Below are 225,978 nucleotides of genomic sequence, written 5' to 3' on the forward strand. Positions count from 1 at the left end.
GAACAAAAGCGCTGGCAGGTCGATAGACACACAAACAAACACAAACATACACACAAAATTCAAGCTTTCGCAACAAACTGTTGCCTCATCAGGAAAGAGGGAAGGAGAGGGGAAGACGAAAGGAAGTGGGTTTTAAGGGAGAGGGTAAGGAGTCATTCCAATCCCGGGAGCGGAAAGACTTACCTTAGGGGGAAAAAAGGACAGGTATACACTCGCACACACGCACATATCCATCCACACATACAGACACAAGCAGACATATTTCTGCTTGTGTCTGTATGTGTGGATGGATATGTGCGTGTGTGCGAGTGTATACCTGTCCTTTTTTCCCCCTAAGGTAAGTCTTTCCGCTCCCGGGATTGGAATGACTCCTTACCCTCTCCCATAAAACCCACTTCCTTTCGTCTTCCCCTCTCCTTCCCACTTTGCTGATGAGGCAACAGTTTGTTGCGAAAGCTTGAATTTTGTGTTTGTTTGTGTGTCTATCGACCTGCCAGCGCTTTCGTTCGGTAAGTCACCTCATCTTTGTTTTTATATAGAACTTAAGAATAACATTAATGACAAGTAATATGTTTGTATTACTATGCACGTTCCTCAGATACTTCAGTTGATCGAGAAAAGATACCCATACTATTCAAGAAAGTAACAAGATATGAGAAATAATATTACAAGTATAAAGAAAATGAATGAATCCTGCCAAACAGGCACAAAGTAGTTGAGTAATTAAGTGAACATAGTCACAAGTGATTATTAACGATTATAAAAATTTATGTTGGAAAAATTATGTAAAGGCAGCTTAAAGATGTACGAGTAGGATAATAATAATAGAATTTTTAATAAAGATGTGTACGTAACTAGAGACTTAAGCATGGGAGCTCTTGTCTGAGTGGCGAGATACGTATTGTTTCGGGATTTTTGTAAACATCCCAACACACCATTGGAAAGCTGTCGACAAGAGATGCTCGTGAGTAAACTGAGTAAGGATAAATGTAGTGGGAAAGCCTAACTGTGTGTTTTCCTTTCTTGTATGAAGTGAATGTGGAGCGGTGGTGGAGCCGGCGACAAGGGGACCAGTAAAAATGGTATTACAACCACTGGTCACTGGGAGTCATTTGTGCTAAGGTGCAGCAAGTGCCTGAATCCAAGAGCGATGGAGTAAACGACGCACGAAAAAGGGCGTAATGAGCAAATGAGGAGTGGTAGTTGTTTTTCAATTTCTTCTCTCAGGTCCTGCAGTATACACGTACGGACGTTTGAATGTAGTCAAGAGAGTGGTATTACAGTAGCAATTGTTAGTTGGGTTGTGAAAAGTAATAATATTGGGCAAAATACACCCCTATTTGCGAGAAGTGTGGCTATTTATTTAGTAGCACAAAAGAGAGAACTTGCAGAAGCATTCAAGGTGTCTTCACTGCAGCTGAATCGACAGGGAGGTGACAGAGATGGATCCGGACCACCAAAAAAAAGTACTCTCGAAAGAGAGGATAAAGGTAATACTAGTTTCATCTGGCGGTGTATTGAGGTAGGCAGATTATTGCCGTATTATATTGCCCAGGGATGCAACGTCCCACTAGTGCTGGTATAAGACCCACCACAAATCTTACAAAATAAACAACAGCAGGAAAAGAAGGAAAAATACACCCCAAACACCCCAGCCTCCTCCACTCGTTTCCGATGGAGAATGGGAGGGTGGTGGTGGGAAAAGGTCGAAATTTCTGCAGAATAGCAGCCCAAGGTGTTGGAGATAGCAATATGGTCCACAATGATATCGTCTGCTACTGTCAGGCTGGAAATAGGGGAAGAGACCTTGGTCCCAGAGAGCTGTCGGAGGTTGGCCCACACGACAGAGGAAGGGGTGGAACTGTTAAAACAACTAGTGAATGGAATCCATCCAGCTGTTTTGCTATCCCAAAGAATGCAACAACACTGTGCAGGCACCTGTTTATAATGAATGCAGTTTTCCATCTTAGGATGACAGTTAAAAACGCGGAGAGCACGCCTCCACGTACAAATTGCGTCATAGCATGCCTCAGCCCACCAAGGGACTGGGACATGACATGGTAAAGAGTAAGTGCGAGGAATGGAACGTTCTGCAGCAGTAAGAATAATGTTTGTAAGATACTCCACCTGTTCATCACAACACGGGAAATGTTGTTCTTTGAAGGTCGCCAGGGAGTGGTAAAGCTGCCAATCAGCCTTAGTAAGCTGCCATTTGGGTGTGCACGCAGGTGGGATAGGAGTCAGCAAATGGATAGCACATGGGAAATGGTGACTTTAGTAAGTGTCAGAAAGAATGGACCACTCGAGGCGATGGGCAAGCTGGGTAGTGCAGAAGAATGGGTCCAAACGGGAATAGGTGTGCGAGGGGTCAGAAAAGAATGTGTGTGCTCATGTGTTAAGGCAGAAGGAGTTAAGTTGATTAAGAAGGTCAGGTAAGAGGGTACCTCTTCCACAGGTTCTGGGAGAACCCCGCAAGGGGACTACGTGCACTGTAGTCATCGAACAGCAGAAAGGGGTGAGGTAGCTGGCCAGTGAGCTGGAGGACGTCTGCCCTGGTGACATCAAATGACAGAGCGATGTAAATGGTACAAAGGGGAAAAGTCAAGCGAGGAAGGAAAAGGTGAACTGTAACAGCTTGAAGACAGATATTCAGGCAGATGGGTTGACTATGAATTTCATCCCATATGAACAACATGACTCCCCCATGAGATGGAATGTCAACCTCAGAGGGAAGGTCAAAACCGACCAGGAAGAAATGCGAAAGCTGAAAGGGGTTGGGAGGAAACAATTTTGTTTCCTGAAGGCAGAGTACAAGGAGATGCTGTGATTCTAAAGCCAGCTGGAAATCCTCTTTGTGGAATCGAAGGTCACGAATGTTCCATTGGAGAAGAGTAATGATGAGGAAAAAATGAAAGGGTGTCACCTTGGCCCTGCTGAGTGCCTGCCTTTGAAGACTCACTGCTACAGGGCACAGAGATGGAAGGATCCTACTCCATGATGTCCACAGAAGCAGCGGCTTTCTTGTGCTGTCGGTCTGTGGAGTCCAATGCAGAAAAACGGTTGGTGGTGTGCACCAGTGACACAGAGGCTGGCCGAGCGAAGGTATCACGTCAACACCATCAAAGAGGATCTTTGAGTCGGCAAAGGAGAAGACCATTTGCCTTTGTTAGGCTTCTTCGAGCCTTTCTGGGCAGCTGATGAAGACTCGGGTGTTGGTTGGCTGGAGGGACGTAGGAAGTATTCACGGGAGTGTCCTTTCTGACCTGCCTGTTGTGTAGCTGGTGGCTTCACCCCTTGATTCGAGAGTTTGATGGCTTGGTGCACAGGTGGATGAGGGGACAGTGATGCTACCTTGACACTGGGCAATTTCACAATCTCAAAGCTGAATTTGAGGTCGCATGTCTTTGCAGCCATGTCCTTCATGGAGTGACATATAGCAAAGAACATAACTGTAAGTGCCAGACAGTAGAACGCAGGATTTGCAAAAAGTCAATAACTTGCACGTGACCGAGTAAGGCACTTTTTCCTTTACTCAGATCTCCTGCACAGCCCACTCATCAAGAAAAACTGGACAATCTCGAGAGAAAGCAGCATGGCTGGCATTGCAGTTGATACAACGGGGAGGAGGAGGCGGACAATCACCCTCGTGCACATTCCTACCACAGGTTACACATTTGGCTTAGTGTCGACGAGACATTCTAGTGTGGTTGAAATGATGACACTGGCAGCAGCGCATTGGGTTCGGAAGGTATGGTCGAACTGCGATAATTTTATAGCCTGCTTTGATCTTAAACAGAAGCACCACTCTATCAAAGGTGAGAAAAAGAGTTCGTGTGGGCACTAAGGAGAAGTCTACCTTTTTCATCACCTGATGGATGGCAATGACACTGTGAGCAGAGAAGTATCATTGGATTTCGGCCTAAGTCAGACTGTTGAGCAGCCCAGAGTAAATAACACCACAGTGAGAATTCAAAGTTCTATGGGCCTCGACATGAACAGGATAGCCGTGGAAGAGTGATTGCGGCAAGCAATAGTTGTGCTTGAGAAGCAGAAGTAGTCTCCAAAAGCAAAGTGGAATTCTGTAAACAAGAGCAGGATTTCACAGGGCCCACAATTGAATCAACACCTTTCTGAATAATAAATGGATTTACTGTTACGAAGGATGGACCGTCTTCAGTACGTGAAACTACGAGGAACAGTGGTGCAGCTGAAAGGGTCTTTGAATCGTTAGCCTCATTCTGAGTATGTTTCGTAGACATTGTTTGTAGAGATGACTGGCTTGCTGCCAAAAAATCCCACGATTGCCAGAGTCTCCGATGGCGTGCTCCTTCCAACTTCACAAGGGGGCGCACCCAGCTTCGGTGATTTTTCACATCTCGGGTCACACCTCCCGAACATCTGACAGAGGGCCAATCGGCAATTTGGGAAGATAGCAGCTCAGGCAATCACACCTCCCTGGGCCTGGCCTGTACCAGGGAGAATGTGCGAACCATACCTGTCGACCCAGGGCTGGTAATTATGCATTACCCAGTTACCTGTTACGCGTCAGACGTGCGGCCAGCTTCAGGAGCGCACAGGGATGAAGAAGAAAAAGGGGAAAAATCTCAAATGTCGAAGCAGAGGAAGGATAGAAAAAGGAAAACAAAGATAGGAAAAGGGAACAAAAACAGTGGTGAGACTGTTCTTATACAGGGTGATTCAAAAAGAATACCACAACTTTAAAAATGTGTATTTAATGAAAGAAACATAATATAACCTTCTGTTATACATCATTACAAAGGGTATTTAAAAAGGTTTTTTTTCACTCAAAAACAAGTTCAGAGATGTTCAATATGGCCCCCTCCAGACACATGAGCAATATCAACCCGATACTCCAACTCGTTCCACACTCTCTGTAGCATATCAGGCGTAACAGTTTGGATAGCTGCTGTTATTTCTCGTTTCAAATCATCAATGGTGGCTGGGAGAGGTGGCCGAAACACCATATCCTTAACATACCCCCATAAGAAAAAAATCGCAGGGGGTAAGATCAGGGCTTCTAGGAGGCCAGTGATGAAGTGCTCTGTCACGGGCTGCCTGGCGGCCAATCCATCGCCTCGGGTAGTTGACGTTCAGGTAGTTACGGACAGATAAGTGCCAATGTGGTGGCGCTCCTTCCTGCTGAAATATGAATTGTTGTGCTTCTTGTTCGAGCTGAGGGAACAGCCAATTCTCTAACATCTCCAGATACTGTAGTCCAGTTACAGTAGCACCTTCGAAGGAAAAGGGACCAAAAACTTTATTGGCTAAAATGGCACAGAAAACGTTCACCTTAGGCGAGTCACGTTCATACTGAGTTGTTTCCCGCGAATTCTCAGTGCCCCATATACAGACATTGTGACGGTTGACTTTCCCGTTAGTGTGGAAAGTTGCTTCATCACTAAACACAATCTTTGAAACGAAATATTCATCTGTTTCCATTTGAGCAAGGATAAAATCACAGAAATCGATTCTTTTAATCTTATCAGCTGCAGACAGTGCTTGAATCAATTTCAGACGATAAGGTTTCATAACTAACCTTTTTCGTAGGACTCTCCATACAGTTGATTGTGGAATTTGCAGCTCTCTGCTAGCTCTGCGAGTCGATTTTCCTGGGCTGCGAACAAATGCTTGCTGGATGCGTGCTACATTTTCATCACTCGTTCTCGGCCGTCCAGAACTTTTCCCTTTGCACAAACACCCATTCTCTGTAAACTGTTTATACCAACGTTTAATACACCACCTATCAGGAGGTTTAACACAATACTTCGTTCGAAATGCACGCTGAACAACTGTCGTCGATTCACTTCTGCCGTACTCAATAACACAAAAAGCTTTCTGTTGAGCGGTCGCCATCTTAGCATCAACTGATGCTGACGCCTAGTCAACAGCGCCTCAAGCGAACAAATGTACAACTAAATGAAACTTTATAGCTCCCTTAATTCGCCGACAGATAGTGCTTAGCTCTGCCTTTTGTCGTTGCAGAGTTTTAAATTCCTAAAGTTGTGGTATTCTTTTTGAATCACCCTGTGTAAGTCACGGACAATGCGGAGCATTCCCAATAACACCCCAAACATGTTCCCCGAGGGAGGGGAAAAAGAATAGCAAGAGGCTAGATATGCAACATAGAAGGGAAAAGGTGCAAAGGCTCGGGGCCCAGTGGTAGCCAAGCTCGAACTAGCCAAGGAGTGGTGAGCCCACTGGGAGGATTCAAAGATGTGATGGAAACTCAGAGTTGCTACCATGTCTTCAAATGAAGCAATTGTATAATGACTGAATTCACGATATCCAGCAATTTATGGCACTACATGACAAGTTCGTTTATTTGGATAGATGTGTATGGGGCCTGAAGATGGCATAGTGAAATGCTGAAACTGGTAGCCTTCACAATAAAATAAAATCTTTTAAGTACACGGCTGTCGATGAATTTTATTAGCATTAACCAGCCGATGTCCCCTGGCCATGATGGACCAACAGAGATATTGCTGAGTTTGTTCTTACCACAAATAGCTACACAGTTATCTATGGATAACAAGAAGTGACAAACAAATGACAACTGTTTGTTCAAATACTTATTTAGGAACAAAAAATGATTTACACATTTAACTACAGTGTAGCATGAGTCAGTGAAATTGATTTAAGCTGCTAAGGACTTGTTCACACCTAGAACCTGAATCAGCCTGCATTAGTGCTGCACTGAATGAATTTTAGCATTAGGTTTCCATTGCAAATGGCTCTTAAAATGCATTATGTTACAGATACAATACAAGCATTGTATCCAGAAGTAAATGGAAACTAATATGGAGTGAGTTGGGCAGGGGGGTTATAATTTTCTGTAGTGTCACTGTGGCACAGAAATGGAGTCACTCTCCATCTTATCTCATTCCAACTTAGTGCAAATTACTGAGTAGTTTATTTATTTAAAAAAGGAAAAAAGTCGACTTTTTTTAAAAAAATTGATTTCATTAAAGAATATGAGCTCAAATTATGCACCAGTAGTGTGTGTGTGTGTGTGTGTGTGTGTGTGTGTGTGCAAAAGCACTGAGAGCTAACATGGGCAACTTTACAGCACATCTTGTTGGAAATGGGTATATGGTGAGGCATCTGGCAGTTGTTCCGCATCTCGAAGCTTCCAGAATATTGGCGCAGTAACACATCTATGGAATTAGGATACTGTACAGTTTCCTGCGCAGATACCCCTTCCATGCAAGAATGAGACAATCCGTTTATCTATGTAGGGAAAGATGAAAAATAGTGCATAGCTTTTTTTATACAAGTGTTGGAACTTAAATGGTGGCAACTATTTATTCACAACCAATACAACAGAGTTACATGTTTGCATCTGTTACTGTCCTTCAAGGTAGTCACCAGTGTTGTGTAGAACCTGTTGCCAGCGATGTGGAAGGAGCAGTATACCATTAGCACCTGTTCTGTTGATGATGCGAATGGAGCTGCCTACTGCCTGTCGAATGCCACCAAGTAGTTCCTTCATCTTCGGAATCAAATCAAAGTCACAAGGACTTAAGTCTGGGGCGTATGGTGGATGGTACAGTACTTCCCAGTCCCATCGAGCAAACAGAGCAGCCACAGCTTGCGCTGTATGCGCCCGCACATTGTCATGCAAAATGATGGGTGGGTTCTGCAGAAAGTGTCGCCGCTTCTTTAGCAAAGCTGGTCACAGGTGATGCACCAAGAATGAACAGTAATACTGTGCATTGACAGTGTGCCGTGGAGGAACGTAATGTGTTAGGATAACATAAGATTAGACTGCTCCATCTGCACCATCAACAGAACAGGCTCTGCTAATGGTATGCTACGCCTTCCACATCGCTGGCAATGGGTTCTGCACAATGCTGGTGACTACTTTGAAGGACAGTAACAGGTGCAAACATGTAACTCTTTTGTATTGGTTGTGAATAAATAGTTGCCACTATTTAAGCTCCAACCCTTGTGTATATCTTATAAGAAGAGCTGGACAGAAGGATGCACAACACGGTGCATAAATTAACTTTATTACTCCAATCATATTTGACGAGAAGTAGTCACAGAGGGGGAGGGGGGGGGGAAACTGATATATAAAAAAAATCATACTAGCAGATGTGTGTTAAATCTGATTTCACAGAAACCAGTAATGTATTTGAAGAATAAGATCTAATCAAAATAAGTAATTGTTCCTCACTGAACTAAGGCTGCCATTGGGTTTTTTGAGACAAAGTCTCTTGTCTTGAGACTACTCAATGAAAACACTGATGTAGCTGAGACAGATATGTTGGAGTTAATCAAAACAAGAGCTCCAGGGAAGCTACCACACTTGTCTGTATTCTATCAAGGACAGCTTCAGCATCAGCAAAAAATTACAGCAGCTAATGTCAGGAGATTGCTACACAGCTTTGTGACTTACTTCACCTCATACGTAAGATTTTGATGCGCCAATGCTTCAAATTTGCATCGCCCTGATTGTAGTACTAAAATCACTGAGTGGTAATGGGTCGCAATAAATAACGTTTTGTTCTTAAATAGTCTAACAACTGGTGAGATTTTGCGAGTTGAAAAATAATATGTAAGACCAGTTTGACAAGACCAGGACTGAGCTCTCTCTGCTTTAGTGACAGGCATGTGTAACTAGGGAGTGTTTTGTTCTTTGTACTGTATTAGGAAGCCACCACTTTTCTAAGTAACTGGGGTTTCTTTTCAGAAGGTAAATCTGTTCTGATTGCACCAGTGATAAAAACCTTTCCCTGTTGAAGTTACACATTTCCCCCCCTTTCACTTGTGTGATGGAGGGAGGGAGGGAGAGAGAGAGAGAGAGAGAGAGAGAGAGAGAGAGAGAGAGAGAATACTGCATGCCCATGCTTTTTGTAAACAAGCACAAATGTATTGCAGGACACCAGCCTGTAAGTCAGTGAGATATGAAATACCAAAGTAAGTGCATTTACGAGGAGGTCCGTTAGCACACTATCTGGGCACCAGTAAAAAGGCTCAGGCACATTCATTCAGCCAAGCTCAGAGGGTAAAGCACACTATAGTGCAATTTGGTGCATTAGCTGCGAAATTTTTAGTTTTTGTATTTCATACTTGCAGTGAATAAAAGTTTCCATTCTGTTAGGTTGCCATATTCAGGGGTAGAGTGGACATGATATAAGTGAGTAAATCTACTTGTATATAACCACTGAACTAGGGAGTGGTTGTGATGTGATCAGAAAATAGGCAGTGAGCACTTTAGCTATTGTTAGGAAGTGCAGCACAGGTGGGTACAAGGGGCTTTCAGTACGACAGAGCACACAAGACAGCTAGCTGTTCCACATGAAGCTGTCAGTTCTTCTCCAGCGGATGACGTGCATAAAAAAAAACAAACATGACAGGCATTTGGGGGGGGGGGGGGGGGGGTGTTGCCTTCACTCTTGCATTCCAGGTCTGCTCTCCATAGCAGTTTTTTTCGTGTGGTGTCACAAAGCGTCTGTGGACCTTTGCAACAACTGCGGCACTTTAAAGCTTTAAGATATTGTGCAAAGCAGCTTCACCAGTCATCTCAGCGCTGCATCACCCTGCATGCCAGGATAAAACATCGAAGACTAGCTTTTCATTTCTGCTGCAATTTGTTAGCAAAGCAGTTCAGTCCCAGCTACTCTGCAATGGCAGATAATTAGATTTTAAGTTGCCGGCTTCAGAAAATGAAGAGGTGAAAGGTGAATCACTCCCAGCTATGTCAGAGTAGAAGGATCATACCAAAAAAGAATGTGTCAATAGTGGAAATGTAGATGAATATTCTGAGGCAAAATTAGGTGATGCTCATGTCCTCACTGAGTAAGTATAACAAAAAATGTCACAAAAGGCAGATTCTAGTGATTGGCAAGTTAAGTTGTTTGTTGTTGCTGTTGTTGTGGCAGTCTTCAGTCCAGAGACTGGTTTGATGCAGCTCTCCATGCTACTCTATCCTGTCCACGCTTCTTCATTCTCCCACTGCAGCCTACATCCTTCTGAATCTGTTTAGTGTATTCATCTCTTGGTCTCCCTCTTCGATTTTTACCCTCCAATACTAAACTGGTGATCCCTTGATGCCTCAGAATATGTCCTACCAACCGATCCCTTCTTCTAGTCAAGTTATGCCACGAATATCTCTTCCCCCCCAATTATATTCAATACCGCCTCATTAGTTATGTGATCTACCCATCTAATCTTCAGCATTCTTCTGTAGCACCACATTTCAAAAGCTTCCATTCTCTTTTTGTCTAAACTATTTATCATCCAAGTTTCACTTCCATACATGGCTACACTCCATACAAATACTTTCAGGAAAGACTTCCTGACACTTAAATCTACACTCGATGTTAACAAGTTTCTCTTCTTCAGGAACGCTTTCCTTGCCATTGCCAGTCTACATTTTATATCCTCTCTATGACGACCATCATCAGTTATTTTGCTCCCCAAATAGCAAAACTCATTTATTACTCTAAGTGTCTCATTTCCCAATCTAATACCATCAGTATCATCCGATTTAATTCGACTACATTCCATTATCCTCATTTCCTTTACTGCTTGCTCAATAAACAGATTGAATAACATTGGGGATAGGCTCATGCCCTCAGGAAAAATTATGGCTGTAGTTTCCCCTTGCTTTCAGCCGTTCGCAGTACCAACACAGCAAGGTCGTTTTGGTTAGTTACAAGGCCAGATCAGTCAATCATCCAGACTGTTGCCCCTGCATTTACTGAAAAGGCTGCTGCCCCTCTTCAGGAACCACACGTTTGTCTGGCCTCTCTACGGATTCCCCTCCGTTGTGGTTTCACCTACAGTACGGCTATCTGTATCGCTGAGGCACGCAAGCCTCCCCACCAATGGGAAGGTTCATGGTTCCTGGGTTGTTTGTAATGTTAAGCAATATGCAAACTGAAGTTGGGGCTAGTTTACAACATCGCCAAAAGGTGGCTGATGTGTGTGCAGAACTAACAGAAAGTACTAAAAACTCTGACAGATTAGTAACTAGTTTCAAAACTGAATCACTTCAGAATAAACAGCTTGAATTTAATGAAGCTGTGAACAAAAAGATTACTGTTTTCACTGAAGATACTACACGGAGTACACACACTAAACATTTCAAAAAGGATTGCACAGCAGGCTGCTGCCATTTCAGCAGTGACTGATTTCATGTAAGTGTATGATATTTAATAGATTTGGACCGCACGGATTGATTCACTGAAGAATTTATTAACAGGTTTGTGTGTTACCTGAACTCTGGATTCAAAGGGAACAAATGCCTTTTATTATATGTCATGTGGTAGGATATGCAGCCAGATGAGCACAGGTGGTTGCGGAAATGTACACTAATGTCTGTAAGATTCAAGAAAAGTTTTTGCATGAGTACTAGTCACAAGAAATACAACACAATTTACAGATTTCTGGACTGGAGAAAGGTACCAACAGCGACAAGGCTCTATGAAAAGTTTCTGGTAATATTCGTGGTTCAGACTAAAGTACTTTGGTAATTTACTAGATATTCAAGATTTTAAACTGGGCTTTGAACAAAAACTTCTGTTTCATGTGAGGTGTGGTTTGGTACCAGCTACAATTTCTTGTCATAGTTTCAGAGCAAGCTGAGAATTTACTGAAACGTTAATAGCCAAGACAGTGAGCACGAAGGTCATTCGACTAGGGAAGTCCCCGAGAGGCATATTCGTGTGGCCAGCATAGGATGAAAGTGAACAGAAGTCTTGAAATAATCATTCGAATAATGAAAAGAGTCACTACAACTAGAGGAAGTCTTAGTTAGGGATTGAGAAGATGTGAGGTCATTACAGGCCCCACCACATTTACAAGTATCCAATGTAAGAATGGGAACAGAAGATGAAGTAATGTAGTAGAGCAGTGGTTGTCAAACGTTTTTGCTGAAGAGCCAATTCTGACAATGGGGTATAGCTCTTCAGGCTGCATATCTACTGATCTTCCTATTAATTAGTGACCTACATAAATTAGGATGTTATGAGCTCCCAACAGACAAGCAATAGTAAGAGTGCAATGAATTGTCCACCTGTTTCCCTAGTACTGACTGTTAAAAGTCAGCACCATTTGGAACACTTTGTGCAACTGTCATTTGATTGCTACTACTTTCAGCAACCGAAGTTGTGACACCCTAAGTGCCTGATGAAGTGTTGTGTTATCCGAGTGAACAGATGATTAACTGATCAACACTGTGACTGTAAGCCATGTAAACCAAACCATTTAGTAGACGACTGCCTATTTCTGTGTTTTTTCGCTATCTTTTAGTAAAAACAATAGGCAAGATACCAATCCGTTATGAAAGCCTGAAACTACTACTTCTGGGTTACATATATAATTGTGAAAAATTTCATTCATATAGGATATTTTTTTTTTTTTTTAACAAAGCTTCTTGCAAATCGCTATTTTGCACTCGTTGCACTGGTATGTAGTGACTTTTCTTGCAGCCTTTCCTGTTTGCCTATAGCAAATAAAAATGTTTTAATGGTTCAGAAAATGGGAAAACATCAGAAAACAATGCAATGTTCCAACAAATCTTTTACGAAATCATACCAAAAAATACTCACTTGAAGATTGACATACTTCTTCCTGCACAAAGTCACTGACAACAAAATCTTACTACAATTCACATAAGCTTTCACTGTCTGTAAGACAATGTGAAACCAAGTCTTTTGTTTCTTTATGTGCTGAAGGAACTGCTGCCACCCTCCAGCATCTTGACTTCTTATAACAAAGAGCTATTTTGGAAACTACATGTCCTTCACAACAGGATGAAGATGGATCGAGCCTGTCAATGTTCATGGTTTCATGTTACTGTTCATGGTTTCGTGTTACAAGTGGAAGAAACTGTAACCCCCATCACTTGTCGGGCTCATTCCATCAATAGACTGGACCGGCAGTCAAAGTATTATTAACAGTGATTGTATGTACATTTAAAGGCATTACGCAATATGAGATACAATCTCAAAGGTTTAATAAATGTCTTGCGGCCTGCAGTTTGACAACCACTGCAGTAGAGAGGGCACCACAAGAATTTTTGAAACAATGTCTCGTAACTACTATTGATGTGACATTAATACATAATGATGAAGTTCTAATTGCAGTATGCCATATTTAGCGTGTTTATACTGTTGGGAGTCAATATGGAGGCAATGTATTAAAGGTTGAGTTACCAAGTGAAGGGTTAAATTAAGTAAATGTTGATGCTGGGAAACCCACATCTAGTAAAACGTCTATGAAGGCAGCATATCTGATGTGTGAGTGGTTTATAAATACCACACGATATACTCCCTTATCAGATTTCAGTCTGCCTCCCTTAATTATTCATGGAGGAAGAAGCACAAGCAATCTGAGAGATTGTAATGAGCCCTACAATAAAGATTGCAAACAGAGAAGTTGAAGTAAGTGCTTATCTAGAAAGGGGGGGGAGGCAGTTATTATGGACATTGGCAACAATTTTTATGATCAATTCCAGATAAAGATGATGCCACTAAAAAGCCAGCAACGGTTTTGAAAATATTAGGTGCCAATGGTGGCCCTCAAAATCTATTAAGTATGAAATTTACAATGGTGATAGCGGAACACCAGTTTTTCATTATCTCAGGCCAAAGTATTTAAATTTTATCTGGTGCAGATTTTTTTATACAAGCATTCCTGTAAAGTAGATTTTTAATGTTATAGCTTGTGTATGTCAATTGGGGAAAATAACTTTATAGCTACATTTGAGAGATACAAAGGCAGCCATGATCCATGTATCACCAATGAAAATTTAAATCTACATGGCTTGTGCACTGAAGCCACTCGAAGAAATGTTGAGGCGTCACACAATGGTAGCAGAGGTAAACAGCATTCAATAGAGAAGGAATTAAGAAGTAGGATTAATTCATTCAAGCATGTATCATTTGAACAGAAACTGGACATTTTTGAGAATATTCCTGCACCACAGTACGTATTTTCTGACCATCCAGGTATTGTGAAAGGCTGAGTGCAAATTAACCATTAGCCTTCACACGAATATTTTGGCAAAATGGTCTCACAGTCCTCAGTTTAAGAAGGAAGCAGTTGGAAAGAGACTGATCACATGAAATAGCGCATGACTGAAAAGAATTACATAATTCTGCTAGTTGCTGTTTCAAAGCATCATGGATGCACAAGATCGGTTTTAAATGCTCAAAAACTGAACGAAGTTGTGGAAGCAGAAATTGACTATGTGGATGACATTGATGAATAATTGCAAAAATTGCAGGGAACAAAATTTTTGTCTGCTCTTGATATAACATTGTTAGTGGAAAACCTGGCTGGCTTCAGAATCTCTGAAATACACAGCCTTCCTATAAGGGTGTGGTACCACTTGGTTTTGGCATTGCCATAGGTGCAGTTATTCATGTTACAGATCAAGTGTTGGGTCCAGAATTATGAACCAGATAACAGTTTTATATTGACAATGTGATGCTGACCAATCCCCACAGGTACTAACATTGTCAACTGCTAGAGTGGGTGCTAATGGGCGTGCAGGCAGGTAGCATGAAACTGAAACTGGAAAATGGTCTGTATATATAAGAGAGGAGATTTTCTTTCTGATGCATGCAATTAGTGAAGACTATTGTTTCCAAAATGGGGAATATAAGGACAATTTAAGAATTCCCAAGCCCAATATCTAAGTAGCAGTTGTAATCCACATTTGGCTTCTATTGTCATTTCATTTCAACACAGACTTTAATGACTCAAATTTAAATAAATTATTTAAAAATGATTTTTTTTTTTTTTTTTTTTTTTTTTTTTTAAATTGGCCAAAGTGTGTGAACGGACATTTCAGGAACTGAAGGCAGAGTTAGTTAATAGCAGAATACTGAGCCACCCAGAGTTCTCTTTACTGTTCTATACATTGACAAATGTGAGCAGGGCTTGTTAGTGACTGCATGTTTTCCAGCTATAAAGAGTGGGCAGGGTGGAACTTCCACAACTTCTGGCCTATGCCAGCAAAATATTTTCTGCTGCATTAAATAATTACTGTATTTCTGAGTACGAGGCATCATCAGCAGTTTTCAGAAATTTGAGGGATATTTAAAGATTCCTCGCACAATCATTGTAAAGGACTGTACGGCCCTTAGTTTCTTGAAGAGGTGCCACCTGAGGTATCCTTGTTTAGCTAGGTGGATGTTATATTTTCAACAATTAAATAAAGAAATTATGTATGTGAAGGGAAAGAGCAATGTAATATCACACGTTTTCAAGATTAGGAGTCTGCAACGAAGGTGATTATCAGGAATAACATCAGGAGGGAATAAACTTGTTTTACATAAAAGGTTTGAAAATGGAAGTCTAAGCTTCCAGGGAATTTGAGGGAGACAAGAATGCAGATGAACATAACTGAATGATTAAACAGCTCCTAAGATACACCTGAAAGAAAATGTTATTTAGGAGAAGGAAGGCTGATGGGGAAAACTGGAAGTTGTGTTTTCTTGATAAGCATATTGATGTCCTTAGTGATCACGTACACCAAAGTTATGGGCATTACAGGTTGCAGAAATGTGTCTCCTCTGATAAACCCCCTCCCCACGGAAAGCATGTATACTGATTCTTTAGCTGGGTGATGAGAGTACATTTGTCACAGACAAGTGCTTTTTGTAAACAAGAATCAGGTAAATGTTGCAAGACTACAGCTGTTAAATCAGTGGGCTGATATGTAATATCAAGGTACGTGCACACTATCTGGACACCAACAAAAAGATGGGATTAGGTGCCTTACTCACTCGACCTACCTAATAGGATGAATCATGCTTTGGTGCATGTTGTATATGCTCAGACTTGTTCCTTGGACATTAGCAGTTTTTGCTAAACTTGATTTGGTAGGACCAGTGTTGGAAAGAAGACCAAGAAAATCACTGCACCATTATCACTTCAGACTAGCGAGTCAGTAGCACTGCTCACAGACCAGGGCCCAAACCCAAATCAATGTGGCACAAAGCAATGCATTGGCCAACCAATTCAGGGACGCCAGCTTGACATCAGTAATTCAACTGACTATTGCAATCTGTGCAAAATGAAGAAGTTGATCCTGAAATGCTCTTTATTCTGATGAAGTAGGCTACATTTATCAAGATATGTGGACTCAGAGAACAATCAATGTTGGAGTTCTAAAAATTCTCATCAGATAAATCAAGAGACTGTATGATGTGGAAACAGCAGCGTGGTGTGAAATTAGTGCCAACAAAAATTATTGGACCAAATTCCTTTCCAACCAAATCATCATTTCTAAAAGGATTGTGAACAATATGCTGAAACCTTTTTCAGAACTACTTTTGATAATATTATGATAAAGGATCGATTGCTACTCATCATATAGCGGAGATGCTTAGTTGCAGATAGGCACAACAAAAAAGCATGTCAAACAAGTAAACTTTCGTCAAAAATGGCCTTCATCCAAAAAAACACACACACACACACACACACACACACCATCGCACGCGCATGCCCACAAACACAACTCGCACAAACATGATCACTGTCTCTGGCTGCTAAGGCTAGACTTTTGGTAATTTCACGCAGGAAAAGCAAGAGCACATGCATCTGATAGTATTATGAGGTGCTTTTGACTAAGGGCTCAAACTAGGGCAGACAATTGCCCATGCCCCTTCAAATGAATGGTCCCAGCATTCATCTTAAACAAGTTAGAGTAGGTGCAAATAACCTGAAACCGAATGGCTAAAAGCTATCTGAACCATCTTCCTCCCGAATAGCAGCCTGGTGTATTGCCGCTGCATTACCTCTCGCATTAACAAATACAGTTTTTGAGCAAGCAAAGGAAGAGAATATTGACACTGATATAGAAGAAGACTATGGCAAAATTCACCATCCTGATCAATATTCCAATAAAAATATACATAGATTTCAGTGAGTGGTGCAAAACACTTCTGCATTTCTCATTCAAAAATGGAGTGTCTTTTGAGAACATAAAGATGTAGTAGCTTGTCCTACAGAAACTGTCATTAAGATAGTATGTCGCCCATAACTTTCCTCAAAGTGACACGAATTGTATCAACAAGAATAGTGAACACATTCTCAAACACACAAAGATTCAAGGAAAGAAAGGTAGGAATATCACTGCTTAAAATTCTAACAATGGAATGTCCAGGGTGGAATGTCAACAACATTATGAGAAAGATAGATTACTACTCGCCATAAAGAGGACGTGCTGAGTTGCAGTTAGGTATAATGAAAAGTGTGTTACATATAAGCTTTCTGCCAATGCCTTTCACAGAAAAGAGAAACACAAGCACATTTACGTGAGCAAGCACATCTCACATTCACGGCCGCTACCTCCGGCTAGACTGAAACAGAAACGTACTGAACAGGAGCAATAATCTGGTGCAGGGCAGCGGAGGGGGAGGGGTAGCAGAGTACAGTGGGGAAACAGGACTGGGTGCTACCTGGCAGAGCATTCAGGGACTAGAGGTGGCAGGACAGGCTGACACGTGCAAAGTGAGGAGGGAGGGAGGGAGGGAGGGAGAGAGAGAGAGAGAGAGAGAGAGAGAGAGAGAGAGAGAGAGAGAGAGAGAGAGAGAGAGAGAGAGAGAGAGAGAGAGAGAGGGGGGGGGGTGGAAAAATGGAGAGCAGAAAGGAGAGGAGCAGAGAAGGGGAAAGCATTGGCAGGTGCATTACCAGAGAGCAGCACACAAGAATGGTGAGGGGAGGCGAATTGAGGTCGTGACAGGAGACGGAGGGGGGGGGGGGGGCAATAACAGCTGGGCAGGAACTGTAGGTTGAGGCCAGGGTGTTTTGGGTGGGGAGAATGTGTTTTAAGGATAACTCCCAGCTCTGCCCAATATGTCATCATCTAGTTTTGGTCATTTTGCATTCAGTTCTCTATTCGCACATTCAGTCTTCCTCAACCATTACAAACGAGTTTTTTCTGTTGCTGGAGGGCCGAAATGCCACTCAGCTAGTCCGTTTATATGCTGTTCTGCATATGCCATTACTTTCAATCCTATTTTTTTCCATTATGAAACTAGCTACTAATAAAAATACTGTACTGTTACCAATAACACAAACCACTTTCAAATCAAGTTCACTGCCACAGTAGACTTCAACGACGCATTATAGGCTAGACGGTGTTCTGGGTCTGTGCTGGTGGGGTGGATGGGAGGCAGTGTTAGCAAGCTTGTGAATCCTGCAACTTACATTCGCCACTTCAGAGCACTGCTGCTGTCAGTTGAATCCAACATTGCCAGATAGAGATTAGTTTTCTGTGGCATCAAATATATGGCCTTTTCTAAGACTGGCAGCAAATTTAAATCAAACAATGGACATTTTTGTACTAATTTTGAGTGTAATATGCACCTGAATTTTGGAGACTTTTTTTTTTTTTTTTATAAAAAATGCATCTTACAGTCCGTAAAATACAGTAATCAAAGCCCTGACGAAGGATGTAGTTCGCTTGTTCCAGTCCAGGGTGGTACTGGGTGATGAAGGGTGCATTTCTTTGTAACTAGTTGTGTAGGTTGTGGGAGGATTGGAGAGGGAGGGGGGTGGGAATATGGCACAGGGAATCTGTCTGTGGACTAGGTCTGTCTGTGAAGCCTTTTCGAGACTTTCAGCATACTGTGCAACAGAGCTCCAGTCATTGCAGATACGCTGTCCCCGGGTGCCAGGTTGTATTGGAGGGATTGTTGGGGATGGAAGGGATGACAGCTGTCGAAATGCAGGTACTGTTGGCGGTTTAATGTGGACAGAGGTGTGGATGGAGCCATGAGAGAGGAGGTGGTCAAATCCAGGAAAGTGGTACACTGAGCTGAGGAGGGGCAAGTGAAGTGGATGGGAGAGAAAGTGATGAGGTTGTGAAGGAATAAGGGTTCCTAGCCCTGTGCCCAAATCAAGAAGATGTCATCAATGAATCTGAATCACATCAGGATTTGGGGTTTTAGGAGGTTTGGAAGGCTTCTGCTAGATGTCCCATAAACACGTTGGCATAGGAGGGTGCCATGCAGGTGCCCAGGCTGTGCTTCAGATTGTCTGTACACCACCCCTGCAAAGTAGATATAGTTGTGGGTTAAGATGAAGTCAACAAGCTGTAAGACGAGCGACGGAGTAGTTTTGAGTCTGAATAACATTGGAGAAGCAGTGTTCAATTGCGGCATGGCCGTGGGAATGAGAGATGTTGGTGTGTAGGGAAGTGGTGTCAACACTGACAGTTAGGGATCCAGAATATAAAGGGGTGGGGATGGTGGAGAGTCGGTTAAGGAAGGGGTTGGTATCTTTGATGTGGGAGGATAGATCTTGAGCAATAGGTTGGAGCTATTAGTCAATGAGTGCCGTAATTCCTTCAGTGCGAGCACAATTAACAGCTACAGGTGGATGTCCAGGATTGTTGGGTTTGTGGATTTTGGGGAGCATGTAGAAGTTGTGTGTATGTGTGTGTGTGTGTGTGTGTGTGTGTGTCATAGGAGTGATGAGGGAAATGGAATCAGGGGAGAGGACCTGGGAAGGGCCTAAGGCTTTAAGCAGGGATTGGAGGTTATGTTGGATTTATGGGAGAGTTTATAGGTGGCAGTTTCAGACAGCTGATGGAGGTCTTCTGCCAGGTAGTCACTGTGATTCGTAAGAAAAGTGGTGGGATCTTTATCTGCAGCTAGGGTGATGAGGTCAGGATTTGTTTTGAGGTTGTGTGTGGCTGTCCTTTCTTCTGCTGAAAGACTGGTGTTCCTAGAAAGGGACCTGGGGAAGGATGGTGAGGCCAAGTCGGCGGTAAGAAATTCCTGAAATGTGACCAGGGGTGGCTAAGTGGGTGGAGGTATAAATTGGCAGATGCAGGCTTCGATGTTGGTATTAGGTTGGCTTTGGTTGGAGGGATTTGTGGCAAAGAAGTGTTTCCATATTGGGGATCGGGAAGAGGAGAGTAGGTCATTGACAAGTCCAACATGATTAAATTTGGATGTAGGGATGAAGATGAGGCCCTTGGGGGAGGACTTAAATTTCAGTAGGGCTGAGAATTTTGGTGGAAAGGTTAACAACAGTGTTCTGGGATTGTCTTGGCACTGGATCTTTGGAAGGGCGTTTAGGGGAATGTGCCAGATAAAAAGATTAGCTAGAAGGGCATGGGTTCTATGACTGGTTGACAAGGAGGAACATTGTGGGTAGGATAGGGATTATATAGTGATCCCCCAAGGTGGCAGTAGGATGTCACTAAGACAGATAACTTATGGAGGTAGTGCCTGAAACGCTCTTCTAGATGTTGGATTGCAAAGAATTCAATTTCAGAGACCTGATGTATGTAGTGGGGATTGCATGGCAGCAGTATCTTGCAGAGAGAGTGGCGGTGCTTCAAGGAAGCCTGTGCCATGAAGATGTGTTTTTGGAGGTTTGTGAGGGATAAAGAATGGTGGAATGAGAAAAGGAGAATGTCATTGTGAAAGGGTGGGTGGGACTCAGTGAAAGGAATTTTTATGGTTAGGCCCTCACTGTGGGGGATTCCATCATTAGTGCAGTGTTTAAGGAACATGATGGGGGATTTGGTTTTAGTCAGGGAAAGGGATACTTTTCTGAACTGGTGCACAAAGATAGAGGAGGGGTGGTGCATGAAAGATGGAGCAGGGGTCCATTGAGGTAGGGATGGCAATGGAGAATCAGGAAGTGACATAGCAAATGGGTAAATGGAAGTGTTAGGTGGTTGAGAGGGGAGCTGGATAACAGGAAAATACTCACAAAAATACATTAAAGTAAATACAAAATGTACACAAATACGTACACAAAATGTGGGGAAAAAGGACAGAATAGTCATATACAGAAGAATGTACATGTTCGGATAAGGTAAGAGGGTGGCAGGGGATCGTTCAGGTTCACTTAACACACACCCACAATCCATACAGTTATGCAACCGTGTTACGTGCACTGATGAGACCATAGTGTGACTCTAAGCATGTGTGGCTTGAAAGGCAAAGAAAAAACACAAGAAAGAAGAGAAAGTGTGGACTTGAGTAATGTTTTAGAGAAAAGTAACAAAGGAAAGCATTAAAATGTTGCGGGATGAAAAAAAAGCCGTTAGCCAAAACCAAACAACGTAAAGTCCAGGTTGGAATATCAACGATTTTATGAAAGGCATAGATTACTACTCTCTGTAAATATGACACCTTGTGTTGCAGACAGGCACGATGAAAAGACTGTTGCATATAAACTTTCAGCCAAACACTTTTTTGGAAAAAGAGAAATGCACATATTCATACAAGCAAGCACACCTCAGACACACAACCATTACATCTGGCCACACTACAACAGCCTCAACCTATGGTAGCCTAATGTCCCCACCCAACTGTCTCAGCTCCCTCTCTCCTGTCGCCTCTTCACAATTCACCTCCCCACGTCCTCTATGTGTACTGCTCTCTGCTCGCACTTTCATCAGTGTTTTCCCCTTCTCTGCTCCTCTCAATTCCACTCCTTGTTTTCCTCCCTTCTCTCCCTTCCCCATGGCCTCCCGACACTGCAACTGTCAGCCCTGCCTTGCCACAGCTAGACCCAGCATGCTCCGCCAGGCAGTGTCGATTCCTTTTCCCCCATCCATTCTCTGCTATCCTTCCCCCTTCCCATTCTGGATTGTTGCTCCATTTCAATGCGTTTTAGTTGCTGTCTGGCTGGAGCGGCCAGAGGTAGCAATCACATGGGTGATATGTGCTTGCTTGCGTAAATGTGTGGACAATTCCTTTTCTGAAGAATGTTTCATATGTAAGAGGCTTTTCATTGCGCCTATCTGCAACTCAATGTGTCATCTTTAAAATGGACCCAAAGTGGTGTGATAGGAATTGGCTGTGTCCTTTCAATTTTGTGACTAATACTAATAGTAACACACAACATAGTACTGAGATTTAGAAATGAGAACACGTTTGTAGTATATAATAATAGCAATGGTAATACTTTCTGGACACACACACACACACACACACACACACACACACAGAGAGAGAGAGAGAAGCCAGTGTTGTGTTTTTATACCTTCACCAAAGCTGTAATGTCATATCACAAACACAAATTCCTGAAGTACATCATTGATGAAATAGCTTGTATTTATAAGTTGTAAGATTGTCTCCTTACCCTGTCACTTTAAAGTAATCATACATATATAAAAGAAAGTTTTATTACTGTCAAAAAGAAAAAGTCTTTTTAACTGACTGTCCTTGATGAAACATTGTGATTCTGTAACTGAAGCATGCAGACATCATTCTGTTCACGACTGCTAATTTTCAATACTACGTGAACAGTTGAAAGTAGTATTTAGTCCCATTACAGCGTCATTGGTCAGGTTTTCATTATTCTGTACCACTTCTGTTTTGTTTATGTGCAAACACAGCACTCCTCCAGTCTATTGCAGTAATGTTTTCCCTGCTGTGAAGCATCTGTTTTTCAAAGTCCAGTAACATTAAATGTTTATACAAGAAAAATATCATTTTCTGCCTATGTTTCATACCTTTTTTAAAAGTTTATTACTAGAGAAAACTAAGAATCAGTATTTCAGGACATGGAAAATGTTACTAAAATGTACTGGAGGAGTGATTCATTGCGTCTGAAAACAGGTAACTCACTAAGTATGGGATAATTGAATTATCCTCAATGATTCTGTAAAGGAACTAATCATTAATTTCAGCTGTTCAGCAGCTTCTGAAAATTAGAGTGATAATCAACAGAAAGATGTCTACCCATTTCAAAACAAGACAGATTGATTACAATAGTTAATCATAAAAAAGAATTAACTCCATTAAAATAAACACATCTTTTTTATTTTTATGAGTAACATATCTCTCCTCTGCATCTACGAGTTATAGTAAGAGGGATACGAAGGCAGTCTTGTAACGTGACAGTCATGTTTATGTACCTCATAAATAATGTAATTCAGGAACTTGGGCTTGTGTAATTATACTTGTTTCAGTATGCCATCAAAAATAACTTGCTGTTATCAATAGCACTGAGCGATTTCTTTGTCTCACGAGTACACCAGGAACTTATCCTTAAAAATGTTTTGTAATCCATTCCGTAATCAGGGCATGGCATGCATGATCATCTGAGAAAATAATTCCGTCAACTTTGCCAGTGGAAGTGCAACTTAATTTCGTTTGTTGTCAGTCCAATCTGTCATAACAGAATGGCAGACATGTAGCCTCATCTTTTCAGTCTAGACGAAGTCTGTGTCACCACATGGCCCCATCAACAATTTGAAACAGAGACCTACAAGTACTCAGAGTATAGTGAATCTCTACAACAGTGGTAAATATGTACATAATGACAAAATGAATACTTTCGGAAGGAAAATAGATTGTTTCCCAGAACTTTTTTCCTTGCTCCGTTTCTGAAGACATGATGCTGCTGGTTCACTTCCCTTACTAACCTATAATTTTCTTTTGAAAGTACTAAAAATAACAGATTATGCAAGCACGCTGCACTAACTGAAACACTGTTCTTTCATGTTGTGGCACACTGGTAAGAGCAAATAGTTCACGTATAACAATGAGCCAATTGGAAGAGTTCAGTTTCAAGATTTGAAATGACAACCAACAAGTGATTTTCATCTGACTATATTGCCAGATGTATATTGTATAGTAATGTCTTTCTCCTCAATACATTAAAAACGCTTTCCATGCTGGGTAATCTTATTTAGAAACCTGTTCATGGCTGTATACAATATAAGAAAAGAAATGATATGTTATTGATATTGCAATAGGCCAATTAAAAGTATGTAACAAACATAATTTTAATATCTGTAAGTAACAGATTACACCTTAAAATCATCCTCAGGTACATGCTTTCATGATCATTTTACATCACTGCTGATGAGACACAGATATAAAAGATTTGTACAAAAAAGATTTGCCATATATTTATAAAGCTATTTGGTCCCTCTAAAAGAATGTGCAGTATATAAAATTATTTTACAAACACTTATCCACAATTTCTTACAGTAACATGATGATGTGCACACATTTTACTACAGGTGTCGAAGTTCATGAATTACCTGTTGCTTCAGCCCATAAAACAAACTATTAAAAACTTACAAAAATATGATATACAATAAAAATTATTTCACAAAATAATTGCACTTATCCTGAATTTACTTCACACAGTGAACTATTAATTATTTAAAACTGAGCAAAGAGCTTTACATGTTGCAATATCTGCCGAGGTACCGAGATCTTTCAAATAATGAAAGTAACGTTGTCGGCACCTTGTTGTAGCCATTTGCTCAATTCTTAAATGACTATCTTGCAAGCGGCTCATGCTACGTATCAGGGGGCAATAATCTGTAGACATTGCATTTCGGCTCAGCCAACACGATTGTGGAACAATATCCCACACGGCAGAACTGAGAAAGTGCTCTTCAGAAATTAACCTGTAACAGTCAACAAACAAATTTTACGAACTGCAGAAGAAACATATCATTTACAAATTAAATGCCGAACTCAGCTGCTTCCCTCACCAAAACTACCTAGTAGTATGAAACAAGGTTCTTAACTTTACAAAGAAATTTCCAATAATTTATGCCTAGAGCATAGCACTATGTGGGCATGAGTCATGGACTACGGCAAAACCGGAAAAGAATAGAACTGAACCTTTTGCGATTTGTCATTGCAGATGGATCATGAAAATTAAGTGGACTGATAAGGAAGGAAAGAGCTGCTGCAAAGTATCAGCAAGAAAAGGAATATCTGAAAATTACTGACTATAAGAAGGGACAGGATGACCAGACATCAAAGGATTACTTCCATGTTGCAAGAGGGAGTTCAACTCCTACTCTGAGATGAAGATGATAGTAAAGAAAAGGAAATCATGACTGACCATATCTTACCAGTCAGAAGACTGATGGGAGGTTGACACAACCAAGAAATGCTACCTTGAATTTTTCTTTTATCGCAGAAAATCTCTACAGTAGCTATCTCCTACAATACCTTGCAGAACACTTGAATAAGTTAAAAACATTAATTGAAACATCCTACTTTTCCAACAATTCATATTTTTTTGCTCTACAATGGAATCTTTTGCTCAGAAAATCTCTCTTACCAGTTGCTGCCTGGTAAGTAACTGTATTTGTCATCTACTTACAAGTTTCATTCTGAAAATCTATCTGCATTTAAACATTATTCCACAGTTCATATAATGTAAGGAGAAAAGGTTCATACACTGTACAGCTGAGGCATTGAGCTGTAGACAGGTGCATAAACATGACTGAAATCATTGCTAAGCTTTCAGACAATGTCCTTTTCAGAGCTAACTAACAAAAACACAGGAGTACAGTTACCTTGCTGCAACAGACTGGTTTGTGGGTATTCAGGTTCAGCAGGTATACTGAAATCAGTTAAAAGGTTGCACAATGGTAACCTACTGATTGAAATAGTGATTCCTTCACAAAGCAAAACAGAGTGATATTGACCTGATTTAATTCTCCCACCATGGCAAATTCAAGCAATATAGAGAAACTAAACAGAACAGAGCTCTAGCATCCAATGGACTTCTTATATGATTTTACACCAAATTTCCAGCTAAGTTAGCCCCTCTTAATTATAATCTACCACAAATCCCTCAAACAAAAAACCATGCCCAGTAGTTGGAAGGATGCACAGGTCACAACTGTCTAAAAGAACATAGCAAAACTGATCCCTATGACTACTGTCCAGTACAATTGACATCCATTTGTTGCAGAATCTTAGAAAGTACTCTGAGCTCAAACACGATGGGGTATCTTTAACAGATTGCCCTCTTCCAAGCCAACAAGCAGAGATTTTGAAAATGTCAACATAGTGAAACCCAACTTGTGCTTGTCTCACATGACATACTGAAAGCCATGCATCAAGGGAGGCAGATCACTGTAGTATTTCTTAATTTCCCAAAATATTTGACTCAGTACCATATCCACTTTTATTATCAAAACTATGATTGTATGGGATGTCCAGCAAAATTGGTTAGTGGACTTAGGATTTTTTGGTAGAGATGATGCAATATATTATCAGGCATGGAGAGATATTGACAGATGTAGAAATAACTGTGTGTGTCCCAGAAACGTACGATGTTCATGTTGTGTATTAATGACCTTGCACACAAGGTTAATACTAATCTCTCACTCTTTGCAGATGATGCAGTTATCTATAATGAAGTACTGCTGAAAAAAGCTGCACAAATATTCAGTCAGCTCTGGTAAGATTTCGAAGTGTTGCAAAGATTGACAATTTGTTTTAAATATTCAGAAATATAAAATTGTGCATGTCATAATATAACAAAACATAATGTCCTATGTTACAACATCAATGAGTAACAGTTATAATTGGTAATCTCATACAAATACCCGAGTGGAACACTTTGTAGTGATAAGAAATTAAATGATAAAGTTAAAGTAGGTGGTAGACTTCAATATATTGGTACAATACTAGGAAAACGCAACACTCTACAAAGGAGATTGCTTGCAAACCCACTCATGCAACCCATCCTAGAACATTGCTCTACTATGAGGGACCCATAGCAAATAGTACTAAAAAGGTACACTGAAGGTACACATAGAAGGGCAGCATGAATGGTCACACAGGTTTGATCCGCAGGAGATTATCATAGAGACGCTAAAGAAATTGAACTGGCAGATACCTGAAGATAAGTGCGAAGTTCCCCGAGAAAGCCTACTTACAAAGTTTTAAGAACCTGTGAATCAAATATCTAATAACTCATAGACAGAGAAGTAGTCTCTGACATGTATGACACAGTGGTTTCCACAGTATGTATGTAGAAGTAGAGGCAGGTGCACATGGGTCTCTGCGTGAACAAGTATTTCCCTAACATATTGCAGGATGGAGAACGGTATCAAATAAAACAAGACACAGTGGTTTGAGTGGTGTTGTACATTATCAATACGCCAGGCAGACCACATCCTGAGATTGGCACTTAACCTTGAGATGGCCTCGCCAATCCTCCTATTGTACACCCTAGAAGCACCACTGATATGGCGTTATGAGAGAGAGAGAGAGAGAGAGAGAGAGAGAGAGAGAGAGAGAGAGAGCATCAATCCCGCCCAGTTTGATACCAAGTGCATTAGCAGGCTTATTCGTAGGTTTCCCTCTACTGCGATGTTTGTAATGACTGTGCTCTGATTAACATATTTCTAGAATGTAACTGGACTTGCTGCATTAAAGTAAATCCAGCGTCACTCAAGTTACCTGTACGTCTAATTATTTTTGCTTTCTGTCTGAGAACCCACTTATTCCTGAACCTCTACCCTGGCAGATCCAACACTGGTGAAAAGTCTACACTGACAAGTGTGCTGATTTGGTTCTATTACTCACCAGATAACCTCCTGGCGACAAAGAATTATCAGTAACACAGATTGTTCAGTTTCAAGTGCAGCAGATGAACCAACTTATGGAAATGATGACAAGATTGCTCACTGTGCAAGCAAACCCTGTGCCACTGCCTCTACCAAGTGCAGCATCACCACAGCCAGCAGCACCTGTTTCGGTACCACCATTCCGTCCTTTTGACTTCACGCAAGAGGAATGGTTCGGCTATTGCACACAGCTCAACACCCACCTGCAGGTGCTTTACACTGAACATAGGTTCAAGCCAATTTTATTTTCTTGTACAGTAGGAATGTCCATCTACCAGCTCTCCTGCGAACTTTTCTCTACCATTCACCTTGAAAATGTTCCATATGATGAACTAACTGCTGCCCTAGACAAGTACTATGATGAACAGATAATGAGGCAGCAGTGCATTACAAAATCTTTCATTTGTGGAGGCAATCTAATCACACTAATAAACAGTGGGTACCAGATTTACATAGGCTTACACACTACTGCAAATTTAAGTGTGAGTGTGGACATTACTATAGTGATGTCATGATTAGGGATGCCACTACTCAGAATGTGTCAGATCCTAACATACATGAATAGATTCTCAAATATCCTGACCCTAGTTTGCAACAGGCTTTGAAACTACTTGAGCATCAGGACTCATATGAAATGATTCCAATCCTATCTGTGCAACACACAGAAGCAGAACACAGGTTGCGCCTGTAGTTCACTTACCACAGCACATAAACTAAAACAGACCCAATGTGCTCGGCAGCTTAGTAGCAGTGTTAAATCTTGCCCTTAATGTTTCACAGCACACAGGTGCCAAGAATGCGCCTCTTGTGACAGTATAGTCATTGTTGCAAGACTGGTCACGTTCAAGCTGTCTGTTTGCAAAACCGCAAGTGCAATAAGCACTCTGCGGATTCTCTAAAGTCTAAGTCGATGAATGTCAATGTAGTTTTTTCAACGCCATGTACTGCCTCGGAGGTTACACAGTGCAAATCAAGGGCAGCAGTCAGATCCTTCTTTCATTCAATTTCAGGCCAATAATTTTTTTGTCGTTTTACAGATTGGCAATTGTGAAGTATGCATGCAGTTAGACACTGATGCATCAGTGACTATTGAACAGAAATACTTATGAACTGTTAGGCAAGCCTAAGCTACATTAGTCAAGAGGCAACTCTTTCTAATCATGACGTTCCTGTGCTAGATATTTGCAGCCTACTGCCACTTTTCGTATTATCACAAAAACAGTTTCATTTAGTGACAGTGAAAATATTTTTGCCGTGGAATATTTTGATTCGTTTGGGTTGCACACTTAAGATGATGATCTCTCTGTGAACTCTTCTGTGCCTGTGGACAGGGTAGCTAAACTTAGTGATGAATCTAGTGATATTTTTCACGAAGGCACACGCAAAGCTACTAATTTTGAGGCTCAGATTACCATGAAAAAACAATGCACAACCATAGTTTTCTCACGCAAGGCCAATCCCTCAAGCTATCAGAGATCAGGTGGTGTAAGAACACTATCTTGACAGGACAATGGTGTGATTTTCTCTGTCACAGCCAGTCAGTGGGCATCACCTTTAGATTTAATAAAGAAACCTTCAGGCAAATTACGCTCATGTGTAGATTTCAAGGCAACAATAAATCCACAGACAGATTTTTTCCTTTGCCACAACATAAAAAAAAATCTTGATGCACGCCACTTCTTTTCCGGAACTAACCTTATTCAAATTGTTGTAATCAGTGACCACAAGGGGTTATTTCAGCTTTTCAGGTTGACTTTCGGTAGTGTGCTGCAGTATCACTGAACTATCACGAGACACTATCACCCACCAAGCCAAGATTGGCTGAATTTATTGTCCCATTGAAAAATCAACTGCATAAAATAACAGCATGACAACATGTCAAGTTTTGTACAATGTGCTTTTATCGTCATAGAAAAAGAGTAGAAGACTTTTCAAAAGCTCTCCTTATTTAAAAATCTAAAAGCGTTTGTAGGTGTAGATGGTACACTGAAATCAATTATAAGGCTGCACAGTGATACCGTATCGATTGAAATGGTTATAAGTCATACATCGGATCTTTAGAGCACAAGCATCTTTTGAGCGGATAATATACAATATGATAAACACATCACATTTGATTGCAGTAAAGGAGTTATCTCATTCTTTGGTGTATGGTCATCTGACATTAAAGATAAGTAGGAAAATTCCTTAATTGAAGAGATAAGAAACATAAATAAGCAAGTAAATGGGGGACTGCCAAAAGCAGGAGAATACTTACCTTCAGTTCATCAGTGTTGCCATAGTACATAAAGGTAGATTTCCTTCTTGTACAAGTAGATCCCCATTTTCTTACCTCATTACACTGCAATAAATTCTAAACTTTGGCTACAGCAGCTTGGTACGTAATGGAAAGGCGATCAGAAGAAAATGTGGCAAACTTGCACATTAAATTCTATAATGCATATCTTGTGCTTGTTGGGTTAGCTGTACAGTCACCTGGTGCACTGTAGAGAATGTCCTGTCTACAATAGAGTATGGAAGATAAAAGAATATTTTAAAACACAAACACGACACGCAGACATGAAGAAACTGTATAAGCCTTGGAAGTGGTTTCTTTTTTAATTTTTTTTTTTAATGGTTTTAGGGCGCAAAACTGCTACGGTCATTAGCGCCCAGTCTGTGACTTAGGAAAAGGCAGAAATGGGAACGAAACTAAAAAAATTGGAGAAACTAAAAATAGAAGGAAAGCTTAAAAAACCACTATAGAAGGGGGTTGTTGTCCCAAAAAGAGCTTCAAATGACTGACGTCATCTCACTGGCATTAATAAACTCGAGAACATGATCGACTGAGTGCGTGTCATCTGCTAAAATGGAAGATACATCAGGTGACAGCTGCAGACGGACGCGTAACGGAGTAAAATAGGGGCACTCAAGTAAAAGGTGTCTTACTGTCTACAGCTGAGAGCAGTGGGGACAGAGTGGGGGAAGATCACCACTTAAAAGATGTCGATGGCTAAAAAGACAGTGCCCTATCCGGAGTCTAGTTAAAATTACCTCCTCCCAATGACGCGTTCGGGAGGAAGAGGTCCAAGCACAAGGAAGAGCTTTCACGTCCCGCAATTTATTATTGGGAAGTGTCGACCAATGTGCGTGCCATAAAAGAGTAACATGACGACATAAAACACTCCGTAGATCGGCGAAGGGAATCGTGCAAATAGCTGGCTGAAGAAGAGAGACTGCAGCCTTGGCCGCTATATCGGGCGCCTCATTTCCACAGATACCAATGTCTCCTGGGATCCAGAGGAACGCCACAGAGACGCCCCCCAAGTGGAGCAAGTGGAGGCAGTCCTGAATCCGGTGGATCAGAGGGTGGACAGGGTACAGAGCTTGGAGACTGAGGAGAGAGTTGAGAGAATCTGAACAGATAACATACTGTATCCGCTGATGGCGACGGATGTATTGGACAGCCTGGAGAACAGCATAAAGCTCTGCAGTATAAATTGAGCACTGGTCAGGAAGCCGAAATCGATTTGGGGTGTCGCCAACAATATAGGCACTCCCTACACCTAACGATGTTTTTGAGCCATCAGTGTAAATAAATGTGGCTTCCTTCATTTGTGCACACAGAGCAGCAAATGCCCGACGATAAACAAGTGAAGGGGTACCATCCTTGGGAAATTGACAAAGGTCATGGAGCAGGCAGGTCCGGGGACGGAGCCAAGGCGGTGCTGTACCCCACGTTGTCAAGAAGGTTTTAGGAAAGCGGAAGGAAAGAGAATCGAGCAGTTGACGGAAGCAGACTCCCAGTGGTAGTAGGGAGAAAGAGCGGCCTGCATACCCTACATCCAAGGAGGCGTTGAAAAAAATGTCATGGGCCGGATTAGCAAGCATGGAAGACAGGTGGTTAGCATAACGACTCAGAATGACAGCTCGCCGATTGGACAGTGGAGGTTCAGCAGTCTCAGCATAAAGGCATTCCACAGGGCTGGTGTAAAAAGCTCCAGACACTAAACGTAATCCACGGTGGTGGATAGAGTCGAGACGCCGAAGAATAGACGGACGAGCAGAGGAGTAAACTATGCTTCCATAGTCCAATTTCGAGCGCACCAAGGCGCGACAGAGGTGGAGAAGGACCACTCGGTCCGCTCCCCAGGAGGTACCATTCAGGACATGGAGGGTGTTGAGGGATCGCAGACAGCGAGCCGAAAGACAGGAAACGTGGGAGGACCAGCACAGTTTTTTTGTCGAACTTAAGACCCAAGAATTTAGCGATGTCCAAAAACGGAAGGCTGGCAGGTCCTAGATGTAAGGAAGGTGGAAGAAACTCCTTACGGCGCCAAAAATTAACACACACAGTCTTACCGGGAGAAAAGCGGAAGCCGGTTTCGATGCTCCGAGAGTGGAGGCGACCGAGACATCCTTGAAGACATCATTCAAGAAGGCTGGTCCGTTGAGAGCTGTAATAGATCGCAAAATCGTCCACAAAGAGGGAGCCTGAGACATCAGGAAGGAGACAATCCATAATGGGATTTATGGCAATGGCAAACAGTACAACACTTAGCACAGAGCCCTGGAGTACCCCGTTTTCTTGGGAGAAAGTACGGGAGAGAGTAGTGGTGACCCGCACTCCAAATGTGCGCTCTGCCATAAATTCGCGAAGAAAAAGGGGCAGCCGACCTCGAAAGCCCCAAGAGAACAGTGTGCGGAGGATGCCTGTCCTCCAACAAATATCGTATGCTCTCTCCAGATCAAAAAATATTGCTACTGTTTGGCGTTTCCGGAGAAAATTGTTCATAACATAAGTGGAGAGAACAACAAGATGGTCAATTGCAGAACGATGCTTTCGGAAACCGCATTGGGCAGGTGTTAAAAAGACTGCGGGACTCCAGCCACCAAGCTAAACGGCAATTCACCATACGCTCCAAAACCTTACAGACACTACTCGTGAGAGAAATCGGGCGATAGCTAGACGGGAGATGTTTGTCCCTTCCAGGTTTTGGAACAGGAACGACGATAGTTTCCCGCCACCGTCTGGGAAAAGTACTGTCGGTCCAAATTCGATTATAAAGGCGAAGGAGGTAACGCAGACTATGGGTTCATAAATGCAGCAACATTTGGATGTGGATACCATCCGGTCCTGGGGCGGAGGTGCGAGAAGAAGAGAGTGCACGTTGGAGTTCCCGCACGGAGAAAACAGTATTGTAGCTTTCGCGATTGTGAGAGGAGAAACCAAGAGGTCGCACTTCCGCAGCATGTTTCTTCAGGAGAAACGCTGGCGGGTAATTTGAAGAGTTCGAAATCTCAGCAAACTGTTGACCCAATGAGTTAGAAATTGCGATGGGGTCCCCTAACGTATCATGCGCGACAGTGAGCCCAGAGGCTGGGGAGAAACTAGGCGCGCCAGATAACCGTCAAACCCGACTCCAAACTTCCGAGGAGGGAGTGAAGGTGTTAAATGAGCTAGTAAAGAAGTTCCAGCTTGCCTTCTTGCTATCGCAGATGACGTGACGGCATCGCGCACGGAACTGCTTATAGCGGATACAGTTGGCCAAAGTAGGATGGTGGCGGAAAACGCGAAGAGCATGTCGCCGCTCACGTATTGCATCACGGCATGCCTCGTTCCACCAAGGAACTGGGGGGGTGCCGGGGCAATTCGGAGGTGCGTGGTATTGGACGTTCTGCAGCTGTAAGAATAATGTCTGTAATATGTGCGACCTCATCGTCAACGCTAGGAAAGTGACAGTCATCGAATGTTGCTAGAGGCGAAAAAAGTGTCCAATCGGCTTGGGCAAACTTCCAGCGTCGCGGGCGCATATGTGGCAGTTGAGGCTGCAGTCTAAGGACACATGGAAAGTGGCCACTCGAGTGTGTATTATCAAGGGCGAACCATTCAAAGCGCCGAGCTAGCGGAACAGTACCGGCCGAAAGGTCCAAACGAGAGAGATTTGTCGTGGAGGCAGACAAAAATGTAGGGTCCCCAGTGTTGAGGCAAACAAGATCCGCTTGGTGGAAGACGTCGATCAATAGTGAGCCACGCGGACAAGGATGTGGAGGTCCCCAAAGTGGGTGGTGGGCATTGAAGTCCCCAACCTGCTGGTTGGAAGCTGACCAAGAAGATGAAGGAGATCAGCTCGTGCCATTGGTGTGGACGATGGAATGTATACAGTACAAAGAGAGAAGGTGTATCCAGAAAGGGAAAGACGGACAGCGACAGCTTGGAAGGAAGTGTTTAAGGGGATTGGGTGATAATGGAGAGTATGATGGAGAAGAATCGTAAGTCCTCCATGTGCTGGAGTGCCTCCAACAGAGGGGAGATTAAATCGGACGGACTGAAAATGGGAGAGAACAAAGCGGTCGTGGGGACGCAGCTTTGTTTCCTGAAGACAGAAGATGACCGGCGAGTAGGATCGTAAGAGGATCGACAATTCATCCCGATTGGCTCGAATGCCACGGATATTCCAGTGGATAATGGACATAGGGTGAACAGAAAATGGAGGAATGTGACCAAAGTTGCCGTCAACTCAACGACTGCTCAGAGCTTGCGACCGACAGCATGGAACGGCATTCAGCTGAAGGCAGAAGATCCTGATCCATAGGTTGTTCAGGAGCAGCTCCTGCCACCAGCGATCGGCCGGTTGATTGGCCGCCACCAGTGTGCCTCGGCGACACAGAAGACAGCCGAGGGCGGTTACCGCCAGGTGGTGCTGTAGATGAAGACACGCCTTGGCGGAGAAGGAGAGGAACTGGGTTTCTTATTAGCCTTCTTGGAAACATGATGTTTAGATGAAGGAGGAACCGATGGTTGTGAAGTTGGGGTACGTAAAAAATCTTCACGAGTATGATCTTTTTTCGAAGTCTTGTCTGACTTTTGGGCTCGAGATTTAGCAGAACCCGATGAAGGGTGAGCCATAGAGTGAGCAGGCGAAAGTGGGGAGGTTGAACGGGCGATCTTTGCGCTGGCCGATCTGACGACCGTGGCACTAAAGGTGAGATCACAAGTCTGCGTGGCCACCTCCTTTGTTGCCCGAGGAGAGGCAAGGACAGTGCTGTATTTTCCTGTCTGAGCCACAGTGGGCTATCGACTGGCGAATAATTTTCGAGCAGCAAAGGTCGACACCTTTTCCTTCACTCTGATTTCCTGAATGAGCTTTTCGTCTTTAAAAATGGGGCAATCTCGAGAGGAAGCAGCGTGGTCACCCATACAGTTGATGCAACGAGGGGACGGAGGTGGACAAGCGCCCTCATGGGTATCCTTGCCACACGTAACACATTTGGCCGGATTGGAACAGGACTGGCTGGTGTGATTGAACCGCTGACACCGACAGCAACGCGTAGGGTTTGGGATGTAAGGGCGAACGGAAATTATCTCATAGCCCGCTTTGATTTTCAATGGGAGTTGAACTCTGTCAAACGTCAAGAAGACAGTAAGGGTTGGAATGTTGTTCATGTCAACCCTTTTCATGACTCTACGAACAGCCGTTACGCCCTGGTCAGACAGGTAGTGTTGAATTTCCTCGACCGAGCGAGGTGGCGCAGTGGTTAGCACACTGGACTCGCATTCGGGAGGACGACGGTTCAATCCCGTCTCCGGCCATCCTGATTTAGGTTTTCCGTGATTTCCCTAAATCGCTTCAGGCAAATGCCGGGATGGTTCCTTTGAAAGGGCACGGCCGATTTCCTTCCCCATCCTTCCCTCACCCAAGCTTGCGCTTCGTCTCTAATGACCTCGTTGTCGAAGACGTTAAACACTAATCTCCTCCACCTCCTTGAATTTCCTCGTCGGACAATCCGTTGAGGGAGCGTGTATAAATGACCCCACGTGATGAATTTAAAGTGGGGTGCGCTTCCACCCGGAGAGGGAAGGTGTGTAGCAGTGAAGTACGCAGCAATTTTTGTACCTGGAGGGCACTGACTGTTTCTAACAACAAGGTGCCATTTCGTAATCTGCAACAAGACTTTACAGGACCTGCAATTGCGTCAACACCTTTCTGAATAATGAAAGGGTTGACCTGGAGAAGTCGTGACCTTCGTCAGACCGAGAAACAACAAGGAACTGTGGCAACGATGGAAGGACTGTCTGTGGCTGAGACTCATTGAACTTACGCTTGTGAGCAGACATAGTAGAAGATGAGGAAACCATTGCGAAAGTATCCCCCATGATTACCGGCGTCTCCGATGGTGCGCTCCTTCCATGTGGGGGCCCTCTCTGAGGGCGCTCCCGCCTTAGGTGATTGTTCACACCTCAGGTCACACCTCCCGAGAAGCAGATGGAGGGACCAATCGGCACTTTCGGAAGGTATCAGCTCGGGTAATCACCCCTCCCTGGGCCTGGCCATTACCAGGGGGTACATACGTGTCCTAACTGTCTACCCGGGGCAGGGAGTTACGCGTTACCCCATCACCAACTACGCATGGAAATGCGTGGGTCGGCCTTCAGACATGCACAGGGAGGAAAAAAGAGAAAGGAAAAAACAAAGGGAAAGGGAAGAAGAGAGGTCTCAAATGCCGCAGCGGAGAAAAGGGCAACGAGAAGAGGTAAGGAAAAGAGAAGGACAAAGGAAGGACGAAGACTTGCCAGCAGAGAAAGCAAAGAATGTGTTACATTTTCGAGCATCTGTCTCCGGACGTAGGCACAAAACATACTCCCAGAGGGGGAGAAAGGGAAGGAAAGAGGCGGAGGTGGGGGGGAGGGGGGAGGAAGGAAGATGGGGGATGGGGAAGGATGCGGAAGGGGAAGGATGCGGAAAGGGAAGGTATGCAGCCCGGAAAGGAAGGAAGGCCACATTAGCTCGGGGTCCCGTGCTCGCTACGCACGTATCCACAAAAGAGTTGTGGACCCCCTGGGGGAGCCTTGGAAGTGATGAACTAAATTTTTGTCGATTATTTTTACTGTCAAGAGGTTTGTCTCCAAGTTATTTCATCATAAGCCTATTCTGCTGAAACTTGTACTAAATCCTGTAAATGAAATGGCATACGTGCACGAGTATTTATTTAAATGTCAATCTCTCTTCCAAGCAAACAGAAAAGTAAAGACAGTTAATTTACATATTAATTCATTACCATCAAATAAAACTGCAAACAATGGTTTCCCCATATGAAAACACACTACCCTCCAACTGAGATGGAAAAATTGAACAAAAAGGGAGAGATGATACAAAAACAAAAGGCTGTAGACACCTGATGATAGAAGATTGGTGTTTAGAGTGTCAATGGGACCACTTTCTTGGAGCCATTTGAATGAATTTAGATGTCTGCCCCACACTGCAAAAAAACGTCGTATTCTTTATTCAAAAAAATCACAGGTTCCTCACCTGTGCATAAAGGAAAGTGTACACAAAGTACAGGGGAGTCACACTTGTATACATAAAAGGCTCAACCAATGGATGTACAGAAAAAATGCCAACCACTGTCATCAAGGTCTATTTTCTTCCTTTATTCACATAAAGACATCTTGCAAACAGTGGATAAAAGTGAGTAGGAAAATTCAGTGCTCCTACGTTTTCAACATATTTAAATATGTCTGCTTGTGTCTGTATATGTGTGGATGGATATGTGTGTGTGTGCGCGAGTGTATACCCGTCCTTTTTTCCCCCTAAGGTAAGTCTTTCCGCTCCCGGGATTGGAATGACTCCTTACCCTCTCCCTTAAAACCCACATCCTTTCGTCTTTCCCCTCCTTCCCTCTTTCCTGATGAGGCAACAGTTTGCTGCGAAAGCTTGAATTTTGTGTGTATGTTTGCGTTCGTTTGTGTATTTGTCGACCTGCCAGCACTTTCATTTGGTAAGTCACATCATTTTGATTTTTAAATAAATCAGAAACTTACATGGACATAATAGGAACTGCATAAAAACTGGATCTTAATTGCCAGAATGTTTCTTGTTTATTCCTTAAAAGTGGGATTTTTCTTAAAATAGGGTTCATTAAAAGTGTACCTGAGTAATATTGTTCTTGTGGGGGTTTCACCAGGACCAGGAGAAATATTTGTTATAAGCCGGATTTCCTTAAAACATGGATCATTAATTCAGGGTTTTACTGTGTCTGGTAAGTAACCTCCGTTTGCATGAAGCTTTGTGAGGGGGCCAGATGCTGCAATAAATCTGAGATCAACGTGCTAACAGCTACGTAACAAGAAAGCCACATTCCTTCTTGTTCATCTACAGTGCTCCCACAACTTTTGAGTCCAATGAAGGACTTACAAGTTGCTGTCAAGAGGTTGGCTGCCAGTCAATGTGCCAAAATTTTATACAGAGGAATTTGTCAACTCATCACAATGTATTAAAAGCACTTAAACCTGAATGGTTATTACATAGAAAAGAAATATTAAGGTCCAAACTAAGATTTATCTAATAAAACTAATTCAACTATTCCAGCATTTTATGTGTAGCGTAACATAGGTTACTTCCTGGATAGGCCTAATTTTACATTAAAGTAATATGGGAATACATTGCATAAAAGTTAACTATTGTGGTACTTTTCTGGTCATAGCCCCATTGTCATAGGCACTGTAGATGTGAGGCTTTGGTAGGTTTTCAGTAATAGTGCACATGTGCTTTCAGGACGATGGTGATGGTTCCGAGTTTCAGTTGGATGGAAGAAGTTCAAATTTCAAGTGTTTTTGCCTGTGTATGTGTGTGTGTGTGTGTGTGTGTGTGGGGGGGGGGGGGGGGGGGGGGGTGAGAAGAAACAGCACACCCAACTGCTAAGGCAACCATGACTGCAGCACAGGAGGTGACACCCCAGACAATCGTATGGTGCCATTGCCTCTCACAGTTCCGATGTCCATGCAGCAACAAATGTTCTATGCTGATGCGGTTATTCTGTGACACTACTAGATTCCTGTCCCATCTGTGTATAAAGTAGTCTACAGCAGAGTTCTGGCATATAAAGCTTTGAATTTGAAGGGTTCAAAAGGAGTGGTGCGACAGGAAGAATAGGGACACAGAATGGAAGCAGCTATAATGGGAGCAGATAGGTTGAAGATTATCCCAAAGACATCACAGTGTTCCATAAATCATGGATCACGATCTCAGTGAAGTTTCAATGGTTAGAAGCTTCCATTGTGCACAGAGTTTCTGGAAACAACAGAGTCCAGTGGTACTGCCTCCTGGTGCATATGTTGGCAGCCTGTTCCCTGAATAACAGGACTACCTCATGAGTCAGGGTGTATTTGTGGGTCACGAAATGCAGATTGCGAAATGTTTGGACAAGCATACATTAGGTCACTTGTTATTACAGTGATGTGGTACTTCTACGTCTACATCTACGCTCTGCATACTGAGAAGTGCATGGCAGAGGGTATGTCCCATTGTAACAGTTATTAGTGCTTTTTCCTGTACTATTCACATACGGATCGCGGAAAAATAATTGCTTACAACACCTCTGCGCATGCTGTAATTAGCCTAAGCTTCTCTTTACGACGTTTGTGGAAGCGATACTCAGAGGGTTGTAATATATTCAAATATATTCATAGATTCATAGAACTTTATAAGTAGGTTTTAAAGGGATAGTTCACATCTATCTTCATTCATCTGCCATTTTAGTTCTTCCAGCGTTTTTATGTCTCTCTCCCAACAGAATGAACAAACCTGCCCTTCTTTGTATCCTTTCAGTATCCTCTGTCAGTCCTATTTGGTGTGGGCTCCCATAAAGGAGAGCAATATTCTAGGATGCATCACACGAGCGATTTGTATGTAGCCTCCATTGTAGACATTGCATTTTACTAGTAGTCTACCAATGACTCTTAGTCTCTTACCTACTTTATCTACAACTGGGACTATGGCTCTTGTGTGATTATGATGGAATTGCTGTGTCCAGGTATTTGTATGAGTTTACAGATTCCGTCTGTGATTCACTGATATAAGTTATAGGATACTGTGTGATTTCTTTTTAGAAAGTGCACAATTTTACATTTCTGAACATTTAATGCAAGTTCTCTATCTTTGCACTGTATTCAAATCTTATCAAAATCTGAGTGAATATTTGTGCAGCTTCTGTCAGACAGTTATTCAATATGGATAACTGCTTCGTATGTGAAAAATCTGAGGTGACTACTGTTGTTGTCTGCAAGGTCATTAATATACAACATGAACAGCAAGGGTCCCAACACACTTCCCTGGGGCACACCCAAAGTTCCCTCTACATCTGTTGATGACTCTCCACTCACGAGAACTCAGTGCTTCATCCCTACCTAATAACCTCAGTCCAGTCACAGATTTCAATTAATGTCCCATATGATCATACTTTTGATGATAAGCTTAAAATTGGTATTGAGTTCAGATGCTTTTCAAAAACTAAGAAATACTGCAACCACCTGGCTGCCTTGATTCAAAGCTCTCACAGTACGTCATGTGAGAAAAGTGCGAGTTGGTTTTCATATGATCGATTTTTTCGGAATCCATTCTGGCTGGCTGGAGTAGATCATTCTGTTTGAGGTACCTCATTATGTTTGACCTTAGAGCATGTTTACAATATTTTACAATAAACTGATGTCAAAGATATTTGATGGTAGATTTGTGGATCACTTTTTCTGCCCTTCTCGTAAAGGGATGTTGCCTTTGCTTTCTTCCAACCACTATGCATGATTTTTTGTTTGAGGGATCTTTTGAAGATTATAGTTACAAGAGGGGGAAACTCGGCCACAATTAAGTATAGAAATTAATAGCAATACTTCCCATCTAACAGTTTTTTGGAGTTTTCTTTACTTTCCATATAATTCACATAACTCAATACAGCCACTGTAACTCCGTCTCTTCTGTTTTAATCATTTCCACACTTAGTTCCTCCAATCCTGATGCCTTCTATGTTCTTCAGTGCTTCCACAACTTCTTTCCATATTACATCTTCTCCTGTTTCCAGTTCATCCTAGTATCTTCTCTCTTCTGCCACTGCTCCGTTTGGATTCAGCAAATGATAAAAATAAGTCCTCCATAGCCTTTCGGGTGTCCTCCATCTTGTTCCCATCTTTATCAACCATTTTTACCTTCTCTTCCATTCCGTTTCTCCTATTTCTGGTCATTTCATGCACTATTTTCTTATTTCTTTTACTATACTGTTCTGTCATTATGGTTCATTTTTCCACCCACTTTCTCTTTCCCTTTATAACCACCATTTGTACCTTCATCTCCTGCTTTCGATGTATTTTGTTGAATCATTCTTTACATGCTTTAATTTAAAATAGCTTTTCTTGTTTCAAAATTCTGCTAAGGTATTGCTCTGTATGTCATCCAATTACTAGTTGTTCTACACGCCACATACATCAGTTGCTTCTGCCAGCATGCTACTAAACTACTTCATTCTTCTTTATCAGTTTGCAGCAACCCCCCCCCCCCCCCCCCCCCCCAACACTATTCATTTAACCATTCTACATTTAACTTTTATTTTCCTATTTACCTTTGGTTTTATTCCTTTCTCTCATACTTTTCTTTTATGTTCATTACTAACAGGCCTTGGTCACTACCTAAAACCACTCATTGCATTACCTTGATATCTTAAACATTTTTCATGATTTAATCACTAAATGGTTCAAATGGCTCTGAGCACTATGGGACTTAACTTCTGAGGTCATCAGTCCCCTAGAACTTAGAACTACTTAAACCTAACCAACCTAAGGACATCACACACATCCATGCCTGAGGCAGGATTCAAACCTGCGACCGTAGCGGTCTCACTGTTCCAGACTGTAGCGCCTAGAACTGCTCGGCCACCATGGCCGGCCATTTCATCATTACTCTAAGTGCAATCAACCACGAATTATTTTTTTGACATATCACTGATATACAGCGTACCTTATAGCTTCCTCTCTTGTCAGACCATTTATCATTATCACATTTATTCCAGCAACTTCCTCTGTCAGTCCATCTCTCGCATCTATGGACCATGTCTAGTAAAGGCACTTAAAGTATCCAAAACAATCGTTGGGTTCAATAACAGCTCTGCTGTTGCATATTTCCGACTTGGCTTGACAGTCTCAAACTGTCCGCCTCCGTAGCGTAACATTAGCATTACCGCCTATCATGCAGGAGGCCCGGGTTCGATTCCCGGCAGGGAACTGAGTGTTGTGTGTACTTCATCGACATTTTCATTATCATTGACTCGCAAGTCACCGAAGTGGCGTCAACTAAAAAGGACTTGCAATGCAGTGGGCGAACTCCCCCCAAATGGGGCCTCCCGGCCAACAATGCCATACGATCATTTCATTTCAGTCTCAAACCACCCTCTAACTTTGTAGATGTATTCCAGCCTCAGATTGTATATCTCTTAGAACAATGTCACAGGATCAAAATAAGTGTACACCGAACTTCAAACTGCCATGTAATATATGGATAAAAATATAAAGACAGACTGCAAAAATATTTAAATAAAATACACAAGTGAAATGTTGACAATACTAAACTTTCAAAAGACATAATTAAATATGATGAACTATGTACTGAAATTAATGCAAGGAACAAGAAAACTGAAACATTTGTGCAATAGTTTCCTGGGACAGTTAACTGCTTCAAAATTCCACTTATTCTTAAGGTAATTATTAAGAAACATACCTGACAGTTTCATGAGAAGGCAAAACGTGATTGTATTTCTGAGGATCTAAAATATTTAGATCCTTTATGCAAGCAGCAATACTTCTTTCAGTTAAACAGTGTGCAAGTGATGGTAGCTCCAAGGCTGAAAATGCTGTTTGGTCTTCCAGTAATGAGGTACTGTCCTGTGGCTTTTGATCCCAGCAATGCACTTTAAGTTTTTGATATCCAGAATTGCCTCTGCATTTCTCAACTGTGAAATTCATTACGTCCACAGATGATAAGCTGTCCATCAGATCCGCCATAGCTTTAATTACTTTGTTGCTGCATTTGTTAGGGGTTTGTATATTACTGTTTTGCACATGTTCACTATCACAGCTGACATGTTTGTCATCCTCAGTGCTGTCAGCCACGTCAAACCAACTTTTTTTCCCTTTATCATCATCTGCTGAATCTGAATCATAGTACAAAAATGTGTCACATTCTTTTTTCTTTGGTTGTTTGTTTCCACATAGCAATACCTCTCTACGTTCCCTTAATTTTACCTGTGGTAGTCCAAGCAGAGGTGCTAAATTCCACCACACACCACAGAGATTCAGAGGGAAAGGTATATTCAGTTCATGGGACAAAGCGTTATTGCAGTTTGTGAATAAACAAGTACAATTCGCACTCTCTTCTGGTATTGTTACTTCTTCACTTAATGAGCTCCAGCTAAGGTTTGAATTATCAGCACTTTCACTGCAAACCACTCGATGCAAAGAATCATCATTACTAACACAATCAAATGGAAAATTTTCTCCTCCTGAAAGAACCCAAAACTGCAAAAGCATCATAGACTTCCGGATGTCATAATGTGTGAACTCCAGAACATTCTTTATTGCAGCACTGCTGACTCTTACTCCTTCTAATAAACACAACAGCTGTAGCCAAATATCTGCAACAAATTAATCAAAGTTCTCAATTACTTTTACTCTGTAAGGAAATGTAAGAGTTCTGCTTGCTGGAAACAACATCATATGAAACAATGATAAAATATAATACATAACATAAAAATAAATAAATAAACACTTCACTGAATATTATGAGAACTACGTACAGTAAAGCAAAGCATGGAACTGTTAAGTCACTTTAAGAAACAAATAACCTATGGATTTAGCGATCACAATCCAAAAATTTCAAAAGATGTTTACAACTCTTATCTCAACATTTAAATGAATGAATTAAGTTTTGCTTCTGTTCCGTGTAATAGAAGCACCATTACATACAGGTTGGAAGGGACACCTATCACTGTCTTCCACACAGCTCAACTTTTACATTTACATCCTGTTTTTCTTCTTTCTATTTACTTGTTTCCAGTTTACACAGTCCCATATTTTAGTATGGAAAGCATTTTTCTTTTTGTCATGTAAGTACTTATATTTGTTACATTATCTTTTTACAGTCACTCAGCATCCATTTGATCCCTCACTATCATTTGAATTACTGTCAAACAGCAGAAGTAACTATTAGCTGAATGTATATTCAGCTCTACAACATGTTCAAAGCCAATGCTCTTCCTAAGTAAACTGAAAAGACTTAATTATCTAATATACGTATGTAAGTATCTAACACTGCTCACTAAATAGAGGTGGTGCTGAGTAGCCGTCAAGTGTATAGAACAGGCAGGAAATTGCTTAAACTTTCAAACTGTTTCTTCAGCACATCCTCACAACCCTCTTCACCTCTCATGAGGGGACAGATAGTGAATTTTACCCTTACCTATCTCTATGGACCAAAGACCACTGTCCGTGTGCAGATTCCCTGGAAGTTAGGGTGTATGGTAAGCTTTTCAGCATCTGCTAAAATTGTATGAAGCAGTCAGTCTGCGGAGTGAGAACATGGAGTGAATATTTATTCCACTTGAGTCAGTATTTTCTTTATTCAAAGCAACCGTGTGGAATTTAACAAAGTAATGACTAACTTGAGACATAAATAAGTGAATACTATTTGTGTATCCAAGTGGACTGAATTTTAGCTCTACATAGGAAGTATATTTATGAAATAATGATATAATATACTCAGATTCAATTAGAAACCGTTTCATTCAATGATGCCTATCCATTAAACTACATTTACTTAACTGATACATGAAGAAGAGGAAGGAGGATATCAAGAGAACATGTCTCATGGTAACAAACTTTTTGTTAACAGATTACCGGTCTATAATGACCATCATCAGATCTGTTTTATAAAAACAAAGTCCTAATGTACTGCAGCCTTAGTGGCATAGTCAAATGTTAAATGCAAATTCAGCACCAGCATCATCAAATATATACAAATAAAATCATATGCACCAGTCATGTTAGTAGCACTACTGTTAAAAAAAGGTGTTACTGACAATATGACTCGTGCATATGATGTTATTTATATATATTTGACGATGCTGGTGGTGATTTTGCATTTAACGTTTGACGATGTCGCTAAGGCTGCAGCACATTAGGACTTTGTTTTTATAAAACAGATCTGGTGATGGTCATTATAGACCGAAACCTGTAATATGTTAGCAAAAAGTTTGTGACCATAGACGTAAATTAAAGGAAACTTATTGTATATAAGTGTCACTGTTTTATTCGCGACAATGTCACAGCTTGTGACAAAAATAATCATTGTTATTCATGTACCTCAGGTGCAAGTCTGTCCAATAATGCTGACCATATTTGGTATGGTGCTGAAGCAAGGAGAGAGCAAACCACAGGTCAAACAAAATAACAGTAAAACAGGAACATGTGAGCGAGGTGGGAGGGGGAGGGAGAGATGTGGGAGGGGGAGGGAAAGAGGTGGGATGGGGAGGGAAAGGGGGAGACGGGGCGAGGGGGAGGGAGACGGGGCGAGGGAGACGGGGAGAGGGGGCGAGGGGGAGGGAGACGGGGCGAGGGAGACGGGGAGAGGGGGCGAGGGGGAGGGAGACGGGGAGAGGGGGCGAGGGGGAGGGAGACGGGGCGAGGGAGACGGGGAGAGGGGGCGAGGGGGAGGGAGACGGGGCGAGGGAGACGGGGAGAGGGGGAGGGAGACGGGGAGAGGGGGAGGGAGACGGGGCGAGGGGGAGGGAGAGGGGGCGAGGGGGAGGGAGAGGGGGAGAGGGCGAGTGAGGGGGAGAGGCCGAGTGAGGGGGAGAGGGCGAGTGAGGGGGAGAGGGCGAGTGAGGGGGAGACGGCGAGTGAGGGGGAGACGGCGAATGAGGGGGAGACGGCGAATGAGGGGGAGACGGCGAATGAGGGGGAGACGGCGAATGAGGGGGAGACGGCGAATGAGGGGGAGACGGCGAATGAGGGGGAGACGGCGAATGAGGGGGAGACGGCGAATGAGGGGGAGACGGCGAATGAGGGGGAGACGGCGAATGAGGGGGAGACGGCGAATGAGGGGGAGACGGCGAATGAGGGGGAGACGGCGAATGAGGGGGAGACGGCGAATGAGGGGGAGACGGCGAATGAGGGGGAGACGGCGAATGAGGGGGAGACGGCGAATGAGGGGGAGACGGCGAATGAGGGGGAGACGGCGAATGAGGGGGAGACGGCGAATGAGGGGGAGACGGCGAATGAGGGGGAGACGGCGAATGAGGGGGAGACGGCGAATGAGGGGGAGACGGCGAATGAGGGGGAGACGGCGAATGAGGGGGAGACGGCGAATGAGGGGGAGACGGCGAATGAGGGGGAGACGGCGAATGAGGGGGAGACGGCGAATGAGGGGGAGACGGCGAATGAGGGGGAGACGGCGAATGAGGGGGAGACGGCGAATGAGGGGGAGACGGCGAATGAGGGGGAGACGGCGAATGAGGGGGAGACGGCGAATGAGGGGGAGACGGCGAATGAGGGGGAGACGGCGAATGAGGGGGAGACGGCGAATGAGGGGGAGACGGCGAATGAGGGGGAGACGGCGAATGAGGGGGAGACGGCGAATGAGGGGGAGACGGCGAATGAGGGGGAGACGGCGAATGAGGGGGAGACGGCGAATGAGGGGGAGACGGCGAATGAGGGGGAGACGGCGAATGAGGGGGAGACGGCGAATGAGGGGGAGACGGCGAATGAGGGGGAGACGGCGAATGAGGGGGAGACGGCGAATGAGGGGGAGACGGCGAATGAGGGGGAGACGGCGAATGAGGGGGAGACGGCGAATGAGGGGGAGACGGCGAATGAGGGGGAGACGGCGAATGAGGGGGAGACGGCGAATGAGGGGGAGACGGCGAATGAGGGGGAGACGGCGAATGAGGGGGAGACGGCGAATGAGGGGGAGACGGCGAATGAGGGGGAGACGGCGAATGAGGGGGAGACGGCGAATGAGGGGGACAGGGCGAATGAGGGGGACAGGGCGAATGAGGGGGACAGGGCGAATGAGGGGGACAGGGCGAATGAGGGGGACAGGGCGAATGAGGGGGACAGGGCGAATGAGGGGGACAGGGCGAATGAGGGGGACAGGGCGAATGAGGGGGACAGGGCGAATGAGGGGGAGAGGGCGAATGAGGGGGAGAGGGCGAATGAGGGGGAGAGGGCGAATGAGGGGGAGAGGGCGAATGAGGGGGAGAGGGCGAATGAGGGGGAGAGGGCGAATGAGGGGGAGAGGGCGAATGAGGGGGAGAGGGCGAATGAGGGGGAGAGGGCGAATGAGGGGGAGAGGGCGAATGAGGGGGAGAGGGCGAATGAGGGGGAGAGGGCGAATGAGGGGGAGAGGGCGAATGAGGGGGAGAGGGCGAATGAGGGGGAGAGGGCGAATGAGGGGGAGAGGGCGAATGAGGGGGAGAGGGCGAATGAGGGGGAGAGGGCGAATGAGGGGGAGAGGGCGAATGAGGGGGAGAGGGCGAATGAGGGGGAGAGGGCGAATGAGGGGGAGAGGGCGAATGAGGGGGAGAGGGCGAATGAGGGGGAGAGGGCGAATGAGGGGGAGAGGGCGAATGAGGGGGAGAGGGCGAATGAGGGGGAGAGGGCGAATGAGGGGGAGAGGGCGAATGAGGGGGAGAGGGCGAATGAGGGGGAGAGGGCGAATGAGGGGGAGAGGGCGAATGAGGGGGAGAGGGCGAATGAGGGGGAGAGGGCGAATGAGGGGGAGAGGGCGAATGAGGGGGAGAGGGCGAATGAGGGGGAGAGGGCGAATGAGGGGGAGAGGGCGAATGAGGGGGAGAGGGCGAATGAGGGGGAGAGGGCGAATGAGGGGGAGAGGGCGAATGAGGGGGAGAGGGCGAATGAGGGGGAGAGGGCGAATGAGGGGGAGAGGGCGAATGAGGGGGAGAGGGCGAATGAGGGGGAGAGGGCGAATGAGGGGGAGAGGGCGAATGAGGGGGAGAGGGCGAATGAGGGGGAGAGGGCGAATGAGGGGGAGAGGGCGAATGAGGGGGAGAGGGCGAATGAGGGGGAGAGGGCGAATGAGGGGGAGAGGGCGAATGAGGGGGAGAGGGCGAATGAGGGGGAGAGGGCGAATGAGGGGGAGAGGGCGAATGAGGGGGAGAGGGCGAATGAGGGGGAGAGGGCGAATGAGGGGGAGAGGGCGAATGAGGGGGAGAGGGCGAATGAGGGGGAGAGGGCGAATGAGGGGGAGAGGGCGAATGAGGGGGAGAGGGCGAATGAGGGGGAGAGGGCGAATGAGGGGGAGAGGGCGAATGAGGGGGAGAGGGCGAATGAGGGGGAGAGGGCGAATGAGGGGGAGAGGGCGAATGAGGGGGAGAGGGCGAATGAGGGGGAGAGGGCGAATGAGGGGGAGAGGGCGAATGAGGGGGAGAGGGCGAATGAGGGGGAGAGGGCGAATGAGGGGGAGAGGGCGAATGAGGGGGAGAGGGCGAATGAGGGGGAGAGGGAGAGAGCCAGCCATTGCAGGGTGTAAACATGGATGAGAATAAAAAATTCCCGGATCTCCCTGTTAAAAACAAGTGTTGTTGGGTCTAAATACACTTTTTCCTGGATGAAAATAGACTATACCCGAAGTGAAAGCAAGGTCTTCGATGTTAAATAAAAATATACCTTCACTCAGAGCTGTAAAACTCGCCAGTCAATGACAACAGATATTCATGGCATGGGTTGCATGATATAGTCAACCAGCGGCAACACATTGTTAAGTAACATGAACACACAAATAAAAAAAGTTAATGGTTAAAATTAATATACATGTAGTATAGCCACAAGAAAAGCTAGTCTTACACACATTATACTGCTGTTTCCAAAGGTGTGATTAGGCAGGATCGTAAGTGCACAGCATAGATTGCAGCGGCTGAATGCTTCTGACAAGTACAGTTATAAATTTCACTCTTATGAAACGAACATTTCATGGGTTACCTGGCAGAATACATGTTCCATGGAGCACTTCGACTTTTGCATAGAAAAGCCAGTTACACATTAAGTTGCTCAGGAACAAACTTTGCACATTCTTTTTAAAGATTCTCTTTGCTATCATTATTGCATAATTTGTAATTTACGAAAGAACTAAAACTTTCAAATCATTTTTTGGAAAGAAAGAACATATTAATTTAATAAAAATTTCAAAACCAAAAGAAAAGAAGAGAAAGGGCAAAGAAAAAATATACTAGTGACCTGTCCCAGCTGCACTTGGGCAACACTAAGGATTTACAGCTGGACGACTTGGCTGGCATGGCAGTGATTTGTTAATGGATCACTTTCATGTACATTACACAATTTAAGTGGCACATGCCACTTGTTGTGTCTGTAGCATCTAAAAACCCACTAATAATGTGAGTTGTGCATTGGGCTCCATCGCCGGTCATATGTCTTTTGGGTTGTCCGGTCATGTGTCTTTTGGGTGGTAGCGCTAGCCCATTGCAAGTTTCGAAATCCATACAGTATTCCCAACAGTAGCCTTCAAATATTTAGAGAAAAATATTGGGGGGGGGGGGGGGGGGGGACGAACCATTATAGTCTAGCCAATTTGCACCAACTACTTATAATTTATATATGTGAACCTTCCTCATTAATCAATGTGTCTATCAGTAAAAACTGTATGAAGACATCTATAGCAGTTCCTGAGATTAGTGTCCATATACAGGCACAAAAAGACAGTGAGGGACTTTAATTTATAATATTTGTAGAATGAGAATGTACACAAAGTGTGTATACGCGTACAAGATAAAAAAAAAATCCTAAACTTCCCGGTTAAAAATACACTTTTCCCTCAGGTCAAAATACCCTATACTCCAGGTGGAAGTACATTTTTTCCGTGTTAAGTGACAATATAGTTTTCCTCGGCACTGGAAAACTTATGTCCTAACAATGGTAAATGTTTTATACATTGGGGTATAGCTACCTGGTATTTTAGGAAACAAAACCCTGCACAAACCATGTGTTTTGCATCTTTGATGCAAGGCAACATGTACACTGCATATTTTCATATTACGGAAGTATAAATATAAATTATACCAAAAACAGCTAGGCAGCTTCCGAAGTACTGACACGAAGATCGCGATGCGCTTTTGTCAGCCAGTCATACCTTACATCACAGATCTCGCCAATGACAGCAGATATTCAGGGCATAGGACACGCAATGTAGTCAGCCAATAGCAACATTACTGTTAAGTAGCGCGAACACACGAATAAGAGAAGTTAATGGTTTAAATTAATGTACATATAGTAGAGCTACAAGGTTTAACATATAATACTGGTCTTTTTTGAAAGTGTTACCCATTAAGATACATCAAACACAGATGTGCCAGTAAAATTTTAAATAATGCATACATGGCTAGTCTTCTGGGCCCAAAATTTTTCCAAGTGGCTGATCCCCAAAGTATTAAGGGTTGAATGGCAGTCAAATGCTCTGTGATTGAAGAAATTCATTACACATTCTCACTCATACAATTATTTATCTTGTGTAAATGGAAAGTTACTTCAGAAGTCATGCTTCTCAAACCACCATTCCCAATATTTTTCCGTAACCTGTTAGAAATGAAAAGTTGTGACATCACATTCATTAAAATCAGTCTGTTGGTAAGAAGTTTTGCATAGTCTTGTTCTAAAACCATTGACACTTCTGACACAGATGTTCATGTGTGCTATATCAGTCCTCAAGTAAAAATTCCTGGAATTCTAAAGAAATACCCGGATGTTTCCCAAATGAAAAAGATTCTCATGTTCTCCACAGATTACCTGATTGTGTCTTTTGTATACACCCTAATGTACGGATCAATTCTGATAATAATAATTTCACAGGGCTCAATGGGCTGGTGCAAGTCTCTCAGCTGGACATCAGCTACCCAAGTTACGCAACAGCGAAAAGTGGAAACCAAACCATGTTTCATTACTGGCGAATCTCCAGATCACTGTGAGGTGCATGCTGTGTTACAAAACATTCACAAAAATTCAGAGATTGACCGGAATTCAATACCATGACCTTTCGATTAACCAACAGCACTTTATCCCTAGACTGCTAATCCCGACTCTTATTCACCTTTGAGAGAAGGAGACCTATAGTTTAGTGTGGAATCTAAATGATGTTTCGCTTCTGACGAGTATCCATACCACTGAGCGGTGAATGCTAGACAGTGCGAAAAATCTGTGGTACAACCGGAATTCAATACCACGACCTCTTTGTTTCAAGACACACATTATACTACTAGACTACCAGGTCAGAATCTGAATCTGCTCTAGCTTCATTATGTTCTGGAGCTGCGAGGCTGTACTGCTAGGTGGAAACGCCACCGTTTTCACAGCAGCAGCGGACCTTAATTCATCATAATTCACTCAACTCCTATGAAGTATTTCTAATTTGCATATACAAAATCTTCTTCGAGAACTATCTATTGGTCAAAACTGGACCAAAATCCCCTGCAATTAGCCCATACATACAGACAGAAGTTAGCAGGGGATACAAATGTATTTTTCATGTACAAAGATACAATAGGTTCAAACAAGGTTTTCAGTTTAAATTTAGCCAAAAAACACAGTAAGTTAAGTCCAACAAAAGAAAAATAAGCTGATCAAAGACAAAATAGTGAGTCACATAAAATAAAATCATATCTTCACGATACATCAGCGACACATCTTTGAAAGATGGCCATTCTCACATTCATAGTAGATCTGACCAGTGCTCAGGTAGAGCTTTGTTATCTTAATTTGCACAGTACCAAAAGGAGGGATAAATATTAATATTTTGTAGGGTTCAGTCTTAAAAGGGAAAAGGTTTAATGTTACATTAAGATACAATATAGTATACAATACTGAAAGGGTAAGGCTAGTACATAAATCAAAATGTGTGTCTTTTATCTACATATCCATCTGCATACATTCTTCACAAGCCACCATAAGCTGTGTGACATAGGGTACCTTGAAATTACTCATCATTTTCTTTCCTGTTCTACTCAAAAGTAGAACAAGGGTAAAATGACTTTATATGCCTCAGTAGGAGCCCTAATTTCTCATATCTTCGTGGACCTTATGCGAAACGCAAATTGTTGGCAGAACAATCATTCTGCAGTTAGCTTCAAATGGCTGTTCTCTAAATTTTCTCAATAGTGTTCCACAAAAAGAATGTCTTCTTTCCTCTGGAGATTCTGATATGAAATCACAAAGCATCTCTGCAATATTCGCAGTTTGATCAAACCTATCAATAATGAATGCAAGAGCCCGCTTCAGAATTGCTTCGACAGTTTCCTTTAATCCGACCTGGTGGGGATGTGAAACACTAGCAGTACTCAAGAACAGGTGACACTAGTATTCTATATGTGATGTCCTTTACAGATGAACCACAATTCCCTAAAATTCTCTCAATTAACTGAAGTCTACTATTTGTCTTGCCTACTACCATCCTATGTGCTCGTTCCATTTCATGTCTTTTGCAATGTTATACCAGATATTTAACCCACACTATTGTGTTAAACAGCACGCCACACATCCTGTATTTGAAGTTTACAGGATTGTTTTCCCTACTCATCTCCATTAATTTACATTTTTCTGCATTTAGAGTAAGCTGCCATACATCAGACCAACTACAAATTTGATCTAAGTCATATCTTATGCTCCTAGTCACTCAGTGATGACACCTTCCTGTACACCACAGCATCATCAGCAAACAGCCGCAGACTGCTGTTCACCCTGTCCTTCAGATCATTTACATATAGTGTGTCCCATTTACCTTGACCACCCTAAATAACTATTTGTCCAGATGAAATTACAAAACGTTTCAAGCAAATGCTCTTTAGCCATCAGGGGGACATCAATCAGCACGACTGCTTTGATAGTAGCATTGTTTTTGCAAAGATATGAACAGCGGGATGGCTTTTTTAAATGGCACCCTGTATTTTTTATTCAGTAATTCATTTTCTCTCCTAAAGACCTATTCAAAAATGTATCACAGTGTACCATTTACTGAAAAACAGCATTATTAATTACCTAACACAACAATGGAGTTGACGTCCCCAGTGCTTAGTGCTGATACGCAGGGTAATGGAACACATACATGTGCTGGCATTGACAAAGGACAAATGTAAACATAAGTAGAATGCACACCCATCATTCTGTCAACCATTGTCAGTTGAAGAGTTGTGTGAGTAGAATGTATACCAATGAAGAGAAGGTAGAAATGCTATTCATCTATGGGGAATTTAAGTTAGCAGAACACTAATTGCAATACTGTTTTCTTATGTACGGGTACATTTAGTACAGCAATTTAGTCCTTTTAAATACTGTTGTGTAGAGTAGGCATACAGTAAAGGCTGTCCTTCCTACAAATTGTTTCGACATAAAATTTATTTTATTATTGTTGTTGAAGGTAGGCAAAATGCTATGCAGGCAGCAGAACTGTACAGAGAGAGATATCCTGACAAGAACCCACCTTCCCAACTGATGTTTTCTCATCTTGTTGCAACACTTCAGCTAACGAGAAGTTTCAACCCACGGCAATACAATCGTCATAGCACTCGCACAGACGAGGCTGCTGAAGTTACTGTTCTTGCTTCCGTTGCTATGAATCCACATGTGAGCACACGAGAGCTTGAACATGAGATTGGCATTCCTAAAACCAGTGTACACCCTATTCTTACATGTCACTGGTTCCATCCTTACCATGTACACCTACTTCAAGAATTGCATGGGAATGACTTCCAGAATCATGTACAGTTCTGTCAGTGGGCACAGCAGCAAATCCTCGCCAACCCAAACTACTTCTCCAATGTTCTATTTACCGATGAATGTTCCTTCTCAAACTTGGTCCAGCGACAAGCCACGATGGCTTAGGCAGGTGGAACATCAGCATCAATGGAGAGTTAATGTCTGGTGTGGGATGCTTGGTACTACAATCATTGGCCCTTATTTCATGCCAACTTCCTCAGACGAATGCCAACTTCCTCCTCTTCTTCCACTAAGAACCAGAATGCTTACGTGGTATCAACACGATGGATGTCCAGCACACAATGCCTTACATGCATGTCGTGTTCTGAACCAAAGATATACTGCCAGATGGATTGATTGAGGAGGACAGTTACTTGGCCTGCTAGGTCTCCTGATTTAAATTCTCTGAACATCGTTCTTTGGGGATGCATTCAAGACATCGTCTATCGCGATACTCCAACTCAAGAGGACATGCAGGAGCATATCGTGCTTGCTTGTAATTCTCTTCAGCAACACTGGAAGCAGTAAATAATTCTTTCATTCAACGAGTGCACCAGTGTATTGGTGTCCAGGGTCAGTCACTACTTTGAGCACCTTTGAATGTTATACTCCTGAGCAAAGGTACAGGAGAGTCAAAGTCAATTTTGTGTTATGTTTTTACTTGGTTTTCATTTGTTTTATGGCAACTCCAGCAAATGGACGAGTTTGTGATCCCGGGCTCAAAGTCAATGTTGTGTTATGTAATTAGTAACATTGTGTTTCGGTGAATGGTAACTGTAACACATTTTTGAATAGGTGTTTAGGAGAGGAAATGAATTACTGAATAAGAAATACAGGGTGCCATTTAAAAAAGTCATACTGCAGTTCATATCTTTGTAAAAAACAAAGCTACAATGAAGGCAATCATGCTGATTGATGTTCCCCTGATGGCTAAAGAACAACTGCTTGAAACATTTTGTAATTTGCATCTGGACAAACAGTTATTTAGGGTGGTCAAGATAAATGGGACACCCTGTATATAGAGAATAAGAGTGGTCATTATCACACTTCCCTGCGGCATTCCTGATGATACTCTGGTCTCTGATGAACACTCGCTGTCGCGGACAATGTAATAAGTTATATTATTCAACAAGTCTTAGAGTCACTAAGATAACTGTGACTTATTCCTCATGCTTGCACCTTTGTTAACAGTCTGCAATGGAAACCATGTCAAATGCTATCAGGGAACCTAGGAATACAAAATTACTCTGTGACCCTTCATCCATGGTACACAGGGTATCATGTCAGAAACTGGCAAGCTAAGTTTCGCATGAATGATGCTTTCTAAATCTGCATTCATTTGTTGACAGAAGCTCTACTGTCTCGCGCAAATATACTATATTCAAACTGAAAATACGTTCAAGACTTCTGTACCAAACTGATGTTAAGGATATTTGTCTGTAATTTTGTGGACTCTGTTTTAACCTTCTTGTATACAGCACTCACCCTCACTTTTTTTTCCAGTCACTTAGGATCTTGTTCTTGGTGAGAGATTCGCGACAAATCCAATCTAAGTAAGGAGACAACACCATAGAGTTCTCTCTGTAAAACCATTTGGCCTTCCTTTCACTGTCTTCGGTTGCCACACCAAACTCATCAACAACTGACTGGATAGAAACCTTCGATCTGCATAGTGAGTTTATGCAGGTCCAGAATTTTCTTGGGTTCTCAGCAAGATCTATTGGAAAGGTATGGTGGTGGTGGTGTGGTGGTGGTGGTGGTGGTGGTTGTAAGCATTTTATGCACCAAACTTACTGATAAATGAATTTCTACGAACTTTTGCCTGTTATCATTCGTGCATTCATTTTTGAACCGAGTGTGCAACAGTCTCCGCTTCCTCAGTAAATTTCGAATTTTATTATTAAAACACACTGGATCTTTCCTGTTATTAATCCACTTACTTTGTCACCGACTTCTCCGGAGCGTGGTGTATAAGGGGGGCATTCAAAAAGAAATGAGCTGGAGGCGTAATTACAGAAACCAGTACCTCAATTTCGGAAGTATTGATGCTGGCTGTTCAGACACTTATCCCACTGTGACACAAGGCGGTGAATTGCTGTCTCATAAAATTCCCAGGGCTGTAATGTTATCCAGTTTCGCATGCGCACCTGGACATCGTTGTCCTCAGTCATTTTAAGGGGACCAAAAATGGCATAATCACAGGGAGAGAAGTCTGGACTGTATGGAGGTTGGCCGAGAACCTCCCATTTGAATTTCTGCAAGAGTGCCGCGACTGTGTTGGCCATATGAGGCTTTGCATTGTCGCGGAGCAGAATGACCCAACGGGTGAGATTGCCTGGTCGTTTTGATCTGATCGCTTGGTGAAGGGTGGTCAAGGTTTGTGAGTAATGCTGGGCGATCATTGTTGTTCCATACTGCAGGAAGTGAATCAGAAGATTACGCCATTTTTGGACCCTTTAAAAAGGCTCTGAGGGGCAAATGATTCACCTTGGGCAACGATGTCCAGGTGTACTTGTAGAATTGGTTAAGATCACAGCCTTGGGAATTTTTTGAGATAGCCATTCACCACCTTGTGTCACAGTGAGGCAAGTGTTTCAAACAGCCAGAGTCAATACTTCTAACATACAGGTACTGGTTTCTATAATTATGCCTCCAGCTCGTTTCTTTTTGAAGGCCCCTTGTACAATCTGTTTCAACTTTGCCCATTATTAGTATACATCCATCATGCTGTAACTAAATGATTAACTGAGAAAGAAGGAACATAGTTGTGCACAGGAATTGGAAAAAGAGAAAAGAAGAAGAAAAACAACGATAGATAGCAGGAGAGATGAACACAGATTTATTAGCAGGATTAGAAGTAGTACACAACAGACTTAAAAAAATCATTTTGAAGACTGATGATGCAATTATTATAAAGAAGGAAGATCATGGTCATTAGAAACAAAATAAACCTCTGATTGGGGAAGGAAATCTGTTGTGGCTTTTTGAAAGTAAACATCCTAGCAATTGCCTTAAGCAATTTATAAAAACCACAAAAAATCCAAACAAAGGTCAAATTGGAATTTGAACAATCAGTGTCCCAAATGAAAATGTAGAGTCTAACCACTACACCACAATTGTAAGAACAAACTATGTCTTGTGATGTAAACTTACGATTATTGTGACAATAACTGAGCAACCGGACTTTCTGGGTACACCTAAATGTATAATTTACATTACTCTTGCAGGTTTGTGCAACATTTAGCTGTAAATTAACTCTTCTGCTGTAGAGCTATGAGTATTCTTCCTACCATCTCATGCTTAACATCTATAACTTTCACACGAAAAAAACTTGTCCTACTTATTCTGTAAGATTTTTTTCCTCTGCTTCACAATGTAAAGCATGTTTCAAGGTTCCTTCTCTCTTTTAACTGTCATCTAAGAAATTAAAGAGAGCAACAGACTAAAATTCATGTGTATTTTTATTGATCTTGCTCCATTTACTGAATCAACTAAGTGAGTTAGTTTTATGTTCTTAAGGTCAGTTTTTTGACATTAAATTCACTGCATTTTTGCTGTGTATTATTCAATTCACTGACATATAAACTTACTTAATATTCTGGATGGAACAATATCATATTTTAGTACAAGATGCTTGTCTACAAGACGTGTGACTTGAAGACAATTTTCATCCGTTGCAGTAAAAATAACTGGGCGTTTCGAGGTTGTCACAAGTGTAGACAAAGCAGAAACAAATCCTTCATCATAGTCATCAAACACAATATCCACCTGAAACAATTATTTCAAAAATCTTACACTGCGACACAAAAACAGCAAAGATATTCTATTTAAACACTGTTTTTTTATGCAAAGACAAATATCAATCCAAATGGAAAATATGACAGCAAGGGCAGGGAGTGGTCATCAGATGTTCTTAATTGCAAATCAAATGCAACAATACATAACAAATGTCTTTAGGAGTATTTTCATACAGTTTAGAATAAATAACCCTCTACAGGCCATTCTCCTCCTTTCTCATTTCACAACAGATGATCTAAAATGAATTTAACAAAATTTTCAAAAGCAAAGTACTTTCAGAACTAAATACAATGCAATGATCCTGTTTAAACAGGAAGTTTCATTTATATTTACAATATGTTAACCTTTATTAAGAATAAAAGAACAAACTTACTTCTTCAACAAGAATCAAAGACATTTCTTTCTTCATGGACCTTTCATTTGAGTCTGTTTTTGAATTACCCTTTCCTGAAAATAAGAAGGAATTATCACAAAAATAAAATTTTAATAAAGAAACCCTGGATGAAAAACAGAACTTTTAGAGAATTACAAAACAAGGGCCATCAAATAGCAGCTATGTCTTTCACATGTCATATCTGTTGTTACTTCTTGTGTTTCAAAGACATCCTGGTAATTTTTAATGACAGTCAAGATGGAACAGCTTTATAAAAAAAAAAAATATTTATTTTGTACAACCTCTTTTGAATATTTTTGTTATTGTTGATTGATTGGAATCAGCTCCAGGTACTCCTATTCTATGCGACTGTGTTGCCTCCTGAAGATCTGCAAGGATTCGCTTTCCTGTCCTCCGGCTGGATGCATTTATTTCCAAAACCTGCAGAAACAACTATCAGTTAAAAATGTTTTCTAATAAGGATCACAGCAATAGTTACTAAGTGAAGCAAGAAATTTGGCAGAAGGTAAAGTGGATGGCCGAGGAACACACTTGGAATTGTATTCTGCAGACTAGACTTCACACATTTATTTCTATTCCAGTATAACTCCTAGCACCTATTTATCTATACCTTCTTCCTGCAACTTCTGTAAAAGCAAATTGTGCCCTGGACAGTTTGCACCAATTTCAACAATAGGTATATGTTCAAGTACTTTTACAGTAACAGATTGAAGAAGAAGATGACTATATCACTACCTCTAGATCACAATAATCATATCGCGCTATAAGATTGTCCACAGCTCTTAGTAACACATCTAGAGCTCTATTGGTAGAGGTTTTTTGAAAGTGATGAAGAACAAAAAATTTAGTGAATCACTCGTCTTACGTAAGCTGTACACTTGCATCACTATCCTGTTCACTCATTGTGCAGTTTTTTAAGTATGAAAGTCATGCCAGGGTGTATACGTGGACGAGGAAAAAATTCCCGAATTTTTCCCAGATTTCCCAGTTAAAAATACACTTTCTCCCGGATGAAAATACACTTTTCCCATGTTAAGCAACAGTATACTTTTCCTTGGAACTGTAAAACTTATCAGTCCTTTCAATGGTTGTGGTTTTATACAGCGGTATAGAATTTCATGGCACTTTAGAAAACTAAACTCAGGGGGGAAAAACACGTTTTGGAAAGATGTCTGATGGGCAGCAACATGTACACTGCATATTTCGTGTTACGAAAGTATAAATTCGAATTCCACCAATAATCACATGTTACTTTCCGAAGGACTGAGATCGAGATTGCGATGTGCTTTTGTAAGACGGCCGTAGCTCATGTCTCGCCAGCTGATGACAACGGATATTCAGAGCGTAGGACAGGTGATGTAGTCAGCCAATAACAACATCACTCCTAAGTAGCACGAACACACAAACAGGAAAAGGTAATGGTTTAAATTAATATACATAGTGTTGCTAAAAGAAAAGAAAAACTTTCACGTACCCTATAATATTGGCCTCTAAGATTAATAAGCTGCAAGAGAAGCTAGGCTTTCACACGTTATGCTGATATTTTTTGCACCTGTTACACTTTAAGGTACATCACAGAAATGTGCCAGTAAATTTTTTAACAACGACATAAACGTCTGATCTTCTGGGCTCAAAAATATTCTAATTCTCAAAGATTACAATTTTGAATGAAAGTCAAACGCTCTGTGATTTAAGAAATTCATCAGACATTCGCGCACAGAGTTCATCTTGTGTGAAAGGAAATTTAATTGAAAGTAACGCTTTTCAAACAATCATTCGGAATATTTTCTCGCAACCTGTTAGAAATAGATTCGTTTCAGCAGTTGCGCCAGATGACAGGCGTCGCCGTGCTTGCACAGCTACGATGACGCAGGAAGCCCGTGCGTTCGTACGTGTAAAACATTAAAAGATCATACATAACGTCATAAAAGAAACAAGACGTTAGAGGGTACTCCAAGAGTATGGGAATTTTGTGAACCCTACTAAAATGCATAATTCTGCTTAAAGTGCACATTCGTATGTCCAGATTTGGATGTACCAGTACCGCATTATCTCATGTTTGGTTCTTTATTATGGCATAGTGCCGTACGTGCTAGATGATGAAAACGTGAACTTAAAATCTAGCGAACTGTTGAAACTAGGCAATAGTGTGGAATTAAACAGTTTGTTTCAAATAAATTGACTGCCCCAGCAGAAAAGATTAATAAAAGTCAAATTTCTTTAACAAACCGACAATGATAACTTCATTGTTCTGCAAGGCGATTAATGCTTGACTGCCAGAAAAGTAGCAACAAAATAAAATCAGAAACTAATAACTTATTATTGCCTTCCGTAATTATGAGTATGTATTTTAATTCACTTGATAGCTCCCGACCACAGAAATCCGTTTAGTTTTCATTTGACATGAGAGCAATAAACGAAGAGGAAACAGCAAAATCACTTAACGTAAACATGGGTCACGTGGAGGCTACCACCTCCCCACTACAACTTAGACTGCTCTGTGGATCAGGTCCGGATCTACGATATTTCCGAACCGGGCCAATATTAGATAGTGGCGCTCCGCATCCCTAGAGCGTTTGAGGTAGGATGCCAAAAATTTAAAAAATCCACTTTTCAAAAATATCTTCATATTGTAGCGCACGTCTTTCTGAAGTGTCTGATACATAAAACATATATGATCGAGGCAACGTAAGACATGTTATTTGGTCTTAAGTGCGCCGAAGTGCAGTGTCATGCCTCTTCACACAGCATTCTTCCATAGCACTTCTCTGTATTTCGCTCTGTGAAATTCAAATGTGTAATATTTTTTAATGGGTGCCATCAAACTACATTCAGGCCAGTGGAAATTAAAGCGTCCTGTGGCGCCTCTCCTGCTCCCGGTCGGCCGGTTTGACATCCTGCCCCGCTTAAAAGCAATCTCGCAGTTAATAGTGGAGGGGATTATTTGTAACCGGGAGAACAAGAACTGTTCAGAAAATCTGCAGTCTTTACTGCATATTAGCTAATAACTTGCTTTTCTGTGTGACATAAAATTATATAGTGATACATAAAACGAGTAAAGACAAGAGACAAGCAAGACAGTACACATTTCTTCAATCCTTAAGTCCTAGCTTTTTTTTCCTCTCTAATCTTGCCACAGCTTTATATGGCATACTTTCCTTTCTGGGACAGAATCTATTACGCCATCAAAGTTCGTCAACGTTTTGCTACGTGAAAAAAGGAAATGTCGTCGTCTAATGCCAGAAAAGCTGTTAATACAAATAGTACCTAAGACTGATGTCGTTTCTCAATCTCATTACGTGTATTTTGTCACTGTCTGCTAGATAAAACGAAATAGGCCTGCCTAATATTGCAGAAGTTGTTACACACACCAAATAAATGAGAATGTTTTGGCACAAATGGTCATTTTTATAACACGACAGAATATAATTCACGACGTACCAATACCAAAAGCCCATTAGGCCTACTACAAGCAAAAAGTTTTATGTTAGGAAATAATTTCACATTTCATTCATACTCTCTAGCATCTGAAGCATGAGAGCGAAAAGTAGTAGTACGTAATTTTATATAAATTTGGAATCGTCATATACTTCCGTAATTTATGACAGTCTCCGTTTCTTCTCCTTCCTCTTTCTAACAAACAATCTTGTCATTACTAACTCTGTAACTATTCCTGCCAGTGTCACAATTTATTCTCTGGTTAACTTCACTAACCCTGCCACAATCACCCGTTTAGTTATCCCGCATTTGTTCTCCGGTTAGGCGTTATTAAGAGCTCGTACACCGCGTTTTCTGTGCTACTCCCAGAATAGAACTTTAGCGGCTGCTAGCCGGGAACTGTAGTGCACCGGTCTGGCCAAAACTTTTCTGGCAAAATTTCATTTTCTTGGATACACAGAGAAGACAACACATAATCTTAGTTGCCTATTATCCCTGTTAGTTGTTTATCATGTACTCTGGTAGCCTGAATCTATGGAATTCGCTAGTTATTAAAACAACGCTGATGATTTGCAAACCCAGTCAACCACATAAACAGCGATTGTCATTCACCCTTTCGGCTTTATTCGCTCAGCTCGTATAGACCCGTCCCCTTTTGTCTGCACGAAAGTATTATTCTAGATGCGACGGGGATTCCCCTGGCAGAGACATCATGTACACTATGCACGCATTCAAAAATCAATTTACGATTCATTCAGAAATCAACTTAGAATTTGATCAAAAAAGTTCAAAAACCAACAGGGATACGTTCAAAATCATATGAGTAATCAATAGACCAACGTGCGCTGGATGCTAGGCGCTTTGTGAAACAAAGTCTTTTTCCTCAATAATATATCTGCACCCATGTGCCTTTAATTATTTTAATGTATCAACTTCAATTTATTTTTTTCTTTTTCATCACTTTATATTTTTGTCTATGTATTCCTCATTTTGCTGGAATTGTGTTCTAGTTCTAATTCCTTCTTTTGATGAGATCTTCATCTGTGTCATGTTATTCTCAGTGCATCATGGATTTATGTTGCAAATATTTCTACACGAATTTATGTTTCAAATATTTCTATGATAAGTACAATCCAAAAACAGGCACATCTTGCAACAAAAAATACCATTGCAAAACAAACAAATAGATTATTTCATATTTTATTTTTACAAGATAGATCAACATTTCACGAGATCAACCATTGCAAAACAAACAAATAGATTATTTCATATTTTATTTTTACACGATAGATCAACATTTCACGAGATCAACATTTCAAACATTTAAGTATTATGACAGATTAATGAAGATAAAGAAAATCACATGCAGTAAGATGATTCCAAACAAAAAAAAAAGAATGACTGGACTGAAAAAAAATGGAGCAAATAAAAAAGTCAATATGATGATATAAATGACACAGCAAAGGATTAGAGACAAGAAATTTACAGTTAAACAAGTTAACTACATAAAAATAATGATCGAAGTCAGTATGATCGAGATTTAAAAATAAATAATTTCGAAGCACCTGAAAGGATTCAAACCCTCAACTTTCTGCATGTCATGAATGTATCTTAACCACTATGCTACATCACTTCTCTGCAAAGCACTGTCATTTTTCAGGATTTAGAGCAGGAATGAAAATCCGTTTCTGTCGATTACTTGCAAACAAGTTCCTACTCTGATGAATGGTTGCAGGGTGATACCTGGGATCCAACCTACAGCACCGCATAAATAGTTTCAGAAAGTTGACTCCATCACATCGGTCCTTGTAAGGAGTGTGCTCAGAAAACTGATACCTGAACTTATAATTAGAAAATTGAAACTTATAATTAGTAGAAAACTGATAACTAAACTTATAACTGTAAAGCCACAATTCGGCACGTCAGCATAAACTTTAGAGCAGTACTTGCAAAGAAGTTGAAACACAATACGGTTGCCTCGGATATACCACTCACAGGACTAGACTAGCAAAGGCCGTGTTGATGCAGGGGACAGGTGTTGTACCTGCATCTCACATATTAATACGAAGTATTTATCAAGGTGATAACGACAGTTAACAGATAAAAAAGAGGTGAATGTAAATCTCAGTACGGTCAGAATCTCACTTCAGCAGTCTCAAATCTTCAATGGTACCTTAACTGCCACTGGACATAAAATGTCACTGTCCCACAACCAAATATTAGATTAAATAAATGCATATCTCCTAACACTCTGGCTCATTAACATCTTAGAACACAAAATGATACTCCTGAAAGGCAATGAAAGTCTTTTTGGCTAGTCAGTCATGAACACAAAAACCAATGACAGTGTTTCACGAAATCTGTTACATCAATGGTGGATGGAGCCCTGGGCATGTTTCACAAAGCCCTATGACTGACTTGGCAAGGGGTGGTAGATTCTTAGCCAGTGTGTGTGTCTGTGATCCCACATCTATAGTGATTCTACCAATTACTATTTGCCCATATACTTCTAAGGTTTTCAGCTATTTACTATTAGAAATCTCCCAACAAAATAGATACATCCCAGTCTAGACTGCAAAGTATGGTTGCTAAAGATATCCACAATAACATTCACAACAATTTTTAGGGTTTTGGGTAAGGTGCTGGTAAGGTAACTTTTTTTATTAGAACACTATGCAACACTGCTTTGTGCCAACACATAAGACCCCTATTTCCCTAGCATGGGACTATAAACAAATCTATTTTACTATTCTGAGTACTAATTCCCTTGTCACAGCACTGCAAAAAATCTATGACACTGAAACAGTCTTCTGACCGGTTTGATGCGACCCACCACGAATTCCTCTCCCATGCCAACCTCTTAATCTCAAAGCAGTAACTGCAACATACATCCTCAATTATTTGCTGGGTTTATTCCAAAAGCTGTTCTCCTCTACAGTTTTTACCCTCTACAGCTCCCTCCAGTACCATGGAAGTTATTCCTTGATATCTTAACATATATCCTACCGTCCTGTCCCTTCTTCTGGTTAGTATTTTCCATATATTGCTTTCCTCTCCAATTCTCCAGGGAACCTCCTCATTCCTACCTTATTAGTCCACCTAATTTTCAACATTCTTCTGTAGCACCACATCCCAAATGCTTTGATTCTGTTCCATCCTGTTCTGTTGGGGTTTTCCCCACAGTCCATGATTCACTACCATACGAAGCTGTGCTCCAAACGTACACTCCCACTAATTTACCCCTCAAAGTAAGGCCTATATTTGATACAAGTAAACTTCTCTTGGTCAGGAATGCCCTTTTTGCCAGTGCTACTCTGCTTTTTATGTCCTCCTTGCTCCAACCTTTGGTTATTTCACTACCTAAGTAGCAGAATTCCTTAATTTAATCTACTTCATGTTCATCAATCCTGATGTTACGTTTCTCACTTTTCTGATTTCTGGTATTTCTCACTGCTTTCAGCTTTCTTCGATTTACTCTAAATCCATATTCTGTACTAATTACACTGTTCATTCCAATCAGCAGATCCTGTAATACTTCTTCACTTCTACTCAGGATAGCAATGTCATAAGCAAATCATATAATTGATATCCTTTCACCTTGAAATTTAATTCCACTCTTCAACCTTTCTTTCAATTCCATCATTGCTCCTTTGATGTCTAGACTGACAAGTGGGGGAGAAAGACTACATCCCTGGCTTACACGCTTCTTAATCTGAGTACTTTGTTCTTCATCTCCCATTCTTATTAGTTTTAGTTAGGGCCTCGCTGCAATGGAGCACTTCCTTTCACGCCAATCACCTGCCACCCTACCTAAAACCTCTTTCCTCATTACCTTAGCCAGCTTCATCCTGGCTCACAACTTCTTCACTTTCGAAGGCCAGACATACTAACAATTAAAGGGAACAGCCATGGGCACCAGGATGGCCCCCTCGTACGCAAACCTATTTATGGGTCACTTAGAGGAAGCCTTCTTGGTTACCCAGGCCTGCCAACCCAAAGTTTGGTACAGATTTATTGATGACATCTTCATGATCTGGACTCACAGTGAAGAAGAACTCCAGAATTTCCTCTCCAACCTCAACTCCTTTGGTTCCATCAGATTCACCTAGTCCTACTCCACATCCCATGCCACTTTCCTTGACGTTGACCTCCATCTGTCCAATGGCCAGCTTCACACGTCCATCCACATCAAACCCACCAACAAGCAACAGTACCTCCATTATGACAGCTGCCACCCATTCCATATCAAACGGTCCCTTCCCTACAGCCTAGGTCTTCGTGGCAAACGAATCTGCTCCAGTCCAGAATCCCTGAACCATTACACCAACAACCTGAAAACAGCTTTCGCATCCCGCAACTACCCTCCCGACCTGGTACAGAAGCAAATTACCCGAGCCACTTCCTCATCCCCTCAAACCCAGAACCTCCCACAGAAGAACCCCAAAAGTGCCCCACTTGTGACAGGATACTTTCCAGGACTGGATCAGACTCTGAATGTGGCTCTCCAGCAGGGATACGACTTCCTCAAATCCTGCCCTGAAATGAGATCCATCCTTCATGAAATCCTCCCGACTCCACCAAGAGCGTCTTTCCGCTATCCACCTAACCTTCGTAACCTCTTGGTTCATCCCTATGAAATCCCCAAACCACCTTCCCTACCCTCTGGCTCCTACCCTCGTAACCGCCCCCAGTGTAAAACCTGTCCCATGCACCCTCCCACCACCACCTACTCCAGTCCTGTAACCCGGAAGGTGTACACGATCAAAGGCAGAGCCACATGTGAAAGCACCCACGTGATTTACCAACTGACCTGCCTACACTGTGAAGCTTTCTATGTGGGAATGACCAACAACAAATTGTCCATTTGCATGAATGGACACAGGCAGACAGTGTTTGTTGGTAATGAGGATCACCCTGTGGCTAAACATGCCTTGGTGCACAGCCAGCACATCTTGGCACAGTGTTACACCGTCCGGGTTATCTGGATACTTCCCACTAACACCAACCTGTCGGAACTCCGGAGATGGGAACTTGCCCTTCAGTATATCCTCTCTTCTCGTTACCCACCAGACCTCAACCTCCGCTAATTTCAAGTTGCCGCTGCTCATACCTCACCTGTCATTCAACAACATCTTTGCCTCTGTACTTCCGCCTCGACTGACATCCCTGCCCAAGCTCTTTGCCTTTACAAATGTCTGCTTGTGTCTGTGTATGTGCAGATGGATGTGTGTGTGTGTGTGTGTGTGTGTGTGTGTGTGTGTGTGTGTGTGTGTGCGCGCGCGAGTGTATACCTGTCCTTTTTTCCCCCTAAGGTAAGTCTTTCCGTTCCCGGGATTGGAATGACTCCTTACCCTCTCCCTTAAAACCCACATCCTTTCGTCTTTCCATCTCCTTCCCTCTTTCCTGATGAAGCAACCGTTGGTTGCGAAAGCTTGAATTGTGTGTGTATGTTTGTGTGTCTATCAACATGCCAGCACTTTTGTTTGGTAAGTAAAATCATCTTATTTAGAGGTACTTTTTTTTTTTTTTTTTTTTTTTTTTTTAAAGCATTTCTGAAACAGAAACTCGCCCATGGAGTAGAAGGGGTTGTCCAAAAGAAATTATTTTAAGCTGCATTTAAAACTTGATCTGCTACCTGCCACACACTTTTATGTTGCTGGGCAAATGATCAAAGATTTTTGTTGCTGAATAATGTACTCCTTTTTGAGCAACTGACAGCTTGAATAACAGATAGGAAAGGTCATTTTTCCCTCTAGTGTTGTATGTATGAACATCACTGTTCTTCGCAAATTGAGATGGATTATTTGTAATGAATTTCATTAGCGAATCTATGTACATAGTGCAGTTAAAATGCTTAACTCCTTCAAAAGGTGCCTACATTACGTCCTTGGGTGAGCACTATTAATTATTTTCACTGCTCTCTTTTGTGCAATCAATACTTTATGTCTTAGTGGCGAGTTACCCCAGAAGACTATTCCATGACATTACTGAGTGGAAATATGCAAAGTAAGTTAGGAGGCTTATCTGTTTATTACCAAGACTAGTCATTATACGAAGAGTGAAAGAAGCTGAACTTAGTTGTCTGAGAAGTCAGTAATATGCTTCTCCCAGTTCAAGTTGTCATCAATGTGAACACCAAAAAATTTGGAGAAATCTACCCTGTTAACTAAGTCCTGTTCATATGCTACATCAATTGTCAGTATGACTCTATTCTGTGTACAGAACTGGATATAGTGAATTTTTTCAAAATTAAGGGAGAGTCCATTTTCTGAGAACCACTTAGTAATTCTTTGAAAGACATCCTGAAAAGTATGATTCAAACCAGATGTGTGTATAGCCTTCAATTCCATAAAACCTGAGTTTTTCTAAGAGTGTGACATAATTCATACAGTCAAATGCCTTGTAGAGATCACAAAAAATACCAACTGACGATAATTTGTTATTTAGGGCTTGTACTGTTTGATGGGTAAATGTGTAGATAGCATTCTCAGTCGAGTAACCATTCTGGAATCCGAACTGTGACATGTTGAGTAAATTATTTTCCCTTAAATGTGAGACTACTCTTGAATACATAACTTTTTTGAATATATTAGAAAATGAAGTCAGCAATGAGATCGGTCTATAATTATTTAACTCAGTCTTTTCCCCTTTCTTATGAAGAGGTTTGACAATTGCATATTCCAATCTGTCTGGAAAAATTCCCTGTGTCAGCGAAGCATTACATATATCGCTAAGGACTCCACTTATTAAATTAGAACGACACTTCAAAATTCTGCTAGAGACTCCATCAACACCACATGAGCTCTTGTTTTTCAGTATATAAATAATTCCCTTAATTTCAGTGGGGTATGTTGGTGCTATTTCTAAAGGCCTAAAGTCCTGGGGAAATGACATTTTTACGAATTTTTTTGCTTCTTCAACTGAACCCCTTAACTCTATTTTTGCTGTTACAGTCAGAAAGTGATTGTTAAAAATACTTGCAACTTGTGAATTATCACTCACAACATCATCATTTAGCTTTATTGCAGTGGTATGCTGTGCACTGTCGGGCTGCCCCATTTCCCGTTTGACAATATCCCATATAGTTTTAATCTTATTATCCGCAATATTAATTTCTGTCAGAACACGTAAGCTTCTCAACTTCTTAATAACTTTCCTTAAAATATTACAGTATCTTTTGTAATAAGCAAGTAATATCAGATCCTGACTTATTCTGGCTTGTCCATATATTTCCCTCTTCCTCTTACACAATATCTTAATTCCCTTAGTAATCCATGGCTTACTAGACTTTGTAATGGCCTTTATGGATAACATTTCAGGAAAGAAACTCTCAAATATTGAGACAAATTTATGGTGGAATAAATTGAATTTGGCATCAGCATCATTTTCTGTGTATACTTCATCCCATTCTACCTCTTCTAGGCTGCACTTAAAGCTCTGTATCCTGTACGCATTAATAAGCCACCCTGCCTTGTATGAACCTGCTTGAATCCTTTAAGGTGCTATATATGTTATTTCCATTAACTGTGCATCACTATTCCCTCTTGGTTCTTGTACATATTGTTTATTACCTGTCTTTGTCTGTATCTTACGGCTATTTTTCTCAGAATTTCAAACATCTTGCACTATTTTACGCTGTCGAAGGCTTTTCCCTGGTTGACAAATCCTATGAACATGTCTTGTTTTTTCTTCAGTCTTCCTTCTGTTATCAACTGCAATGTTAGAATTGCCTCTCTGGTGCCTTTACCTTTCCTAAAGCCAAACTGACTGTAATCTAACATATCCTCAATTTTCTTTTCCATTCTTCTGTGCATTATTTGGTCAGTAAACTTGGATGCATGAGCTGTTAAGCCAATTGTGCAATGACAGTCAGATGGTACATTGCCGGGCTCGTAGATTCTACACACCAATGTGGAAAGTCATTTTGTTGTCATTTCCTCCAATAATTTTACAAATGCCGATGGAATGCTGTCTATCCCTCCTGCCTTATTCCCCAGAAATCATCAAAGCTGTTTTAAGTTCTAATTCTAATACTGAATCCCCTATCTCTTCTATATTGACTCCTGATTCTTCTCCTATCATGTCATCAGACAGGTCTTCCCCCTCATAGAGGCCTTCAATGTACTCCTTCCACTTGTCTGCTCTTCCCTCTGCATTTAATAGTGGAATTCACATTGCACTCTTAATGTTGCCACACTTGATTTTAATTTCAGCAAAGGTTTTTTTGACTTTTCTATATTCTTGAGTCAGTCCTTCTGACAATCATTTCATTTCAGATTTCTTCCCATTTTTCCTGTAGCCACTTCGTCTTAGCTTCTCTGCACTTCCTGTTTATTTCATTTGTAACTGACTTGTATTTCTGCAATCCTGGATTTCCTTGAATAGTTTTATACTTCCTTCTTACATTGATCAACTGAAGTATTGCTTGTGTTAATTAAGGTTTCTTTGGAGTTACCTTCACTGTAATTATGTTTCTCTCTCCAATTTCTGTGATTGTCCTTTTTTAAATGTACATTCCCCTTCAACTGAACTGCCTACTGAGCCATTTCTTATTGCAGTAACTATAGCTGTAGTGAACTTAAAGCTTATCTCCTTATTCCCTAGTACTTTCATATCCCACTTCTTTCCAAATTGATTTTTCCCGACTAATCTCAAACTTCACCCTACTCTTCATCAGTAGTAAATTGTGATCAGAGTCCATGATGTAACCTAACTGAAATCTTATTGTATCTCCCAGCCTTTTCCAAGAACACCACCTCCTCTTGTGATTCTTAAACAGTGTATTCGCTATTACTAGGTGAAATTTATTGCAGAAGTCATTTAATCTTTCTTTTCTTTCACTCCTAGTACCAAGCCCATGTTCTTCCATAATACTACTTCTACTCCATCCCCCGAACCACATTCCAATTGCCCAACAGTATTAGATTTTCATTTCCCTTTACATACTGAATTACCCATTCAGTAACCACCTCACATACTTTCTCTATCTCTTCATCTTCAGCTTGCGAAATCGGCATGTATACTTTCTCTATCTCTTCATCTTCAGCTTGCGAAATCGGCATGTATATCTAAACTTTTGTTGCTGGTGATGGTTTGCTGTCGATTCTGATGAGAAGAACCTTATCACTGAGCTGTTCACAGTAACAAACACTCTGCCCTACCTACCTATTCATAACGAATCCTACTCCTGTTATAACATTTTCTATTGTTGTTGATATCACCCTATACTCATCTGACAAGGATTTCTGGTCTTCTCTCTATTTCCTTTCACTGACCCACACTATATCTAGATTAAGCCTTCAGATTTCCCTTTCAGATTTTTTAGTTTCTCTACCACGTTCGAACTTCTGATATTCCTTGCCCCAACTTTTAGAATACTACCCTTTCATTGGTTATTCAATCTTTTTCTCATGGTTCCTTCCCCCTTGGCAATCCCTTCCCAGAGATCCGAATGGGGGAATTCCGGGATCTTTTGCCAATAGAGAAATCAGCATGACACTTTTTCATTACAGGCCACATGTCCCCTGCTGTTGTCGTCGTTATCGTTGTCACCATTGTCGTCATCTTCAGTCAAAAGACTGGTTTGATGCAGTTCTCCGTGCTACTCCATCCCGTGCAAGTCTCTTCATCTCCAAATAAATACGGCAACCTGCATTCATTTGAAGTTGGTTACTGTACGCATCTCTTGGTCTCCCTCTGTAATTTTTACCCTGCCACACATCACTCTATTACTAAATTCAAAATTACCTTAATGTCTCAGAATCTGACCTACTCGTATTAATCAATCCCTTCTTTTTGTCAAGTTATGCCACGAATTTCTTTTCTCTTCAATTTTATTTAGTACCTTCTCATTAGTTATGCAGTCTACCCAATTAATCTTCAGCAAGCTTCTGCACCACAACATTTCAAGATTTCTCTTCTTGTCTGAACTGCTTATCATCCATGTTTCACTTCTATGTAAGGTTACACTCAACACACACACCTCCAGAAAAAGATTTCTATACACTTAAATTTATAATTAATGATTAACAAAGCCCTTTTCTTCAACAACACTTTTCTTGCCATTGCCATTCTACATTTATGCCAAAATAGCAGAACTTATCTACTACGTTTAGTGTCTCATTTCCTAATCTAATTCCCTCAGTGTCACCTGATTTAATTCAACTACATCCCATCATCCTTGTTTTCCTTTTCTTAACTGTCATCTTATATCATCCTACTGAGACATTGCCTATTCCATTCAACTGCACTTTGTAGTGTAACATATCAGTTTGACGAAGTGATGTATTCCACAAGCATTTTTCTAATCAACAAAAGATGATTTCCCCTATAAAAAGTCATTTTCACAATGAATTAAACAATCTACTTGTATGTATGTTTTATTTACGTGCATGTATCTGTGTATCTGCAAGTGGGATGACAATAATCATCATACCACATTCGCAGTACTTGCTGCTTGAGAAGTTTATTCCATGTCTTTGCCCTTTGCCTCCTGCCTTGGAGACATGGTGTGCGTCATAAGGGATAAGAGAAAACTTGTAATATACACACACTCAACTGGAATCTCCAAAATAAGACAGAAGGTTTTCGGGTTTTGTCCTTATCAATGGTTTTGCGATGTTTCAACTAATGTAACACCTTTCTAATGCACATTTATTATAAACAAGCATATAATATACAAGAGACTGTCAATGTGAAACCAAGCACTGATTTCAAGAGTTGGATGTTTTTGTTTGTACTCTTACAACGTCCAGCAGTAATTGCAGCACTTCGAAAACAGAAGTTTGATCAGAAAATATTGGCGACTGTGCTGAGATAATAAGGTGAGGAAGATTAAATAGCACAAAGGCTAAGCTCCTGATCAATTTGACTTTGCCACCCGATACAACAGGAAAGGACGAGAGGAACATTGCAACTTCCAAGTCCTTTGCTGTCTCTGCCAGAATTACAATGTCACCAGAAAACTTCAAAGTTTTTCTATTTGTTTTCCCTGAACTTTGTGTCTCCATTTTTTTCCTTGCTTTACTTTACAGTTTGCTCAATGAACAGATTGAATAACATTGGGGGTAGGCTACAATCCAGTCTCACTCCTTTCTCAACCACAGATTCCTTTCACACAAGTACAGGTTGTACATGAATTTTCACTCCCTGGTACCTTCACAAATTAAAAGAGCATATCCAGTCAACAATGTCAAAAGCTTTCTCCAAATATACTAATTCTAAAAATATAGGTTTGCCTTCCCTTAACCTGGCTTAACATAAGTCGTAGGGTCAGCATTGTCCTGCGTGTTCCAACATTTCTCCAGAATCCAAACTGATCTCCCTGAGATTGGCTTCTACTACTTTTTCCATTCTTCTGTGAATAATTCATATCAGTGTTTTGCAATCATGACTTACAAACTGATAGTTTGCTAAGAGTCACATCTGTCAGCACTTACTTTATTTGGAATTCTTGTTAAATGCTTGAAATCTTGAGAGTATTTCTCCTGTCTCACATATCTTGCCCACCTGTGGAATAGTTTAGTCATGGCTGGCTCTCCCAGGGATATCAGCAGTTAAGAGGCTGAGGGCACGTCTATTGCAGGAGCCTTGTTTTGACCTTCAGTGGTCTGTCAAATTCTGTTCACAGTATTGTGTCTCCCGTCTCCATTCATTTACCTTCTCTTTCTTTTCTAACACTGGCTTCAAGTTCATTTCCCTTCTATAGCCCTTCGATATACTCCTACCACTATCAGCTCTGGTCACCAGTACTTAACCATTTTGCGCTTCCTGTCCATCTCATTTTTTTATTTTTTATTCCTTTTTGTCCTATCAATTTCCTGCATTTTTACATTTTCTCCTTTCATATCTATGGATTTCTATCATGCCTTGTTTTTTTTACCACTTTGATTCTGCAGCCATCACTATTACCCCTCTCAATGCTAATCCCATGTGTCTTCTGGTGTATTCCTTTCCCTGTTTGTCGCCTAATGCTGCCTTTGAAATTCTCAACAGCCTCAGGTACATTCAAGGTCCCTTCTCCAACCTTTTTGCAAATTCTTCAGTTCTTAACCAATAAAGTATGGTTCGAGTCCACTTTAAAACACATGTATGCATGCGTGTTTCACCTGACAATGTGAAAGCCTTGAAAAACTAGTTATATCTTATCCATTATACACATGAAAACAACATTTCACATTTTAATTTCCACTTGAAACGAGGTATGGACTTTGCAATAAGACAACATAAAAACATTGGACTGGCAATAATAAGGGTTGTGGCACTGGAAGTACACTACAGCAGACAACATTGGGTACATGCACTGTATGACAATGCAACTATTGGCAATAAATAGTCAAATTCAAACATCAAAGAGGGCCGGGAAGTACACAATGATAGTTTTGCTACAGCTGGGTAGGACAAACAGATCAAACGTAATCAAAATATTCAAGAATAAAGGTGAGGAACAGATTAACAAATTTTCTGTTGAGGGACCAGGAATGGTCCAATATGACTTGCTTCTCGAATTTTTTTTATCCATGCTGATACCCAAAAATTTGGGCAGATCAGAATAAGAACTCAGGTTCCTTGCATTTGCGGAACTATTACCTTAAGCATTTAGGCCATTCGAGATCACAAATGGAATCATGTCACATCTTCACTGTCATTGCTGTTTCCTTTCCACTTCCACACACAACATGCACAGGTACTCTCTGGGGCTATATAAGGATAATACTTCTGAAGGAATGAATCTGGTTGAAAAGCTACCCAGGGTTGTTAATATTGTTGCAAGCTGTGCTGCATGCATTATAGAGTGGTGTTCAGCACTGCTGGCTGGCATACTGTGTTGGCAGTTTAAATCTGATCACCCAAAAATATTTGTTAGTATTTATCATTTTTAGAAGGTTATTGAAATTTCTTATGCTGGAAATGTTTGGACATTATGGAATATTCTGTATCTGTATAAATACCAGCACACACTGATCAAGAAGCAGTCTCGTCCGTCTGTACATTGGTGTCCATAAATACACATGCTTTCAATGCTAAGTGTTGTACTTGACTGATGATCCTGTATCCTGATTTGGACTTGAATGCAGTTATGACGCGAAGAAAACATTTGGTGATAATCAGCAGCAAGTTCAGTTCACACAAGAACAATTTAAGATCACACCCAATGTTATGGGGAAATGACATAACCTTAGATAAATAATGTTTAGGCCAGAATGAGATTTTCACTCTGCAGCGGAGTGTGCGCTAATATGAAACTTCCTGGCAGATTAAAACTGTGTGCCGGAGCGAGACTGGAAATCGGGACCATTGTCTTTCGCGGGCGAACTTCGCAGGAGAGCTTCTGTAAAGTTTGGAAGGTAGGAGACGAAGTACTGGCAGAAGTAAAGCTGTGAGGATGGGGCGTGAGTCGTGCTTGGGTATCTCAGTTGCTAAAGCACTTGCCCGCGAAAGGCAAAGGTCCCGAGTTCGAGTCTCGGTCCGGCACACAGTTTTAATCTGCCTCGAAGTTTCAACGTTTTGGCCCTTTGCCGCATTGTGAATCCGAATATGACAGAAATCGACAAAATCTTATGTTTGCTGAAAGGAGTCACACAGAAAACATTTACCAAGCTCTTCTGTTAAAGGATGTCACTACAACAGAGGGATTAGTCAAACAGTGCCAGTGCAACGAGCAAACACAACAAAAAAGAATGGGACAAAAGGAAGGAAGTATGACTCCAGAACTGTGGCAGCTGTGGAAGATCACCACGGCCTCACCTGTCTCATACACCAGATGGTAAAAGAAGAGATACAGTAGTTTATGGCAGCCAGAAATGTCGGACTGAACACAAGAGATAGCAGCTATGAATGCCAGTATCATGTCAGGAGGAAACAGAGAATGTTGAACAATAAATCTTTAACACCCATCTCCACTACCAGTCAAACGCACCGAGAAGAATAGATTCCGCTAACTTGGACTTAATCCACCACCATCAAATGACAACTCAGCATCCGAATGATGCAGGTTCAACAAATACCTTCACCAAGTAAAAAGCTCCACAGAAGAACAGACATTTAGAGGACAACTTACCAGTCTGTTTCCAATGTGGATGGTTTGGACACGTGGGCTACTGCAAAGAAAATTGCAAGTGTTAAAAAACTATTACACCGCAAGATGTCAACCATCACACCAGTCCTATTCAATGTTTTAACAAAATGTAGTTGTGATGTTATTCTCAAAGGGGCTTCTGGTAGGCATCACAACCAGTCAGACTGTGGAAGAACAGAGCTCCAGACTGACAAAGCTATTACACCATGCACAGATAACAAAAATTGCTCTGGGCGTTTGTTGTTGATGTTATTCCGCAATCTTCAGGACAAGTTCCAGACATCAGTCTAGAAGCTCAGTTAAACAGTGAATCTGGACAATACTTAGAAAGACAATGTGAATCATCAGGACCAAGAAAGCAAGACAGCTGGCTTGCATATGGTCCCTGAACGCCATGGAGCAAGACAGAGAGCCCTATAATGTCAAATACTGGTGAGTGAGGTACACTCCTCAAGACCCGGTAGGTTTTTTTTACATTGGTAGAAAGTGAGACTATCAGAAAAGTTACTAAAACATCTAGATGACAAAACCGCAGATGTCATTCATGTCATTCGTGTGAAGTCCCACTACAGAGCTGAGGGACAAACGATGGAGCTTCTCGTTCAAGGAAACTGAATGCTATCTCAATGATCACAAAGCTTCAATGGGAGGGGCTACCTATAATGCTCAGCATAGTGAAAAGTATGTGACTACATGACCCAAATGCTAGGATCCTAAAGCATTGCCATACAGAGGACCACTGATAAGACCAAAATCTAGGATTCTGCAATTGACTCCAATGAAAACTTCTGAAAAAATGGGTCACTGTTCCTCCAGGAGAGGGACATGGCCCCAAAATTTGCTGCATGCACTGTAGAATAGCGCTTAGAATTGCTGGTGGGTCAACTGTACAAATCTGATCAACAGGAAATATTTGTTATTTAGTACTTATCATTTCCAGAATGTACGAGTAACTTCTGCTTTTTGAAATGTTTGCATATTCGGGAATACTCCATGTTTGTTTAAAGAGCAACACTCTCCATTCAGGGGACAGTTCGGTTCAGTTCGTAAGTTGGTGTCCATAATAAATGTGCTTTCAGTGCTAAATGCTATACTTCCTTGATGATCCGTCTTTCAGATTTGGACTTGACTGTGAAGCCTTTCATATCATGACATGCAGTTCCTTCTGTTAATAAATGTTAATACTGAACAGGATATAAAATCTGTTAAATCTGAGCTCAAGAGGGTAATCAATAAGTCAAAAATTGATTATTTTAGGACACTCCTCAAAGTCATTCACTGGACTGATGTTTACAGTGGTCATGGCATGAATGAAAAATATAACACTTTTGCTAATAAAGTGCTTACCAAGATTAGAGAAAAGTCTACAAAGAAGCCATGGATTACTCAAGGAATAGGGGTATCTTGTAAAACAAAAAGAAAACTTTATCTGTCAATCCGAAACAATTCCGATGATGATGCTATAGCACATTACAAGAAATACTGCAAAATATTAAAGACTGTAACACAGACATCAAAGCAAACGTATAACAAGGAAAAGATAGTCATATCAGATAACAAAATAAAGACAATATGGGATATAGTGAAGGAGGAGACCGGTAGAACCAGACATGAAGAGGGGCAAATAGCATTAAGAGTAAATGATACATTGGTGACAGATGTGTATAGTGTCGCAGAACTTTTTAACAAACATTTTATAACTGTTACTGACAAGATGGGGTTGTCAGGTACTGTAGATGCTGCTATGGAATACCTCATACCAGACATTTCAAGTAACTTCCATAATATGAATTTGACCCTCACTACCCCCGCAGAAATAATGTCCATCATAAAAATATTTAAAATCAAAAACATCTAGTGGGTATGATGAAATATCAATAAAGCTAATTAAATAATGTGATTCTAAGTTAAGTAACATATTAAGCTATCTGTGTAACCAGTCGTTTATCAGTAATATATTTCCTGAATGGTTAAAATATGCTGAATTTACGCCACTGTTTAAAAAGAGAGATAAAGAAATAGCATCAAATTTCTGTCCAATTTCGCTTTTGCCAGCATTCTCAAAAATTTTAGAAAAGTAATGTACAATCAGTTTTATAACCATCTTATCTCAAATAACATACTGTCAAAGTCATAGTTCGGATTTCTAAAGGGTTTGATCTTGAGAAGGCTAAGATGGGGTTGTCAGGTACTGTAGATGCTGCTATGGAATACCTCATACCAGACATTTCAAGTAACTTCCATAATATGAATTTGACCCTCACTACCCCAGCAGAAATAATGTCCATCATAAAAATATTTAAAATCAAAAACATCTAGTGGGTATGATGAAATATCAATAAAGCTAATTAAATAATGTGATTCTAAGTTAAGTAACATATTAAGCTATCTGTGTAACCAGTCGTTTATCAGTAATATATTTCCTGAATGGTTAAAATATGCTGAATTTACGCCACTGTTTAAAAAGAGAGATAAAGAAATAGCATCAAATTTCTGTCCAATTTCGCTTTTGCCAGCATTCTCAAAAATTTTAGAAAAGTAATGTACAATCAGTTTTATAACCATCTTATCTCAAATAACATACTGTCAAAGTCACAGTTCGGATTTCTAAAGGGTTTGATCTTGAGAAGGCTATCTACATTAACAGTGAAAATGTGCTCAATTCATTAGATAAAAATTGCAGGCAACTGGCATGTTTTGTGATCTGTCAAAGGCATTTAACTGTGTAAATCACAATATCCTTTTAAACAAATTAGAATATTATAGTGTAACAGGAAATGCTGCAAAATGGTTCAAATCTTATATCTCCAGCAGGAAACAAAGGGTGTTATTACGAAAGAGACACGTATCAAGCACCATCCAACTGGGAACTAATTACCTGTGGGGTCCCAAAAGGTTCCATTTTAGGGCCCTTACTTTTTCTTGTGTATATCAATGTCCTTTTATCAGTAACATTACCAGATGCCAAGTTCGTTTTTTTTGCCGATGACACAAACATTGCAATAAATAGCAAATCAACTGTACTCTTAGAAATATCAGCTAATAAAATACTTGTGAACATTAATCAATGGTTCCTAGCCAATTTTTTGTCACTAAACTTTGAAAAAACACACTACATGCAGTTCAGAACTTGTAAGGGGTGTCCCACAAGTATATGCCTAACATACGATGACAAGCAGATAGAAGAAGTGGACAGTGTTAAATTATTGGGATTACAGCTTGATAATAAATTCAACTGGGAAAAGCACACCACAGAACTGCTGAAGCATCTTAACAAATCTCTATTTGCTAATCGAATTGTGTCAGACATAGGGGATATAAAAATGAAAAAGCTGGCATACTATGCTTACTTTCATTCCATAATGTCGTATGGGATTATTTTTTGGGGTAATTCATCAAGCCAAGCTAAAGTTTTGTGAGCACAAAAACATGCAGTAATATATGTGGTGTGAACTCAAGAACATCCTGCAGAAGCCTGTTTAGGGAACTAGGGATACTAACTACTGTTTCCCAATATATTTATTCCTTAATGAAATTTGTCATTAAAAAAGGTGTGCATTATTCAGGAACACACATTTTCAATAACTTGCCAGCAGCCATAAAAAGCTTAACAACCAATGGAATTCAGTTTAAGAGAAGCCTAAAGGATTTATTGGTGGCCAACTCCTACTCCATTGATGAATTTCTCAGTAGAACCAACTGATTTGTGTGTATGTATATATAAGTACAATATAACTTCTGCGTAATTTCAGTGCAGTAATGTGTTCATTGTAAATAAGTATTATAGTAGTTGTATTACACGTTTATTACCTTATAAATAAATAAATAAACTTTATTTTAAATTCAGTGCATTAGTATTTGTAAAATGATACTTTCATATAGTGTTCATTAAAAAATGACGATCATTCCAATTGGGATCTGTGGAAAGTTACATTAGCTTATTTGTTTGAGTTGTAAATATTTGTCATGTATTGTTGTTTTTCTGACATGTTCTACATCCTGGAGGACCTCCTCACTATAGATCAATTTGAATTAAAGTAAATCGAATCTGACCTCATCTAACAAGATGAAAATATCCTTGGAAACATTGGAATCAGTGAATGAATTTATTAAGACAGTTACCAATGTAGTAGTAATCTACTGTGATAACTGAAATTTTTTGTCAGGACAGCAATTTCAATGAATGTTCCATTTTTCTACCCTCTTCACATTGCAACTGGATATGTAAGAGAACATTCATACAGAATGTGGTAAGATTACACTCACAAGAAAGAAGTTCATACAAAAGGGTGTCCCTTATTAAACTGGTATGCCTGAAGTACTGGTTAATCATCTCTAGTCAAATTGCTTGTGAAGTGGCAACACTATCTCTTATAAAGATGCAACTAAATGTTTTTTGACATTACTATTAGCTATTCTTTTTTAGTTAGTTCATTGTTACTTGAATCTGAGGCAGGATGTGTACCAGTTTTACGTGGGACACTCTGTATAATTAAATAATCTTTTCACATCTGATATAATTAGTCGGATTTCACAGCAGTCATATATAGACTCCAACTAGTAACAGGTGTACATTCTTGGGCATATGGCATATGGCTGACCTTCACTAACATTTCTTCTTCCTGACATTTCATCAGCATGTCTCTTAACATTTTCATGGGTTTTCAAGCACCGATTGCTCTGCTGATGTACACTTTAATTCGCATTTTCACACCAAAGGGTGGTTCTGCATTTTCTGATTTGGTGGCTTTCTAGAAAGCTGTCCACTACCAACCTGCATTTAAGTTGGTCAGAGGTGAATCACATATATTATTGTTTCATGGTCTACCATAGTTATTACGTTTATGTATCACAATTGCTTCCTAAGTATGATGCGCACGTCTACCAATTTCTTTCGTGTCCCTAAAGTCTTGTGTTAACTGATGTTTTAGTCATGTCAATGCAGTCTTTTCCTCAGTAACATGATGTATGGCACACAAATGATGTTGCATGTGGCTTACACTTAACTTTTGGCAACCTGAAAAATTGACTTGACCTTTACAGTGACCCTGCATTCTACATTGTCTTGAATCCATCTTACATACTGATATTTAGAACCATCTACACAATTCTTTACTTCTACCAACCCTTCAACTGCATTTTGTAGCTATGACTCACATTCTAACATTCTAAAACATGCCCACCCATTTTCTCTCTTCAATTTATTATATTCTTTTTTGGCATATTTTCATTGGGGGGGGGGGGGGGGGGAGGAGACTTCTTTACCATCAAGTAGTGAAATGTGTTTGTTATAAACGCTTTTCACACCAAGACAAACGGGGTCACTAATATAAAAAAAAAGTCTTCTGGAAGAGATTCCATGCCTTACAAATTGAATTTAATCGTCTAAAATTTTATTCATATTGCACAATACACTGGAGACTCAGAGATCAAAGTGCTCAAAGATCACATTACCTTAACTGGAGGAACTCAACTGTTTAACAGGAACTCACCATCCAGTATGTGGCAATCAAAGTCTTTGTGTCATCACTGTCAACAGTTATAAACCTCATCACCTGCTAACAGTAAGTGCAAACTAAACACAACTGCCAAAAATGAAATATTAAATGTTGGTAAACAATATAGTACGGACAAAAATCAAAACGTGCCATACTGCCTGTCGTCCTAAATCCACAACGGTCTATCATAGCATTTAATATGGAATATCATCTTTCCTTCAAAAGTAACATTCCTTTTCCAAATTTCAATTTTACTTCATTCAGTCATATAGTATATGTGTACTTCCTAAATATTCTAATTTTTGTAAGAAACTATTACACTATAGAAAATAAAATCTACACAAACTTACTTCAAATCCTAGTTCATTGGCTACTGCATACACAGAACTTGTTTTTCCAGAACCATGTGGACCCAACAATATAGCTGCTTTGTTAAAATCAGAACCACCACTTGATTCTGAATATTCAAATTCCTCATCACTACTTGAAGCACCTGTGGAAATAATGACAACTTTTAATACAAAATAAATACTACTTTTACAAAAATGTCAAAATAATTCAGAATATACCATTTCTTATTTTTTTATTTTGCTTTTTTGTATCCCTGCTACGCAACTTCCAACTTTCAAGCCACTTCTTCAGTTGCACAGCCATCCTTTTTGTGCCTAACACTTCATTGCTATTTACTGGCTTGTATTTTTCACACCAGCTGATAGCTGGTTCAGGGTCATTTATTTTTTGAAGTTGTTGTATTTCATGCTGTTTTGACTTTCTGTTCCTAAGTCTTTTCTTCTTTTTCCTTATGTCAGTAATTTGTTCTTTGTTATCACCTCCTTTCCCCAAAATGTATTTATTTGTCAAATTTTTGAATAACCTACGAACTGGTAAATCCGAGTTCTGTGATTTAATGTCTGATACAATTTTGCACAAAATATCACAAGGGAATGTGTGCTTTTCTCTACAGTTTACGATGACACGATCTTTATTAACTTCAACAAGTTCTCTTAGTAACCAAATCTTGCTGCCGTAATTTGGTTCATTCAATTCTTGTACACCACTCTTTAATGGCAAAACAACACAAGGCAGCTTCCAAATATCTTCACTGTCCAGCTGCTGAATGTGAGAGATGGCAGGAAATGTAGGCAAAGCTTGTTCCTGTTCTTCTGCACTGAAAAACACACACATTTTAATTAATCAGACTGCCAAGTGCACAATTAACTATTACATGCACATTTGTATATTGAGACTGACCTTACTTTAGGAATTTGCTTCTAAATAATATAGCTGGTCATGGGCTTATGGCTTAACAAGCCTTTATTAAAGGAGTGGAAAAACAAGTCACCATGAACCATGTTCAAACCTCATCAGGTGTTCTCTTCACTGACAACAGAGGCTCAAAATAGTAATAGTAATAGTAGTAGTAGTAGTAGTAGTAAAACTCTGGCTAAACCAGTTCCAAGCCCAGTTGAGAAAGGAGGAGGGGGAGAAGTAACACCTCATTAAAAAACCTTGGTTCACCCAACCCGCGTGATTTAGATGGAACCAAATTACAAGCAGAATGATTCATACAAGTAATATTAACATTATTCCAGGTGGTCAATCCATTCACCCTGTGGCCACAACCAAGATATCTGATTCTGGGGAGCTTGGGCTCGTATGACAGAGGAAGTCTGAGTTCTCTGGTAAATTTCCACGATAATCTCACACATATATTGGCACTTTTAACATCCAAACACTTGTTCAGACTGGTAAGTTACAGAATCTTAATACAGAACTCAACACATAGGCAATTCAAGTCCTTGCACTTCAAGAGACTTGATTCACCAATTTGGAAACAACAGATTACAACTACTGTATCTTTAAAAGCCAAACAGATAAGAAAATATGCAAAGGAGCTGTATTATTTGACATGGCCTTTTTTGTGAATAAGGACACCCTTGACTCTGTTACAGATGTAAATCAAATCAGCAACAGGCTAATGTCCATGCGAATTAAGCACAATAACAAAACATATACAACTGTTAATGTTCACACACCTACCTACACTGACAACAACAAAAAAACCTTAAGACAGAAAAATTTTGGGAAAAACTTGAAGCTTAAATGTCCAAAATTCCGAAGGATGGTGTAAAAATTGTTCTTGGTGATTTCAATGCGCAAATTGGCAAAGAGAGGAAATATATATATATATATATATATATATATATATATATATATATATATATATATATATATATATATATAAACAGTCAGCAATTACCCTGAACACTAATTTCATGAACAAGAATGGTGTCAGGCTCATTCAGTTGTGCCAACAAAACAAACTAAAAATCAAATCAACATCACTTCGAAAGAACTCTAAGAAACAAAAAAAGTGGCGATCCCTGATCCTTCGGATAGGTAAATTTCAAATACACCATGTTGCAGTCTCCTATGATTTCCAAAAAGAAATACATGATGTTCAAGTCCGCATAGGGGTAAATATAGGTTCTGACCACTATCTTACCAGAGTCAAAATTAAACTCACAACAAAAACGAAACACCAAAGGAAAATACCACTAATTCCCAAATTTGGTTTGAAAAAAATCCAAGAATCAAAAATTACAGAAGTACGGGAAAAACGACCTACAAACAAATGAAGAGATTTTTGAACAAAAATTATACAGAAAGCAAAAGCACTGGTCGCATTTAAGAAAAAATCCAAACACCCATGGTGCAATTCAAATTGTGACAATGCAATACAAGAGGCAACGAATCCCCTTAAAACACAATTGTGACGAATCAGAAACCAAACAACAAATTTTTCAAAGTCAGAAAACAAACAGCTAAAACACTTAGACAAACTAAAAGAAAATATTTTAATGAACAGCTAAACTAAACTGAAGATGATTTTAGGAACCACAAAACACACGACTTTTATAAAACGTTTGCAAATCAAATCAAAGGATACACTCCATGAAACCTCCATTTCAGGAAACAAAATGGAAAACTGGCAATAACTAACAAAGAAAATTGTCAAGAATTAGGCAAATATTTCTCAAAACTTCTAAATTATTCACAAAAGAAATCAATCAAATCATCCAAGAAATTCGGCAGACAGAAAATATTCAAAATTTTCAAATATGTGTGAATTGCTAAGGGATGAAACTGCTTAGGTCATTGGTCCCTAGACTTACACACTACTTAAACTAACTTATACTAAGAACAACACACACACCCACGTCCGAGAGAGGACTCGAACCTCCACCCGAAAATCGATCAAACAAACACTGTCAGAAACAAAACCAAAAATTAAATTCATAGACAAAATTTTGGAACCATTCTCATTTAAAACAGGAGTAAGACATGGAGATGGGAACTGCCACTATTATTCAACATATTTTTCAACAAAGTAATGAAAGAATGGGAAACTGAACTAAAAAAATAAAACTTCTGGAAGCAAATTGAACTAGGGAGAGGTCAAGGAACACTGAATGTTCCATATTTAGCATTTACAGATGACTTAGTGATTCTAATTGACAGTGACGAAACATCAGTAGAACAAATCGAAACTCTCAAAGAATGTGCTGAGCAGGTTGGCCTGCAAATCTTCTTTAACAAGACTAAATTCATGCGATCGAAGTTAGATATTCTGCAATTTAAAACAAATTATGGTGAAATCAACAAAGTCAAACACTAAGTATCTTGCAGAAATTAATCAACCCACAGGACTTGAAAAACTAACACAATAAAATAGATTGCAGAAAATCAAGAAAGCTTCGGACTTGTTTCAAATTGATATAACAAAAAATGCCTGTCAAAAGGCACCAATATCAGACACTACAACCCAGAAATCAAACCGAGAGTCACGCAGGCAAGTGAAACACACTCACTGAATTGAAAACTAGATTTACAAGAAATTAGGAAAGTAGAGAAAACGATTATTGGATAAATTCTGGGACCACCGTACACACAAGATGGATACAGACTGCAAACTATCAACACAACAGAAAAAGTATCCAACATCGAAACTGACGTCAGAAAGCGACAAATGAAGTTCTATGGCCACCTAGGCAGATTACCCGGGAACAGAGTAAATAAACGTCTATTGGACTATGTGACATCACTTAAAGCATCAATATCCTGGGTAACTTAAGTTAAGAAGGATTTACAAAAATAAAAATTGATGTAATAAACATATCAGACAGGGGTACATTCAGAAGCAAAATTTATAAGTTGAAGTTTTCTCCAGAGATGGAACCAAAACCATACCGACCAAAATGGACCGAAGAAAGAAAGCCTTGGGGAGAAAATTAAGATATACTGGGAAACAAATAAGAACCATAAGAAAGGTTGAAAGTCACTTTTTCTCTGAAAAAGGTTGCACTTCGACATACAACGTGTGTTTATACAATGAAACGATATGATACTGTTTTTGACAGTGCTACCAATACAAATAATTAATTTAACCTTTACAACACAGCATAAAATCTTAAGCAATAAAAACATTTTATAAAAAGACATGACTGGAAAATTTCTGAATCCACTGTGGGGATTATGACAAAGCATGCATTGTAGGCCTTCTGGAATCGCACTTGAGGAACGAAACATAGTCCCTGGAAAAAGATGGACAGAGTAAAATGACCTAAAAATGTGGCAACAGGCATAAGGAACAGGCCAAGAAATTCTTCTGACAGCTTTGTTATTAATGTAAAAAATAGTTTTGACCTGTTGCCTCAGTCAGAAACTGATGAGCCTCTCACAGAAGTAGATGTAGACAGGGCTCAACAAGCTTTCAGAAGCAAATTGAATAAGAATGTAGGGAAGTCTGCAGAGAGAAAGAAAGTCTTGTTGCTAGGTAGTTCGCATGCTAGGGAGTGTGGGCCAACTTCTGCAGGATGAATTAGGGTCAGAATACCAGGTCACAAGTTTTTTCAAACCTAGTGCTGGACTGGGGCAGGTTACAGAGGATTTAGGTTCACTATGTAGAGGCTTTACTAAGGAAGACACCGTGGTTATTGTGGGTGGGCCGGGCAACAGTATTGACAGAGATCCGGGGTACAGCATAGAGTGTGACCTGGCAAAGATTGCATTAACATCGAGTCATACCAGTGTTGGGTTTTTGTCGGTTCTGGAGTGCCACGACTGACTTCATTTGAGCTCTTCTGTCAGGAGAGTTAATTTGGAGTTGGAACGGCTACTTGGATATGGTGCAGGGTCACACATTGGTGTGGTTCCTGTTGATTCACTCTGTAGGTGGGACTATACTATAGATGGCCTACACCTCAACAAGAAAGGGAAGGGTAAACTGGCTGGGCTGATATCAGGATATTTAAAGGGGGGAGGAACTACATCTCATGGTGGAAACTCTTTTTTAGTGTAAGATCAGTGTCCAGTGGGAAACTCAGCCAGCCAAGTACTAAAGATGTTAAAAAAGTTCAAGATACTCACGAAAGTAAAGTGAAAAATAATGTTAGTATATTTCATCAAAACATTGGGGGATTGAAGAATAAAATTGATGAGCTTCTGCTTTGTTTAGAAGATATAGAAACTGAGAATGTAATAGATGTACTATGCCTGACTGAGGATCACATTGTCACTGATATGCAAAAGGTTAGCATCAATGGGTACAAATTAGCTGCACATGTAAGTAGAGATAATATGATGAGAGGAGGAGTTGCCATATATGTCAAAAGCTTCCACAGTGTAAAAAATTTAGAAACTAAAAATTTTTGTGTAGAGCAACATATGGAAGCATGTGCCACTGAACTAAAACTAAATGATGCCGCTTTCATAATTGTAACAATGTATAGGTCTCCCTCAGGGAATTTCCAGCTATTTCTAGAAAACTTTGATGCTTTGTTGTGCTATCTGTCGGACAGGGGGAAGCAAATTATCATTTGTGGGGATTTCAATGTTGATTCCCTGAAAGAGTGTAATAGGAAGAATGACCTTGTAGCATTACTCAGTTCTTTCAATTTGAGCTCCGTCATTGATTTTCCTACTCGGATAACAAAGAACAGCAGGACATTGATAGATAACTTTTTTATAGACCAAGATAAGTTTAAAGACATAAATGTTTATCCTGTTGAGAATGGTCTTTCAGATCATGGTGCACAGCTAGTTACAGTACATGACATAGCTCCATGCAGTATATCAAATCAGAATTTTCAAGGCAGTGCGTTCAATTAACAATATAAATATTGCAAACTTTAGGGAAAGCCTACAGCAGCTAGACTGGGATGAACCGTATAAGGAACCCGATGCAAACTTGAAACATAACTTATTTCACGATACATTTTTAAGGGTATTTGAAAATTGTTTTCCCAAGAAAATAGTTAAACATAATTCCAAGAAAACATATAAAAAAAACCCTTGGCTAACTAAAGGAATAAGAATATCTTGCAACCGTAAAAGAGAACTGTATCTAACAGCAAGAGGGAGTACTGACCCCAAAATTGTTCAATATTATAAAAACTATTGTGCGGTACTAAGAAGTCCAGAAGCATGTGTATCATGTCTGAGATCAGTAACTCTGATAATAAAATTAAAGCAATTTGGAATATTACTGAAAGGGAAACAGGGCAACCAAGAGCACAGGAAGACTTTAGTGCCATAAAACTGAATGACAAGTGTACTAACAAACAATCAGAAATTGAAAATATTTGCAATAATCATTTTTTACATGTTGTGGAGAAAATACGATCTAGATCTTCACTAGAAGAGGCAGGGCTACTAATAGAAGACGCCATACCTGTGCAGTTTGAAACAACTGTATTTCCACCAACCTCTCCCTCTGAAATCAGTAAAATAATAAACTCACTGAAAAGTAAAAGGTCTTACGGAATTGATGGCATTTCCAGCAAGGTACTTAAAGCTTGTTCCCCATAGATAAGTAGGATTCTCAGCCACGTATGTAATAGCTCTTTGGAGCAGGGTGTTTTCCCCGATAGACTGAAATATGCCATTGTAAAACCATTGCATAAAAAGGGGGATACGTCGGATGTCAACAACTACCACCCAATCTCTCTTCTGACAGCTCTATCAAAAATTTTTGAGAAAGTAATGTATTCAAGAGTAGCCTCCCATATTTGTAAAAATAAAGTACTAACAAAATGTGAGTTTGGTTTTCAGAAAGGCTTTTCAACAGAAAATGCTATATACGCTTTCACTGATCAAATATTAAATGCTCTGAATAACCGGACATCATCCACTGGTATTTTTTGTGATCTCTCAAAGGCCTTTGATTGTGTAAATCATGGAATTCTTTTAGATAAGCTAAATCATTATGGTTTGAGGGGGGCAGTGCACAAGCGGTTTAATTCATACTTAACTGGAAGAACGCAGAAAGTTGAAATAAGTGGTTCATGTAATGTTAAAACAACAGCTGATTCCTCAAACTGGGGGGCTAGCAGGTACGGGGTCCCACAGGGTTCGGTCTTAGGTCCTTTACTGTTCTTGATATACATTGATGACTTACCATTCCACATTGATGAAGATGCAAAGTTAGTTCTTTTTGCTGATGATACAAGTATAGTAATAACATCCAAAAACCAAGAACTAAGTGATGTAATTGTAAATGAGGTTTTTCACTAAATTATTAAGTGGTTCTCAGCAAATGGACTCTCTTTAAATTTTGATAAAACACTGCATATACAGTTCCGTACAGTAAATGGCACAACTCCAATAATAAATATAGACTTTGAACAGAAGCTAAGGTAGAATTTTCAAAATTTTTAGGTGTGTCCATTGATGAGAGGTTAAACTGGAAGCAACACATTGATGGTCTGCTGAAACGTCTGATTTCAGCTACGTATACTATTAGGGTTATTGCAAATTTTAGTGATAAGAATCTCAGTAAATTAGCTTACTATGCCTACTTTCATTCACTGCTTTCGTATGGCATCACATTCTGGGGTAATTCATCGTTGAGTAGAAAGTATTCATTGTTCAAAAACGTGTAATAAGAATAATTGCTGGTGCCCACCCACGGTCATCCTGCAGACATCTATTTAAGGATCTAGGGATCCTCACAGTATATATATTCACTTATGAAATTTGTTGTTAATAATCCAACCCAGTTCAAAAGTAATAGCAGTGTGCATAGCTATAACACCAGGAGAAAGGATGATCTTCACTATGCACGGTTAAATCTGACTTTGGCACAGAAAGGGGTAAATTATGCTGCCACAAAAGTCTTTGGTCACCTACCAAACAGCATCAAAAGCCTGACAGATAGCCAACCAAAATTTAAAAATAAATTAAAAGAATTTCTAGTTGACAACTCCTCCTACTCATTGGCTGAATTTTTAGATACAAATTAAGGGAGGGGAAAAAAACCAACTTAAACATTAGTGTCATACAATAATTTGTGTAATGTAATATCTTGTACAGACATCTTTTATTAACCTGACACGTTCCACATCATTACGAAGTGTCGTATTCATGATCTATGGAACAAGTATTAATCTAATCTACTACACAGAAAAAGAAGTAAATCTGAGGCATAAACACAAGTCTTTCTATGGTGGATCAAGAACATTTAACCTCAATCTCTCATTGACTGCCCATGAATAATGGAAGGGATAAAAAGATAACCATCACAGCATAGCTGAAATGTTGAAGAATCAACAAGCATCATGTAAACAAACTTAAGATGTTATTAGTTTTAACATACATCAAGATCTGAAATACTTACAGGCGACTCAGTTCTACAGTCTTCTTGAGTGTTTCGGGTACTCCACTTTCTAAAAACGACTTTTTTGCCAAGATACTGTCTGCATCTGGTTTCAGTTTTTTTGTCGTTTTCTTTGTGAAAACTGGTGCCAATCTCAAACACTCTAAGTGAAAAACAGAACTCAGTTACTAAAAATTCGTATTTATATTATGAATCAAGTAACTGAATGATAACAAGATAATAGGAAACAATATTCAGAAAGGCTTAGGAAAGTCAACAAGTAAAAGCAAAGAAGTAGTAGAAGGAGAAGACTGAAGTAAAGAGACTCAATACAACAAAAGGACATAAAACACATTTAATTTTCACTACCTTTTGCTTTGAGTTTCTCAGGGCTCTTGTAGACTTTTGAGCTTGGAGTGGTTTCACTGTCTATCACTTGAGTTATCTGTGACACTGCACTGGTCTCTGCTTCCGAGGAGGACAGATCCATTTCATTCAGCACGCTGTGGTTATTCGATAATGACAGTCTGTTCCTCCTGCTCATTGTGTGAACAGAAGTAGTTTTTTCTTGTAGAAATATCTCTTCTTTCTTTTCTTGGCATTGCTTAAAAAATGAATGTTTACTGTTGGATGTTCCTTGAACGGAAGAAAAACAAAACATAAAAAACACTGCTTCCACTGAGAAGCCAACTTTAAGACAGTAATTCAATCAGTATTTACAGTTTTGCTACAACTGTGTAACCGGATTGCTTTTCTGTAACAGAGCACAACTATGTTATTTGTCCCGTTTAAGTTTGTTACCTCAGAAACAATCGTCATCAATTCCACTACTAGTGCTCAGAAAAATGTAAGTATTTTGGTAATGTTTCTTCAACACAAAGTATCTCAATGGGTTACTTGAAGAAATACAGCAACCATTACCTTTACATATAGCTTTATTAATATCAAGATGTATTTTGGTTTTCAACATGCTACACTGTTATCAGTGAACCCACAAGTATGTTTGTTATACATGTAAATGTGAAAAAAAGAAGCTACAAGTTACAGAAAAAAAGGCAGCTCGAGCATTAACAATGCAGCCAATGAAAATATTGTATTTATTTTATTTATTTATCCATCCATCAGTACCCACGACGACTTCATCATGGACTCAGTCAGTAAGGAATTCCTGTACAGAATAGGAGTAGGGTGCCACAAAGAAACTTTTCAACTTTTCACTTGAATACTTGGGGTTTATCACTCCCCCACCCCCAGTTCTGCTGGATGCCTGCTGAAAATGAAACCCGATGAACAGGACACACCTTTTTGTACAAGGCGTAAGGAAGTGTTATCCAAATACATATTGTTTTTCTCTGCAGTATTCACTGAATTAATGTTGCAGTTTCTTCTGAATGAGTCAGTACTGTGAATAACAAGTCCTATGACATAATGTATGTGTGGGGATGGTAGAGTTTTTCTGAGCTATGCATATTCCTGGCAACTGTACAGAGCTGTCCAAAAGTATAACACCACACAAGAAAACAGAGCAAAAGTAAGCAAAGTTAACAAGCCTCTGAATTTCAATTAAGATCATTCCCAAGGTGAAGGTAGCAGCACTCATTTCTGCATAAGATCTCGGCACTTCCAGGAAAGCAACCAACCTAGCATCATTTCATTTCAAACAATTTAAAATGGTCAACTTCACTCACTGTATGACCAACTTCAGACAGTAAAATTTTGCTTTTACAAGAGTACTGTATCAGAAAATGTGAGAATTCCATTTTATACAATTAACTGGTAATCTATTCTCTGTAAGCCACATGCTGATGATATTCCTCTCTACTAGCCAAATCATTTATATTACATTTCATATCTTTCAGAGTAGCAATTGTGATCTGCAAACAAAACAATTTTATGTCATCTGTAATGTTTCATGACAGGTCCCTGTATATCAAGAAAAGCAATGGACCCAGAACAGAACCCTGTGGCACTCCGAGATTTTACATGACCTTAGTCAGATTCGTGCCTCTTCCCTGTTTGTTAACACTGGTGGACAATCTTTTGCTTCCAACTTTCCATATATGAAATGAACCATTGCTGAACTTTTTCCCAAATACCGTTGAATTCCACAAATAAATGTTTTTGTTAAACCAAAGAAAACACCTCTTGTCCTCCATCTCCTTTTTAGCCCTGTTAGTGCCTCACACACAAAACAAAACTGAATTTTCTGTTTCTGCTCCTTTCCTAAAGCTAAACTGTGAGTCTGGCAGCAAATTATGTGAATTGAGATTATTTGATCGAAAACTTTTGAAAACACTTAACAAAGAAACTGGCTGGTAATTTTTTACATTATTTCATTCGCCATTTTTATAAGATGGTTTCACTAAACATTATTTCAATCTGTCAGAAAACTGAACAAACTTGAAACATACATTGAACAGGTGACTAATTATAGTCTGATTTAAAGTAGTTGTCACTTGACAGGCAACGGGCTGCAGGGCTCCCACTACCAATAAACCAATGGCAGCTGGCGCCGTCGGCTGCCACTGCGTTGCCACTTCGCTCTGCTGAGCTGACTAAGGCATTGTGACAGCCAGTCCCTAGCGAGCTGTTGTAGACGTGCGGATGAGAGATTTGAGTGACTTATAGTTTCGCATGTTTACGATGTCTGATGAAAGCAGTCGCAAGAGAGGGAGGCCGAGGCTACACACTCCTCGGAAACCTCCAAAAAGTGGCGGACATGGCGTTGTTATACGCGTGAATACGTATGTTCCTTAAGGGGCTATTTTGAGAGAGAGAGAAAAGAGAGAGAGAGAGAGAGAGAGAGAGAAAAGAGAGAGAGAGAGAGAGAGAGAGAAAAGAGAGAGAGAGAGAGAGAGAGAGAAAGAGAGAGAGAGAGAGAGAGAGAGAGAAAAGAGAGAGAGAGAGAGAGAAAAGAGAGAGAGAGAGAGAGAAAGAGAGAGAGAGAGAGAGAGAGAGAGAGAGAGAGAGAGAGAGAGAGAGAGAGAGAGAGATGCAGGAGGGCCTCTCATTCCTTTGGATAAGGTGGTGGAGTGAACTGCAGCTGCTCTGCAAGTTAATGAACGATCAGTAATAAGAATCTGCAAGGAGAAATTCACGAAAGAAGGCTCAAGTGAATCATCTAAATTGGAGACACCTGGGAAAAAGAGGCGACTAGAGAAGAGGGTCACAAAACTTGACTCTTTCAGGAAGATGCAATTCGTCGTCAAATATACGCATTTTATTCGAGGAAGTAGTATCCAACAAACAAAAAACTACATGCTACCCTCACAGCGGCTGACCTGTTCCATGGTAGTAAATCGTCTTTGTTACGACTTGTGAAAATGTTAGGATTCCGCTATAAATCAATCTCTGGCAGAAAGTTACTAATAGAACGCTAAGATATTGCAGCCTGGCGATGCCACTTTCTTAGAGAATTAGTGGGGACGAATTTTGATGATATCGTTTGGTTTGATGAAACGTGAGTGAATGTAGGACACAGTTTAAACACAGGCTGGACAGACGGTACCATCAGCGGTAGTATGGCAGCTCCGATCGGCAGAGGAAAAAGGATAGTTGTAGTACATGCCGGAAATTCAAAAGGTTTCATTCGAAATTGTCTGCTGCTATTCAGTTCAAATAAGACCTCCGACTACCACGAAGAGACAAACCACAATACTTTTGTGAAATGGTTTGAAGACTGTGCGCTCCAGAACTTAACAAAAAACTCTATCATTATGGATAACGCTCCATATCACTCAGTAATACAAGATAAAGCACCCACAAAGGCAACGAGGAAAAACGACATTGTTAGCTGGTTACAGAAACATAAGGTACAGTTCGACAGTAATTTGACAAGGGCATAATTATTAGAACTTGTATCGCAACACAAGCCAAAGAACTCTATTTACATTGTGGATGAAGTAGCAAAAAATTGCAGGCATAAAGTGCTCAGATTGCCTCCTTTCCATTGCCATTTCAACGCAATAGAGCTGATATGGGCTCAGGTTAAACGACATATTGCTGCAGAAAATAAGAAATTCACGTTAACCGAAGTGCAACGCCTTTTGAAAGAGGCAGTTGAAATTGTGACATCGGAAGACTGGCAGAAGGAGTGATACAGGACGCACGGAACAATGAAGATATCTTACAACAAAGTGTCGAAGACTTGATTATATCTGTCAATACGAGCAGCGACACGGATAGTTCCACTGACTCTGACTCTGAATTAAGCGGTGTTTTCGCATTGTCTGATTAGTGTGTACTGTACTTACTGCCATTAAATATTGTGTTTGTGAATTTATTTCGATTAATTCTTATTCTTGTTGTGAGACTGTTTGGTCAGCTCTCGTCATCTCCTTACTGTAAGTTAGACTGAATTTTAATTCTATTTCATTTTGTATATACACCAAGATGTTATTCAATTTGTGTAAGAGCTTTTGAGATTTGCAGTCTAAAGAAGAAAACTTTTACGGAAGTGAAAATTTCTCACAAATCAATAGTTAATGTAACAACGGCCCTAATTAAAATTAAGAAAAGATATTTGATATGCTTATAGACACAACTGAGACCGATACTGTACGTAAATTTCAAAATATTTACATAATATTTATAGGAGAGAGAGATTTTAAACGTCATACTTGTTTCGAACTCAGTACTGATAGGGTTGCTTAAAAACGTTGTTTTCAGAAATTTATATACAGGAAACGTAATGCACTACGAAAACTTTTAAGGATTCTTTGCCGAGTGCATTACTTTGGTAATTAATGGAAAAAAAATATTTTGCTGTGACAACAATAGTTTTTCAGTAACGACGTGATAAGTTAGAAGCTGTTTGCGAAATCGAGAATTTAAATTGTTTCAAACAAAATAACGTAACTCTTGTCCTAATTAAAATTAAGAATAGATATTTGACAGATTGAGAGACATTGTAGAGATATACATCATATGTGGGTTTGAAATTTTTTACTTACAGAACGATTTTCTATCGCCGGGGGTAGCGATGCGCTGAGGAGACTGCCTCCAGCCAGTGCTTGACGTGACAACGCCGCAACTTCGCAGCGCAAACGTCAAGTGACAACTACTTTAAATCAAACTATAGAAAACTAATGTTTGGTACACTGATGTTCACAATCCTACTTCAAATTTCATCAAAGGCATGGGAGTCTTTACTCTTTAAGGATGTTAATTCCATTCCATATTTGCTTGTTTCCTTTATTCTGAGAGCTATTTATTCTCTTGATGCAGTGCATTCTTTTAGCATGTCTGATAACATTCCTCAGCACTTTGCAGTGTAGACTGAAGTGAAACTGTTACTGGGGTCTGGCTGTCCTTCATATTGCGATTCAGTTTCTGTTTCCTCCTACATGACATTCTAATGTCACTGGTTACTCACATCGGTTGCTCATTAGTACTGCAAGTCTGCCTGCAATTTTTTTGTGGGAAACTGCTATCAAAGAAGGTGACAAAGGTTTGAAGAAATATATTTCATACATTATTCAAGTTGTCTGTATTGTAGACATCTTGCTAAGTTTCCTTCTGAGATTGGCTTTAAATGTCAAGTGGGCCCTTATCTCTAAATCTTTGCTAACTACTATGGGATAAGACTAATCTAAAACTAAATTCCGTCCAAAATTCCGTCCAAACACGCCGCAGAAGGCCTAACGGTACTGACGACCGCCGCGTCATCCCCGGCCAGTGCGCATAAACTGGATGTTACTATGGAGGGGCATGGGCATATGGTCAGCACACCACTCTCCTGGCCAATGTCAGTTTTTGTGATGGGGGTCACTAGTTCACAATCAAGTTGCTCCTCAACTGGCCACACAAGGGCTGAGTGGAACCGGCTTGCCACCTATACAAATGCTAGCCAAGACCAACAGCACTATAGTTTGGTGATCTGATGTGAACTGGTGTTACCACTGCAGCAAGACCATTGGCACAGTACAAGGGGGGTAACTGCTGCCATCACCCTACCCCCCAAAAAAGAAAACCAGAATCACGCTGCAGTGAGCGGAGCTTGTATAATACACATTTCTGCTGCTAGGTGTGTATAGCGCAACTCACTGCCAGTTCACTGCAGCCTGATTTATCAACCTGGCTTGTTCTGATCATCTGCAGCGATAGCTTTTGCTAACGCTGTTTTGTTCTTGTTTGGTGTTTTATGACGGCAAGTTAAGTGAACGATGTGCAGCTGTGAAATTTTGTTTTCTACTTGGTAAAAATGCTGCTGAAACTGTTTTAATGTTGAAAACAGCTTACCAAGATGGCGCTATGGGAAAAACTCAAGTTGGTTGATTTAAAAATGGCGCCACGTCAATTGATGACAAACCTCATTTTGAACGTCCATCAACTGCCCAAATGGAAGAAAATATTGAAAAAATTTGACAGCTTGTGCTCACGGACTGTCGACAGACAACTGATCAACTGTCAGAGATTAGGTGGTTGTCTTGGAGCTCGGTTCAGCGAATTTTCACGGAAGATTGGGGAATGAAAAGCATTGCTGCCAAGTTTGTTCCTCGGGTTCTGACTGAGAATTGAAAGGAATGTTGAGTTGAAACACACTGTGCTTTAAAACAACAGTCCAGCCAATGGGAGACCTCATCGTCACCCTGTCCAAAGAAAAAAAGTCATCAAGTCAAATCAAACATCAAAACAACGCTGATTTGCTTTTCTGATGTCAAGGGTGAAATTCATTCAGAGTTTGTTCCCACAGGTCACACTGTACATCAAACCTTTTATTTGAAAGTTTTAGGAAGATTGTGCAAGAGTGTTAATCAAAGATGACCCAATTTTTGGCTGACAGGAGACCAGTTATTCCATCACTTCAATGTACCCGCACATATGACCATCTCTGTTAGTTTTTGGCTAAGAAAGGCATGGTTCTGCTGGAGCGCACACACCTTACTAGCCTGACGTTGCTCCGTGTGACTATTTCTGTTTCCACACATGACAAGGGGCATGAAAGGATACCAATTTGACAACACTAGAGAAGCAAAGATAAAAATGTGGAAGCACTGGTGGAACATATGTATTAGTTGCAATGGAAATATTTTGAAGGGGATAAGGTAAACAATTTGGTGGGGAGGGGGATTTACACACCCTCATATTGTCACCTGTTCATCACAACCTGACATGCCATTATTAATTTTTCCCACACTACATCCTTCAACAAGAGGTATTGTCAATGATTGTACGTCTGTATCCTAGAACTCTAGTTGGAAAATACGAGGTGTCCCCCCCCTCCCCCACCAATCTCTTACTGCAAAGCACAAATGTTAGGCGAGCTGCAAGCACATTTTGGGCACACTACGTAACTGTGTATTTCCCACAAAGCGTTCTGTTATTGCTAAAGTTTAAGAATTCGGTCTGTGCTGAGCTGTAGTCAAATAAAAACAATCACATCAACTGATGTTCCTGGCAAACGTGAGCTACAACGCATTATTCATTTCACACCAGCAGAAGGATACAGTGCAGCAGAAATTCATCTAAGAATGAGCTGTGTGTAAGGAGAAAATTTCACAAGAGATGGTGTTGTGCATCAATGGCATCAAAAATTTAATGGTGGCTGAACTGCTACATATGATGAAATGGGTCAAGAATGCAATACACAAATTTGTTCAACAAGTTGACACATGGTGAGAGAAAACTGTAGGTCCACAATTAGTCCCTTGTTTATAAAATTTATGGCAGTTTCAATATCTTCTCTGCACTCTTATCATTATTGAACATTTAGGCTACAAAAAACTTTGTGGAGATTTATTTCAATATTGGTGGCAACATTTTGTGAAGAGGGTATGGGAAAGCTTACACAAAGGTATGACAAATGCCTCAATCGTTACAGTGATTTCATTGAAAAATAACACTAAATGTATGAAACATTTTGTAATAAAATAATTTTTTATGTACACTTATCTTTAATTTACTGACTATCGGAACTTGGGAGTGCAATTAAATAAATCTTTGTACACAACCTGTAACAGGCTTTGAGAGTCAATTAAGAACATTAACATTCTTTTCTCTGGAGAGCCACCCGAAAACTTTATATTGAAATCCCTATACAAAATCAGCTTCATGTCTTTCTTAAGAACTATTTCCTTTAAAATTCAAACACTTCTGCACAGCCTTTAAATATTTGATGTCTACAGTTTTTTGATAAGTCAACTCTTTTAAATGAAATATTACACTTGGCAGAAATGGCTACTCCCGCTTCTACAATGAACTCCTTGCACAAGAATCAGGTAATATGTACCCCTCTAGAGGTAGCCATAGTATTTCTTCTCTGCATAAATAATGCTTGGAGATGTAGATAATCTTTGCCATGATCTATTAGCAATTCGTGTACTCTATCTTTAATTGCCCTAATATTTTGAGAAAGCGAGCTTACTGTACCTTCTGATCTGCACTCCCAATTTACTGAACATACTTCTAGCATTAAAGGATCTTTCGAATGTCCTACCTGACTTCATACTGAAAACATTTTAGGCTTTCTACACAGAGTAACCATAATTTGGCCTTGAGTGAGTCCAGATCTACCTATTATACTGTCACTTATCCTATTCAGGTATAGGATATGTGTAGTGTAGATTGAACTACAAATACTCTCAACAGGCACCTCCAAAATGTGTGCACTGTTAGCACTTATCAGCACCCTCTCAAGTGCCATACTAACAAGCATCACAGCAGAACAACTGTACAAAGTGAACGTTAGCGAACTTAATTTGAGCAGCATTTATATCCAAGCCACTGGCTATACCACAAGCACAGTCCACAAGACTATTCCCACTGCCTTTCACTATCGCTACCTAATTCTCTTTAGTAAAATATGACGGATAACAGCCCGAATTGTGCCTTGCCATAAATAAAGCTATATAAGTAGTAACTACACAACCATGGTCTAGGGGTAGTGTCTTTGATTAAAAATCAGAATGTCCTCAGCCTCAGGTTCGAATGCCATCAATGGTTAAATTCTGAATAAAAATCATCAGCATTGTCAGCCAAAGACTTCTGGCATAAGAAGTCACCCTTATTATGCCAATTACCTTATCAAGGGTGGCAGAGTAACAGACAGGTTCAGGGCACTCTTTTGCCCTTGGGGTGGGAAATTCTCCCTAAATGTGGAAGAATAAGCAATGATCAATGGTGTGAAGATGTGGAAGAGAATGGAAACCACTGCATTTAACAGACAATATGTATCCAAAGGACATATGGCCTGTAACTGAAAAAATTTCATGATAATCTCCCTATTGGCAAAAGATTCTGGACTGGTCCCCCATTCGAACATCTGGAAGGGGTCTGCCAAAGGGAAGAAAACCATGACAAAAAGATCGAATAGCCAACAAAAGGGTAACATTCTATGAGCTGAGGCATGGAATGTCAGAAGTTTGAATGTGGTAGAGAAGCTATAAAATCTGAAAAGGGAAATACAAAGGCTCAATCTAGATATAGTAGGGCTCAGTGATGTGAAATGGAAAGAAGGCAAGGATTTCTGGTCAGATGAGTACAGCATAATATCAACAGCACCAGAAAATGGTATAATGGGAGTAGGATTCATTATGAATAGGAAGGCAGCGCAGAGAGTGAGTTTCTGTGAACAATTCAGTGATAGGGTTGTTCACATCAGAATGGACAGCAAACCAACTCCAACAGCATTAGTTCAGGTATACATGCTGATGTCACAGACAATGGAGAGAGAGAGAGAAGTATATGAGGATACTGAATGGGTAATTCAGTACTTAAAGTGAGATGAAACTCTAATTAGTCATGGGGGACTGGAATGCAGTTGTGAGGGAGGGAGCAGAATAAAGTTTTACAGAAGAATATGGGCTTCACGTAGGCATGAGAGAGAGGAGAAAGCTAATTGAGTTCTGCAATAAATTTCAGCTACCAACACTGAATACTCTGTTCAAGAATTACAAGAGGAGGAGGTGTAGTCCGAAAACATCGGTAGAAACAGGAAGATTTCAGATAAATTCCATCATGGTCAGACAGAGATTCCAATATCAGATACTGGATTGTAAGGTGTACCCAGGATATAAACTCAGAGCCCAATGTAGTAGTGTTGAAGAGTAGGCTGAAGTTTTAAGAGATTAGTCACGAAGAATCAATATGCAGGGAAGTGGGATGCGGAAGTACTAAGGAATGAAGAGAGACGCTTGAAGTTCTCTTCAGCTATAGATACTGCAATCAGGAATAGCTCAGTACGCAGTTCAGTTGAAAAGGAATTGACATCTCTAAAAAGAGCAATCAGGGAAGTTGGAAAGAAAACTGTAGTCACAAGGAAGGTAGCTGCAAAGAAACGATGGATAACAGAAGAAATAATTCAGCTGACTGGAGGAAGGAGGAGGTACAAAAATTTGCAGGGAAATTCAGGAATACAGAAATACAAGTAATTTAAGAATTAAATAAACAGGAAGACTAGGGAAGCTAAGGCAAAATGGCTGCACAAAAGATGTAAAGAAACATAAAAGAAATGATTGTTGGAAGAACAGACTCAGCATATAGAAAAGTCAAAACAGCCTTCCATGAAACTAAAAGCAAGGGTGGTAACATTAAAGGTGCAATGGGAATTCCACAGTCAAATCCACAGTGAGAGCAGACAGGTGGAGAGACTACATTGAAGATCTCTCTGAGAGGAACACTTGTCTGCTTTATAGAAGAAGAAACAGGAAATGATTTAGAGGAGATATAGATCCAGTTTTAGAATCAGAATTTAAAAGAGCTTTGGAAGCCTTAAGATCAAATAAGGCAGAGGATAAATGACATTCCATTGGAATTTCTAAAATCTGTGGGGGAAGTGGCAACACAACGACTATTCACACTGGTGCGTAGAATCTATGAGACGCATCAAACCGTCATCAGGCTTTTTGGAGAAACACCATCCACACAATTCCGAAGATAGCAAGAGCCAACAAGTAAGAGAATGATTGCACAATCAGCTTACCAGCTCATGCACCCAAGTTGCTGACAAGATTAACTCTTTGCCGTCAGCAAGTCTTATACAAGTTTATTCGCTAGGCGCCAGCAGCAATAATTCAGATTACTTGGCTTGTTGCCAGCCATTCTTGACATTATCAGGAGATTATAAATTGTTAAGTTTTACTAATCTCATTGTTAGTTCTCATAAGTTCTCAACCCTTTTCCCCTACTTTCATGAAATTTCGAAGATATACATATGTAAATAAATACAAAATGTGTTTGTTTCATATATTTGTTTATTTGCATCTTTGGTGCTTAGTATTTCTCTTTCATATGATATGCAGCAAAACAGTCTCCAAGATGTAACACAACTCCACAAAACTTGCACATTAAGTTGTTTGTTGTCCTTTTTTGATTTTGGAACATACATGGCAGTTTCATTGTTTTTGTTTACTCGTTTTGGAAATAAGTATTAGTTGGTGTTGCTTTATGTCATCGGAAAGTCTGTCCACCAGACCATGATGAGACGTACGCGACGTAGTGGCAATTTCCAAGTTTTGCTCAGAAGCAGGTACATGGTCTTTTATCCATGAATCACACACTTTCAATAAAAAAAACGTGAAATTTGAGACACTCGTGTTCTGTACTGAAATACTGGCATGTACAGAATTTGCAATTAAAGAGGTACACGCAAACTTTTTTTGACCATTTTATAGTTTTTCTGTATACAGGGTAATAACTCAAATATTGGTCTGTCCGATCCGCTCCTTTCATATATTTCAGGTTTTTTTTTGTGTAATTAGTTTTTCTACATTTTCTTTGAGTGTCAGTCAAAGAGGTGTTATGTACTGTAGAGATTATTTGTATCATTTTAGTTTTTGGAGCTCTCCATACCCATGCGAGTACACCTTTCTGTTGATGACAAGCTTCAAACACATTGACTTTTGCACACTTTAATTTTTCCGGAAACCCTCTACTCTGCCGTATCGTTCCACAAACTTGAATTTTCTTTTCAAGTAACTTCTCTGCAAGTTCTACGCAATTATAATAATTATCCATGTAGAGGTGAGGCCACTTTCCATAAGAAGGTGTCAATAGTTCCATCACTGTTTTTACTACAGGCTGTCCAGTGCCGGAATATATCTTGAATGAGGAAATGTACCCCATACTCAAACCACACAGCATCCCAATCAGTACACCATATTTCGTAATTTTCGACAGATTGTAAGCTTTAAAATTTAACCAGCCATGCCACGGTATCATACCTTCGTCAATTGAGATGTTTTGACTTAGATTAAAAGTTTCTTTAAACTTTTTGGAATAATAATTACAAATTGCACTTTGAAAAGCCAGTCGGGATTATCCAGTTTATTGCTGTTATCAGAAAAATGTAAAAATGGAAATATTTGTCTGAATCGGTTGCGGGATATCGTTTTGTGAAATATCGGTGCTTGTATCAACGGATTCGTTGACCAATAATCATCAATCCTTGCCTCTCTCTCTCTCTCTCTCTCTTTTTACGATTCCCATAAGAATAGCAAGCCCAAACCATTCTTAGTTTGTGTCCCACAACATCAACAAATTTGGCATTTTTTTAATCCAGTTTCCTTCTATTGCAATTTTGACCGTAGTGCTTATTGGTTTCGTTGCTAATATATTCAAATACATTGTTCCCAATATATAATTCCACGATATCCTCGACACACTGTGTACCTTTGGGAAATATGTTTGGACCTGGAGACCCTTCAAATTTATTATCTGTCCTCAGGAAATCAAAGTCTGACCACTGTGCACTGTCTTCTTCGTCTCTTTCATCCGAATCAATTGGCAACTGTAGCGTTTGCCGAATTCTTCTTGGACATATTTCACTATCTTCAACAATTCATTTTTTTAATATCCAAAGCCTTCTTTCCAGTCGGCCAAATTGTCCGGAACATCAGACAAGACATCCACGCATTCATAATAAATAATCATATCATCTCTTTCGTCTGCCATGAAGGGACTCAAGTGCCTATAAAAACAAAAAAACTTTCCGACGTGTGTAACTTACTGTTACCTAAACAAAACACCAACAGAATGCAACAGATACTAAAGTGCTGTCACCGGCCACTGCGCGATACTATGCTCATGACACCACTGTGGTGTCACTGGCCGTTGATTGCTATTTCGCGCACAAAACCACTGTGGGGTCCCCAGATGGCATAGTGTTAATATACAGAAGAATGGAAAAGAAAATTGAGTATATGCTAGATGACAATCAGTTTGGCTATAGGAAATGTAAACGCATTAGAGAGGCAGTTCTGATGTTGCAGCTGATAATGGATGCAAGACTAAAGAAAAATCAATACATGTTCATAGGATTTGGCAACAAAGAAAAATGTAAACTGGTGCAAGATGTTCAAAATTATGGGAAAAATAGGAGTAAACTATAGGGAAAGGAGGATAATATACAATACGTGCAAAAGTCAAGAGGGAACAATAATACTGCTTAGATTAAAAGGGGTGTAAGACAGGTGCAGTCTTTCGCCCCTACTGTTCAATCTATACATCCACGAAGCAATCACAGAAATAAAAGGTTCAAGAGTGGGATTATGATTCAGGAGAGGGGATACAAGTGATAAGATGCATTGATGACATTTCTATCCTGAAAAGAGGAGGAGAATTATACGAACTGTTGAATGGAATGAACAGTCTAATAAGTACAGAATAAGGACTGAGAGTAAATCAAAGAAACGCAAAAGTAATGAGAAGTAGCAGAAGTGAGAACAGTGAGAAACTTAACATCAGGATTGATGAGCATGAAGTAGATGAAGTTAAAGATTTCTGCTAAGTAGGCAGCAAAATAACCCATGACAGATGGAGCAAGGAGGGCATAGAAAGCAGACTAGCACTGGTAAAAATGGCGTTCCTGGTCAAGAGAAGTCAGCTAATATCAAAGATGGTCTTACTTTGAGGAAGAAATTTCCGAGAATGTACGTCTGGAGCACAGCATTGTCAATCATGGACAGCAGGGTATCTGGAACACAAGAGAATCTAAGCATCTGAGATGTGGTGCAACAGAAGAATGTTGAAAATTAGGTGGATTGAAAACGTAGAAATGACGTGGTTCCCCAGAGAATCAACGAGGAAAGGAATATATGGAAAACACTAACAAGGAGAAGGGACAAGATGGTAGGACATCTGTTAAGACATCATGATACTATTAGACAGAGCTGTAGAGGGTAAAATCTGTAGATGAAGTCACAGATCGGAATACAACCAGCAAATAATTGAGGTTGTAAATGCTATTCTGAGATGAAAAGTTTGGCACAGGAGAGGAATTTGTGGCAGGTCACATCAACTGATGACTCAAAAAACTATTGTCTGCAAGTATATGCCGCAGGGAGGTAGACAGGTTAATGACTCATCTCAGATCAGCCAGCATGCCACACACTGTGAGAATATAGGCTACTGTGAGATGACGTCCACAGCTGCTTTGAGGGGTGTCCTCTTGATGTAAAAGGAATTCATGGGTAAGTCTAGTGTGGCTGCTACATAGTTGCCACAGTTCTACGGCATCTTTATGAGAGGCTTGGAGAGACAAATATGCCATACCTCAGTAGTAACTTTGACTGTCTTCAGCTTGTGAAGAGTTCTAGTAGTTCTAGTAGCCTGCCATTCCATATCCCAAATTTTCAAAATTGTATGCTTCAGTTGCAATTATAGGTCTGTGACCAGTACTCTGAGTTCAAGTTTGTCTCTTGTGGTTGTGTCTTTAGCTGATTTTCCAGTGAGTTCATTTCCTAGAATACCCATGTGGCTCAGTGTCCACATGAATGTTACAGTGGCTTCAGACATGTCGAGGTCAACTAATAGGTGTAGGATGTTGGCAATGGAAAAGTTCGTGGGGTAACACGGAGATATGGCTTATAAGCAGCTCAAGGAGTCACTACAAACCAGGAAGTTATTTGCTGCAAGAGCTTTAATGTATTGCAGTGCACATGATATGGCGACAAACTCTGCAGTGTACACACTGCATACACTTGGCACAGAATATAGCCCCCCTTTTTATGTAAAAGCTTAACTATCCCACCCTGTCATTGACTTTCAGGTCCTCTGTGTACATACCAGCCAGTTGAGTAGATGTGAAAAACTAAATGGGGGTATCAGCAGTTCCTTTATGGGCCACAGAAGTGGTTTTTGTGAATGAGTGGCACCATGGGGGCATCAAGAGGGAACTCTGTGCACACAAACAGGGATCGATTGGAGGTCCTCACATTGAGCCTCCATTCATATCTCAACTGAACTACTCAGGTTCAAATGGCTCTGAGCACTATGCGACTTAACGTCTGAGGTCATCAGTCGCCTAGAACTTAGAACTAATTAAACCTAACTAACCTAAGGACATCACACACATCCATGCCCGAGGCAGGATTCGAACCTGCGACCGTAGCGGTCGCTCGGCTCCAGACTGTAGCGCCTAGAACCGCACGGCCACTCCGGCCAGCTGAACTACTCATTTTAGGGCAATTTGTAAGCAGCCTGAACTGTTAATTGTGAAAAATGGTCAAGTAACATGGAAGGGCAGGCCTCTGACAAATTGTCACTGCATAGTTTGCCAAAAGTTACTGGCATCCAACCCTCAGTGATGGGATACCAGCTTCTGCAAGGAGGTTGTAAATGGGGTTCACACAGAAGGCTCCAGTTAGCAACCATACACCACTGTGGTGGGCAGGGTCTAATGAGCACAGTACTGATGGTGCTGCAGACCTGCAGGCAACACATCAATAGTCGTCTGGGGAGGATCAAAGCCTTGTACGATCATAGAAGAGCTGTGCACTATGCACTTCAGGTGACACTGAAAAATCTGAGGGCATTAATTTTCCTTGTGCAATCTGCCTTGAGCTGGCATACATGTGGTAACTTTGTTAACTTATTGTCATATAAAAGACCTAAAAATGTTACAATGACTTGAAGTAATTGGTTACTGAGGCTAAAGCTCTGGGTGCGGACAACCAGTTCTGAGTCAACAAAAGTGCATGGCAGAGAATACGTGGGAGAATGAGTCAGGGCCCAGTTATGTACTTGCTGTATAGCTCCTTGAAATTGGCATTCTGCGATACACAATGATGTAGGACTGTAATATAGGCAAATATCATCCACATACCATGCAAGTGAGACCATAGGTCCCACTTCAGTCATGATACCATTGACTGCGATGGCGAAAAGGATTACACTCAGAACCGGTCCCCAAGAGACCCCAGTTTCCTGTATATATACATTGCTGAGGGGTGAGACTACCCTGACCCTGAACAGAAAGGGATAACAAGTACTGAATAAAAATGGGTAAGCAGCCCCAGAAGCCTCACTAACGCAATGTGGACAATATGTGATGGTGCCAAATGGGATCATATGCATTCCACACGTCAAATAACACAGCAGTCGGGTATTGGCAATGTGCTAAAGCATTGCACACTGCTCATTCCAGATGAATCAGCTGATCTGTCGTGGACCGGAATGCTCAAAAGCTGCTTTGAAATTGTGAAGCAAAGGAAAGTGTTTTTGAAGAAGAGAAATTTGCTAACATCAAGTATAGATTTAAGTGTCAGGAAGTCTTTTCTGAAAGTATTTGTATGGAGTGTAGCCATGTACGGAAGTGAAACATGGACTATAACTAGTTTAGACAAGAAGAGAATAGAAGCTTTCGAAATGTGATGCTACAGAAGAATGCTGAAGATTAGATGGGTAGATCACGTAACTAATGACGAAGTACTGAATAAAATTGGGGAGAAGAGGAATCTGTGGCACAACTTGACTAGAAGAAGGAATCAGTTGGTAGCAAAGTTCTGAGGCATCAAGGGATCACCAATTTAGTATTTGGGGGCGGAGTGGAGGGTAAAAAATCGAAGAGGTAGACCAAGAGATGAATACACTAGGCAAATTCAGAAGGTTGTAGGTTGCAATAGTTACTTGGAGATGAAGCAGCTTGTGCAGGAGAGAGTAGTATGGAGAGCTGCATCAGACCAGCCTCTGGACTGAAGACCACAACAACAACAACAACAACAACAACTGGGTCTAGGGGCTGTGACTTGAGCCTGTGCTGAAGTGCTGTGGAACCCCCATGCAACAAATGGAACACTGTGCAATTCAAGGCCTTGTGGCGTGGAAGGATAAGTAGTTTTGATTTGTCAGGCATTTCCACGTCAGGAAATGTTGGCACATCTAGTCATGACCTCAGAAAAAGTCCAGATGTTTCCACTGAAAGAGATTCCAGGAACCACTGTGGGCATTTCATGGCCACAAATGTGGTGGAGTTTAGTTCATACTTGAGATGATGGGATGTGAATTCTGACAGATGATTCATACTGTTCCCAACATTTCTGCTTTCTCTTTTTTATTAAAAACCATGCCTTTGCTAAAAGCCTCTTGAATGTTATTAAATGTCCATCGAAGGATGGTCTTTGTATTGTTGAAGTGTCCTTCAGTGCTATCCGATAGCTGTAGTTATTTCTTCAGAAGGTTGAGCACTTTGATTTTTCCTTAGAACAGCCAATTAAATGAGAAATTGCTCAAAAACGCACCTCACAAACTTTTTTCTGAAACGTAATTGTATTTTTTGCCATTGTTGTAGCATAATTTTTAGTCTACCGAAGAACTATAATAAACATGAAATACCAACCTTGAAGCTTGATCTTTTTATCATGTGTTACCCTTTAAGATATGGCAAACACAAATGTTCCAGGATAAACGGCTGGTCTTCTGGACTGTCAAACACCCTGAGATTTAAGAAATTCATTGCACATTCTCACACATAACATGATTCATCTTGGGTACATGGAAATTTACTTTGGAAGTAACACTTCTCAAACCAACATTTACAATGTTTTCCTGCGATGTGTTAGTAATGTAAACAGTTGTTACATCACACTCATTGAAAACAGTTTGTTGGTATGAAGTATTGCATAGTCTTCATCCTAAAGCCTTTGTCACATTTTGCTGTCGACACATGCTGGTGTGTGCACTGTGTTTAGTTTTTGTAATGCCGCATTTTCTTTGCAACCGAAGTTTTATTTTGATGTTATTCTTTTTTTTTATGTTTTTAAATTGCAGTATTATTCTGCAGTAGTAGGCTAAAGTAAAATTCTTTGTTAGATCATTAATTCTGACCAGTCAAAATTACAGAAATTTAACTAAAAACTAGAACAATGAAAAATTCTAAAAAATTCTTCGGTTTTTCCTGAATGAAAAAAGTTCCACGTTTTTCCCGTATTCCCCAGTCGTCCCAAAGTGTACACTCCCTGCAATATTAGTTGTCAGCCCCTGATAGTTTTATTTTTCCTACTTCGCAGGTGGTTATGGGCACTGAAGTCCCCCAATAGGAGGTAGGGTGGAGGCTGCTATTCCACTAGCTCATATGATATGATAATATAGATCTATCCGTCTGGGGGTAAATGGCCTAACAGACAGATAAGACATTAACAACCACATGTTCTAACACAATAGTTAGTGGAATCAGTTCACTGAAAGTGTCAAGAGCGTATGAACTTGCAGACTCCTCAGATGCCAAGAGGGTTCTTGGCGTTAACACACTTTTTACAGTATGTGCGTAATTTTTACTAGCAGGGAGTTAGGTTTCTGAAAACCACGTCTCCTCTCATGCCATGTTACCTGCAGAGTAACTTGTCATTGACTGGCAGAGTTCGGCCAGGTGGCAATGGTAGCCATTACAGTTCCACTGAAGGGATGTTGGAATGAAATCAGAGAAAGCAGCAAAAAAGAAACAGGAGTACAAATTACTTTGCTGCTGAACCACGCACCACCTGAATGTGTGATTCTTTACCAGTAATTCGTACACTCGACCTTGTCGGCTGAGGAGGGGAAAGATGGTGGGGGTAGGTGTGACAGGGGGGGTGGGGGTGGACCTGGATCAACTGGAGCAACAGAACTCTGTTTATCTTTCAGTTTGTCCTTGTCCCTCAACAGTTTGGGTTTGTGAGAGTAATTTCCTGTCACAGCTTGTGGACCAGAAGAGGACCATTCTTTTCTAGGCATCTTGCATGATAAAGTCTAAGAAAGAGAAGCTAACTCCAGCTGCAGCGATGGAGTGACTACCACTGGCGCTCTAGCTCTAAGGGTCGAGGGAGCTGATGTCCCACCTCCCAAATGAATAACAGACAGACATGTGGCTAGTGCCAGGAGTTGCTGTCCGAGAGCCCATCATCTCACTTGGTGTGGATTTTGACACAATGTTTGCAAAGTTGGACATCATATCAATTGGGTGGAGCCGTTCAAATCCTTTCTTACCATCTTGGAAAGAAAAGCAGTCAAGAATTTTTTTCCAGGATTTTCTTTTCCCTCTTGAAAACTCAACATGTCGGCACACAAGAATGGTGATTTCCTGGGCATTAACAAATGTAGGGGGTCCTCTGCATGGATTACCCTCATGGGTTGTCCTTCTGCACATCCCCCAAGTAACCTCATTAGTAGTTTGGGAGGACAGGTGTCCAAACTTCTCATACCTAAAACATCTCATACAAGGAGGAAAATAGGGGCTGACATCACACCTACAAACCAGGATCTTATCTTTCTCTGGTGAAACATACCCATCCAAGGCTAGGATGAAAGCTTCAGTGTTTACTCTATTATACTTACATTATCTCTGAATGTGATGAACAAAACTTACTCCATGCCGTTCGAGGTTATTACACAGTTCTTCACCTCTTTGTAATATTAGGCTCCGATGGAAGATGACATCTCGAATTCTGTTAAGTTTATGTTGAAAAGAGATGGTAACTGGCACATCCCCGAGTTTGCCAAAAGTTGAAAGTGTCTGTGATTGGGCAACATTCAAAGGTTTGATCAACAGAGATCAATCTTTCATTCTCTCTAGTGCAACAAATTCTTAATAACCAATTTCAATATTTTCCACAAAAAAAACAGTAGTTTGACTTTTGCAAAACATTCTCCATCGTATTTGAAACTACGAAGAAATGAGCACTACCTACCTCCGTTTCTTCTTGCCTGACTCTCCGGCTCTCATCCAATGGCATAGTCAAAAATGGAAACACCATGGGTTTGTCGGCCTCTGCATTAAAATTTTGCTTTCTGTCTACCAAGATGGCCATGTCGGCATAGCCATCAGTACAGGTGAGTTTGACCCATTTCACTGCGTATTGTCTGCCCTTATGCTGCACACTTTTCCCTTATGCTGCACACTTTGATAGGAGGCTCTCGCCACGAGCACCACAGTAAAGGCTATCTGTTGCCTGGAATCCCACTGTCCCCTGATTGGACAGGTTCCTCTGTATACATGAGGAGGTTACAATTCAGACATCAGCAGAGAGATCCCTGCATTGTCAGTGGGTGACAATCTTGAGGGTATGTGATGGCCTCTCCATGAAATGATTGGATATGGCACTGGATTTCAGGTACAAAGATAAACCCACTCTAATAGTAGGCGTAGAAGATCTCTGCAAAAGGTGCATTGATTATACACCACATAAGGTGTCCTTCCCCAAACTGCCCATAATTCTGTGAAATTTATAAAAGTGGAGGCCAAACCCTAAAAGGAGACCACCAGTAATTAAGCCAAAAAGGTTGAGGGGAAAGATTGTGAAATGAGCTAAAACTATGGATGTCCTAGTAATAGCTGACACACCAACATAAAAGTTTGACCAGATTTAAGACTCCCAACTAGTCCTTTAAGAGATGAACTTTTTGGCACTTCTTTTACATATGTAGCAGCAACTATCCGTAAAATATTTCAATCTTTCGTCAAACCATTATTTTCTTTCTTAATTACCCTGTTCTCTTTCCAGGATTTTACCAGTTTCTTGCAAAACTACACCTCACACTGGTCAGTCTGATACCCCATTTGCCCATTTCCCACTCTTTGGGTACGAAAATTCTGACAAGAAAAAAAGCAATTAAATATTTATTTTTGAAAGCTAGACCTCACATTGGTCAATTTGATACTTCATTTGTCAATTCTCCAATCTCCAGTTTGCTACCAATGTTCAGACAAAAACCAGTTGTGTGAGTTATAGTGAAACATGTTTTCACTACACTCAAATATCTGATCAAAAAAGAAGCTTGACAAATTCAAGGCAAAAATATAGCTTAGGAAGAGTGGAAGTACAGGTGGTTCTTTGTCTGCATGGTATGCATTTGATGTCGCGAGTTTCATGTTATCTCGAGACATGCCGTAAGTAGGAGTTGACAGCGTAAACAGTGGAGTGTGCTGGTGAACAAAAAGAAAACGTAAATAACAATTGTTTTCTAATTTTCAGACTTGCCTTAATGACTCCTCAAGTTGTTCTACCAAAGCACTGCACATTTCAATCACCAAGTCACTTCTTGATGTATGGTGCACTTTAAGGAAGAACAGTAAATTTCCGTACATATCATCAGTAGCTAAAAACAACAGGAGAATAACCAACTGGGTTGTAACTGGCTTACACACTCCAATATTTATATCGGTTTTAATTATTTTTAGACCAATTGCTTGTACAAAATATTCAAAATCTTATTTAACATTCTGGTAAAATCTGAAAAGGTATGTATCCAGCATCAGTTTATGAGATAAAATTTCTGAATCATTCTGCTCACTTAAAAAAAAGTAAAAAAATCCTGATTTCTCTTGTTCTTTCTAACTTTATTCCTTGGGTGGCATAAAAGCAGCAGAGCTGCACTCACTCCCACTAGCTCGTGTTCATCCATTTTGTGACAATGATGTAGTCCTGTGTAAAAGCTTCTGGCCCAGAAATGTGTTGCTGGGCAGTAGTGGCCAGTAATGTTGTTTATGTATTGCTGCAAGTCATGTGCGCACCATGTTGCTGGACAACACTGTCAGAATGCATTGTCGGCAAAATACCTCAACATGAAATACCAACACCATGGGAGGTCCAAGAACAGACTGTGGGCAGGACAGAAAAAACTGAACTTGACCATGACACTAAATTACTGTCCCATGCTTAAACTAAGTAAACAACTATTTTTACTTCATTACTTTCTTTCTGATACATTTTACTCATTGTGAGGACACAAATTAGTAGCCAATGCACTAGTTTGACACTCAGCCTGAGAGTAGCTCCCCATGTCCTATGGCACACTCTTTTTACTTTCGGTTGCGACCCCCCCCGCCCCCCTCCCATTTTTTGAGGCCTGCCTACTTCAACTCTGATTAATACTATTAAATTCTTCCTCTGGTGGGTTCACCCTTTTATGAAGTTGTGTTGAGGATCTTTTAAAATATACCAAGCACTATTAATGGATTATTCTAAGACTTTCATTACTTGGTTCTCTATACAATCCTTACTTCCAAATGACCTACATGCAACAACACAAACGCTAGGGTAGAACAAGTGACAAACATACAATAAACGTATTGAAATTCTCTCTCTCTCTCTCTCTCAAGACCTTAAAAATTAAACAATTCTTAAAACAACACTATCAAGCAGTAAGCAGAAAAATCAACAAACCTGTACTTGACAATTCTTCATTTCCATCAGCAGTAGCATCTCTAAGACGTATTCTTAGTTTCCAACCTTTTCCGGGGGAAGAAAGTTTCTCTTTAATATCTTCATTGACTATTGATGAAACTGAAGTATTTAATTGACTGTTCTCAGCAACTGTTATTGCTTCAGCGTTTCTTGCATTAGTGCCTTCATCTTGATTTACAGATAAATCTTCACTTCCTAACACTTCAATCTCATCTGCAGCTTCAGCTGCATGTGATGAAGCTTTTCCTTTTTTTGGCTTTTTGATTCTAAGTTTTGAGCTACTGTTCTTCCCTCTAAAAGAAGAAACAGGAGTATGCACTATGGCCTGTACTTCAATTCTGTCTGGTTTAGATTTAATATCTTGTTTTGAAACCTTACCAAAATAATTAAAAAGATTGCTTTGCCTTCTTGTCTCTTCATCTGGGGATACATTGTTGTGAAAATTATTTTGTTTTTTCTTTTTCTGTTCACAATCAGATAAGCTACTTGAAACAGTAATTTCAATTTTGTTATCTGTAGACATCTCATCACAATTGATTTCACTTTCGCTCTCTGCTGTAGATACTTTTACATTGTTAACAATACGGTCTGACTTTGTAATGGTAATATCAAGTTTTCCAAACATGTTATTTTTCTTCAAAGTATTTTCATCAGGCAACACAGGATTTTCTTCTAGCAGATTTCCACAGTCTGTAGACTTGATTTCATGTTTTACTGTTGGCAGAACTCTTTTGTCAGAATTGCGATCTTTATGTTGTCTTAAAGCTTTAGGAGACACTCTTAACCGCTTGGCACCACTTCTTCCTTCTGCTCTGGCAGAGTCCCCCAAATCTGCCTTTCGTTTCTTTTTCTGTTTTTGACTGGAACTTCGAGATTCTTTAAACGCTTTTTTAGTAGCTCTCTTTCCCTTTCTTTTAACATCACCACCACCACCACCACCACCACCACAATTGTCTTCATCATCATCATCATCATCATCATCAATAACATTATCATCGTCATCATCATCCACACTATCTGATTCTACAATGACATATGAATGTTTCAGTCTTTTAATTTGCTTTGACGCTGGCTTCTCAAGTGCTGCCACACTCTTCCTTTTACCAATATTCTTCATCCTCATTTCATGAGCAACATTGTCATCTTTGCCTTTCAATAAATTGTTGGCAGTTGCATCAGTATCCTTTTCCTGAGAGGTGCTATCCTTGCAGACATTATCTGCTACATTTACCCTCTGATTTTTCTCTGATGATGCTTTTTTTACCACCTGAGAAGTTAATGTACAAGTTTCTGAGGATTCTTTTAATTGGATGTTCAATTTAACTTTCTGTACAAAAATATGACTATTTTGACTACTATTAGTCTCCATGCTGTCTGTGACTTCAAAGCTGTTAGCACAGATCTTCTCTGGAATGTGGAAATAATCAGCTATGCTCTTCATCCTGAAATCAAAATTAAGATACTATTATTTCAATTAAACATATGCACATGTGTCAAACATAGGCATGTGTGTTATCAAACAAACAACTGAATACACCATCTGTCCAAAAAGATTCAAAACTTATTTTATTCCTTATGTATAAGTGACACATACTATACTACAGCGGCAGCTGTACCCAACAGATGTGCATTCAACGAGTCAGTTGTGAGCAGGTAACATTAAGTAGTGGCCACACAGCAATAATGTGTCAACATTGTCATGTCACTTATTACAATGGAGCAACAACTCTAAGCCAAGTATTCAAGACATCTCCAGAATGTTTAAAAAAATACAAATGTGTGCGCAAAGTTTGCAGCGCACAGCTTGACTCCCACACAAAAACAGCAATGCACGGACGCCTGCCTTGACTTGACTGAAATTAAAAACCGGACAGTTCCTTTCTGCAAAAAAATCGTTACACATGACAATACTATGTTATCAGTATGAACTACCACAAGACAACTAAGTTTAGAAATTCACTTTAATGACATAACCAACATTCAACTCAATGTGATGCGCAAATTGAATAAGAAGGACTTTTCTGACAGTTTTGCATGAATTTATGAATGGCCTGTATTTTTTACTCTAATTTGGAGGGCCTGCACTACACACAGCACCTGAACCATTAAAACCACTACCTTGACTTCTCTCCATTTTTATTAATCCAGTCTTGAAACTTTTTGGACTGACAGGGTAGAACAAATGCTTTCAACAACAAAAACATAGGGGTCTAACATGAGAGTAAAGAAATAATATCACAATTTCATTTTCATAAAATAAAATTGCATTCATTTTCTGTGAGCATTCAAAAAAATTTAAAATTTTCACTTGCTATGTCAGTACTGTTATAGATCTAACTTAACAAATGGCATATCCTCCTTTTACACAGATCAACTCATGTGTATGATCATCACACAAAAACTGTTATGGACTTGAAGCAAACTCCAACATCCCAAGAATAAGGGATTAATTCTCCAATAAATCATGAAGAAAATGTCCTCTTTTTCTTCTGTATTTGTTATTCATATGACAGGGTCTACTAATTATGGGTAAACAGCCTAACATCAAGCCAACATTGTTCTACAGCCAGGTACCTCCCCATTTCAGCACATACTGAACAATTAACATATAACATTTTTCCTATTGGAAGTATTTCCTCTATATATTGTGCACACTTTAAGCAGCCAATACTACGAGGGCTATGCCGAAAGTTTTTAGCAGTCTGTAAACCGTAAGGCGGAGGACAATGGGGTTGTTTTCATTCGAAAGAGCGACATTTTTGGACCTTGGGACGTGCGCGCGCAGCCCCTGGCTAGCGGTGATCCCCCCACAGTGCGGTAAGAAAGCACAGGCAGTGCTGAGTCAGAGACGGGGCAGGATGGAGCTGTCGCGCCGCGACTTTTGTGCCATGATTTTTTACGATTATAAAAAGGGTTTAAGTGCTGAAGAATGCCATTCTTCTTTGCTGAGTGTTTTTGGTGAAGCTTCCCCTTCTAGGGCCACAGTTGGAAATTGATTTCGCGAGTTTTCGAGGGGTCGGCAGTCAATTGAAGATGAACCTCGTCCCAGTCGGCCAGCAACAGCTGTGACTCCTGAACACATTGATGCTGTGAGAAAAATGATCAAAGAAGATTGGATCAACAGCAGCACAGACCATCGTTCATAGTCACTTAGGCCTTACTAAGAGATGTGCCCATTGGGTGCCATATTCCCCAACACAAAGCCAAAGGGAGGCAAGAGTGGACTGGTGTCGTTTCATGCTCGAAAAATTCAATGGAGAGAAGTCCCAAGACACCTACAATATCGTCACAGGTGATGAAATGTGGGTCTACCATTATGACCCTGAAACGAAGAGACAATCTTCTGTGTGGTGCTGCCCAGGGGAGGAACCACCTACAAAAGTTCGACAAAGTCGGAGCTCTGGAAAAGAGATGGTGACAACTTTTTTCACAAAGATCGGGCATCTCACCTCTGTGACCTTGGACACACGCCGTACAGTCATTGCTGAATGGTACGTGAACGATTGTCTTCCAAAAGTTATAGCCACATGGAAGTCACAGCATCCAAAGTCCAAGAGTGGGCACCTTCTGCTGCATCATGACAATGCATCTGCACAGAGGGCTGCCAGAACGATGGACTTTCTGGAGACGGAAAAAGTGCGAGTGTTACCCCATCCCCCCTACTCACCTGACCTGGCCCCCCGTGACTTCTTTCTGTTCCCTACGACTAAGGAAAAAATTCGAGGGCAGTGGTTTTCACCAGATGAAGAGGCCATTACAGTGTACGAGAGTGCACTAAGTGACATCCCAAAAGAATCTTGGACTGACATTTTCTAAGTGGTTTCAGAGAATGGAAAAATGTATACACGCTAATGGAGAGTATTTTGAAAAGTTGTAAACTTTTTTTTGCAAATAAATGTTTTTTCACATATTCTGCAAAAAACTTTCGGCACAGCCCTTGTAACATTACCTTCATGCTGAAGACAGTGTTGTTTTATTGCATGTAGCCCATTACAATCAACTTACTTAGAACTTCAGAAAGTAACCTACACTTGTCACCCTGTGCTATGCAACAAGCATTGCCAGAAGAGGGTGCATGCTCTAGGTTTCTGGCAGACGCAGACAGGTAACAGGTGCATTACAGTGTGCGATTAAAACTGCATGGCAACTGGAAACATACTTCAAAGCTGAATTATGTAAGACAGTATGATTCTTGTGGGCAAAATGTTTAAACTGTACACAGACCCACCATGAAATTTTAGTGGCAGTTGTCTTCTGTCAGTATATAGAACACATACAGCTAAAACATGCTGGACCGGAAGTGGTACACTACAAACTTCATGGACTGGTTGATGTTCCCACTGGAGGAAGAAACCGTGTGTTACGGAGCAATGACCTCTTTCAGACAATGAGATGACAGTGTGCACGGGGATAACGCATCGAAGTACAACATACCTACAGACTTCTTTTGTCAGTTGTATAATTTCCCTGTATCCTGATATGACATGTTACTCAGTGAAAGACCAACTCCTCGCCTAGGTGTTGGATCCACTTTAAGGTGTCATGAATGATCTGAATCATCTTGTCTACTACTGGAAACATTTGGGGTACTGCCTGTAGTGCACTGAGGAAGTCAGAACAGATGAGGCACTTTGTTCTTTGATACCTCTGCATCCGCTCTAATGCTGCCGTAACTTCACACAACTGCGAATCATAATCTGTAAATTGTTCTGGATGGAGTGATCAAACAATCCTATCACGGCACCAGTGGAACAACTTAGTGCCTTCCCTTGCTGGGAACCACCTGTACATGTAATGATAAAACTGTAGCACATACTTTTAGCTGAAGAAAACAGATTTGTAAAAAAACTTAATCTACAGTATAAGTTTTCTTCTAGTGTGTCAAGTTTAAAATGACTTTGGGCCTCTGATGACACCTAAGTGGCAGTGCCTTTCATGCCTTTCGGATGTTTCACATGTTCAGATCTGTGAGACAGTTGGAAGCATGTATCCTGAATGGCTTGATGGCATGTAGCCAATTCCTGAACAATGTGGGAGTCTACACTAAATGGTAATAACTTGGACAATGCCAAGATTTCCAGGGACTATCAAGCCAGGAAGATGTGCCACCAAATTCTGAATGGGGGTTGACCAGCCTCTACACACAGAACAAACTGAGTTGGTCTGATAGGCTCCTGTCAATATCTGAATGTCCTCATGGTGGACAGCATCTAATATCTTGAGGTAGGAGGCATTTACTGATTGATAAACCACACTGTCATAAACTAATCATGCTCTGAAAAATACAGAACATGGGGCCCGACAGCTCCCCATAGCTTTTCGCCATGGCAATTGAAAATATTCAATGATATGATGCTCTTTGTTTACCCAAAAGTTGCACATTGGTCCCCCATCATGAGCTCTGGTTGGTTAAAACTTGAAGACTTCTCTGGTGAGAACCTAAACCTGTGTTATTGACACAAATTTCCGGCCTCCTGATTCTCAACTGTAGTTGCCTCATTGTCAGTGACTGGAAGAAGAATAGAAGATCACGAAGTCACAAAGAACTTTTAACAGGACTTTTGACTGCAGAGGAGACGCCATTGATAGCTATTGTGAACAGTGCAGCACTGACAAGGAGACCAGACCTTCAGTCAATCAGATTTTCATAATTTTTTTATTTCTGGTATGTGAAGTTCAGAACTTTAATATCAATCAGTGAAAGCTGTTCGATGCAACTATCAAACGTTCTTGAGAAACAGACTTTAAAGATTTCCAAGGATCTTCAGTTCACTAAAATTAAAGTAACTTTCACCATGGGCTGCATGACTCGCTCAGCAATATTGGTAGATGGTAATCAGGCATTCAATGGATGGCTGGTTTGACTTTTGCTATGGTCTTTCATTTCATTCCATTTTTTTGTTTATTTCGAATACCTACATCATTTAAATATAAAATTCATGAAATATACGATAATTAACTCACATCTAATAAATAATCATATTTTCTCAAAAATACACTACTTCCTGTTTTTAATTACAAATCACACGCACAGCAAATACAAATTCTGAATTATCAATATTTTATAAAAGATTTATTAATAAATATTGTTTAAATTATTAACAATCTAAGTAATATGTAATCAGAAACAAGAGGCGGCACATTTTTCGTTAAAAAATCATTATATGTGTTAATTAACATATATTTCATTACTATTATATTTAAATGATGTAGATATTCGACCAGAACAAAGAAGATCATAATAAGATCTGAACCAGTGCTCTAACGATCACTCAATTACCGATCTCCAACACTGCCCAATGAGCTATGCAGCCGGTCATGACATTCACCTGAATTTTATTGAGTTAAAACCCATCAAAATCTTCAAGACAGATTTTCTTGGGAATTATTCGCGATTGCTTGAATCTGCTTTGGTTAAGTGATATTCGAGATCTGAACTTCATGTACCACAAATATGAAAAACAACAAAAATGTGTTTAGCCAAATGGTCTCCTTGGGGATCTAATTCTCAATAAAGCAGTCAGACAAGACATCATCAAACTGATAGCGAAAGCATTTTTCCCTGAGGAAGGACCGAATAAGAAGTAGCAGACATTCATGTAGTTGCCATTCATGAAGGTAGTAAAGGAAGTTGTATGTCCAAGCTGTGTCATACACCTTCTCAAGGCATATAAAAACAAAGATGATGTGACTTACCAAACAAAAGCGCTGGCATGTCGATAGACACACAAATATATGCACAAAATTCAAGCTTTCGCAGCCTACGGTTGCTTAGTCAGGAAAGAGGGAAGGAGAGGGAAAGACGAAAGGATGTGGGTTTTAAGGGAGAGTGTAAGGAGTCATTCCAATCCTGGGAGCGGAAAGACTCACCTTAGGAGGAAAAAAGGACAGGTATACACTCGCGCACACACACACATATCCATCCGCACATACACAGACACAAGCAGACTGCTTGTGTGTGTGTGTGTGTGTGTGTGTGTGTGTCCTTTTTTCCCCCTAAGGTAAGTCTTTCCGCTCCCGGGATTGGACTGACTCCTTACCCTCTCCCTTAAAAACCCACATCCTTTCGTCTTTCCCTCTACTCCCCTCTTTCCTGACGAAGCAACTGTTGGTTGCGAAAGCTTGAATTTTGTGTGTATATTTGTGTTTGTTTGTGTGTCTGTCGACATGCCAGCGCTTTTGTTTGGTAAGTCGCATCATCTTTATATATATATAAAATCCACACACACACAACACGCAAGAAAACAGATCTAACAAGAAAGGAACTGGTCTTTGGCGGCAGAGTTTGATGTAGCGTGGTATAATGAATCTGATCTGGTTCTGGAGAGCTGATTCCATTTCCCACATGGAGAACAGAAGATCGTAGAGCTCTTCATAGCACGAGAAAAGACAGAGCCTCCTCATCTTCACAATTCTACGGAACATCTGAATCTGATGAGTTTGTCTGAATGACGAAGTTACGTTAAAAAATATTCAGCTAAATTTGATCCATGTCTTTGGGCAAGTCCATCAAGATGCCATTCCTCAAAAAGGCTCTAAGGGACAGTGTACCTTCATTGCCTGAAATCCTTCTCACTGATTCCCAAATGTGTGTAGCGGAAGTAGACCGATTAATGGATGTCACAAATTCCTTCCAGGATTTCCTCTTCCGTTCTTTTATCACTTGCCTTGTTGTTGTTCACACAATCCAGAAAACATGAAGGTTTTCTGTTGCTGTACAATGTTTGAACTTCCGCAAAGTTGCATGCCTGGCTCTGATTGCTGAGTGGCATTCTTCATTCGACCAAGAGACACGTCGTCATCTGAGGTGATTGCTAGACTACGGAATGGATTTGGCAGCACTTTGGTGGATTACATGGGTAATATGGTCCACCCCCTGGGCACTTTCCTGTTGTTCAAAGACGGCATTCCAACTGTATCGTATCCAATTTGCCTTCTGAAGCATCCACCTTTTGTGGTCTTCTGTGTATCACTGACCTATTCACCAAGTGGATCCACAATGGAAACTGGTTGTTCAAGTACAAATCTGTGCCCACTTCCCACTGCACAGTCTGTAAGAGCTAGAGAACAGAAGCAAAAGTCAATTGCAGAAGACAGCCCTGTAGCAATAGAAAAATGTGTGATCTGACTGGTGTACAAAAGGGATATACCGTCTAAATGGGTAAGTCACTCAATGATTTGACCCCAGGGGCATCTGGTAGCTGAGCCCTACAGCATGTTGTGTGCACTAAAAGTCACTCATTAGGAGTAATGGGCAGATAGGGGAGAGGGGGTGGGTGCCTAGAAAAGCTCTGTCGGTACACTTTCATGGAGCAAATCATGTGATGCACGGTACAAAGAACACACTGCAATCTCTGCAACTGTGAGAATATAATCTGCAACTGCTTGTAAGTCAGTGGGAAGGGGAACTGGAGAGGATGGTACCTGTCATTGACAAAAACAACCAACACATCCTTAGCTCTTTCTTCGGTAAGACTGTCCTCCTCGAAGGGGTGGTAGTCTCTTAACAGTGGCATGTTAGTGACTCTAAAATGAATTTCTTGTAAGCAGATACAGAATGGTCTCTCGTGGGCCAAGAGCAATTCTTCCAAATGTGACTGGAAACCATTTAAGTTCCACTGCAGCATAGGAGTCCCTATGGGAGCGTCTGATCACCGCATTACTCTCTCTCAGTGGTGGTGATTTATCCAAGCAGTCGGGGTAATATTAGATGGTGCCTGGCTCTGGTACCTCCATATGGATATCAGTATCCTTTGGCTGCATAGGTAAAGGGGACAGCTTATTGGACCTCTGCTGTTGTGCACTGATATTTGGCTGAGGTTCCAAATCCTTTGCTGACGACTTCCGAATGGTTTCAGCGTCACATACAGCTTTTCCCCTGCAGGTGCATTGATAAGTGCATGTATTTGTACTTGATTCTGAGGTCTGGCTTTGTGTGGAGGCATCACTTTTTTAATGAGTTTTTTGTAAGGGCCGGTGCAGACGTAACAAATCCTGGAGGTTGCAAGCTCTTTTAGCTTCAGTTACCACTGACCAGAATCTCAGAGTTGTCATAACTGACCTGCTCTTGCCAAAGTAAAAGTGGTGTCTGCCAGAACATGTGATTCTACATGACCGTTTGAAGTTAAGTTCTCGCATCTCCATCGTATCTACTATCACAACTTGGTTACAATCTACATATTTATACATTCTTGCTACACCCCATCCATAAGTAGCCAATGCCATTACTAAATTAAGACAATTTAAAATGGCTTGGTCAATCAAAAGCTGCAAAAACAATGTTCTATAACTTGTTGGTGCAATTTCTCAAAATTAGAAATGACATTTGTCCATTAAGAGTGCAAAACCTTCAATCATTTTTTTCTTTTTATTTATTTACTTACTATACAATCCTTTAACTGAATGGGTAACCCACACAACAGTTAGTGTGTCAATTTTAATTGTATAACAGAATCATAATAATAAGTTAAAGCCAGTCCCCTACTCAGGGAATACACATTACGCAGATGCCACACTCCCGCACTGTAGTCCTGCGCAAGGTCTTAGCAAAAGTGATTTGTTGTTGCTTTCCCCAATCTTTTACATAGGTTAGGTGTGCATCTGCGTCATTCGCATGACTGTGATGAATGCTTGTCCAGCATAATGTTGTGTTGTTACACAATTGGAAGGAACTGGGTGAAATGCAATGTCTGAACATAGCCTACTCATCTTTAATAGCAGCAAGGGGTGGTTGTAGTTTAGTGTCTCCTGGTCATTCCAATGGGCTGACCATCATTGACAGAGTCACATGCCCTCACTTCATGAGGCATTGCAGAGATGTATGCAATTTAACCCAGGACATTGGTGCAAAGTCTTTTGATCAGGAACTGTATGCCACCACCTCTTCTCTTCTTGATGTCCACATATTAGCAACAGAAATTTCTACCACCTCCATGTCAAGCGCCAATACACAGGTGTGTGTGTGTGTGTGTTGGGAATTTTGGCTATGGAGGTGGATAGCAAAATATTATCAGGCCCTAAGGATCAGATGATGACAACCAGTTGTGTGTTATGCTCTGCCGTATGGCATCATGCAAGTGCCGTATGGAGAGGCACGAAGTCAGCACACCACACATCTGGTCACTGTCGATATCCATATCTTGGAGTCACTATTTCTCATTCAAGCAGCTGTTCAGCTGGGATCACGAGGCAGTGTAGGCCCCTTTCAGATCCTTCCAGGAAGGAAAAATCCCTCGAAATACTGGGAATTGGACCTGGGTCCTTTGCACGAGTGTCATTCACACTGGCAACTTGACTACTTAGCGGACAAACATTCCAAAATATATAATTACAAATATTGTACTATTTTATCTGACAGTACCTTGCTATGTTTATAGCTGGCTTATTACGATGGACAAAAGGCAGAACATCTTAAGTAGAGCACTTTTTTCTTCTTTGTTAGTATTTGGGATGCACATACCTGAAACAGATTCCCAATATTTTCACATTAGAAATTATAGAAAACATTCTTTTAGCAAGAAAGCAAAGCTGTAAAAATTTAATATCAGATTCTAGTTCCATGTGGCATCATCTTGTTCAATACGAGGTAATGTATCTATCAAAGTTCAAAACCAATACACAAAGATTTAACAAAATCCAACTGAAACAAAGCTTAATTGTTTGTTTTATTTGATGAGAGTATTAATACATTTTGGTATAACATGAAATAATCCATTATCTGTGTACAAAAACTGGGTGATTTTAATTTTGTTTGAAGGATAAAAATAGAGAATTTTTAGCTGTGGAATGCTATTGCTTACATCTGCAAACAGCACATGCGTGACGGATGCAGCATAGTGCGTTGAAAGTCAGGTGGTTGGAAGAGAGAGAGAGAGAGAGAGAGAGAGAGAGAGAGAAGCTAGGAGAATTTAGCTGCAATGGATGTAATCAATGGCTTACTTCCAATTCTTCAGGAGAGTTGCTGTTTCCATTTTATGCATGATATTTTAACAAGTCCAGCCATCGTCTTCAGAAGCTGTGAGTTGTGCCATTGCAACACTGGACTCAAAACCATCAGGTCAATTGTCCAAATACTGTACACAAGATGGAAAAACAACTTGGCTGAACACCCAGAAGCATATTATTAACCAAGCATGCAGAAAAAAACCTGATAGATCACAACAGATATAAGCATTTCACCACTCATTGGTATACTGAAGGAGAATGGCCAGACGAAATTACATATTCATCACTTAAGTAGGTAGGAGCGCTCACATTTATGCATACAAGAAACAACACCTCCACAACTGCACAAATGAACTTTCTTAATTGCTGGTGCTACTATTTGCATGGCCCAAATAGAACTTCATATGGCAAAACCATTCACTTAGCTGATTTTAATATCAGAATATAGTCTCGTGCACTTATCGTGAGGATATGTAGGCAGTGATTAAATTGTATCCAGTCACTGCTGTTCCCTCTGTTTTTTTTGTGTGTGTGTGTGTGTGTGTGGTTTTAGGGCGCACAACTTCAATGGTCATTAGCGCCCTGACTACGTTAAGAATGCACCGCGAGGCACAAGTTTAAAACAACAACTAAAAGGGAAAACACGATAAAAGACAGACTGACAGGCATAGGATTAAAAAACAGCATCATCAAATGTCCTTAGAGAGGTTAGTCAAATTGATAAAACGAAGAACACGAGCAGCTGCTCGTGGGTCATCCGCTAAAATGGCATCTAAAGTACATGGCAGGTTAAGATCTAGATGCAGTGTGTGAAAATCTGGACAGGACATGAAAATGTGGTGGACCGTCAGCAATTGCCCACATGGGCAGAACGGCGCCGGCGCAGCCGTCAGCAGATGGCGATGGCTGAACCGGCAGTGTCCAATGCGTAACCGGGCCAAAACGACCTCCTCCCGCCGAGAAGGGCGGGAGGAGGACGTCCAAGCCGCGGGAAGAGGTTTCAAGGCCCGAAGCTTGTTGTCTGTCAGCGCAGCCCAATCGGCATGCCACAGCGATAAAATGCGCCGACAAATGACCCTGCTACAGTCTGATGAAGGGACACAACAAGAAGCTGTCCGAGGCTGGAGGACCGCAGCCTTGGCCGCGGCATCTGCAGCTTCGTTCCCAGGGATACCGACATGGCCAGGGACCCACATAAAGCTAACCGGAGAACCGACGTCCACCAGCTGCTGAAGAGAGCGTTGGATCCGGTGCACGAAAGGGTGAACCGGATACGGATCACTGAGGCTCTGGATGGCGCTCAGGGAATCGGAGCAGATGACATAAGCAGAATGTCGGTGGCGGCAGATGTAAAGAACAGCCCGGTAGAGGGCAAAGAGCTCAGCTGTGAAGACTGAACAATGGCCATGGAGCCGGTATTTGAAACTTTGTGCCCCGACAATAAAGGAACACCCGACCCCGTCATTGGTCTTTGAGTCATCTGTATAAATGAAGGTCATATTGATGAACTTTGAACGAAGTTCAACAAAACGGGAGTGGTAGACCGAACCGGGGGTAACCTCTTTTGGGAGCGAGCTGAGGTCAAGGTGAACACGGACCTGAGCCTGGAGCCAAGGTGGCGTGTGGCTCTCGCCCACTCGAAAGGTTGCAGGGAGTGAAAAATTAAGGTGTTGAAGGAGGCGACGAAAGCGAACTCCAGGGGGTAGCAGGGCAGAGACATACAACCCGTATTGACGGTCGAGAGAGTCGTCAAAAAAGGAACGATAAGACGGGTGGTCGGGCATTGACAGTAGCCGACAGGCATACCGACAAAGCAGTATATTGCGCCGGTAGGTGAGTGGCAATTCGCCAGCGTCAGCATGAAGACTCTCTACGGGACTAGTATAAAACGCTCCGATCGCAAGTCGTAAACCCCGATGTTGTATGGAGTTGAGGTGGTGTAAGATGGATGGCCGTGCAGAGGAGTAGACGAAGCTCCCATAATCCAGCTTGGAGCGGACGATCGACCGATATAGACGAAGCAGGACGGTTCGATCCGCTCCCCATGACATACCACTGAGAACACGGAGGACATTTAAAGAACGGGTACAACGGGCAGCCAAATAAGACACATGTGGAGACCAGCTAAGTTTCCTGTCAAATGTAAGACCTAAAAATTTTGTTGTCTCCACAATTGGGAGAGCAACGGGACCGAGTCGTAAGGATGGTGGGAGAAACTCTTTGTAGCGCCAGAAGTTAATACAGACCGTCTTCTCGGCAGAAAAACGGAAGCCATTGGCGACACTCCAGGAGTAAAGACGGTCAAGAGAACGCTGAAGACAGCGCTCCAGGACATGTGTACACTGCGCGCTGCAATAGATGGTAAAATCGTCCACAAAAAGGCAGCCTGATACATCAGCTGGGAGGCAATCCATTATTGGATTGATCGCGATGGCGAAGAGAGCGACGCTCAAAACTGAGCCCTGTGGCACCCCATTCTCCTGGCGAAAGGTGTCTAACAGGACAGAACCCACACGTACCCTGAACTGTCGATCCATTAAAAAAGAACGAATAAAAAGAGGGAGGCGACCGCGAAGGACCCATGTATGCATGGTGCGGAGAATGCCCGCCCTCCAACAGGTGTCGTAAGCCTTCTCCAAATCAAAGAACACAGCCGCGGTCGGGCACTTCCGCAAGAAGTTATTCATAATGAAGGTCGACAAGGTAAGCAGATGGTCAACAGCAGAGCGGCGCCTACGAAATCCACATTGTACATTGGTAAGTAGGCGTCGAGACTCGAGCAGCCAAACCAATCGAGAGTTAACCATTCGCTCCATCACTTTACAGACACAGCTGGTAAGCGAGATGGGTCGATAACTGGAAGGCAAGTGCTTGTCCTTCCCCGGCTTAGGAATCGGGACAACAATAGACTCGCACCAGCATGCGGGAACATGTCCCTCAATCCAGATGCGATTGTAAGTACGAAGAAGAAAACCTTTACCCGCAGGAGAAAGGTTCTTCAGCATCTGAATATGAATAGAATCAGGCCCTGGAGCGGAGGACCGTGATCGGCCAAGTGCGTTTTCGAGTTCCCGCATGGTGAATGGGGCATTATAACTTTCACGATTCGAGGAGCGGAAGTTAGGTGGCCTAGCCTCCTCTGCCTGTTTGCGGGGGAGGAAGGCAGGGTGGTAATGAGCGGAGCTCGAAACCTCGGCGAAAAAGCGGCCGAAGGCATTGGAGACATCCTCAGGGGCCACAAGGACGTCATTCACGACCGTCAAGCCAGAAACTGGTGAGTGGACCTTAGTGCCAGATAGCCGGCGCAGGCTACCCCAGACAACAGAAGAAGGAGTAAAACTGTTGAAGGTGCTTGTGAAAGCAGCCCAGCTGGCTTTCTTGCTTTCTTTAATAATACGACGACACTGAGCACGTAATCATTTATAATTGATACAATTCGCCACTGTAGGGTGGCGTTTAAAGGTGCGTAAAGCACGTCGACGAGCACGTAAAGCGTCTCGACATGCTGCAGTCCACCAGGGGACCGGTACGCGACGTGGAGAAGAAGTAGGGTGAGGGATGGAATATTCAGCAGCAGCGAGAATGACTTCCGTGAGGTGTGCGACCTGACGATCGCAGCTTGTGAAGGTTTGATCCTGAAAGGTCGCCCTGGAAGAGAAGAGCCCCCAGTCTGCCTTGGAGATGGTCCAACTAGAGGAGCACGGAGAGGGGGTATGCTGCAGGAGATGGATAACACATGGGAAGTGGTCGCTCGAATATGCATCAGAAAGTGCATACCACTCAAACCGGCGTGCAAGTTGGGGAATACATATAGAGAGGTCTAAATGGGAATAGGTGTGAGATGTGTCCGAAAGAAAAGTAGGGGCGCCAGTATTGAGGCAGACAAGATTGAGCTGGTTGAAAAGGTCTGCCAACAGGGAGCCCCTCGGGCAGGATGCTGGAGAGCCCCAAAAGGGATGGTGGGCATTGAAGTCTCCAGTTAACAAAAATGGTGCAGGTAGCTGAGCAATAAGTTGCATCATGTCTGCCCTGGTAACGGCAGATGACGATGGAGTGTAAACGGTACAAATGGAAAATGTAAAAGTGGGGAGAGTAATGCGGATGGCAACTGCCTGCAGGCCGGTGTGCAACGTGATGGGATCGTAGTAAATATCATCCCGGACCAGCAACATAACCCCTCCATGAGCCGGAATACCTACCACAGGGGGTAGGTCAAAACGCACAGAGGTGTAGTGTGCCAAGGCAATTTGATCGCATGGGCGTAGCTTCGTTTCCTGGAGGGCTACGACGAGCGGACGGTGCAAGCGGAGCAGCAACTTCAAGTCCTCTCGATTGGAGCGAATGCTGCGAATATTCCAGTGAATAAGTGCCATCGTAAGAAAAGGAAGATAAAAGAAGGGGTCACCTCGAAGGCCGCGGAGGGCCTGGCTTCGAGCGAGCACTGCCGCCGCTATCAGTAGGTGGACAGTCTTCGTCCATTGGGTCTATAGGTTCATCGGCCATCTTGGGAAGATGGCCGGGAGGGGGAGCTTCCTCCGCCGGTGAACGGCCAGATGTTCGGCTACCAGCGGTGCGGCCAGGCGAAACGGATGACGGCCTGGGGCGGCAACCGCTGGGTGGCGCAGGAGAAGAAATGCGCCGTGGCGGAGAAGGAGAACTGTGCTTCCTAGGAGCCTTCTTGGAAGGACGTTTGGTGGAAGTACCGGTCGAAGGCTGGGAGGTCGAGGTACGTAGGAAGTCTGCACGGGACGGTTCCTTCTTAAAGGCCCGTGCATCTGACTTCTGGGTCTTCGTCTTGGCAGAAGCTGATGAAGGTGCTTGTGTCTGAGGGGTGACGGGAGGAAGAGGAGACGTCGACCGGGCGATCTTAGCACTGGCCAAACGGACGACCGTGGTGCTGAAGGTCAGATCGCATGTCTGGGTTGCCACCTCCCTGGTAGTCCGAGGAGAGGCGAGGACAGTACTGTATTTCCCCGCTGGGAGCAGCGTGGGCTTCCTACTAGCCAATAGCTTGCGAGCAGCTGAGGTGGACACTTTCTCTTTGACCCGAATTTCTTGGATACAGCGTTCTTCCTTATAGACAGGACAGTCGCGGGAGGATGCGGCATGGTCACCCTGACAGTTCACACAACGAGGAGACGGAGGTGGACAGTCACCCTCATGGGCATCCCTGCCACAAGTGACACATTTAGCCGCATTGGAACAAGACTGTCGAGTGTGATTGAAACGCTGACACTGGTAGCAGCGCGTAGGTGTCGGGACATAGGGGCGAACAGAAATAACCTCGTAGCCCGCCTTGATGCACGATGGCAGCTTAACACTATCGAAGGTCAAGAAAAGTGTCCGGGTCGGTACAAGGTCATTGTTGACCTTTTTCATGACCCTATGGACAGCTGTCACGCCCTGCTCAGCGAGGAAAGATTGAATCTCCTCGTCAGTCAGTCCGTCGAGGGAGCTAGTATAGACCACACCACGAGACGAATTCAAAGTTCGGTGAGCCTCCACCTGCACAGGGAACGTGTACAGGAGTGTGGCCCGAAGCAGTTTTTGTGCCTGAAAGGCGCTCTCAGTTTCTAGTAATAAGGTACCGTTACGCAACCTGGTACAAGATTTGACAGATCCGGCTATGGCATCTACACCCTTCTGGATAACGAAAGGGTTGACAGAGGAAAAATCCTTTCCGTCCTCAGATCGAGAAACGACGAGGAACTGTGGGGCAGGCGGTAGTACTTTTGTCACTGATGGCTGGTCACGTTTCCGTTTTTGGGCAGAAGTCGAGACAGATGGAGTGAAATCCATTGCGGAGGAATCCCCCATGATTGCCAGCGTCTCCGATGGCGCGCTCCTTCCTTGTGGGGACCCTCTCAGAGGGCACTCCCGCCTTAGGTGAATGTTTACACCTCAGGTCACACCTCCCGAGAACCAGACGGAGGGACCAATCGGCATGGTCAGAAGGTATCAGCTCAGGCAATCACCCCTCCCCGGGCCTGGTCTTTACCAGGGGGTACGCGCGTGCCCTACATGTCTACTCAGGGCGGGGAATTACGCGTTACCCCGTCACCGGCTACGCGTGCGAACGCGTGGGTCGGCCTTCAGGCACGCACAGGGAGGAAGGAAGAAGAGGAAAAGGAGGATAGAGAGGGAGAGAGAGGACAGACTGTCTCAAACGCCGAGGTGGAGACCAGAGAAAGCAAGGAGAAGAAGGTAATGAGAAGGCAAGGAGAAGAAGGCAATGAGAAGGCAAGGAGAAGAAGGCGAGAAGAAGGCAATGAGAAGGCAATGAGAAGGCAAGGAGAAGAAGGCAAGGAGAAGGCAAGGAGAAGAAGACAAGGAAAGAGTAAGGAAGACAGTGAGGTGGAAAAGAGCAAAGAGAGGAACCAACCAAAGGAAGGAAGAAACGAGAAGTGAAAAAGCAAAATGACCGCAAATAGAGGTCGTGGAACCGTCCGTCTCCGGACGCAGGCGCTAACGACCCCCTTGAGTGGGTGGGACTCCTTTTAGTCGCCTCTTACAACAGGCAGGAATACCTCGGGCCTATTCTAATCCCCGGACCCGCAGGGGGGTTTCCCTCTGTTGTTCAGTAGTAACTTCAAAAATGATTAGGAATTCAATAACAATTGTCTACATTGACACTAGATTATGCCAACCATGGCAAAAACACATTTTGTGTCTGTAAATAGTAGTATTTTATAAAATGAAGTCCATACCTATGCAGCTATATCCACAACAGGCCAAACAGATTAGGAAATAATCATAGTATTAATGTATCACAATCACTGTTGTCCTTGCATTTTAAGTTCTGACAAGAACAAATATCAAATCAACGATGAAATTGTTGGAGAATGTAGTGTGGTAATACTACAGCAACTGCTCAGTATTTTAAGCTGCTGAGGAATGGGACAGATTTTAAACAGGATGTTTCTGAATCACAAGTCTAGTTCCTTAGAGCATTTCCACATCACCTCATTAGGAAGAATAATGTCAAAGAAACTATAATTAGATGATGGCCATGTGTTAGCTGCACAAAAATGGTCAGTAACAACTCTAGCATGTACGAATGACAGGAAATTTAGACAAGACAGTAAAATGCAACCAATAATATCCAGTTTGCTCTGCAGAGTATCCACTTTGGCAGGCTCCTTTTAAGGACTATTCTTTCAGAAGGAAAGTATCTGGTTTTGATGCAATGGTACCTAAATATTTCACATTATTTTTTAGGGCTGACTGGAGAAGGTCCACTCTCAAGCTATTTCATTTGAATATTAAGTTGCAATTGAAATTTCATGACTGAGTGGGAATCTAACCCGGATTTTCTGCTTCTTGTGAGCGGTCGCCGAAACCATTAGGACATCCAAGTGCATCCAGGTCTGAATAAAGGATGAGCGAGTGTGATTTATCCTCCTACAAGGGGTATACATGAAATTTAATTTAGGTCTGTTAGGTGTTAATATTCCCTGAAAGCCCACTAATACCACAAGGTGTGTTAGAAGCAAGTACACTAGTGGCTTACACATGTACTTAGGAAGAGCACCAGCATCTGAGCAACGCTGACACAAATGGTGTGCAGCATGTGTCCTATAATACTGTTTCACTCCAACAACCACCCTTCCCAGTAATACGTGGATTGTCTTGAGTTTGAGATTCTTTGGACAGAACTCTGTAGCATTCTTGCAATCTTCAATTATCACAAAACACAATATGTTGCCATTACATCTAATGGTTGTTAGTGAAGACAGCCCAGAGTCTACAGACTGGCTGCACTGACCAGCTAGCCCAGAAGGCATTTATTTATGTACACACATTTCACGGATCCCCAATGTGAGTTTTTCATTCTAATGTAGGACTAATCAGCTCCAGTATTACAAAGGATATTAGTATAAATGAAGGTTTATGTACTAGTAAAAATTATCTCAATATTGAGCAGACAATAACAATTACTTAGAAACATTTTGGCACTATGTCATTAACTTTATTAGATGATGAGATTTCTACAGTTCTACAAAAAACTGAGGCTTCATCGAGACAAAGGAGTCCCCATCAGCTCTTGTACATACAAGGTACCGGGGTGAATAAGGTTCGCTGCCATCCTTAGCCTGGCATTCCTTCCTTGGTGAGGCAAGGGAGGGGAACAATTTAGGATCATACTTCCTTGCATTGTACAGAGACTTTGAACACTTAGAGACTGCTGGCATTTGATCACCAGCAAGTGATGACGAGGTACGCTTCATCACGCATTATACCCCCTGATGCCACCCACTCCAACGAGGGGCCCTCACCACCTGGCAGGATGGCCATTGCCAGGAGTCCCGATGCCCCAGGATGGCGGGCATCTACTCCCTGGCATACGTGGGGGGTTAACGGTGGAGGTATCACTGGAGCGATCCCTGTGTACTCGGGGCTACACCCAACAGTGTACATGACGGCCCCATCACAACAGACTGGCTACCGTGCTGGATACGAGGTGCAAAGAATTCCATGGCCCTCATCAGTGCAGAAAATGACACTGCATAGTGGGTGGAGGAAAACGCACCCTGGAAGGTGTCCTCACTCAAGAGATGGAGGATGAGCAGGACTGCAATGCCATGATGAGAAAGTGGGCTACAGATCTCAATGCACAATGGACACGATGCACCATGTAAGGCGCCCTTCCCCAACCAGCTCGCTCTTGGGAAAAATTTTGAAAAATGGAGGTCAAACCCTATGGGAGACCATCACATAAAGGCTGAAAGTTGTGAGACTCCTTTTAGTCACGTCTTACAATAGGCAGGAATACCTCGGGCCTATTCTAGCCCCTGGGCCCGCAGGGGTGAGGGGGGGGGGGGGGGGGGGGGTGAGGGGGGGGGGGGGGGTGAGGATGATGCACCTTCAGTAATAAGAACTCCCTTGCTCAGTATGCTGAGCATCTCACCAAGGTCTTCACAGAAAGGCACTATACCCTAGATATTGCCCGCAAACAGATCTCCCGTGCCATTTCCCCACACACGTCCAATCCTCCCACCACCCCAAGGAGACAAGACACAAAAAAGGGTGCTCCCTTAGACATCCAGTATGACCCCGGACTGGAACAACCGAACCACATCCTTTGCCAGGGCTTTGATTACCTATCATAACACCTGGAGGCAGCCAAAAAAAAAAGGGTGCTCCCTTCACCACCCAGTATGATCCGGACTGGAACAACTGAATTCTTCTTTGCAGTAAGTAGCCAATCCATCTCTTCCTTCACTGCTGATATTCCTACCTGGAGTTTCCATAGTTTGATTTTGCAGAAGGGTTAATGGCACACACATTAGCTAACAGTGGAGGTAATCCATTTGTCTTGTTTTAAGGTCACTATATACACTATTTCTTTCTTAGTTAAAGGAGTCGTTTACAACAAAACTGTTGGGGCATTAGTTTCAGGTAGACAACTTCAGCAAGGCAAGGCATATGCTGGCCAACCACCTACACAATTTTGCAGTTGGGCACTGCAATGCTGGCACAACATTCTGCAACATCAGTCTACCATACTGGTGGGTTGCATTGCTAAATGCTCTAACATACTGCAACACTTTACAACTAGCTACTTGACCTCCCATCATATCACACATGGCCAGGGCAGGTATATATGCCTCAATTCAGCCAGTAGCTTAATTCCATTGGCACCACACATTTGTCTGGCACATTTTCCATGCTAGACACCTATCGGATGTACAACCAAGCAGCTACATCATCAACCACCACTGTCAACTAGGCAGAGCCACTGGTCTGTGAGTTGTCAGGTAGCGCTTATAGTATCAGGCTTCAAACTGGTAACACCTAAGTGAGGCCTCTCACAGGATGCCAACCTTTGAGGGTCCTGGGTTAAATTTAGGGCATCTGCACACCCCTGTAAACAGTTTTAGGCTGTGGACAGAGAAAGCCAAGCCCTCCATAAGCATGCTGTGCTGCAGAGCAGACACCCATCTTGTGTCAGGAAAGCACTGGCGCTGCCAGCCACAGATACCCTGTCTCAACAGTCTGCTGCCTCACTGAACTCACTGCTGCTAGCCGTGGTAAACATTTGGGCCGAGGCAGTCAACATACTGTACAAAGCCACCAAATAATGAACTATGTTTCATTCCGTCAGCTTCCTTCACTCTGGACTCACCACGGTTCTATAAGATCCCATCCCCACAGGCTCCTGCACATGCCATTCTGTGAGCAAAAGTGATCATCCTGAAACATAGTCAGTGTAATGGTCAATGTGAATGCACCTCTACAAAACACACAAGAGAATATACACTGATAGGCCAAAACAATTTGACCACCTGCTTAACAGTTTGTTTGCCTGTCTTGGGAACAAAATTCATCACAGATTCTGTGCATCAGGGATCTGAGTTTGTTGGTAGATTTGTGGACATATGTGGCATTAGATGTCAACACACAAGGTCATGTTGATTTGCGTAAGTGGTGATGGTGACCAATAGCGACCCAGATGGGTTCCATAGGATTTACACCTGGCGAATTTGGTCGCCGAGATGTCAACGGGAGTTCACTATAATGCTCCTCAAACAACTATAGCATGATTCTGGCTGTGAGACACAGACAATTATACTGCTGAAAGATGACATTGCCGTTGGGAAAGACATCAAGCATGAAGGGATGCAGGTGGTTCGCAGATGTCAGTGTGTTTTCGATTACCACCACAGGTCGCATGCAAGCATAGAAGAATGTCTCCCATAGCATAATACTGCTCCCACCAGCCTGCGTCCATGGCACGCTGCACGTTTTGAGCTGGTATTCACCTCAATGACGGCGTTTGTGGAGACGACCACTGACTTGGTGTAGCAAAAATGTGATTGAGCTGAAGAGTGACATTTCCACTGATCAACAGTTGAATCCCAATGGTGCAGTGCCCACTGCAGCCTTAACTGATGATGTCATTGGGTCAACATATGAACACGTAGGGGTGGTCTGTTCAACAATTTATGATGAACCTTGTGCTCTGAAACACTTGTGCGTGTACCAGCATTGTGCTCTTTTGGCAGAGGTGCCACAGATCTATTCTACTTTACAGACCATCTATTCTATTTTACAGAATAGACAAGCCTCTGACCCCACGTTTTGTGAAGAGTCATGGATGTCCAATGATTTAGTGCATAACGATAGTTTCTCTGTCCTCCTACCTCTTCCCACAGATGCTCACGACATTAGCACGTGTACATTCGACCAGATTCGCCGTTTATGAGATACTCACTCACAAGCTCTGCATAATAATAATCTGTCCTTTGTTGAAGTCATTTATCTCAATGGATCTCCCAACTTAGAGCCTATTTCTTCGCTATGGTGACCCATGTCGATGTCTGCTCTGCTTACATACTTTCGTTACCACATCACATGCCCGCATCGTCACTAGGCGGCATCCAACACTGCAGTGGACAGTGATCACAATGTTTTGGCTGATCAGTGTACGTATTGTGAAACTGCAGTCATAATTTCATGCTGTCTCAAAGGGGTGTAACATGATGTTCTTGGATGTACACAGTGTATGATTTTCACTGCTGATATTCTTCAAAATTTGCATGCTATCCCAGAAAATTATACAACACATTAGAAAATGGAAACAGCAAAATAATGCTAACTGCTAATTTAGATACATTTTGATCACCATGATGAGACATAACTCGTAAGACCAATGTTCCTGCTGCTGATTTTTATATTGTCTGGAGAATGCGATTTTTTCAATTCAGCTTACAATCTATGTGAAAATCCAAAAAGTTAGAGGAGTACAAGGTCTCTGCAGTAGGTGACAGTCCCCCAAAATTATTGACATCCTTCAGGGAGGCAACCACAATAAAACTATTCCGTCTAGTCTAAAGAATCGGAAAACTGGTAGAGGCTGACCTCAGCATAAACCAGACATCCAGAGAAATGTGGTCATCCTCTGACTTATCTTGGGCAATAGATTATAGAAGGGTAAACCTATGTTTCTAGCCTCTGAATATTTAGAGGAAGTTTTTAATAATGCTGACTGGAATAAACTCCTTTAAATTCTGAAGATAGCAATGATAAATACAAGAAGCAAAAGGTTTTCCATAGCTTGTACAGCAAACGGACCACTTTTGTACAAGACTGAAGAGAGGCATTTGATGAGAAAGGGATAGACAGTACTGTATCCTATCCTCCACGTTAATCATAGTGTAAACTGAGCAAGTAATAAAGGAAATCAAAGACAAATTTGGAAAAGCAACTTAAGTCCATGGAGAAGAAATAAAAACCTTGCACTTTACTAGTTCTCCCAGAGATGGTAAAGGACTTAGAAAATCACTTGAATGGAATGGGTGTGTCTTGAAGAGAGCATACATGACGGATGGACATCAAACAGTTCACACATGAACATAATAGTAGTTTCTGATGTACGTTGCTGTAGAGGAATGTTGAACATTGGATGGGAAGATTGAATAACCAATGTAGAGATACAATGAACTGAATTGGGGAAAAGACAAAATTATGGCAGAACCTGACTAAAAGAAGGGATTGGTTGATAGGATACATCTTGAGGCATCAAGGAATCATTTATTTGCTAACGGAGCAAGTGCATAGGGTAAAATTGTAGAGGAAAACCAAGGTTTGGCTACAGTATGCGAGTTCAAGTGGATATTTAGTGCAGTACATATGCAGAGATCAAGTGACTTGCACAGGATAAACTAATGTGGAGAGTTGGCTCAAACCATTCTATAGACTTAGACGACAACGATGACAACTTTCTTTAATAACTGGTTTTCAGGAGTAGCATTAATTTCTTTTGGATTCATATGGTTGTCTGGGTGAGAGTTGGCTGTGAACCACACCAAAATTTCTTTCAGTTGACACATTATCCATCACAACGCTTGTGTCATCAGCAAATATAGTAAAATTGCACTTTTGCATATTGACAGAGTTACTTGATTCATATACGTAAGATTCGCCAAGGGCTGTAGGACAGTTCCCTGAGGAACTCCATACTGCCCTAAGGACCACATTCTATCTTCCACATTGATTTGAACACATTACTTATTGATACCAGATTCCATAATTGTGGGGTTTCTCTATGAATCTCTAGGATCTAGAGATCTTTATCAGACAATAGCAGATTCCAACTGACAACCCCGTATTGTTTAGTTACTTCAAGACAACACCTGTGAATGGGAAAATGGTTTTATACATAGACAAATGGGAAAATGGTTTCATACATAGACACCTTCCTGACAGCCAAACTATCTTTCGTTAATGATATTCACGTTCAAAAGATGCTACACATACTGTTTCATTTGGAAATACAATGACGGGGAAAAAATTGCAACACCAAGGAGTTGTGCAACATACACGAAAGTTGGTAGCCGTGTTCCTACATCTGAAAGATAATGTCTTTTCAAATTTTGCACCATTCACATAAAGAGTAGTGCTAGTAGTGCCACTATGAGGTTGCCAATCAGATTTGCTTCAAATGCATGCCGTAACGGTCATGAGCCTTTGTTACCTTTGAGATTGGACATGGTGAGTTGATGTTAGTCAAGAATGCCTTTAAGGCGACAAAGATGCCATTATCAATACCTCACTGAGTTTGAACAAGGCCATGCAATAGAGCTACGAGATGCTGGAAGTTCATTCTGCGATATTGCAGAAATACTCGGCAGAAATGTAGCCGCAGTGCATGACTGCTGGCTGGAGTGGTCATGAGAATGTCGAAAGAAGACCGGGTTCCAGATGTCGACATGGCAATACAGAGAGGAAAGATCATCGTGTCCAGAGTATGGCCCTACTTCAAAGGCAGCTCCACGCGAGGCGCCTTGTAGCGTGCATTGTACTGACCCCAAAATACCGCCTTTTGTGACTTCAGTGGTGTCATGTGAGAGCTCACTGAAGAGCAGGCTGGATGTCTGTTGCATTTTTGATGAAAGCTGGTTTAGCCTCAATGCCTGGGACGGCTTTTTATTGGTTAGGAGGAGGCCAGTTGAGGACCCACAACCAACATGTCTGCGGGCTAGACTCACTTGGACCTACACCTGGAATTATGGTCTGGGGTGTGATTTTGTACGACAGCAGGAACACTCTTGTGGTTTCCCATGCATCTTGACCACAAATCTGTACTTCAGTCTAGAGCTTGGACCTGTTGTACTGCCATTTGTGAACAGCATTCCAGGGGCTGTTTTCCTACTATAACACTTGCCCACATACTGCTGTTGTTAACCCAACATGCTATGCAGAGTGCAAATCTACATCTACACCTAACCAATACGTTGCCTTGGTCTGCTCGATCACCATATCTGTCTCCAATCAAGCATATATGGAACATCAGTGGACGACAGGTTCATCCACGAACAGCATTAACTGTTCCTGTATTGACTGACCAAATGCAACAGGCATGGAATTCCATCCCACAAACTGACATCCAGCACCCCGTACAACATAATATACACACATCCACATGCTTGCACTCAGCATTCTGGCAATTACACCAGTTATTAATTTACCAGCATTTCACATTTGCAATGGCTTTTCTCCTGTTTACATTAATCTGTGATCTTGCTATGTTAGTCACTTAACTATATTACCTAGACAAATGCATTCCCAAAATTTCATTAATCTACATTAATTATTTTATGGCATTGCAATTTTTTTCCTGTCAGAGTAGATAGGGTGATATGTTTGGGACACTTGTTCCATCTCCACATTTGAAAAGTGGTCTGACTACAGCATACTTCATTATCTCTGTATTCTCTCCTTTGTGCTGCAAGGTATTGAATACATAAGACCTTGTTCATTTCATTACAGCATGCTTTCAATAGCTTACTTAAGATACCACTACTATCTACGGAATTGGCTGGTTATGGGTTAAGGGGCTAAACTGCAAGATCATCAGTCCCTCAGTCAGATTTATTTCATATGGGGTTAGTGGTGTCCCCCAGGAAAGTGATCAAATTTATGGAGGAATGGTAAAATCGAGGCATTGAACGTAACATTCATGCCCGAGCTGGGAAATAATTTAAGTGGAAATGAAAGTATATGGATCATACTCAGCTCAGAGTAGGTGAGAGGTCTCCCTAGGTTTTGTGGCAAGAGAAACCCCAATTGTATCTGACTCCACATCAACCAGATTAAGAACAAAGACAGTTACAGAGTGAAGAATAGATTATAGTTGGAAGATTCGGAACAGTAAAAGTCAGAAGGTTAAAAGCTTAACAGACATCAGTTGCACAATCAACATTAAAACAAGGTGAGAGAGAATCAAAGGAGCACATTCATGAGGTCAAGTGAGTGTCCCCTGGGATGCCACATGCGACTGAAGCAGTATCTTTCACCCCCAATCCACTATAATCAAGGCATTGAAGAGAGGAACAGCAATCACTAGTCCACCCTCAAAAAGGAAAATAGCGTGCAGCAGAAAAAGTTGCAAACTACATCTAAAAGAGCAATTAAACCAAAAAAGAGGATGACAGAGGCAGCTGGCAAATTGGCAAAGATGATGGGTCAATGTTTTCCCCAACATGGCATGTAGCAGGAGACGCCGATCACCACAAAGGGATTTTAAAATGTTATATCTGAGAATAAAAACCACTCTCACATGGAAAACAGAAAGCCAGTTCAACTGCGCACAAGTAATCTGTCACTATTAAAAGCGAAGTATCCAGAAGACCATGCTTAGCATGGAGACCCAGGAGGAGGGGGCATTCCACAAGTATATGAGCTATGGTCTGTAAGGCTCTGCAACCACATGGTGGAAGTGGCTCATTATATCAAATAAAACTGTGGGTTAATCTGGTATGACTGATGCCAAGCTGACATAAAATGGTTGATGCCTTGCACAGAGAACAGAAGATGGATCATCATGTAGCAGTAGTATCCTTTTCAATGTCAGAGAGAGGAGAGTTCTCATCTGTACGAAGTAATACGTAACTGGGATATTATCCAAGCAAAAGACTCACGAGTAATCACTTCTCTTAAAAGATAGCCACTTCTATTGCTGACATAACCACAGGACTTGGGACCCAGAGAAAGACTTGAGCAAGCAGTACAACTAAGAGCAAAGAGAAACATCATGAACAGTAGAAATCACAGAGTGAAAGAAAACATTGATCAGTGGCCTGAAGACTGCTCACTGAGAAACTAGAAATTAACACACAGTCGAGGGAGGTTTATTTAATAAAACATAGAGCTCTGTCAATGGCTATCGGATCAGCAACAAAACACTAAATGTTTCTGGCAACAAATTTGGTTCCTCACCATCACAAGATGTAAAAGCAATCCCATTCTGTCCGTGGTTTTAGAGCCATCAGTGTAAATGACAGAAGCACCATGATAATCCAGCAGAACTGAAAGGAATAGACCTAAAATGTCGTTGAGGTGGCGAACTATCTACATCTACATTGATACTCCGCAAGCCACCCAACGGTGTGTGGCGGAGGGCACTTTACGTGCCACTGTCATTACCTCCCTTTCCTGTTCCAGTCGCGTATGGTTCGCGGGAAGAACGACTGTCTGAAAGCCTCCGTGCGCGCTCTAATCTCTCTAATTTTACATTCGTGATCTCCTCGGGAGGTATAAGTAGGGGGAAGCAATATATTCGATATCTCATCCAGAAACGCACTATCTCGAAACCTGGCGAGCAAGCTACACCGCGATGCAGAGCGCCTCTCTTGCAGAGTCTGCCACTTGAGTTTATTAAACATCTCCGTAACGCTATCACGGTTACCAAATAACCCTGTGACGAAACGCGCCGCTCTTCTTTGGATCTTCTCTATCTCCTCCGTCAGACCGATCTGGTACGGATCCCACACTGATGAGCAATACTCAAGTATAGGTCGAACGAGTGTTTTGTAAGCCACCTCCTTTGTTGATGGACTACATTTTCTAAGCACTCTCTCAATGAATCTCAACCTGGTACCCGCCTTACCAACAATTAATTTTATATGATCATTCCACTTCAAATCGTTCCGCACGCATACTCCCAGATATTTTACAGAAGTAACTGCTACCAGTGTTTGTTCCGCTATCATATAATCATACTATAAAGGATCCTTCTTTCTATGTATTCGCAATACATTACATTTGTCTATGTTAAGGGTCAGTTACCACTCCCTGCACCAAGTGCCTATCCGCTGCAGATCTTCCTGCATTTCGCTACAATTTTCTAATGCTGCAACTTCTCTGTATACTACAGCATCATCCGCGAAAAGCCGCATGGAACTTCCGACACTATCTACTAAGTCATTTATATAAATTGTGAAAAGCAATGGCCCCATAACACTCCCCTGTGGCACGCCAGAGGTTACTTTAACGTCTGTAGACGTCTCTCCATTGATAACAACATGCTGTGTTCTGTTTGCTAAAAACTCCTCAATCCAGCCACACAGCTGGTCTCATATTCCGTAGGCTCTTACTTTGTTTATCAGGCGACAGTGCGGAACTGTATCGAACGCCTTCCGGAAGTCAAGAAAAATAGCATCTACCTGGGAGCCTGTATCTAATATTTTCTGGGTCTCATGAACAAATAAGGCGAGTTGGGTCTCACACGATCGCTGTTTCCGGAATCCATGTTGCTTCCTACATAGTAGATTCTGGGTTTCCAGAAATGACATGATACGCGAGCAAAAAACATGTTCTAAAATTCTACAAGAGATCGACGTAAGAGATATAGGTCTATAGATTTGCGCATCTGCTCGACGACCCTTCTTGAAGACTGGGACAATCTGTGCTCTTTTCCAATCATTTGGAACCCTCCGTTCCTCTAGAGACGTGCGGTACACGGCTGTTAGAAGGGGGGCAAGTTCTTTCGCGTACTCTGTGTAGAATCGAATTGGTATCCCGTCAGGTCCAGTGGACTTTCCTCTATTGAGTGATTCCAGTTGCTTTTCTATTCCTTGGACACTTATTTCGATGTCAGCCATTTTTTCGTTTGTGCGAGGATTTAGAGAAGGAACTGCAGTGCGGTCTTCCTCTGTGAAACAGCTTTGGAAAAAGGTGTTTAGTATTTCAGCTTTACGCGTGTCATCCTCTGTTTCAATGCCATCATCATCCCAGAGTGTCTGGATATGCTGTTTCGAGCCACTTACTGATTTAACGTAAGACCAGAACTTCCTAGGATTTTCTGTCAAGTCGGTACATAGAATTTCACTTTCGAATTCAATGAACGCTTCACGCATAGCCCTCCTTACGCTAACTTTGACATCGTTTAGCTTCTGTTTGTCTGAGAGGTTTTGGCTGCGTTTAAACTTGGAGTGGAGCTCTCTTTGCTTTCGCAGTAGTTTCCTAACTTTGTTGTTGTACCACGGTGGGTTTTTCCCGTCCCTCACAGTTTTACTCGGCACGTACCTGTCTAAAACGCATTTTACGATTGCCTTGAACTTTTTCCATAAACACTCAACATTGTCAGTGTCGGAACAGAAATTTTCGTTTTGATCTGTTAGGTAGTCTAAAATCTGCCTTCTATTACTCTTGCTAAACAGATAAACCTTCCTCCCTTTTTTTATATTCCTATTAACTTCCATACTCAGGGATGCTGCAACAGCCTTATGATCACTGATTCCCTGTTCTGCACTTAAAGAGTCGAAAAGTTCGGGTCTGTTTGTTATCAGTAGGTCCAAGATGTTATCTCCACGAGTCGGTTCTCTGTTTAATTGCTCGAGGTAATTTTCGGATAGTGCACTCAGTATAATGTCAGTCGATGCTCTGTCCCTACCACCCGTCCTAAACATCTGAGTGTCCCAGTCTATATCTGGTAAATTGAAATCTCCACCTAAGACTATAACATGCTGAGAAAATTTATGTGAAATGTATTCCAAATTTCCTCTCAGTTGTTCTGCCACTAATGCTGCTGAGTCGGGAGGTCGGTAAAAGGAGCCAATTATTAACCTAGTTCGGTTGTTTAGTGTAACCTCCACCCATAATAATTCACAGGAACTATCCACTTCTATTTCACTACAGGATAAACTACTACTAACAGCGACGAACACTCCACCACCGGTTGCATGCAATCTATCCTTTCTAAACACCGTCTGTACCTTTGTAAAAATTTCGGCAGAATTTATCTCTGGCTTAAGCCAGCTTTCTGTACCTATAACGATTTCAGCTTCGGTGCTTTCTATCAGCGCTTGAAGTTCCGGTACTTTACCAACGCAGCTTCGACAGTTGACAATTACAATACCGATTGCTGCTTGGCCCCCGCATGTCCTGACTTTGCCCTGCACCCGTTGAGGCTGTTGCCCTTTCTGTACTTGCCCAAGGCCATCTAACCTAAAAAACCGCCCAGCCCACGCCACACAACCCCTGCTACCCGTGTAGCCGCATGTTGCGTGTAGTGGACTCCTGACCTATCCAGCGGAACCCGAAACCCCACCACCCTATGGCGCAAGTCGAGAAATCTGCAGCCCACACGGTCGCAGAACCGTCTCAGCCTCTGATTCAGACCCTCCACTCGGCTCTGTACCAAAGGTCCGCAGTCAGTCCTGTCGACGATGCTGCAGATGGTGAGCTCTGCTTTCATCCCGCTAGCGAGACTGGCAATCTTCACCAAATCAGATAGCCGCCGGAAGCCAGAGAGGATTTCCTCCGATCCATAGCGACACACATCATTGGTGCCGACATGAGCGACCACCTGCAGATGGGTGCACCCTGTACCCTTCATGGCATCCGGAAGGACCCTTTCCACATCTGGAATGACTCCCCCCGGTATGCACACGGAGTGCACATTGGTTTTCTTCCCCTCTCTTGCTGCCATTTCCCTAAGGGGCCCCATTACGCGCCTGACGTTGGAGCTCCCAACTACCAGTAAGCCCACCCTCTGCAACTGCCCGGATCTTGCAGACTGAGGGGCAACCTCTGGAACAGGACAAGCAGCCATGTCAGGCCGAAGATCAGTATCAGCCTGAGACAGAGCCTGAAACCGGTTCGTCAGACAAACTGGAGAGGCTTTCCGTTCAGCCCTCCGGAATGTCTTTCGCCCCCTGCCACACCTTGAAACGACCTCCCACTCTACCACAGGTGAGGGATCAGCCTCAATGCGGGCAGTATCCCGGGCAACCACAGTCGTAGTCCGATCAGGGGATGCGTGGGACGAGCTGGCCGTCCCCGACAAACCCCCATCCGGACCCCCACAGTGATGTCCATTGGCAACAGCCTCAAGCTGTGTGACCGAAGCCAACACTGCCTGAAGCTGGGAGCGAAGGGATGCCAACTCAGCCTGCATCCGAACACAGCAGTTGCAGCCCCTATCCATGCTAAAAACTGTTTTGCAAAGAACGCCTGAACTAATCTACAGAGAGCGCAAACAAATCGACAAAATTTAAACGGTTATTAAAATAGAAGATTGCCTAGTAAATGCAGTAATGCTGCTACTTGCGCACTGCTGACACTACTCGGCGGCGGAAGGAGACTAAGCGAAATTACACTATTCAGGTACTAAAACGCGATGCTACACTCTAAAATACTATAATACGCCCGAAATTTATGAATTAAACAATGCAAGTACCAAAAACACGCAAAGAAATTAAGAATTAAACTATGTAACAAATGAGTGAGCTAGGAGTATACGGCTTGCTGCTCAGCTGCTTATCCAACGGCGGCAGGGAGCACACTGACTGTGACCAACCGACACTGGCCGTTCAAAACAAAAACAGTAGACAAACGACTACGCGAATTTACACTATTCAGGTACTAAAACGCGATGCTACAACTCTCAAATACTATAATACGCCCGAAATTTATGAATTAAACAATGCAAGTACCAAAAACACGCAAAGAAATTAAGAATTAAACTATGTAACAAACGAGTGAGCTAGGAGTATACGACTTGCTGCTCAGCTGCTTATCCAACGGCGGCAGGACATTGAAATAGATTGGTCCTAATCTGTGATGTGGGTGCTAACCAGAGGGGGAAAGGGAGGAGGGGGGGGGGGGAGGAGGTGGAATGAGGGAGTAGGGAGTGAAAACTTGGGAAGCCATTCAAACCAGGTTTGGCAGTTGTCTCCGAAAACAGCCTCAAGGTACTTTCCAAATGGTAATCATCCCCCCCCCCCCCCCCCCTTGTAAGTCAGATGATAAGGAAATTAATAGATGGTGATTGCATAACTGGGCAACAGTTGGTACATGTTCGCCAGAACACCACAATGAGCACGCAAGATGTTACCAATGAAGATTAAACTGCCAACAAAATGTTGGCATTGCGGTCCCACTATTTGTTGCAGAGTCACATCCCCGTTCTGCAGAACAGTGATATTGCCCTCAACAACCACAAGACGTTTACAGTCGCCCCATGAATACCACCCTGGACCATCACCCATCCACCACCTTGTCGCACATGTAGAACAGACTGTTGTAGGCGTTCAATATTACTGGGTTGTCTCCAAGTTTTGTCCATAAACTACACCCGACGCCAATCCTGTCCTTTCTGAATGATTTCTTGACCATCTGTAACAGAGTCTATGGTGTTGTGGTGCATGACGTGGTGTTCACCATGACTGTCGAGAATGGAGATTTGCATCATGTATTCGTCTCTTAGCAGTCTGATACAATATGCAACATCCTGCAGCCTCTTTGAATGCCAAATTCAGTTCTGGAGCACTCAGTCCATGATTCCTTTGACTCAGACGTCATAATTGTTGATCATCCTGTGCCCCTGTCCAACATGGACAGTCTGTGCAGTGTAACTGCACACCACCAACTGTCAATTGAATCCAACTGCATGTCTGCACCACATCATTGACTACATTGCACACAGGTCTAGCAACTTCTGCTGTGGACAAGCCATGTGGGCATAAACATGCCAATGCAGATGTGATCACTGGTCGTGACTGTCCTTCATGGCATGATGGATGTTCACTCTACTGTTCCACAGAAACATCTATGCGCCCCTAATGGTGTTTTATTTTCAAGTGGAATGCTGCAATTAATTTGATTGTGGCATTCTACCCGTGGGTTGTGCTCTTGCTGATTCTGTGTATGTTTATAATGTCAGGGGTGACCTTCCGATCAGTACAGGAATGGTCACAATAGCAACACATCTGCACAACATATCGGGGTGATGCAAAACTTTTGCTAATGTGTGTGTCACGTCTGAAGATTTGGGACAGACCTAGAAGATTTCCTATTACCTTCTCATGAGGGACCATTAAATGGGGCAAAGTTGATCGAAAAATTCAAAAAACATTTAATAACCGGACTCTGGTGGTAAAAATTCTTAATTTGTGGTAATGGTTAAACATATAGTATTCCAAACTTTGATCTAAAACTAATCATTTTCAGGACTTTATTACTTTTTTTTAATGAACTAGAACTTTCATTCATCTAACTGGCATGAAACAAATCATGTATCGTGTAAGTCGTGCATTGGCCCTCCACAGTGACAACTAGAGCAACAATTTAAGTCAATTATACTTACCTAATTATAGACACACAAATAAAACTTTGCCCATTCTTTATGGAATCAGGGTGAAGTTGACCACCCGAGAAAACTGGTGTGAAGTTTACCATTGTTTCTTGAGTGGTTCTTCCACGAATCAACATTCGTGAATGCGATAAGACTGTGATCTAATGAATGCAGCAACAGCACAGTGAGCAAGTGTCTGTATATTAACTTATGGATTTGTTACATAGTTTAAAAGTTCTGCTTGTTGCAGCATACAGTTGGGATTTTAGTAACTGTCAATGTGAAAATGCGGCATGTGTACAAATATAAATCAGATCAATTGAAGAAATATGGCCTGAATGTTTGCAAATTGCATCTCATACAAATTTTAAATTGAAAAATAGGCATTAATAAGGCTAACCAAGTGTAGGAACAGGATTCATGGTTGTCAAAACAATTTCTAGAGAAGAGGAGTCTACACTGATGTGACTTCTAGAGTGTGCAAACTGGAGGACTTCAGTTTTCTGACATGGATCTTCAATATGTAGCGAAGGTATGTGTTTGCATTCTGGCTCCAAGAAAAAGAGTGAAAGACTGTGTGGGGAAACTTCTCAGGAAATGCCACAGATAATTAGATGTTACAATCATTCGTAGAAGCAAGTCGATTGGTGTGGCCTGTAATTGATGACACTGGCACAATAAAGGTTTCAGATGTAAAAAATTTGCCAAATCCAAATAGGTAGAAAATGTTGTAATTTTGAATTTACTTACAGTTGCAGGTGTTTCTTCAAAATTTTATAAAGCAAATTTGTGAAGCTTGTTATTTTTTGGCCTTACTGATAAAGTTTCAGAACAAAAAGTCACCCTAGAGTCAAACTATCCACAGTTATAACATAAAAGATAATTGGTCAAATTCACACCCATGCTCTGAAGGAAGGAAAAAATACATTAACGTCACTGTATCTGAAATATTCAAGTTTAAAGTCCAAAATCGGTCAACTTCAACCCATTGTGGTATCTTGATATCAGCTGATTCAACTGCCTGAAAGTCCGAACTGAGTTCGAGTGGTGTCAACACCATGCTTGGCTTCACACATTTGAAATTTCTCCAAAACTTTTCTTGCATAGGGTTTCTGGGGGGTACAAATGTTTTCTTTTTTATGATTTCATGTAATTTCAAAGCTACACATTGGCTCACTTGTCTTATCTCAAAAACTCTGTTTGAAAATTTATGTGATTCAAAACACTTTGATAATTTTAGAATAATAACATACCAAGCTGTCAATCACAAAGTTAAGACTATTTCTTTGGCACCATCTGTGTGAAAATAGTTGTAATAGTTATATGGATCATTGTTTGACCTGGTAAATTGCAGTTTTCTTGACACCTTATCAGTCTTTTGAGTCCAATTCCACCTAACCTGTTTGTTAATCCTTCATACTTTCCCAAGAGCTGCAAAATTTGCTGGTGGAATGAGATAAATTACTTTAATTAGGTCTCCATAGTGATCGGTAGTGGTGACATCAACATCGTCAATCGAGCTGCCACAGATATTAAACAACAAATGGGCACATGCTTGACCAACGGTGCGAAGATTTCTTTGTAATTAACACCTTGAACTTGATAGTACTCTTTTACCACAAGATGTGCCTTACCTCTCTGAATGTGTTATTATGATGCAGAGATGAGAATTCTTTCTTCCTTGCTTTTATCCATTCTAGCTTATTTACCCTGCCATATTCTCTTTGTCATGAAGTCATCATTTGGAAGTCCTTTTCCCAAGTAGTACATTAAAAGTAATGCATTTCATTGTGCTTTGGTTATCTGCTTGATCTTTTGAGTTGTAATCCCTCCTTGAGCTATACGATCAGTTTTTTGAGTCTCATGTTGAGCTTCAGTTTTCATTGGATAACAGTGAAAACCATGAAAGAGTCCATAATCACTGTCTACTGATTAAATTTCTTTTTCAGTCTGCGAAGTACTGATGTCATGGAAAACTGCTTTTTGTTCCAATCCTAAGACTGTGACCTTAGGTTTCTCCACCTTTGAACTTAGAAAATTCTCATTCTGCAGGATATTTTTATCTCTGTTCACATTCATGTAGCAAGTCTCTCGATCAACAAATATTGCCTTTGGATACCTGTCAGTAGCCTATGACTGTCAAACTCCGTGACATCTTATCCCATTTCTTATGATGACATTTTGGAATGTGAACCATTGCACTGCAGTCAAAAATCCATTAGTGTGATAAAGAAGGCTGCCCCATGGAGTGAATTTCATATAGCATTTAGCAAGTGTGGTAGACAGAGAGTAATTTGATAGGTATGCAGCAGTGGTCACAGCTTCAGCTCAGTACTCCTTTCATATGTTGCCACTGACCATCACAGCTTTTTCAAAAAATGTACGATTAGCTCCCACAGAAACAAATTTTTGCTGTAGTCTGTATCATAAAGTAAGCTGGTAGATGATACCATCAGAAGCCAGAAATCATCTTAGTTCATAGCCGACAAAGTCCTTTGCATTAACAATGTAGGAAAAGGCAGATTGATACTTACCATAAAGAGGATACAAAAAGACAGATTGCTACTTACGATAAAGAAAACACATCAAATTTCTTTGCATTGTGGGACTGCAACTTGATATTTCGGCCTATTTGCTTTTCCAATATGAGAACTAAATTTTTAAATGTCTGCATGACCCAGATTGTTTTTTTCTTAAACATGTTGCAGGAAAGTTCTTATTGAATGTAAATACTTTTGGATTAAGGGGACAGGCTCATGAAAATGACAAAAAATTTGAAAATTTTTTTTTGTTTTTAGAAAATAGCATTTCATGCTGATTTTAAAATGTATAGTTTATGGGCATTATCATTTTCCGTTCATTCTAAAACTGAGGTTGAACATAACATTGCACAGGGGCCATACCCATCTGTCAGTTTGAAGTGCATCAGAGTAGGTGATGCATTATTTTGTTGTTCTGCTTTTTCTGTAGTTAGTTACGGATCATTAACACAGTTAACACTGACTCCCGGAACCAAAGTACAGGCATGTCTAGATGGCTATGGCTCAAATGTAACAAAGATATGAGAATATAGGATTTCAGAATTTCATACGCATGTGGTTTTGTAGTTACAGTGTTTTGTTTTGTTTCTGCGTGTGTGTTTCTTGTGCTACAAATGCCGAGAGTAAAGAAATTTAGCCCCCCAAACAAAAGTTTTGCAGCAACCAGTTCCAAAAACAACCGAATAATATACATCAGTTGCTTCAAAAGTCACCTGCAGAAACTGTGTCTATAGGCACTGCTTCTAGACGTAAACTTTCGCTTTCTGAATGTAATAAGAACAAGCCTAGTAGTATTGTGAGCAGCAATAACAATGGAAATCTTACTGTGAACCTAAATATGCTACAAGACTTTTGAAGAGTGCTGTGAAATGTTAAGTACTGCAATTGTGAAGATAGTAGTAGTGATGTTTCTGAGGACATTTCAGCAAGGAAGGGTCTTTCAAGTCAGTTAGTGGTTGCCTGTAACTCGTGTAAGATACTATGACATCACCAGTATCTGATAGTCGACATTAAAGGCTAAATATTCAGCTTGCTCATGCAATGTATTGGAAGGATAGGAGAGCTGCCCAGACTTTTTGTGATGTTATGGATTTGCCTCCACCTCCACTGAGGTTTGACAGATACAATAAATTAATACATAATGCTTTATGTGGTGTAAGTGAACATTCAATGAAAAGAGCAGCAAAAGAAGCAGTAGCCTTGTCTGAGAATACAGACTTTGTAGCAGCATTTGATGGACCTTGGCAGAAGAGAGGTCATACTTTTCTGAATGGGATTGTACCTGCCACATTTACTGAAACTGGTAAGATACTAGATTATGAATGTCTAACAAAGCACTGAGAGGATTGTTCAAGTAAATTTATTGTCATCCATGTTTGTGTAAAGAACTTCGATGGCCCAAGTGGAAACATGGAAACAAAAGGAGTTCTGAACATTTTTAGAAGATCAGAGATCAGTTGTGGTGAGGTATGTAGGCTACCTTTGGGATGGAGACCGTAAAGAACACACTACTGTTGTTAATGACAGACCATATGGGGACACACTGACAGAAAAGCTTGAATGAGTTGGGTATGTACAAAAAAGAATGGGAGCTCGGCCGAGAAATTTAAATAAAGACTTCACTGAAAAAAAAACTGCCAGACAGAAAACAAATAGGTGGTCCACATCGTCTTACAAAAGTGAAATTGATTCTTTGGCCCAATATTATGGACTAGCAATAAGAAGAAATGTAGGAGATTTGGAGAACATGAGACGAGCTGTTTGGGCAACAGAGTGTCAACAGATGAACCCCCACAGCATGGTTTGTGTCCAAAAGGGGAAGATTCGTGGTGCAAGTCCTGACTGAGCAATGCTACAGGCATACAATATACCAACAAGCATTCCTTACCACTTGCTGTAATGGAGGCAATTAGGCCTATATGCAGGGATTTGGCAAATAAAATCTACTTTAGGAATGTATGCATGGTCTCTCTCAGAATGCTAATGAAAGCTTCAACAGTTGTATACGGGGGAGAATACCCAAAACTGTATTTGTTGGGCTGACAGTACTGAAGATTGGTGTAATGGATGCAATAATAACATTCAATGATGGTGCAATTTCAAGGATCAATGTTATGAAGAAATTGAACATACAGACGGGAAAGAATATGGCTTCACCTCTTAACTGCTATTGATAAGCAAATGGCAACCAAAGCACAGCCAGCTGCAGAAGCTGCTACCAAGGAGTCAAGGATAAAGAAAATATAAAGAGAAAAGAGTACAGAGGATAAGGAAACAGGACGACAACTGGAGTATGCAGCTGGAATGTTCTAAACAAGCATAGTGGTAAGTTAATAAATCTGTAAATCTTCCTTTGTGATTTACCAAAAACTTGAATTTTCATCATTCAAGTACACTTTTCTCCTAAATGACTGAAGTTAAACTCACAAAAACTGGTGCAGATATTTAGAATAACCTCCTCTATCTCCCTTGCCTACTATTTCCTGAAAAATTTGTAACATGATGGTGATGTCGGTGATATTTGAGCTACATTTTTAAATATTTTTGTTGTAGTAAAATAAATTACTTGTCTTTTTCACAGATCAGTATCAGGGAAGAAAATTGGAGGCATAAAACACTTATGTGAATGTTGTCTGTACTCTGACCCTTTTTCCAAGCTGTGCAGTCAGTGGTTCCAAAGAAAATGATACCGCAGTGAAACAGTGTTCCATTTTTTATGCTATTATAAATATTGCTGTCAGTAGCAAAATATAATAAATATCTCAATGATTTTTTTGGGAAACACTTTGACTAATGACCCAAATAGTGTTTTAAGAATTTTGAGCTATCTCATTTATAGATCAGTTGTACTATGAGGGTGAGGATAGTGATAAAAATGCAGCCTGTTCAGGGACGTGTGTGTGTGTGTGTGTGTGTGTGTGTGTGTGTGTGTGTGTGTGTTTGTTTTACTTTACTTGTCAAGTTTTCCTTTACTTGTCAAACAATAACTCTGATAGTTACCAAGTTTTCTTTCTTTTTAGTGAGCGGTATAGTTTAATCCAGCAGTATTTTTTTCTCCAAAAACAGATGGACTTATATATTGAAAAATCACCAATAAATGTGAGAAAATGAAGATTCCATCAAAAGAGCCTGTTGCCACTGGTCCTCACATATCAGAATGTACTAAATCCGAACATTTTTAGAACGTCATTTCCTAATCTTGAATCAAAGACATGACTGTTTCCCCATGACGCATAACTCACATGGAATCTTTACCATAATGTCCTTTGGTGTCATTGGAAACCCCCAGTGGCCCAGATGTCACTGCAGCTTCCGATAAGCAACATCCGACCAGTCCGTCCTCTCCCCAGAGTGAGTGGCAGACAGTGGTGGGTTCACATGTCACTGGGTTGAAGGCAAAAGAGGGAGCAGGGCATGCGGCTGGCTCCCTACACCTTAGCAACAGGTACGAGGTGCTTCCCAGTGTTGTTGATAGCTCTGAGCCAGCACAGGATGCCTCTCCTGTTGGGCCAGCAGTCAATTTTCTTGCACAGTCCGGACAAGTACAGAGGGTGTGTATGCTAGTCATTGGGAGCTTCAACGTTAGGCGGGTGATGGAGCCCCTCAGGGAGATAACAGGCAAGGCAAGAAAGAATTCCGGTGTGCATTCGGTATGTTTGCTGGGAGGTCTCATCCGTGATGTGGAGGAGGCCCTGCCGGCGGCTATCTAGTGCAGTGGGTACAATCGGCTGCATGTAGTGGCACATGCCGGCATGAATGATGCCTGCTGCTTGGGTTCTGAGGCCACCCTTAGCTCCTTTTGACGGATGGCTTATTTGCTGAAGGCAACTAGCAACACACGCAGGGGGCATGATAAGCTGTCTATTTGTAGCATTGTACCCAGGGTTGATCACGGTCCTCTGGTGTAAGGTCTAAACCAGAGGCTCAGACAGCTCTGCAACAGTATCAGATGCGAATTTCTCGACCTCCGTTATTGGGTGCAGAATTGCAGGGTTCCCCTTAATAGGTCAGGCGTGCACTACACGCAGGAAGCAGCTACTAGGGTAGCGGAGTACATGTGGCATGCACATGGGGCTTTTTTAGATTAGAGAACCCCTCCCTAGGGAGCAAACACAATTTGTCAGTTACATCAGTCACAGAGACCTCAGGGAATCCTGGTCCTCACAGATCAGACATAGAAAAGATTAATATGATTTTAGTAAACTGCAGAAGTATCCAAGGAAAGGTCCCAGAATAAGTATTGCTTATTGAAAGTTATAATGCACAGATAATATTGGGAACAAAAAGCTGGTTGAAGCCAAACATCAATGACAACTAAATCCTAAGTTCAGACTGGAATGTTTATCGTAAGGATAGATTAGTCGCTAATGGTGGTAGCGTGTTTATTGCAGTAAAAAATTCGATAAAATCTGGCAAGATTATCACGGATTCCGAATGTGAATTAACATTAGAACCGCGGCTGGGTCACTCGTGACCCACTTTATAATTCTTTTGTTTGTCACTCTTTTGTATTATTGCCTAGAGTGTTACATGTCCGTGACCTTTTATGAAATAAGGTAATTAGTGAATATACTTCATTTCACATTTTATGGCAAAAACATAAAAGAGAAATATGAAGATTCACCTAGAACTGTAGAAGGGTCAGTTCTGACCTGCCTGGCGCAGTCACTATAACAATCGCATTTTTCATGTAGCTTCATGCCTATTGTTAGTGTGTGTTTGGTCAACAAACGCAAAACTCGTTTTTTACTTCACTTCCGGCTGACGTTCCAGTTTTCAGCAGGGGACAAGAGGGAAAGAGGTTCAAACAAGTCTGACCTTGTATGCAGATATTGCGCACCCAGCGTTTTGTACCACAAAAATGGGTTTAGTAGTGCATTCTGTCTGTGTAGATAGTGCTTGTAAGTTACGAATATATTATGGCCAAATTTCTACGCACAGAAGAGGACATTATAAATGCTCTAAATGAGATTTTAGATAATGAATCTGAGGTTGAACTGCTGGAGTCTTTATCTGAGGAAGAATTTCCATCGCCAATAGTTCCAGATTCTTCATCAGAAGACGATGTTACTCCTGAGAAGGTTCTACTGAATGCTGATGAGAAAGGTATGCTTGTTTATTTGTTTGTTTTATAATAATTTTCGTTTATGTATATGTTATGTAGACACTAGTTTCAATTGCAACACTTATGTTTATACTTTGTTTCATGTTTAATTTTTACAAGTTATATATTACATTTATGAAGGTGTTTTTTTGTTCTAATATTACACAATATATTCAATATTAAATCATGTTCTAATACATATAACTATTATTACAGGAACAGCTGCCACAAAGACTAAGCCAACTCGAGGAAGTGGACGTCCTGAAGGTCGGCGTGGACAACAAAATGCCCAGGGTTCTGGACTACATATTGTAGCACCCGATGGAACAATCTGCAAAGTTGGAGTAATAGGTGACTGTTCAGCTGGAAGATATGGATAACAGAATGTTTTCAAAGATAGGACAAGACCATCTCCGCATGCAAAACGAAACTTGAATGAGACCTGTTAGAGTGCATGGCATCTAATAATAACGGACAAAATTTTGAAAAATATTGTAAAATGTACGGAAACAAGCACATCGTGTACTGAGCTCAGATGAGTGGACTATAAAAACTGAAGAGCTGGAAGCTTTTGTAGCTATACTGTACGTTCGTGGTGCTATTGGAGCTAAGAGCTTAGAACTAAAAATATTGTGGTCAGTGAAGTGGGGAAATAATTTTGTGAAATCAACAATGGCTCGTGACAGATTCAGAGAGATAATGTGTTATCTCAGATTTGACATTAGATCCACAAGATCAGAACGACTAAGAGAAGACAAGTTTGCTTTGGTATCAGAAATCTGGAATGAGTTCATTGCGAATGCACAGTCTAGCTACATACCGGGTCCATATATAATAATCGACGAACAGCTTTTTCCTTCAAAGTGCCGTTGCAGATTCATGCCGTTTATGGCGTCAAAACCGGACAAATACGGGTAAAAGTATTGGAAGGCGGTAGATAAAGACTCAAAATATACTGTGAATGCTATCCCTTATCTACGAAAGGATGACACTATGTGGAGTGATGAGCGTCTTGGTGACTTCGTTGTAAAAAAATTGATGCAACCTTGCCTCAACAAAGGAGTAAATGTCACATGTGACAATTTTTTCACCTCCTTAGCGCTCTCCGAGACACTGAAAGCTAATTCTACAAGTCTTGCGGGCGCAATAAATCGATCTCACAGGGAAATACCAGTCTGTATCAAGAAGGCAAGAGAACAGTTATAGAGCACAGTACTGTTGAAAAAAGATGATACCACACTGACTGTTTATCAGGATAAGAGCACAAGAATGTCCTGATTCTGAGCACTATGCATCCTTATGTGACGACTGAGGATGGTATAGAAAAGAAGCCAAATACAGTTACGTTTTATAACTGCTCTAAATATGGAGTGGACTTGGCCAACCAAATGGCTCGCAAATACTCTGTCAAAGCACCATCAAGACGTTGGCCTGTTCACACATTTTACAACTTGCTGGATTTGGCTGGGATAAATGCGTGGGTATTGTTCGATTCTCTAAATGACAAACAATTGAAAAGCAAGGATTTCATCCTGCAGCTGGGGAGGAGCTTGCTGAGAAGTACGCAGAGACTAGAAAGACTAGCATCCCTGTCAGACCTGAAGATATTCCTGACAGACAAAAATAGCGAACACATTGCCTTGTAAAGGAAACAAATCATTTGTAAAGTGTCACATTTGCAAGAAGACTGTGTGCAACAAATGTATATCAAAAGACTATTACTTGTGTTAATTATGTAATGATAGCCAGTAAAAACACTCAGCAAATACATGTAAGTTTTAAAATATAAAATTATAATTTATGTAAACCTTGTTTATTTTTGTTAATTTCATTCTAAATTTCCAATTGCTTCTAACAATAGATTCATTGGCAGTAACAATAACCCATTGACATAGGGGAAATAAAGGAAAAGATCACTGGTCATTAGTGACCCAGCCACGGTTCTAGGTATGTCCAAATATCAGTGGTTCTAGTGTTAATCTGGGTGAAATAGCATATCAAAGAACGGTCAAAAATGGTGATTCGATGCTATTGTCCGAAAATTACCTTGAGCAGATGGAGAACCACCTCGTGAGGGTAACATCTTAGACCTCCTGGCAACAAACAGACCTTAACTTATCGAATCAGTTAACGTAGAGGAAGGTATCAGTGATCATACGGCTTTGACAGCATCTATGACAATGCGTCCTACAAGGAATGCTATAAAAGATAGCAAGATATATTTGCTCAGGAAGGATGACAAGATACAAATTTCAGAATATCTCAGCAGTCAGCATCAAATATTCGGTGATGAGGACGAAGATGTGAAGAACAAATGGAAAAAATTCAAAGGCATCGTTCAATATGCCCAAGAAAAGTACGTTCCTAGTAAGGTTTTAAGGGATGGGAAAAATCCATCACGGTTTAATAGCAGTGTTAGAAAAGCACCGGGTAAACAAAGAGCACATCACCTCAGATTCAAGAGAAGTGAAAACCTAGCTGACAAACAAAAGCTGAACGAAGCGAAAATGAGTGTAAGGAGAGCAATGAGAGAAGCTTTCAATGATTTCGTAAGTAAGACGTTGTCAACCCACCTGAGTAAAAATCCTAAGATATTTTGGTCATACGTAACATCAGTAAGTGGATCAAAATCATCTATTCATTCTCTCAGCGATCACACTGGCACCAAAACGGAAGATAACAGAGAAGGCCAAAATACTGAATTTGGTTTTCCGAAGTTGTTTCACCGCAGAAGATTGTAACACTGTCCGTCCTTTCAATCGCCGTGCGAACGTCGAAACGGCAGACATTGAGATAACAGATCACAGAATTGAAAAGCAGCTGCAATCACTTAAGAGTGGAAAGTCTTCAGGACCAGATGCTATATCTATAAGATTGTATAAAGATTACGCAGAAGAACTTGCTCCCTTTCTAGCAGTAATTTATCATAGATCGCTTGAGCAATGAAAGATGCCTAACGACTGCAAAAAAGCACAGGTTATGCCTGTTTTTATGAAAGACCGTAAGACAGATCCGCACAATTATAGACCTACACTATTGAAGTCAATCTGTTGTAGAATTACGGAACATGTTTTATACTCAAGAATTATGACGTTTTTGGAAAATGAACAGCTCCTCTATAAAAATCAAAATGGATTCTGCAAACAGAGATCGTGCAAAACTCAGCTCGCTCTGTTCCTCCGTGAGATCCACAGCGCAGTGGACAACGATGCTCAGGCTGATGCTGTGTTCCTTGATTTTAGTAAGGCATTTGACACCATCCCGCATTGTCGTTTAATGAAAAAAATAGGAGTTTACAGAGTATCGGAGCAGACCTGCAATTGGATTCAAGGCTTTCTTGCAGATAGAACTCAACACATCTCTCTTAACGGAACTAAATCGAGAGAGGTAAAGGTAATATCCGAAGTACCACAGGGAAGTGTGATAGGAACACTGCTGTTCATGTTATACATAAATGATCTAGTAGAAAGCATCGGATGCTCCTTAAGGCTATTTGCAGACGATGCAGTTGTTTATACCAAAGTAGCAATGCCAGAAGATAGTAAGAATTTGGGGAACGACCTGCAGAGGATTGATGAATGGTGCAGACTCTGGCAGTTGACCCTGAACGTAACATATTGCGCATACATAGAAAAAGAAAACCACTACTGTACAGCTACACTATTGATGACAAACAGCTGGAGACAGCATCTGCCGTAGAATATCTAGGCGTAACTATCCAGAGTGACCTAACGTGGAATGACCATATAAAACAGATAGTGGGAAAAGCAGACACAAAACTCAGATTCTTCAGAAGAATCTTAAGGAAATATAGCTCATCCACGAAAGAAGTGACTTATAAGGCACTTGTTCGCCCGATTCTGTTGTATTGTTCATCTATCTGGGATGCCTATCAGGTAGGACTGATAGAGGAGACACAGAAGATCCAACGAACAGAGGCATGTTTCGTCACGGGATCATTTAGCTGGCAAGAGATCGTTTTGGAGTTGCTAAACGCTCCACTGGCAGACGTTACAAGGGAGATGTTGTGCATCTCGGAGAGACTTACTATTGAAATTTCAGGACAGCACTTTTCAGGAGGAGTCAGACAAAACATTCAGGACTTAGTTTAGAAAGTGAATGATGCCAGACACTTGTACTGTTTCATCACTGCTACAGGAGGTCAGATGAACACTACGAGAAGTCTCTCCAATTACAGCAATTAATAATAATACAACTATATTATTGTCACAGAAAAATGACAACTGCTCCATTACTGGTGCAGCTCCAGCATGTGACGGTAAATTTGATCATGGTCCCATTACACACATGCTGATCACTAAGCTATCACACAGCTTGACATTATAAAGTTTCCCTCCATCACTGGTGATGTGAGGAGGCAGAAGAAACTAAATACACCTTCCTTTCATGAGCGTTGAGAATTTGCTGCAAGAAAAGCTTTTTTTTCTTCCATTTTCTAGTTACATTTCCATTACTGTTATTTTCTGACATGCTTCCTCCTTTCTAGAACAATATTTCACAATATGATGTGGCCTGTTGCACTTACAGCATTTAATACTGTGTTTTGTTTGACCCCGTTTTTGCATTTCCATTTCCAAGTACACATTCAGGTTTGACTTCTTGCAGTAGCTTTACTTTAATAAGAAGAACTACAGTGATATGTGAATGAATGCAGTGGAAAACTATATGTTACTCTGATTAAAACAATTTGTTATTTGACACTTGTCACATAGTGCTACAGCACTGAAACATTAGCAGTCAGCTGCAGTGCAGTTAAGATAACAGGCGCAGGATGAGTTTTTGCCCAATGCAACCTATCAATCAAATGAGCTGCCAGTAGCACCCTATAACAAATTAAGAATGAATACACAATTACTTTGAAACTGCACTGAACAGAGGTTTATTGTGGCACTTTGGCAACAACAAGCAAGCAGACCCACAATTGTTGTGGCCAGCTCTGATCAGTGAGCTAAGTTTCAATGCACGGAGTGTCAACTGAAAGTAACGTTAATCAGAATACTGTTCGCATCCACCTTTGAGGGCACCGCAGTGGCTGATGGGGACTAGCTGCATTAATATAAATTGAAGGTTCTTGCACAGTACTAATACACTACTGGCCATCAAAATTGCTATGCCAAGAAGAAATGCAGATGATAAACGGGTATTCATTGGACAAACATATTATACTAGAACTGACATGTGATTACATTTTCACGCAATTTGGGTGCATAGATACTGAGAAATCAGTACCCTGAACAACAACCTCTGGCTGTGATAACGGCCTTGATATGCCTAGGCACTGAGTCAAACAGAGCTTGGATGGCGTCTACAGGTACAGCTACCCATGCTTCAACACGATACCACAGTTCATCGAGCGTAGTGACTGGCGTATTGTGACGAGCCAGTTGCTCGGCCACCATTGACCAGACGTTTTCAATTGGTGAGATAACTGGAGAATGTGCTGGCCAGGGCAGCAGTCGAACATTTTCTGTATCCAGAAAGGCCCGTACAGGACCTGCAACATGCAGTCGTGCATTAACCTGCTGAAATGTAGGGTTTCGCAGGGATCAAATGAAGGGTAGAGTAACGGGTCATAACACAACTGAAATGTAATGTCCACTGTTCAAAGTGCCGTCAATGCGAACAAGAGGTGACCGAGATGTGTAAGGCACCCCATACCGTCACGCCAGGTGATACGAGAGTATGGCAATGACGAATACACGTTTCCAATGTGCATTCATTGCGATGTCGCCAAACACGGATGCAACCATCATGATGCTGTAAGCAAACCTAGATTCATCCAAAAAAATTACATTTTGCCATTCGCGCACCCTGGTTCATCGTTGAGTAAAGCATCACAGGCGCTCCTGTCTGTGATGCAGCGTCAAGGGTAACCGCAGCCATGGTCTCCGAGCTGATAGTCCATGCTGCTGCAAACGTCGTAGAACTGTTCGTGCAGATGGTTGTTGTCTTGCAAATGTCTCCATCTGTTGACTCAGGGATCGAGATGTGGCTGCACGATCCGTTACAGCCATGCGGATAAGATGCGTGTCATCTCGACTGCTAGTGATACGAGGCTGTTGGGATCCAGCACGGTGTTCCGTATTACCCTCCTGAACCCACTGATTCCATATTCTGCTAACAGTCATTGGATCTCGACCAATGCGAGCAGCAATGTCGCGATACGATAAACTGCAATCGTAATGGAACGCATTTCTCCTCCTTACAAGAGGCATCACAACATTTCACCAAGTAACACCAGTCAACTGCTGTTTGTGTACGAGAAATCGGTTGGAAACTTTTCTCATGTCAGCACGTTGTAGGTGTTGCCACCGGTGCCAATCTTGTGTGAATGCTCTGAAAAGCTAATCATTCGCATACCACAGCATCTTCCTCCTGTCGGTTAAATTTCGCGTGTGTAGCACGTCATCTTCGAGGTACAGCAACTTTAATGGCCAGTAGTGTAACTGTATCTTGCTGCCAGCCTAACCGATCTTTATCACACAACACCGAGTTCAAAATTTCATTTGCTTTTGGATGCAAAGTGAGACATGACACGTCATGTTAACAAAACAACCTCAGCACAATGAGGATGTCAAAGAGGCAACAATTCCAGTGTACATTCTATTATAAACTGGCTTATAGCTGGTAGGAACCCAAAACAAGAGAATAGTGGTCCAAATCATCTTACATCTTAATTGTTGATTCTGCTACTCCTATCAGCCAACACACTGAGCGTCTTCCATGAGTGCATGACTAAACCGTATGCTGGGCAAATTTACAGGTCATGCAAAACACATTATTAAATGCTCTAAATGCAACCGGCCAAATCATACTGTGAAATACCGTTCTAACGAGGGCAAACAGGAGGGAGCTTGTCAGAAAATAACAATAAAGAAAATGTAACTAGAAATTTTTCTCTTAATTTCCATGTCCTTGTTATTCTGAAATAACAGGAGAAATTACTTAAAAATGAGCTACTACATAACCAGTAGTTCTAAAAGTCGATGATCTGAGAAACGGTTACTAAGAATATTAAAACTGTAGACTCATATTCACTGAAAACGGCCCGTTCCTTCAAAATGAAGCTCAGAGAGCAGAACAGAATGGCTTCCTCCTTTATTCATTTCAAACTATAAAATGTAATTGATCAGTAGAAATACTGCACTATTTGCTTGGAATGCACCTTGCATATATTATCTAATACCTCATTAAAAAGGGCATTTACAAACATCCAATGAATTATCATTAGAATATTTTAAGGGGCAGTTCCCACTGAGACGATATGATTTGCGACTGATCACAATAAGGGACAAACAATGATGCACTTTTCCCTACGACACTCCTGTTCCCACTGCATGACACAAGCAACATACGACAGCACAAATCACGTTTGGCCTCCATTGCAATCATGAGCTCTTCTGAAGAACATGTTATTGCGTCTTATCATTATTTAAAGATCAGAAACTGTAAAGGAAAAGAAAGTACTTTGTGCATCCATACAGAGGTTGTTGTTGTTGTTGTGGTCTTCAGTCCTGAGACTGGTTTGATGCAGCTCTCCATGCTACTCTATCCTGTGCAAGCTTCTTCATCTCCCAGTACCTACTGCAGCCTACATCCTTCTGAATCTGCTTAGTGTATTCATCTCTTGGTCTCCCTCTACGATTTTTACCCTCCACGCTGCCCTCCAGTACTAAATTGGCGATGCCTTGATGCCTCAGAACATGTCCCACCAACCGATCCCTTCTTCTAGTCAAGTTGTGCCACAAGCTCCTCTTCTCCCCAACTCTATTCAATACCTCCTCATTAGTTATGTGATCTACCCATCTAATCTTCAGCATTCTTCTGTAGCACCACATTTCGAAAGCTTCTATTCTCTTCTTGTCTAAACTATTTATCGTCCACGTTTCACTTCCATACATGGCTACACTCCATACAAATACTTTCAGAAACTACTTCCTAACACTTAAATCAATACTCGATGTTAACAAATTTCTCTTCTTCAGAAACGCTTTCCTTGCCACTGGCAGTCTACATTTTATATCCTCTCTAATTCAACCATCATCAGTTATTTTGCTCCCCAAATAGCAAAACTCCTTTACTAATTTAAGTGTCTCATTTCCTAATCTAATTCCCTCAGCATCACCCGATTTAATTCGACTACATTCCATTATCCTCGTTTTACTTTTGTTGATATTCATCTTACACCCTCCTGTCAAGACACTGTCCATTCCGTTCAACTGCTCTTCCAAGTCCTTAGCTGTTTCTGACAGAATTACAATGTCATTGGCGAACCTCAAAGTTATTATTTCTTCTCCATGGATTTTAATACCTACTCCGAACTTTTCTTTTCTTTCCTTTACTGCTTGCTCAATATACAGATTGAATAACATCGGGGACAGAGGTATAAATATCAAATACAGTTCGGCTGTGGTTTCTTGTGAGCTCTCCCAACAAGAACTCAAATTCTTCAAATTCTACCAAATGAGTCCACACAGATTCCACTTTTTGGAGCATCTAGTATCAGCTACTCCAACAAGACAGGACACAAACCTTTGATATGCAATTTGTACTGTTGACAAACTACCCATTACAATTAGATAAGTTAGAGAAGAGGTTGAATGATGTTAAATATGCCACAATGAAAAGACCACATATTCTGATACTTTATTCAGTGAAAGGCATATACAAATAATGGTTCCAAGTTATGAAGCTACAGCAATCCAACATTTTATGGTAGACTATGATTCAACTTTGTATGTATTAAGAGACATTGCTGGATTTGAATTCAGATCAGTCGCCATCAATGTAGTAGCAGTGGATGGTGAATTCTGTGGAGGGGTAGACATTGTGCTTGAAATGGAAGAAATTCATGATAATGAAGACAATACTGATGTCTCCTAAGTTTAGTCCAGCTGCTCATTCAAAAGCAACATGAATTTTGCTTTTACATCTCTTCTGCCATAGAACTTTATCATAATTTTTATACATTCATGGCATCCAATAATTAAAAATTAACTGTGGCCTCATCTGATCATTGAAGCAACAGTAGACAGATTTCATTTGATGCTGCATCAGATGTTAAGTCCCGTAGTGCTCAGAGCCATTTGAACCATTTTGGAGGTTCCGCCATTTCAGTCTTGAATTAAGTAATTTGAGAGTATGTTTAACATTTTCATTAATATTTTACAATCACGGACCAAACTCATGTGTTTGATACTTTTACTAGAAACTGCAACAACGAAAATAAGTGGTTAAAAACGATGGTACAAATTCCACAGCAAGTTCTTACCTATTTCTTTCATTTCCTTTGTTATCTTTCTCTACACCAAGTCAGTCACATTTGCCCTTGGAAAACAGTTTCCTTGTGTAATGCAATATATAAAGGTGTCCCCCCCCCCAAGAAGCTGGATGAAAAAGATCGGCAAACAGTCCACCCGTGTGAATGGTATGTTGACTACAGCAGCACAGAAAGAAAGCACAGGACAAAACATATTTAAAGTTTGAAAGTACGCGTAAGTGAATGCTTCAACTTATATTGACAGCATTCGAAAAACAGAAACATGATGCAGCTCTGCATAGTGCATGGCCATAGCATTGAGTGTGACTCATTGCAAATGAACATAAAGGTGTATCAATTTACTCAGGCCTGGAAAGAGAAATGGCTCTCCTTCCATCCTTAAAAACAATTTTGAATCAGTGACTACATTCTTCATTGCAAACTTTTCAAAATATGCAAGGTGGTTTACTTATTTTTGAAGCGTCCTACCTATAGGCAATAGTGAAAACAAAAGCAGTTCAGTACAAGCTGTGATGTGGGAAAAGACTGAACAGTTTCCTTATATTAAAATGAAAACACTGGATAGTGGAGAACACATGTGATAGTTCTTAATTTTTAGGCAAAACTTTACCGAGAAACTAAGTACAGAGAGACTAATGTAGCTTGGCTTCATATATACATTAAACAATTCTTTTCAAGGCACATCTGATGACTCAAAGTTTGGTTCTCCCATCCTCTTCCTGTGTTTCGCACCACACAACTGCGTAGCGTAGTCAGCACTCCACACTGTGCTGGGCAGTAAGATAGAGATACATATCGGTGTTGTATTGCTGTTAGTTGCTTCAATGACTTTTCTGTGGGCTCCACCAGTGTGAGATGTTCTGCGTCATGTTGTGAGTCACCTGTGTCATGTTGTGAGTCACATCACTTATTGTACAATACCATATCAGCTAACTGGGAACCACACATAAGAGTAAATACCAACGCAAAATAAAAAAGGTGGCATGGATGGAAAACAAGCTGAAACAAACAACTAACTTATTAACTGCTTTCTCCATGGATCATAACTGAGATCTACATCCACATATACACACTCTCCAAGCCACCATACGGAGCATGGCGGAGGGTACCCTGTACCACTACTATTCATTTCCTTTCCTGTTCCACTTGGAAACAGAGCGAGGGAAAAACTACTATCTATATGCCACCATACAAGCCCTAATTTCTCTTCTCTTAGTGGTCCTTGCACAAAATGTACATTGGCGGCAGAACTGTTCAGTTGTCAAAATGCCGTTTCTCTAAATTGTCTCATTAGTGTTCCTTAAAAAGATCGTTTCTTTCCCTCCAGGGAAAGTTCCCGAAGCATCTCTGTAATACTTGCATGTTGTTGGAACTTACTGGTATCAAATATAGGCTCACCTCTGAATTGCTTCAATGTCTTCCTTGAAACCGACCAAGTGAGGATTCCAAACACTTAAGCAGTACACAATAATGAGTTGCATTAGTGCCCTATATGCAGTCTCCTTTAGAAATGAACCACACTTTCCTAAAATTCTATCAATAAACTGAAAGTAACCATTTGTCTTCCCTACTATAATCCTTACATGCTCATTCCATTTCATATTGCTTTGCAATGTTACAGTTAGACATTTAATCAATATGACTGCATCCAGGACAATACCACTAATGTACTCAAACAACGTTAGTTTGTTTTTCCCACTCATCGGCATTCATTTATTTTTTCTACATTTTGAACTATCTGCCATTCAACACACAAACTAGAAATTGTGTCCAAGTCATCTTGTATCCTCTCGAACACCACAGCATCATCAGCAAACAGCCAGAGATTGCAGCCAACTCAGTCTGCCAGATCATTTATGTACACAGAAAATAACAGCAGTCCTATCACACTTCCCTGGGGCACTCATGACAATACCCTTGTCTGATGAAAACGTACTGTCGAGGACAATGCACCCTTTTCTATTACTTACGAAGGCTTCAAGCCACATCTATGGGAGCCTACTCTGTATGCTCGACCTTCATTAACAGTCTGCTGTGGGGCACCATGTCAAATGCTTTACAAAATCTAGGAATAAGGAGCATGCCTGTTGCCCTTCATCCATGGTTTGTAGGACATCACCCAAAAAAAATGCAAGCCGTTTCACATGAGTAATACTTTCCAAAACAGCTGATTCGTGGACAGAAGCTTTTCTGTCTCAAAGAAATTATTACATTTGAACTGAGAATATGTTCAGAGTCACCTGCACTTTTGGACATTGTGCTTGGTGAGACATTCACAATAAATGAAAGCTAAGTAAGGGACCTGATGACTTGTTTTCAACTCTTTCAGTTGCTTCAGAAATGTGTATTATGATGTTCTCCATACAGAACTGTGTGATGGTCTATGACGGAATGTTTATATGATTCTCTGGCATGAACAATTTCTTAAATACAGAATTTAGGACTTTGGCTTTCTTCCAGAATGAGATTTTCACCCTGCAGCGAAATGTGCACTGTTATGAAACTACCTGGCAGATTAAAACTGTGTGCCGGACCGAAACTCGAACTTGGGACCTTTGCCTTTCGCGGGCAAGTGCTCTACCAACTGAGCTACCCAAGCACAACTCACACGCCGTCCTCACAGCTCTACTTCTGCCAGTGCCTCGTCTCCTACCTTCCAAACTTTACAGAAGCTCTCCTGTGAACCTCAGCTGGTAGAGAACTTGCCCATGAAAGGCAAAGGTCCCGGTCCGGCACACAGTTTTAAGCTGCCAGGAAGTTCCCTATCAGTGCACACTCCACTGCAGAGAGAAAATCTCATTCTGGAAACACCCCCCCCCCCCCCCCCCCAGGCTGTGGCTAAGCCATGTCTCCACAACATCCTGTCTTTCAGGAGTGCTAGTTCTGCAAGGTTCGCAGGAGAGCTTCTGTAAAGTTTGGAAGGTAGGAGACAAGGTACTGGCAGAAGTAAAGCTGTGAGTACCGGGCATGAGTCGTGCTTCGGTAGCTCAGTTGACAGAGCACTTGCCCGTGAAAGGCAAAGGTCCCGAGTTCGAGTCTCGGTCGGGCACACAGTTTTAATCTGCCAGGGAGTTTCATATCAGCGCACACTCCGCTGCAGAGTGAAAATCTCATTCTAGCTTCTGTGAAGTTTGGAAGGAAGGAGACGAGGTGCTTTGGCTTTCTGTTTGCTATCTTCTACTTTCACACCAGAATGGTCAATGAGAGAATGGATGTGTCTTAAGATCTGCTTAGCAATTTTACATAGTACCAGAATTTTCTCAGGTTCTCAGCAAGATCTTCTGATAGGGTACCATGGTGATAGCAGCTGTATGTTTGGGGCATCGATCTTTCTACAGCTGCACCATTTGCTATTAACTTTTGCCTGTTGTCATTAGCATGTCCTCTTTTCAACTGAGTGCAATGGGCTTTGCTTTCTCATTTTTCAAATTTCACTGTTAAATCATGGTGGGTCATTTATGTCCCTAATCCACTTACTCAGCACATACTTCTCCAGACCATGATTTACAATCCACTTAAACTTTGCCCCTAATTTCTCTAAATCCGACATACTGGAAATAAATGATGTCAATTCACTGTCAAAGTGGGGTGTTAACAACTGCTTATCTGCCCCTGCTAGCAGAAATACTCTCCTAGCATTCTTGATTTATTAACTTTGAGAACCACAGTCGCTATGGTGACATCGTGGTCACTAATCCCTGTCTCTTTACTGACACTGTCAATGAGGTCTGGCCGATTTGCTGCTGAAAGGCCTAAGATATTTCTACTGGTTGTGGGCTGTAAAACTATCCACTCAACACAGTTTTCGGAAAACGTATTTAAAAGTACTTCAGAAGACTGTCTATGCTCCCTGCAATTAATTCATAGACATCCCAGTCTATACCTGGTAGGTTAAAGTCACCTCCAAACTAATATTGCATGATCTATGTATTTTCAGACTACTGACCATAGATTTCCTTCGAACGAATCCAAAATTGTTACAGCGAAATTGAATGTCTGGTAAAAAAATTCAACAATTAACTTAATTTCACCAAGACTGTTACATGTGAGCAGATAATGTCACTATCTCTCTCTTCCCAAGCATTAATCCCGACTTGCGGTGTCTGCTGTTTTGCTACATCTCCTCCATTTCTCCCTGTCGTTAACATCTTCTGGTCTTAAGCCAACAACGTGCATGTCTCCCATGATGTTGTCAGTCCATCTCTTTGCCGGTCTTGCTCATGGTCTTGTTCCTCCTGGGTTGATGTGGAGCACTGTTTATGCGACTGAGTTGTCTTGCTTTATCATGAAGTGTCCATACCATCGGAGACGGACTTCCCTCACTTTGTCGGCGATTGGCCCGAGACAAAATCTTTTCCGGATGTCTGCATTTTTTACGTGTTTACTCAATGCCAGCCCCATGGACCATGAAAGCATCTTTATCTCCACATGGTGTGTAACATTTGCTCCTGTTGTTTCGTCATAAGAGCGACACTCAGTCCCCTATATTGCTGCTGGGTGTACCATGGTCTTATATACGAGGGTAATCCCAAAAGCAAAGTCTCCTATTTTTTTATACATACATAGACCTGTTTACTTCTACAATGGTTTACATCAGTTTACAGCTTGAACATTTAGCTATTTTTCAACATAATCACAATTTCTGTCAATGCATTTTTGTAGACGCTGTGGCAGATTTTGTATGCCCATGTCATACCAGCTCACCGCCATGCTGTTCAGAAAGTTATGAACTACTTCTTTCACCTTGTCGGAGCTGAATCACTGGGACCACAATTAACACTGACAGGTACTTTGAGACTCTGATAAAACTCAAACGGGCAATTCAGAACTGGAGACGAGGAATGTCAAGCAAGGGTGTACACATTCTACGTTACTACGCTCGCCCACACATCGCTCGGCAAACCGTTGCTCTCATGCAACAGTTTCAGTGGAACATAATCACCCAGCCACCCTATAATCCTGACTTGGCCCCCAGTGACTATCACCTGTTCCCTAGGTTACACAAACATTTGGCCAGAAAGTGATTCAGCTCCGAAGACGAGGTGCAAGAAGAGGTTCACAACTTTCTGAACAGCAGGGTGGCAAGCTGGTATGACATGAGCATGCATAAACTGTCACAGTGTCTACAAAAAAATGCATCGACATAAATGGTGATAATGTCGAAAAATAGCTAAATGTTCAAGCTGTAAACTGATGTAAGCCATTGTAGAAATAAAGAGGTCTATGTACTTAACAAAAAAAGGAGACCTTACTTTTGGGATCCACCCTCATAGTTTTGCCTTTAGATATTGAGGCAACTTTTTATCGCAGAGGACTCCGGTGATCTGTCTCCACTTCAGCCACGCTGCATTCACCCTCAGTACACAAGGTTTTTTGCCAACTACAGTGGACACTCTCCTTCCCATGACATCTGTCATTTCATTGTATGCTCTGTGAATCACTAAATATCTCATAGCTTTCTATTATGGAATTTTTTTTAAGTGTACCACAAAAAAAAAACAGCACAAAAATTGCTACTATCTTTAAAATGGAAATAATGAAAAAAAGGAGAAAAAATATAAATCTGTAAATAGTTTGGAATTACTAACTTTATGATAATTAGAACTAGAGATCAAGTAAGGCAGTAAACTTGATAAGTCACAATGTTAAAATGAGTGAAATGACAGAGTAACAAGGATGTAAAAATTGGTCCTACTACAGTTCTAATAAGCCCTATCACCTGCTAAGATTCTTTCATCTGTGTTGTGACAGTGTTAGCAGAATTAAAGGGAGTAGGAACTAATAAAAGCATGAAAATCGTGATGGTAACAAGCAATGAAACTACCAACAACGTATTAATTGAAAAAAATAAAAACAACAACAGTGTCTCCCATTGCATCTTTTGTACTGGTGCATATACGATGTGTATGCATCAAAACACGCAACATATTACCGACTAACTAATAAAGCTTTTTTTTTTTTTAATCTCCCTTCAACTCTCACTTTTTACTGCAGAAAGTTGTTTTATACGGTGAGAAAATAGACATCAACCAAAATTGCAGATCGAAATCTCACCACAAACTTTATTGTGCATTCAAATTTACTGATGTCTTCAACTCAAACCTAATTACTTCTTTTGAATCTAATCTAGACATCCTGACTGTTGTGGCAGACTGATCTGTACTGCAGCACAATGTCTATAAAAGATTGTAAAGTGACAATTGGTTCGTGAGCTGGCGAAGCCAACAAATGTGAAAGCAGAAAATCTGGTTGTGACATCAAGTTGACTAGTAGCGAAGTTTAATGTTTACATCTGCATCATGTTGAGAAATGCAAGGCGGATCCAATACATAACCTTTACGCAGGCATTTATTTCTTAATGAGGCATGTAACTGACAGTCATAAACTGAATAGTAGCATTCGTTAACTTCAAATTAGTCACACCATCTATTTTTCAAGGTGCAATTTGACCAGCTACTCAGTGAGTTATAGGAGTTTGTAAACAAAACATAAAATTTTAAAAACATATTGAAAACCAGCCTACTCGATTAATTCCTACTATTCAACAGATGAATTCCGTAACAACCAATTTCTTTGGTGAAATATTGTGTGCAGGATCAATTTAACATTTAAGATTTTTACGCTATAAATAGGAGGCAAGATATTACGTAAGAGTACAAACGACTATAGGTATTGTGAAACGAAAATAGTGTCAACGAATTCAAGCTGTGAAGTGTACGTACGCATTCACTTAAAACAGGTAAAACCCGAAATTATAAAGTATACATGTTAAATGACAAATACTTCACCACACTGTACTAACTAGCAATAACAAAACTGTGTTACTATTCAAGTGCAGTTAGTTGACAGTGTACTGGTGGCGTCACATTATCTGATAAAACCATTTCTAAAAATCGGTTCCTAATACAAGATGAAATGGCGTTTGAATTGGTCTACGGTAAACTTTGCGGCTGAAATACATCAATCAAATGTGAGACGCCAAAAAGTATTTGCTACACGACAAGGAAAAAAGCTTTACTCCATTCATCTGCGTAATATAATGATAATGTTCACATCTCGGTAAATGTGATATCGCTCTATCTTAATGTTACCACGGATGCCAGGCGAAAATCAATATAACACCACACATTGCTCCATCAATTTATATCACTAAATACTTCTTTAAAACTTTTCCTGGTCAGATACGTGAAACACACCATTATCTGCCACAAAGAACATAATAATGCAATTATCATTAGTAAAAAAATTGTAACAAACTATTTGACAAACTACTCACGTTGAGAATACCACATTACTCCAAACTGAGGTGACTATATGCACGTATCCTAATCAGTGCTTATGATGGCTATTTAGTTACGACTAAAAATTAATTTCATCTAATAAATTACGTTCGTGCAGAACAGCATTTAAGAAAACTATATGTATTTTAAATAATACTCTTGTAACATTTATCGGCCGTTATTTCATACTAACGGTTAATTAATCGCCCACAGCCACAAACAAACCGACATCATAACACAAATTTGCGCGGTATTTTGTCAAAGACATTACCTGTAGGAACTAAGAATGGAACAACATTGGATTTAATCATATAGTAGGAATATCTATGGAGTGTCAAATTATTGTCGCCAACTTACATTGCTTCGGATTCAACTCACCACGCCCCCCTCTAAAACAAGCAGTTGTGATATGACTTCATGGCAGTTACTAAAGCGGCTGTAGACTTCGGTACTACTGTGCAATAATTCACAATAAACAATGTGATTCATCCTCTGGATATAAGATTCTAGGTTGGGGTCAATTCTAGTGTCCGATTCCACTTGTCGGCTTTGAGCAATGACGTCATACCTAAGGCAGAGACGCTACATAGAGGCAATCTTTGAAAGCAACTGATCATATTCAGAAATTATACCGACAAGAATTAAAGGCAACGAAAATAAATAAGAACACAAAAAGAAAAGTGAACATAAAGCTATACCCAAATAATGGTTTGTAGATTCTGATGCGTCAGCTCACATGTCAAACCACCCCAGTTCACAAGTGGTCGTGGCCAACAACGAAAATTTACCCGTTAAAGGAATCGGCTGCAAGCATATTAAAGCTGTGGCAGGCCGAGAGAAATATTAAGGTGACGGATGTACTTTATGTTCCTCAGCTGAGTACAAATTTACTTTCCATAAGCAAAATAGTGCAACAGGGTCACTCAGTCATTTTGACAATAGAGGCTGTCGCGTTCGAGATACAGAAAAGAAATTGATACCATCAGCATCGTTAATTAACGGAATGTATAGGCTGGATCACCCAAGTGATTGCAATGCAGAAACAAAGTATGCATCGTTGTCTATTGATGCAAATCTAAGGCACAGAAGATTAGCCCACCTACACTCAGATGCGATGGAAGAATTACAGAACGGTTTGGCTAATGGCATCAAATATAAAGGCGCCCTCGACACTCCGTGCGCTACGTGCCTAGAAGGTAAGCAAACTAGATTTTCCTTTCCTCACTTCACTTCTAGAGCTAAAAGAATTTTGGAGTTAGTGCATTCAGATTTGTGTGGTCCAATGCAAACCACATCTGACTGACGATTTCTCTAGGAAGATTTTTTGTATACTGTCAGCAATAAATACCAAGTACCTGACACTATACGCAATTTTAAAATGTTCATAGAGAATCAGACAGGCGAAAGGTTTTGTATCTTGCGAACTGATAGAGGAAAAGAATGTGTGATCGAAAGACTGACGAAATTTTTAAGGGAAGAAGGGGTAAAACGTAAAACCACTGTTCCCTACACTACAGAACACATTGGTGTTGCAGAAAGGTACAACAGAACAATCGTGGAAAAGGCAAGATGTATGTTATTTGAAGAGAAATTACCTACGAAATTTCGGGGAGAAGAAGTCTCCACCGCAGTTTACCTCATTAACAGATCACAGACAAAAGCTTTGAACAACATAACGCCAGAGGAAGCTTTCTCAGGAAAGAATCCTAATCTCTGATATCTAAGATTATTCGGCAGCAAGGCATTTGTCCACATACCAAAATCCATTAGGGGCAAATGGGACAAGAAACTTGTTCAGTGCATACTCGTCGGATACTGTGCAGTCAGCAAGGCATACCGGTTGTTCCATCTGGTTCAACAAAGAATCATTAAATCCACAGATGTGATATTTAAGGATGAAATAATTCAAGAGAATAATAACAAGCCAGGAACATGTGATCATTTGCTGTAACTAAATCAGATAAATATTCAGTTCACAAATAAGGAGAAGAACGTTACTATTCAAGATGACTCAAGGAACAACAGATAAGATAACAGAATTTCAGAAGAAACAGGCTCAGTCGAAATAGAAGAAGAATCTGAACCGCCTCAACAACAAGTGCTCAGAAGATCTTCCGGAATACAGGTAACACCCACTTTTAAGAAAGGTGGCAACAACAAAATAGAAAACTACAGACCAGTCTCAATCCTTCCTGTCTTTTCCAAAATAGTTGAGAAAGTTATACACAACATGATTATAAACTTTCTAAACAAACACAACCTGATGTTCGAAAATCAAAATGGGTTCCTAAAAGGTAAATCAACTAGCACTGCAGCTGCTCAACTAATTGAGGTGTTATGGGGTATCGAAAGCGAGGAACATGTGACAGGTGTACACCTAGACCTGGAAAAAGCCTTTGATTGTGTGAATGTTGACATCCTATTAGACAACCTATGGAACATGTGCATTAGAGGCGCTGCTTATGACCTAATAAAGTGTTATATGAGCAATAGAAAACAGTTTGTTCTACTTAAAACGGAAAGTGGTGTCTACAAATCAGAGATCACTTGCATAAAATATGTAGTGCCCCAGGGTTCGTTGTTGGGCCCCCTTCTGTTCATAATCTATGTAAATGATATTAAATACTGTACTATAAATTCCAAAATTGTTCTGTATGCTGATGACACGTCCATTGCGTGTAAAAAGGAACCGTGTAATGAACTAGAGGCCGAGTGTAATAGTGTGACAAAAGAAATTGTTCAGTTTTTTAATGAAAGCCACTTAAATGTAAGCATGTGTAAAACATTTTTGATGGAGTTTAACGAAAGTAGTTTGAATAATGAAATTAAATTATACATTGGTAACGAATTGGTAATTAAAGAGTCTAGTGTAAAATTCCTTGGCGTAACAATCCAAAGCAACCTGAAATGGGACACACATACTGACTCCCTAGCAACTAAGTTGTCAAAGCATATATTTGCAACCAGTATTATTAGCAAGTTCTGTAGAGACACTGTAGTCCTAAAGACTGCATACCATGCTCTTTTTTTCTATCACTTGAACTACGGTATTGAAATTTGGGGAGCAACAACCAAAGCTAATCTAGATAAGCTACTCATTCTTCAAAAAAGGGGTGTGAGAATAATATGTGGAGCAAAATATAGGGAATTTTCTCGCAACTTGTTTCCAAAAACAGAGGTGTTAACTGTTATAAACACATACATTCTAAAAGCCATATTGCTTGTGAAAAGACTGCACCCAAACATTTATTCAGATTTCCACCAGTACAATACTAGAAATAGTGAAAGATTCTACATTGCCAGCCACAGAACAGCACTTTACAAAAAGGGGCCTCAGTACACAGGTACAAAATTGGCTAATGCACTGCCTAGTCCAGTCATGGCTCTTCCTGCAATTAAACTGAAACATCAGCTTAAGAAATTTTTAGTAAAAAACCCTTTCTACACTTTAGAAGAGTACCATACTTACACTCCTGGAAATGGAAAAAAGAACACATTGACACCGGTGTGTCAGACCCACCATACTTGCTCCGGACACTGCGAGAGGGCTGTACAAGCAATGATCACACGCACGGCACAGCGGACACACCAGGAACCGCGGTGTTGGCCGTCGAATGGCGCTAGCTGCGCAGCATTTGTGCACCGCCGCCGTCAGTGTCAGCCAGTTTGCCGTGGCATACGGAGCTCTATCGCAGTCTTTAACACTGGTAGCATCCCGCGACAGCGTGGACGTGAACCATATGTGCAGTTGACGGACTTTGAGCGAGGGCGTATAGTGGGCATGTGGGAGGCCGGGTGGACGTACCACCGAATTGCTCAACACGTGGGGCGTGAGGTCTCCACAGTACATCGATGTTGTCGCCAGTGGTCGGCGGAAGGTGCACGTGCCCGTCGACCTGGGACCGGACCGCAGCAATGCACGGATGCACGCCAAGACTGTAGGATCCTACGCAGTGCCGTAGGGGACCGCACCGCCACTTCCCAGCAAATTAGGGACACTGTTGCTCCTGGGATATCGGCGAGGACCATTCGCAACCGTCTCCATGAAGCTGGGCTACAGTCCCGCACACCGTTAGGCCGTCTTCCGCTCACGCCCCAACATCGTGCAGCCCGCCTCCAGTGGTGTCGCGACAGACGTGAATGGAGGGACGAATGGAGACGTGTCGTCTTCAGCGACGAGAGTCGCTTCTGACTTGGTGCCAATGATGGTCGTATGCGTGTTTGGCGCCGTGCAGGTGAGCGCCACAATCAGGACTGCATACGACCGAGGCACACAGGGCCAACACCCGGCATCATGGTGTGGGGAGCGATCTCCTACACTGGCCGTACACCACTGGTGATCGTCGAGGGGACACTGAATAGTGCACGGTACATCCAAACCGTCATCGAACCCATCGTTCTACCATTCCTAGACCGCCAAGGGAACTTGCTGTTCCAACAGGACAATGCACGTCCGCATGTATCCCGTGCCACCCAACATGCTCTAGAAGGTGTAAGTCAACTACCCAGGCCAGCAAGATCTCCGGATCTGTCCCCCATTGAGCATGTTTGGGACTGGATGAAGCGTCGTCTCACGCGGTCTGCACGTCCAGCACGAACGCTGGTCCAACTGAAGCGCCAGGTGGAAATGGCATGGCAAGCCGTTCCACAGGACTACATCCAGCATCTCTACGATCGTCTCCATGGGAGAATAGCAGCCTGCATTGCTGCGAAAGGTGGATATACACTGTACTAGTGCCGACATTGTGCATGCTCTGTTGCCTGTGTCTATGTGCCTGTGGTTCTGTCAGTGTGATCATGTGATGTATCTGACCCCAGGAATGTGTCAATAAAGTTTCCCCTTGCTGGGACAATGAATTCACGGTGTTCTTATTTCAATTTCCAGGAGTGTATATGAAGAACAACAAATGCTTTGTGAAATTATTTAAAAGAAATAAGCAAACATCTCATTGTAATTTTGTTGTAAATTAATGACGTATTCAGAAGAATGTGTCTTGTGTATTGTACAAATAACTTTAATCATTACAGTTTCTTTGTACATGTGCAGTGTACCATTTGATGTTGAATAAAGCTATTATTATTATTATTATTATTATTACCCATACCAAAGAAGATGGACGATTATGGGACCTATTAAACTAAAGAAGATTCACAAGAATCAGAGCCATCAACTTTGGAAGAAACTTTTCAGTCCAAGGATTCAGAGAAATGGTTTCGAGCAATAGAAGAAGAATTGAAGTCATATGCGAAAAATAAAACTTGGGAATCAGCTATCCTGGCTCAAGCCAAAAAAGTGATTGATGCTAAGTGTGTCTTTAAGAAAAAAGAGACTTACAAGGACAGACAATTCGCCATAAAGCTCGACTTGTATTTAAGGGATGTTCACAAGTTAAAGGTTTAGACTATGAAGAAACAGTGATACAGTTCACTCAGGTATTTGTTTAGTTTAGCTGTAAAATACGACTAGGTCATTGATCATTGTGATATGGTGACAGCGTTTTTGCAAGGTGATTTGAAAGAAGAAATTTATGTTAAAATTCCCACAGCTGACTAAGTGATAAAAACAGTCAAATATGAAGGTATTAAAAGACTCAAGAAAGCAGTGTATGGTCTTAAACAAGGAAGTCGCTTTTGGAATATCGAACTGGACAAAGTTCTACTAAGTTTGAATTTCAGCAGGTTCCCCGCTGATCCATGTGTTTATCACAGAAACCAAGGAAGTGATATATTAATTGTAGCTGTTTACGTAGATGACATGTTGATATATTGTAACAATATGCAACAGAAAATTGCATTTAAAGAACAGCTAAAGGAACAATTTAAACTAAAGGGCCTTGGAGTAGTATCCAGTTGTCTAGGGATCCGAGTGACAAGAGATCGTAAGCTTGGACTTTTATAGTTGGATCAGACTCATTATGTAAAACAGATTTTACGAAAGTATAACACGGTAGACTGTAATCCAGTATCCACTCCCCTTGACAATAACCAAATATTAACTCATGAAATGAGCACAAAAACAGAGAGAGAAGGAGGTACCATGAAGAAAGTCCCATATAAAGAACCCATAGGTAGCTTAAAGTATGCACAACTAGGTACTAGACCAGAACTAGCACACGCAATTGGAGTTGTGGGTCAGTTTAATAATAACCTTGGAATATGCCACTGGAAAACTGTAAAGCGAATCCTAAGATATATAAAGGGAACTAAAGATTTCAAGCTACAATTTTCCAAAGAAAATCATGACATCACAAATGGTTCAAATGGCTCTGAGCACTATCGATCTTAACATCTGAGGTCATCAGTCCTCTAGAACTTAGAACTACTTAAACCTAACTAACCTAAGGACATTACACACATCCATGTCCAAGGCAGTATTCGAACCTGCGACTGTAGCGGTCGCACGGTTCCAGACTGAAGTGCCTAGAGCTGCTCGACCACACCGGCCGGCATGACTCGCAGGTTTCACTGATGCTGACTGGCCTGGGAACATAGGAGATAGAAAATCAACCACTGTTTTTTTATTTATGTCACAAGGTGCAGCAATTTCATGGAATAGTGAAAAACAACCAACAGTAGCTCTCTAGATGACAGAAGCAGAATATATGGCTTTAACGCCTGCATGGTCAGGAAGTAATTTGGCTGCAACCTCTGCAAAGAGAGATATACCCTTTCCCAAAAGAGGGTCCGATAAGATTGTTTTGCAACAACAAAGGTGCAATTGATCCGTCAAAGACAATTGGATACAAAGGTCGCACTAAACACATTGACACCAGGCATCATTTCAACAGGGAAAATATAGATACAGGAGAAATCACAGGGGAGCAAATTTCCAAAAATGGAATGCTTGCAGATATGATGACAAAGCCACTGCCAAGAATCAGACATCAGCAACTAACACAGGACTTTAGACTCTGAGAATGATGTACCGAGAGGCATAGCTTCTAGTGGGGGTGTTGGAATTTAGAATCGATGCCTCTGCTTCATATTTATCTTTGCCACAGTTGCTACGGATGCTTTTATAGACGTTCCTATTAACATGGTTGTGTTTTGCCTACCCTTGGGTTACAATCGTTCTCTGCATGTTTATAAGAGCATTTATGTTCACTTTCAATCCGTAACCGCATGTTTATTTCAAGTTCAATAACAACAGTATACATGTCCAAAATAAATTATTATCGTAATTTATGCGAGTAACAAAAGTGCAGAGAACCTTTAAATCCAGTGCAGTATGGGTCTTGGTGAAGTCATAACATTATAAGTCAACTTTAACTTTTAATACCAATTGTTGATTCTAATGGGACGAGAGTACAAGTAACGAAAATTGACAAAAAGTAGGATGTAACAAATTCTTTAATCGGTAACTTGAACTGACCTATATAGGTCAATTCTAGTTACAATTTCCAGTCATTGGATGATTCATTAATTCGATTTTTTTTTCAGCACGTGTGTGCAATAAAATGTAGGCTAATATGATTTCTGCATTTGTAAATGCTCTTTGAACTACTTCAAAAAAATTTCTAATATTGGAATCAGTACCTACAATTGGCCTATACAGGGTGTTACAAAAAGGTACGGCCAAACTTTCAGGAAACATTCCTCACACACAAAGAAAGAAAATATGTTATGTGGACATGTGTCCGGAAACGCTTACTTCCCAAGTTAGAGCTCATTTTATTACTTCTCTTCAAATCACATTAATCATGGAATGGAATCATACAGCAACAGAACGTACCAGCGTGACTTCAAACACTTTGTTACAGGAAATGTTCAAAAAGTCCTCCGTTAGCGAGGATACATGCATCCACCCTCCGTCGCATGGAATCCCTGATGCGCTGAGAAGCGTACGAACACTTCGAGTGAAATGTGCAGGAGCTCCATCGTGCATGAACCACATGTTGTGTCGTACTTGTAAAGGCCCATGTTGTAGCAGCACAGATAGAGTATCCCTTATGAAATCATGATAACGTGCTCCATTGAGCGTAGGTGGAAGAACACGGGGCCCAGTCAAGACATCACCAACAATGCCTGCCCAAACGTTCACAGAAAATCTGTGCTGATGACGTGATTGCACAATTGCGTGCCGATTCTCTTCAGCCCACACATGTTGATTGTGAAAATTTACAATTTGATCACGTTGGAATGAAGCGTCATCTGTAAAGAGAACATTTGCACTGAAATGAGGATTGACACATTGTTGGATGAACCATTCGCAGAAGGGTATCCGTGGAGGCCAATCAGCTGCTGATAGTGCCTGCACACGCTGTACATGGTACGGAAGCAACTGGTTCTCCCGTAGCACTCTCCATACAGTGACGTGGTCAACGTTACCTTGTACAGCAGCAACTTCTCTGACGCTGACATTAGGGTTATCGTCAACTGCACGAAGAATTGCCTCGTCCATTGCAGGTGTCCTCGTCGTTCTAGGTCTTCCCCAGTCGTGAGTCATGGGCTGGAATGTTCCGTGCTCCCTAAGACGCCGATCAATTGCTTCGAACGTCTTCCTGTCGGGACACCTTCGTTCTGGCAATCTGTCTCGATACAAACGTACCGCGCCACGGCTTTTGCCCCGTGCTAATCCACACTTCAAATGGGCATCTGCCAACTCCGCATTTGTAAACTTTACACTGACTGCAAAACCACGTTCTTGATGAACACTAACCTGTTGATGCTACGTACTGATGTGCTTGATGCTAGTACTGTAGAGCAATGAGTTGCATGTCAACATGAGCACCGAAGTCAACATTACCTTCCTTCAATTGGGCCAACTGGCAGTGAATCGAGGAAGTACAGTACATACTGACGAAACTAAAATGTTCTCTAACATGGAAATTAAGCGTTTCCGGACACATGTTCACATAACATCTTTTCTTTATTTGTGTGTGAGGAATGTTTCCTGAAAGTTTGGCCGTACCTTTTTGTAACACCCTGTATAGAAGGTCAGTTATATTTACCGATTCTAATTTTTGTTATACACTGCAGTAGTTTCAGAGAGCAATTAAAAGTGTAGAAATGGTATTACATTTCAATGCTTACAACTGCTAAAATGATTTACATATGAATCATGGAGCGGTTGGAATTTGTAACTGGGGTTTATCTACATATGTTAATTCTAGTTATCGATTCTAATTTCTTTATTTTTTGCAGATATCCGTTTGTCATGTACTGGCTTTTCTTTTAGTATTTAGTGTGTCGGTTTCTCCACATTTTATGCTGATGTTTTGTATTTGTTGTCATTCATTTAATTTTTCGTTTTTTCCTGATTCATTTTATCTTCTCTCCACCAAAAACTCCCACTTTCCTGCACTTTTCCTGTTAGATTCAATAATTGATATAAAATTAACGCAATTTTATGACATTATGACTTCACCAAACGGTTTACTATAATGCAATTTAAAGATTCCTGTGCTTTTCTAGTCGCACAAATTACGAGAATACTTTTCACCAGACATGAAAATTTGTTTTTAGTTCTTGTTCTTAATTATTTTCTTTATTTTCAGTTCGTTTCGATATAATTCATGACTAAGTAAATAACTGCCTGAGTGTAATCGTAATTTAATCTTATACTACATTCGTTTGTTGCCGAGTATGATCCTTTGCTTTCATAGATTGCCTATATGTAGCGGCTTGGCCTTAGGTATGACGTCGTCGTTCAAAGCCAATGAGTGGAATCTGACACTAGAGTTTATCTGAAGGCTGTTCAATATATTGTGTGTGGAATTTCCTATGTGAAATGCTTACAGCGAAACACAGGAAGCAGATTTAGGACGTTATAATATGATTTATTACAACACGGAACTATAACTTGAACACGTGTGCACTAGAAATTGTTCACTGTGAACTAAATATGCCGAAGACAATCTTGTGGAGCTCAACTGCTGACCAAAGGGTCGTATTATCTACCTATCCATGGTGAGAACCACACAGAGACCTCCCTCCCCCTCCCAACTTAGCAACTTAGAGAACAGAGAACTGGGGTGCGAGGAAGTCGCAACTGCCATGGTCCTCTTCATACACTTCAGCCACGTCGACAGTGCTGCAGCTGCCTAATATGCATTGCATGTCTTGACCATTTCTTGACACAAAAAGGGAAAAAACATGGCGATGTGATCCTTGCTTCATTTCAATACACGTGATATTGGCTGGGGTACAGCGGAGGTCAATGAGTGTAGCCACAGTGGGATTGTTGATTTGTGTTGGTGTGATGTTGGACTACTCAAGTGGTGGGGTAGTAGGTGCAGTAACGTCAGGCTCTGCTTGAATGCTAAATGGCGATAGTTGAAACCTAGGACCTGTGATTGTATGGAATCCTTAAGCTTATAATCTTGGTGTAAATAAAATCACTGGGAAGTTTGTAACTGTGGGTGAATTACCCAGAAATAAACTCCTTTTTACTTGGCGTTCCTCATATTGTCCTTCAACCACAATAAAGTCGTTCAACATTTTCCCTTGAATATCGGACAACTGAATTAGTGCACATCAAGTCTGATAATTAACATGTTGCCGAAGTTCGACGTATCTGATGCTCTGTCATTCTACGGGGAGACGTAAAACTTCTCATTGGTCCGTGTAGCCTCTGTGTCAGTTGTGCTGGAGGTATTACAAAAATGGATGCAGGTTTATGATGGTTCAATGATACAATGCAAGGTTTCTATGTACCAGTAGCAAATTATTAAAGGCATCAGCTCCTCATTTGAGAACTTTGTAAGGACTTGAGTATGGTTGCTACATCACAGGTCAGTTGAGTCATCCACAACATGATGATATCACATTCAGCGAAGGTTTTGTGTATAAAATTTTTTGACGAGCTTTGTGGCTGTAGTTGAGGTGTTCTGAGCCATGCAACATATTGTTTCACTCTCTTAATGAGAGCAGGGAGCTTCTTAGCCTCTGGGGGCTACACTGGGGAAACAAAGTCCGCCGTCAGGTTGAGTGGTTTAACATAAAGAGGAACAGAGATCATCTTTGTACATGGAGCATATTCCCACCAGCACTCAAGTGACACAAATGCTGCATTAAGCATCCAGTGCCAACTTTCAACTAAGCCATTACTTTGGAAAGGATTATTGGCAGTGCCGTAATGCTGGACACTGCAAAGCTTACATGATTCAGAGAATAGTGCAGATTCAAACTGGCCATCCTCGTCGGCAGAGTTTTTGATTGTGCCTGTTTGTGACTCAATGCTTTTTTTGTGTGGTGAGTAGTAATCTTGTTCTTTCCATATTGTTATTGTTCTATGCAAGACATTCCATTATTTGACTCATTATAAAATGTTGCAAAATATATACCTATTGAAATGCAGTCTTTAAGAACCATCAAGGGATGTACGAGAACCGAGTATATTAGAAGTGAAGACATTCACAGAGTCGAATGTCAAATTGTTGATAGATACCATAATACAATATAGACAAAATTGTTGCTCAAATTTGCTCCCGTCGCATAAGAGAACCCTGAAATCTTTCATGCACTACCAACCAAGAGTCAAAAGAGTCAAGAAAGGAATGTGTAAGCTGTGTCGCTATGATCCAAGAAATGGGGAAATAAGGGCTTCAATTATAATACAGAGTGTACACAGCCCAGGTTAACCAGGAAATCTGGGAAAAACCTGAGAGTTTTTTCATTCGTGAGAAAGCTGGGAATTATCTTGGAACTTTTTAAAATTCAAGGAATTTTTCATTGTTTTAGTATTGAGTTAAGTTATTGTAATTTTGACTGGTAGGAAATGATACCCTGACAAAGAATTTTACTGTAGCCTGCTGCTGCAGAGTAATACTGCAGCAATAAACCATAACCGAGATTAAAATACCACTATGAAACTTAAGTTGCAAAGAAAATGCACCATTTGCAAAAATAAAACACAGTGCGCACACTCCCAAAAGCAAAATGTGTCAAGGGGTTTAGGATGAAGACAGCAATACTTAGTAACAACAAGCTGCTTTTGATGAGCATGGTGTCATCACTGTTTAAATTATGTTCGTTTGAGCAGATGCCAGTGGGCTCGTAAAAATGCATAGAGCTACCAATGAAAATTTTTCTGATGCGCCCAAGGTATCAGATTCATGCATGCACAATGCAATCATAATTTTAGTGAGGAGTAGTCTCAGCGTCACTCACATTTACATTTCGGGATTTTGCTGTTCTCTCTTCATTTACAGCTCTCATGTCCAGTGAAAACAAAACAAATATCTGTGGCTGGGAGATATCAAATGAATTAAAATACATTCACATAATTATGGAAGACTGTAATATGTTATTATTTTCATTTTTCTGATTTTATTTTATTTCCATGTTTTTGGCAATCGACTGTTAATCCTGTTGCAGAACAATGAATTTATTTTTGTCAGTTTGCTAAGGAAGTTTTGTTTTTTTAAATCTTTTCTGCACTGGCAGACAATTTATTTGAAATGAAGTTTTTCATTTCTCATTCTTAGCGATCAGGCAGTGAAAGTAAGATCTCTAAGTTGACAAAAGCTCTTACCTTTGTCTCCACCATAATATCTGACAGGGGTGTGGCACTAATCCGATGGGTGACAGGATCAATAGCGGAGAGAATGTATCATAAGTCCTACGACTCTGGGAGGGGGTCAAAAAAACCAAGATGAACATGTTGGAAATGACCTTTAGGTATTTCTTATTGACCAATTAGTGACTGTGCTTGTCATCCAACCATACAACTTTGGTAAACCATGTAAGTTTGCATTCACGATCTAGAGTATTTCGGCCTAATGAAATGGTCAGGGTCTAGTATAGATACGGGGCATAATCGCATGTCTGACAGCCCATACAAGCTACAAAAAATATATTTACGGCATACTGAGTGGGACCAGCGTAAATAGGCGATTTTGCAAAACATCACACCAGCCTTCTGCGGAAGAATCGAAAGAAGTGCACTTTTTACATTTGAAACTCATTATGTTTGTCCATCATGTTGCAGCTTGGCGAAATCGTCGTAATTTACATTAACTGAAAGTCGGTGTACTTGTGTGAAGTAGTCAAGTCAGCCATGGTGTTGTCCACCTATTTGAGATGCTGACATCAATTGTAAATTGTGTGATGTAATCAAGTTGACGGAAATGGGCGGAGAACAGTCTTTTACTGGATAATGTATAGAATCCGCCAGTGACATTTGGTCAACACAAATAGTAAGTCACCTCCTCTCAATTTCATCTTTGAAATACCACAACAGCTTCGTATATGGTGAGCAGTTCTTCATCATAAGGTGACTGGGAGTCAGGGTCTGGCAGAAGTAATATAATGGTGGTTTTTCACCTGCTACTGTCTGCTGAAGCACCACTACAATCGCAGTGAGACTCACATCAGAAATGTCTGCTTAAGCACCACTACAATCGCAGTGAGACTCACATCAGAAGTGTTAGACAAGGGAGCTGTTGCGAGTGGATGAGAGATGTCGTAACATGCTGTAAAGTAGCAGAATGGGAGGACATTTAACGAAAACTGCGATTCAGTCGTCTCTAAATATCTGATACTACATTACATAATTTACATAAACTTATGTAAACCTAAACCATGCACTGTAATACGAGGGTTGAGTGAAACATAATGTCTCCACCTTCGTAAATCGTCGACAGCTGGCAGCATTGGTATGCAGCAGGTATTGCCTTGGTCCGTAGCCTCTTCTCTACAGCTCCACTTGGCGGGAAGCCTTAGCATTGAACGGTTGTGTTGTTACAGTGTAAAGTATGGAACCCTGCGCAGACAGTCGGTCAATGCGATTTAAGCAACAGGCAGTCATTGAATTCTTGACAGAAGAATGTGTCACCCCAAAGGAGATTCATCAGAGAATGAAAGTAGTTTATGGTGATTGCGTTGATGTGAGTACTGTGCATCGCTGGGCGAGTAAGTATAAAGATGTTGAGGTGGGAACATCTGACCTGCGTGAGAAACAAATTGGATGTCCTGTGACAGCAACCATCAAGTTTCACAAGCAAAATGTTGACATACTGATTCACGAGGATTGTTGTATCTCTCAGAGAGAAACTGCAAGCACATTCGCCATTTCACAAGAGCGTGTGGGTCAAATTATTGCTTTGCTTGGCTATCGGGAGATCTGTGCACAATGGGTACGCCAGATGCTGACTCCTGAAATGATAGTGCACAGACTTGAAATTTGCCAGTGAGGCATAGTTTTGTCCAGCTCTTCAAAAAGCGGAGTGCTTTCGCTTCGCGTCTAGTGTTTGCGGTGGTGCTTTCGCTTTGGCGCGCTGTTTGGACCGCTACCGCCCTTTGGCGGGAGGTGGAGCAAGTGTATGGTCGTGTGACGGTCGAGGAGAACGTACTGGGTGGTGACCGACAGAGGTGGTGGCGCGAGTGGGGCCTTGCTGTTGGGGGTCGTGAAATGCTCGCTTTGGCCGACCTCTTGGCTGTCAGGGGCTAAGTCTGTCTTACCCACATGTATGTGGCTTACGAAGTTTAGAAGCCATGGTGCAGGAGATCAACGCGTGGGACTGTATGTCTTCTTATCGAGCGTTGAAACCACTGGCAGCGGTTGACTCTGACGAGCATTTTGAAGTGCGATGTATTCTCGGTGCTGGGGTGTAGGGTGGGAAGTTGAGTACTGTTTCTATGTAACGAAGGTTTTCAAGTTCTAGTGAAGTGTATGAGTTTCTTCACCAGTGGTTTTGTTGGGGTCGTCCCACCACAGTTTTCGTTTGCCTGTTCGCGGGAATGTGGTAATTGCTTCTTGGTCGGGCGGTTTGCATTCACACCTCGATTGGGTGATTTAGGGTCGGTGTCGTGGGTCTCTGTGGTTTGGAGTCTGTGCAGGCACCGCCCTTGATATTTCTTCTGGTTTTGAGTAACTCGGGGAGGTGGCGGCTTGTAATGGAAGTTTTGGGGCTGATGTGCTGTGGCCCAGTAGGCCACCTATAACTATTCCACCTATTATGATTTGGGCCTCTTTACACGTGTCACTCCCTCACTGAACTACAGATTTTTTTTTTTTTTTTTTTTTTTTGGGAATCGCCTTTAATGTGAAGAATTGTGAACTGGCTTATTTACATTTCTCTTGTAACAAATATAAGTTATGTAACTGGCGAGAGACAACTATTTTTGCTTAGTACAACCTAGCTACTTAAAGTTTTTTTTTTGTTGGACTTGTTCCCCTATTGATATTACAAGTTTAAAATCTTCTGATTGTTAACATCAAACCTTGCAGTATCCTTTACACAGAGCTATTTTTTAAAAGAGTTTTTACACTGTAATCCAAGTTGTTAATGTCATACCTGGTAATCTCCTTTTCATAATGAAAATTCTCAAGCTATTTGAAAGTTTTATTTTAAAGAAGTGCCTGGCCCCTACTTCCACGATAACGTTTTTGAAATAACATGTGTACTTGAGTTGTTGTTGTTTGTGAACCGCCCTAATTGGCGGTTCAGCCAGGACCTCCTCTCCCATTATGAGAATGAATGTGACGCCTTTCTCCATTCAATTGAGGCAGAAGACGAAACGTGGGTACATCATTACGACCTGGAGGCGAATCTTCAGTCTATGGAATATCGACACAAAGACTTGCCCCAGAAAAAGAAATTCAAGACGCAGCCCTCAGCTGGAAAAATCATGGACACAGTGTTCTGGGACGCACATAGTGTTATCCATGTTGATTTCCTTTATCATGGAACAACAATAAATTCTGAGTGTTACATTACAACGCTGTGAACACTGAAACGACAGCTAACAGGGTTCCAAAAGGAAATGGGAAATGTTTTCCTGCAGTGTGACAATGCCAAACAACACACTTCACGTTCCCCTACAGCAGAACTTCAGAGACTGAATCCCATCACTGTATGACATCCTCCAAACAGTCCAGATATAGCACCATCTGACTTCCACCTGTTCCCAATAATCAAAGTCGATCTACGGGGACATCATTATGCTTCTGATGAAGACGTTGAGAGAACTGTGAGACTGTGGTTGTGGGAACAGTGTCAACTTCTTCTGTGATGGCTCTAGAAAACTTGTTCATCGTTGGCAGAAATGTATCCAGTTGGCTGGCGATTATGTGGAAAGGTGATTATTGGTAATTAAAGATCACATTCTAAAGACTATTTCTTAGTTTTATTTATTAAAATATTCCCATCCAAACCCAATTAACGAAGGTGGAGGGATTACTTTTCATTCAACCCTTGCATCGTTAATTCATTGTATTGATAAAATTGAGGTACACGAAGCATAACTAAGATAAAATATAATTAATAAGGCATGATACATAAGCATTTTAAAACTGAAAATATGTAAAAACACTATAAACAAATGTCCAAACTATAATCTACATACAAAATTTGTACACGTAAAAGGGATGCTAATTGTTATTCAGCTAATCATAAAGACACAGGAGTCATGTTAGCATCGAAATAAAATCTGTATTTAGAATGTTATTAAGAAAACGAATTCAATCATTATTGTAGAAAGGAATTTCATGTACTTTAGCCTCCATGATGGCAATATTTGAACATGTCAACTGATTTATAAATTTTGTAACAAAACATAGAACCAAATTCTATAATCAATTTTGAAAAACTAGTCAAATATTAACTGTGAACTTTAAAAAGCCTGTTCAAAACAATGTATGACCAAACATTTTGATTGTTAAATGCATATATCATCGGCATTGTATGAAATCCAGAGATTCTATAGAATGCCTAGAAAATGCATAGAAATGCTAGTGGTTTTAGGCAAACTATGAAATATAAATTTTTTGTGAAAATGTTACGTACTTTTCCTAGGCATTCTACACAATTCCTAAGCATTATAAAGAATGACCAGTACCATTTAAGCAAAGTGTTAAAAGAGCACAAGGTGAGAAGCCTTCATTAATTAATACACATTTGAAAATGGCAGAATAAAACTAAGAAATAAAGCACAGGATATTCTTACCAGAAAAAAATTAAAATGGAACTAAGATTGAAGTGCTTTTTACAGTAAGTACTCACTTTTTTCTTCACAAAAAAACAATTTACACTTAGGCAATTTCATCTAGTACATACATTTCACAACTTGAAGAAAAACGCAAACGGCTTTCTTGATATTGTAACAAACACAAAGCAGAACTGGAGTGACCTACTTGATACAGAAGGGAAGGCTGGAGTGACATTTTGAATTGCACTTAATTTTCTTTTTCACACAAAGGTACTTCATATTTCTTCATTTTGTATATAAGCTACAATAGAATCGCAGACCAGAGATCAGTGGTGGCAGCAGTAGTAGTAGCAGCTCGCAGTCGAGCGGTTGGGTTAGGTCACTCTTAGGGAGTAGTTGTCTAGTTTTACAGCTCACAGAGAGCACTTATGTCTTATATGGAATTACCAAGGCCGGTTGTGGAAAACAATGGTGGTGCCTGAATGATGTAATTTAATGTACGAGAGCAAAAATTATTATAATTTATTGCCACACATATATGTAACGTAGTTTAAGGTAAAAGCAAACTCATTTTATATTATTGTTATATCAAAGTCACATGTAAATATTTTTCAATAATTATTCAACATTAATCTTTCATATAAATGTAACTTTTGACAGTCATTCATCTGAATTTAAAGTTTTTACTAATTTCTCCTATCCATAGTCATGCCAATTATCGTAAATAAAATCAGTTGTTTTTCATACACAACAAAAACTAGTGCCCAGCATTGCACTGGGCTGTGCCAGTGACATTTCTTATAGGAGCAGATATACACGTGTTATTCGGTGACATAATTGAGGGAAAAATTTTCAGTTTATTCAGAATGACTTTTCAGGGACATGACACAGCATTGTTGACGTCCAGATTTACCAGTTTAGATCACAGTCAGTTAATTATTAATAGGTTATATATGAGTCACGATTTTCATTGGGGGTTTAGTCACATTTTTATTGGGAGGTTCAGGAATAATCTGTTGGGAGGTTACAACGTACACAGAAGAATGCTTGGCCTTTTCCTGTCGACTGAGAGGTAGCTGCAGATTGGAGAGCTATTTCTGGTCAGAAACGTGTTCAATTCTCATTAAAGTCTTTGAACTTATAGTGTATTCTGATCTTGTGTAGAGTTGCTTCAAAATACCATCTGCAGTTTCAGGTCAGTAAAAGCCATGTTCCATCACATTCATAATGGCTGCCAACAGATTGCATGTGTCTAAAGCACTTTGTCGACGTCGGAAATCGGAGCTCATACAGTGGCATCCAAATGCACAGGAGGAAATTTATATTAGAATCCCTCTTCATTTTTTGGACTGAATCTCAAGGTTCAACTTCGATTACATTTTACTTTGGATAGCTTTCTCAATATTGAAGCAAATACTCCACAAAATGCTTACCCAATAACCTTCTGCTTCGTCGCGAATACATAGAAAGAAGGATCCTTTATTGTATGATAATATGATAGCGGAACAAACACTGGTAGCAGCTACGTCTGTAAAATATCTGGGAGTATGCGTGCGGAACGATTTGAAGTGGAATGATCATATAAAATCAATTGTTCGTAAGGCGGGTACCAGGTTGAGATTCATTGGGAGAGTCCTTAGAAAATGTAGTCCATCAACAAAGGAGGTGGCTTACAAAACACTCGTTCGACCTATACTTGAGTATTGCTCATCAGTGTGGGATCCGTACCAGATCGGGTTGACGGAGGAGGTAGAGAAGATCCAAAGAAGAGCGGCGCGTTTTCGTCACAGGGTTATTTGGTAACCGTGATAGCCTTACGGAGATGTTTAACAAACTCAAGTGGCAGACTCTGCAAGAGAGGCGCTCTGCATCGCGGTGTAGCTTGCTCGCCAGGTTTCGAGAGGGTGCGTTTGTGGATGAGGTATCGAATATATTGCTTCCCCCTACTTATACCTCCAGAGGAGATCACGAATGTAAAATTAGAGAGATTAGAGCGCTCACGGAGGCTTTCAAACAGTCGTTCTTCCCGCGAACCATACGCGACTGGAACAGGAAAGGCAGGTAATGACAGTAGCAAGTAAAGTGCCCTCCGCCACACACCGTTGGGTTGCTTGCGGAGTATAAATGTAGATGTAGATGTAGATCATTGTCTTCAGGAGAATGTACACAGACGGCATGAACGTTTCGGCCCCACTATTGACATGTATGAGCACCGCTGGTTTCTTTCACGTAGACGCAATGGACATCAGAAATTGAAGGATTTTCGTAACCACAGAATTGTAAGTCTCCTCGATAACCAAGGCTTCATCATTGGTTTAGTTTCTCTATCACGGATTGCATTCTCATCTATGTCTCCTGCAGGGACACGTAAATTCGTCTCGTTTTTCTTTCTGCTGTTGTGTTGTTTGTACATTCTCTATTATTTTTTCAGCTCTTCCACAGTCTCTTCGTTTTGTAAAACGTTTCCAGGCAGCTATGGCGTGGAGAGACCTACTCTAGCTTTGCTGCCTAACATAGTTTTGTATGGCGACCTGTCAATCCTACAATGAAAAGCTCTGTTTTTCAAAAGTGGCCAAACCGCAATCCGTCACTCCAGCAGCTAGTTTATTGCTGAGATGCTTTTTCGACACTCCTGTTTGAAAATTTGCTGCAGTTATCGCGCTGTAGAACCGTTGAAGCCCCATGCAGCATAAATATGTCGATGAGGTTGTACGCTACTTCTTCCTCTCTCTTTGATTTCAGAGACCTGAGAACTGCAAAGTTAGCGAGATGATCTTGGTAGTCTATTATAAACTTTTACTCTCTATAAGGATGGAACTGAAAATCGATGAGATCGATCTGACAATGGGAACTGAATTCCGAAAAAACCTGTGCCTTGACCACAACACCTTTTTTAACACTGTTTTGCTTCTTCTGGCTAGGTTCACAAAGATTAGTGTACAGTTGAGTATCATGATGGTTAATGTTCTTATACTTGGGTGAAAGTTCTTTCAACATCATGTCCTGCTCTCAAATTTGCCTCATGCAGTATGGTTCAGTTGTACATTCTTGGGTTAAATCCAGGGATAGCTGACTGATGAATAGACTAACAATGGGTTCAGTTGGAGCGCAGATTGTAGGACACTATTTTGTTTCCCAGTTGGTTATACCCGGAATGGCGTTCCCATCCAGTTAAGTTGGCTACAACTTAAGAGCGCACTGGGTATTTTTTGTACGACATTTTATATTTACTTTTGTCGTCGTCTGCAGAAACAGCGTGTTTACAGTGAGCGATAAGCGTTCCAGATTGCAAAATTATTCGTTTGAGGATGTTTTGAGGCTAGTGGATACTTTAGGCAAGTTCAAGAGTGTAGTAAAAACTTCTGAGTCTCATTCAATGAAAGCATTAGTGCAAATCATTTAACAAAGTTTCTACTCGTAAACAACGTGATATAGATCGGCATAGCAGCTACAACAGACGTATGACTTTTGCCCCCTCGAGAAAGAAACATATAAGTATTATGCCTAGAGAAGGTAGCAGAGGCTACAAATCGGTGGCGCCCCATACTTGAAATGTATGTTCCAACTTGTGTACAATGAAATTTCCGATCTGATAAAGTTATCAAGGGAAGGACGCCACAGTCCAAGTATGGATATAATATAAAAGCAACTGTGATGTGTGGTCTCCTATGTGAAATAGTTGGTTATCAGAGTCTCCAACTGTGACAACACAGACTTCATTGAGATTGATCTGACTGACGATCCTGAGAGGTGTTACTGTCTAGCTTGCTCTTGTATTTATGTCTTAAAATGATTAATTCATTAGAGCAGCAAGGGGTTTCTACAGAAAGTACTTTTGCTGAATTGTTGAAGACTGTACAGCCATTTCTTCAGTTATTGGGTATATACAAATCTTGTTTCTATGATGTGATTATTAATAATTATATTGAGTGTTTATATGAAGAATAAGATGGCAACATTTACAATAAACAACCATATTCGTTCTTATAGTCCTTGGGTAGAAACGTACCTATGGTACATATTGAAGCTGGAGGATTGTTATTGTATCTCAACCTAAATATTTGAGGAATAGTAACTATTTCATACAAAATTTTGGCTTTTGCAATCATCTTTAGCAGCTGTATGCAATCTTGGGGGCAAGGGGAAGTAATTGCAGGTGTGATACCTTCACTATGTTCGTCCCTTTCTACAGTCATCTCAACTGAAAACCATAAGTTTTGTTTTCAGAATAAAAATATGTGTTCTCTAATTTGAATGAATTAGCAGGGTTGCAGATGGTGCTGTTTCAAAGTAGCATGACAAGAACCAGAGAGTAGAGGAAGAACTGTATCGGCTAAAAAGAGCATAAAGTTCAGAATTAAGATCAGAAAATACAAATTAAACAAATTATTTCAGAATAAAAGTATATTATTCCATACACATCTTTATTTTATTTTCACTTTATTACATCAGAGAACTGAAATCATTAAGAAAACTATCTCTTGTGCATGTTGTCCAGTGTCATGCACATCCTTTTAATAAATCTGTTGATTGTCCCCTTACCAATGCCCATGAAGTCTCCAGTGGACAGAAAAATCATCAGAGGCTAAATATCTGCGCGGCAGTAATAGCTGCTTCATGGTGGAACAGTCATTTCTCAATAAGAAAGAAAAAGAATGACATGAGACAGTTTGACAGTTCAAGAGAAGTTTAAAAACATAACTCGCTAGCCACTCCTTCCACTGTTAAGATTATGTAGATTTAATATCTAAAAATTCCCTATTAGCTGAATCACAGGTATCTATGTTCTAATGACACACTGATAATAATTACTTTATGATAAATATGGATGTGGTTATGTGAATAATACTAATGACTGAGAAACACAACAGTCATATCCTATAGCTGTCTTAAAAAGACTGCATTAAACTTAGCTTGAATAAGCACAAATAATTTATATGTTTATATGAAATTTCTAAGTGGTGTATAATTTTTATGCTATGAAGCATTCATAAAAGATGGAAAGTTGATGTCCCAATGTGAGGTAAGAGTGAAAAATTTTTCTGCTACTGATGTGGCTGAGTGAAATCTGGACTATCAAACTTTTCGTTAGATTAAATAGTCATTATATGCCATCAATTCCAGAAAAATGGTACTTCACACTAGTGCAATTTAAGAAATTTCAGTTTAAGTTACCTTCAGCTAGTTACAATCTGAAATAAAGGAGGACATTAAAAATAACTTGACATTCAACGGAAGATAAAAATGTGGCGCTCCAGGTACTCCTTCCACTAGCTACAGCTATGTAGATTCTTTAACTACATTCCTATTCTGCTTCTATAACATACATACATAGCCATTGTTTTATGATAAATATGGATGGGTTTATGCAGATAGTACTGACAATTGAGAAACACTACCTCTACGTTCTATAGCTGAGGAGGCATCACCATTTCTTTCTTCTTTTTTTTAATCCTAACTTTCCTGTTAATCTTACCATGTTAATCCTGTGCATACAAAATGGTTTCACAGTGAGGCCACCTTTAATTTAATATCTCAAAAGCGGCTCAATTACTGCTCCATGAAACCACCACAGCACTGGAGTGTGCTACCCTCTGTTGTCAAGATAAACAACTCGCTGCTGGCTCGCAATACGTTTGCGCGGGAAGGCAACAAAGGTATTCAGCTGCGCAGTTCGTGCCGTGGTTGGCTGTTGCTGAGGATCGTGAGGTGACATATATTGTGTTTTCCGCTGTATTATCATCTGAGCGGGTGTAGTTCTGGTAAGTTACGAAACGTTATGCATTGTAGAGTAGACTAATATTTTAATTTGATCCATTTCTTGCATAGCTTTTATGTAAACACAAAAATATGTGTGGTTTCACTACGAAACCACCATGACACATCGGTTAGTGAGGGCTGCTTTTTGTTGCAGGTGAAGTGTGTTTGATCATGACTTCTAGAGATTCAAAGCAAGTGAATTGAATACCAAAATGCTGATGCAAATATTTCATGACATACCAAGTGATACTGAGTCTTGCCTATCAGACACTGAAAGTGATGGCAACGAAATACAAATTTCTGAAGCACCAAACCGACGTCGTTTTGATGATGAAGCTGTATCATCTTTTGTAACTGAATGTGACCCTCCAAATGGAGAGCAAGATGTGCTGGAAACAGCTGATGCTGCTGTTGTATGTGAACAGTTTCCAATTTACAAAGCTCCAAAACAGTTTTGTGGTGATACAGCCAGTAATATTGAAGAGGACAAAGAAACACCAACAGTGATTTTTTTAACACTATTCCCTCCAGAGCAGTTACAAATGATAGTATATGAAACAAATCTAAATGCAGTGCAAAAGATGGTTGGCTCAACAAACTTTGTGAGTAGAAGTGAAGATGAAATACGTAGATTTCTTGAATTAAATCTACTAATGGGCGTAAAGAAATCACATAATTACAAGGATTTCTGGTCTTCTGATGCTGCCATGCGAGATACGTACATTTCTGCAAGATTTTCATGCAACAAATTTTCTTGGTTGCTAGGTAACATTCATCTAAATGACAGTGACAAGCGACCAAAGGAGAAGAAGGCTATGACAAATTATATAAGAAACACCCTCTTCTAAGTTTCCTCTCTTCCGCTTTTCACAACTCTTATAAACCAACAGAGAACCAGAGTGTGGATGAATCGATGATTAGATTCAAATGACGTTCCAGTTTGAAGCAATATTTACCCCAGAAGCCCATAAAAAGAGGGTATAAAGTATGAGTGCGAACAAATGAAAATGGCTACATCTCAAAATTAGAGATACATGCTGGGAAGGTGGGAAATATTGCAGAAAAAAATGTAGGTGCTAGAGTTTTCAAAACTATGACTGAACGTCTACATGGATTGGGTCACAAGGTATTTGTCGATAATTATTTTACTTCATTACCTCTCAAGAAGCACCTCCTGCAACATCAAGTGTATGCATGTGGAACTGTTTGACAAGGGCGAGCTTGGATGCCTAACGAGTGGGAAAACAATGGGTAGGGGAAACTTCCAGTTCAGGTGTTCTGCAACAGGAATTGTTGCTGTGTCGTGGAAGGATAAAAAAAAGGATCTTGTTTCGCCCCAATTATTACAGCATAGAGTATGTGTCAACAGCCACAAAGAAAAATAAGGATGGTACAGTCACTGTAATTTCATGCCCACAATTAGTCAAGGATCACAACAACCATATGGGTTATGTGGATAAAGCAGATATGTTCAAATCCACGAATGAAATTGACAAAAAAATAAAAAGTGGTGGCATCGTATACTGTGGCACTTCGTAGATGTAACTGTTGTCAACTCATACCTGATCTTCAAAGACAGATGTCAAGAGAGCAGGTCCACGTCACTCAAATAGTTTCGCCTCGCGGTCATTGCACGTCTGATAGGAGCTACAAAGTTGTCCCCCGGTGGAGGAACGAGACTTTCAAAAAAACAAAACTCTTTCAAGCCCTATATAGCACCAGAGGAATGTTTCGATAATGCAAAACACTTACCTGTGAGAGACACATCCCTTAGATGTGCACTTTGTAGCACAGCAGCTAAGCCTCATCGCATAAAAGGTAGTTGTGAAATATGTGGTGTTGGTCTCTGCGTCAGTAATATGAAAACCTGTTTTGCTTTCTACCACAAAATGTATTGAGTACCATACGTCAGAACTTTTTGTTCTGGACCAGTAGTTTCACTATGTAACCATGTCTTATAAAAAAATGTGTAAACACTTGAGTACTTTTCTCACTATATATTACAAGGGTCACTCCAAAAGCAATGCGCACTATTTTTTTTTAAATCCATCTTTTATGCTACATGTTTGAAAGTTTTACAGTGTGTAGATATATCCTTTAGGAACAAAATTTTCATTTCTCCACATAATTTCCATCACTCTCAGCTGCCTTACGCCATCTTGGAACCAGCGCCTGTATACCTGCACTGTAAAATTCTGGACCAACCTGTTGGAGCCACTGTTTTGCAGCGTGCACAAGGGAGCCATCATCTCCAAACCTTGTTCCACGAAGAGAGTCTTTCAGTTTCCCATAGAGATGATAGTCACATGGAGCCAGGTCATGACTGTAAGGCAGGTGTTTCAGTGTTATCCATCCGAGTTTTGAGATCGCTTCCATGGTTTTTTGACTGACATGTGGCCATACATTGTCCTTCAACAGCAAAACATCCTGCTTTTGCCGATATGGTCGAACACGACTCAGTCGAGCTTGAAGTTTCTTCAGTGTCGTCACATATGCATCAGAATTTATGGTGGTTCCACTTGGTAAGATGTCCACAAGCAAGAGTCCGTCGGAATCGAAAAACACCACAGCCATAACTTTTCCAGCAGAAGGTGTGGTTTTGATTTTTTTTCTTGGGTGAATTTGCATGATGCCACTCCATTGATTGCCTCTTCGTCTCTGGTGGAAAATGATGGGGGCTAGGTTTCATCACCTGTCACAATTCTTCCAAGAAATTCATCTCCACCATTCTCATACTGTTCCTGTTTCTTTGTAAGCCACTGTCAACATCCTGGGAACCCACCTGGCACAAACCTTTTTTAATGCCAACATATTCAGTATTCTGCAAACACTTCCTTCCCCTACGCCAATGCAGAGCAACAATTCGTTCACTGTGACGCATATGTCAGCAGCCACGAATTCGTTAACTCTCTGCACATTGTCTGGAGTGTGTGCAGTACAAGGTCTGCCACTGTGAGGACAATCCTCAGTATTGCCATGCCCGCTTTCATCACGTAACCTGCTTGGCCACCGACTAACAGTACTGCGATCGACAGCAGCATCTCCGTACACCTTCTTCAACCTCTTGTGGATATTTCCCACAGTCTCGTTTTCACAGCACAGGAATTCTATGACAGCACGTTGCTTCAGACGAACGCCAAGTGTAGCAGCCATCTTGAAGGCGTGCTGTGGCGGCGCCACTCATGGGAACAGGTTGAACTAAGTTTGAAAACAAGCGGGAAGTATGTATCTACTCACTGTAAGACTTTCACAAATGCAAAATGAAAACTATTTTTACAAAAATAGTGAGCATTTCTTTTGGAGTGACCCTCATACTTTTATATAATTTGTAATGTAATTATACAAATTAATTTTTTTAAAAAACTCAATTTGGATCCTTGAGCCACAAAGGGTTAAACACAGCTTGAGTAAGCACAGGTACTTCACAGGCTTCCGTAAATAATGGAAGGCGGGACATAATGTTGATACTCTGGCAATAATGGATCTGTAATCCTGATATTTTCACTAATAGGCGGAAGTTATTTTCACTAAAAGGTGGAAGTTGTTCTGACACTGCTGTCCTGACATATTCACTAAATGGCGAAAGTTTTTCCGATTCTGCTGTGTTGTTTCCAAAAAGGGTCATTTCTAACACAAAACAGAATGGAACAACATTTTCTGCTATTGAAGTTAAATGACTGAAAGAAATCTGAATACAACGCTTTTATCAAAAAGTTTTGCTGCATGAAAAATCAGTGTTTTTGACTGAAACTGAAACAGCTGTTAATACAAATAATACCCATAACTAGGTGGTCCTTCGAATTGGTTAAGTCTGTTGAGGCATTGTTAAATAAAACGAAACAGTCCTTCCCACTACTTCAGGAATTGCAACACACACCTGATAAATAAGACTATTGTGGCCGAATTAATCATTTTATTGACCCTGATTTACGTCAATAACACGACGGAATTTACAAAGTACTGTAATAAAATGCTTGCTTCTAGAAATAAACAGTATTATTTTAGAAAACAGAGAAATAGTTTCGCCTGTCTGTTATATTCTCTAGTTACTCACATAGAGGATTGAAAAGACGAAGTATGGCTTCCTCTGATAAGCGAAATCTGGACGTAAATTCGGAATCGCCATCGTCTCACTTTTTTCTTCTTCCTCATTTTTATGAACAGTTCAGACAAATTCTCGACGTTCCTGTCTGCAACTGCATCTGTCACTATACCTGCCATCTTGAAAACTTATTCGCCTGTTGAGCTTGTTAACCATCCAAAAATCGCCGGTCAAGTTATCCCGAGTTTATTCTCCAGTTAAGTGTTATTCCAGGTTCGTACGACGTGTTGCTCGTGCTATTCCAGGAATAGACTTGAACAGCTGCTAACAGCTGAGTGTACAACCCCCTATGTCAAATAACTTGGAGGCCACGATGTAAAATTGAGTAGCACTTGTGCCTTCTTTAACAGGATAGACCAACTTAGTCTTATTCTCGACCATCATTAAGGCATAGTGTTTGAGCAGCCAGTAGTCCCATGGTTCTTTCTTCATGGTCGTCTTAGCATATTTCATATCGACGAATAACTTTGGGTATCTGTTTTTGGCTAGCAAAACACAGTTTAACGCAGTATTGCCTCTTACTTGAAATGATTCACCGCAGAACTGTCGCGATTCCTGTCTTGGTACTACACTCCCTTTCGATATGGTGATACAAGAACAACAGGATAGGGTGACGGGAGAGTGTCTGTGGAACTTCAGCTTATGAAGAACCACATTATTATTTTCCTTTTTCTTGTTCTTTTCTTTTAATACATACTTACACACACACACATTATATATATATATATATATATATATATATATATATATATATATATATATATATATATTTGAAAGCTCATGTCTACACAACCCAGGTACCAAATGTAGAGACTCTTCGTGCTCGTATTGTGGACGGCTATGATACAATACGCCATTCTCCAGGGCTGCATCAGCGCATCAGAGATTCCATGCAACGGGGGGGTGGATGCATGTATCCTCGCTAACGGAGGACATTTTGAACATTTCCTGTAACAAAGTGTTTGAAGTCACGCTGGTACATTCTGTTGCTGTGTGTTTACATTCCATGATTGATGTGATTTGAAGAGAAGTAATAAAATTGTAAGTAGGCTGTTCATGTTTTCTCTATGTAAGTAGGCTGTTTATGTTTTCTCTATGTAAGTAGGCTGTTTAGGTTTTTTTATTGGTAACGCCACCTCTGTATGAAAATCACTGGCTGTGCTGTGTGCAGTCTGTGGCTGCTTTGCATTGTTGTAATACTCGCCATTGTAGTGTTGGGCAGCGGCAGCTGGATGTGAACAGCGCGTAGCGTTGCGCAGTTGGAGGTGAGCCGCCAGCAGTGGTGGATGTGGGGAGAGAGATGGCGGAGGTTTGTAATTTGTCATGAACTGATATATATATTATGACTTGTGATGATATTAAGGTAAATACATTGTTTGCTCTCTATTAATATCTTTCATTTGCTAACTATCCCTATCAGTAGTTAGTGCCTTCAGTAGTTTGAATCTTTTATTTAGCTGGCAGTAGTGGCGCTCGCTGTATTGCAGTAGCTTGAGCAGCGAAGATTTTTGTGAGGTAAGTGACTTGTGAAAGGTATAGTTTAATGTTAGTCAGGGCCATTCTTTTGTAGGGAATTTTGAAAGTCAGATTGCGTTGCGCTAACAAAATATTGTGTGTCAGGTTAAGCACAGTCTTGTATAATTGTTCAAATGGGACGTTTCATATGTCGACCCTTAGCCGAGGATACCTCACTGGAATCTTCTGATTTTTTGTTGTAGTTTGTGTAATTAGTGTAGATTTTGTTTATTGCTAGCGCGTAATTGTAGAGAAAATCTCCTTTGTAGTTGCAGACTTTCATTGTTGTACAGTAAAACAGTTGTGGCATGCATGTAGATTAGCACCAAGTATTTCGCAGCTGCAATTAACTAGATATTATTTTCAGTGCTATGTTAATGTGTTCTCCCATTTTTGCACTTCAAATTGTGCTTTTCTGTGTTATCGTGTGAAATATTGTGACAATTATGGCGTGTGAAAAACGTAACACTAGGCTCCAAACTAAACTGAGAAATAATAGTGACGACGAGCGTAGCTTATCAGCGCCGCAGAGTAATGAATTTACTAATGTTCAAAGTAGTAATTTGATAATTATGCATAGGGAAATGGAGCGGGCGGCAAACAATGGCGTGGACAGTGAAACAATTAGTGAAGAGGGAAGCATTATCGATCGATCGGTCGGCAACAGCTCGCCTAAGGAATCCGAAATGACAGGACACAATTTTGCAAATACTGTAGATTCAGGTTTTGCGTCCTCACCGTTTTCCCAAATGAGTCAAGACACGTTTTCCGCTTGTCAAAATGTGAATGTTGCCGGTGCAAATTCACTGCCGAAAAGCACTGAGGAACATGTTTCAGACACCAGTGCATTGTTATTACAGTTAATGCAACAAATGGGACAAAAGCTACAAAAGTTAGACACAACACTTGAACAAAATCAGAAACAAATGGGACAAAAGCTTCAAAAGTTAGACACAATGGAACAAAATCTTCAAAAGTTAGACACCACACTTGAACAAACACGTGAAGATTTAACTACTGAGTTACATAAAATCGAATCGAAATGTCAAAAAGTCTGTAACGACGTAAAAACACAAATTTGTGAGCATTTTCAACCTATTTTTTCGCGGCATGAAAATGCATTACAGAATCACGAAGCAGCCATAAAAGAACTGCAAATTATTGTTCATGAAAATCATGAGACCTTGCAAGCTAAATTTGACTCAGTTGCATCTACCGATTCGGTTACGCAACTTGCAAAAACTCAGGAAAACTTTAAGGACACAGTAGATACTCTGAAACTTGGTTCAGAAAAACACACTGAAGAAATAAGTACACTATTGGAGAAAGTAGCCGAACTTTCGGATCAGGTCACTAACTTATCTACAAAGGTAGATGATGATCTGAATGACACAAGACCCGTAGCCTTCACTGACACAGAAGAGTATGAACAAATTAGGAAATTCAAACAAAATCAGAATCAAATTAATACACAACACCAAAGAGAAATCCGGGAAGTACAAGATCAGCTGACACAGGTAATACAAGAATTACGTATTTCAGAGGACACTCGCGCTCCAACACGGGAAGAGGGACTTAGAAATACGGAAAAGCCGCAAAATAATAACACAGGGCATTTCGGAAGTTGTGAAAGAAATTGGCAAGGTGCATCGAATTTTGAAATGGAACCGCCGAAACGACGTAACAATGACCGATATGCGACTCGCCGACATGATGACTTTGACTATAAGCTGTTCATTACTACACGTAAATTCAAAACATTTAAGAATTCTGGCAACGACATTCATCCACAAGCATGGCTCCATCAATTCTCTCATTGTTTTCCTCCCAACTGGTCGTTAGAACACAGATTAGAATTTATGTGTGGCTACTTAGCGAATGAACCAGCTGTAAGAATGCGATCGGTCATTCAGGATTGCCACAGTGAAGGAGAATTTTACCATGCCTTCCTCTCAGCATATTGGTCTCAAGCCACACAAGACCAAGTAAAACATGGTATCATAATGATGAAACATTTCGAACAATCTGAATTCTCCAGTCTTGTGAGATATTTTGAAGACATGTTGCACAAGAATCAGTACCTCTCAAACCCATACAGCCCCTCAGAACTCATCCGCATTTGCTTACTCAAATTGCCTGAACATTTACGACATATTATTTTAGCAGGACGTTGCAAAGACGACATTGAAGCTTTTCAGGGACTGTTACAAGAATTTGAAATTGATACAGACAGTCGCGGGATGCGAAAACAGGAAAACAATCACTACAGGTCACATCCGTCACAATTCCGTGACGACAGAAACAATAACTGGCCTCGACAAGCCTATTCTCACAACACAAATCGTGACCGAAACAGACACCAACCGTATGACAACCATTGGCAGAGTAATAGTTACAGAGAAAGATCGCATTTCCGTAGTAATGAATATGACAGAGATTACCTTAGAAACAGACAATATGGGAACCAAAATAAATACTATCAAGGGAGACAGAATAACTTTAGACGCAACGGACCAGCGCGCAGTTACGATTCAGGGAGAAATTCTCCACCATGTGACCGACAAGAAAGAAACTATGGAATCTACCGACATGACGACAGACGATATGATCGTAACGACAGACCTGAATTGCATCAGAACTGGCGGGATTCAAACAGAGCAGGGCCCTCTCGTCACGGTGAATTTGTAGAAGTTAGGTCTCCAAACCCCAATAACGACGCGCGCCAACAAAGAGACAATAGGCAATGACTCACACCGCTGGCAGCCACAAAACGTTCTTATGACACTAACGACGCAGCTGCCGTAGCTAGTAATTACGTAAAAATGGAAGATATTAGGGACATCTTACTCCAAGAACACAACGTAAAACATAACAACGTTGCATATCCTGTGATTTGCATTACAGTAAATGACGTAAAATTTACGGCAGTACTTGACTCTGGCAGTCCCATTTCAGTAATCAGTGAAACAGCCTTTAGCAAATGCAACAAATCGAACGATTGCCCCACACTTCCGTTACGTAAGATTAAATTACAAGGTGCAATCTTTGGAAAAAGTGTAGATGTACGCCAACAAACCAACTTAGAATTCTTTTGTCAAAGCCACAGCTTCTCTACGAACTTTCTTATTGTTCCATTATTGTCGACGGAAATTATATTGGGAGTAGACTTTTTGAATGAATTCAAAGCAATCTTAAACTTTCACGATGCTGAAATAAGTTTAGAGAAAGAAGGTAAGTCAATAGCTTTGAAATTTGAAGACTGGCTCTCAAACCATGATGAGGAAATTAATCGGCTTTACGTTCTGTTAGACAACAGTTCGGAATTTTCTACGGAACTAGACACTAACAATCACTCTGCAAGAACTGACAGGGATGACATCGATGGCATATTTGAAATTAATGAGTTAATTCAGAATAAAATTCAAACAATTGAGAATTGTAATGACACTGATAGGCAGGACCTTTTTGAAATTTTACAAGCACATTCCACAGTTTTTACTCACAAAACAGGAACAATCAAGGGATTTCAATACCAATTTCGTGTTCGTGAGCATACTAAATTTTGTGTTAGACCATACGTAATTCCAGCACATTATAGGGACCGTGTTAGAACAGAAATACAATCTATGCTCGATGAGGGCATTATTGAGCCTGCAGTAAGCTCATACAACAATCCATTACATGTTGTTGAGAAGAAAAATGGATCGATCAGGCTTGTCTTAGATTCGAGACAAATCAATACGATCATTATTCCTGAAACAGACAGGCCGCAAACGTTAGAAGAACTTCTTCAAAATTTTAATGGTGTAAAAGTGTTGTCTTCCATTGATCTCAGATCCAGCTTTTATCAGATCGAACTTCATCCAGAATGTAGAAAATACACAGCTTTCCTTTGTTTCGGCGGTTGTTATCAGTTTCGGAAACTTCCCTTTGGTTTGAACATTTCTTCAGCAGCATTCATTCGCGGGCTAAATTCCATATTACCTGAGTTCTTAAAACGTCACATCACCTTATATGTGGACGATATTCTAATAGCAGAAGCTTCATGGGAACTACATAATCGCATCCTCAACAGTTTGTTACGTATTTTTGTAGAATCTGGAATTACAGTTAACTTGGAAAAGTCTGAATTCGGTAGGACAAAGGTGAAGTTTTTGGGACATATTATTTCTTCTGAAGGCATTCAGCCGGATCCTGAAAAGTTAGAAGCAATCAGAGCCATTCCAGTTCCATCCACAAAAAGACAAGTCCGCAGTTTTCTAGGTCTCGTAAATTTTTACCGTCGTTTTCTGAATATGCAAATTCTTGTTACACCAAAACTTTGTTCTCTCACTGGAAAAAATACTATTTGGAACTGGGACGAACAAGCACAGTTGGAATTCAATTCTTTGAAAGAAGCGTTACTTCACGCGCCAATCTTAGCTCATCCAGATCTGTCACAAGATTTCTGCCTTAGCACGGATTCTTCTAAAGTCGGTCTTGGTGCCCATTTATTTCAAGAAGCCATAGAAAATGACACTACCATTCAGAAAACCATTGCTTTTGCTAGCCGAGTGCTAACAAAATCTGAAAAAAATTATTCCGTTACTGAATTAGAAGCTTTAGCTATCGTTTGGGCATTTAACAAATTCCATTTCTTTCTTTCTGGTAAGCACGTAAAAGTATACAGTGATCATCGTGCATTACAATTTCTTATGTCTTCAAAATTAAATCATGACAGGTTAAAACGTTGGGCATTGTTTCTGCAAGAATTCCGCTTCACAATAGTCTACATTCCCGGCAAGGAGAACATTGTTGCGGACGCACTGTCACGCGCACCGGCTGGGCTTGAGAAAAGTACCACAGAAGGCAACCTCGAGAAAAATTTCAGTATTCTTTACATTCAGAAAGTCGCCTTTGAAAACTTCATCACCACATCTTTAAAGGACATTGCTCATGAACAAGATAAAGATCCGATTTGGAAAGACATCAAGAGCAAATGGCATGAAAAGATACACACACAGATTCGGCATTATTATCTGGTTAGAAACAACATACTCTTCAAACGCTGCACTGTTGATGACAAGCTATGGGTACTTTGCATTCCTGACGATTTTGTTAATAAGCTCATTTGGTACATTCATTTCAGCTACGCACATTTTGGCCCACGAAAATGTTATCATATTCTTCGAACGACTTGTTATTTTAACAATATGGAAAAGCGAATTCGAAGAGTCTTGTCTATTTGTAAACTTTGTCAAAAGGCGAAACCATCCACTGTCTCACATCGTGCTCCGTTGTTTCCTATTATTCCTTCTAAATTAAAAGAATTTGCGGCTGTTGATCTCTTGGGACCGCTTGTCAGAACATCTAATGGATTTTCGTACGTTCTAGTCGCTGTTGAACTTACTTCAAAATTTGTTTCTTTCACACCGTTACGTAAAGCCACTGGACGGTCTGTATCCAACGCCTTTGTTAAAAATTTCTTACGTGAAGTTGGACACGTTAGTAAAGTCATTTCAGATAACGGACCGCAATTCAGATCTGCTGTTTGGTCACGCATGCTTCGCAACCATAAAATCAAACCTGTTTTTATTTCATTGTACTCACCACATTGTAACCCGTCTGAACGGATTATGAAAGAAATCAATAAGCTTTGCAGACTTTATTGTCACAGAAAGCATCAGCATTGGGACAGATATTTACACTTATTTCAAAATGTGCTGAATGAAATGCCTCATGATTCCACTGCTTTACCACCTACTCTTGTACTGAAGAATGTGGAACCTCCGAACAGAATCAGAGAGCTTGTACCTTTCCCGAATACACGTAAACTTCGACACAAAGACATAATTGATTTGGCTCTTAAAAATATAAAATCTGCAGCAGACAAACGGAGAAAACTAAACGGTAAAGCAAATGCAAAGAAATTATGTATTGGTCAGAAAGTTCTCATTAAAGCTCATTCATTGTCACATAAGAAGAAACACTTGAGTCACAAATTCTTTCTAGTTTACAATGGACCTTACAGAATCCGACGTATACCACATGATAATTGCGTTGAAGTTGAAACTCTGCGTACTAGGAAGAGTAAAGGTTTACACCACATTTCTCATGTAAAACCATTTATTGAAAGATAATCTGCTTTTTAACTTTGTCTTTGCCATAAAACTTTTCACTTCACATTACTAGTATGCTTTGTCAGACTTAAGAAACTGTTAACATGCAACAATGTTTGAAGTTAAATATCCAGTCTAGAACCTAGGGAACATTTTTAAACAGGAATTACGATTGCATTGTTATAGTGAACAGACGTCACAGTGTTATTGTATTTGTACATTCTTGCTTGTTAGTTGCACGATTACGTAACGACTATAAGGCTCACATACTTAGAACATTTACCAGTACTGCTAATGAGATTTTAATGCAACATTTTGGTTTACTTGAAAATATATTCTGGATTTAAAGTACTTTCTGTGAGATACCAGATGACACAGTGGTTAGTTTATGTGACAGCTACACGATTTTATCACGACGCTACTAATGAGTGACAATTTACAATGTTGCTTTTGCAGTGTATCTGTTTTATATCTGCACAGTTTTTCTGTTTTATTCTGGAAAGTAAAACATGTTTTAGTAGTAACTTTTGTGGTATAGCTACAATGAGACTGCCTTTTCCGTAGCACAACAATACGTTACAGCACAGTACTTTCCTCATCACGGCAATAAGCGTAATAAGTAAGATATCTATACATAAAGCATTTCACTTTTGTTTATCATGAGGTAAGTACATTGACTTCTGCAGAACTTGGCTTTCGGAGGACGATAAGTACGACACTTCCACAGAATTATCTTACAGAAAGACGCACATTTAGCGCTACAGGACACGCATTTGAGAGATTTTGTACTTAAGCCATTTATTTTTCAAGATTTTTGAATTACAAAGAAAGTTTTCCGTGATATATTTCATTCTATTGCTGTAATCTGTAACACCTGAGGGTATAATTACATTAATCCTCAGGGGGGTACACGCCTACTTTGTGTACCATGTGTGTGGCAACCACAAGGAACCCTAGCTAATATGGTATTTGCTTATACAACTTTACACATCGGTACCATATTTCTCTAACACACAAATTACACAGCTATCTGATTATTTAACTGAGAGAGACAAACATTTATTTTACTACATCAGTGACATATGTTTACGCAGTTACAGAGTTGGATTACTTCACACTTACGAAATTGTATTTTGTCTGTACTTTGTAAACTGTTCATATTTTTTCGGAACCATTGTGATACTATGAGAGCTTTGAATGATATATTTGGTAAGGGAGCATGATTTTAAAGTACGTTTGAGGTAGATGACACTATTGAAATGAGCAGAGAATTTTTTTAATTATTGGAGGAAGTTACGACGATTTTGAGATTTGACTGAAGTGTTATGATGTTATTATTACGATGACTATGTGTATTATGTTGTTGAGGAATGTTTATTATGCTACGTATTTCTCATGATGAAATATTGAAGAAGTGTCGACGAATATGTATATGTATAATGAGGTAAGGAATAATGAGTAGTGTTTAGGGACTCTGATTTATGAAAAGGATGTTGGAAACCAAGAATCGTACTTTAAGAGTTATGAAATGTGTGTAAATGCGTGAATGTATCACAATGCCGGCGAAAATTTTTTGGACAACGTTATATTCATAGGATTTTCTTTCTACAGATTTGCAACGCTAATTCTTGCCCTGTGAAATATTTTTATGTGAGACTGTCACTGTAGCGGAAACTAGTGTCATAAATATTTCCGTAAGAAAGTTAAGTGACCACCTGCACGTAATGCGTCGTGGGCACGCAGCTGTGTCAAACACCTGGAGAACAAGCCATTAGGGTGTGCCTTTCATCGCTAATGCGACACCCTCGTTACTTGAAAACATATGATTACTCGCACTTTGTGCTAATTACTGAAATGCTTATGAATTGATGGGAAATATTCGTACATCTGCACACCTGATTATGACAAGCGTCTTTCTATGAGAGTTGAGAGAATTTCTACTAACTTATGAAATGTCACATGACTACTGAATGATATTTTTATGCTTTGCTTTTCATAGTTGCTTATTTCATTTGATATCTGGTTTCCAGCTGTGTTGCAGCATTGCTTTTATAAAATGAAATGCATTTGCTAATGTGAACACTTTCTGTCAGCAGATCTATTAAATAATTATTTTATGATCCACATTCTTTAAAAAAGGAGCACTTGGAATGGAGAGAACAATAAGAAGGGACTAATACCAGTAACTGCATCTATAATTTTCTTTTCAAGTACTTGGTAATTTCTTTTGTAGAATAAATTGTGATGCATCACTCTAATGTTAAGATGTGACATAGGTATTAGACATGGCCATTTTAGTGTAATATTTTTTCTGCTTGAGCTATGTCATGTTTAGATATAAGTTATTGCATTTGCTGTTGCTGTTTGCCAGGCATAGTGCTACTAAATTTCACATTACATTACTCTGTTAAGCCAGTTTTACAACTGATTTTTTTTTTGTTGCTGCTCATTGGCTCATATTAGTTGTAATTTTGCATTTTATCTGTTAATTTAGATTTACTGTAGCTTGCTTTGCGATTTTCCATTTTTTATTGCTGTTTATATTAATTGTTTTATGTGCTGCTGCATTGCCTCGTTCCTTAGTTTAGCATCTGAGCTCAGTAGATTTAAGTTAGCTTAAGAGGGGTAGACTATATAAGAAACTAACTATGATGAATTGGAAGAAATGCATTTAGACGCTATAAGAAAATGGTTTGGCAAAAAAAAAAAAAGAAAAAAAAGTATTATAGGTAGGATTTTCTTGGAAATAAATGATGAGGTAAGATAATGGAAAATAAAAATGAGGTAAGAGATGTGTGAACATATAAACACAGAAAGCATGCTTAGTTAGAATTTTTTTTTGGTGGAAACAAAGGATGAAATAAGAGGAAAGATATATGAAGTTTTGGGTTGGACTGCAGTACCAAAGGTTACACTGAAAACGAACCCTGTCCTTTCCTATTGGTGTTATCCCACTATATGTTTGTGTACCCTTGAGTATTTGTTTTCTTCCTGTCTCTGTGTAGTTTCATAGAATTTTTCTTCTTTTAATATTAAGCTACATTCACTATGATGAGGAATACTGTTGTCCTCAAATATAATTGGCATTAATAATATGTTATTTACCTTATAAATATGCTTACACATTATTTATTCTGTTTAATGCTCATGTGTGAAGTTGATGTTTCAAAAGTTATTGTGATCTTTTATGTATGTACTCATGTCATAATTCCTGTAACACTGACGTATATGTCTATTTCTATTCTTTTGTAAATCCCCTATTACTACAAATGTTATCTGTATTGTTATGTTCTTTAATGATGTATTTTGTACCTTTGTAATTGTATTTTCATGTTGTAAATTTATAATTGTACAGACACCAGTTCTTCCAATTAAGTTACATTTCACTGCACACGTTTCTGTTGGTCATAGTATATGGACAATATGTGAGAAGTAGGGACTGTTAGTGTTTGCACGTGTGTTAATAATTCAGCAAGGGACTGGATAACAGCATTGCTGGTTCTAAGGACAATTCCAAAAACTTTGTGAGTGCACAAGTGGTGGTTTATGGACTTGCTATATTCTCCGCAAGACTCTTCAATGGTGAATGTGCACCTGCACAATCGCAACAGATGGCTGCTGGCCATCTCTACAAGGACTACAGTGGGTCTGCACCTCTGGTGGCCCACCAATACCATTATCTCTACAAGGTCTACAGTGGGTCTGCACCTCTGGTGGCCCACCAATACCATTATCTCTACAAGGACTACAGTGGGTCTACATCTTTGATGATCCATCAATACCATTATTTCTACAAGGACTGCAGTGGGTCTGCACCTCTGGTGGCCCACCAATATCGTAATCTCTACCAGGACTACAGTGGGTCTGCTCTGTGATGACCTCACTACCAATATTACTACCTATATTCTTCAAAACTTCGACTGACTCTGCTGTGGGTTTGCTCTGTTGTGGCGCATTACCTGTCTGCATGTCAAGAGTCAGCACTTTCTTTCCATTGGAAGGACAACACTACTTCTTCAAGACTGCATGGAAATCCACTACTTCCGTGTGCATTTTCTTTTACTGCTCAGACTTTGAGAAAAACACTGCTATTCTACTGTGATGAATGAGGACTGTCATTATAGACTGTGAGAAAATTTTAGCTTTTGACCAACATTGTATCAATAAGTGTGTGCATTTGATTTCTTTGTTATTGTAATTATGAAAAATTTTATCAAATCATTATTGGCCACTGCCCAAAAAAAAATTTGTAAAATTTTTTGTGGGGAGCATGGGGGCTATGTAAGTAGGCTGTTCATGTTTTCTCTATGTAAGTAGGCTGTTTATGTTTTCTCTATGTAAGTAGGCTGTTTAGGTTTTTTTATTGGTAACGCCACCTCTGTATGAAAATCACTGGCTGTGCTGTGTGCAGTCTGTGGCTGCTTTGCATTGTTGTAATACTCGCCATTGTAGTGTTGGGCAGCGGCAGCTGGATGTGAACAGCGCGTAGCGTTGCGCAGTTGGAGGTGAGCCGCCAGCAGTGGTGGATGTGGGGAGAGAGATGGCGGAGGTTTGTAATTTGTCATGAACTGATATATATATTATGACTTGTGATGATATTAAGGTAAATACATTGTTTGCTCTCTATTAATATCTTTCATTTGCTAACTATCCCTATCAGTAGTTAGTGCCTTCAGTAGTTTGAATCTTTTATTTAGCTGGCAGTAGTGGCGCTCGCTGTATTGCAGTAGCTTGAGCAGCGAAGATTTTTGTGAGGTAAGTGACTTGTGAAAGGTATAGTTTAATGTTAGTCAGGGCCATTCTTTTGTAGGGAATTTTGAAAGTCAGATTGCGTTGCGCTAACAAAATATTGTGTGTCAGGTTAAGCACAGTCTTGTATAATTGTTCAAAGGGGACGTTTCAAAATGAGCTCTAACATGGAAAGTAAGCGTTTCCCGACACTTGTCCACATAACATATTTTCTTTCTTTGTGTGTGAGGAATGTTTCCTGAAAGTTTGGCCGTACCTTTTTGTAACACTCTGTATATAGGGTGAAAAATATTTAAACTGACAAACTCTGGGAGGTTGTAGGGGATATCAAAACAAATATTTTCCCCTAATGTCATTGTTTCCTATGGGGATTATTTAAACCGGTGGAGGCCGTATTACACTCTTCAGTTGTTAGAGGGCATATTACGCTGTTCAGTTGTAGGCAACTGCTGTCCACCAGTGTAGTAGCGCATTGTCTCTGTTTACTAATGGACCGATACACCTGGAGTGAGTACACTGATATGGTTGGAGCGTACTACGTAGCGCAACACAACGGGCGAGCTGCACAGCGGGTTTATCAACAACAATATCCTAATCGCCGTATACCGCATCATATGACCTTTGCTGCTGTATACCAACGTCTGCGTGAGACCGGGTCATTTAGCAGATTACCTGGACAGGGACACCGTCGCACGATAAGAACGCTGCAATTTGAGGAAGCTGTCTTGCAGCATGTGGAGCGGGATCATTCAATCAGCACTCGTGCAATTGCACGTAACACGGGGACGAATCAGACGAATGTAAGAACAGTCTTTCGAGAGCAGTTGTTACGTCCATTTCACTTACAGCGTGTCCACAACCTGGAACCAGTTGATTATCCACCCAGAGCACAGTTTTCGCAGTGGTACCTGGAAGAGTGTGAAATGCATCCTACATTTCCATCCTCTGTGTTGTTTACCGATGAAGCAACGTTCTGGCGTGATGGCGTCTTCAACATGCACAAGTCGCATTTTTGGAGTGAGGATAACCTACATGCCACAGTTACTAGCGCTCATCAAGTGCGGTTCTTCGTTAATGTTTGGGTCGGTGTTGTTGGGGACTGTTTAATTGGGCTGTTATCTGCTACCTATACCATTAAATGGCACGCACTATTACAATTTTCTCGCCAGAGCATTGCCAGAATTGCTGGTAGACGTCCCGCTCCCTACAAGACAACGCATGTGGTTCCAACATGACAGGGCGCTGGCATATTTCAGTTGTTGATTCCTGGACCGACGATTCCCAGAAATGTGGATTGGCACAGGTGGTCCTGTACCATGGCCTGCTCAATCCCCAGATGTGTCCCCTCTGGACTTGTGTGGGGAGAGATGCGCAACCTTCAGGATACTCCTGGGGTTTCTGCCCGTGTCAGACAGAACATGATCTGACGGAGTAACCTTTGTTTACGTGTCAATGGGGGCATTTTTGAAAATCTACTCTAATCGAAATCGGGTTGTGTTAATGTGTTGTCTCTTGGTCATAAAAAAGGGAAAAGTGTTTGTTGGTTTAATTAATTTACCGCCAGAGAAATCTTCCTCTGCCGGTTTAAATACTCCTCATAGGAAAAAATGACATTAGGGGAAAATATTTGTTTTGATGTCTCCTACAACCTCCCAGAGTTTGTCGGTTTAAATACTTTTCACCATATATATATATATATATATATATATATATATATATATATATATATATATATATATATATATAAAGTTATTTTGTACCAGCGATACTATAGGGTCAGAAACAAAGCAGGGAGAAAGATGCTCTTCATTTTTTTAATTTCTTTAGATTCATCTGTCTGTGCCTATACGTGATAGCAGGCGGACCTATTGAGAGTTCGGTCGATTTAATATTGTTAAAACATGTGTATTCCAATTGTACAGTAAAAGTGTTATCAAGATAGCAAAGTTTATTGGTACAGTTATTTCCTGTTCATTATTCCGCGACGCGCCGAGAATCCTGCATCAAGAGAATAGAAGCTAACGAGAAGAATTCGCCTGAGCAGAGGAGGGGCGATCTGGAACCAGTATTATCATACCAATCTCCAGGCAGAATAGCGGTAACAAAAACGGGTGCACGTAAATTACGTATGTTAGGTATTGAATATATGTACAGGGTTATTACAAATGATTGAAGCGATTTCACAGCTCTACAATAACTTTATTATTTGAGATATTTTTACAATGCTTTGCACACACATACAAAAAAAAAAAAATGGTTCAAATGGCTCTGAGCACTATGGGACTTAACTGCTGTGGTCATCAGTCCCCTAGAACTTAGAACTAGTTAAACCTAACTAACCTAAGGACATCACAAACATCCATGCCCGAGGCAGGATTCGAACCTGCGACCGTAGCGGTCTTGCGGTTCCAGACTGCAGCGCCTTTAACCGCACGGCCACTTCGGCCGGCACACACATACAAAAACTCAATAAGTTTTTTTAGGGATTCACAAATGTTCGATATGTGCCCCTTTAGTGATTCGGCAGACATTGAGCCGATAATCAAGTTCCTCCCACACTCGGCGCAGCATGTCCCCATCAATGAGTTCGAAAGCATCGTTGATGCGAGCTCGCAGTTCTGGCACGATTCTTGGTAGAAGAGATTTAAACACTGAATCTTTTACATAACCCCACAGAAAGAAATCGTATGGGGTTAAGTCGGGAGAGCGTGGAGGCCATGACATGAATTGCTGATCATGATCTCCACCATGACTGATCCATCAGTTTTCCAATCTCCTGTTTAAGAAATGCCGAACATTATGATGGAAGTGCGGTGGAGCACCATCCTGTTGAAAGATGAAGTCGGCATTGTCGGTCTCCAGTTGTGGCATGAGCCAATTTTCTAGCATGTCCAGATACACGTGTCCTGCAACGTTTTTTTCGCAGAAGAAAAAGGGGCCGTAAACTTTAAACCGTGAGATTGCACAAAACACGTTAACTTTTGGTGAATTGCGAATTTGCTGCACGAATGCATGAGGATTCTCTACCGCCCAGATTCGCACATTGTGTCTGTTCACTTCACCATTAAGAAAAAATGTTGCTTCATCACTGAAAACAAGTTTCGCACTGAACGCATCCTCTTCCATGAGCTGTTGCAACCGCGCCGAAAATTCAAAGCGTTTGACTTTGTCATCGGGTGTCAGGGTTTGTAGCAATTGTAAACGGTAAGGCTTCTGCTTTAGCCTTTTCCGTAAGATTTTCCAAACCGTCGGCTGTGGTACGTTTAGCTCCATGCTTGCTTCATTCGTCGACTTCCGCGGGCTACGCGTGAAACTTGCCCGCACGCGTTCAACCGTTCCTTTGCTCACTGCAGGCCGACCCGTTGATTTCCCCTTACAGAGGCATCCAGAAGCTTTAAACTGCGCATACCATCGCCGAATGGAGTTAGCAGTTGTTGGATCTTTGTCGAACTTCATCCTGAAGTGTCGTTGCACTGTTATGACTGACTGATGTGAGTGCATTTCAAGCACGACATACGCTTTCTCGGCTCCGGTCGCCATTTTGTCTCACTGCGTTCTCGAGCACTCTGGCGGCAGAAACCTGAAGTGCGGCTTCAGCCGAACAAAACTTTATGAGTTTTTCTACGTAGCTGTAGTGTGTCGTGACCATATGTCAATGAATGGAGCTACAGTGAATTTATGAAATCGCTTCAATCATTTGTAATAGCCCTGTATTCAGTATTGAAGGTCTGTGCAAAGTTCACCCAGAATATGAGTACTTTCCTATACTTTTTTATTCATTCTTTCAAAATTTTCCTTTTGATTATTTAAGTAGCAAGTTTTTATTAAGAATTCCAATATATGTCACATTTCGAGTCCCCGCGCCACTATTTAACGGCGACCGTTCAAAGGACGGCGCCAGCGGAATATGAATAGACCGTTCAATTGCTGAGGTAAATTTTTAAAAATAAATGCTCCATTTTATCGTTACAAGAAACTAATGAGGCCTTTGTTACATGTCCGTGAGATAGGAAATGTTAACAACCTGAAGGAACAAATTTAAAATTAAATACTGCCTACAAACGAGATGCGCGGGGAATGCTGATTTCAGCTGTAAAGACAGGAAGCTGCTGCGCTGTATGCTTATATGGCCGCACTTGGCGCCGTCTCTCCCGCGGTAAATAATCTCTTTTCCTTCCAATTAATATCCTTTACAGAAAATGCATTTCTCTATAAAAGACAAAAACCTTTATAAAGTCACTATTAAGGAGCACAATAATTCTTGCAAATTCTGTATGACTATCAGTAGGACTGTGTCACAGAATACTTAGGTTCATTAATGAAAACGCACATAAAACTGCTTTAATTGGATGATACCGATACAAACAAAATTCCGTTTTTGAAAATCTTTTTTCTTTTCATAATTTTGTTAAACACTGTTTACAATGGTTCGAAATGGCTCTGAGCACTATGGGACTTAACTGCTGAGGTCATCAGTCCCCTAGAACTTAGAACTACTTAAACCTAACTAACCTAAGGACATCACACACATCCATGCCCGAGGCAGGATTCGAACCTGCGACCGTAGCGGTCGCGCCGTTCCAGACTGTAGCGCCTAGAACCGCTCGGCCACTCCGGCTGGCGTGTTCACAATGGAGTCAAAGGAAATGGCCATTGTTGAAAATTCATTACAAAATGCAATATGCCAAGATGGCGGATATGCGAGCTTGGCAACAGTTGAAAGTATGTGCCAACTCGTGAACTGGCCGATGGCTACCAAAACAACCAGGTTGGCGTCCCATTATTAAGAAATTATGACACTGGTGATATAACTCATTATGATGTCACTTTTATGAGACGCTATGAGACAATTTCTCAGTTCTCAGCAGGAAACATTTTTCCAAGTAGTGAAACTGAAGCGCGCAACAGCGAAACTTCCTCTTACTATTTGCTCACTACGTCGCGAACACAAGAGCAGGAAACAGTTCAAAAAAGCAATGTAAATACTAGTGAGAACCACAATTTGAGGCAAGTCATGCAACTAATAACGCAACAGTTTACAAAGCAACAGGAATTTCAAGAAAGTAACACAACAGCTTAAGAGTGTAACACAGCAGTTCACAAGACATCAGAAAAATACTATCCGGTAAGTTGACAGAGCTCGGGAAACAACTAAAACAATAAATAATTACCGGCATGTCCCGCAATATAAATACGTTAACGGAAAAGGTAACATCCGTAGATTGTGAATAGCAACAACTTGCAGGTGAGTCGCAAAACCTCAGTGAAGCATATTCTCAAATTCAGCAGACCCAATTCCAAGTGGATGTCGGTAAAAAATGTGAGTAACGCAGTCAGCGAGCTGCAAGACGTATGCAAAAACCTACCTACAGAAATACAGAAGTTGAGTCTAAGAGTAGATCATTTAAGTTTAGATGCAATGAGTGCCAAAAAGCAGTGAGATACGTTATGTGCAGATGTAAAGGAAATAACTGAAAGGGCTGAAGCTGGGATACTGGATAAGGGCAGCACCCTAGCTGAAAAGGTAGTGTCAGAATGTAAAATTTATGTAGATACTGTAGAAGTAGTTCTAAAAGAGAAGGAAAGTCAACTTCTAGCTAAAATAGACTCAGGTTTAAAGGAAGCAGAGGAAAGGTTGTGAGGCAGTGTTGCTAAAACTACTGACATTCCAAAACAACATACGACAGGAAACCATCCTATGCTCTTAGAGAAGTTAGACACCTTCACTGGTTACCGCAGTACGGGGTTATCCCGTCGAAGGAAAATACCGTAAGTTGCATAATGCTACAACACTTACCGGCAGTTGCACCTGTCGAGCAAGGGCAGTTGTCATGCGCTACCCCACAAGCGAACATAAACACGCCTGTCACTGACTACGCGCGTGTTTGTCAACATTACTCGCCGATGAGGAATTACTTAGGCACCGACAATTCCCGATATCTACTTCTTAAGGGAAAAGAACACACCCTGTGGTCTTTATTGGAGCATGTCTAAATGTTTTATCTCGCAGCTGAACCGAAGCCAGAAAATTAGATTTGTTGTTGGATACACGCAGGTTGACGTTCTGCTGTGGGCTACAGACATGGCGGAACGTTGCCACTATTATGAACAGTTTGAGAGGGCATTTCTGGATAAGTATTGCTCTGACGCCGTACAAGAGAGGCTGAGACGTGAAGTATTCAACCCAGCTCCGTTCAATAGCAAGTACGGAAGCTTAAGCGGCTATTTTGAAAAATATTTGAATAAAACCAGATACTGGACTTTTCCCGCTCAATTTTGTCTCACAGGGCAGGGTTGAGATCTCGCCATTTTCAGTACCTTTCTGTTAACTCTCTAGCAGTTAGCCCCAACCATAGTTGGCTTTCAGTTACGAAAGATATATTGTTTATGAAACATTATTATAGTCTGGAGGACACCAGTCATCCGTGCGAGCTCTGCTGCCACAATATGAAACAAAGTAAGTCTGTATTACTTTATTGCTTTCCTAGATTCAATCGATCTTTCATGTGCGTAAATTTGGACTCAATGAAACTGACTGCAGTTACCTTCTGTGTTACCTAGTATTCTCTTTATTTTTAGATTGTGGAAGAAATGTCAAAAGCAAAAAAACAGAGTTTAGTAGAGATCCTAATGTATGGTTGGAATGGTTCAATGAGCGGAGTGATGAAGATGCTCACAGTGATAACGCTGAATCAGAGACTGAGGACTGTGTTCATGAAAGCGGTCATGAGTCAGGAACAGAACAAGAAGTGCCAGAGAATGATGAACATGAGTCACAGGAAGAAGTAACTCAAGAGGATGCATTTCTTTTAGGGAAAGATGGAATAACTAAACGGAGGAAAAATAAATGTCCTACCTTTGTTAGAAGCAGATCTTGTAATATTATTACGCATTTGCCTGTACCAAAAAATCAAGCTCGTATAAAAAGGACAGAAATAGAAATTCTGAATTGCGCTAATATATCCATTAGTGAAGTTCTTGGTAACTTCTTTAGGGAAGGGGGTGCTAAAGAAACAGACGCGATAGAGATAAGAGCTTTCAATGGTTTGTTACATCTGTGTGGATCTTTGAGATGTTCTAAGAAGAGTATATCAAAATTGAGGGATAACTCAAAGCGAAACAGACTTGAATCATGTTATTTATGCATAAGTGAAAACCGATTCAGGTTTCTGTTGAGATGTCTATAGGTTTGATAACATCCGTGACGGAGTTGTTCGCAGAGAGACTGACAAGTTGGCTCCTATCAGAGAGGTACTTTAACTATTCACGAACAATTGCCAAAAATATTTTTCACCTAGTGAAAATCTTACTGTTGACGAACAGCTTTCGGCATTTAGAGGAAACTACCCATTCCATTCAGGCAATATATCCCTAGCAAACCAGCAAGGTATGGGTTAAAAGAGTTTGCTTTGATTGATGTAAAAACAGCTTACACTTTGAATTTAGAACCGTACGTCGGTAAGCAACCAGAGGGACCATGTAATGCCAGTAATTCAGCTGAATATAATGTTCTTCAAATGGTCAAACTGTTTCAAACGTTAGAATATAGTATACTGCTCACAAATATTAAATGTATTATATTTAGATTTAATAAAAGAAAACAAAATCAGTCATAAAGACCCTTCATAGTATAAAAATCGACCGCTTAATTTGTGGATGACACCTGTCATCCACGCGAGTGACCATGTCACGAATTTTCGCGCGAGTAACGGAGGGTTAATATATGAAGAGACCAGTACAACAGAAGCCTGTTAATACGCCGATAGCGCCACAGAGATTTACGGACCAACAAGTAAACAACGGATTCGTAGTACAACACGGATGGCAACCTTACCCCTCACAGACTTTTGGAAATGGTAACGGTAATCATAATGGCAATGGAGAAATCCGTAAAGACAAAGGTGGATATAAAAGAAATGGGCAAAAATTTAGCAAAAACAATTACAATGGGCGAGTAGCATATGGCCAGCCTTTACAATATGTACAGACAATCTTCCAGCAATAATCAGCCGATCACTTGGCAAGCGCCAAACAATAACAGACAGCCGAATAACGCACAGACAGCGGAATTCGACCGACAAAGTAACACACATATGCCAAATAACAAGCAAAGGCAAAGAGAATTTCAGTCGAGAGCCTCTCAGGATAATAATTGGCGTAATCAAACACCAAAGGTAAACATAGTGGAAGATACGCCTAACCTAGATCGACCACCACGACGCCAGATAACTTGAACCGGTATTAGGCCCTCGTTCTGTGACTTTGGAGGGGACTGGGGGCATGAGCTTGATCGAGACTTGCTTTATCAGATACTATCTTGGTAATGATGTAAGAGATGATCTGTATCAAGACAAATGAGGGTATGCAGACAAACTGGACCTAGCATAAGGTACAAGCTACTATTAAAGCAAAAATATTTGACCTTGTTGTACCCATTGTGCGTGACACAGGGGTATGACTAATTTGATGTCACAGGGATTGTTTCAAGAATCGAAGAAACGTGGACTATACCCACACTGCCAGAACAAAACTGCAAGGTACTAACTGCCACTGGTCCGAAACCGAAAGGAGTGAACATACAAGCCTTAATTCCCGTACAATTAAGACAGTTTTCTGTGCAACGCAATTTTTTGATTGTAGAGAAATTAATAGTTGATTGTTCAATCGGTAGGGATACGTTTAAGAAACACCAAGTACAAATTGATATAGGAAAGAGCCAATGTCATTTCACTGTAAATAACCAATTATTTGTAAGAGACTTGATCAGGGGAAATGCTAATAGATGTGAAACTGAAGTTACTCATGACCTTGAAGTTCAATTGGTAAATCCCATAGTTATGTTTGTCAACACATACAGTAACAAACAGTCATCAGTGGGAGAAATAAACGTCGACACAATTAGCACAAAGGTAAGTGAATCAAAGTCCTTGTCTAAAGAACAGCAATCAGAACTTAGGCAACTGATACTTGCTTATGTACATGTATTTGAAAAAACACCAGGTATTCCTAAGGATTTCAGGAACAAAATGGGAGTGTATCCTCAAGAAACTTTTTGTTCTACGTCACAGCCTATACCATAGACAAAGAAGGAAGCTGTAAGAAGAGATTAACAGGATGTTTGAATGGAACATAACACAGCCATCATTTTTCCCCTTATTGTAGTCCTATCTTGACTGTGAGTAAGCCAGATGGCAAGGTGCACTTGGTCCTTGACGCACGTAATATTAATAAGATAACTGCACTTTTACAAACACGTCCAGACAATTTAGAGGAACAGCTTATTAAATTCCATAATGCTAAATTTCTTATTATAATCGACCTCCTGTCTTCATATTGGCAAATAAAAATACATGAAGAAAGTCGGAAGTATACCCCATTTGTAAGTGGGGGCAGGAGCCTCGAATTTAAAGTATTGCCATTTGGATTGAACGTAAGTGCAGATGTATTTATCTCTGCGCTTGGCAGAGTGCTAGGGCCTGAACTTTTGAGGAAGTTAACAGTTAGTCGCTATACCCACTTGGATGGAAAATTTAAGATTAATTGAACAAGTATTGAGCCGTTTTTCTGAACATGGAGTAACAGCAAATCTCAAGGAATCTAATTTCGGACAAGAAAAAGTAAACTTTAAGACACATAATCTCTTCAGAAGGCATACTGCCAGATCCTAGAAAACTTGATACCATTAGGAACTGCCCTATTCCGCAAAAAAAGAAACAATTAACGACATACTTAGGCCTAGTGTCATTTTTCAGGAAATTCATCCCCAACCAAGTTTGGAACAATTATGCTTTACTCAGTCTTACCGGTCAAACAGACCTTGGGTATGGAACAAACTACGTCAAACCAATTTCGGTATGGAACAAACTACATCAAACCAATTTCGAAACATTAAGCGAGCCTTATTAAGTGTTAATATTTTATCTCAACCAAACATGAAAAAAGATTTTTCTTTATGCACCGACGCATCTTCTCATGGTCTGGGTGCATGCGTTTCTCAAATGGTAGAAGAAGAAAATCTTATCTCTAAAGTAATTAGCTTCGCCAGTAGCACCTTACCCAAAGCTGAAGGTTAATATTCAGTCATTGAGTTAGAAGGTTTGGCTGTAATTTAGTCCTTTAAAAAGTTTGAATGTTTCCTTTGGGGTAAACACACTAAAGTGTACTGTGACCATCAGTCCCTATCGTTTTTGTGAACTTGTAAATTGCTACACTCATGGATAGCCAGGTGGTGTATGTATTTTCAAGAATTCGATCTCATATAACTCAAAACATAATAGCTGATGCTCTTTCTCGAATACAACAAGGCTTGGAGGAATTCAACCATCTTTTAGAGCAGAATGGTGAAATAGGAGCTATGTTGGAGAACAAAACACTCTGACCATATTATGTCCACATGTGCAAACATATGGAGCAATTAGAGCAGGAAGATACGATGGAGTAAGGTAAGAGTAAAACTTGCACATAATGGCGATGAAACATTAAAAAGGTTTTTCCACTATTCATAGAGGTTTCTGTTCCATATGAAACCTCCCAAACTAGAGAAATGGCGAATGTGTTTGCCAGAGGAATATATGGATGATTTTATCTTATACACACAATACTTGGGATCATTATGGCACTGTAAAATGCACTGATAAAATAGCTAAATATTGTCATTTCCCCAACCTTAGACGAAGAGTACTACAGGTGGTAAGAAAGTATATTGTTTGCCAGAAAAGAAAACATTCTAACATCTCCAAACAGATAGAACTACATCCCATTGTGGCTAAGAAACCTCTAGACAAGGTGTCATTAGATGTGACTGGACCCTATCTCAGAGATAAAGGGGGAGTAAAATATATAGTAGGCCTGTATGATATTTTCACTACATACATAAAACTGTATGCTATACAGAAAATTACAGCCAGTTCAATTACAAGACGAATTGAAGATGATTATTTTGCAAGAGTAGGAAAACCAGAAGTCGTGTTAACAGATAATGCCTCATATTTTGTGGGATGTAAATGGAAAGAGTTTGTAGATTCCAACCGAATGGAACACATTTTAGTATCCAAATTTCATCCCAAAGTGTCCCCCTTAGAAAGAGTGTTTAAGGAATTCAGCATGTTTGTGAAGACCTATATACCTATAAACATACCAAGTGGACTGAATATGTCACTCCTTTCTTACAAGTGTTAAGAACCTTCCCCACACATCAACTGGATGTAAACCAAATGAGCTAATGTTCAATTGCAAACAGTTAGACAAATGGGAAAAACCTTTACCAAAATACCGATACAGGAATTATCACTAGATGATATACGACAAGCAGTAATCAACCTCGAGACCTGGGCTAAATATAAGAAAGGAATTTATGACAGAAAGCTGAAACATACAACAGTTTTACATAGGACAACAGGTGTTACTAAGAACACATCCCAAATCCACAAAAATTGGAAAACTGAACCATAAGTGGCAATAACTATACACTGGACCGTACATAATTACCAAAATCCCCTACCCGGGAGCATACAGATTGGCACACGTGAACACGGTTAAAGACAAGGGCCTTTACCCACACAAAGACTTGAGAACGTTTATATATTAAAGAAGAGGGATGCAACCATTTCTACACCTCTAAGTTGTACATACGAATAGCAACATTAAATTTAAGATGCTGGAAAAACACACATTCCAGAATTTATGTTGTTAGTTGGTAACGAATGTAGTAACCAAAACCAACCGCGGGAACGCCTTGGGCTGCGGATCTGAGCCGCCAGGCGGGGAAGCCGCCTGCGGTGGAGCACGCACCACTAGGTAAACAAGGACGAGTCGGACGACAGACCAATGACAACCGACAACGACCGACTATGACCGACACAGCAAGGAAGAGATAAACAACTGAGGCTTGTAGAAACCACAACACCAAACACCAACAGTTAATCCACTCGGAACCAGAACCAGGCAAATGTCAACAACGAGCAACGACCAGAATGCAGTACCGCCGAGATAGAGACGCAATCCAGAGCGAGTACCAGACTGACTGGACTAGCTGCTGCTGCTGCTCCTATTATGACTTCCTCACTGTGAGGAGGTTCGAGTGGGAGTTTGTGGCCTGTTGGCCTTTACTTCCCTAGGAATCTTGTAGAATCTTCTGTCTGTACTGGTGGTTTGTATCTGGACTGGCAAGGAGTGCCGATGACCTATTTCTTGAGCTTGTCGATATGACGGTTTTTCTTCTTCTTCTTGCTTGTTGCTGAGGGCTCTTCCTCGGTTGGGATACCGTGTATAAGGATTCCTGCTTTATCATATTCTCCGTTGACCAGAGAGATGATGATACAGCGCATTTGCAACTGTGTGAAGATAGGGTAGGAATCAATCAGATTGAATTCCTCCCTAGAAAGAGCAATAAGGCCTTCTGGATACCCATGTGGGTGATGTGGGAGTGGAGGTTTAGGATGGTTAGGTGGAAGGAAAGGATAAGGGTTGTCATGGGGGGGGGGTATGTACCATCGCGAAGCGAGCCAGCGATCTTCTTCCTTACAGCGCATGCGCTGTACATGTCTGGAAGCGGGAGGAATGGGACTTCTTCCCACTCTTCTTCCCGCGCTGCTGCTTCGGTGTCCTTCTTGTGCTGTGTCGCCTCCCCTTCGGCAGGCTCGTCGGTCTGCGTGGCCACCGTCGCGAACTCCTTCTCACATGGAGGAGTCGTCTGGGTGGCGGTGTCTTCTGTTGTGGCGGAAACTTCTTTGACTGAGCGAAGCTCCTGCGTCAGCACAGCAATCTGACGCCGAGCCTCGCCCAATTCCGCCAGCATGGCCGCCCACTCTTCCGCCATGGCAGATTTGAAGGAGGACATGGCTTCTTGTACGGCGTCGTTAAGGCGCCTGGTGATGATGTCTTCTGTACAAGTGACCACCTCTTCGTGTGTGGTGGTCACTTGCTTCTGCTTCTTCTTCTCCGGTCCGCGCCAATTTCTTCTGTAGGGGCAGGAACGGGCGTTGGCCACGTGTGCGCCGCCGCAATTGGCGCAGGTACAGGGGGCGTCCTTCTGCTTTTTGCAGGCGCGTGTGTCGTGTGCTTGCACACACTTCAAGCACGCAACTGCTCCGCTGCAGTGCTTGGCGACGTGGCCAAGTTTTTGGCAGCGAAAGCACTGCGCTGCAGTCTTCCTCTTCTTCTTGCCTAGCGTGAGCAGCAACTCCGCCAAGGCAGTAGCTTTGCGTCCCCTTCCACGTCCCGACATCTCGAGTAGCAACAGCGACAATCAGCGATGCGTAACTCTCCTCAGCGTGAGAGGGACTGGACTAGGGCAGAGCGGGTCCCTATATACGAAACCGGAGGGAGCGGCTATTGGCCGCGGTCTGCATGTGGTGTAGCGGTGGCGCCCTCGCTGCGAGAGAGCGCTGCGCGGAAGAGCCGCCATGGATGCGGAGCCCTCTAGGGTCTGGCCACATCCATTTGTTCTGGCGCGTGTTCGACTTCCGCGGCGGGAGGTACTAGAAGGAAAATTTCCTCAACCTTGTAGTTTGTAGATCCTTCCTGGATAATGCTAAAGAGGTGAGGCCACGCGTAGTTATACAAGCAGCACAGAGAATCTGTTGTAGCGAATATTGTTAACTTTTTTAAATTCTTTGATCTTGATAAATATGCTCCAACAAGAAGTCACAATACATTGAAATGAAATGTATGTCAGTTTACGCCATAAAAGAAAAAAGAATCTATTATTTATTTATTTATTTATGCATTTATTTTACCTGGCGTACGAATGTTATGTAAAGAATGTAAAGCCAAACGAGAGTAAAAAATTGCACTCATATAATTGTAATTGTACAATGTAACGAAATTATAATTTAAGAAAATGACAAACAGACTGTAATGTATATAAGCAACAATAATGGCATGTCAGCAAATGAATAGGATCAGTTCATTTTTGTATATGGGAAGATAGTAACTGTTCTCGTAAGAACAGATACCATTGATGACCGTGCAGCTTCTCTATAATAAATGATAATTAATTGAAACCCTCTGCTGCCCACAGTTGTTGCTGACATACCTTGATGGGGACAGCTTTCAGCCTCTGTATGACGTCAGTGAACAGTGGGGGACAATTGTGAAGAACCATTCTATTATTTTCCTTTTTCTCGTTCTTTTCTTTATATACATATAGGGTGGTCCATTGATAGTGACTGGGCCAAATATCTCACGAAATAAGCATCAAACGAAAAAACTACAGAGGGCGCTATGGTTGGCAAGCTAGATGGCGCTGCCGTAGGTCAAACGGATATCAACTGCGTTTTTTGAATAGGAACCCCCATTTTTTATTATATATTCGTGTAGTATGTAAAGAAATATGAATGTTTTAGTTGGACCACTTTTTTCGCTTTGTGACAGATGGCGCTGTAATAGTCACAAACGTATAAGTACGTGGTATCACGTAACATTCCGCCAGTGCGGACGGTATTTGCTTCGTGATACATTACCTGTGTTAAAATGGACCGTTTACCAATTGCGGAAAAGGTTGATATCGTGTTGATGTATGGCTATTGTGATCAAAATGCCCAACAGGCGTGTGCTATGTATGCTGCTCGGTATCCTGATATATTTATATATATGTAGGAAACGAGAGAAGTGTCCTTATTGGCTGAGGGAGAAAGGGGGGGGTCTCTCTTGTCCTTTGGGAAGACAGGGCGAGTTAGTCGCGAGGAGCCACTCAAAACGCACGGTCGAGTAACCGGGGCGGCTCTAAAAGAGCGGTCGCGAGTGCATGTTGTAGCTGTTAAACAAGATATAAAGTGAAGTTATTAGTTATCACAACGCCACGTGTCGTGGGCAGTGTCTATCATTACGTAAAGTCAAAAAACTGTGTTAATGTGATAAAGGGTCGAATATAATGGCGTAGCCCAGAGCCGCCATATTGCAAATTCTGATTCTGTGATGTGTGTGACATAGCAATTTTTGTATTAAAACAAGTATAGTTCAAACGTTGTTGACAATTAACGACGGGTATCCCTAAACACTCCACTTTCAAACCTTCAGCCAATGGGCGTTCAGATGGCTGTTGCTAGGCGGATCTGACGTCACGTTTTCGGACATTGTGACGGAAGTTTATCTCGGAACATTGTCTCAGATTGTAAGATCCTACTCCCAAATAGTCGGATCTTGTCCTTACTAAGGTTGCACAACATTGCCTCCAAAGATTTTATCACTAATGCTCCTTGCTGACACTTAACTGATAAATGACATGCTACTGCTACTGAGCATTCCCGATCGCATAAGTGTGCGTAATACTTGGCTTGAACACGTGAAGGGAATGCATGTATGCATTACGTCAACGTGTATTAACTGCAGTTGACTTGAGCTTTTATGGCAGTCTGGGGCACCTATTCCAGACAGCATTTCCAATTTGGGTGACTGCACAGTGTAGAACAATTGTGTGCTTTGTTATCGTCGACACAAGTGTAGAGTCGGGGTGGCCGGCCTGACAGCAGAATGTTGTCACTAGCAGGGGTGTGTTTGTTGTGGCTTGGAGAGGGTCACCTTACTCAAAGTGAGAGATGGTGAAGTCACGCCCGTGAGTATACAGAACTGCTCTGTTCGTGTGACGTGTCTGTAGCTGCAGCAGGTGTCATGCTTCAGGAATACAATGGCAGTGACCACTAATATCCAGAATGTTTGACTACTGTCGCTGTTAGCAAACAGCAAGAAGCTGTCAACAAGAATTAATTTGCACTCTGTCATTTCACTTTTGTGTGAAACAGTTGTCATTTGTACGTGTGGTGCTAATTTGACGAGCTGTAATGCCAAAAGTGCGTTGTCCAGCAAAAGAAGGTAGCTCAAGAGCTGGCATGGTGCCCAGTTGCACGTTCAAATCACGTCAGGGTACCACTGCCTAATTTTCTGAGGGAGTTGTTTGCAGTGAAATGCAGAATGCAGACTTAGGTTGTTATAATACACTGCAGTCACATTACAGTGACCACCTGTCAAAAACCTGTATTACCCGCTTCTGCTGCCGGACCACTGTGAGACGTGTGGGTAGAGAGTCAGTGAAATACTGGAAGGTAAGAACAGTGATATGGAGCTGTGCCGACATCAGTTCAGTTCCCAGTTACGCTAAGTTTCTTGGTTCTGGAACCATGGTGCAAATAGCCCAGTCCAGGTAGTCCCACAGATTTTCGAATGGATTTAAATGCAGGCAGTTTGGTGGCCATAGGTGTACAGTAACCCCACCTTCGTACTCTTTGAACTATGTGTCTATCCTGCGAGCTACGTGACACATCACATTGGCTTGCTGGTAGATGTCATCGTGCTGAGGAAAAACAAACGGCATGTAGGGGTGGATATGGTCCCCAAGGATTGATGCATACTTATGTTGTCCAGCGTGCGTTCCAGAATGACGTTATCACCCAGGGAATGCTGCGAAAACATTCTCAAGACCATAAAGCTCCTCCCTCTGGAGTGGATCCTTCCAAGGATTGTTGCACAGTGTTTTCTTTCAGACATTTCATTACGTACACGTCAATGGTCATCTGTCACTGGAAAAAGCCACCTGTCGTCACTTAGTGGACGTGACACATGAATTGACCTGTTGGTAGGTGCCAACGTGCTGAGGAAAAGCAAACCGCGTGTAGAGCTGGACATGGTCTTCAAGGATGGATGCATACTTGTGTTGGTCTACTGTGCCATCCACAATGGCATGATCACCCAGGGAATGCCGAGAAAATATTCCCCAGACCATGACCCTTCCTCCTCTGGCCTGGACCCTTCTGAACGTTGTTGCAAGTTGTTTTCTTTCAGACATTTCACGCCATACGCTCGAGTGGTCATCTGGTCATCTGAAAAGGCCACATATTGCCACTCAGTGGACGAACAGTTGCGGTACTGTCATGATAATGCCACCCTTCGTCGCTGATTAACGGTATTCAGCGTGGGTGCTTGAACCAGACGCCTGCTGTGGAGGTCTATATGCGGCAATGTTTGCTAAACAATCGTTGCGGAGATACTGTTGGTAGCCACTTGATTCATCTGGGCGGTCAGTTGCTCAACAGTGACATGTCTATTAGCCTGTATACATCTCTGCAGTTATCATTCAATCCTATTGTCCATGATCTGTGAAGCACCATAGTTGCTTCAGCGCTGGGTTTGTAAAATGCTGTTTTGCCCTGCATGGTATACTTAAACCATGGCGCTAAGCGAACAGTTTCCTTACTTAGACTCTTCAGAAATGTTTCCTCCCTTGGCCCGAAAGCCAAGATTATTCACATTCGGACGTCAGGTAAATCGCTATGTTTCCATATTACGACAATATCTACACTGTTTTCCTCATCCTCCGACACGCTTTATGCTACCATCTGCCGTTTGTGAATGGTTACTGCACGTTGACGTCGAACGTAAGCAGTGGTTACATTAATGTGACTGGACTGTGTACAATTTATTACAACATGGAGATACAACTCGAATAACTGTGCACTAGATAATCGTTCAGAGTGAACTGAAAGTACATAAGACAATCTTCTCGTGGGGTTCAGCTGCTGACAAAAAAGTCTTATTATCTCGCTGTCCATGGTGAGGTCCCCACATCCACATAGACATCTACATCTAAATCTACACCTATTCTCTGTAAACGACTGTGAAGTGCATGGCAGACAGAATGTCCCATTGTACCAATTATTAGGGTTTCTTACCATTCCATTCACGTATGTTGCAAGGGAATAATCACTGTTTGAATGCCTCTGTGCATGCAGGGATTATTCTAATCTTATCCTCACAACCTCTACGTGGACGTTACGTAGGGGGTTGTAGTACATTCCTAAAATCATCATTTAAAGGAAGTTCTTAAAACTTTGTTGACAGATTTATTCTGGACAGTTTACATCTACCTTCAAGAATCTTCCAGTTCAGTTCCTTCAGTATCTCTGTGACTCTCTCCCATGGATCAAACAAACCTGTTACCATCCATGCTGCCCTTCTCTGTATATGTTCAATATCCCCTGTGAATCCTATTTGGTAGGGGTCCCGCACACTTGTGTAATATTCTAGAACTGATTGCATGAGTGATTTGAAGCAATCTCATTTGTAGACTGACTGCACTTCCCTAGTATTCTATAAATAAACCGAAGTCTACCACCTACTTTACCCACGACTGAGCCTATGTGATCATTCCATTTCATATCCCTACGAAGTGTTACACGCAGGTATTTGTATGAGTTGGCTGA

At 41.0% G+C, this 225,978-nt stretch overlaps 1 protein-coding gene and 1 long non-coding RNA gene across 2 annotated transcripts; both read right to left on the reverse strand.

The window, feature by feature from the left end:
* Positions 1-23,718: 23,718 nt before the first annotated feature.
* On the reverse strand, positions 23,719-112,089 carry LOC124605530 (ATPase family AAA domain-containing protein 5). The gene is made up of 10 exons (XM_047137278.1): positions 111,139-112,089; positions 89,153-89,419; positions 88,805-88,946; positions 80,697-81,295; positions 80,478-80,620; positions 57,396-57,534; positions 57,094-57,167; positions 56,513-56,690; positions 41,872-42,784; positions 23,719-24,379 (listed from the first exon to the last, which is right to left on the reverse strand). The coding sequence occupies exons 1-10, from the start codon at positions 111,782-111,784 to the stop codon at positions 24,121-24,123; spliced, it is 3,360 nt and encodes a 1,119-aa protein (XP_046993234.1). The 5' UTR covers positions 111,785-112,089; the 3' UTR covers positions 23,719-24,120.
* Positions 112,090-112,098: 9 nt separating this feature from the next.
* On the reverse strand, positions 112,099-168,932 carry LOC124605531. The gene is made up of 3 exons (XR_006978654.1): positions 168,685-168,932; positions 121,520-121,618; positions 112,099-112,601 (listed from the first exon to the last, which is right to left on the reverse strand). It is a non-coding gene; the product is annotated as an uncharacterized LOC124605531 (long non-coding RNA).
* Between the last annotated feature and the right edge of the window lie 57,046 nt (positions 168,933-225,978).

This window comes from Schistocerca americana, chromosome 3 (assembly GCF_021461395.2).
Source record: "Schistocerca americana isolate TAMUIC-IGC-003095 chromosome 3, iqSchAmer2.1, whole genome shotgun sequence".
Taxonomy (NCBI): domain Eukaryota; kingdom Metazoa; phylum Arthropoda; class Insecta; order Orthoptera; family Acrididae; genus Schistocerca; species Schistocerca americana.

What these genes read in the sequence shown, in the direction of transcription:
- LOC124605530 (XM_047137278.1), bottom strand. Translation starts at nt 111,784, where the DNA reads ATGTTTGGAAAACTTGATATTACCATTACAAAGTCAGACCGTATTGTT. An exon ending in ACTGTAGAACTGAGTCGCCT is followed by an intron (nt 81,296 to 88,804) that starts GTAAGTATTTCA and finishes TGTGTTTTTCAG; the next exon opens with TGCAGAAGAACAGGAACAAG. An exon ending in AAATAAAAAAATAAGAAATG is followed by an intron (nt 80,621 to 80,696) that starts GTATATTCTGAA and finishes TTATTTCCACAG; the next exon opens with GTGCTTCAAGTAGTGATGAG.